This window comes from Eubalaena glacialis, chromosome 11 (genome assembly GCF_028564815.1).
Source record: "Eubalaena glacialis isolate mEubGla1 chromosome 11, mEubGla1.1.hap2.+ XY, whole genome shotgun sequence".
In the NCBI taxonomy this organism is placed as follows: Eukaryota; Metazoa; Chordata; class Mammalia; order Artiodactyla; family Balaenidae; genus Eubalaena; species Eubalaena glacialis.
In genome coordinates this window covers 27,596,666-27,885,023 of record NC_083726.1, presented here as the reverse complement: position 1 = coordinate 27,885,023, position 288,358 = coordinate 27,596,666, and the positions used below count along the sequence as shown (strand labels likewise).

The window sequence follows — 288,358 nt, the reverse complement described above, 5'->3', positions numbered from 1 at the left end:
AAGTCAGTGAGTCAACTCTCACAGGAATGAGGATTTCAAGGCATAGCTCTAATTGTGGAATGGCTGTTCTTTGAACACTTTTAAGGATATTTCATGAAACAGCTAAATACAAGGAAAAGGAGAGGAACTGCCCAAGTCTACCTATGCAGAAAGGCAGGTTTGAGTCCAGTTTTGAGAAATGAGAGCCTTCAACTGCCACTCAGATGAATTCACAGAAGTTGAGTGAGAGTTATAATTTGTCCTTCAGGGATTGACTCGTTTTAATACCCTTCTCTTCTCCTAGGAAATAGATCTATTCTGATGGCCTGTAACTATCAGCCCTGTAGGATTCATCCTCACTTGACACCTGGTCTCTCTACTCCAGATGCCCTTTCCCCCACCAGGTTTTATCTGAAGAGGCACAACACGAGCTGCCTGGGCCAAATGTGGCCGTGAGTCCTTCAGCAAATTTTCTGCTCTCATGAGCGCACCCCTCGGTGCAAAAAGCTGATAGCACTCTGACATATGGCTGGTCTCCCGGAGACTCTCACTCCTCTCTCAGCCGGAAGAACTTCAAAACTCTGAGCCGGTGGAAAATTCAGTCCGTTCCAAGCAAGAGAAACAAGTGTGCTCCCAAAATGAATACTGGTATTTAGAAATGCCCTAGGGTATTATAAATATAATCTTTCTGAGGTGTGAGTGTGTGTCAGGAAGAGACAGAAATGGAGTGAGTGTGTGTGTGCATATGTGTGTGTGATGACAGAAAGGGGAGCAAGCAAAGGCCCAGTGGATCAGTGTCAAGAGCACAAGGCCAAGCAGAGAGAATATCCACTCTGTGCCCAATGACTAAATTCAGGATTTTCTACTGCTTCCTCCCTGAAGAAGTGGGGCAAAGGGAATTAGAGAGAAAGAAAAAGGGGGGAAAATGAGAGAGAAAGAGAAGCAGAAACAAAGACAGAGAGAAAGAGAGGAGTGGAGATGGGAGAGGAAGGAATAGGAAGTGGGGAGCCTTACTGGTTGTAGACTGCAAGGCCTGCACTGAGAGCGAGAGACAACCAGAATGAGGAACTGCTGGTGTACCACAGGTCCCTCCATCAGTTACAAGTGATTCATTTCTGCCTTTATTGTGTTTGGCTAACTAACAAGTTCCATGTCCAAGTGGCCCTCTTCCCCAATTAATGCAATGCCAAGGTTAATCCACCATCCACAGGACACTCTGCTTCCTGTCAAACAGATGGGCTTGTTAGGGTGGGTCTTACTCAGCCCCTTCTGGGTCTCTGGACATGCCTGGCCCTTACATACTCTGGAGTTAGGGCTGATGAATAGAATGAAGTGAAGTAAACTGACCAAGGGGACTTGTATGACCCTCACTGCCCTTTAGCCAACCCAGGTGACAGTCCGAAGCAGCAACATGGCTCCAGGGCAGGGATTCTTAACCTTTAATGTGCCACGGCTCCCTCTGGAAGGCTGGTTAAGCCTACAGACCCCTTCTCAGAATAATGTTTTAAATTTGTAAAACTGTAAAAGAAAACAATTACACTGCTATAGTTATCAAACATTTAAATAATGTGATATAGTGATATTTGTACTCCTTTATCAATGCTTTAAATAATAAGAGCTGATGAAGGGTGAAATGACTACCATCATTTCAAAGAGCGATGGGAGAAAACAATGGTTCGAGATGCCTGCAAAAACTATCAGATGTTATGAAAAGATCTGTGATTTCTATGGCGACAAAGTCACAGTGCTAATACCACTGCAGCTTGTTGCCTGCGTTCTTCCTAGAAGGAAAAGCTAGGTTTCAGGGAAAGTTTAGATAAAATAGAGATGCAGTGTTTTCCCATTCAAATTCATGAACCAGAACAAAGGAAATAAAGGGAAGGAGGTTGCAGATGATAATAATTACAATAAAAACAGAACTATAATAACAAAGCAACGTCTGCTACAAGCACAACAGCAAACATGGCTGCCATACATGGAGACTCTTCCCTGTACTACGTGCTTTCCATGTACCATTTCCCTTCATCCTCACTCTGAGGAAGGCATCCTCTTCCCACTTTACAGATGAGGCTTAGGGATTTTAGAGAACTTGTCAAGGATCAAAGCTAATGAGCAGCTGAGCCAGAAATGGAAGTTAGGGCTATGGCTGTCAGATACCAGAGCCCACGTTCACTGTGTCTCCTTGAGAGAGGGGCGTGTGTGTGTGTGCTTGTGTGTGTAGAGGGAGAGAGACAGTGAGAGAGAGAGAGATATGAATGCCAAGAGATGCTGTTTCCTTTTCCCATCCATGCTCATGTCCCACTGGTGTGGAATGAAGACATCGGTACCAGAGATGATAGGAGCCTATAGATCATCAACATCATCGAAAATCTTCTCAAAAACACTGAAAAGGAAGACCTATGCAAGGATACCAGCTCTATCAGATAGTAACATACCACAAAGCCTCTGTAATTTTTACAGCACAGTAATGGCAAATGATTAGTTAGTCAGATCACCTGAATCTGGGTGGACCTAGCTCTCCGTGCAACCACAAACGTGATTCATAAGCAGGTACTGCCCCTGACTGAATCACACACACTGGTTTCTCAATAAGACTGCCAGGTTTGAGGGAGGAAGGAGAACAAATTATTCAAAATGGTGTTCAAGCAGGATCTGTTTCTGTTTGGGTCATCAGATGAGACCCGGACATCAATCAGTAAGTTGCCAGACCAAACTAAGCTTCATTTAACACAATCCAGCATGGCAGCAGCTTTCCTGGTGGTCACATCACATCAATGACTCATGTTGGATATATTGTCAAATAAAATCTCTCAGCCTTTGTCATACACATTGCTGCTACGCCATGTCACATCCTGAAAGTGTGCTGTTGGCATTTTGGACCCAATTATAAGTGTCTTTCAATTATCCCTATTAAATTTAATTCTATGGCCATGTTTCATCAGGCAAACCTGTGACCATTCTATTTTTACATTTCTTTCATTATTAATGAGCATGTCCTGATCATCAGTGAACACTGTTTCCTCTTCTTCTCTAGCCAACATTTCAGTGATCTCTTCTAGAACCTGACATGAGGTAATCAGGAAGCTATATAGCTTGAATTCACTTTCCTCCTTCTTGAAAGAATCCACTTTCACTTTCCTCCTTCTTGAAAAATCAGATGTGCATTTGCCTATCTTATCTTTCACCTTCTCTCCCATATCCACAACTTCTCAAAGTTCCCTCAGCTGTGGTATGTAATTTGTTTAGGCCAGAAGAATGGACTATTTGAACACCTGTACTTTCACTCACCTTAAATACTTTTACTTCTCTTTTATCAATTCTTGCTCAGTCCTTTTCAGTTCAAGGATCATTTTGCTTCGTTTATTCAATTGGATACTGAGTGTGTTCTAAGCACTGAAAATTCAAAGATAAGTATGTTCTCTGACTTAGGAAGCTTTCAGCTTATTGGAGAAAACAAATGTGCAAACAGATAAATTGTATGTGATAATTAGGAGTCAAAATAGCTTATATAATAGAGTCTATTGACTCACGTAATTTAAAGGTCCAGAGGTAGAGTAGACTTCAGGCATGGTTTGATTTGGGCTCCTTCAGTGGTGTGCTGGAATGTCTCTAACAACTCACTGACTCTCCAGAGAACAAAGCTTTGATTTATAGTGTTTGCCAATATCCATGTTGTAAATACTCCCACCATGGCCTGTTTATTTCAAGCTACCAACATGAAGTCACTGAACACAGAATTGGGACGAGATGTACATATCCATCTCTGGGCTGATGCAGGCTAGCTCCAACACACCATTGCCACCCTCATTTCTCTACAAGTCTTGTGGTTCTTCCAACCTCTGTGTGCTGGTTTTGTCCTGATGATGCAACCAGAAACTGGGACTGTATACTTTCTTGCTAGTGTCTAGTAGAAGAACAAGCTTCTCTTCCCTTAATCATCAAAAAAATTCCTGAGCTCCCCTGAAATAATCACTGTACCCCAAAAAATGGTACTCCCAGCTGGCTTAGCCTTGGGCAATGTGTTAAATAAGTAATAGTAACTTGTCTCCCATGGCTCTTCATTTCACCTACTAAGTGCTCCTTGTTGGATAGAATTAGCACCAAAAACCTTTTCTCTGGAAGGTGAAATTATTAGCAAGACAAGAAAATAGCTTGTTTATATTTGTCCATTACAATGGCTATACTAACCAGATCTTTTCAGGATTGAAATTCTCATCCCCCCCCCCCCACTGCTGGAAGGGGTTGCTGTTGATGGTTCACAGCTGAGTTCCTCCCCAGGCATTGCCCTTGCCAAAAGGAGCTGCCTGCTCCTCTTGGGAAGAAATTGCCTTGAAGGACAGGTTAATGGGTTGGTACGAAAGCCCTACCTCAATTCAGACATCTCCGAAGGGCTATCCCAGCTCCAGAGCTCATGTGGGGGATCAAGGGAGGCTCTTTTTGCAACCACAACATTTCCCTCTGCCTCATCGAGCTTCCGTTGCTCCATTACATTGTTCCTGTGAGCATCTCTCCACCAAATCTCCTGCATGCAAATCTCAGTGTCTATTTCCAGGGAACCCCACCTGCAATGCCCATCCTTGAACCAGTCACTGGGATGTTCTAGACAAATCGGAGCTCATCATTGAAGCCAGAGATGGTGTCAGTCTCACTGACATCCCATGGCTGCCCCACTGTGGGAAAGGGTTAGAATGGATCTTGAGAGGTAACCACACTATCTGCTACACAATACAACATGCTGAGTGATGTAAAAGACAAATGTACAATATCACAGTCCAATGACTGGTACATTGTAGGTGCTGAGAAAGAAAGAAAGCAGCCCCTGACATCTGGAAATAACCACAGCTGGAGCCCAAAAGCATTACAGGCTGGTCTGACACTCATAGCCCAGCAATTTTGTTCCCAAGTTGGACATAAACAATCTCACAGAACACCAACCTCAGACAAGCTTACTCCGAACCATGATAGAATGAAACAAAACAAGGCCACTGTATAACTTTGTCTATGCAGAAACAAAAACAGGGTCGCTGTGCCACCCAATCATAGGATTGCCCTTGCTCTCTGGTGGCTTCCAATCTAGAATGGATCCTCGATATCTCAGACCCTCCCCAAATTACCCAACTGAAGCTCAAATCTTATAAGTTCTTCCTAACACTCTGTTACTGAGACACCCCATGGTTCCCCAAGGAGTATGTTCTCCCTCCATCAATGAGTAAGAAGCCCATCTTGCTTCATTGTCAGCATGTTCCTGGTGGTCTTTGGCTAAAGGGCATTGACAGCACTTGGTAAGCATAGGTGGGGTGAATAACTGGGTGTATAAAGGGTGACTGTGCCACTCCTCTTTCAGGGGAGCCTTAACTGAGGAGATGACATTTGAGCTGGTTCTTGAAGGATGGTTGGGCTTTCCCAGGCAAGCAGAGTCAGAGAGAAGTCAAAGGAAGTGGCATGGGCAAAAGTTGGCTGCAGAAAAATGAAAGGGGAAGAACCATGTGGGTGGGGTGAACCGGGAGGATGTTGTGACCAAATACGGAGATCTTTATAGGTCCACTTAATCTTGTAGACAAAGAGGACAGAGAAGTGGGAGGTAAAGTGCTCTAAATTTGAAATCTGGTTGAAAGGAGAATTCCCTGAGTAACCATTACTAATTTTTTTTCTAACCCTTTTTCCTTCTCCTTTTTTTCTATATGGAGGGGGTGTAGGAGTTGAGGGGACGGGGATCTTGCTTTTGTTAAATCAAAATTGCATATTTTGAGTTTTCCCAGTTTTCCCAATCTTAAGTTTAAGGCACATGTCTGGCAACACCAAGCCCTTTACTCCCTGAATATTGTGAATTCTGAGTAGATCTGAAAATTGAGAGGCCAGTGGTATAAGTTTGAGTCTGAGTCTGAAAGCCCAAGAATCAGAGTGCTAGTGTCTGAGGGCAGGAGAAGATGGATGTCCCAGCTCAGGCAGAGAGCAAATTTGCCCTTTCTGTGCCTTTTTGTTTTATTCATGCCCTCAAGGAATTGGACAATGCCCACCTAACACTGGTGAGGGTGATCTTTACTCAGTCCCCTGATTCAAATGCTAATCTCTTCCAGAAACACCCTCACAGACAGAAATAATGTTTTACCAGCTCTCTGGGTATTCCTTAGCCCAGTCAAGTTGACACATAAAATTAACCATCACACCTTACTAATTGGTCTTGTATCATATAAGTGTTCATTAATAGGTCTTTTGAAAATAACATATATCTGATAAAGTTGAAGTAGACCAAAATTACCCCAGTCTTATAAATCCTCCCTAGTGCCACCCTGGACTACCAATATAGAGAATTTTGTGTATATTTGTGAAATCCATGTTTTAATATTTTTACTACATATGTACTGATGAGCCATATAAATATTATTTTGTACTTTTAAACATAAGTAGTATCACAATGTTGCATCATTTTCTTGTGCACTTTTTTCACTCAATGTTTTTTTTTGAGATTCAGCTTTTTTGGTTAATATATGAAAAGATTTTAGTAAACCTAAAGCCAGTAAAGACCATGTAAGTAACTACTATTATTATTTTCATTATTATTAATATATAGACTTAGACCATTCCTTGTAATTACTTTATAGTTATCTATCACTGATTATACTACATTTTACTTATCTATTCTCCTATTGGTGGGTATTTAGGTTATTTCCAATTTTTGTCAATTTTAAACAATATCCTATAGGATATCCTTAAACAAGTCATGCTCACTATTTTCAAGAGTTTGTTTTTACTTAAAAGTGGATTTGCTGGGTTGTAAAGAGAATGTATTTTGAGTTTTACTAGGTATTGTCAAATTGCTCCCCAAAATGTCTGTAATCATAAGCAATGTATAAGAATTCCTACTTTTCTATATCTTTGCCAACTACAGTGTCAGATTTTTCAAAAATCTGTGGGTGCAAAGTGATAATCTTTGTTTTAACTTTCATTTTCCTGTTCACTAATAAGTGAGATTGGGCTTTTTTTTTTAACAATCATTGTCGATTTACATCCTTAAGCTTTTCCAGGGTCACCGATCCCTTTGAGAAGCTCCCTCAGAAAAATGCACATATGCACACACACCACACTTTGTATACACATCAAGGGGCTTCACAGCTACCCTGAAGACCAGCCATGGACCCCCTCAAAGTAGGGACTCTGGAGATTTTAGTGGATATAAGAACCACCTAGGAAGCGTGTGAAAATGCAGATTCCCAGGGCCCATTTTTGAGGATCCTGACTCAAGGTGTCCGGGGTAGAGTCTGAAAGGTTCGTGAAGGTGATAATTTTTAGAAAGGCAGCTTTGAGGATTCCTGTATTCCCAGTTAGAAATCCTATTTCTGCTTTCCAAAATTTTCCCTTCTCCCATAGCTATGAAACAAAGGATAAAATCACCAAGTTTAATGTACAAAAGCTATAACTTGCCTTCAAACTGATGCTGTAGCTACTTTTAAATCCAGAGTTACTACTGCAGACACACCTTGTGCCTCTCATCAACTTTGCTGCTTGGGGGCAGGGCGGGTGACAAGATGAATAAGTAGGGTGACATGTAATGTAAAGAAAAACACAAGGAAAGGAAAAAATTTAGGAAATTCTAAGCTATGCAGAAAATGCTACATAAAAAGCATCTCCCTACTAAATATGAACAGTGTGTGTTTGGAATGGTTTGGGTTACTAATTTTATTACATGAGCGAGCTCATTTCTTTTCTGCCAGATACTTTAAAGATTCTCTTGTGAAAAGAAGGAAATAAATTTAGTTTCCTCTCATCTAAATTCACATAAGTGTCTGTCATAAGATGAAGAAAATTGATTGCGTCAACTGCAAATAAGATATTTTCTATTTAAAAACCTAGTACTAAGGAAGCCATGAACCAGAGAATTTGTGGAGCATTTAGAGAGCGGTTAAGAATACTTTTGGTATGATAATGATGTTACACAGATACATTTCTCCCCTTTTTATTTTTCAGGTCTGCAGATTTCAAGAGAGAGTTAATCCTTGTTTTTGACTCAGTCACATGAAATGCGTTCCTTTCTGAGCTGTTCGAAGGCCAACATCCTCTTGAACCTTCGGTGTAATTCAGCTCTGTGAATGATGTCAGGAACAAGAATTAGGATCCAGTTCTAGTACTTTAGAATGACTCACTGGTTAACTTTGGTGTAGTAACAATAGAAAAATGACTCAGTTGCTCTGTCTGTGAAACTGGGGCAGTGATGCTGGCTGCCTGCCTCGCATGAAGGGATGAAGGAAGGCTAGGTTTAGGAGATAACAGAGGCTTCTGGAGCAGGGGCCTTACAAGAGTGGGGAGGTGGACAGATGCCGAGAAAAAGCCAAAGACCATGGGGGGCAGAGGGAGGCGCAACCTGACACAGGACTCTGAGTCTTACGTATAGGCTGTTCTGTAAACAATGGAGAAAACTAAATGAAGTCAGCTCCCATCCCTTGTCATTCTGGAAACTATCTTTCTACTTTTATGGGTAACTCACTGGGTTCAGAGTAAAAATGGTGGTCCAGGCTTCCTGAAATTTTCTAATGCCCATTATCTTGTTCATTTGGCCATATAGTACTTCTCATACTATATAGATTCTCCCAATTCTACATTGTATGTTCATTAAACATAGAAGTTATAATTGATATATAAATATATATGTGTATGCCTGGTAAAATGCTTGGCACTTTCAAAATAAATACTGTATGTGTTGGGTAAATGAGTTCTTACACACAGAGTAAAACAAAACACACACACACACACCCCAACATTTTTCCCAGTATTAAAGCCACAAAGAAGAAGATTGGGAGGTAGCTGGGGAGACACTTCTGCTACCATACTCATTCCTGCCTGTATTATTTATGATACAGACATGATTGCAGTAATGGAGACCAAGTAACCATACTTAAACAAAATAGAAATTTATTTCTCTTCGTCATATAACATGACTGCTCCATAGTGTCACAAACCCAAGTTCCTTCCACTTTTCTTTGGGTGTTACCCTCAGCTGCATGGTCCAGGTAGCTCACCACAACATCCACATCCTGGCCGATAGAATGGGGAAATGAAGGAGAGCACATACTTCCTCTCAAGAACACATCTCTTCTATCCACAGCCCTTCGGCTAGAACTTAGTCACAAGACCACACCAAGCTGCAAGGGAGCCTGGGAAATGTAGTCTATATTCTGACTAGCCGTAAGTCCAACTAAAAATCAGCGGTCTCTAACAAAAAGAAGGCAGAAAAGAATATTGGGACAACTAGCCATCTCTGTTACACTGCCCAGCATAAAAAATAAAAGCAAAAAGATGTGGATTTCCCAGAGTCACTAGAAAAGTCCCCAACAGACTCAGAAGGAGCTGGCACTAACTTGTCTCATGAGCGTATTAATCTACATGAAGTCAACCCAGATGTTCGTTCAGGGAAAACACTGTTCTCAACTTTGTGTATTTGCCTTTTAAACAACTTTTACTTTCATATATTAATCTCTGATATCTTTAAACATCCTTTCCTATACCAAATTTGGGTTTCCATACTGCAGCTAAAATTTTATGTTTTTTGGGTTTTTTTTTTTTTACCTCTATGGGAATAAAAGCCCACTTACTTTGATTACTCTACATACAAGATTTGAAGATGAATGCATTCAGTGTGAAATCAGGCATCTGCCTGCATTCAGCTTAGGAAATAAGAATAAAAAGCCGTGAGCTTGCCAAGAATAGGAGAGGTTATGAATGATCAGACAACCTAATAGTCACAATAATTAACCATAAAATATTGAGGACTTACTTTTTGCCAAGTGCTTTACCTGAATCATCTCATTTAGAATACAAAATAGATATAGAGATAGAGATCAAAGAGGAATATAGTACTGCTACTATCCCCATTTGCAGCTGAAGAAATCGGGTTTAGGAGAGTTGAGTAACTTGCTAAGACCACCCAGCTACCAAGTGGCAGAGCCTGGGCTTGAACTCAAGGATCTAACACTAGTATTGGTACCTTTAACCACTGAACTACACCAGCATGCTGATGGAATGGAGGACTATGAGTAAATTCCCACGTGTCTTTCCCATCCACCATCACATGCACAGATACCAATCCTGTCAATCACCCTACCTGGGAGTATTGGGACACGAGAACTAAGCAAGAGAATAAAGGTTTCAACCTTGAGCATTTAAGAAGTGATCTTTAAAGCCTTCACAAAACCTTTGTACAACGAAGAAAATTTTTTTAAAAAAACTTTAAATATATTAAAAAATAGTTCTACATTTGAGAATTTTCTTCTGCAATTATTAATGTTCACAAAATCTAAGCTACTCCAGATGTCACATCTACAAACTACTCTTATATAGCATTTCCTGCTATTGTCACTCATCACGTAATAATTTAAGTCTACCTCATCCGTAGAGAGTGAATTCCAGGAAGGTATGTCCCTGGTTTTATTCCCAAATTAGGAAAAGAATGGGTGTCCAACAACTATTTATTGAATAAATCAGTGTTTTTCTTCAACATATCCCTTTAGCATTATTTGCAAACTAGTAGAAATGGTTAATATAAATAATTATATTATTAGATGTTGCTGTGCTTCAAAATTTGATACGAAGAACTTGCACTATAAAAAGTTTTGCTTAATCCATGTTAACTTATCACAGGAATTTAATATCTCACTGACTTGAGTGTGTCTGTGTTCCCTGTGGGATTTCATGTCTATTAATAAGTTTGTTTACTGGACTACTTTTCGCCCCCAACATTTTGTGTGGTTGGCGTTAAATTTGACACCAGTGGATGTGTGAAGGAGTCAAGTCATTAAGATATCAAACTGCTTCAGAACATGGTATTTAGGCTCCAAGGAGAAGGACCCCAGGACTCATCTGTCCTTAATAAAGCCATTCTTGAAAAGAAATTCCTTCTCCCTGAAATATATAATTAATATAACATGATTATATTCATTTCTCCCCAGAGATTCAAGGTGAAAACTTAAGGATTCTTTTCACCCTGGAATTCTGATTCTTCACCTAGGAGGACATGATTCCTACCAAGTTTACACAGATGCTTAATGGGCCAAATGCCTTGTAAAAACTGAAGGGACTTTTACTTCCTTAGGGATTTTTTTTAATGGTTGCGCTCTCAAATGCATGTTTGTTTTATTGTTTCCTTTTTTTGAGCAAGCCCTCTCTCCACACCTATCTCCTAATCCAGATTTTCAAGTGCAGGATTGTAAAGAATGAGGATTTCCCAGGTAAGGCTTGGCCAAGGGTTTGAATACCTCCCTACCTTTTATCTCTGGTGGGAGCCCTGAGTCTTTATGAGGCTGCATTGAAGGTTCCTCACTGAATGTTCACAGATAGAAGACATGCAGACTGGCCAGCTGGTTTTCTTCCATGAAATTTTTCCTCCAATGTTTTATTTTGAAAATTTTCAAACTTACAGAAAAGTTGAAAGTACAGTTTAATGAACACCTATAAACTTTTCATATAGGTTAACTGGATGTTAGCATTTTCCATGTTCCAAATGTTCCAAAGAATATTTATTTTCTTTCTCTTTATATATCTATATACTTACGAATATTTATATATTTTCTTACTAAACCATTTGAAAGTAAATTGCAGAGATCATACTTTACCGCTGAATATTTAAGCTTGTATCTCCTACAAAAACAAGGATATCCTCCTACATAGCCACAATACCTTGTCATCCCCAAGAAATTTACCATTGATTCAATAACATTATCTACTATACAATCCATAATCAAATGTTCCCAGTTGTCCCATAATGTGCTTTACAGTTGGATTTTGGGGCAGGGAGAGGGACACCCACGTTCATTCAAGGTTCATGCGTTGCATTTAGTTATCGTGCATATTTAAGTGTTTTAAAATCTAATTCTACCTACCTCTAGCCCTGCTTTTTTTGTTTTGTTTTGTTTTTCAAGTTTTTTGAAGACTCTGGGGCAGTTGTCTTACAGAATATCCCATGTTCTGAGTTAATCTGATTGCTTCCTTGTGATTCAATTCCGCTTAAGCAATTTTGGCAAGAATAGTACATTGTAATGCTGTTCCCATGAACTTTGAACAAACTCCAGAACAAGGATTTTACCAAGGCCTCAGTGATCGAATTCAACAGAGTTTAAAATATGTCATTTTTTAAAATGAGATTTAATATATACTGCTTTTAACAGAAGGATTGTGATGTCCACAGCAAAATGAAAGATGGGGTGTCAAAGATTCATGTCCAAGATTATTAATAACTTATGTATGTTTGAAAGGGGCCCTTGTCATGTCAAATCTAACAACCTTTGTTGAATAATCAGAATTGAGATTTGGGCAGGGTCAGCCTCTGCCCTTGCAAAGTGGATAATTACTAACTTGGTACAATTTCAGGAATGCAGGAGGCCACTCTTTCCCACTCAGCTACACTGCCTCTATTATGTGAGCAATGATTTCCATCTACTACTATTAATCATCAAAGTGCTTTAATGAATTAGCTACTATATGTCGGGTCTATGCTTAGTGTTTTATTGATCTATTTCTTACGACGACCTCATATTAGAGATGGGAAACTGAGACTCAGAGACGTAACTTCCCCAAAGGCCCAAGCAGTATGCTTGGAATTTGCAACAAAAGCTGCATCACTAACTGAAGTTCCATAATTCCATGTTTCATCTGGTGCTCTTCTATTCCCCAGTCTCACCTCATTCACCAAATAGCCTTCTCTTTTTTCTCTAGAACATACACTGCACTGGGCATCCAATAGCAGCACTTTATGCCAATAAGTCCCCCTAGAAATTATGACTAATATCATGTGTGTCATGTCTGCTTTGTGCCAGGCACCTCGCTGAATGCTCTATACACCACAGCTCATTTACTCTTCCCAAGAACCACATAAAGAAGGTGTATATTAATTATGTCCTTTGGCCACTCAGCTAGTAAATGTCAGAGTGGGGATCTGAACCAGATCTGACTACAGGCCTGAGCTCCTAACCTTTCAGCCTGGATGAAGGACTAACATGGCAGCCCTGGACAATACAATGGCCCAGAGACTTGCCAGTAGTAATAAAGGCCACAACATTAATTCATTAAGCTCTGAACTCCTCTGCCCCCATGCTGCCAGGAGGACAACTAAAAAGAGACTCCCAAAACATTCCCCTAATGGCCCATTAACTCATCAGCTCCTGTGAGCAAATCACTGCATGACATTACTCTCTCACAGAAAAGATTTATCTTCCTGTATCCAGAAAGAACCAAGACACCACTCACAGGAAGTACACACACACACACTCTATCTCTATTTGTTATCCATCCTACACAAAATCTTTGAAATGATTGAGTTTAATAAAAGATGTTTCCCTGAAGCAAATGTTCCAGACTAAAATCAGAACACAGTTTGACTATGATCACTATGTCTATAGCAAGGATATCCCCAAGAAACAAACAAACCAAAAAATCAACTTAGCCAAACACATCCAACCTGTTCTCCAGGCTCTTCTAATGAGCAGGACATCCGGAAGGTGAGGAAAGTTGGGATAAACACCTCCTGGGTGCCTGCCTTATCCATGCCCTATTCTTTGACAACTGTGCCTCACCCATGACCCCAGCTCCCTACCACAGCTGATGGGACCAGGAGTACAGGAGTAGATCCTTGTTAGGGCACCTCTCCTAGAGACCAGAATTCCGGAACTCCTCTTTCTTGTCTTAAACTGAGAAGAAAAGCCAGTCTTCAAAGGGAGGAAAAACAGAACAAAGCAGGTTCACTGAGAGAGACAGACATCAATCCAAGTGGACTTGTGGCAGCCACAAATCTCAATTTGCCCTCAATACTGTCCAGTGACCCCTCTCTACATCCTTGGTTTATTTCCCTTCCCATTTCCAAAGTACATATTCACCCCTCTTCAAACTCCAACCCTCCCATGCCCACCTGCCCTCTCATTTGAGTCCTCAATTATATCCCCTATTTTCCTTCCACAGGCTTCTCACTCTCATGATTATGCCCCCTCTCCTGGATTATTCCCATGAATATACAGTAATTATCACCCATCTTTAAAAAAGGAAGATCCTCCCTTTTCCACACATCCTCTTCCAGCAATCACTTCATTTTCTGCTCCTCTTCAAAGTAAAGGGTTGTCTCTGTTTACTTCCTCCACTTTTAAAATGTTTAATCTTATACTCTCTCTTCAGTCCACTTCCTTGCCCATCGCACCATGAAGACTGGTTTCATCGAGGTTTCTAATGATGTCCATGTTTGCCAAATCTAAGGATCCCTCTCCTAATCTTTTCTTACTTGGCTGTTTGCAGCATTCAGCAAAGACGAGCATTACCTACTTCACAAAGTTTCCATGACACGGCTTTCTCCTGGCTTACCTTCTACCTTGCTGCCTCATCTCCATCAGCTTCACTGGATCTACCTTATTCTTTTGTTCTCCAGATATTGAGGGAAAGGAGAGTGGATCAGGAAAGGTAGGAAAGCAAATATAATTGTGCATTACGGATCTGCCTTCCCCTTGGGATCAAGCATGATTGATTGCTTCACCTCCCAGGATCAGCTTCCAGGAGGCCACGTGAATGATGACACCTCAGAGCTGGCTGTCAGAGAGACGAAGAGGGAAGGATTTATTTCCTCCCTCCCATTCCCCAATGGCCAGAGGTTTACTCCACGGAGGGCAGACTCCTCCTCACTTCTTAACTGCTTCTACAAAGGCACTGAGCAGGTCTGCATCGGCAGGGAATCCCCAGGATGGAAGATGACAGGCACCTGGGAAACAGGACTTTGTCAGGTTGCACCCACAAAAAATCAGTGGGAGCCCACACAGAACCAACAACAGAGGCAGAACAAAAACGCAAAGGCTCCTGGGTCAGGCGAGGCAGAGAGCACCGGAAATAACTCAAAAGAGGTGTCTTATACAACATCCCTGTCCTCTCCTCCCAGCTCCAGCCTTGCCTATTGACATCTCCACATCAATGTCTAAAAGGCACAGTAATGTGGTCGAAAGAGAACGTTTCCTCCCTCCCTACCCCAACATGTTCCTCCTATGTCTTCTCTATCTTGGTCAGTAACATCTTATTTATTTATTTATTTATTCATTTATTTATTTATGGCTGTGTTGGGTCTTTGTTGCTGCGCGTGGGCATTTTCTAGTTGTGGCGAGCGGGGGCTACTCTTCATTGCAGTGCACGGGCGTCTCATTGCAGTGGCTTCTCCTGTTGTGGAGCACGGGCTCTAGGCGCGCGGGCTTCAGTAGTTGTGGCACGTGGGCTCAGTAGTTGTGGCTTGTGGGCTCTAGAGTGCAGGCTCAGTAGTTGTGGCACATGGGCTTAGTTGCTCCGCGGTGGGTCGGATCTTCCCGGACCAGGGCTCGAACCCGCGTCCCCTGCATTGGCAGGCGGATTCCTAACCACTGCGCCACCAGGGAAGTCCGGTCAATAACATCTTAATCCAACCAGTTGCTATGCTAAAAATTGAAGAGTTACCATTGGTTTCTCTCATTGCCCTCCCCTCCCCAATTCATCTACCAGTAGATCCTGTTGGCTCTAGCTACAAAATGCATCCCAAATCCATCCACTTCTCTCCATCTGCCCTACAGCCAACCTAACCCCATCCATCACCACACCTCAGGTGGACTCTTCTGGACCTAACCGGCCCTCCTGCTCTTTACTCTTCCACAATACAATCTTCACACAGCTGCAGCCAGAGTGAGCCTCTTTTTTTATTTTTTACATTTCACTACAAAACATTTTCAAACATAAACAGAAGTTTGAAACAGTTGTAACAATATTAATAGTAACAATATTAACAATAGTGACAACAGTAACCAAAAAAAAAACCGATGGTGAATCAAAACTCCATGTGCCCACCTTCAGCAAGTATCCGATCATGGCCAATTCTGTTTCATTTCTATCTCTAATTCTGAGATAAATCCCAGATACCATATCATTTGATCTATGATTTTGCATAAGTTTGTATCTCTTAAAGATACAAAGTTCTTTAAAGAACTTTCAAAAAAATCAAAGGAAAGATCAATAAAAATTGCAAACAATTTTTTAAAAACCATAACTACATAACATTACAGGGTGTTCTTTTTAAAAGGTGAAGCAGATCATGCCATTTCCTTGCTGAAAACCTTCCAGTGGCTTCCCATCAAGCTTTGAATAAAGCAAAACCCCTTATTAAGGTTTAGAAGGTCCAACCTCACATGGCCCCTGCCTGCATCTCTGATCCCATTCCTGACCAGCTTCCCACTGCACACCAGCCACACTAGTACTGCACGTTCTCTCCTCCCTGAGAGCCCTCGCACTAGTTGGTCTCTCTGCCTCAGAGACTCATCCTTGCCATCTTCCAATGCTCAGCTCCTTGCTGTCGTTCAGGTCACAGCTTACATGAGAGCACCTTTTATCACCTGTCTCAAGTAGCCTCCCAGTTTTTACCACATGGTCCTCTTCTAATCCTCTCCATAGCCCTTTGCCCATGATATTTCCAGTGTACCCTGGACAGGTTTATGCTTATTGTCAAGCATGATGATTACTAGCACTTCATTCGCTCTCAAATGTGGCCAACAAATTTTATGGTCACCCTGTTTATAAGAATCTTATTTTTGTTTGACTTTGGGTTGCTTATTGTCAACCTCCTTCTACAAGAATATAAGCTCTTTAACCAGACAGCTCTCATCTGACTAGTTCTCCACTGTATCCACAGTGCTTGGCACATGGCGGGGTGGAGTGGTGGGGTATGTGGAAGGAAGGAAGGAAGGAAGGGAAGGAGGGAGGGAGGGAGGGAAAGAGGGAAGGAGGGAGATCTCAGGCTCTGACTTTCCAGTCCTGGTTCCAATCAACCTTTGTACTCTCCTATATTAGGCTTCCATAATTTTCTATAAATGTTTCTATTTTGCTTAACATAGATCAAATGGGTTTCTGTGATTTTTAATCAAGCAATTCCTGATAGCTGCTGATTACTTTCAAGCAATTTTTTGTTTTCCCATTTGTATCACAGTTTTCTTCTAGAGAATTGCTTTCTTTAATTAAACAAAACAAAGCAAACAAAAAAAAAAGCCCTATAATCAGAGCCACTGTTATGAACTGAATATTTGTATCCACCCCCCCCCAAATTCATATGCTGAAATTCTAACCCGCAATGTGATGGCATTAGGATGTAGGGCTTTTAGGAGGTGATTAGGTCATGAGGGTAGAATCTTCATGAGTGGAATTAGTGCCTATATAAAACGGATCGCAACAAGGACCTACGGTATAGCACAGGGAACTATACTCAATATTTTGTAATAACCTATAAGGGAAAAGAATCTGAAAAAATATAGATATATATGTATAACTGAATCACTTTGCTGTACATCTGAAACTAACACAACATTGTAAATCAACTATACTTCAAAATAAATAAATAAAATAAAATAAATAAAATGGATCCCAGAGAGCATTCTTGCTCCTCCTGCCATGTGAGGACAGTGGGAAGACAGTAATCTATAAACCAGGAAGTGGGCTCCCACCAGATACCAAATCTGCTAGTGACTTGATCTTGGACTTCCAGCCTCCAGAACTGTGAGAAATAAATTTCTGTTGTTATAAGCCACCCAGTCTTTGGTATTCTATTATGATAGCCTGAACGGACTAAGATTCAGGCTATCGGACTAAAACAAGAAAAATCCACCAAAAGTATTTTCCTTAACCATAAGCCATTGAGAAGTCTGGAATTGCAAACAAGCAGTCCAGATTAAAAGGTAATCATTTCTGCTCCACAACTACAATAAATATTAGTGACACTGGCAATAAAGCTTCAGATCCTGATTATGCATGGGCCCATTTTTACAAAAACATTTCAGTGGAAGATATAAGTACATTGTCAAAACAGCAATAAATCCTTGACATTGAGACCCAATTTTTTTTTTTTTTTTTTTCATTTAAGCATGTGAAGCATGTGTATGGCCATTGTCTTCAGGTCACTCCATTTCAGGAAGTTCATGCTTTGTATAATCATTGTAAAATTAGAGCCATTTGGTAAGGAAAAGAATGGTAGTAGCATTCATTCAAACACAACAATATCAAAATCAAACCTTGGAATTTTTTGTTTCTTGCTTTTTGTTTTTAAATGGGAATGGTGGTAGCTAGAAGTTGCTCCAAACTTCAGATGATGACTAATGAGAAGAATGTTGGTTCATAGTACCCAATACTGAGAAAAATTTAATAAGCTCACTTCCCAAGTAATAGTAGCAGTCTTAAAGAATGAGGTAACCAATTATGGAAGGAGATGAAGACATTTAACTGAAGAAATGTGCCGTAGACCATGGGTCCCCAACCCCCGGGCTGCAGACCTCTATCGGTCCATGGCCTGTTAGGAGCCAGGCCGCACAGCAGGAGGTGAGTGGCAGGCGACCCAGCGAAGCTCCATCTGCTGCGCCCCATCGCTCCCCATCGCTCGCATTGCAGCCTGAACCATCCCCCCACCTACCCCAACCCCCCAGTCCGGAAAAATTGTCTTCCACAAAACCGGTCCCTGGTGCCAAAAAGGTTGGGGACCGCTGCCCTAGACCACCTCTCCTGCAACCTCAGATCTACTCTCTTTCCCCAGCCAAGAGGGAAAAATGAGTTTTAGCAACCAAAGGAAACACAGAAGGCCTCAGTACTGAACACGTACCACCCCTTACTTTAGTGAGCCCACTCCCAGGAGAGACACGTGCCATTTCTGTACAAAAGGCACTGTATATTCTTTCATTCCATGAAAACTTATTGCTTTGATCTGTGCTAGAGTTTGGGCAAACAGTGGTGAGTAAAATAGACAAAATCCCTGCCAGCATGGAGCTTATAGTCTTGTGGCTCCCTCAAAAATAATACTGTCCGAATGCCAGCCTATGTCATTTTTCTTTCAAGGAGGCAGCATTTCATAGGCCTTATGGTCAGTCAGAGGACCTGGGTTCAAATCCTGGCTTTACAACTTAGTAGCTCTGCAATCTCAGGCAAGCTACTTAATTTCCCTGTGCCTAAGTCTCCTCTTCCGTAATATCATAAGTTTTTTGGGGAGGATTAAATGGGTAAAGGAATTAATAAAGTAAATAACAGTGTAAAGCAGTTAGATTAGTGCCTGACACAAAGAAAGCTATAGATGAGAGTTTGCCATTTCTATTGTTATTACAGTAAAGAGTGGGATTGATTGAAGAGGCCTGTATTTGGAACACTTAATCTATGAACATTATGCACCCAAACATGCATGAACAGAGTTTCCTGGTAGCCAGCCCCTTTTTTCTCCAGACAGGAATTATGAGGTTTCTTACCTGGAAAAGCTGAATGGCTGCAGAGAAAAGACTTCCATAAAATGGCATGTGGAAGTTTCCCAGCATTGAGCCAAGTCCCTGCCAATCACCCTAAAACAACTACCATTGGACAGCAAGCCCCACCCAGGTCAGAATCATTCCCACTCTGCTTTCCAGCAGCTCTCCCTTAATTATGAATGAAGTGCTACAGGTGACCAGACCTTTAATAATAGAGAGACACCAAGAAAAACAAATAGATAACAGCATCTCAGAGTAAACAAAGAAAATATAGAAAACCGAAGAGAACTCAAATCTTTTGAAAGGTTAAAAAAGATACTGCATCTATAAAAACAGCATCAAAATGCTATTTTAAAAAAAGAACAGAGAACAAGAAAGAGTTCTGGGGAAATTAAAAATAGGGCTGCTAAAATTGAAAATTCAATAAAACAGTTGGAAAATAAGATTAAAAAAATATATATATATATATACACACACATATATACATATACTTATCAGTCAATCCCCTCCCCCTTCCCCAACAGCAGCATCATAGAGTCTATCTTGTCTTCCCTAACCCATTTTCCTTCCATGTCCCATGCCCTGGGCTACACTGGAGGGCTCCTGACCACTAGAAAGATCTGTAATCTTAAAGCCTGTGGCACACGAGGCTGGCAAATGTCCAAGGAGTGAAGGAAAGAATGAATGATTGACAGCAGTGGTGAAGCCCCAGTATCACCTCTGCCAGCCTCCTTGGCTCAGTTTATGTTGCCTCTTCCTGAATATTCTCTCACCCACTTTGCACAAAAAAGAGGCCTTAGCAAAGTTTATGAGTACATGAACATTGGACTTGAAATTACACAGACCAGATTTTACCTCCAGAATCTGCTATTAAGTTTTCAGAGAGGCAAGGGTCATGTTTGCCAGAACACCTAGTGGCTTGCACTCTTGTCACCATCAGCCAAAATGGTGACATCCATTTTTTTGAATGGCCTTTATCAATGTTGGTCTGAGAATATGCTGCATGAAATGATAGTGATTAGTATTAAATTAATGATGATAATCAAATACAACACACATACACAAATGCAAAACAGAAGATAAAGATGAATAATATGAGAGCAAAATAGAATATATAAAAGATCAATCCAGGTCAAATATCGGTAGGAATTCCAGAAAGAAAAAACAAAGAGCATAAAATTATCAAACAAAGAACTAGGAAATTTTCTCAGAGTTTAAAGAACATTAACCTTCAGGTTGAGAGACTTTAGAACAAAAGAAAAAAGCTATACCAAAAAGCAGTATCATGAAACTCCGAAACATCAGACATAAAGAGAACAAATGTAATCCTTACCTCACATCATATACCAAAATTGATGCCAGGTAGATTAGAGACTTAAATGTGTAAGTCAAAATTTGATATCTTTTAGAAAAGAATACAGCATAAAATCTTCATGTCCTTATGATAAAGAAGTATTTTTAAAATAAGACACCAAATGCATAACTTACACAGGAAAAAAGTGACACATTTGACTACACTAAATTCAAAACTTGTATTACATCAGAGAAGACTGTAGCAAAGACTTCCTAGTTGTTCACTCACCCTTTTGTCCTTTCCTCCTGTGCACACACAGCCGGACTGCATTTCTCATCCTCACCTGCAACAAGATGTGGCCATTGTGACTGCAAACTGGCCAGTGAAATGCATACATTTGAGACAAGATAGCCTCCATCATTTTAAAGCTATCTGGCTAACAGTGTTTTCAGTATTTCTGAGGGTTCAAGACATTTATGAAGCACTGCCTTTTGGCTCAGCACGGAGATAGGTGCAACAGAGCAGTTAAGGACAACATTCTGTAGCCTCTCAGCTCTGCCAGCTACTAGCTTTGTGACCTTAGGCAAGTTACTTCACGTCTCTGTGCCTCATATGTCCCAAATGTGGGACATAATAAGGACAGGGCTACCACAAGCAGACATTATAAAATTTCAATAATATATAGTAAGTGTTCAAGTATCTTGACTTCTATTACACTTTTGAAAAGGATTTAATCCACAATATGAGTGTCAAAATGGGAGGGAAACAAAAATCAATGCAATAAGAAGACCTTTTCATTGTCTAGTGAGGCACCTGACACATAGTAGGTGCTCAATAAACATTTTTGAATGAACAAGTGAATGAATATGAGAGTAAGTAATAGTGAGAAATTTACTTAGGCAGGATGGGCATGAGCCTCTTGGCACTATTCAGCAATTGTTTTCAGTGTTTCTTAGCCCCAGTTTACATTAGAATCACTTGGGAGCTTTCTAAAAACACCAGTGGTGGAACCCCACCAACCAAATCAACTGAATCAGAAACTCTGGGATGGGAAGCAAATACTGGTATTTTTTTAAATACAGGTGGTCTACTGTGCACCAGGTTGAGAATAATTGCTTTAACTCATTCCGAGTTGACTCCTTTTCTATTCTGCATGGTAACTCTCCCTAAATGTCCTTACTTCTTCAGGCCCCCAACTCCATCCCCAATGCCTTTATTCTTGGCAGATGACTACTCTTCATCTTCTCTCTTCTGTCTCACCTTTTACTCTCCTCTTCCCTGCTCTTCCTATTTCAGGAGAATGAGTGGGTCCCTGGACTCATTCACTGTCTCCACTTGAACCTGCAGTTGCCCACTTTTGCAGTTATCATACTGTGCTATCAAGTAAGTCATGCATCTGTCCACTCTCCAACTAGACAATAAATTCCTCAGAGGCAAGGGTCCATTCATCTTTGCAGTCTCGCTGTGAAAACAGGTGGTAGTACACTCCCTCAGGTGTCAGAGAAGAAAAGCTGATGCCCAGCACATGGCAAGCACTTCATAAATGTCACTGAATAGGGTGGTGGGACCTTCACCTGGGCCTTGAAGTGTCAGTAAGAATCAAGAAAGAAAAGAGGGAATTTTATAAGAGGTATAGAAAATAAAAACTAAAATATGGAATTCAGAACATCAGCATTTAACTCTTCCTAGAACTTTCTAGAAACTATCACCATTAAACTTCAACAATACATATGCATCACTACTACTTCACACTAAAATTCCTATGGTTGCTACTAAAATATGGCTTTTGAAAGTACTTTTGTCAAGTATAAAAGGCAACATAAATGAAAGAATGTTACTAAGAGAAAAAAGAACACAAGAGAGAGACAAATCCACAAAAAGCATCATTTTATTTCAACAAGTAGATACAACTGCAACTCCTTCTCTTGTTCCTCAGTGTCCAAATCTGTAAAATGGAGATAATAATAATACCTCCTTCCACAGCTTGCTGAGATGATTAAGTGAGTTAATAAATATGAAGAGCATAGAAGAGTATCTGGCATATAGTAAGCACAATAAATTGTTAGTTTTTTAATATTATTATCTTCAAAATGTTAATGCTTGCAGCTTTCAATTAGGAAAGGAAAAGAAGAATGACTTTGGGAAAGAGGAGGATGGCCAGGCACTTTTCATAAGCCATCTGATTTGACTCCTCTCTATAAAACTATAAGTAGGTTAACACTGTGTCCATTTTATAGATGAGGAAACAGAGGCTCCAAGCTGCATGGCTATTCAGTGCACTTCAGGCACATTCTCATTCTATAAGACAATACAAGTACTTTCCCTTTCAGGGAAGACTTCCCTGTCTACTGAAACCATTAATTCCACGGACACAATTCCACTATAATGTGCTAAAGACCACTGAAGCTGTTCACCCCTGCTAAATGGCACTGTAATCAAACTGTCAAGAAGGCTTGGAAACTCAAAGACTGCTATTAAATCATCTTTCTGGCCTCTCGTTGCCAGGGAAAGTAATCTCAATTCCTTTAACCTTTCCTTGTAGGTGTTATTTTCCTAGCGCTTAGTCACTGTCACTTTCCTCTGCAGTCCTGAACCTCAGAGGGACCTAAGAGAGGCTGCCTTGGATGGGTCTGTTACCCTACATGCTCCATCTCTCTCGCTAGCTAGTTTTGGCAACCCTGCTTAATATCAGGGTTTGTCTAATTTTCTTAGTTTTCTTAAAGAAGTAAGTTGCCATGGTTGATCCCATTTATCTTTGTCTTCTATTTTATTTATGGGCATTCCTTTTTTTAAATTATTGAGGTGTAATTTACATACAGTAAAGTTCACACCTTTTAGTGTATGATCCTATGAGTCTTAACAAATGCATGCAGTGATATAACCATGACCATGAAGATATAGAGCATTTCAACCATCTCAAAAAGTTCCCTTGGGACTTGCCTGGCAGTCCAGTGGTTAAGACTCCATGCTTCCAATGCAGGAGGCATGGGTTCGATCCCTGGTCGGGGAACTAGGATCCCACATGCCACATGGCATGGCCAAAAAGTAAAGAAAAATAGAATAAAATAAAAACAAAAAGTTCCCTTATGGTTCTTTGTTGTCCCCTTCAGCCCCTGACAACTACTATCTCTTTTATGTCTCTGTAGTTTTGCCTCTTCCGAAATGTCATATAAATGGAATCAGATGGTATGATTTTCAGCTTTTTAAGTCTCGATTGTTTGACTTAGCATAATGCATTTGAGATTCATCCATATTGTTGCATGTATCACAGGTTAGTTCCTTTTATTGCTCAGTGGGGTTTCATCATATGGACTATAGTTTGTTTATCCATTCACCAGTTGAAGGACATTAGGGTTGTTTCTAGTTTTAGGTGTTTATGAACAAAGCTGTTATAAACATTTGCATACAGGTTTTTGTATAACATAAGTTTTCAATTAGCTTAGGTAAACACCTAAAAGTGGGATTACTGAGTCACATGTTAAGTGTATTTTAATTTTATAAGAAATGCCAAACTATTTTCTAAAATGGCTATATCATTTTGCATTCCCACCAGCAATGGACAAGCGTTCGAGTTACTCTGCATCCTCATCAGCACTCGGTATTGTCAAGTTTTATTTTTTGTTATTTTATTTTATTTTTAGCCACTCTTTTATGTGTGTAGCTTCTCATTGTGGTTTTAATTTGCATTTCTCTAATGTGTTGAGCATCTTCTCATGTGCTTATTGGGCATTTATATATTTTTAAATTTTCCTTTCAAGTTATTTGTCCATTTTTTTTAATTGGGGTTTTTTCTTAGTTCTGAGTTTTGAAAGTTCTTATATATTCTGGATAAAAGTCCTAAATCACATGTTGATTTCCCACTTATTTTTTTATCCTACCAAGGGGCTACATCAGACATTTCTGAGATGAGTGTAGAGACGGTCCTTAGCTCATAGACACTAGTCACAAGGGAGGCAGATGTTTATAGAAGACAGAAAAGGCCTTGATTATATAGTAACCCAGAGTCTTTCATTCTCTTCATCTTATTCCATACAAGTTAGAACAATATGGTGGGTCTGTGGTCAGAGAGAAGAAAGACACAAAATTACACAAAAGTTTTCTTAGAGTGGGTCAAAACCAGTAAGGGAAGAATTAGTTTGGTAGCTGTTTCACTTTGAGACTAGATCAGGAGTTGCCATTTTCATTCCGCCCTTTCTCTTAAGAGTGAGAATCCCCACTACTTCCCGCATCCCCACCTCCAATGGGCCCATCTAACTGGCTGAGCACCTGAGCCAGAATCAGAGAGGAATAAGAGGTTGGTCCTGAGAGAAGGGAACCGTAAAAGAAGGAGAGGAAGAGGACTTCCCTGCTGCCTCAGGGACTCAGTGTATACTGAGCAGTGACTTTCCATACTGAAACATCATCTAGACTCCTGGAGCATGTTTGATCAATAGAAATATTTTTAGGTAGGAAAGGCTGAGAGGTGGTAATCTACTTGGGGTTGTTGGAAAATCAGGAAGGACATGAAGCTATGTTTGCAAAGCTGTTCACAACGGATTGCAAATATCAATTCTCCATATCAAAGAAGAGAGCAAAGGTGAAGCTTTCTACTAAAGGACTATAACATCCCACCTCCTAGCCATTAAGGACAGAGTTAGGAAGAGAGTCAGCCCACCTCCCTATCTGTGTTTCCACTACTCATCTTTCACTAAGGAAAGATAGATAGATAGATAGATAGATAGATAGATAGATAGATAGATAGATAGATAGACAGATAGATAATAAATAGACATATAATCACCGGCTTTTAACTCTAATCAAATAATCCTAGAATTTCTGATTCTGTATTACTTACTTGACCTGAGAATACATTATGATTTTGAAGCACTCATAACATCTAAGAAATGAAAAAAGACAAATTCAAATTGCCTGACCTTTCTATGGTAAACCTAACTAGTCAATCTATTTTCATTTCCTTTCTCTTATGTCAAAATAGACAGTTAAACCTGAAGTACAGAAGTGTGAATTCCTCTTGGCACAAATGATACCAAACTTGCCCCAGTAAATCACTAAATGCCTTCACCTCTACAGTTCTTCTGTTGATCTCTACATTTTGGATTGAGAATTTCCATAATTGTCTGCATTTACGTACATCTGTTCCACATCATGGTACCCTGTGTAAGATGAGTGGTTCTGAAAATACATCATCATGTATCATGGGTTATAATGAGAAGTAGATTAACCCAGGGGCATGCCATCAAATGATCTGCCAAAGGTACAGTTGACAAAGTCTTCATCAGTCAGTACTGATATAAATACCATCCTCCTCAGCGGATCATCGGCAATGCGTCTCTCAGAGCTAAATCAGTACTCTAATTGCAACATCAGTTATGGGCCCTGCTCAATGACGAGAGGGGCAAAGATATGAGGATGTTCTCAGCCGAAGCTATTTATACATGCCACATGGTCCTTAATTATCTGGTAGGGAGGGGATGGGAAGAGTTGGAAAGTTGACATGACTAAAAACTAAATCCATCCCCCCACCCCCTTTTGTACAATTCCAGCAAGAGGGAAAATTCTAGGCACTTCCTTTACAAGAGAAAAAGGTAAGAAACCTCCAATCCTGTGAGAATGCTGTCTACCCAGTTGCCAACTGGCATTTCATAGCTAATAATCCTTTTTATTGTGTGAGTTCAAAACTTTAACAGGCTATGGGAGAGAAAAGTCAAGTTGCATATGCCCCAAATTAAATGAGCAGTCTTTGTAGAATCTCCTTTTATCCTTAAAAGTAGAAGAAAGTTGTAGGTTAGAAAACTGATTTGGTAATTTCAGAACTCTGGTCAATAAAAAAATCCATACTTCAATACAAAAGCTTTCTGGTACATAATATACAAACATTAATTACTTATTCATTAACTGATATATTAAATGCCAGAGATTCAAAATATAGTACAGGAAGAATATCAAATATATTATATATTTGGGAAGAAATAGTTATAATAAACTTCATTTATTTAGTGCTTCTATGTGTCAGAGACTGTGTGCTAAGAAGTCTACCTATAATACCTCAATAAATTCTTTCTACAACTCGATAACAGATATATTATTATCCACGTGTTACTGATAAGGAAACTACAGCTCAGAAGATTAAATGGTACAAGTCACACACCATTTAAGTAGAACTGTCAGAATTCAAATTCTCATCAGACTCCAAAGTCTTTACTCTATAACACTACTCTTGGGACTTCCCTGGAGGTCCAGTGGCTAAGACTCCACACTCACAATGCAGGGGGCCCAGGTTCGATCCCTGGTCGGGGAACTAGATCTCACATTCCTGCCGCAACTAAGATCCTGCATACCGCAACTAAACATGCCGCAACGAAGATCCCACGTGCCACAACGAAGACCCGGCGCAGCCAAAATAAATAAATAAATACATATTAAAAACATACAAATAAAAAAAATAAAACACTACTCTTTATTCTACATATTTGTGTCAACTTCATAGCTTGTCTTACTGCCTACATCCTGCTTCCCTATAATGTCAACTGACCTATTTATGACCTTTCAAGGTAACTACTCTCCCTCTTGTCTCTCCTTCATGCATCTTTAAGCTATGTATCCACTGTGAACAGCTCAACTTTCTACTTATTTCTTATCTCACATCTAATAATGAGATCATGATTGGTTCAGCTTTTCCATGTCGGAGCAAAGATGGTGCCCCAGGCCCCCTCATAACATAGTGCTTATCCATGGTCAGGTACCTGGTCTTGTTCCAATTAGCTGGTGGCTGGTTAGGAGGGAGCAGGAGAGGAGGGGTGCCCCACCCTGTTAGCAGGAGCTGTGGGTGGGTCAGTTCCCCTTAGCAGAGGCTGCAGAAACTGGGATTGACTCGTGTAATACAAATATGGTGAAGGAATTCTTTTTTTTTTTTTAACATCTTTATTGGAGTATAATTGCTTTACAATGGTGTGTTAGTTTCTGCTGTATAACAAAGTGAATCAGCTATACATATACATATATCTCCATATCTCCTCCTTCTTGCGTCTCCCTCCCACCCTCCCTATCCCACCCCTCTAGGTGGCCACAAAGCACTGAGCTGATCTCCCTGTGCTATGCGGCTGCTTCCCACTAGCTAGCTATTTTACATTTGGTAGTGTATATATGTCAATGCCACTCTCTCACGTTGTCCCAGCTTAACCTTCCCCCTCCCCGTGTCCTCAAGTCTATTCTCTACGTCTGCATCTTTATTCCTGTCCTGCCCCTAGGTTCTTCAGAACCATTTTTTTTTTTTAGATTCCATATATATGTGTTAGCATACGGTATTTGTTTTTCTCTTTCTGACTTACTTCACTCTGTATGACAGACTCTAGGTCCATCCACCTCACTACAAATAACTCAGTTTCATTTCTTTTTATGGCTGAGTAATATTCCACTGTATATATGTGCCACACTGGTGAAGGAATTCTGAATATACCACTGTGAAGAGTTTTCTTTTCTGAATTGTCCTTATCTGACTAAAAGCAGAGCCTCCCAAAAGAATTCAACTGTCATAAATGCCCTCCAGGAAACCGGGAAAGATTGACTCCTATCACTGGAGACAGCACCAGATAAGAAACCACTTAAATAGACATTGTCTCTAAACTAGCATATCTCCTACCTATCCTCATAAAGGCTCATTTACCTTCCCCAAAAGTCATTTGTTTTTCCCAAAAGTACCCTTTTTCCCCTTTTCTTCCCTATTATGATGGTATATAAGCCCCAAATTCTAATCACCTCCTTGAGTCACAATTTTCTGTGAATTCCCATGCATATAACATGAATAAAAAATCTTTTTTTTTCTCTTACTGTCTTTTTTCAGTTAAATTCTCAGCCCCGCCCCCCCCACCCCCGCCCCAGAGATAGAACCTAAGAGGGTAGAGAAAAAGTTTTTCCTCCTCCACAAAGAAATAGTTTGAAACCATCAAAAATTATACTGTAGAAGAGTATTTAACGGCATGGAAAAAAATCCACCATCTGTCAAGTTAAAAAATAAGGCTGCCAAACAAATGTAGAGTCAGATCTCATTTTTGTAAATATGTGTGTTTGTATACATGCGTTGAAAATCTAAAAGATGTTCACCAAATTGTTAACAACTATTACCTTGAGGACTAGGAGCAATTTTAATTTTTCTTTTTATTCCATTTTGTAATATGCAAACCTGCAAACCTGTAATAAATTTATATTACCTTTTTTTTTGTGGGGGGGGCTGTGCCGTGTGGCATGTGGGATCTTAGTTCCCTGACCAGGGATCGAACCCGAGCACCCGCAATGGAAGGGCAGAGTCTTAACCACTGAACTGCCAGGAAAGTCCCTATATTACTCATATATTACTTTCTATATTGAAAAACATTCAAATATTTTCTTTTTGAAAAAATAAGAATCTAAACATACCATTTGTAGAAGTCATATTATCTTTTAAATTTATCCTGAAAAAGTACAGATGAAATTTAAAATTTAGCTGTGAAAATATTCATTGTCATATTAGCAAAATAAAATTTTGAAGTAAATAGTCCAATAATACAACATCGAAAGAACTAATTAAGTGATATCCATAAGGTGGATATTTTGTGATCGTAAACATCATTTCACGAAAAAAGATATGACATGCAAATACATGTACAATATACTATTGGGAAAAAGCAAGTTACAAAACAATAAATTATAGTGTGACCCTATTTTATAGTTCAAAATTACACAAAATACATTTATGCCTAGAAAATAACCTGGAAGAATTTAACAAAAGGGGGTAGGATTACAGATAGTTTTAATTTTTTAATTTTTATGTCTCTATAATTTTTTAATTATCCCACAATGAACCTGCATTACGAATGTAATTTTAGAAATAAGAGTTGGGGTTTTTGGTTTTATTGGGGCTTTCTATCTTGTTTAATGTAAATATAGATGGCTCTGATTGGGATTTAGGACCTTTCCTCATTTTTGCTATCTTATTTGAGACTGCTTAGCACTTGGAGAAAAGTAGCATTTGTAAAGATTTTATAGTCATGACATGAAATAGACTAGACTAATAAATGTGTACGTTTTAACACAGAAGGCAGAGGCAATTTCTCAATCATCATATTGAGTTTCTTAATGAGTGTTCATTTATTCATCACTGAGTGGCAGATAATTCTCAGAGATTGCTTCTATTCTAATAATGCCTCTACAGAATCCTGTGCTCCTCACAACCATGGTAACAAAAATTCTTTGAGAATTCCTACTTGCAAACTTGGCAGGGTGCTGGAAAGCAATGGAAACACAGATACACATTCTAATACAGTACATTATTTCACAGTAGCTGTAATCTTTGTAAAAATCATTGTCTTCTCAAAAAATTAAAAATAGAAGTGTGATCCAGCAATTTCATTTCTGGGTATATATCCAAAGTAATTGAAAGCAGGGACTGGAACAGATATTTGTACATCCATGTTCATAGTAGCATTATTCACAGTAACCAAAAGGTAGAAGCAACCCAAGTGCCTACCCACTGATGAATGTATATGCATGTGTGTGATGAAAAATGTATTTCATACTGTGGCTCATGGTCAAAAATGCTTGAAACCCCTGTGTTACATTGTATGTTCATTCATGGAAATTTGAAAAACTAGAATAAATTATTAATTAATTAATTTTTATTAATGTATGTCTAATAGCAATCAGCAAAGCCAGAAAACATGGTGGCATGCAAGCCTTAGAGTTCCTACTTTATTACAGCCCTTTTCAGAAGCATATTCTTTCTGAATTCACTTCAATACCTCCACAGTCTACATAGGATTTCCAACTTTCTTTCCCTTGTTTTAATCACATATAGACATACACTGGACCAAAGAACCCTTGGAATCTAAGTAGGAAAGGATATGTTTAGTCAACAAATAGTAGATTTCTTGACTATTTTAATCTACTTAAGTAAACAAAGATTGTTCTTGCCCATCTAGCACTTTAAATTTTCATGCTTAGTTGTTGATGTGCCTATGAAAATCTTCTCAATTTCTTGACCTTTTTCAAGGGTCAAGAAGAGGCCCAGTGGGGACGGTGTTGGAGGTCAGCCCAGGCTGAAGCAGACAGCCAACTGACAGCGCATGGAACTATGGCCAATCATGTCAACAGACCTGATCTTCCAAGAGAAGCTAGAAATTTCTATTTTTATGTGCAATCTCCTGTTGTTAAATGTTGGCAATTAATTCAAAATAATTTTAAACACTTTGAAGGACAAATAAAATGTGTCTGCAAGCAGCCCAGTTTGTGACCTCTTCTTCCAGAAGTCCGCTAGATAAGACAACAATAACTATCCTTCAGAGCCTCCATAACTTCACCCCATTCTAACCTCCACCCCTTCCTCACCCCCAAATTAACTGTTCTCTGATCTGAGTTACTAACACAACTTATGTGTATCCCTGTTACAGTGCTCATTACATTTTATGATAGTTTTGTTGTTGCTGTCGTTGTTTGTTTTCCTACATATCCATCTACCTTGCTAAAGTAATTGTGATTTAATGTTAAACCCTGAGCTTGGCACTCAGGTGGGATTTGAGAAAATCAGTTTGAGTCCCAGCTCTGACATGAGACAACTTTGGGCAAGTCACTTGACCACTTTAGGCTCAATTTTCACATCTAAAATATGAATTGTTAATAATAATGGATAGGGCTTCCCTGGTGGCGCAGTGGTTGAGAATCTGCCTGCCAATGCAGGGGACACGGGTTCGAGCCCTGGTCTGGGAAGATCCCACATGCCACGGAGCAACTAGGCCCGTGAGCCACAACTACTGAGCCTGCGCGTCTGGAGCTTGTGCTCCGCAACAAGAGAGGCCGCGACAGTGAGAGGCCCGCGCACCGTGATGAAGAGTGGCCCCCGCTTGCCGCAACTAGAGAAAGCCCTCGCACAGAAACGAAGACCCAACACAGCCAAAAATAAAAATAAATAAATAATTAAAAAAAAAAAAATAATAATAATGGATAAAATGGTGCCTGCATTATTAGCTGTAGCAACAGAGATACAGTGAGATAGCTTCAGTCACACCTTCCCACAAGGCCTCAGGAAGAAACCTTGAGTGTAGATGGACTTTTTTTTATTAATAATTATGATAATAAGTGGAATACTGAGTGCTTATATATTCCAGGCACTTCCAAGATGCTTTATATGGTTCCATAAACTTCACAACTCCATGAGGTAAACACCATCATTATTTATATTTTACCAGTAAAGAAAATAGGGCTTAGGGTGGTTGGATAGCACTTCTACTAAGTGGCAGAGCTGGAACCAAAATGTCCCACTGCAAAGCCCACGATCTTGAGCACACCCCTAACTCACAACAGTGCAAAGTCTCAGAACAGGATCATTTCCTCAAACTGTGTGGTTCTGAAGGCAATAAGATGGACAGACACATACACCTTTGTGTCTTTTATATTCTTTTTGTGAAGAAAGATGCTCTCATTCGTTTATGAAAAAAATCCATAGGGAGTGGCTAGACTGGATGGATGGTTGCCTGTGGGGACAGGGAAATGATTTTAAGATTTCTCTAAGGAGACAATTTGAGAAGTTTCAACAAAGGGAAGGAGAGGGCTTAGCAGATGTGAACCAGGAGCTTGCTCCAGCCTCCCAGCCCCAATCCCACCCCAACTGTGGACAGCTGGCTATGGATGCTGTGTTGCCAGCAGGTAGGAACTGGGGCCAGGGATGGCAGCCTCCCCAGGAATGGTGGAGGCTGCTCAAACTTCAGATAAGCCCTTTATCTTGGTGATGGTAAATCTTGCCATTCATCATAAAAAGGTAAATATAGGAGCCCAATCGACAGCCATCAGCTAATGAGGGTTTACTTGACTAATGCAGTTCTTACTCGGTTCTCATTTGAAGCTTAATCCCTGGTGAGTAGTTGCTGTTTCTCACGTACATTTTAAAGGGTCTTAACACAAAGTGAGAGAGTGGCATGGACATATACACACTACCAAATGTAAAATAGATAGCTAGTGGGAAGCAGCCGCATAGCACAGGGAGATCAGCTCGGTGCTTTGTGACCACCTAGAGGGGTGGGATAGGGAGGGGGGGGTGGGAGGGAGACGCAAGAGGGAAGAGATATGGGGATATATGTATACATATAGCTGATTCACTTTGTTGTAAAGCAGAAACAAACACATCATTGTAAAGCAATTATACTCCAATAAAGATGTTAAAAAAAAAATTAAAAAAAAAAACTTAATCTCAAAAAAAAAGGGTCTTAACAATGTCATTTCCAAAGGAGAGTCGGGGGTAGAAAGTAGGAGGTGGGGGGACTCATTCTAAACACAGTTTTCCCCTCATTGCCATTATAAGTCCTTACCATTTAGTTTTAAATAACTGTGCACAAGAAAAGGAAAAGAAACATCCTCAGAGACCTTTACAAATTCAGATAAACTTGTCTGGGACGTTTGATTGTTTAGTTTGGGAAAGCTGTTTTCACAATTCAGAGTGATATGTGAATGCAGTGGCATGCCTGCAGTAACCTGGGAAGGCTTTGGGCAGATGACCTAGCTGAGGAGCCAGCACTAGTATCCAAAATTTCTATTTTCTAAATATAAAAATAGTTTCGGGGGTAGAGGTGGTCCTGCAGTAACATTTTGACCAATGCTAAAGAGATAAAAATGACAGGAGCTGAATTAAACCAGATTGACCCAGATGAGAATAGAAGGTGGGACTTCAAGGGGTGCCAGGGCCAAAAGGAGAGAATGTCCTCAGTCATAGGGCATGAGGTCAGAGGGACACCTAGGGTGGCTTATTGGCCAGCTTCAATGTCGAATGGAAAAAGTGTGGGTTGCTCCCAGCCACGGAGCACAACTGCCTTTCCTAGGGAGTAGTCAGATACTTGCCCAAAAGTCTATGAGGTGATCCACCTTTTTTTTTTTTTCATTTTTTTTCAGCAGGAGTGAACATAACAGTAGACTGACAGCTTGAAACAGCCTAGATGACTGGTATTATAGGAGCTGACCAGATTATTTTGTAGAGGACATCCAACTCTGAACTGAGACTTCCTTGCTTCCCACTGGGTCAGTCTAATGTGGTGCTCATGCCCTGCAGTTTCCCACGGGGAAAAAATAAATGAAGAAAAGGGAAAAAAATATATGGGTTTTGGGAACTAAGTGTTCCAACAATTAGGGGAGAGCATGGTGTCTGGGCTTACTTTATTCTCAAGACAAGCCTATGAGAGATGTGCTATTCCTTCTGCCTATGGATAAAAAAACTAAGGCACAGATTGGTTAAGTAATATGCCCCAATATGCCAATATTTAAAAAAAGAAAAAAAAAGCCTACACGGCTCTATAATTCAAATGTTTAAACACTATGCTGTACTGTCCCTCAATGAGATGACACATTGAAAGTACTTTGACAGTACCTGCCCTATAGAAAGAGTTCAATATATATTGGCTAGTATTGTTATTCTCCTTTTGTATACAGACATTCATATTCCAGTTAAAAATTATCAGTTAAGTTTATCAGTTAACTAAAAAGTATTTTGAATAACAGTTTATCAAAGTATATTCCCTAGGAACTTCTACTAGAGTTAGGTAGTATCGTGGTAGCCATTCTCCAGGATGGCCCCCAATGATCCCAGCCTCTTGGAGGTCACATCTCTCTCACATTGTATCAGGTTGATCTGCATGATCAATAGGCTATGGAGGATGACAGAATGTCACTCCTGAGGCTAGGTTATAAAAGACATTGTGGCTTTTGCCTTCCTCTCTCTTAGATCCCTCACTCTGGGATGGGTTTAGCTGCCATGGTATGAGTAGCCCTATAGAGAGACCTCCATGGCAGAGAACTGAGGCTTCCTGCCAATAGCCATGTGAATGAACCACCTTGAAAGTGGATCCTCCCCCAGTCAAGCCTTCAGATTTCAGCAACCCTGGCCAACATCATGACTGCAACCTCATGAGAGACCCTCAGCCAGAGCCACCCAGCTAAGCCACGCCAGGTTTCTTGACCCTCAGGAGCTATGTGTTTATCGTTCAAAGGGACTACATTTGGGGTTACTGTTAAACAGTGATACATAACTAATACATGATCTGTTCCTGAAACCTTCTACCGACCCCCAGCATTTTGTAACCCCTTCTACCATAGCACTTGCTATATTCTGACTTTCATGTTTTCACCTCAGTCTCCCCTTCTGAAAAATGAGCTCAAGAACAAGCACTGATACTGTCCCTGACTTTTAGATTCCCAGGATCTAGCATAATGCTGTAATTGGTATGAATTTCAATAAGTGTATGCTATTAGACTGTACTATCTCCACTTGCTATATGTCCTCTTTCTTAAAAATACAGTCTATATTTCTTATTTTTCATGAATTCAGGTTGTTCTTGCTGTCTAAAGGATTAGGCCTGCTTTCTTTCAGCTAGTATTTGGTTATTAAAGTTCACACTAAATTTGTACTATCCAAGATCTTAAACATATCTTTTTTATTTTTACAATAAAAAGTATGTAATGTAGCACCATTCCTATGCTTTCAAAGCCACTCTTCCATTAGCCCCAAATTTTTCTTTTTGCCAAATAAGATCAAATACCTGGAGACAAAAGTAGTTCACCAATAGAAAAGGTAAAATAATTTCCTAGAAAATATTGCTTGAGTTGGCTGCACAATATCAGAGTGTTGAGATTAAATTGGAGGTTTTATTTTTTTAGCTCATATTTAATTCACGGAATATACCTTTATTGTTATTAAAGATATCAGTTAAATCTATAGTTCATTCTGCACTCTGACCCTTTAGAGACCAATTTGTCATTTTTTCCTAAAATGTTATATAAAACTTGAGTGATCAGTGACACTTATTTTGTATTTGTAAAATAAGAAACACATTAAAGATATGAACTTCTTAAGTAAAGGGAAAGCAGTCCACATCAATGCATCCCTATTCGTGGTCATTACCAAGGGGTCCACCAATTCTAGGAGGCTCTATCCTCAGGAAACAAAGGTCTACCTGTCATTTCAAAGTTGTTATCTATCTTCACTCCAAAATATTTTAAAATCCAACAAAGGAATGGATGTCATTCCTGCCAATAAGTCTCCAGATGCAACTGTTCTGAAGAGAAGTTTCTCAGCTCTAGGTGACCTGAGGGTCATCTATATGCATTGACACTTCACACATTCAAAGTTGGGCGTGGGGGATGGATCTTGGCATTGACACACAATGTAACTCAACAATAACGAACTTGTAGAATCGCACACAGATAGTGTCCTCAGGTTATATCGCATTGTGTTCTAGCCTGGAGAAAATACCTAAAATAAAAGATAAGCATTCATTGTGTTCATCCAAGCAATAAGTTCAAGAGTTGAGGGTGAGAATAGAAATCATCTATCCCACACACACAGCTTGGAAACTGAGGACTAGAACTATCTAACCCTTCCCCTCCCCCAAACACACACACACACACACACATACTCCTTACTTTCAACAATACATTAACAGAACTTACTACTCCACTGTCCTCATTATCATACCTTTAACTAAGCCAGAAGACTCTTGCCCAGGTAAATCACTCGACTGTGCATTATAGGAACTTCCCAAAAAGAAGTTTCACCTCTTCAACAGGAAGCATCAATAGTCAGTTAATACCCTAAGGATCTTCAAATTCCTCATCTCAAAATCCTTTTCTTGCTGCTTTCAATCCTAAATTATTGTATTATTATCCTTATCCAATCAAGCCCCCCCACTGAGGAATATTACTCCATAAAAAAGAATGAAATAATGCTATTTGCAGCAACATGGATGGACCTAGAGATTATCACACTAAGTGAAGTAAGCCAGACAAAGACAAATATCATATGATATCGCTTATATGTGGAATCTAAAAAAAAAAGATACAAATGAACTTATATATAAAACAGAAATACTGAATCACTTTGCTATACACCTGAGACTAACACAACATTGTAAATCAACTATACTTCAATTTTTTTAAAAAAAGCCCCCTCATTGAAAGAGTACCTTAAACCAAACTTCCAATTCTCAATAAAATCTGACCTTGCTCTTTCCCCTCAGAGACATCACCCAGGCTCTGCCTAGCTGGTTATCTGCCTTGCCACAGCAAACAATAAACATACCTTTGTCTTATCAACAGGTTGTGTTGGTGATATTTGGAGAGCCAGCCCTTGACAAGTGCTTAGTATGGGTATCTGCCATTATTTGCCCTGCTAGATGAGAAAACCAAAACTCAAAGAAGTGGCTCACTCAAAGACACACAGGAAGTGGAAGAACTGGGACCAGAATCCATGTCTACCTACTCCCAAGTCTTTGTTTTTCCTTTACACCAATGGTTCTCAAAGCATGGTCCCCAGACCAGCAGCATCAGTATCAACTGGGAAATTGTTAGAAATACAAATTCTTGGGCCCTCCCCAGACTTACTGAACCTGAAATTCTGGTGTGGGGCCTGGGAATCTCTGTTTTTAGTTGCTCTCCAGGGGATCTTGATGCAGGCTAAAGTTTGGGAAACCCTGTCTACACCATGCTGCCTTCTGTAGAGTACTGGAACTTGAGATCACTTTTGAGGGCTAGAGAAACTGGGTTGTGTAGTGATTAGAGGCTCTGAGAAGTTAAGAGTTCCAGTGCCTGCCACTAACTGCCTTGCTAAGAAACAACTTGTTTAGACCCAGCATATCCCATTGGCTTGTCAATAGACAGGCCAGTGGTTGCTCTCTTCCCTCTTAACCATTCATAGGGTAGGAAAAGAACAGCTTTGCTCTAGTCTTTGGTCAAAGGAAGACTGAATTTTCTCTTTGGCCATCCTTAATCCTACTGCTAGCTTCTCAGATACCGTGATTCTCAATGCATTTCAGTTCAATGTTTTGCCACCTTTGCCTAGCAGCTCATTCTGTGCCTACCTGTAACCCTTCTTATCTTTCAACTCCTTCCTCTTTGAGAGGAAACACTTCTGTGTCAATATGATCAGCTAATGTGCTGCCCTGGTTGGTACATTGTTCAACGAAAAAATTCTTATAATTCTGAAACCAAACTTTTTTTTCTCTTTTTTGCTCCAAGGATCAGTTCAGTAGCTACAGTAATGCTCTCATCACCCACTGCTTCTCTGAAATATTTAAGATCTCAGCTTTCCCCTGAATCAAGCTGTTGTCAAGAGGTTCAGGGCCGGTACAAGAAACAGACAGAACGACAGATTGATATTTATAGAGACTAAAAGGAAGTTAAGGAATCTTTGATGGTTCAGGATGGGAGCTTGAAAGGCCTTTGACACTGGACGAAGGATTATACAGTCCTGAACTTGTGGCCAATAGCTGTACAACAAGGGGAAAGAGAGGGAGTAGCAGAAAAGAGAGGAAGAAACTAAGCTGGTGCTCACTTGCAGACAGGGATCAAAAGCACACTACTTTTTAAAACCTGTTGTTCTTTTTTAAACAAAAATAACTTGAGATTGTTCAGTTTCTGCAGTCTGTTCATCCCAACAGAGCATCAGGAACGTGGAGTGTTTTAGTTACTTTCAAAGCTGAGGGTGGGGACCTCCCGGTGGGGGAACATGATGTATGTTGACTGCAGTTGCTAGGAGGAGAGCTGCAGACAGCGCCTCAGATCTCATTCATCTCTGTTCTTGCCTCTTGATAGGTTTCTGGGGATTTGTTGGTTTATTAGTTTTCATACTTGATTTGGAATTTTGGTTTTTATTGACCTGCACTAAACCAGTTAGTACCAGAAAGGGTCTCACATTAAGCATCAGCAAGCCTGGCCTGATTTATCGAAGAGGAGTGTGTGTGGTGTTTAAGCATGGACCTGAGACTCAGGCAGAATCTTCCCAGCTTGCCATGTCTCTAGACTCTGGTGGGCTGTCTTGAGGAATAAATGAGAAAATGCATGTAATTACCTGACTGTGAGCTATTATCATTCAATTCATGCAAACTGGGAGTTTAGCAGGTGCTTGCCCCTGTGCAGGTGAGTCCTGCGGGGTCACAGAGGGGTTGTCTTTGGGGAACAGGACTCGTTTGTACCATCATCAGACCCCAGTAAATTTAAACAACCTCCTGAAGACCCTAAACTTCTAAATTTAATACCCTTCTCATCTGAAGAAACACACGTCTTCCAGGCACTTTGTGGGGAGCAAGTGAATAAGATCATCTGAAATTTTCAAACTGTTATGCGAGGCTAACAAAAGATAGCATCATCATCCCATGCTCTTGGATTGGAAGAATTAATATTGTTAAAATGGCCATACTACCCAGAGCAATATACAGATTTAATCAAATTACCCATGACTGTTTGCACAGAACTAGAACAAATAATCCTAAAATTTATATGGAACCATAAAAGACCCAGAATTTCCAAAGCAATCCTGAGGAAAAAGAACAAAGCAGGAGGCAGACTTCAGACAATACTACAAAGCTACAGTAATCAAAACACTGTGGTATTGGCACAAAAAACAGACATATGGATCAATGGAACAGAATAGACAGCTCAGAAATAAACCCACACACTTACGGTCAATTAATCTTCGACAAAGAAGCAAGAATATACAATGAAAAAAGACAGTCTCTTCAGCAAGTGGTGCTGGGAAAGTTGGACAGCCACATATAAATCAATGAAGTTAGAACACACCCTCATACAATACACAAAAATAAACTCAAAATGGCTTAAAGACTTAAACATAAGACATGACATCATAAAACTCCTAGAAGAGATCATAGACAAAACATTCTCTGACATAAATTGTACCAATGTTTTCTTAGGTCAGTCTCCCAAGGCAACAGAAATAAAAGCAAAAATAAACAAATGGGACCTAATCAAACTTACAAGCTTTTGTACAGCAAAGGAAATCATAAACAAAACGAAAAGACAACCTACAAACTGGGAGAAAATATTTGCAAATGATGCAACAAACAAGGGCTTAATTTCCAAAATATACAAACAGCTCATAAAGAAGACATACAGATGGCCAATAGGCACATGAAAAGATGCTCAACGTCACTAATTATTAGAGAAATGCAAATCAAAACTACAGTAAGGTACCACCTCACACTGGTCAGAATGGCCATCATTAAAAAGTCTACAAATAACAAATGTTGGAGAAAAGGGCACCCTCCTACATCGTTGGTGGGAATGTAAGTTGGTACAGTCACTCTGGAAAACAGTATGGAGGTTCCTGAAGAAACTAAAAATAGAGTTGCCATATGATCCAACAATCCCACTCCTGGGCATATCTCTGGACAAAACTATAATTCAAAAAGATACATGTGCCCCTATGTTCATAGCAGCACTATTTGCAATAGCCAAGACATGGAAACAACCTAAATGTCCATCAAAAGATGATGGGATAAAGAAGATGTAGTAGATATATATGATGGAATATTACTCAGCCATAAAAAAAGAATGAAATGTCATTTGCAGCAACATGGATGGACCTAGAGTTTATCATACTAAGCAAAGTGAGTCAGACAGAGAAAGACAAATATCATATGATATCACTTATATGTGGAATCTAAAATATGACACAAATGAACTTATCTACAAAACAGACATAGACTCACTGACATAGAGAACAGACATGTGGTTGCCAAGGGGGAGGGGAGTTGGGGGAGGCTTGGATTGGGAGTTTGGGACTAGTAGATGCAAACTATTATATATAGAATGGATAAGCAGAAAGGTCCTACTGTAGAGCACAGGGAACTATATTCAATACCCTGTGATAAACCATTATGAAAAAGAATATGAAAAGGAATGATATATATATATATATACATATATATATATATATATATATATCACTGAATCACTTTGCTGTACAGCAGAAATTAACACAACATTGTAAATCAACTATACTTCAATAAAATAAAATTTTTTAAAAAACATAGCATCGGGCTTCCCTGGTGGCGCAGTGGTTGAGAGTCTGCCTGCCAATGCAGGGGACACGGGTTCGAGCCCTGGTCTGGGAAGATCCCACGTGCCGCGGAGCAACTGGGCCCGTGAGCCACAACTACTGAGCCTGCGCGTCTGGAGTCTGTGCTCCGCAACAAGAGAGGTCACGATAGTGAGAGGCCCGCGCACCGCGATGAAGAGTGGCCCCCGTTTGCCGCAACTGGAGAAAGCCCTCGCGCAGAAACGAAGACCCAACAGAGCCAAAAATAAATATAAAAAAAAAAAAAAAAAAAAAAAAACATAGCATCATCATTTGTTATAGAAGTAGAATACATACTTTAAAATTTCTGATTCTGATACTACTTGAACTTCGACCGCTGTAGTATAATAGAAAGAACCCCTGAATTAGGAATTAGAAGATCTGAATTTAGATTCTGGTTCTGTCATTTATTAGCTGTGCAACTTTGGGCTAGTCACTTAACCTTCCTGGGCCTCAGTTTCCTTATCTAAGAACTGGCAAACATTATTTACCCCACATGTTTTTGTAACAAAAAAATAAGATGTTGGAGAGGGGGGGAGGATAAAGCATGTTGTAAACTGTAAGCATCATCCACATGTGACTGCCATTAATAAAGAGAGATTAGAGATAACTGCTCCAGAATGGGCTCCTTCTGCTTCTTGAATTCCTGCACCCTCCAGACCACATAGAAACTGCAATCTAGATTCCTCTTGCCACCTTAAGGGAGCTGCCCTAAAGAGTCAAGTTTGGTTTGGGCATATTATAGAAATAGTAATTATAATAAAAGCCACCATTTATTGTGCACTTAACGTGTGCCTAAAACTGTACTAAGCACTTTTATATATATTAGTTCAAATAATCCTTATAACTTGAAAAGTAAGAATTACTCTTCCCAGTTTGCAGATAGGCTCAGAGAGATAATTGTCCAGAAGTCACACAGCTAATAACCTGAGATTTTGACCAACACCTGAGCCAACACACTTAATCAACGTTACTCTCACTGTTCTTTTCTTCTGCATGTTCCTTGGAAGAAGCCTGAAGTCAGTTTGGGCTGAAGATCCCAAATCCTGACTCCTAAATCTTCATATTAAGCTGGATGGAAAATGTCTAGCACACAATTTAAATTACAATCTGCTTTCCCACCCTCACTCCTCCAAAATAACTACAGTTATAAAAAACTTGATGTAACTTAATCTCTGTTCCTCAACCCTAAGAGCTATAAAAAGTCTCAATCATAAATGACCTGAAACCCATTTTGGTTAGTTCTAAGGTTTTTAAAAACACTTGACATATAATACACACACACACACACACACACACACACACACACACACACACGGGCTTTAAAGCTTTTTTTTTTTTCCACAAAAGCAGCAGAGAAAAATTTTCCCAGGACCCGAGCTCAAGATATTCTTGATACCAGATGCCTCCACAAGCTGGGCTGCTGTCAGTGGGACAGAGAAGCTGCCAAGAAGCCAGGCCATTTCCACTCCACATTTAGTCTGAGGCCAGAGTGTTGTCTTTCAGCTTTTAGAAACACCTCCCAGGTGAGCTGGACCCAGCAATGACAGTATGTGACCATCATGGCCTCAGGGTGGAGAAAAAAGGTAATAGCCTTTGTAAATGACCAAGATCTTATCTGTAAAAACTGGAAACCTCTTTTTCCAATGCAAAAACAGAAACAGTCCAAATTAATCTTTGCTTGGGAGGCAGGAAATCCTAATTCAATGGTCTAAGTCATGCTAATCAACTTCTGAGGAGGACAGCAGCCTAGTGCTGTGGGCCTTGAACAGCAAGCTTGGTCCCACAAGTTTGGTCACAGTGTGATTATGCTTGTTTTATTCAAAGTGAGTCCCAAGGAATGTTATGATAAGCTTGGTAAGGACTCCACACCAGAGAGGCACACATATGTATGTGCTCCAGTGTAACAGTGTTGATACAGAACATTGAAAATGGAATATGTTGAGGGGATAAGAAAGAAGAGACTGTTTAACGTCTTCTGCTTTGGTCTAACAGATTTTACATTTATAGGTTTCTGTGGAATGATAGTGATGTATATCCTTGGCCTTCAGTATGGCATGGGGATGTAGAGAGTGGAAAGGGAAATACCTAAAGTCCCTGAAGGCCCTTAGTCCATTCATTCAACAACCATTTATTGGAAGACCACCATGCACCAGGTAAGGTGCCATGTGTTGCAGATACAAAGAGCAGGCATCACTGCTGCCCTCATGGAATTTGGTATGGAGTAGAGGAGTCAGTCAACAATCAAATAACCACACGAACATATGAAAAACTGAAGCTGCGACAAGTGCTAGGAAGGAGTGTTCATGGTGTTTTGAGAGGCAAAGTTAGGAGAGTCTGACCTAGTCAGAGAGGTCAGCAAGGGCTTCTCTGAGAAAGCAATGCTTTAGCTAAGATCTAAAGGATGAGTAGAGGTTAACTAGGCCAAGGAATGGGGGAGGGAGACAAAGTGTTGGTCAGTAGAACAGCAGATGCAAAGACCTAGTGTTGAAAGGGAGCCATCTTAGAGGGAAGTCAGAAGAGATCTGACCTAAAGAGTCACCAGAAAGGCCCACCAACCCCTAAACACCTCTGCCTCTGCTGTCTAAAATCTCACAATTATTAAGGCATGCTTTGGGTTAAGATTCTTTTTCCCTGAAGCATTCTTTTATGCTCAGAAGAATAATCCATTAAATCAAGTGAATGGTTTTATCTGGTCAATTTTCTTCCTTAATAGCACAGGTTATAGCCACAAGTCCTTGAGATTTGTACAGGGGTTAGAGTAGGTGGCATTAAAGAAAGAAAATATTCAATGACACTTATTAAAGATAGTAAAGGCAGACTTGATTCAGGACCATCACGATAGGTATAGGGACCACTGCGATGGGATTTTGCAATGGGGAAGAGGGATTGGGCTCAATTCTGAATACAGCAGGGGCAACTGGGAATTTATAACCAAGAAGCGGGGGGTGGGGGGGCGGTCAATAGATGGACAATTACTAAGAGGAAACATCAGGAGTAAGAGGGGTTCTGGCTAAACTCACCTAATAGGATTCTTGCTGAAGACAGGCCAGGGTGATCAGACCACACTTAGGGGATGCTAGAAGATCAGGAACCTGATCAAATATCAAGGGTGATCAGATATCAAAGGTGTGGGGCTATGGTAAACTGACTTATCAGGGTTCTTGCTAAAACTAGATTTTACAAGGAAGTGCACAGATAAGCCTAAGAGAAGGTCCAGGAGCCTGACTAAAGTTCGTCAAGTAAGCAATCTTTGCCAATACCCCTTTTGTTCAAAGAAAGAAGAGATATTCTTCTTTCCTCTGAATAATGTAAGTCCATTTTCTCTTTCAGTCACCTTTTGTTCATTAAGGACCAGCTGACTCATCTTTTGGGACTTGGTAGTAGAAGGTATTTGTTGGATGGTGCTAGCAGTCAGGCATTTAATAAGGGGAGCTTTGTGAAAATAAAAGAAAATCAAAAATTAATAGTTAAAAAACTAATTTCTGAGGATAGCCAGTCAAGATTTTTAGGCTTGAGCTTGAAGCATCTTTATCAGATGGAGTGAAGATGGAAGTGGCCCGCTGATGAATTTCCCTGGTTTGCAGTTTGAATGCCTTGGGTGATGGCACCGGGTGCTCCAGTGAACTTTTTCTTTTTTTTGTTTTTTTGGCCTCATGGCACTTGGGTTCCTAGTTCCCTGACTAGGGATCAAACCCACGCCTCCTGCAGTGCAAGCTGGAGTCTTAAACACTGGACTGCCAGGGAAGTCCCTTTTCTTTTTTTTTTTCTAGTGAACTTTCTGAATGGTTCATACAGTAGGAGGCATGAAGGTTGCCCATACATGATCCGTTGTGGTCATTTTTTTTTAAGTTTATGTCAAGTCCTCCAGCTTCACCTCACAGGCTTTCAGGAGAAGGGCAGTTTTAGTTCCAAATCAGAAGGGAGAAAAATTGGAAACATTTGGAGAGTTGTAGCTAGATATTGGAAGAAACTAGAATTCAGGATTTAGTAAGGACTAGCAAAATGTGCAAGACAGAACCCACAAGGGTTCTGCACTATAGTTGTCCATTGAAACAAACAACATTCTTCCTACAGTCACCCCCACTTCTATCAAAGATAATCAAAGTAAGACTAATTTATTTGCGAAGTACGTCTGGTCTCATTAAGCTTGGCCTATTTATACAAGCGCAGCATAAGCTTGCATAGGCCCTTTTTCTGAGTTCGCTTTGCTGGAATTTTTCAAAAGGAATACCAGATTGGGCTTTCAAAAGCTTCTCAAGGCTAAGAAGCCAAGCCAAGAATTCACTACCATATTTTGCCTACAATGCCTACTAATTCAGGTGAATTCCTCTCTTCTCAATGTCCCCAAAATATCCTGAGGTCCTCTGCCAAAAGTGACCTTCCTTACTCATCCTTAAGGCAGGAAAACCTGAAAGCCAGGTACACACTGGCTTTTCCAAGGGGGCTTTTGCAAGCGTTGCCTCCTGAAAGTCAACCTTAGCTCCTTAATACTGTCTGGTCATATCTGATTTGATGCACATCATTCTTAAATATGGCATTCCAGTCAAATCCTTAGAAATATAACCAATTTCTCCAATTGTGTCCTGTTACAAGGAGAACAGATTCTCATTGAACTTATGCAAATGACTATATTGTCATGAAAATAAGAATACTAAGAGTTACTTCTGGAGCGAGTAGGTAGGGAGAAAAGATAAATACTTCAATTCTATTTACAAAGACATAATTTACCAAATTTCTGTAAGTTATAGATAGCTTTAAAAAAAGAGAAAAAGAGTTTCCTTAAATCTGGAAAACAGAACACTAAGGAGCCATCAACGTTTCAAACAAAAAGTCATAAAAAATTTATAGTCATCCTCATCAGTTCATTCAGTCCCATGAATTAATTCTTGTTCTGCTTGATCTTGGGTTAGCAGTTGTATGAATTCATCAGCTTCTTCATTAGTTCTGGAAATTCTCACTCAGTCCAGTGGTGTGGTCTTAAAGTTATTCAAGTGATGCCATTATGGAGCTTTCTCACCTGTGGCTGATTGTAAATGCTTTCAGAGTAGAATCAAAGTAAAAAAGTAACTTCCTGGGAATGACAAAAAACTTAAAAACAGCCATGGTTAAAGTTCTTATGAGAGTTCATTTGATAAGGAAAATAGTTACTTCCGTGGCATATAACATTTTAACATAATAACTGGAAACAAGGGTATTTCAAATTTTTAAGAACTTCATACGATTTCTGGAATATCTATAATCAAGCAACATGTATACACATATAACCTAAGAAGATTTATCATCACTTCTTTTTTTAAATTAATTGATTAATTAATTTACGGCTGTGTTGGGTCTTCGTTGCTGCGCACGGGCTTTCTTTAGCTGCGGTGAGAGGGGGCTACTCCTGGTTGCAGTGAGCGGGCTTCTCATTGCGGAGGCTTCTCTTGTCGCGGAGCACAGGCTCTAGGCGCGCGGGCTTCAGTAGTTGTGGCGCATGGGTTTAGTTGCTCCGAGGTATGTGGGATTTTCCCAGACCAGGGCTGGAACCCGTGTCCCTTGCATTGGCAGGTGGATTCTTAACCACTGCGCCACCAGGGAAGCCCAATCATCACTTCTTATTTGACAATGATTCCCATGTAACTTAATGCACCAAATTAACGTAATTAGCTTAATATCTTTCTTTTACAAGGTGAGAGACAAATCCTTTGAGATTTTCTAGGAGTGCTTCCGGGAAATCTCAGTTAGTTTGAAGTCAAAAAGACTCCATTTAGAATTTGATTTTGGAAAGTTGTCAAAAATGTCAGCAGGTTTGAACACGACGAAATAGGATCACAGGTCACTGTGAAACAATACTTAATTATCCATTTGACCAAAGTGACAATTAAAAGATTTCAAGGGCAAATACAGAAAGTTACATAGTTGTAAAAAAAAACAAAAAAAAAACACACTTAGCTCTTTTAATATTGAGAAGACTTAGGCTTCTTAGGTAATCAAAGACCTGATGAAGACAATATGAAGCACAGGAAAGTATTTTAAGACACAAAATCTTGATTTCCCAGGCAGATTACTTAAAAGGTAAAGAAAAATCTTGTTTTTTTTTTTTTACAGTTTCTTTTTAAGAGCAGACCAATCATCTAAGAAAACTTGGTCAGTGCAACACAGGGAGAAAATCAAGTTCTAGTTTTGCATCAATGCACCATTAATACTAAGGCTAAGGTTTATTTTTTTTCAAAAAAGTAAATAAATCCATCCAATCTTGGCCAGCTTTGGCCACATGAGAAAAAAAAATTCATTTTCCAAGATTTCTTTTCCATAAACATTCTAAAAAAATTTTTAAATATTTATTCAGTTTTTGTCCTACTCTTTCTTATTTCTAATTCTGAAACAATCAGCCATTCTACTTTAGGACAAAGTTACTCTTTTTCTCCCTTAACAAAAACGCATACTTCATACCTTCCCTTATCAAAAACACATCTTACTTTACGGCACACAGAATTTTTTTCTTTGCCCTTATTATTTCTAATAGATTCATTTATACATATTGATTAGAATTTTTAACCATTACTAACCCAAATTTCAGTGACTACTAGGAAGCAGGCAATTGTGAACTGTCTGCCACATACTGTCATTCTGTAGCAAATTTATGAATGTATAAATTCACAATTTTCTAGAGGGATGTCTTTTTCATAGTACAATTTCTGATGTTTATTAACAGATGCAAATATATTTAGCTTCTCTATACTGTATAAAAACAAGATGTCAAAAGTTGATATACTTAAACTCATGTTTAGCAATTAATGTCTCAATATTTTATCTGATTTGGAAATGATCTAGATATTCACTGAATTCCATCATTTAACTTATTATAGCTTTAAGAGTTCAAGTTATCAAAAAGATTTTTACAACTATTTTTAACTAGGCATATTATAAAGCATAATTATTGTTGAAAAGTTTATTTATAAACTTTTATCCCACTTATATTTATTTAATTCACTTGTTCTTAAAATTATGCTTGACTTGCTCATGAAAATTTCATGAGACATCAAACAAAGCTAGCCATCATCTTATTTTTCTTGTTAACAATTCAGGAAAGTATCAAAAAAAAAAAATCACAGAAGTGGAAAACCTAAAGTTAAACATGATTCTTTCCTTTTTTTCTTTTTTACTGTCATGCTTGACATGCATCAAGCAATTCCTTTTTATTGTACATTTTGTTCTGAGGTTGGGTTTATAGTTTTATAATCTTGAATACCTAGTAGAGATAATATAAGCTTGTTTGACTCATAAACCTAGGTAGGAAAAAATTGTATATCCACATTATATTTAATGCTGAAACCTCTGAAGACATGCATGTTTTGTTCTACCAACAATTTTAAAACTACCTTTATTTTCCAAAGAATATCCCAGATTATCTAAACTTAAAAAAAATTTGGGTTGGTTTCTATATTTTTGAGAGTTTTAGGAAAAAATTTATATAAGTGCTCATTTATCTCTAAGTCAATTCAAAGAAATTCCTTTGAAATACTTTATAAGTTAATTTGATAATACTATCCAGAAATAGAAAAATATCACATGTACATATAACATATATACATACAAACATACACAAATATTCAGGCAAATGCAGAGATCTTATAGTCTTCATTCTAAAATTTTAGTTGAGTCAGTAAAACATAGTAATACAAACTCATTGGTTTATCTCCACCTTATATTTTTGTCTGAATTGTATTTTCAGCAAATGGGACAAGTTAAGGTTACCTGTCTACCAGTATCGGTGGAGGAGACTTTTAAAATTTTCTCTTGCCCTGATATGTAATCTGATGGAGGCTGTGAACTAAATTTTAGGCCAGTGACCAAGAAGACAACTAGTTGCTATCTGGATGTCTCTAATGCACATCTGAGTGGACAAAACATCCAGCTCTCTTTCTAAATAAACTTCTTTTCTCTTTTCAGCTTCAAGTGCTTTTGGAGGTCCCTGAGTCCCTTGAGAGCTTCTGATGGAGGATAGGGAGCCTAGAAACCAAGGGAGATGAGGGGCTAAGTGGGAAGGGAAAAGTCTGGCAGGGTGGAGAGAGGGATGGAGGAGGTAGGGGTTTGAAGGGAACTTATAAAAGGGTTCAAGGGAACTGGAGAGAACAATGAACGTAGTAAGAGGAAGAAGGAGGAACAAACACAATGGGAAGACACAGGTCTTAGAGGAGCCAGTTTGGGGAGGTCTCAAGTTTTCCAAAGAAGCCAATGAAGTTCCAAATTATCCTCAGCAAAATCATGCCAACAAGAAAAGAAGCAGACAGAGTTGGTGGAGCATGCAGTCAGTTAGAGTTTCAAGAATGGGGTTTCAATTGACTGAGAAGTTCCCACGGGAGAAGCAGAATCCAATAGAGAGAACAGAGAGGTCTCACAGAGAGCCAAGAAGAAAGGCTTCCAGCCCAGAGAATCAGGGAATACTCTCCACTCAGGAAAGAAAGCCAGCAAGGAGAGACTGCCAGTTCAGCAGGTCCCTTCCAAACAAGGCACTCTAACTCAGCTTCTCACAAACAGGGACACCTCAGACTCTAGCCCAGCGTCTTTGTCTGGACTCTTAACTCAGCTTCTGGAGTACACTCAGAACCTTGAGGATCAAAATCTGTCTTTCCCAGCTTCAACACACGTCTGTCTGGAGCACTGGTTCAGGAGTCAGACTCTTCAGTGTATCCCTGATCAATCAGTCAGGACTGAAGACAAAGCTACAAAGGTCCCCTCTTAGGGTCCTGGATGAGAGGTATGGGGTCCAATGATGAATATGATCCTATCTAAGTCACGGCACCATAACTGTGAGAGGAAAAAAAACTCACTGATGCTTGTTAAAGATGGTAAGGCAGACGATTCAGGACCATCATAATAGGTATAAGGACCTCTGCAATGGGATTTTACAGTAGGAGAGGGAGACTGGGCTCAACTCTGAATATAGTATGGGCAACTGGGAATTTATAGCCAAGGAGCAGGGTGGGGGGCATCAAATGGAAAATTATTAAGAGGAAATATCAGGTAAGAGAGGTTCTGGCTAAACCCACCTAACAGGATTCTTGTTGAAGACATGCCAAGGTGATCAGACCTCATCTGGGGGATGCTGGAGGATCAGGTACCTGATCAAATATCAAAGGTGATCAGATATTGAGGGTGTGGGGTTCTGGTTAAACTGACTTATCAGGGTTCCTGCTAAAACTAGATTTTACAAAGAAGTGCACAGATAAGCCTAGGAGAAGGTTCAGTAGCCTAACCAAAGTTTGGTCAAGCAAAGAATCTTTGTCAGTGGGTTTATTTTAAAGAGGAAAGGGACAACAAAAATAGGAGATGGGAAACCCCAAAGATAAAACTTCATATTTTTCTAAATTTTCTAAATTTCATATTTGTCAAGACCATCCCTGACAGAATTCATTAACAGTCTGATCCCCAGAAAATCATGTAACCTTTTGCCTTCAGAGAGATTAATGTGGCCCAGGATAGTCTCAGCCTTTGAGAGAAGTCCAGGAAAGGAAGCAATCCAAGGAAAGGAGGGAAGCACCACATTGTGAGAATGCCGATAACACATTGTAACTTAACCTAACCTGAGTCTCCCACCTAAATCACTTTCAGTAGCTCAAGTATCCTTCACAGTTTTGTAGCTGGCAAAATATATTGATTTCAGTATTTTTTCCCTAGAATCTCGTAATAGAAGTTTCTCCCCCATGGGCACAAGATCAAGTAAGTAAATTATGCTGGTCATGTAGGCCTGGTTATCAAATCCTGACTGCCTTGTGATCACGGGCTGGTCTTCTAACCACCCTCAACCTGCTTTCTCAGCTGTAAACCAGGAATCATTACTGTACCTACCCCTACTGTAGCTTCTTTGCAGATGAGACAAAATAATGAATTAAAGTACTTAGCACATTGCCTGTCATGCTGTCAGCATTTAATAAATGGGAGAAATTTGAAAATAAGGGATAGGTGAGGGGAGCTGGCAAAGTCTAGAAAGAGTATACAGTTCCTAAGAGAGAGAAGTGCCCTGGGTTTCAGGTGATGAACCAGCCAGACCAACAGGCACACACACCAGGACTCAAAAGAAATTAAGAAGCCTGAGAGAAACCTGGGCTGGGATTTAGAGACAAACTGCAAAGAGCCCTATCCCTCTTGTGTTTCCTCTTCAGACGTGTGAGGTGAGTTCACCGACAGACAGGAAAGAAAAAATGACAAGGGCCACCCACACTGCCTGCAGAGGCCTATGGTGCTGACACAGAATTTAAGAGTAAGACTTTTGACCAGGATAGGACATCTGCCTGGGGAAATTCTGGGAAGAGTGATGCTTAGGAAACCGGTAAGAGCTTAAATAAGTGGGAGTAAATTAGAAAACTGGGCAAAAAAGATGAAAGGAGATTTACTGCCTTCCTACAGATTGTGAGCTACAGCCCATGAAACTGACCTTGTTACAGATGGAATCATTTCTTGCGGGAAATACTCCTTGGCCTTGTTGAGCTTGGCCTGGTTTTCTCCGGTAAGATTTTTCTCTTTCTGGAAAAAAAAGCAATACAGTAAAAAGAGAGAAACTGTATAGTGAGAATGCCAAAGAATGTCAGAGTGTATGAATCATAGGGGAAAGAATTCCCAAATTTATCTTTCCCCAAAGTTATTTTTATCAAGAAGAAAGCAATTGCTTTCTTGAGCCCCTGTATCTACAATTCCTTAAAGTACTTGCTTAAGAAGTTCTTGCTTGTGTTTCACTTTCTAACATGTAGTCACTTTGAATACCTGCTGCTGCCTCTGTCAGCTCTTTTCTAGCACACGCATCCAGCTGTGGGAAGAATTTCAACAGGCCCAGCAAACACAGCTAATGACACCAGGGAGTTATGCCCCATGCACTTTGGAGGCTGAGGCATGAGGACTGGAGATTGTAAATACAACACAGAAAATGGCTCGTGGTGTCCTGGGTATTGTGGCCCATGTAGTTGCAGTGATGTATCCGAGTGGTGGGGTCTCCCACCTCCCTGAGGTGACCAAGCGGAAAATGAACAGAGGACACTGTGACTCGGCCCCACTCCATAAAGGGTACTGCCACTCTCAAGCATCCAATAGCACCACTGAGGAAACATGGCCAAACCTCCCACCAATGTTATAAGAAACAGGACTCTAAAAGATAGAGGTGGCTGCAAGGTTGCCAAGAAAGTGAACCATGCACATGAGATTTCAGGACTACTTCGTGCTTAGCAGATTTTAGGACCGCTTAATCCATGGAATAAAATAAGTGGGGTTACGGCACTGTGGGGAAATACTTTATGTTTCAGTACTAGGTACCATCTAGAGCAGGTTATGAGATCCCACCCCTGCGCATTGTGTTGGAGTTGCCTAGTAAACTTTGTAAGCTGTAGATAACTGAGAGATACGTGACTGAACAGCCCCACCTCCCCTGCACCACCACCGTCAAACAACCAGACAAAAGTTTTGTCTCCATTTGCAATTCACCTCAACATTCCTTTGCTTGTATAAATCTGTGTTGTTCTGACTTTTCCTTTCAAACAGTTGTTACGGGTTCAATAGTACCCCCCCCCAGAAAAGATATGTTGAAGTCCTAACCCCCAGTACCTGTGAATGTGACCTTATTTGGAAATAGGGAGGGTCTTTGCAGATGATCGAGCTAAGATGAAATTGCTAGGATGGGCTCGATGTGACTGTGTCCTCATAAAAAGGAGAAATTTGGACAAAGAGACAGACACACACTCAGGTAGAACACCAAGTAAAGGAGAAGGCAGAGATCAGGCTAATACATCTACTAACTAAGGAATGCCATGGATTTCCAGCAAACTTCCAAAAGCTGGGAGAAAGGTATGGAACAGATTCTCCCTCACAGCCCTCAGGAGGAACCAACCCTGCCAAAGACATCTTGATCTCAGACTTTGAGCCTCTAGAACTGTCAGACAATAAATTTGTGTTGTTTAAGCTACCCAATTTATGGTACTTGACTATGGCAACCCTAGCAAATTAATATGCTAGTTATAACATCTGCCTAGTACCCTTATATCCTATGAATAAAATTAATTCTTCAAAACATGTTCATTTTATAGCTGTATAAGAGTCATGAGTTTATCTTTTTCTGAAAATTATCTTTTAATAAGGTAAATGGATCTTCTGCTGTTCTTCTCCATTCCTAAAGACTTCCCAGCCAGAACTATTCCTGAATACTCTTTTTTTTTTTTAAATTGAGTTGTTAGGCTGCATAAAGGCATCACAATATACCTTTTTAAAAACATCCCATAGGGCTTCCCTGGTGGCACAGTGGTTAAGAATCTGCCTGCCAATGCAGGGGACACGGGTTCGATCCCTGGTCCGGGAAGATCCCACATGCCACAGAGCAACTAAGCCCGTGCGCCACAACTACTGAGCCTGCGCTCTAGAGCCCATGAGCCACAACTACTGAGTCCCCGTGCCACAACTACTGAAGCTACGCACCTAGAGCCCGTGCTCTGCAACAAGAAAAGCCACCACAATGAGAAGCCCGCACACCACAATTAAGAGTAGCCCCTGCTCGCCGCAACTAAAGAAAGCCCACGCACAGCAACGAAGACCCAACGCAGCCAAAAATAAATAAATAAATAAATTTATAAAAAAAAGAAAACAGTTTGGCATTTAAAAAAAAAAAAATCCTGGAGACAAAAGACCTGTATGCATAAAATTATAGGACACTGATGAAAGAAATTAAAGATGATACAAATAGATGGAGAGATATACCATGTTCTTGGATTGGAAGAATCAACATTGTGAAAATGACTCTGCTACCCAAAGCAATCTACAGATTCAATGCAATCCCTATCAAACTACCACTGGCATTTTTCACAGAACTAGAACAAAAAATTTCACAATTTGTATGGAAACACAAAAGACCCCGAATAGCCAAAGCAATCTTGAGAACGAAAAATGGAGCTGGAGGAATCAGGCTCCCTGACTTCAGACTATATTACAAAGCTACAGTAATCAAGACAGTTTGGTACTGGCACAAAAACAGAAATATAGATCAATGGAACAGGATAGAAAGCCCAGAGATAAGCCCACGCACATATGGTCACCTTATCTTTGATAAAGGAGGCAAGCATATACAGTGGAGAAAAGACAGCCTCTTCAATAAGTGGTGCTGGGAAAATTGGACAGGTACATGTAAAAGTATGAAATTAGAACACTCCCTGACACCATACACAAAAATAAACTCAAAATGGATTAAAGACCTAAGTGTAAGGCCAGACACTATCAAACTCTTAGAGGAAAACATAGGCAGAACACTCTATGACATAAATCACAGCAAGATCCTTTTTGACCCAGCTCCTAGAGAAATGGAAATAAAAACACAAATAAACAAATGGGACCTAATGAAACTTCAAAGCTTTTGCACAGCAAAGGAAACCATAAACAAGACCAAAAGACAACCCTCAGAATGGGAGAAAATATTTGCAAATGAAGCAACTGACAAAGGATTAATCTCCAAGATTTACAAGCAGCTCATGCAGCTCAATAACAAAAAAACAAACAACCCAATCCAAAAATGGGCAGAAGACCTAAATAGACATTTCTCCAAAGAAGATATACAGATTGCCAACAAACACATGAAAGAATGCTCAACATCATTAATCATTAGAGAAATGCATATCAAAACTACAATGAGGTATCATCTCACACCGGTCAGAATGGCCATCATCAAAAAATCTAGAAACAATAAATGCTGGAGAGGGTGTGGAGAAAAGGGAACACTCTTGCACTGTTGGTGGGAATGTAAATTGATACAGCCACTATGGAGAACAGTATGGAGGTTCCTTAAAAAACTACAAATAGAACTACCATACGACCCAGCAATCCCACTACTGGGCATATACCCTGAGAAAACCAGAATTCAAAAAGAGTCATGTACCAAAATGTTCATTGCAGCTCTATTTACAATAGCCAGGACATGGAAGCAACCTAGGTGTCCATCATCGGATGAATGGATAAAGAAGATGTGGCACATATATACAATGGAATATTACTCAGCCATAAAAAGAAATGAAATGGAGGTATTTGTAATGAGGTGGATGGAGTTAGAGTCTGTCATACAGAGTGAAGTAAGTCAGAAAGAGAAAAACAAATACAGTATGCTAACACATAGATATGGAATCTAAGGAAAAAAAAAAAAAGGTCATGAAGAACCTAGTGGCAAGACGGGAATAAAGACACAGACCTACTAGAGAATGGACTTGAGGATATGGGGAGGGGGAGGGGTGAGATGTGACAGGGTGAGAGAGTGTCATGGTCATATGTACACTACCAAATGTAAAATAGATAGCTAGTGGGAAGCAGCCGCATAGCACAGGGAGATCAGCTCGGTGGTTTGTGACCACCTAGAGGGGTGGGATAGGGAGGGTGGGAGGGAGGGAGATGCAAGAAGGAAGAGATATGGGAACATATGTATATGTATAACTGATTCACTTTGTTATAAAGCAGAAACTAACACACCATTGTAAAGCAATTATACTTCAATAAAGATGTTTAAAAAAAAAAAATCCAATAATTGGAAACTTAACTAATCAAAATGGGCTGCCTTCCCTCATTTAACTGAGTGGATGGGAAGGGAACAAAGTCCTCACAGCTGCCGGGCTCTCTGCTGGGCACTTGGCATTCCATTTGATATTTGTAAATGCCTACTCAACAGTTACCGCCCCTTCTTCAGCAGTTAAAGAACTCCATTATTGGACCAGTAGTCTTCACCTCTCCCCTCAAGTCTCAGGGAAGGGGACCTTATCCCAACTTTCCCCAGAAGTAAAGCCTGATGGTTTTAAGGCCCCACGGTAGTCCCAGTTCCCTTGGCAGTGACTGATGAGACATGGCTGGGAGGTGGGGGCAGAGAAGAGGATTCCAAAAGGAAAGGTCTCTTGCTCTTAAAAAGACCTATGTGGGAAAAAGTACGCCCTTTTTTGAGTCTACATGTGATGCCTAGAACTATGGTATCCATCTTCTGATCATGAGAGCAGCGAGCGTGACTAAGGACAAAATTTGTCACACCAAATACAGCAGAGCAGAAAGAAGGAAAATTCATGGGTTCTTGACAACATTTTTGAGCCACTGAACTAACCAAGGCAGGAATTGGTCTTCCTTGGGGCTCCCTGATATGTGAGATAATAAATTTTTTTATTGAAGCAAGTTGAATGAGGGTTTTCTATTTCTTACACCCAAAAGCATCCTATAGACTATAAGATATCTGTGAACATTCTCATTTTACAGATGAAAATCTGAGGTTCAGATATAACTTGCATCCAAGGTAACCTATCCAGGGTCACACATAAAACAAAATTTGTATCCAACTCAAATTCCAGACATCCTCTCTCCACTACCACTTACCACCTCTATATTTATCATTGGTCAGTGAAAGAAGGCTAATTTCTTATGTTTTGTTTCTTTGTTTTTATTGTTTAAAATGTTGTAGGAGGGCACAGAGCCTAGTGGTTAAGGGCAAACTTTGGTGTCAGACGGACCTGAGTTTGAATCTGTATTGGTGTGACCTCAGGCAAGTCACTTAACCCCTCAGTTAAAAGAACCTCAGTTTGCTCATAGGTAGAATGAGATAGCAATTCCTATAACACAAGGTTGTGATTAGGACTAAATGAAACTATATATAAAGTGCTTATCACAGATCCTGGTACATTATACCTGCACAGAAAAAAATTGATGGCTATTATGATTATTACTATGGTGGTGCCACACAGTGTGACTACCTCTCCACCAGGCAGCCAGCATTTTGAATGTGAAGAGAGCATCTTGTTCCCCATACACAAAGTGGTTTCATCAATTTCACTCCAGACTCCTTAGAGCCTCCCCTTTCTGTGCTACAACTGTGAGCTCCTCCTCCTCCTGCCCAGACAGCCACCATCAAAAGAGCCCAATTCCCGGGGGAGCACACGGCATTCCTTGCTGGAGCCCAGCCTGGTTTTGTCTCTGCTCATATTACCCCTAACCACCCCCCAGGGCCCTGAGACCTTTGATGTTCACGTGGCTGCCTGCAGGGGCAGGAAGATAAAACCCCCCTTGTTCCCTCTCTGGGCAATAAGACTTTTGGCAATTTAGAGAGACACAGAGATAAAAGACTGGATTTTTTTTTTTTTCCTTCTTTTCATTTTTTTTTTCCCCAGCAACAAATGGTGGTTTGTCTTTACCAGCCACTCCTTCAGCGCCACACCAGCATCAAAGAGCAAGAAATGAGCACAAAGCCAAGGCAGGGGAGTTCTATCCCCCCTGTAGGGAATTCGCCTGCCTCCAGGACACACACAAGGGGGCGGGGAGAAGAGAGCTGTGTACAAAGAGCATCCCACAGGGGTGATCAAAGCTCACACACCCCCACCCCATTCCCAAAAGTTTGTTTTCTTAACATTTACGCTATACACTTTAAGCTTGGCAAACAGACAAGACAGGGACAGGGAAGGACACGGAAAGGCTCAACTTGTCTCATGGATAAATCTTGAGCTGACTTGACATCTTCTGGTCCGGAGGGCTTAGTGTGCTGACAGTAGGTAGCCTCTGTATGTGGAGCATTCCTTTGGGACTCACAAGTCCAGTGTTCGGCTCTGCTCCCAGTCCCTGTGACAACCCACCAAGGGCAAGAGGAGGAGGGAAGGGAAGAGTCTACCTACATAACAACGAGAACTATCGTTTTCTAAGACCCATGTGTCAGGATCTGTCCTCAGTACTCAGTATGTAGCAACCATAGAGTAGGTGGGACTACTTTCCCCAGTTTACAGATGTGGAAGTTAAAGCTTAGAGAGCTAAAGTCAGTTGTTCAAGGTCACGCCCTAACGGGCAGAGGCGGGACTTAAACTCAGATCTGCACCAAAGTGTACGTTATTAACCAAGTGTTACAAACTGCTTTCCACAGGGATTATGAATCTACTTTGAAAAATACCAAGCCAGGTACAATTATACGACATCTGTTATCCATTGAGTTGTGTCTCCAAAAAGGATGTGTTGAAGTCCTAACCCTGCAGTACCTGTGAATGTGATCTTATTTGGAAATATAGTCTGCAGATGGAAACAAGTTAAAATGAAGACTTATTGGATTAGGATGGGCCCTAATACAATGGCTAGTATCCTTATAAAAAGAGGGAAATTTGGATACAGACACGCACAGACAGAAGATGGTCATGTGAAGAGGCAAGGAAGGATCCTCCTCTAGAGCCTTTGAGAGAACATGGCCTTGCCAACGTCTTGATTTGGGACTTCTGGCCTCCAGATTGTGAGAAAATTAATTTCCGTTGTTTTAAGCCACGAAGTTTGTGATACTTTGCTACAGCAGTCCTAGGAAATTAATATAGCATCTGTCTGTGTGAGTCTGGAGAGAGAGAGAGAGAGAGAGAGTGTGTGTGTGTGTTTGGGGGGAGGGAGGAGAAAGGCAAGGCAACTCTCAGACAATTAATATAGATTATCTCTAGCATATTGGCCTGGGGAATGAGGCAAGGATGCTGGCCACAAAAGAGAGAGACAGACAGACAGACAGACAGAAATGGATGGTAAAGGTAATGAAACAAGGTGAGAAGGAAATAGAGGAGAACTGGAACCAAGTCTGATGGGTCAGCTCCTTGAAAGGGAGAAGAGTCAAAGAAGGTTCCGACACTCCCTGCCAGCGAGGGAAGGGATTGAGAAAGAGCAGTATGCTGCCATGGTCCACCCAGTGAGGATGACCTTGCGCCACACCTCCGCCCAGCCTTCTCACGCCTCAACAGAGCTCTTACGTCAGACTCTTCTCCAGTTACTGCACTCAGGGAACAAGCATTTAGCACTCACAAAGTCACTGGCAATGAAGGGCGTGGGGGATGAGGGCCAGAGAGCAGCACTAAGGAATAAGGGACTAGGAGCCTCTGGATTTCTTCAGCCTGGATTTCTCTCCACCTCCCTGTCAGCCCAGAAAGTGTGTACTCGAACCTCTAGCCCTTTGATACTTGGATGGGGCATTCGCCCACTTCGCTGGGCCCATGACACCTTCCACACCCCTTTAGCATAATGCTTGGGCTTTATACTGTGTTTCTTTCTATTTATATCTACATACAGCTATAGATAGATAGGGAGATAGAGAAATATAGATAGATACATAGATTTCTGCATATAGATACAGATTTAAATAGAGATAGATATATATATATCTACATAAAGATATAAATATAAATAGATAGAGATACAGATACATAGATATAGATAGACAGATAGGGATAGGGAGATAGAGATAGACACATAGATATCTACATATAGATATATAGAGACAAAAATAGATACATAGATATCTATAGATATAGATAGATTAGATGATAGATAGAGAGATAGAGAAATAGATAGATTATAGATATAATGGCTCCTGCCTTAGATTGTGAGCTTCTGGAAGGCAAGGCCAGCATCCTACTCAACGTTATCTAGCAGAGCCTGGAGCACAGTAGTTGATCAGTAAAGAGTTGATAAATGAATGTCCAGGGTATTCTGATCTCAAGGAACAAAATTTTTTAAGTAATAGAAAAATAGGCAAATGACATAAACACATGATTGACAAAATAAAGAAAAACAAATGGCTCTTAATCTCACAGAAAGTTGCTCAACACCATCATAAGAAGAGGAATACAAGTTAAAGCTCCACTGAGAAAACATGTTCCACCTCACAGACAGGCTAAAGTATGACAAGATACTGTGTCGAGAGGCTGTGAGGGCACAAACAGGCTCATGCCCACTCGCCGGAGTGCGACAGACATAACCTGTAAGTTAGGCAACGTCTATCAGAATTATAAATATGTCTGCCCTTGGTCCAGCATCCCACTCCCAGGGGATCTGTAGGTTTTCTCATGGATACACCTGCAAACATAAAATTGGTGTATGTACAAGCGTGGTAACAGCAATTCAAAGGCTCTTCTCTAGACAACTGGGAAAAGAAACTGTGGTGCTTGAATAAGGGAGGATTGGATGAAGGTGGTCAAAAGGTACAAACTTCCAGTTATAAAACAATTAAGTATTGATACTAAGGATGTAATGTATAACATGATTAACATAATTAACACTGCTGTATGTTATATATAAAATTTGTTAACAGAGTACATTTCAAGAGTTCTCATCACAAGGGAAAAATTTTTTTTCTATTTCTATACTTTTTTTCTTTTATCTATACTTCTATAGATATACTTTGTATCTATACGAAATGATGGATGTTCACTAATCTTTTTGTGGTAATCATTTCATGATGTATGTAAGCCAAAAAATTATGCCATACACCTTAAACCTATACAGTACTGTACGTCAATTATATCTCAATAAAACTGGGGAAAAAGATCTCCAGCTCAATGCAAGCCTCATATTTTTATTTAAAAATCTAGACTGACTATCATAGGGGTGCAGTGCGCTGCCCAACCCAGGACACTACAACTCATTAAACCCCATAATAATCTTATAAGAAAAATACCATAACAATCCATCTTATCAGCATCTCACAGATGGGAAACAGGAGGCTGCAGAGGTGGAGCACTTTGTTCAAGGTTAAGGAGTGGGGGGGGGGGGCCAGGATAGAAACCCTAGTAGTCTGACTTCAGAGCCCACTGTCACCAGGGCTGCCTCCCTAGATGCCCCCTAAATACTGTATAGTCTATAGACTTTTCTTCTGCTTCTCATCCCTCCATTCACACATTCATTTGTGCATCAGTCATCCATGGTCACCTAGTATATACCAGACACTGTGCTAAGTGAAGGGGGATACAGAGATTAAGGAGGTAGTAGTCCTTGACTCTGAGAACTTGCGGTCCAGAGAGAACACACACAGGTAAACAGACAACCCATATAGAGGAAGTTCTCAACATGAGCCTAGGAAAGTGCCACCCAATCCACTTGTATATCTCTTTTGTCTTTTTTCCTCTGCTCAGGAAGTCTTCATTTAGGGCCCTGTGTCTATCACAACTGGAAAATCAACTCCACAAGGATTCTTTCAGACAAGTAAAAGTACCCAAACAGACTTACATGCTAACAACTATCAGATTTGGTCTTGGGGTCTGCTCTCCTGCAGCTTACAATTTTATGAATGTCACTTCACGTTGAAACTCGAACAAGAGTATTGTTGCTTCCTGCCACAAGAATCCAGGTTGAAATGAAAACAGAAAGGAGACCTAATCTGATGATACTTCTTCTCACAGTAGAATTCAGAGGACAGAGCAGGAAAGAAGAGCCCACAGATCTTAGCTGGTGCCCTTAAATGTCCTCTTCCTTATCACAGTCGAAAAGACTCATGTTCCTAAAGCCATTGTGCTAAGCTAGAAAGGACAACCTACTTACACGCAGTCTTCCCTGTGATCTACTCTGTCTCCACGGGGCAACAGTGACTGCCCCTGTTCCGTGCCCCAGACAAAGCACTGAGACTAGTCACACAGACCTGGGTTCAAAGGCAGACTGTGCCACTTACTGAGAGATCGTCAGCGTCAGCTTCCTCATCTGGAGAATGGGAATTAAAATGGAGATTCGATAAGATAAAATGTGCAAAGGTTCTAGCCCCAGGCAGGACCCAAATTCAAAGCCTTCTTGGGACACTCTCACAACCAGTCACTGCCGACTTCCAAGTGCACACCCGACCATCTCAGTTCCTGAGCTAATAAGACAATATCCAGAGCCCTGGCCCCCTCTGCCAAGGGACCTGTTCTGATTTCTACAGCCATAAGCCTGGCTTCCAGTGCTGTGGAGGGGCAGCCTGGGCTCTGGGACCCAAGAAGAGAGGGGCTCCAAAGAGACAGGGATTATCCCAGCTGCTGTCACAGAGGCTGGGGTTGGGGTTATACTCCAGACTAGGGATGCAGAGCGAGTGCAGGGAAACCTGGGTGAAAGCAAATGCTGCAGGTTGGAGGCGACCCAGTGCCCCCAAGACAGACCAAGTCCATAGCTTGACACAAGCAAAGCAATAACATCCAAAACATTACTTTGCAAAGAATTCACTATTACCCAAAGGCACCCAGGAAGTCACCTTGAGGAGGAAAAAAAAACCAAAATCTGAACTTTAGTTATTGGACTGGCTTACACTTTGGTGTGGCTGGATATTGTTTTTATTTTTAAATACACAGAGGCAAGGTGAGGGTAGGGAGTGGAAGATAGGTACCCTATTCTTTCCCATGCTAGAACTTCCAAAGCTCCTAATCTGGTCTGGCCACTGAAATACCAACAAGATTTAATTTTATGTCTCTCTGGATTGGGGGTCAGAAACCCAAATGCCTACAGAGGTCAAGCAGATTAAATACATGAGCAACTGTGCCAGCTGAGGAACCTGAAATACAAATACCCCGCGGAAGTGGAACAGCTGCTGATCAGCCCCAGTCAACCGTTACCATAGAGAAGCAGAGTCAGTGTTGCTGGATCAATTTTTTAAAAATATAAATAGGGAGATTTATTTTAAGGAATTGGCTCACACAACTATGGGGGCTGGCCAGTCCAAAATTCATGGGGTAGGTCGGAAATTCAGGTAATAGTTGATGTTACCATCTTGAGTCCGAATTCAGCAGGGTAGCAATCACTTGCTTACAATTACAATGTAAGTGTAGTACTAATATTACTCAATCACCTCCAGACATAGACAATGACAATAAGAGATTTTGTTTTCCTGGGGGTGGAAGTGGATTTACCTCTCTCGTACATATTTCCAGTATTGCTCATTCACAAGGTTATATAATTATTTATGTCTTTCTTCTCCAATAAGTCATAGGATGTTTTTCAAAGGGTTGCCCACAGATCATGGACAGCAAAATTTCCTGGAGTACCTTTTAGAACTTCAGATTCTTGGCCACCTGATATACTAAATTAGGAAATCTGCACTTTTAACAAGCTTCCTCTTTTTTTCTTGTGTATGCTAACACTTGAAAACCACTGGACAGAAATTGTCTCATTTTTGTTCCTCAGTGATCAACAAAGTCTCCAGCATCTAGTGGAAGCTTAACAAATGTGGTTGAACAAATTAATAAATAGTGTCACTAGTTTATCCTTAGATTCTCTGTGACGTCTGTAAAAATCATAACGTTAAGCTTGCAATCTTGATCTCTTTAGGTGCTGACCAACTATTGTATGTAATCACCCATGTTTATGTCAGTTAGCCCCGCTAGACTAGAAAATTTCTTGCACTTTTGTCATTCTTGTATTCCCGGAACCTACCAGTCACTGGCATATGTTAAGTTCTCCATAAATATTTCTTGAGTGAATAGATAGATGGATGAATGGACAGGTAGGCAGAACTACCTGAATACAGACCACCCACTACCTTTTTAGGTTGTGCAAATTTTTTACTTTCTAACCCTTGAGTTTTTACAAGTTTCTTATCCTGTCTTAAAATAATTTATAATTGCTACAGGTATTAAAAGTGCATCTAGAACTTTCCATTTCTATGGACTGAAGCATAGTTAAGAGTCTGTAACATATAATTTCTGTAGCATTAACTATATCTCTTTTGTCCCTTTCAGAAAACATATATATATATTTTTTCAATGTATAAACAAAACTATTTATAAGTTTCAGTGCTTAAACTATTACTACTACTGTTTTTTAAAATAAATTCTTCGTGATTCCTCATAATCCATCCAGAACCAACACTGTGACAAGACACTCAGATTAAGAATAACTGCTGCGGGAATTCCTTGGCGGTCCAGTGGTTAAGACACCACGCTTTCACTGCCAAGGGCACAGGTTTGATCCCTGGTCAGGGAACTAAGATCCTACAAGCCGCATGGTGCGGTCAAAAAACAAAAGAAGAATAACTGAAGGAAATCATTTCACCTAAATTGAGTGGGAAAGATTTCCATTTCCAGAATGATTAAATTTAGAAAAACTTACAATATCAAGTCTTGGTGAAGAGGTGGAGCATTCAGAACATTCATATATTGCTGGTGGGAAACTGGTGTTTACCCAAGAGAAATGAAAACATTTGTCACCATAAAGAGTTATACAAGAATGTTCCAGGGCTTCCCTGGTGGCTCAGTGGCTAAGAATCCACCTGCCAGTGCAGGGGACACGGGTTTGAGCCCTGGTCCAGGAAGATCCCACATGGATCCCTGGTCCAGGAAGATCCCAACTAAGCCCGTGCACCACAACTACTAAGCCTGCGCTCTAGAGCCCACGAGCCACAACTACTGAAGCCCACACACCTAGGGCCCGTGCTCCACAACAAGAGAAGCCACCGCAATGAGAAGCCCGCGCACCGCAACAAAGAGTAGAACCCGCTCACCGCAACTAGAGAAAGCCCACACGCAGCAATGAAGACCCAACGCAGCCAAAAATAAATTAATTAATTAATTTAAAAAAAAAAAAAAAAAGAAGGTTCACGGCAGATCTATTCATAATAGATCCAAACTGGAAGTGACAGACCCAAACATCCTTTCTCTTAAAGGATAAAAAACGTGATATATGATAGGATAATATCAATACTTACCAATAAAAAGGAGCAAACTACTGATATACACAACAACAGGGACACAACTCAAAATCATCAGCTTGAGTGAAAGAACCGCAAAACAAAAAAATATTATTACATGTATAGATAGCTCAGAAAAGGCAGAACTAATCTAATCTGATCTAGTCTAATCTAATTTAATCTGTAGTGTCAGAAATCAGAAGAATGGTTGCCTCTGCAAAGGGTATGGACCAGAAAGGGACACAAAAAAATCTTCCTGGTGAGAGAAATGTTCTATATTTTGATTTGGCAATGGTTTCATGACTGTGTTCATTTGTCAAAATTCATGGAATTGTTCATTTAATATCCATCCGTGCATTTTCCTGTAGGCAAAATATTTCATTTTAAAACTTGCATTTCTATATTGGCCAGGAATATCAAAGCATGATCTATCTTTTATGCATTGTGTTTTCATTGCTAGGACCATTCTTCAGAAATTGAAGGCTTTAAACAGCTTATAATTCCAGTAAGAGATGTCACCCACATCTCACCACAACACCCTCTTATCATTCTACAAATGTATTCAGAACTGTCAAATGCCATTCAAATATATAATTTATACAAGTGCCTGGCACCATTCTGGCTTTTTATATTCATTAGTTGATTTAAATTTCACTTTATAAAAATGTACAGTGCAAATATTTAACAGATGAGAATCAAGGTTCAGATAGGCCAAGTTATTTGCCCAAGTTCACATAGCTAATGAGTGATATTACCGGGACTCAAACCCAGATCCCAAACCCACACTCTTTCTTCTCCCAACACACACACACACACACACACACACACACACACACATCTGAATCACAATTCATAGATCTTTCCATTCTTTTATCATGAATCTGTAAAAGCAGTTCTTCCTATGAGATTTTAAAATAAATAAATGAAACTTTTCTAAAGGGCTCTAGAGCCCATGGAAAGTTTTGCTTTGTTTTGTTTTGTTTTGTTTTTGTTTTTGTTTTTTTTATCTTTTAAAATAGGCTTAATATGAAAATGCCAGCACCCTCATTTCCACCTGAAAGGGGCCAGAAGAACCAGGTCCTGAGATCTAGGTCTGGGCGGAACTGATGTTAAACTTGGCTTGGGGACCAGGCCCATGGAAAAGTTTAAATCATCACCTGATACGTCCAGCCTGGCTCTCATTTTCAAACCCATTTTTGCTTTGGAATCTAGGGACTGGAATAATCTACTGAGAGTAAATGAAGGAAGCCGTAGAGCATTTGTTGGCAGAGGGCAAAGGGGTGTTACCTTCACTTTGTTTAGCTGTTAAAACAAAATTCTCCATTATTCTACACACTGAAGTATTGTCAGCATCTTTAGAAGGGAAGCTGACACATTGATTGCATTTTCAAATATAAATAACCAAAAGCAATTAGTAGAGGGAAGAGAGAAATGAGCTTTGTCATCTAAAACCACTAACTGCTCTTTCTAGCCGTGGTCCTTAGGATAGAGTTTCTTATTGAATTTTTCACTCTCATTAGTGATTTTTTTTAAATTAATTTATTTATTTTTGTCTGCATTAGGTCTTCATTGCTGCACACGGGCTTTCTCCAGTTGTGGCGGTGCACCAGCTTCTCATTGCGGTGGCTTCTCTTGTTGTGGAGCACGGGCTCTAGGCACAAGGGCTTCAGTAGTTGCGGCTCACGGGCTCAACAGTTGTGGCTCACGGGCTCTAGAGCGCAGGCTCAGTAGTTGTGGTGCATGGGCTTAGTTGCTCCACGGCATGTGGGATCTTCCTGGACCAGAGCTCGATCCCATGTCCCCTGCATTGGCAGGCGGATTCTTAACCACTGCACCACCAGGGAAGCCAAAGCCCCTCATTAGTGATTTTTAACAGTGAATTTCTAAATACTCAAGTCTATACCAAAGCCAAGGTTATTTAATTCTGATTTGTTAGAAACCCCTAAGAACCCACCCAAAAATGCCGTAAAAATTCAAGTGACCCTCATGTACACAGTGAGAGTAATATTCTACATAAATGCCTCATTAGGGTAATGTCAAAATAATTCACTTAATGTCAAAATAATTCATTTTTCCTGTCAAAACATAAAACTTCTATGAAAAAGAATGATATTGTTTAGGTACCAAGACTGAAACAAGCTGAGTAGCTGCTAATGTTTCTAGATGATCAACTAATTAACTGATGAAGAAAAAGAAAAAAATTGTCATTATTGATAAGCAGCTTCCTGGTCCAATATACTTCCAATACTACCAATGCTCTGAAAATCATTTTGCATCATACACAGAAAGCCCTCGCATATCCAGTCAACAAAATTGGAAGTTGGTTTTCAATCTGGTTTTAAGTCCTAATCCTGTGTTCCATGAAAAATGGTTTGCACTTCAAAGAGCTCAGGACAATAATTCCTTTGGAGGAAATTTAATTCTGTTCCTGGCTTGTTATTATAGATACAAACCATCTTAGGTGTCAGCTATAAGCTGAAGAATCTTAGTCCTCTCTTTGGCTTATGGAGCAAGGAAATAATAAAAAAATCATCTCTCCTGATCTTATAGCCTTCTGAGTTCCAACTAGCAGTGAATATGATTCCCAGGACTGTAAATAGTCGTGTAAATCTTACCTTTCCTAACAGATTTGACTTTTCCACTTTATTAGGTATTCGCAATAAAAGTACTAAGTGTAAATGTACTTAAGATTTGGGCAAAGCTGTCACAAGAGACAAAATACCCAGTCCCTACAGACTAGGGACAGGTGGCTTTTCATATGGTTAAAAGTGGTAGAGCAATTCCAGGAGTGTGCAGGGAGTAAAGAGGAAAGACTCAGAATAATGCAAGTAAAGTAAAATCATCAAGAAAGACTGTTAAGTTTTAAAACATATGATTTTGTTATGCACGCAGCAAGCCGAAGTGGTTTTTTTGACTTTGGTTCTCCCTAGGGGAAAATGCACACCGACAAAGGATAATAGAAAAGGGTGGTGGCTTGGATACAGAAGGTTTCAATCCCAGTTCCACCTAGGCCAGAAACTGGGCAACAAAAACAAATTGATTGGGCTTCCCTGGTGGCGCAGTGGTTGAGAATCTGCCTGCCAATGCAGGGGACGCGGTTCGAGCCCTGGTCTGGGAAGATCCCACATGCCGCGGAGCAGCTGGGCCCATGAGCCACAATTACTGAGCCTGTGCTCCGCAACAAGAGAGGCCGCGATAGTGAGAGGCCAGCGCACCGCGATGAAGAGTGGCCCCCTCTTGCCACAACTAGAGAAAGCCCCTGCACAGAAACGAAGACCCAACACAGCCATAAAAATAAATAATTTAAAAACAAATTGATAATAATCATGGCTAACAGTTACTGAAGCTTAAAGTGAGTCAGACACCAAAGTGTTTTATGTATATTAACTCACTTAATTCTGTGAGGTGGTCAAGTGTTTAGAATAGCTTCTGGAGCCACACTGCTTGGTTTTAGAAACTCTCTCTCCCATTTGTTAGCTGGGCAAGTTCCTCTTCTGTATGATTATCATACAATAGCATCTCCCTCCTAGGTTGCTCATGAAAGTCAATGATCTAATTCTAAGATTAGGCATGTAGAACAGTGTTTGACACAAAGTAGATGCTCAGTTAATGTCTGCTATTTTTATTTCCATTTTACATTTAGGAAACGGAGACACAGAAAGTCTGTTTGCTAGAGATGTGGCAATTCATATCTAATGAATGAACCTATAATATCTGGCCCTTTGTAAATATTTCATACATGAGTTACTTCTCATTCTATAATAAACAAAGAGGTCACTGTGAAAATAACTCTCCCTTTGGTATCCAAATTGTGATTTGCCCAAACTTAACACAAAGCATTCCAAGTGTAGATTTCTAATAGAAAACATTTAAATAGTTGTCAGTTATTATTTTTTCCTTCCTCTTGCATTCCTGTCATAAATCCAGAGCACATCAATAAGTTATGCAGATTGAATAAAGACCTATATTCTACAATAACCGTTATATTAAACCACCTTTCCAATAACAATCAGTTTCCCGATCTGTAAAATGGGAAACCCAAACTGCCCCCCGCAACAGCAGAGCACTTTCAGGGTGAATTCCCCACTGTCCAGGTTCTGGTCTACGGGCTGGGTATCTCAAAACTTGACACTGAGCAGAGAACACAGCCATCTCTTACAGACAGACTTCCCTTAACCAAGCTCATGACCAAGACCCTTGGACAAAACCAGAATGTCAAATGATCAGTTACAAAGAGACATAGCACACCAAGCAGGCCGGAGACTAGATTAGTTGATGGCAATACTCGCTTCCTGTAGACCAATCTGCATGGGACACCAGATTGTAATTAGAAGGCTGCTTGGTGAATATAAAACCGGAAAGAAGGCAGACCCAGCCATCTCCAGAGTAATCAGAATTGAAGAGTCCGTATTGAGGCCAGATGGGGCCAGTCCCTTGCTCTGCAGACAGCTTCTCCGAGACAGGGTTTACCCTTCCTCTGAGGCTAATTAACCCATTTCTGAAGGACTCATTCTTTCTTCAGCTCTGTGAATAACTATAAGCCTGTTACAGTCAAGTTTTAAGGGCCTAGAAGCCATCCCATCCTTTCAGGTAATTTGCCTATATGTGTAATCTGATTCCTTTTATGTCTATTTTACATTTTAGCTCTCTTAGAAGAAAATCTCCTTTCCAAAGTTCAAAGCTCATAGGTAGGTACATCCCTATTTTTCCCAAATACCAACAGTAAGATAATCACCTCATCTAACATAAAACAATTCTCCAAAAATGTAATCCCCTTTCTTAAAGCCCCTCTTCCTGAGGTCAACAACAGTTTACTTCCCAATGGCAGTTAGAAGTCCCCAGAAGTGTTCCTGGGGACACTAAGGGTCAGTTCATTCATTCACTCATTTAACTTCTATTTACTGGGTTTCTATTATGTGCCAAGCACTGAGCAATGCACTGTGGGTCAACAGGATGTGAAAGACATGGACTCTGCCCACCCAGATCTCTGAGCACTTGAAACAAACACTAATCATTTACTGCAATCCCACCAGCGAAGGTAAAATTACAAACTGAGAAAAGTACCCTGATGGAAAAAAGCAATACAATTCTTTGAGAAAAGTAATGAGCTGACCCAGCGAGGAGGGTTAAAAAGGCTTCCCTGAAGAAACGACATTTGAGCAGAGGTTGGGAGGAGACTAGCAGGCATCAACTGACAGAGCAGAGAGTGGCTGAGAGGCTTTAGGGGAGAGGGGGCCGTTTCAGATGATGGCAATGGCATTACAAAAGCCTTGAGGCTTTCAGACAGTGAGCAGCCCACACACAGGAGGAATCTAAAGGTCAGAGATGTTGAAGGATGAGCCATTGGGCAAAACAGTCATAAGACATGTAGGATAGGTAGGAAGGAGCTGGCCACAGTGGACCTTGCCACACAAAATACAGTTTTTGATCTTTATCCTGGGATGAAGAGTTTTAGGGTGAGTTGATGATTCTTGATCAGATTGGGACCTCTAAAGATCACTTTGCCTATGGACTGAAGAATAAGTTGGAGGGGGCTAAGGAGGAGGCTGGGGGACCAACTTAAGAAGCGATCATAGTCGTCCAGGCAAGAGGTGTTGGTTCTTTAGGCTACAGTGATTAGCAGAGATGAAGAGAAATGGACAGGACTGAGATACTATGAAAATAAATGTCCATTAGCAGGCAATGGGTAAGAAAAAACTGTCCCACTGTGTAGACATACTACTCAGCAACAAAAAGGAATGGACAATACTCAACAACAAGACAGAAACTTGGGGGTGCGGAAAAGGGTAATTGACCAGGAAGAGGCATGAGGGAACTTTGTGGTGGTGAAATTTAAATTGTGTTGGAGATTACACAGGCATATAAATTGGTCAAAATTTATCAAAATGTATGTTTAAATGGTTACATTTTATCAGATGTAAAATAGATCTCAATAGGGTTGATTTTTTTAAAAAATCAGTGTAGCTTAATTATTAAACATATGGATTTTGGAATCGTACAGACATGGGTTTGAACTCTAGTTCTACCATTAGTAATTATGCCATTCTAGGAAAGTCAATAAAATGGGAAGGCAGGATGGCTGTTCTTAGGATCAAATCACCCAGTTTAGCAGACTGTTAAATACAAAGGCAAGAGGGCCTATCATTCAAATTTCATTCCTTGACCCAGTGGGAGCACTAGATCAAGGAATGAACATTTCCTGAGTGTGTCCTATTATTAGACATATGCAAGGCCCTTTACAGATGTTGTCTCATTGATCTTAAGGAAAACTCGTAAGAGATGGCTATTATTCCTTTAGCTTAGAAATGTAGAAATCGCCCAGGAAACAGTAACTTGGACAAGGTCATTCACAGAGTGAACAGGGAGCTAAGGTCCTTGCAGTGGTGAGAGAAAGGTGCCTTAGACCCACCTTAGTGACCTGAAAGCATACTGGAGGGTCCCTGCAGGGGATTTTCCAAAAAGCAGCACTTAAACACAGGTAGTCTGAGAGATGATTCTAGATGTCACATGACTAGACATTAGTTATCTTGCTTTGACTGCATTCATTGTTAATGTTACTGTCTTAGTCCTTTCAGGCTGCTATTACAAAATACCACAGACTAGTTAACTTATAAACAACAGAAATTTATTTCTCACAGCCTCTCTGGAGGCTGGAAGTCTGAGATTAGGGTGCCAGCGTGGTCAGGTGAGGGCCTTCTTCTGAGTTGCAGAGTTCTCATTGAATCCTCACATGGTGGAAAGGGACAAGAGAGCTCTTAGGCATTAATCCCATTCCTGATAGCTCGACCCTCATGACCTAATCACCTCCCAAAGGCTGTACCTCTTAATACCATCCCATTAGGCTTTAGGATTTCAACCTATGAATTTGGAGGGGACACAAACAGACCATAGCAGTTACCTTCCACTTATGTGAATGATAGTGGTTTTCAATTTATGGTGATGAATTAAATTTCTTTTAAAAATAAGTTTATTAAAGTTTTTTTAAATGAGTCAAATTAAAACTCTGAAGGAATTGATAGTATAGGCACTACTTGGATATGTCAAAATTGTGAAGAAGATTTGAAATGATTGAAGCTTGAGAAAGGCTGGGCCAGCCTAAGCAGAGAAGTGCTAAGGCCCCAAGATGCCAGGAAGGTGGTCCAGGGATGCAGAGGGGATTCAGGCTGGGGCTTTGGCGACTTTAGACAGCCTAAGAGAGTTTATGCTCATATCACTATTCCCATTTGAGTGGCTTTGAGACATCTAGAGACAAAGCTTGGGCCCTGGAGAAGGAATCAAGATGGGGAAGAGAGAGGGACACAGGGGGAGGGAAGTGGGAGGAGATAGGAAAAGAGCTGGAGCAAATGATAAACCAGAGTCTCTCAATGCCAGTCAGGGCACCAGCGCTATTATCTTTTCACTTCACCTAGGACAGCTTTGGGGGGAAAGCCAAAACAGCTCAAAGCTTTTCTTAGGATATTGTTTTCCTCTATAAACTAGGAAGAATCCAGCTGTAAAATGATCGTTTTCAGAAACAAAAGAATTAAAATAATGAATCTTCTTGTACTTTCAACTTCACTCCATCACTGTCCAGGTAGCTTTTGAGGAAGAGGCAGGAGACAATAGAGTAATTGTTCCTAGAAAAGACAATGACGCTCTGCAAATTGAAATCCACTGCCTCTTACACGCAGCATTGTGTTTTCCAAGCAAAATCTTTGCAGAGCAGCTGGATTGCACACATGATATATTCTTCTTATAAGCCAGGACTGTTCTGTTTTTGTTTTTTTTTTCCTAATCTCATACCCAAACTAACTCTCAGGGGATTTTAAAAATGCTTTCGAACTTATTCTATGCCCTGTTTTCACTCCTGTTTCTCTCCGTGGTCCCAGCATGTTCCAGCTTAAGATTTGGTCAAATTAACTTCTAAGTAAAGCTTCTAAATTCTATTCCAATACTCTTACCACCATCACCCCCAAATACACACTATCTGTGCCCAGGTTCTCTAGAGAGAGGTCCTACATTCACCTACGGAGAGGAGAAAGGAGAGAGTTAGAAGCCTCTTTAGACCTGCAAAGGAGTCTGAAGCATGAAAGGGCAGGAGTAGGGATAAGACAATGAGAGGTGGCCAGACTTCAGTGCCAGACAAAGACGGGTCCCAGGAGAAAGAAGCAACAAACTACACCTTATAGGTGGAATCTTTAGGGGATAAAGAAAAAGATTATAAAGCAGGGTTCTGTAGGGTCACATGAGGTACTTCTGGAAAACTCTTGGTTCAAAATGGACACTGAATGAAGGTTTGTTGATTGGATCAATAAATGTATGAATGGTTGCCTAAGCTAGAGCCCGCCTAAGCTAAGCAGGCTCAAGAAAAGAGAAGATAGGGAGCTCACCATCCAGAAGCTTATTCTTATGCTTTCCAGTTTCAATCAAATGTGGGTTGAAAGTTAGAGGTCACAATAGGTATCTTAGCCCCATTGTCCAAACCTGTGTATTAGATCAGTATGAGACATGGCATTTCTCCTCCTGTATTTTACAATAAAGACCACGTAAGCTTTAAGGGCTTTCTAAGATTAAAGAAGCTAAAACTCACTAACAGAAAGAGAAGTAAGAACATGATATGTGATAATTTCCATAAGAACTGGTAAAAATACCCTAAGAATTTGAGTGGTTATTGTCAAAGGTAGCACTCACTGTTTCAGAGAGCATCTATTGAGAGGCTACTACACATCTCACAGTTGATGCAGGACAGATGCTTGGTCCTGAACTGTTGTGTGGCAGACAGAGAGAACTGGGTGAAGAACCAGGAAACATGAATCTGAGCCCTAGCTCTGACACTCAGTGACTTTGGGAAAGGGCATTCCAGGCAGAGAATAACTTGTGAGCCATCCCAGAGAGACAAGAAACAACATATGAGTTCAAGAAACGATAAGCAGCATGGTGTTCAGTAAAAGCATCAGGTAGAGATGGCAAGATTTTAGGCTAATATGTAGCAAGTGCTCAATAAATATTTGTTGAATAAGTGAATGAGTAGACAGAAACAGATCACAGAGGACCTTATATTCATTCTACGCTAAGAAACTTGGATTTCTTGGGTGCTTGTAGGCAATGGAGACTCACCAATGGGAGAGGACTTTACTCAGACTTAGATTATAGCTAGATGCTACGCTATATGGAAAACTAATTTAGGGAGACAAGAAATAACACAAAGAAACAGTTAAGAGTCTGTGGTCCTGAGGCTTCCCTGGTGGTCCAGTGGGTAAGACTCCGCGCTCCCAACGAGGGGGCTCCAGGTTCGACCCCTGGTCGGGGAACTAGATCCCACATACACGCCGCAACTAAGAGTTCACATGCCGCATCTAAGAGTCTGCATGCCACAACTAAGAAGCCTGCATGCCACAACTAGAGATCCTGCGTGCCACACTAAGACCCAGTGCAGCCAAAAATAAATAAGTAAATATTAAAAAAAAAAAAAAAAAAAGAGTCTATGGTCCTGTGAGGGAGAAGAGCAAATGCCTTGGAGAAATCAGAGCTAAAACAGACAGCACCTGGCAAGTAATTAGATAGGGAGTATAAGTAGAAGAAAAATTGAATCATGGGCTTTTAGGGTAATAAAGTACTTGACCAATTTATATAGAAAGTGCATGAAGAACAAGTGTAGAATGGAAACTGGTAAATTTGGCTTTGGACACACTGAGTGGAACATCCAGGTGGAAATAAACCATAGCTAACATTTACTGAGCTCTTCCTATGGACTGAGAGTTATTCTAAGCCCCCTGCACACATGAACTCATTTAATATTCACAACAGCCCCCATGAGGTCTGTACAATGATTAATGCCATTTTTTAGAGAAGGAAAACCAGGTATAGAGAGTTTAAGTAAGTTCCCAAAGTTCCCAAACTGGTAAGTGTCAGAGTCAGACTCAAACCCAGACCATCTATCTCTAAATCCCTCTCTCTCAGTCTCTGTGCAAATACATAGATATGTATTTGCCATATAGTGAAGGCCCAGAGCCCTCCCCCTATCTCTTCTTGTAGAAACAGAACTCAAAATGTAATCAAATTAAAGTGATGATTTTAAGCACACAAAATGCAAGAATTCCAACCATCAGATCGTGAATGCCATTATTGTTGGTGATTTAACACAGTTAAATTTCAATCTAAAAAAAAAAAAAAAAATTCAATCTACATTTTAATATACATCCGGTCTTCAAAGCAAGACATAATGTTATTTTTATATTCATTTGTCATCATGGTTTTTTATATTACTTATTGAGAGTAAATTAAATAGCATATGTTCATTTGCTAAACAGAGAACAGTTAAACTGGTCCCTATATGTATTGTAAATACTATTACAGGACATATTAAAATATATTTCAATATAATCTTTAATAATGTACCACTCATATTGATTTTTAACTTAAAATAACTTTTTTGCTTTCTAGTTACTTCGCAAAAATAATACAATGACTTTTTCTTTTAATTCCTAAGAGGTTTTGTGAAATTATATATTATAGTGAAATGGGTTTGAGTTTAAAAAGGTCAGGAACTACTGCTTGGCGCCAAGATATTTCTGCCATTTTAGGACGTGTTTCATAACTGAGAGACCTCCATAAACAACTACAATAAGAAAAAATCTGACAAGGGGGAAAAGCGGTGGGTAGGGGGGTGGGATGAATTGGGAGATCTGACATATATACACTAATATGTATAAAATAGATAACTAATAAGAACCTGCTGTATAAAAAATAATAATAAAATTTAAAAAAGAAAAAAATCTGAGAACTTTTCCATACCGATGCTTGTGGTGGAGGGTTCAGTTTTGACTGGTATACTCTACTGTGTGACTAACCACTATAGGGACACAGCTGGGGACTTTGTGGATGTGCTCGGCTGATGAGCTGCTGTGTTCGAAGCTCAATGCCGTTTTCATTTGACTTTAATCCTTCACAGATCAAGACACAGCAGCCCTCTTTGAAAAGCCAGGTTTAATAGAATGCACTTGTGACACATTCTCAGAAATGGAGGAAAACACTTTTATTTCCTTTCCTGGTTACCGAAGACTCTAGAACTTACTGTAATTTCAACAGCAGCCAAAAGGAAGGCCTTTTTCTCTTGACCCTTGGCTGATCCTTTCTTTCACTTCCACGAATTTTCTCCCTCTTTCTGGCTATGGCATAGGTTTTGTTCTCCTTGAGATTCAGCCTTCAATAGAAAACTGAATTCAGGCAGGGTAATAGAGTGATTATAAAGCTCACTCACGACTCTTGAGCACTTGAAGTACGGTGTTACAGTGACTGAGAAACTCAGTTTTTAATTGTATTTGATCTTTATTTAAACATCAACTTTAAAATTTATACCAAATTTAGTTATTGATGAATTTCTGAGTATGTTTGGAACAATTTGGATATATGAATCTACTTTTTCAACTGTAAATTTTCTGAAATCTAAATGTACATAAAATATTTCCAATGAAAATTTAGTCTCCAAACTGAGATGTGCTGTAAGTGTTAAATATACACCAGATTTTGAAGACAATACAAAAAAAGAATGTAAAATGTCTCATTAATAATTGATTGTATGTTGAAAGGATAATATTTTGGCTACAGGGGGTTGAAAATATATATTATTAAAAATAATTTTACATGTTTCTCTTTACTTTTTTAATGTGGCTACTAGAACATTTTAAATTGTATGTGTGGGGACTCCCCTGGAGGTCCAGTGGTTAAGACTCCATGCTCTCAATGCAGGGGGCCCAGGTTCGATCCCCGGTCAGGGAACTAGATCCCACATGCCGCAACTAAGAGCCCGTGTGCCGCAACAAAGATCCCATGTGCTGCAACTAACACCCGGTGCAGCCAAATAAATAAATAAATATTTTAAAAATAAATAAATAAATAAATTATATGTGTGGCTCTCATTATTTCTATGAGATAGTGCTGGTCTACAGCAAGGGCAATGATGTCAGAGAGAATTAGCTCCCTCTGTTTACTGGCTGTATAACGGTAAGTAAGATACTTGACCTTGTTAAGCCTCATTACTCATCTGTAAACTGGGGGAAATATTACTATCTTCTGAATAGGCCTGTAGTGGATTTTATATCAGACCATGAACAAAAAGCTTATCACAGTGGCTGGCTCATAGTAAAATATTCTGTAAATGTTCACTTTTATTATTGCTGTTGTCGTCATTACTCTCTAACAATCATCCAAATGCTTAGCAAAAGAGTACATCAAAATAAATGTTGGTCACCTGTAGCTTAACTATTATCTCATGACCAGATAGAGCAATCTCATTTTCAAAATACAAATAGGGACTTGAAGTCAGATACAGGAGTTTTTCTCATATTTGTGAATTTATTTTCATGAAAAATCACATCTTCAATTGATGAAATGCTTTTATTTAAAACAATGAAATTACTTGAAACCAGACTTTCCTGCAAAATCCAGGGCATGAGGTTTACTCCTAAAAAATACTGCTGCACAATATCTCAAAGAACCCAAACTCAGCAATCTTCATTCAGATTCAATTTTGATGGCTGAAGTTTTATTTATAGCCACTTTTTGCGAGGACAGGATTAAAAAGACTAAATAAATAGTCTGGATATACATTAGGGACTTCTGCTTCCAGAAAAATGGAGAAGTACTTTTCCCTATTGCTCCTGACAAGTACAACTAAAATCCCTGGCCCTTATTCATAAATCAAGCATAAGACTCTGAAAGGTAGAAAGAAAAAGGCAGACCACTAGGGACCCCAGGACCCAAGAAATAACATGATGGTGAATTCCCTGGGTTTCCTTATTACCTTATGTATCCCAAACTTGGAGCTAGACACACAGAATGCCAATGGGTACAAACAAAGAAAGTCTCCAAAGCAACAACAACAAAACGCTGCTGTCTCCAGCCAAAGGACCAGGAAAGGAGAAGTCTAGCAAGAGAGAGAACTTCTAAACAATACCACTCTCACAACACTGTAAAGCAACTATACTCCAATAAAAATTAATAAAAAACAAAAAAACAATAACCACTCTGTTCCAGCCAACACCACAGAAAAAACTTTGAACCCACCCCCATCCATGCTAGCAAAGATCAAGCAGGGAGTCTGGACTTCCACCTGTGGTAATGGGGCACCTCTACCCCCTACTGGGGTGGTGTTGGAGGAGGTCTAGTGGAGATGCAAGACTTTCATCATTGTCCAGCAGTAACAAGGCCACTCCAACCCCTGTGGTATCAGTAGAAGTCACATGGGGAGCTGGAATTTCCACCTATACCCAGCAGTAAAGAGGAACCGCACCTGTCCTAAAGTGTCAGTGGAGGCTGAGTGGAAAGCCTCTACTTCTATCCTCACCAGGCATTAATGAAGAGATGACCCACTTCCCCCAATCAAAGTGGTATTAGAGGATGTCAGCTAAAGCAGAAGGTTTAAGTAAGATCCAGAGTATCATAACATAATACCCAAAATGTCCAGGTTTCAGTCAAGAATCATTCATCATGGTAAGAACCAGGAAAATCTCAACTTGAATTAAAAAAGACAATCAACAGATGCCAATACCAAAATAACAGATATCAGACTTATCTGGCAAATATTTTTAAACAGCCATCGTAAAAAATGTTTCAATGAGCAATTATGGACATATTTGAAATAAATGAAAAAATAGAAAGCTTCAGCAAAGAAATAGAAAATTTAAGGAAGAATCAAATGTAAATGTTAAAACTGAAAAATACAATAACTGCAATTAAAAACTCAGTGGATGGGCTCAACAGCAGAATAGAGGGGACAAAGGAAAGAAACAGTGAACTTGAAAATAGGATAATGGAAATTACCCAATCTGAAAAACAGAAAGAAAATACACTGAAGAAAAAAATGAACAGAACAACAGAGACCTGTGGACTATTAAAAAAAAAAAAAAAAATCTAACATTCATGTCACTGGAGTCCCAGAAGGAAAAAAAAAAAAAAGGGTGGGGCTGAAAAAGAATTTAAATAAATAATGGCTGAATATCTCAAATTTGGCAATAGACATAAACCTATAGATGCAAGAAACTCAGTGAACCTAAACAGGATGAACCCAAAGAAATCCATGCCAAGACACATCATAGTCAAACTTTGAAAACTAAAGACAAAGAAAAAAATCTTGAAAGCAGAAAGAAACACCACCTTACCTATAGGGAAAACAATTCTAATGATAGCAGATTTCTTATCAGAAATCATGGTGGTTAGAAGGAAGTGGCCCAACATTTTTCAAACACTGAAGGGAATGAACTGTCAACCCAGAATTCTGTATCCAGTGAAAATATCCTTCAGGAAAGAAGGAAGAATTTAGCCATTTTCAAATGAAGGGAAACTAAGAGGATTTGTCACCATCAGATATACTTTAAAAGAATGGTTAAAGGAAGTTCTCTAATGGAAAGGAAATGATAAAAGAAGTAATCTTGGAACATCAGGAAGGAAGAAAAATCAACAGAAAAAGTAAAAATATGAATAAATACAATGCATTTTCCTTCTCCTCTTGAGTTTTCTAAATTGACAAATGAAGCATTAATGATAACACTGTCTGTTGTGGTTCCAAATGTATGTAGATGGATTATTTAAGGCACTTATAAACAGGTAGGGTAAAAGGACAGTAGGGGAGGTAAGATTTCTACACTTCACTTGAACTGGTAAAATTACAATACCAGTAACTATTATAAGTTATGTATATGTAATGTAATACCTAGAGCAACCACTTAAAAAGTTATGAAAAGAGAAACACTATTAGTAAATCAAATCAAAATTCTAAAAAATGTTTAACAACCCATAGGAAGGTAGGGAAAAAACAGAAACAAACAAAAACATAGTGAAAACAAAACAAATGGAAAACAAAAAAATTAAATGAAAGACATAAGCTCTACCATGTCAATAATTACATAAATGGAAAGGTTCTCATACATCAATTAAAAGACAAAGATTGGCAGGGTGGATTAGGAAACATAACCCAACTATATGCTGTCTATAGAAAACTCATTTCATGTACGGTTGACCTTTGAAAAATGCGGGGGTTGGGGAACTGACCCTCCATGCAGTAAAAAATTCCATGTATAACTTATAGTTGGCCCTCTGTATACACAGTTCCTCCTTATCTGAGATTCCTCTGTATCCATGGTTTCACATTTTCGGATTCAACCAACTGTGGACCATGTAGTACTACGGTACTTACTACCTTTTTAAAATCTGCATATAAGTGGACCCATGCAGTTCAAACCCATGTTGTTCAAGGGTTGACTATATAATGAAGTAGGTAGTTTGAAAGTAAAAGGGTAGAAAAAGATATATCAGGCAAACATTAATAAAAGGAAAGCTGGAATGGCTATATTAATATCATATAAAGGAGACTTCAGAGCAAAGAAAATTATCAGAGATAGAGAAAGACATTATTACATAATGATAAAATTGTCAATACATCAAGAAAACATAGCTATCTTAAGTGTGTATGCAACACACAACAGAATTACAAAATATATGGAGCAAAAATTGATAGAATTGAAAAAATAGACAAATCCACAATTATAGTTGTAGACTTCAACACCCTTTCTCAACAAGTGATAGAATAACCAGACACAAAATCATCAAAGATGTAGAAGAACTCAATAACACAATTAACCAATGGGACAAATTGATATTTATAGATTACTCCACCCAACAATAGCAGAATACACATCATTTTCAATCACCCATGGAACATAAATCCAAATAGACCATATCCTGGGCCATAATACCAACCTCAAAAAATTTAAAAGAAATGAAATTATGCAGTGTGTGTTTTCTAACCATAATGCAATCAAACTAGAAACTAATAACAGACAGATAACAGGAATATCTCTAAACACTTGGGAACCAAACAACACATTTCCAAATACTTCAGGGGTAATGAGAAAGCCTCAAGGGAAACTTTTAAAAAAATACATTGAACTGAATGAAAATAAAAACACAACGTATCAAAATTTGTGGGACACAGCTAATGCAGTACTTAGGGAGAAATTTATAGCACTAATGCTAACATTAGAAAAGAGGAAAAGTCTCAAATCAATAATAGAAGCTCTTGCCTCAAGAAATTAATAAAAATAAAAGCAAAATAAACCCAAAGAAAGCAGAATGAAGGAAATAATTTTTGAAAGAGCAGAAATCAATGAACTTGAAAACAGAAAATAGAAAAAAAAATCACTGGAACAAAAAGCTGGTTCTTTTCAAACATCAATTGACAAACCTCTAGCAAGACTGACAAGGAAAAAAAGACACAAGTTGCCAATATCAGGAATAAAATTGGATTTTTACTTAGACATTACTACAATTACTGTAGACATTGCAGATGTCAAAAGGTTAATAAGGGACTATTACAACCAGCTCTACACACATAAATTTGACAACTTAGATGAAATGGACCAATTCTACATAAAGTACAAACTACCACAACTTATCCAATACGAAATAAATAATTTGAATAGCCCTGTAAATATTGAGAAAATTGAATTCATAATTTTAAATCTTCTGAAAGAAATCTTCAGGCCCAGACGGTTTCATTGGAGAATTCGACCTAACATTCAGAGAAGAATTAACACCAATTCAATACAATCTCTTCCAAAAACCAGCAGAGGAGGGAATACACAGGTTATTTATCAGCTTAACTTGGTCCCTTTACTCCAGCACAGCTGTCTTCTTTCAGCTCTGGAACATACAGGGGAAGAATGAACCCATGCTGCTGCCTTTAACCAGGATGCTTTCCAATCAAGCCCACTGGCCCCTCAGATCTCTGCTTATTCAGCACACATGTTACTTCCTCAAGGAAGCCCAAAGTAGAGGAGGGCTCTGTCTTATGCACTTAGAGCCCCTGGGATATTGTCTCTGTGGCACTTACTGCAATTTTAACTCCCTATAGGCTGAAAACTATAAACTATATGAGAGTAGGGAATCAGACTGCCTTACTGTCTCTCTCTCTCTCTCTCTCTCTCTCTCTCTCTCTCTCTCTGCCTTGGAGCCCAGTGCCTGGGATCCAGACATCATTAGCCCAATATTGAGTGAATACACACTCAGGGTCCTGCAGAGAAACAGAACCAATAAGGTGTGCGTATGGGGGTTGAGGGGAGAGAGATTGATTCTTACAAGGAGCTGGCTCAGGTGATTCTGAAGACTGACAAGTCCCAAGACCTATAGGGTGAGTTGGCAAACTGGAGACCCAGAAGCTGATGGTATAGTTCCAGTCCAAGTTTGAAGGTTGGTAGTCTCAGGACCCAGGAAAAGCCAATGTTTCAGTTCAAGTCTGAAGGCATGAAAAAGCCAATGTCCCCAGCTCTAAGGTGGTCAAGCAGAAGGAATTATCTCTTACTTAGAGGAGGGCCAGACTTTTTATACTATTTAGACCTTCAACTGATTGGATGAGGCCCACCTACACTAAAAAGGCCAATCTGCTTTACTCAATCTACCAATTTAAAAGTTAATCTCATCCAGAGAAGGGAACCCTCTTTCACTATTAGTGGGAATATAAATTGGTACAGCCACTATGGAGAACAGTATGGAGGGTCCTTAAAAAACTAAAAATAGAGGTACCATATGATCCTGCAATCCCACTCCTGGGCATATATCCAGTGAAAAACATGGTCCGAAAGGATACATGCACCACAATATTCATTGCAGCACTGTTTACAATAGCCAAGACATGGAAGCAACCTAAATGTCCATCAGCAGAGGAATGGATAAAGAAGTTGTGGTATGTATATACAATGGAATATTACTCAGCCATTAAAAAGAATGAAATAATGCCATTTGCAGCAACATGGATGGACCTAGAGATTGTCACACTGAGTGAAGTAAGTCAGACAGAGAAAGAGAAATATCACTTATATTCAGAACCTTAAAAAAAATGATACAAATGAACTTATTTACAAAACAGAAACAGACTCACAGACTCAGAGAACAAACTTATGGTTACTAGGGGAAAAGAGTTGTGGGGAGGGATAGTTAGAGAGTTTGGGATTGACAAAAAAAAAAAAAGTTGTATATCTCTATATTGTACACCTGTAACTTATATAATATAGTACATCAACTGTACATCAATTTTAAAAAATGGTTAAAAAAAAAGTTAATCTCATCCAGAAACACTCTCACAGAAACACCCAGAATAATATTTGATCAAATACCTGGGACATCCTAGTCCAGTCAAGTTGACACATAAAGTTAACCATCACATTAACAATAAATGAATATAGAAAAAAAGATTTGTTTGTGTAATTAATCTATTAAGTATAATAGCCTATGCTCAGAGTTTACTTTTATCTTTTGGCTGAAAAGTAAACAGTCACTAATTCATCAATGAATTCATAGTCATTAGCTAGGTTTTCATCTTAAATGATATAAAAATAATAATAACTATCATTAAGTATTTTTCTTTGTGTCTATAATCTCTAATCCTTCCAACAATTCTGGCAGGTTCAAAGAGGTTGTATAACATGTCCAAGACCACACAGACAGGTAACAGCAAAGCCATGACAGAAACCCAAATCTGTCTTCAGATCTCAAGCTTTTACCAACTTAAATGCTTCCCATTAAGAAAACAAAGCCAAGAGAATTACCCAAAATTGAGAAACATTTTGCAGCTCAGCCATTTTTTGAGCAAGTGACTTAACCTCTTTAAGCCTCAGTTTCCTCCATTTGTTAGAAAAAGGTAGAAGTACTTGTTATGGGATTGCCGGAGGATTAATAGAGCTAAGACTGTGAAGAATTTAGCACGAAGCCTGGGCACAGTAAATGCTCGTAAATGTTAACTTGTAACAGCAGTTGCTCCAATTCCACTGACTCAGCTGGCATCTGCTCTTGCAGGCTTTCAGGACCCAGTTAAATTCTCCTTGAGGACTGGCGGGGTTACCAGGGACAGGGTAGCTCACAAGTGTTCACAGTTTAGTTCCCCTGCCACAACCTTTTCATGGCTCGGTGCTCTTTCCCTCCATCTCTGCTGGCCCCCAACACACCCCACACACAGACACACATATACATTTTCCTCACCTCATTTAAGCAGCCCCATCTGTTCCAGGAGTCCCCGGGGCCAGGCCAGGGGTCATTATCTGAGACTGGCACCAAACCATCCTTCTTTTTCCTTCTTCCTCCCCTTAGCAGACCCTTTCAACCCAAGCAAATCAGCTCAAGCTAATAGATGCCTGCAGGTTACCAGGCCCACCAGCTCATCATTCCTGCCCAAAGCATCTGAATTCAGGCTAAAGCCCAACCCAGACATAATACTGGGCACAATAATAGAATTTGTCATCAATTTATATTCTACCTAAGTGCTTCTCTGCACCAGGTTCTTATTTCAAATGTCAAGATCTGCCTGTCCTATAGTTTTCCATTTTTATTTTATTAACTTGTTTCATTCTTTCTATGATACTTTTTTTAAGATTTTTTTTTTTTTTTGATGTGGACCATTTTTAAAGTCTTTATTGAATTTGTTACAATATTGCTACTGTTTTATGTTTTGGCCTTTCGGCCGCGAGGCATGTGGGATCTTAGTTCCCCCCCACAGGAATCGAACCAGCACCCCCTGCATTGGAAGGCAAAGTCTTAACCACTGGACCGCCAGGGAAGTCCATATGATACTTATTTTTAAATATTAATTTGTTCAAACAATAATAAAAATACCAATAAAAATGTTCTAATTACTCAAATTCCACCATTCTAATAAATTGTTTTACTTTTAGCAAAACATTTCTTCCAACCTTTGTCAGTGTGCATAAATCATATAAACAGATGTAAAACATATGCACACATATATATACATATGTATATATGTGTGCATGTTTTATAATATAATATATGATAATGAAATAGATACAAATTCCCATTACTTTTTTTTCGATAACAATGAATATATTTTACGGCAGAGCATAGCAATACGAAACAACAGTGCAAAGATATAAGTTTTATAGCTGCCAAATTAGTAAGCCTCAAGCTCCCCAGTCAATCAAAAATAGAGTTTGGGGTATTATTCTAACATATTAGATTTAAATTCGTTTCTATGCTATAATATTCTATTAAAATGAATTCAGTTTTCCCCCTGTGTTGTTGTATACTAAAGTAAAATACACTTTTACTGTACGAATGAAAGGGGCATCCCATTACTTTTCAATACTTACATTGAATTTTCACTAATTCTCCAGCCTGCTCATTTTCAAAAACAGCAATGTTTCTGATAGATTTGCAATCATCAGCTCAACCTAACAAAATATTTAAGCCAAAGACATTTTTAATGCTATTTTCCCTGTACCTTACTCATTGGTTCACCTTGCTGGTAAAACAAGCTACTAAATATAGGAAAATTGTGTTTATTCTAAATATGAAAAAAAAGACAAATTGGGGAAACCTACCTACTCTTCCCTTTGGGGGCAAAATCCCAAGTTGGCTTCTCCTGGGTTGATCTTAATACATGTTCTGCTCTCCATACATGGTGGGGCAGGTGCCAGGGATTGTTTTTCTAGCCATGATGACAGATTTGCTGTGGTTATCTACACACTCTCACCAGTTCCAAGGACAGGTCAAGAGAACACTTTTGATAGGACTGGCCAGGTTAGAGTACAGGTTGAGACCAGGAAAGAACGGAAAACAAACCAAACAATACAGAGATTGACCCTTTGGCCTTTTTCATCAAGACCCCTGGACTCAGACTTTCCCCTCCACCACATGGCCACTCTATGTGGTTGGCAGTCAATTTAAACCTGATGACCAAAACTTCAGGGTTAACCTGAAGAGAGCTCTCTCACTGCTATTTTGTTCCAATGGAGTTCAAAACATTTTCAATTCTTTTGTACACTTTGCATGCACAGAAAAATTTCTAAATACATAAAGTCTCTGAAAAGTAATACATATCAATTCCTGGAATGAAAATATGAACTTATCCCTTAACAATAATCCATATGAGAAATAAAACAACAGTCCTGTTTAAGGGAAAGTTTTGCTGCAGGTCGGGTTCCCTGGGAAACAGGCTCAGAGATGGAGAATTGCCTGCAGGAGGTTTATTAGGGAATGATCTTGGCATTGACATCTGTGCAGAAACAAAAGCTGCCGATTCAGGCAGAGGGAGAAGCCAAGCTGCAGTGCAGTCACAGCAGAGGTCTCTGTTAATTTCACAGGGTGCTCTGGAGCTGGGATGGCCCTGCAGAGAAGTCCCAAAATAAGGAAGGGGGAAAAAAAAAAAGACAGAAAGAAAAAGAAAAAAAAAAAAAAGGGAAGGGGGCCGGACCTTCCTACCCCCGCATCAGCCCATCATTTTTTTTTTAATCTTTACTGCATATTTTATCTTTTATTAAAATTAAATGACAATGCCAAAATAAGAGAATAATTACAAATTTACACAAATTTGTTTTCTAAAAGCTTAAATTTGTCATCTAGTATCTCCAATGAGAATTCCAGGTGTTACAAAGTTATAAAATAAAACTGTGTTCTGGCTGCTCCTAGGAAAGGGACGTGATCTTAAACAAGGTGGCTTCTCTTCACGAGGGTTATAGGAGCAGGAGGACATAGGTGCAAGCTGTCAGCCAATCACAACTGTTAGCTGCAGTCCTGAAGTGGGGGGCCTGAGCAGCACACTGCAGTGCCGACTGCAAGTCTAAATCACATACTCATTCAACTCTCACTGGGGAAATGTCAGTGTAGACCCAGCAGACAGTAAAGACCACTTCCCAAAGAAAGAGTGAGCTATTAAGAAGAAAGAAAAAAACTGATGCACCATGGAAATTTTTACCCAGAGGTAAGCCTTCATGTCACTGCCAAGACAACGCAGCGTCTCATACTCAGCACAAGACTGATCCCAGCTTCTCGGTGCCAAATTTAAAGCAACCCAGCAGCAAATCTCATGCTGGTTATACACTCTTCTCTCTGCCCCTGCCCACCACTGACAATACCTTCCCAAACACAAATGGTGCAAGGGGAAATGCATTTTATGCAAGCAAGTCTACTAGCAATAGATTTACTCCATGCAACTCCGGCATATTGGTTTTTTCATGAATGCCAAGAAACAGAATGGATAGAGAAAGAAAAGTTTTATGTGGAAATCTTTATGACAGACAACGGTCTATCAGTGGGTATGTCCTTGGAGCAGAGATCAAAGGTCAAATTGTTATTTCAGTCATGCAGTCATCGTGCTTTGCACATGCTGGAGATTCCCTGGAAGGATTATTTAATGGAAGAAAAGAAAGAAATCATTAGGACCTGAAAGAACTTCTGCATCTCCTATTGAATGTTAAAAAACAAAAAAACACCATGTGAGTCTTCGTTTAAATGAGGAAGGTCAGCCTTCTGCCCAGTTATAGTATGATCATTTAAAATAACATTTTAAAAAATATATAGTTTGAGCTTAGAGGGTGGGGGGTTCGGAGAAAAGGCTTGCTTCTTGTTAAGCAGTTTCCAAACTGCCGACCTGTCAAATGTCAACCCTAGGATAATGACTTCAGAGAAAGCCTTGTGAAAACAAGTTTTGTGTGTACATCTGCCTGTCTGATGTGACATCTGTGGTCACACCCTAGAGAAGGCGGCGGGATGAAAGAGCTGATTGTAGGTGTTCTCTCAAATCCCTTGGCCTCACCCACTAACCCAGCCTCAGGTTTACCGAACCCCTGTAGAATCTGGCCACACTTCTATGTCTAAATACTCAGGGGGGAAGAATTTTTTTTTTAATTTAATGCAGGTGAAACTCAAAGATGGGGGAAGCAAACCCACTTAGGAAATAATCAAGGCATCAAGGTCCTGTATATCGTTTTCCCTTAGGTATAAGTACAATATTCTTGCCCCCTGGTCTGGGCTGAAAATGGCCAGGCTCTCCTGGCCCTTCCAACTAACTTCTTCCAGAGGTTCGCTCTAATCCCTTGCTCATGGTCCTGGGGGTGTGCCTTCCTGAGGTAAACGCATTCCTAAAAAGTTATATGTGAACCAGTTGTTTGTAGAACAAATAATACTTTTCTGCTGACTTTCATTCTGATTCCATAGTGTTTTTTATCACTGCTTCTCATCTATCTCTTGTGACAAGTGAGTCAATTATAAAGTGGATAATTATAAAGTGGATAATTCTTTCTAAAGTGAGCAAGCACCCCACCTCTTTTGCTTTCATCAGGAGAGGTATCTAAAAATGGTTTTCCCCTTATAGTCCCCAACAGGGTCTGAAGCTCTCAAGCCTGCACTTGCCTCCTTGCCTGCAGCTTCCAGCCTCGACTATGCAGAGCTCACTCTTTGCTTAGGGCTCCACCTTGGTTGTAGGCTGTCTTAGTTGGCTAGGGCTGCCATAACAAATACCACAGATTGGGTGCCTTCAACAGCAGAAATGTATTATCTCACAATGCTGGAGTCTAGACGTTCCAAGATCAAGGTGTGGGCAGGGTTGGTTTCTTCTGAGGCCTCTCTCTGGTTTGTAGATAGATGCCTTCCCCCTGTGTCCTCACATGGTCTTCCATCTGTACCTGTCTGTATCCAAAGTTCTTCTTCTTACAAGGACACCAGTCATATTGAATTAGGGCCCACCCACATGACCTCATTCTACCTTAATTACCTCTTTAAATATAGTCACATCCTGGGGTACTGAGGTTCGGACTTCAACATATGAATTCTAGTGGGACACAATGTCTACACTTAAAATACATTTGAATATTCTTCTACATAAGAAGAGAGTGAGGGAAGATCATTTTATTATTTCTAAATATCTTCCAAAGTTAAGTAAAAAGTTTCTTGTGGGTATCTCATCTCTGCCCTTCTCCGGATGACCGTAACACAGTGCTTCCCACAACTGAAGGTGCAACAGAATCACCTGGAATGCTGGCTGGACGCAGATCGCATGCCCCACACCCAGAGTTTCTGGTTTTACAAGGTCTGGGGTGGGGCCTAAGAATTTGCATTTCTAACAGGGTGTGCTGTGGGCCACACATGGAGAACCACTGTGGGTCATTAGGGCGTCATGGATGATATCATCTCACATCTCCCCTCTGTGTAGACTCCTGCACTTTGATGGTGTTGTCTCTTGTGCACCTCCCAGCACTCGGGTAGTCTAGTGAGGGCGAGCACTATTGTCCTTATTTTAGAGAGGAGGCAAGCCTGGCTCAGAGTGGTTACAGGCTTGCTCAAGGTTGCACAGTCAATTAGCGGCAGAGCCTCCTGTTGGTCTTGTTCTCTCCACTAGCCCACAACCATCAGGATCAGAGAGGAAACAGAATGAAAGACAACTGGTTTTTCCCAGTCTGTAAAAATACCACTACTAAGAATGATAACAGTTACTCTCTGCTGAGTGTTCATTATTTTCCAGTCATGGTTGTAGGTGTTTCACTTGTATTATGTCATTTAATTCACTCAACCATGTGAAGTAGGTACAATTATTATGAACATTTCACAGAAAAGGAAGTTAAGAAATGTACCCAAGGTCACACGACCAATAAGCAGTGAGGCCTGAACACAAACCCAGATGAGTCTGATTCTGGAGTCCATGTTCTTAACACTACTGCTGAAGAAGGGGAATCGATAGCCTTTTCTCAACTCCCATTGCCCTGCGGTTCTCAGTAACCTGGGTCAAGAGCTGGGCTTTGTGATGAGAACTAGGATGGGCAGAGGGAGTAAAGCTGGTAGTAGAGAAAGGCAGCTGGACCTCCCAGGTAAGTGATAGGTGGGAGCCTGGGGGCAAAGAGGGCCTGGAAACTTACTTGTTGCACACAAAGCTACCCAGGTGGGTAAGTTTAGCTCCGATTTTAGTGAAGCAAGTTCCCTTTGCTTCCACATGCTTGCTTAGTATTACCCCTGCTCTTCCTTGCATAGAGTGTCTAGTCTGCTCTTTTCAGTAAGCTGTTTTTTGTTGGGTTTTTTTTTAATGTATTACTCCAGTCCCTTTAAAGTTTCTGGGGAATAGAGGTTTTGAGGGCTACAAGGGTAGCCTCAGACGTTGTGGGTGGCCTCGCAGGTATAAACAATTTATTTGGTTCCCGTGACATATCTCTTTTAGGTCATCTACTAACATTAGCTTCTACGAGCCTGTGATTCATGTGTACGTAGCACTCCCACATCTGCTCTCCAGATTACCCACATCCCATCGAAGGCTTCATCTGACACAGACAAAGCATTAATTTAAGAAGGGGAGACCTTCAGAATGGCCATCACCAAAAAATCTAGAAACAATAAATGCTGGAGAGGGTGTGGAGAAAAGGGAACACTCTTGCACTGTTGGTGGGAATGTAAATTGATACAGCCACTATGGAGAACAGTATGGAGCTTCCTTAAAAAACTACAGATAGAACTACCATACGACCCAGCAATCCCACTACTGGGCATATACCCTGAGAAAACCATAATTCAAAAAGAGTCATGTACCAAAATGTTCATTGCAGCTCTATTTACAATAGCCAGGACATGGAAGCAACTTAAGTGTCCATCAACAGATGAATGGATAAAGAAGATGTGGCACATATATACAATGGAATATTACTCAGCCATAAAAAGAAACGAAATTGAGTTATTTGTAGTGAGGTGGATGGACCTAGAGTCTGTCATACAGAGTGAAGTAAGTCAGAAAGAGAAAAACAAATACTGTATGCTAACACATACATATGGAATCTAAGAAAAAAAAGAAAAAAAAAAAGGTCATGAAGAACCTAGGGGTAAGACGGGAATAAAGACACAGACCTACTAGCGAATGGACTTGAGGATATGGGGAGGGGGAAGGGTAAGTTGTGACAAAGTGAGAGAGTGGCATGGACATATATACACTACCAAACGTAAAATAGATAGCTAGTGGGAAGCAGCCGCATAGCACAGGGAGATCAGCTCGGTGGTTTGTGACCACCTAGAGGGGTGGGATAGGGAGGGTGGGAGAGAGGGAGACGCAAGAGGGAAGAGATATGGGAACATATGTATATGTATAACTGATTCACTTTGTTATAAAGCAGAAACTAACACACCATTGTAAAGCAATTATACTCCAATAAAGATGTTAAAAATAAATAAATAAATAAAAAATAAAAAATAGATTAAAAAAAAAAAAGAAGGGGAGACCTTTTCTGGCACCTCCTCCGAGCCAGGAGGTGTACTGGTGATTTATAAACGCTGCTCCACCACCTCCTCCCAGCACTTCCATGAGGTTAGTATCATCCGCCTTTACAGAAGAGCAAGGAGGAGGGCTATCTGACGTGTTCAGGTTGCACAGCCTCTCCCGGGCAGCACCGAGACACAAACTTGGGGCTTCCTCACTCTGACACCCATCTCTTTTCTCTATTTGTCCTAAAGCAAAGTTGTTTTACCAGACACTGCCTAAGTGACTCTGACCCCCACCACTCTTCCTCCTCCTGGCGGCTTTGGCAGTTTTAGTATATTCTGCAGTCCCTCTTCCAGGCAGAAAGGAAAGCCTAAGTCCTCAGAGACTTTTCAATACCAGGGCATCATTCAACTTCTTCCAATTCAACAAGTATTTATTAAGTATCTGCTCGGTGCCTCACTTTGCACTGGAATCAACAGCTCTGGGACCTACTGTCTGCAGGAAAGAGGAAATGTGTTATAGACTGAATGTCTGTGTCCCCCCAAAATTCATATATTGAAGTTGTAACCCCCAATATGATGGTATTTGAAGAAGTAGCCTTAGATTTAGATGAGGTCATGATGGGATCAGTGTCTTCATAAGAAGAGGAGTTCTCTGTCTTCTTGAGTGCACAAAGAAGAGGTCAGGTGAGCACCCAGTAAGAAGGCAGCCATCTCCAAGCCAGGAGGGGAGCCCTCACCAAAATTACATCTGCTGGCACCCTGGTCTTAAACTTCCCAGTTCCCTGAATTGTGAGAAATAAGTGTTAGTTGTTTAAGCCACTCAGTCTATGGTATTGTACTATAGCAGCCCTTGACTGAGACCAGGGGAGAGTGGAAATGTTAGGCTTGCAGGTGATTCACTTCCCAGGCCAGGTCCTTGGGGCAGATATGGGAGCAGCGGATGAAGGGAGATCCCTCTGATGGACCATTTGGAAGTGTGCTACCTCTTTGGGAAAGGCCACTTCACTAAAGTAGCAGAGTTTGTCACTTTCTCTCAGGAACTCACACTTCTCTCAGCCCTTTGCCATTTAAAGAGAATGTTCACGGGGCAAAACAGTTGCTGACCACCCAGGAAAGGCAGCCCTCAGGCAGTTCTCTCCAGAGTTGGGGGCGGGGGGGGGGGTGGTTGTTGTAGCCCCTTCTGAAATCTCTGTGATGTGTTAATTTGATATAACTAACATAGAGTTTTCTAAGGCAGTTACATATTAGAAAGTGAAGGACTGGATGAAAATAAGGAATCAGCTGTTAAGTGTGATATGTAAGATACCAGAGCCAGATTCTTGGGTTCAAATCCTACCTCCACCACATACCAGCTGTGTGTCCTTGGGCAGCCTGTCTCACCTCTCTGTGCCACAGTGTCCTTGAAATGGGATCATAAATATATCTACCTCATAGGGCTATCAAATGAGTTAATACATATAAGGCTTTTAAAACAATGCCTGGCCCATAGTTGAATCTCAATAAATATTATATATAATATATAAATGTATATCCATACAAAGAAATTGTGTACAGAGAATCTTCAGAGTTACAGAAACAATATGAGCAAAAAACCAGTCTTCTCCTTATTGTACCTGCAGCCCCTGTCTTCCGTGTAATGTGACATAATTCCTATATCTGACAATTTGCATAAGGTGATGTTGGCTCAACTGTTGGGTCACCTGAAGGGTGTTATTAACTCCCTGTGTCGTGAAATAATAATTTAAATCTAGGACCTAACAGGTAGAATAGCAAGTTTGGGAAACAAAGGTATGTTCCTCTTATTTCTTTTTGTCTTGTTCCTTATTGGAGTTTGGTACAAAGAAATGTAATTCAGTTTCTTGCCAAGTTCATCTTGTTTTTTGTGCACCAGTCAATGTGGTGGGCCTTGGCCACAGGGATAAATCCAGCTAGATCTCCAGCATCAAGGAGCTCCTGCCCTGGCAGTTAGCAACACAGTATACAAAAATGGCACACGGTCTCGATTTGTCCTAGAGGATCTGGGAACAGAAGCATTCCCCTAAGGAAAGATCAAAGTGGAGGATCAGGTGAAACCATATCCATATCTTCGTCAAGACCCTCCATATATCCTCCCCTTATATAGCGCATGCTCAGTGCCAAGCTCTCGTCTCAGTATTGACACTTTACACATATTAACTCACTGTAGCTTATAAGAACCCATGAGAAGATGTTAGTGTCCATCAGTAAGTACAATGTAAAATGTAAACTGCAAAACGTGATGAAAATATTAATGCTTATAAGTTAGAGTTAAAAGACAGAGGAACTGAATTTAGACACAATACCCTCATCCAAGCTCAAAATTATGAAAAAAAGAAGTCATCATTTCACAAAAATGCCTCAAGTGGAGGCAAAAATGCCTCCATTTCTAAGGTGCCTCATGGAAGCCATGAAAATCAGGATCATTAAAAATAATAATAATTGGGGAATTGCCTGGTGGTCCAGTGGTTAGGACTGTGTGCTTCCATTGCAAGGGGCATGGGTTCAATCCCTGGTCAGGGATCTAAGATCCCATAAGCCACACAGCACAGCCAAAATAATAATAAGAATCATAATAATAATAATTGGATTAATACGATTTATGGAACATCTACTGTGATCCAAAATTGCATGTGTTTAATGTTTGTGCATAACCTAGTGCTTAGGAATGGACTCTGGACTCACACTACTTAGATAACTCAGGTATGCAATTACTACCTATGGAACTTTGAGAAGTTTCTTAATCTCCCCCCATCTCAGCTTCCTCATCTGTAAAATGGGGATAATAATTGTACCTACCTCATAGGGTTGTTGTAGGATTAATTAAGTTAGTATATATAAAAACACACAGAACAGTGCATAGCACTTAGTAAAAGCCATAGAAGTGATTGCTGTTATTATTAAAATATCACAACATCCTTGCTGTTATTATACATTTTTACATAAATGTTATTATACATTTTTACATAGCCGATTAAGTCAACCTGTACCAGGTGACCCACCCAGAATGTAGCAGGGTAAGGATTCAAACTTAGGTGTGTCAGATTCTAGAGCCTGGGCTCTGAATGGGCCCATGGTGACCTTTACTCCCACTTGTAGCAGAGGGAAGTCAGACACATGCTGATGAAGGCCACTATCTCATGGTGCACAGAAAGGCCATAACCCTTGGCATGCTCAGTTGCAACTCTCCCTGACCTTTGCCCACTTGAAGAGCCAGTCCCAAGGCAGTCTAGGGCAAAGGGGTGGGGCAAAGGCCTTCTAGTTGCGATAGCAACAGAAAGAGTTCAGCCAACACACTGGTTTGGGGTGGGGCGCAGTTGCTTATCACTAAGCAATCAGTGCTAAAGGCTACTACAGACGAGAACCAGAGCTTTATAATCAAACAGGCCTAATCACTGCTGGGATCAGAGTGTACTGCAGGCTGGTCAGATTCCCTAGACAACAAACTTGACTGTCCATAAACATCCCCTCCAGGCAGAAGGAAAGATAAGACAGGATGCCAGGGACAGAGACATTTCCTTTAGAGGCTCCTTAGGGGGTGAACAAGCTCAGGAAGTCCGATTTAGTATGTGACATTTTCATGCCTTTCTTTGACATATGTGTTCCCTCTCCTCTTAGAAGAGTTAACAATGCTTATGAACTCCAACTGCCATCTTCCAAACACCCTTGGATCCTAGCCAATCACCAACAACGGAAGAGATATTCACACGAGACTAATTAAAATACACAGATAATGGAAGAGAGCTCCATTGGTACATTTCCTAGACGTGCAACTTTTGATTTCATGATGACTTTAGAAGTCGTTAGACTTGCCATTAAATATATCTGGTATCTTTGTTGAAAAATCATTAGTTATTTTGCAAATTTGTATGCTTTCAAAAGTATATTATTGTAACTTTAATAAATAAATGAGTTCAGGGTTAAAAACACAACAACTCTCTTGGAAAGGTGTGGGTAGGGGGTGGGAGAGAGGCCCAGCAAACAGAAATAAAACAGTTGTTATGAATCATCCTTTCATTAATCTCGGGGTGTTAGGGGGAGCACAGTGGACACACCATGGCCTTAAGCCCACTCAGAAAGACCCGGATTCAAATCCTAGCTCTATCCATTGTGTGTGACCTTGGGCAGATTCCATGAGCCTCCCGTCCTTATCTGCAAATGAAGATAACAATATCTAGCTCTGATGTTTGTTTTGAGGAGTAGATGAGATGGTGCATGACAAGTGCTTAATCTTATGTATGGCCCAGTCTTGGCTCAAAAATGTTACTTTTCTTCCTCCTATACCCCACCTCCTCTTAAATATCCTTCCCCAAGGAAGGATACTGTACTACCCTAAGTGTACAGTTAGTCACCTGTACTTTTTGTTGTACCCACAGCTGATTTGTTTCTCTCAATTTTTTCCCCTGGATCTTAGAGCAGTGATCAGGTGCTCGGTAAACATCCGTCCATCCAGACTTGGTTATGCTGTAACTTATGTGCTTGCTGTGAGCTCCTGGGGACAGGAGCTGTGCCAGCCACCAGGCATAGCTGTGTTACTACGTGTGGCCCCTCCCATCTTGCAAGGTACACAAACACATCCATCTTCAGCAGCCAGGCAGGTGACACAAATCAGCTGGATTAAGATAACAAGAATGGTAAAGTCTGTGAGAAATGGAGGAGTGTCCCCCACGGCAGTCACTCCAATTCAACTAAACAAAACACACTTTTTTGGCCAAACAAAACCATCTGCCCCCAGGATCTGCACCTCTGGCCATGAATTTGCCACCATAAACAGAGCTTTGCAAGTCACACATATTTTCTTATACATGTTCTCATAAGATATTTCAGCAATCCTCTGAAGTAAGCATTGAGTTAACCTTACAGGCATCTGACAGAGAGAGAAACTGAGGCTCAAATACCGTGATTTGTCCAAATCAAACCTAGCTAATTAGTGGCTGACCAGGGATTTGAATCCACATCTTCTAACATCAGTCCGGGACTCCTGCTTCTCTTTACACCACATACTGTACTTGATGTACTGTGGTTTTTCACCCCCTAAGATCTTCTGGGACAAAACCCAAACCCCGTGAAAAGGTTAAACCTGCGCCAGGTTTATATTCCCACGTCCACCACGAGTCACAGTCCATGTAAAATTCTGACCCAGGTGCCCCTGAAAACAGGGCATTCTTTGCAACCATAGGAACATGTTTTACCCAAGCTGTCCGCACCAGGAGTTAGGCAGAGGGGTGCCAGGAAGAATGGTGGGAGGAGCTCTGCTCCTGAAATAGGAATGAGGAAGCAGGCTCCTAGTATCAATGTGAAGAATCTTCAAAGGGACTTGAGTTTGTAAAAGGAGCAAGAAAAACAAGGTAGAATCATAGCAATTAGAATAAACAAGCATCTGATTTCTCTAGGCTAGTGTTGTCCAATAGAAATAAAATGTGAGCCACACATATAACTTTACATTTTCTAAGTAGTCACATTTAAAAAGTAAAAAGAGGACTTCCCTGGTGGTCCAGTGGGTAAGACTCCGTGCTCACAATGCAGGGGGCCCAGGTTTGATCCCTGGTCAGGGAACTAGATCCCGCATGCATGCTGCAACTAACAGTCCCCACGCCGCAACTAAGAAGCCCCCATGCCGCAAACAAAGATGCCACACCAAAGATTCTACATGCTGCAACTAAGACCCGGCACAGCCTAAATAAATAAATAAATAATTTTAAAAAGTAAAAAGAAACGAGAAATTAATTTGAATACTACATTTCATTTTACTCAATATATCCAAAATAGCATCATTTCAGCATGTAATCAATATAAAATTATTAATGAGCTACTTTGCATTCATTTTTTTTCTTACAAAGTATTCAAAATCCCATATGTATTTTGCATATACCGCTCATCTCATTTGCTCTAGCCACATTCTGAGTGCTCAACAGTCACATGTGGCTAGTGGCTGCCATACTGAACAGCACATATCTAGGCCAAAGAAACTCCTAAAAGTCTCTATTTCTGGCACAGTGGAAGTGAGTGATATAGTTGAAAGCCAGATCTGACAGCATTCTTCAAGACCACAGAGAGACCTCATTTCCAATCCTACTAATCCAATTTCAATATAGGTCTTGGAGGGCCACCATCAAACTTTGCCACCATTTGGGGGACAGTTGTGTCAGTTTCCAGCCAGTTGCTCTGCAAAGCCAGTCAGAGCCATTGTGTTTGGCAACCTGTTTTTGCCTTGCAGCAGTGCAGTTCTCAGCCTGTCCCCTTTCAAATACCTATTATTCTGGTTCTGTCTTCAGTGGTGCCCTGACTGGTGGTGATTAGGGTGATGTTTTTTATGTGCCCAAGTTCACAGAGCAAATTACACAGTGTGAGTGGCATGGTGATTAAGAGGCTGTATGTAAAGACTAGAATTGTTACATTTGAATGTCTCTGAATAATGAGATTCCTATCTCCATTATATGGCAATGAGGTAGAAATTGATAGCATTATTAACTGTTTACACAGTAAGCACAATTTTCTTTTCTCCCTCTCTCTCTCTCCAGCTGCTTTCAGAGACATCAAAAGCTAGAAGAGGCAACCAGAGGCTACAAAGTCACCCTCCCCACAATGAGTCCCTAGCAACCCTACCAAACAGAAGTTTTCCACAGCAAGACATTTCAACATCTTGTCAATAAATCCTTTGGCAGCCTTCCAGGAGGGAGCCCACAGACCCAATCTCATGGTTTCATAGGGGAAAAAATTACAGGGTAGAGAGGTAGGATTTGTCCAAGGTCACACAGATATAAAGAAGGCTAGAAGACAGGATTCCGACAATAGCTATTTCTTCTCCAATTCTCATCCTCTGGCGCCTGGCTGCAGCTTTAGAACAATGGAGTCTCCCCTTTCAGTCTAATTACATGTTGTACATTCTGATCACACACCCATTTTTCTCCTAAAGAGATGGAGAAACCAGCTGAAATGATACTTCGATTTCCCAAACACAAAAACCTTTTCAGTTGACTGTAGAAATAAGTCCTAACTAGCCACTGAATCAACAAACATCCATTTTTGCAGCAATGAAATAAATATATGAGGAGAGAGTTACAGTTATGGTGGGTTATAAAGCAGGGAAAGGGAAAGCTGTGATTAAGTGTTTTGTGGCTCTGCTCCCAGCAATGCAACATTTTTCCATCAGCCATGTAGCAGTGACACTTTTGATATCAAGAGTAAGATCAAGGTAATAATATCCAAAGGTATTCTTTTTAAAAAACAGATCATCAGTGTAGCAATCCACAAATGCATACCAGAGAGTGCCTCACTAGCGATGTTGCAGAAGGTAGGGGAGAGAGACTCTCTTCAATTAAGTCCTAACACATCAGTGCTTTAGTGATGGAATAAACAACTGCAGACAGCATGAAGCGTAACTGCCTCTGTGTAAAAGAGGAGACAGAGTAAGGAGATTTGTCAAGTATATGGTGGCATCAGCTTAACGTTTGTGGTAGTTAAATGAATTCATGAACAGCTGTAATGCTGAATTCCATTAATAAATATAATGATGACATGGACTGGAGTGGAGCATTATTATTCATTATGTACTAAAATGGAATATTTGTGATCTATCTTAAAAGTACCGAGTGCCTTAAAATAACTAGAAAGTTCCATTACTTCCTTACCCCATCAGTAATCAAAGGTTTTGTCCTAGGAATCAAAACTGAAGGAGCTTCTGGGCAGCATAAAGCACAAGAAAATGGGGACAGGGACTTCCCTGGCGGTTCAGTGGTTGATTCTGCGCTTCCACTGCAGGGGGCGCAGCTTCCACCCCTGGTCGGGGGAACTAAGATCGCGCATGCCGCACAGCACGGCCAAAAAAAAAGGAGAGAGGAAAACTGGGACATATTCAGCAGTGTGTAAAAGATGTTGTGAAGACCTTCCGGTCTCCACTTAAACTTCACTGGGTTCAGGGAGGTCTTTCTCTGAACCCACAGTCTCGATTAACTCCCTGTTATAAGTTACCGTACTTCTACATGCACTGTTTCACTTGGTATGTTCCTTACAAGCAGGTACTCACTGTCTGTCTTCTCTGCAGAGTCTAAGCAGGGCAAGTGCCTATTTGCCTGACACAGCTGATTCATGGGTTCAAAAGGTAGAGCACCTACTTAAAGCCAAGCACTGTGCCATGTACACAAGTTACAGCAGAGAAAAAGACAGTGCTGCCTTCATGTAGTTTACACCCCAAATAGGGAGAAATAGACCATAAACAACTAAACAAAGAAGTTGATTTTAGATAATCATATGTGCTCTATACAAAGTAAAGGATAATAAGATAGAGAGCAAATACATGAGAGACTGGTCAGAGGAAGTCTCTCTGAGGACATGAGATTAAGGAAACTGAACAGTGGGAGGTTCTGGGGGAGGGCACTCCAGGCAGCCAGAGACAAGTGGAAAGGCCCTGAGATGGGAATAAGTCTCTATAGGTGGAACTGAGTGAGTGAGGGTAAGAGGGAGCCAAGGATGTAGACTGGGCTGGATCACATACTTGGCACATAGTAAATACTCAATAAATTGTCATAAAGGGCAGGTAGCATGTAATTCTTGCGGTCTTGTTTAAAAGTGTGGGTGATCAGCAAATAAAATTCGAGACTAGAAACTTGAAACTGCAAGAATAATACAGCAGGTAAGTAAGATGAGGTCTGGGGACTCACAGAATGTGAAAACGAGATATTCAAGGCAGTCTATAATCAACGCCAAAGTGCTGCAAAGGAATGTGGGGGTAAGAGAGCTAATTGCAGGCTGACATCACATGGGCCAGGTTCCTGAAGGTGTGGTGTGAGCTGCACCTTGAGTCTCATGCCAGAATTTATTAGGTGGAAGGAACAGGAAAGGGAGGGCATTACAGGGAAATCAGTCTTATCATGTTATTCTGATGGAACTACCACAGTTATTTCTAGGCCATTATATATGTCCATACTATGCTTGTTACACAGGCAAGGGGGACAACTACATACATGGAATATAGAAGCTGGCATTGAAATGTCTTTACTTCAGGCTCATGTTGCCCCCTTGGAAGTCATAGGCTCCACCTTGAGGGGGGAATTACCTAGGTTCAGTTTATAGTGAAATTGATGAGAGTTGTGAATTTGGAAGGCATGCTCTAATTCTCTCATTCTCTGGAAGCTCACTAGCCTGCTATTCTTGTTGTGGTTGTTTAGTTCCTTTTTAGCACTTTGTTAATTAAACCCTTTTGAAAGCTGTCCAGGATAATCCAACCTGATATTATAAGGTCTGTAATATATGAGTCAGAGGGCCACCACCCAACCAATAGGCCTGAACCAGGATCTAGATGTCTTTACCACCTTGGGTCTAATCAATGAATAATCTCAAATAACTCTCAAATCCATCTTTATGATCTTTCCTCACCACCACTACCTCATTCAGCCCCTTGTGATCCCTTGCCTGAATCCCATCCTTTAAGTTCCACCATTCCTCCAGTTCTTCCTAAACATTCCTCTCCACTCCCCACAACCTCTGAGTGACTGCTTGCATATTCACCATAATACACATACACGCCCTTCATGATTTGCTTTCTTCTCCATTCTCTTCTCCCTTCATGCCTCTCAAACATCCTGAGTTCAAGAAAACCAAGCTCTGTACAATTCTCCCAAAGCCCCATGCTGTTGGGAGTCTCCATGCCTTTGCACTTGCAGCTACCTCTACCTAGATTGCCCTTACCCAAACCTAAATGGACTCCTCTGATTTATCCTTTAAGACTCAGCTTAAACATCACCTATTCTCTAAAGCTTTTCCTGTTTACCATTGTATTATTTAGGGTTCTCCAGAGAAACAGAACCAAAAGGATGTATATATATAGAAAGAGATTTATTTTAAGGAACTGGTTCATGCAATTATGAAAGCTGGCCAGCCCAAAATCTGCAGGGAAGGCCAGCAGGATGGAGATTCAGGGAAGAGCAAATGTTATAGTTCAAGTCCAAATGCCATCAGGCTGAAGACCCAGGAAGAGCCAATGTTGCAATTCAAGTATGAAGGCCACCTGCTGCAGAATTCCCTTTTGCTTGGAGGAGGTCAGTCTTTTGTCTATTCAGGCCTTCAACTGACTGGATGAGGCCCACCCGCACTATGGAGGGCAATCTGCCTTACTCAACATCTACTGACTTATATGTTAATCTCATCCAAAAATACTCTCACAGAAAGACCCAGAATAATGTTTGACCACATATCTGGCATGATGGTCCAGCCAAGTTGATATATAAAATTAACCATGAGCAAGATTAGGGTTTTTCTTTCTGTCATCCTGTAGCATCTCAAATAAAACTCTATTTTAGCATTTACTATATTGCTTAAGTTATTAGTAGACACATCAACCTCCCCTCTCGTGGGTAAGGACCCTGTACTAGCCATATTTATATTCCATTCTTAATAAAGCAATAGTAAACACTTACCAAATTAATGACTAAGTGAATTCATAAACTGTTCTTACGTTGTTAGGACAATATTATACAAGCCAAATCCTTACAATAATCACCAGATGGGGGAATTATTGTTAGCTTCCCAGGAAAGAAAATCAAAAACAGAGTACAAAGAAGCCATTAACCCAACTTCCCACTGAGAGACCACAAATCCCAAGGTCCATTTAAAACCTCTGCCTCTTGATTAACAAGGCACAAAAGATGGCCTGACATCCTTAAGCTTTCCCGGGCAGTGGGTAGATGGCCATGAGGATGACTCTACCTGTGACCATCCCAACTCCTGCAACCACTGACCAATAGGAAATTCCCTATAGCAGTCTGGACTTGTATACCACTCCATGACTCACCTGTTCATAAATGTACCAGGCTTTTGGCTCAAAGCATCTGTGGCATAATAACATTCAAGAGACCATAATTCCAAGCATGTGTCATAAAGCAATTAGAACAAATTCCTACCATTACTTTGAAACCGAGAACTCAAAGTGTGAAGGGCAAGAACTCTTCAATAGCCAAAACAATGTAATTTCATTCTAGAACAAAGGGGGAGATAGTATTTGGTGAGATGGGCTTCACACTAAAGATTTTGCCAATAGCTGCAATTTTGTGAGAATTTTTTATGCTGTAGGCCTTACTCTAGAGCAGTTTATGTGTATATATTATTCCATTCTCACGATAGCTCTCTGAGGTGGGTACTATTTTGGCCACATTTTACAGATGAGGGAAGACACTGAAATGCAGAGATTAGGTAATGAGGTTAGGAAGCAGCTCAGCAGAGCTTCAAACCTAGACAGTCTGGCTCTAAAGCCCATGATGTTGGCTAGGGCACAATATAGCCCCCCTTAGAACACCTTAGAATCACAGGACCAGATCAGGAATAAATAAGGGAGCTCCTCTTTCTACCGTGTGTCACAAGGTTCTTCAGGACCTGCATCCCCATACCCCATCTATCACTCCCACCCCACCCACCCTTCCAATCTTTATGCTCTATCTGCATTCTACACTTCAGCCAAAGTGCCTTTGTGCCATCAACATCTCTTGCCTGCAGGCCACATTCTTGGCATTTCCTCCACCAGGACCTTTCTCCCCTTCCCCCTCTTCACGTGACCGACTCCTGTTCATTCTCAAGTGCCAGCCTTGCCCTCACTTTCTCTGGGGAAAGCTCTCCTGACCACCCTGCCTGAGTTGGGTGACCTTCTCCCTGTATGCTCCTACAATCCACTCTAATTTTCTCTGTCACAGACCTTATCATACTATATGGCAATTGCTTGTTTTAATAGCCTGTCTCTTAACTGTGGTCTTGTGATCATAACTAAATACCCATCACCTTGCACATGTCTGACTATGGTAGACACTTAATGAGCATTTGATGGAAGGAAGAATATAAAAATGAATGAACTGAATACATGCTGTTTATCACTTAACTTCTAGACAGGACACTTTTAAGAATTCTCTAAAGAATCTCTAAGATTTCATCAAAAATTGATGCCCTAGTGACGTCTTCTCCCCCTAGCAACTTAAGAAGCCCCTAGACTTCTACAGGTGAGAAAAGAGTTTCCAAGAACCAAGCACTAACGATTTCTGAGGCTTTCCCTCCCCTAGTTCTATCTCTGAACCCAAACATCTATTATTAGATGGCACCTGGGATATCTTCGAAGCAAGCTAAAGCCTCTTGATACCGCTCTAAGGTGAACTTAATCCTCAAGAACTTTTTAAGACAATGTCTGGGTGTGGTCCAGTTTTGGGGGTATAAATATGCTGTCTGTGTTCCATTATATTTTTCATAAGTAATCCTCCATCGTCGCTAAACTATGCAAACGAACTTTTCGTCATTCCTCAAGTCACAGCACAAGATGTCACTTCTGATAACAAATATTGAGGGAAATTGTGTTCATCCGGAATATAGACCCCTCTCCTGTCGTAGGATAGAAAGTTGAAAGTCAGAGAAACGTGCCTGCGTAATGCTAAATTCATTCCTCTTTCTGAAAGAGAGAAGGTAAGAACTACACTAGACGACAGCTGAGGTTTCCAAATTTAATGCACTTTGAGCCTGTCAAGTCATAAAGTGTGTGCAGGCACTATTACTAAACAGATGTCATGAGCTGAATCGTGTCCCCGCAAAATTCATATGTTGAAGCCCTAACCCCCAGTACCTCAGAATGTGATTATATTTAGAGATAGAGCCTTTGAAGCGGTGATTAAGTTAAAATAAGGCCACTAGGGTGTGTCCTAATTCAATCTGACTGGTGTCCTTATAAGAAGAGAAAATTCGGATACGAAAGCACAGAGGAAACACATGTGAGGACACAGGGGCAAGGTGGTCATCTGCAAGCCAAGGAGAGAGGTCTCAGAAGAAACCAACTCTGGCCACACTTGATCTTGAACTTCCAGCTTCCAGAACTGTGAGAAAATACGTTTCTGTTGTTTAAGCCACACAGTCTGTGGCATTTTGTTACGGCAGCCCTAGCAAACTAATACAACAAATGATTAACAACATTAGAGCAATATTAGAAGCCCAGTACATGTGTTTATCTGCCATTTTTGCTAAGGAAGTTTTGATTCTGCATTTTTAATACAAATATTTTCATTTAAATAAGACCAAAATTTATTAAATTTTCGTTAAGAAATTATTTGGCGGGGGGTGGGGGGCAGTGAATGCCATTAAGCCAATTTAATTTCTTAGTCAATTTTCTATGGCAATCAGTTAAATCATATCCAGTTTTTTTTCTATTTTAACCTTTGTTCAGCTGAAGTCATTTTCAATTAATCAATTTTTATCAGCATGTATTTCACAACAAAGATAAGATTCATCAAACAATGTTTTGTCCAAATAAAATTTTATCAATTATGGCCCTTTATAAAGTTCCTGCTATGACTATTATTTTTACCAAGATCAAATTTTCCAGGTCAAATGCTGTTGACAAATTTTGATTCTTTTGTCAATTTTTTTAAATGTCAGTTTTTTAATATTTTGAGATATAAACCATGAACATAAATTTTATCCTTTTAAAGTATACGATTCACTATTTTTTAGTGTATTCACAGGATTATTCACCTATCACTACTATCAAGTTCCATAATATTTTCGTCACTCCAAAAGACCCAACACAGCCAAAAATAAATTAATTAATTTAAAAAAAAATGAGTAAAATTGAAAATCCCTTTAAAATAAAAAAATTAAAATAATGCTGCTATGAGCATTCATGTACAAGTTTTTTATGGACATATGGTTTTGATTCTGTTGCCTATATATGTATAGGCATACATATGTGTATATGTATATATACACACATACACCTAGAAGTGAAATTATTAGTCATATGGTAACTCTATGCTTAACTTTTTGAGGAACTGCCACTGTTTTCCAAACGTGCTACACTATCTTACATTCCCACTACAATTTAAGAGGGTTCTAATCTCTTAATTTTTATTATCATTTACCATGTGCAATTTTGGCTTTTTCAACTTTGTTTTGTGTTTATTGACACTACCACTAATAATCATTACAAATTGTACAAAAATATGGTAGCTTGCATTTATTTCTTAGCAAATTCAAGGACAGCAGCTACTCCAATATATTTCTATTGTCCAGAATTGGTTTATTGCAGCAGTCTGAAAACTAAAACCCATTGGCCAGATCCAGCCTGGGGCCCATTTTTGTATGACCCACAGGCTAAGAATGATTTTCACATTTATAAAAGTGGTTGAAAAAATTTAAAGAAGAATAATATTTTGTGATACAAATAAATTATATAAAATCCAAATTTCATTAACTAGAAATAAAGTTCTGTTGGAACATAGACCTGCTCATTCATTACGTATCATCTACGGCAGCTTTCACATGGCAACAGCAGAGCTGAGTAATTATGACAGAGATGGTCTGGCCAACAGAGCCTCAAATCTTTACTATCTGGCCCATTACAGAAAAAAAGCCTATCGTATTGTCAATCCAATTCATCTTTATTTTTCAGATCACATGGTGTGATGGGCAGTAACTAAATAGTTGGCAAAGAGAGCGCATATGGCAGCTACCCCAAGTGTGGGCCTTAGACAATTGCCAGTTGGTGAACTGTCACGATCCATAATGAGATAAGTACAGAAATTGAGAGTAAGCCTTAAAGACGTACAGAAAATTGACTGAGTAATTTTTTACCTTTGAGTCAAATACTTAAAAAACAGGCTGTGTAGTTTGCAGGTTTTTGGGGTTTTTTAAATTTCATTTTTCTAGTTATTGATTTGTATTGTATTTTATTAAAATATCAGTTCACAACAAATTGGAAAACTTTTTAAAAAAAACTGTTCCTTTACCACAGATAGTTGGAGAAGCTCTCAAATAGAGAACCAGTGTCTTTAGAAAAACAAAGGAGTGAATCTCCTAGGACATAAGCATCCTGGGAGCAGGGCTTTCATCTGCTTTGTGCACCTGTATGTTCCAGCACCTGGCACAATGTAATAGGTACTCAATAAATACTGGACGAATATACAAATCCAATACAACCCACTTCCTAACTACAATATCACTGCCAAGGATTACTGTTTTCTAGGTTTGTTTTTGTTTTTAATTTACTCTCAGAGGCAGTATTTACAGCACAGAGTCTGAAGCCAGGCCTGGGCTGAAATCCCAGTTTCTCCCTTTACTAGCCAGGCTATCTGGGGCAAGTTACTCAACCTCTCTGTAATTCTTCATCTATCAAATGGGGATAATAGTAGTGTCTATAGAGTTATTAGAATAGTCATTTGAGTTTATATATATACATATATATAAATTACTTAGAAGGGTGCCTAGCACACAGCAAGAACTCAATAAATATTAGCTATTATTATTACTGCACATACATGTAAAGTGTATATGCATGAAGTGGTCACAAAACTTTCTTCTATCAGCTGCCCAAAATGGCATGCGGCACACTTCATCTTTTTAAAGTAAATGCATTTTATATTCCTGCCAAATGTAAGATCCTTAGCTTTTTAAAGACAATCTCTTTAGGTTAAGGTCATCAGATACTTTTGGCAAATATGATTTTTCATGAATGGTGAAGTATTTCTCATAAATTTGCTTAGTACAGTCTAAAGGCTTGACTTCAATTCTATAAAGTGCAACCCATGAATTGGCACAAGTAATGTGTAGAAGTTTCAATTCTGTCATCCTGCACACTACACCTACCATCCCAATCCTAAACAAACTTAACAAAACACCAATTTTTTTTCAGAGTGAATCTCTTTAAGCCTGTGGCAGCCCCTCCTCAGGCAGGTCTCTGGGCAGTGAGTGCCTGCCCCTAGGAGTGACCCTTTCTATAATTATATCTCAGAGCAATTTTCAGCATCAGGGGAAGAAATACAGCTCAAACAGCTACGCAGAAAGTCTTGCTCTCCACAAACATTCTTGCCATTCCATACTTCCTGCCTCTGGCTATGTTTTGCCTTTGGCCTAGAATAAATCTCCCAGCCTCTGACTACTGAGAACTAGACATCCTCCAAGACCAGACACCAATACCACTTCTGTAGCAACTTCCCATGTCCCTGCAGTCAGAACTAATAAAAACTCTAAAACCTTATATAATCAATCTTGTTTAATGCCTGTCTTGTCCACCAAGCTGACCCCAGAGCAACTACCAAAGTGCCTAGTACATAATGAAATGAAAAAAGATACGAAATAATACCCTCTAGGAAACTATTGACCAGACATTGACAAGCTGTTCTGCCTTTCCCCACTACCTAAATTCCACGAGGGTAGGAATCTTAACTGTCCTGCTTATTAGCCAGGGACTGGCATTACTAGTAGGTGCTAAATAAATATTGGTTGAATAAATGAATGAGTTAATGAGTGAGTGAATGAATGAGGAACCAAGACAGGGATACTCTTCATAAAGTGGGGCCATCTGATATCTTATTCGAGCTGATCTCATCCCCTCAGAGGGGTAGAGGGAGATTTCAAAATTACCTAACCCCAAACTTCAATAATCAAGTTGTGTCCCAAGATCAAAAGTAGAGTTATGTATCATGATGTCACATGTAGCATACACAGCATTACTGGTAACAAACTATGAGGGTTGTTGAAGGAACAGATCTATTTTTTCTTTGTTTCCTTTAGACAATTTTAAATCATCTTCTTTTTCTGGGAGCAAAGCTTCCAGTTGTCTGTATCATTTCTCTCCTATTTTCCCCATGCCATTAGGGTCATCCATTATGTAACATTTAAGGATTTCATCTATCTTGGTGACAATAGTGTCCCCTGGATCAGCAAGACACAATGACCTGAGTAATACTAAAAGCTCAGGTTCAGAACATAAACCCCGGCCAGGACGGGTTTATACCGAGGTCAGGGAGCAACTAAACCAATGTCACTAGCCAGTTGTTTTTACTGCCCATTGTAGACATGGGTGTTAACCCTCCCGTGGACCTGAGAGATGCCAAGAAGGTAACCTGAATGTCCCTCTGCCTACATCTCACTCATCTTGTTTACTTACAGAGTGTTCATGATGACTTAAGACTTTGGAATCATAGGTACTAATTCTAGAAAGTATCATAGAGATAGTTTAATCCAGGGGTTGCAAACCCAAAGGTCTATAGTGGCCAGATGGGTTATCTAATTGAAAGAAGATAACGAGGTGGGGCCTGGGGAGAACAGCAAAGAATAAGCTCATCTGAAGACAAGAGCAGATGCTCAGCTCAAGCTGGCTGTTGCCACCTGGTGTCTAAGGCCCAAAGTCCTGATCTTCTGGGTTTTTCCCCCCAAAAAAGATGACTTCAGATTTTCATGAGCTATCTCTCAAAAAACAAATTTAATTGTGGTAAAATATACATATAAAATTTACCATCTTAACGATTTTTAAGTGTACAGTTCAGTAGTATTAAGTACATTCATGTTGTGCAGCCAGTCTACGAAACTCCTTTCATCTTGCAAAACTAAAACTGTACACATTAAACAACTTACCATTTCCTATTTCTCCCAGCCGCTGGCAACCACCATTCTATTGGGTCGGCCAGAATGTGCCTTCAGTTTTTAAGGAAAAATAAAAGACACATTTTTCATTTTCATCAAGAACTTTATTGAACAACATATTCACCCTTTTTTTCCACTACCTTCTGCCATTTTGGGGGTAACTTCATAATTCCATCTTCCCAAAACTTTTTACCTTTTTGAGCAAAGAACTGTTCCAGGTGCCTTTTACAGTCTTCCAGGGAATTGAAATTTTTTCCATTAAGAGAATTTTGTAAAGACCGAAATAAATGGAAATCTTAAGGTGCAATGCCTGGTGAATACGGCAGATGAATCAGAACTTCCCAGCCAAGCTGTAACAGTTTTTGCCTGGTTATCAAAGAAACAGGTGGTCTTGCGTTATCCTGATGGAAGATTATGCGTTTTCTATTGACTAATTCCGGACACTTTTCGTTGAGTGCTGCTTTCAGTTGGTCTAATTGGGAGCAGTACTTGTTGGAATTAATCGTTAGGTTTTCCGGAAGGAGCTCGTAATAGAGGACTCCCCTCCAATCCTATCATATACATAACACCACCTTCTTTGGATGAAGACCGGCTTTGCTGTTGTTGGTGGTGGTTTATTTTGCTTGCCCCACGATCTCTTCCATTCCACATTATTGTAGTGTCCACTTTTCATCGCCTGTCACAATTTGTTTTAAAAACGGAACGTTTTCATTATATTTAAGCAGAGAATCGCTTGTGGAAATACGGTCAAGAAAGTTTTTTCCGCTTAAATTATGTGGAACCCAAACATCAAAGCAATTAACATAACCAAGCTGGGGCAAATGATTTTCAGCGCTTGATTTGGATATTTTGAGCAGGTCGGCTATCTCCCACGTGGTATAACGTTGATTGTTCTCACCACCAACAGTGCACAAGGGTTCCAGTTTCTCCATATCCTCACCAACACTTGTTATTTTCTGTTCTTTAGGTATACCTAACGGGTATGCAGTAGTTATCTCATCATTGTGGTTTTGATATTCGTTTCTCTAATAGTTAGTGGTTTTGAGCACCTTTTCATATGCTTGTTGGCCATCTGTCTGTCTTTAGAGAATTGTTTACTCAAGTCCTTTGCCCATTTTTTTATCAGATTATTTTATTGTTGTTGAGTCAACTGTTAAATGATAGACACTAATTCAAATTTTGTAAATTAAAAAAAAAAAAACTACTACACAGACAAAACACATGCTTTCAAGCAATATATGGCCCAGAGACCTCCATTCACTGATATAATATACGTCCAACACCCTCATCCTGCAGACAAGGAAACCAAAACCTAGATCATAAAGTCAACATGCCCACGGTTGCATGTGGCTCTCTGGTGTCTGAGACAGAACTAGACCTGAGGTCCTCCAACTCAGGCCTTTGGGACATTTCTTAGAACACTCACCAGAGCCAAAACCTCTGATTTGTAAGAGGTTCCCACTTGCTAAAAATTCATGACTCGACTCAGTGATTTGTGGGAGAAAGTGCAAAAGGCAATAACTCAAAATGTTCTCCCCCCAACTCAAAAAAAGATAAATATGAGGTGATGGATGTGTTAGTTAACTACATGGGAGGAATCCTTTCACAGTGTATACGTATATCAAATCATCATGATGAACACTTTCAATATCTTACTTTTTTTGTCAATTAAGCCTCACTAAAGTTGGAAAATAAAAGGCAATAACTCAAGGCAAAGTCAAGCTGAATGGAACTTTCTCTGCCCACAGCCTCCTCCTTCCTTCTCTAGAGGTAGCAACAGAGGGCTGGAAATCCATTCATCCTCAGTTAACAATGGACAAAGGGGAGCCTGTCTGGTGTGTTAGTCATTGATTGGAGGTCCCCGACTTCTAGCTCCACTCACTCTCTACCCCAGAAGTGACTTCTCTTTATTGCTATTTCTGAACTGGAATGTGACCCTCCAGCTAGGCAGGGCTGAGGGCATGTGGGGGACACGAGTGGATATTAGAACTATAATTCTGCTGGAGTCTGACTTGTGGATTCCCAAGAGGACGCATGGCAATGAGAACTTGGAAAAGGTTGTTATGGAGGGAGGAAAAACGAGGAGTATTCTTAAAAAGAAATGGCGAAGATGTGAAGATGTCCCACCTAGAAAAAGGTCTGGCCTTTCTTTTTCTGGGTCAGACTCATGACTTGCTGGTTATGGAATAATGGAGTGTTTCAGCCCCTAACTTACTGTGTGTTCTGAGGCAAAATTCTGTACTCCTTCTGAAACAGGAGGGAAGGGGGCAGGGCACAACCTTTGAAAAAATGACATAGCCTGAGGACATGACATAAACTGATTAGAACCAAATGGGTCCAAGATGGTGGGTGAGTCGACTTCCACTAGACCTTGAGCCTCATTATAAGCTCACTGTAACACATTAGCAGGCTAAATGACACAACCACAGGCGCCATGACAGTTCCAAGACCGACCATAATGGTCAAAAAGTGGGCAGTGGCCCAATTCCTGGAAATCCTTCCCCTTCCTGAAATAGCTGGAATACTCCTCCAACTCATTAGCCTATGAAATTACCCACACCTATAAAAACTGACAACCCCATACCCTGGTGCCTTTCTCACCTTCTGAGATGGCTCACACTCTGTCTGTGGAGCGTGTTTCTCTCTAAATAAATCCACTTCTTACTTATCACTTTGTCTCTCACTGAATTCTTTCTGCAATGAGACATCAAGAACCTGAGCTTCATTAAGTCCTGAGACCAGATGTGTGATCTCAGTTAAAAGAACATGGGTTCAAAATATCGTATAGTAACGCATATATGTGGAACCTAGAAAAATGGTACAGATGAACCGGTTTGCAGGGCAGAAAAAGAGACACAGATGTAGAGAACAAACGTATGGACATCAAGGGGGGAAAGTGGTGGTGGGGGGGCGGTGGTGGGATGAATTGGGAGATTGGGATTGACATGTATACACTAATATGTATAAAATAGATAACTAATAAGAACCTGCTGTATAAAAAATAAATTAAATTTAATTTAAAAAAAAAAAAGAACATGGTTCAAGTCCCAGTCTGGGTTGCACAGTTTCACTTCTACATGTCTTTTCGTAATATTGGAGAAAAGTGACATAGCTGCAGAATTTTGTCATGCTAATTGTGGCATTTAGTCACACTAAAAGGACATAAATTACATATCCATGCCATCCTGACTTGCCTGGTGTCCCCTGCTCCACTAGCCTCTTGACCAACTTCAGCTGCCTTTGGTGGTTCAGGAATTGAGGGTTTGAGGAGTTAGAGCAGAGGCAGTAGCGACTGTAAAACACCGAGAGACCTCATTCAAACTCACGTGTTCCTAGAGACCGGTTTGAAATTGCTGGTCACCTGGAGCAAACCACCAGCCAACAACTCCAAGCTTTGTGTTAGATGTTGCTGTAGAATTGCTACTTGCCAATTCCCTTGTGGTGAGGGCCTGGGGTGGTGCAGAGGAAAGTTTTGAAAAAGCACTTGGGAGATCCTCAGACAAAACTGCTCACTATACCAATAGTCTGCTACCAGTTGTATTACCCACTATCTAGGGTTGAGTATTGATGATTTCCCAGCACAACCATCATTCAAGTCAGTCTGAATGATGCCTTTTTATTACCAGGGTTGGAGCTGGCCTTGCTCAGTCTCCTGCTTCCTTAACCATCCACTGTTCTCCCTGGAATAAGCTCAAGAGAGTATGTTTGACAAGTGTTTGCCATAGCCAGTAAGTGGTCCAATATGGAGCACAACTTATTAGAAAGGTGTGCCCAGGTTTGCAAGTGTTTTACATTGTTGATATGTCATCAGGATTCAGCCAGAAATGAGATTTTATTATAATCTCGATCAGGGCAAAGGCCATGGCTCACTCATTTTTGTATTCCCAGCACAGAGCACAGGGCCTGACCCCTAGTTAACTCCTAATCATCATGCAGTTCCTTTACTCATTCAAACGCTGATTGAGCATACAAGGTGTACAAAACATGGTCCCAGGAACCAGGCGGGAAGGACAACAAAGCTCAAGACAAGTTAGGCCTCTGCCCTAAGAATGTTTACAAGCTTGACGAGCTTCACCTCCTGCAGGAAACATCCCTGTCCCCACCATCTGAAGACTCAGTGCTGATCCAAAAGAAAGCACTTACTACAGGGTACTATAATTACCTGTATGGATTTCTTGAGTACAGGACTATGAATTATTCATTTTTGTAACCCCGGTGCCTAAAACAGAGCTTGGTACTCAGAAGGTACTCCACAGATGGTTGTAATGACTGAACCCATACTTCCCCTCTGACTTCCACTAAGAGACTCGTGTCCTGGAATGCGCAATGTCGCTCTCTTGGTTTGTCCCTCATACCAACCACCTGCTCAATAATTGCCCACTTACTGACCTGGCTGCACCACTAGACTGTAAGTTCTCCAAGAGCAAAGGACCACACCTTATTTATGTTTTATCCTAACATCCAGCAATAGTAGGCAGACCATAAATATTTGCTAGATCGTTGAACAAATAAGTTGAATTATAAATAAAATGAAAGATGCTTAGATATACAAATGATATGCAATTATAGATATAATGATAGTTCTGAAGAGTGATATAAGATTATTCTGACATCTGTGATCTTTTGTTAGAGTGATGGTGGTGGTACTCTTAACTTACAGCAAAACCCTACCAGAGAGATACTGAAATCTGTCAACAGTTGCACCATTATGGTTTTCATTCATAGCTCATGCAGTGAAAACACTTCAACCCATCTTTACTTAACCAACTCATTGGATTGATATAGATCTCCATTTCCTCTCTAAAACACACTGAAAGGGTACAGCTGGAAGGGTCTTCATTTGTGTGTCTGCTTCTGCTCCCACCAGCTGAGCTGTATGATTTCTAAGACTCAATTGACTTTGTTCCCACTCACATTTATGTCCATTGTAATTGCTATTATACTTTTCAATTCAATTCAATATTGTAGAAGCTGATGAAATAGGAATGCAAAACAAGAGTTGTTATTTTACAGAAATGAACTTGAATGTATTAGGAAAGGTTGGTAAGATAAATCATTAAAAATATTTTCAGATTAGGGGTGAGCTAGTAAACTGAAAGTTTGGGGGGAGAAAAATCTACTGAGATTCTACACTCAAAACTGGAAAATGTGCGTAATACTTTATGGAAAGAGTTTGTGCAAAAAAGACAACATAGAACTTGAATCAGCCAACCCATACTGAAACAAAACCTTAGTTTAGAGGCCTAAACCAAAACTAGACAAATGAATCTACCTTATATGTCGTGAGTTGTATAAAAACATTTAAGATTTGTAGGTATCATATCCTTTATGATTATCAACTTTTACAGTTTTGTTTGTTTTTTTTTTTTTTTTACTGATTGCTGGTCTACAGATCTGGAGAGATTTTCTACTGTATGTTGGATCATTCAAAGGCTCCATCTAAAAATAGTAACTCACCAGGAAGATCCCGGTAATCCCATCCTCCTGGCCTCCTGCCCTAATGACTAGAGTAATAAAGGATGGTTCTGGTCACATTTCCATCTTACCATTTTCTCTAACACCCTGATTAAGATAGGAGAATCTAACCAATTGTAAGGCATTTAGATGTCTGTTTCCACATCTCTCTAATTTGTTTTCACTCTAACATTATACTGAAAACGAGAAACAATTTTCTTGAACAGAAGCTCTCTCTAGAGAAAAGGAAAATGGGTAACTGACTTTTGTTGAGTTCTGCCTTCTGAGAGCAGGTTCTTTTCACATCTAATCTCATGTAATCTTCACAGACACTCTGGGAGTTTGAGCTCATGGGCCTCATTTTATAGATGAGGAAACTGAGGTCCTGAGAGTTTAAGCAAGGTCACACAGCCAGTAATAGAGAAGTGGCATGTGATCCACTGTGAGCCAATATACTTCCCCAGCCACCAAATTATCTCTCATGACTTGCCCCAGATCTGACATCCCTTTTTTTTTTCTTCATAAATAAAGCAGTATTGTGGCTATATATTGTATTTCTTCCCCCAAAGCTCCAGCCACTTCAAGGGGATTTTTTGGTTTCATTATTGGTATATGTCCAAGCTGAGCATCTCCTTTGCCCTCCTCCAACCTGGCTGGGGCTGCCTAGGCCCTGTGAAAAGTTCCTGTGCCCTATGTTACATTCCAGCTCTTCTAGAAATTCTTCAGGCTACCCTCCACCCATCCACTTTCAACTCTCTCTCTCTGCTATAAGTTGAATTCTGTCTCCCCAAAAGATATTGAAGTCCTATGAATGTGACCTTGTTTTGAAGTACAGTCCATGCAGATGATCAGGTTAAAATGAAGTCATTAGGGTGGGCCCTAATCCAATATGACTGGTGTCCTTATAAAAAGGGGATATTTGAACACAGACGCAAACAGAGAGAAGACAATGTGAAGACACAGGGAGGATGCCATCTACAAGCCAAGGAGCACCTGAGGATATCAGAAGGTAAGAGAGAGGCTTGGAACTGTTCTTCCTCATAACCTTTAAAAGAAACGAATCCTGCCAACCTCTAGAACCATGAGACAATAAATTTTTGTTCTTTAAGCCACCCAGCGTCATTGCAGGCCCAGGCTTCTAATACATTCTCTCTCGTTCCCTCTCTCTCTCTCTCTCCCTCTTTCTCTTTCTCTGATCTGGTTTCCATAGATTCCCTGGGCCAGGGTTTGCTTTCTCTCAGAGACAGGGCCTCCCACTCTCCCTGCCTTGCAGAACAGTCCCCTGGGGACACCTGCTCCTCCCCACCAACAATGCAAGCTCCCAGCACACCAAGGTCAAACCCTGGCCCAGTTACCTAGGCCCCCAGTTGGGAAGTGGGGTTCCAAGGGAAGGGAGATTGGACAGCAGTAGAATAGTCACCTCTTTTTTCATTTTGATTTGTTTGTCAACTAAATAGGATTATAATGCAAGGCAGACACCACTGTATAGAATGCCCTTTTCTCACACAGGTTAGAACTGTTATCCTAACTGTTCCTTGCTGACCTACTATCTTCTATTTTGTGTCCTTTATTACTATCGCATGGTCAGACTCCAACAAAGCCTTTCCCTGAAATCACCAGGAGAATCACAAAATTAATTAAAAGCTGCAAAGCACTCATCAAGTTTCTATCACAAAATTCTTTGGTGTCATCTTGACCAAATCTCTCCAACATTCTAACTGAAGTTGGGAGTGAGACATTAATCATTGTCACCACAATGCATCATATTGGGTTTTAGTATTTAATCATTTTTCATTTGAAAGATGCCTGAAGGTGGGTGGTTTTAATGCATGTTTTAAACACATCAGAAATTCCCATCCTTGGTTGTTTCAAACGGGACCACACATAGTTCTAGTCTATTCAGGTAACAAATATTAATCAAGTACCTACAAAGTGGCAGGCACTGTTTTAGTCACAGTGGCAAACAAGATAAAGCCCCTGCCCTCCTAGAGCCTATTATAGTCTAATAGCAGAGATAGGCAATAAACAAAAATATATAAAATTGGATCTCAGGTCATGATAAGTACTACGGGGAAAAATAAAGCTACAATTATTTGTTCAATATCAGTCTTCCCTTTAGGTTATAACTTTCATTAGGACAGTGGCCATGTCTGTCTCAGTGCTAGCTCATAGTATGCATTTTTATTTATTTATTTTTGGCTGTGTTGGGTCTTCGTTGCCGCATGCAGGCTTTCTCTAGCTGCGGTGAGCAGGGGCTACTCTTCATTGTGGTGTGCGGGCTTCTCATTGTGGTGGCTTCTCTTGTTGTGGAGGTGGGCTCTAGGCACATGGGCTTCAGTAGCTGCAGCACGCGGGCTCAGTAGCTGTGGCACATGGGCTTAGTTGCTCCATGGCATGTGGGATCTTCCCGGACCAGGGATCGAACCCATGTCCCCTGCATTAGCAGGCGAATTCTTAACCATAGAATGCATTTGATAAGGGTTGTTGAATGGATGAATGATGGATGGACGGATGGATGGATGGATGGATGGATGGATGGATGGACGGACGGACAGATGAAGCAATGGATAGATGGAACTCAACACGCATTTTGGGCTCCTAAAAAGCCATGTATATCCTACACTGAAAATTCATTGGTTCAGATACACATTTTGTGAGCCCCCATTGTGTGCCAGAAACAGGCTAGACACTGAGAATGAAGACGGATAAGATAACGTCCTTTCCTGGGACTTCCCTGATGGTCCAGTGGTTAAGAATCCACCTTCCAGTGCAGGGGATGCGGGTTCGATCCCTGGTCGGGGAACTAAGATCCCACATGCCGCAGGGTAACTAAGCCCACGCGCCACAACTACTGAGCCCGTGTGCTGCAACTAGAGCCCGCACGCTGCACCTACTGAGCCCACACACTCTGGAGCCCGCATACCACAACCAGAGAAGCCTGCATGCTGCAACGAAGAGCCTGCGTGCCACAACGAAGACCCAGCGCAGCCAAAAAAATAAAAAATAAAAAAAATAACATCCTTTCCTTCAGGGAGCTCACACATAGACTTCTAAAAGTACAAGGACCCTGTCATGGAGGTATATATGTGGTACTCTCTGCTTCTTTGGGGGAGATGGGGGAGAGTTAGAGGGGATGGTGGTACAAGAAAGGGGTCCCAAAGGAAGTGAAACTTGAACTGAATCTTGAAGAGACTGCCAGGTCCAGAAAAGGCATTCTGGGCAGAGGGACCAGCATGGGCAGAAGCTGGAGACAGGAAAGTCTAGGGACACCAAGGCCATCTTTTGTTAAAACAGGAACACAGGGAGGAATGATGGAGGCTGGAAAATGAGGCAGAAGCCAAATGTTGATTGCCTCCTCGGCATATGTCAGCTCTTTCATTGCAGAAATCCCATGAGCTTATCAGATGGGTTCTAAAGGTCAGCAAAGCTAAAGGATTGGGGATATTGAAGTAGTTAAATGAGTAGTTGCCTAGAAACCTTGTTTGGCACAAAAGCATCTTGTTTTCCCTCATGCTGCTTTGTTTCCATGCTGGGCTATCAGATTCTGCATCTTCCTGTGTCTGAAAACCATAGACCGTCCTCTGGTCAGGCCTAGGTGAGGCCACTCAAGTGGTCCGTTTGTCTGACTGCAAACCTACTAATCCCGGATTCAAATCTGCTCTGTTCCCCACGCACTGCACCTCACTGCCCCAAACCTGCTCCGCTGGTTTAGGCTGGCCTCCTCCAGAAAGGAGAAATGTTTAGACACTGGTGGGGAAGGAGTGCTCTGCTGGTCTTGGGGAGCTGCCTGCAGGGAAATGCAACCTATCCTAAGGTCGGGTTGCTTTTTACCTTACATTTACAAAGGGAAAGAGCATCTTAGTGATTCTATTTACTTGAGAACCCCCAAATTTAATGGTGCCCCAGTATGTATAATCATGTTCATTTTTCCCTGCAGAAAACATGGAAATTAGAGGAAATACAAAGAAAAGTTAAAATTACAGTAAATCAATCTCTTAGAACCATTGTTAATGTTTTGGAGTATTTCCTTGTAGCCTTTGTTTTTATGAACACACACACACACACACATACACATCAAAATTCATCTATTTAGCTCCTACCACAGTGTCTGAAACATCTATGCGCTAATAAATGTTCAGTGAATAAATGAATGAATATCATTTCATTTTTACACATTTGTAATGATACATACAGTATGGAATTTTGCTCATTATAATAAGTGTATTTTTTATGCCATTGTGAAACCCTTTTTTATGACTGCACAAATACTATTGTGTGAAATAATGCTGACTGTCTAATACATAACCCTACATTTACATCTCTGAAGATTTCCTTAAGCTAGATTCCTAGCTGCAAAAGAGAATAAACATTTTTGAGTTCCTGGGTCATTCAATGTTGATGAACTTCCCAGGTTGAATTCCAGGTTGAAGTGATTCTTCACATGGAAACCCAAGTAGTCCTCTGAGAACTCTCTGGCAGCCTGCATGCAGCTGCTTCCCATATGCTGGGTGACAGACCCTCTTTCGTGGGCCTTGGCCCCATAACCTTCTCAGACCCCAGATAGCCTCACTTGTCCAGCATCCTTGGGCCATCCCTGGGCTGGAACTTGCTGGATTAAGCTCCAGCTCAATTGCTCTGGTCCTCCACAAAGGATCAAGGGAGCTGGTCCTCAGTATGGCATTCCATTTAGTTTTCACTTTGGCATTGTCTTTACTGATTTCCTGCTCTTTAACCATATCTATGCTGAACGACTTCTGTGTCACAAAGCTATTGCTTTTCTTTTTCCATCCTGTGTGCAGTTTGAGGTGAGGATTTAAAAGGGTGACTATGTCCCCATTTAGGACAACATAACTTGTACTAAAAAATATCATTTGACTGATATTCTGTGCCTTTGGTGACACCATGATATATGCCATTCCAACTGCATTCTTCAAACGTGCATGTTACTGTGTTATACCCTGGAAAGAATTTTTTTAAAGATTAAATCTCTGCCTTACAGAATTCAGATTCACCACTCTGACATCTTTACCTAAAGGTCATTTCCCAGGAAGCCTTTCCTGACTATCTTATTTACATTTGTAACCCCCTTCTTCCTCTACTTAATTCTTTTCACAGCATATCACGTCTCACCTATTATATGTCTTACTTATTTGTCTTAACTGTTTGTGTCACCCCACTGAAACAAAACCATGACAAGGGCTTCCCTGGTGGCGCAGTGGTTAAGAATCCGCCTGCCAATGCAGCGGACATGGGTTTGAGCCCTGGTCCGGGAAGATCCCGCATGCTTCAAGCAACTAAGCTCGTGAGCCACAGCTGCTGAGCCTGCGCTCTAGAGCCTGCGAGCTATAGCTACTGAGCCTGCGTGCCACAACTACTGAAGCTCACGTGCCTAGAGCCCGTGCTCGGCAACAAGAGAAGCCACTACAATGAGAAGCCCGCGCACCATAACGAAGAGTGGCCCCCGATCACCGCAACTAGAGAAAGCCACGCACAGCAACAAAGAAACAAAGCAGCCAAAAGTAAATAAATAAAATAAATAAATTTATAAAAAAACAAAAACGAAAACAAAAAACCATGACAAAGCATTCACTCATTATTTAGCAAATACCTCCAGGTGTCTAGAATTGTGATAAGCATGGAATGAAGTCCACATACACACAAAAAAAGGAGCTTACAATTGAATTAGAAACATCAAACAGTTAAGCAAATATATAAAGCAGGCTGTAATTTTAAAATACTAAACTAATGAGGCAGGACAAAGTAGATGTGCTTTGGAGGAAGTGAAGAAAACAGACTGTGAAGTAAGAGTAAAAACTGGTAAGAAGTAGATGAGGTTTAAAGGCAGGTTGGAACTTGAGGGAGGAATTTAAGGTAGAAACATTTGACTCATCCTGTAAACAGTGCAGATTTCTGAGCAAGAGAGGGGCATGATGAAAATGGTTTATAAAGATAACTAGTGGGCAAAGAGCAAAAATAAAAAACCATGATGAGAGGACAGATGAAAGGAAACTGATTGGACAGGTCAGTGGGACCTGAGATGCGGAGGGACTAAAAGAAGGTGATAAATGAGAAAGGACAGAGGACAGCACTGCAGAGGCATAGCTAAGAACACCGAGTCAAAATGTGTCAGCCTCCAATCAGGCAATTCTCAAAATAAAATGTCAAGATCATCCACCATTAAAGAGGACGTCGCTAGTGGGCTATAGGAGACTCCGAGGTTGGCTGCCTGAATGTGGAGGAGAGGGTGGGAGATAAAGACAGCTGGGGTATTCTATGCAAAGTTAAACCAATTTAAAGAGCCCACATAAAGAGGAATACAAATGAGAAGAGGGAAAAAAATGTGAATTGCTATTTTAGATAAATCCCATATGGGTTATGCTCTTAATTTACTTAAAGCAGATGGCTGGACACGGGACTGTTTAATTTATTACTGTCCTGCCATTCAGAGCCAGAGCCTTCCTTAGGTTCCTAAGCAACTATGATGGGACATGTCAGATTGCATGAAATTTCCTGATTAGACCATGTGACCCAAGCACATCACACTGAAAATAATTCGAATACTCAAAATCGCTTATCCTAGACCCCAGCTGCCAGTTCTTTTCCCACGGCAGATGGATGGGTGGGCCTCCCCGTCTTTGCAAGCAGTATGGTGGGAGTTCTAGGAATAAGACAGACCAAAATAAAAAGTGGGAGAGGATTTGGAAGAAAGCTTGGGAATCTGGTATTTCAGATTCTCTCTCGTGGTACTATGTACATCCCCAAATTCTCTATAAGGGAAGGAAAGTAGCAAAGCATTTAAAAAGAAGCATTTAAACTTCTCTGGCAATTAAGCAGCCTCTGAGTCAGCAAACTCATCTAATAACCTGAGTAACATTTGCGATAACATCGGAGGATTGAAAAAGTATGGGAAGAATCAGGAGCTAGGCTGGTTTATGATCTGAAGAAAGCACAATAATATAACAAAAGCAATAAATTAACATTTTTTGAGGAGGAGTCACTATGTGCTGGGCCCTGTAGGAATTATTATTACCCCCGCTGTACAGATGAGAAAACTGAGGATTCCTAGAGGATTAAGTTAGGTCACAGAGCTAGTAAGTGACATGATTACAGACCAGTCCCATGGATCTGTCAGAGTGTAAGAAAGTGGTTGGTGAGAAAAGGTGAAGAGCAACAAGCTGCTAATGCCAGAATTAGAGCATGACAGGTGCCTCCCTGTGGCATTTCTTATGAGTAGAGCACAGAGATAAGGCTGACAGAAGTGACTGCTTAGTGCAGAAGGGAGCATTTGCCAAATGCAATGTGGTATCCTACCCTGGATATCGGAACAGAAAAAAGACATTACTGAAATATGAAAAAGTCTGGGGTTTAGTTAATAGTCATGTACCAATGTTGGTTTCTTTGTGGTGATAAATGTACCATAATAAGTGAGATGCAGGTAAGGGATACAGGGGAACTCTGTACCATCTTGCAACTTTCCTGTAAATCTGAAATTATCCTAAAATAAAAAGGTTATTTTAAACTTTTTAGAAAGAAAAGAGTATTTGTGACAGGTTCACAAACATTCTTCAGAGTAGTATCATTTAAAATGGAAATGGCAAAGGTAGCACTACATTTCTGTGGCTGGTCATATTTCTCAGCAGACAAGATTATTACTAATGACAATCACAATGACTAACATTATTGAGCACTTATCATTCCAGCCTCCATCCAAAGGATGCCACACACATGCCTGCATGTCATATTCAAGACAACACTTATAAATTAAGAAGGTGTTATTATTATCCCAATTTACAGTTGAGAAAAGCTCTTAGGATAGTGCCTGGAATTTCTGGTAGGCACTATTTTTTTTTATTATTATCATAGAGGTTAAGAAACTGGGCCAGCTTGTGAGCAACAGAGTAACAATTCAAACTAAACCCTAAAAGGCTTCCATTTACTAACTCTATGGCTTGGGCAAGTTTGAAAATCAAAAGAAAGCTAGTAACAGGGAGTGGATTTTAAAATGTGTTGAGAGTTGCATCATAACAACTTAAGTTTACAAACAGACAGTTAATTGTCTATTAAGTATTCAAAATCAATGAGTTAAATTTAATTGAATAATTTGAAGATACCCAGGCTGTATAGTACTATATTGAGGTCAATAAAAAGGGGCTGAAAATTATCTTTCTCAAGAATCCTGGGATACACCTCTGGGTATGAGAACCAAGTAAGAGCAAGCAGAGACAATAAGGAGACGGTCAGCCCCCAAGATCAATGGGAGCCACTAGGAAAAGTGTTTCCAGATCTCCCTTGGGAGTTCAAATGACTACAGCTCACTGGACCAGGCAGATTCCCCTGATGAGAAGTATTTCCTTACGAGGGGAAGCTGGAAGGGCAAATTATGAAGACAGCTTTCCGATGACTGATGTGAAAATGACCGTGGGGAGAAGCGGGAAGGCTGGTCAGCAGCCCTTGCTCATCCACATTCAGTTTAACCCCACACACCTTCATTTAGCATTCTCTTAGCATTGGGGATGACGCTAAGCTCTGGGAAGGATACAAAGGTGAAAAAAATAAAACAGTGCCTAACCTCCTGAATTTACATCTAGCGGTGTATTTCACCAGAAGAAAACCCAGCAACCACGTGATACAGGGAATACCCTGAATTTCAATCTTCACTCTGTGCCTGGTCCAAGTTGTAGGCTTTGTTTGGACCTCAGTAAGAATAATGGCAAATAATACTTGCTGGGGAAGATTGCTGTGAGGATGGAAAATGAGGTAAGTGTCTATAACAATGTCTGACACAGAAAGTGAAGAGGAGTCCATCATAAATCCATGTTGCTTTGCTTTATTTACCCCCAGCAAGAAAGAGAAATCTCTTACTCACACCCCCAGTCACCCACATCTTCATTCCAAATTAGACCTTGACCTCAACTGTTACAGCAAAAGGGAGGTCACAGAGACAAGATAAGAGGCCAAATTTTTGGCTTCAGACACTACAGGAGCCCAAGTCCAAAGAGTATAAAGACGACTTGGGAGGATTTCAAGAATGGACTTTAGAACCTCACCACATTATTGTTACCCACCTGCCCCCCAACCTAGGCACAAAGATGGGGGTGCTGAAATACATACCACACTTGTTGACAGAAAGCTGCTTAGAACCTGAAAAAGTAGATGCCCTTTTCTAATCCATCGGCCCAGATCTGGAGCCGCTTCTAATTTGCACAAGAAATAGGCCAGCAGCAGCCTTGCTCTTCCCCACCCCCATACCTGCCTAAAATGTGACACCCTTGCACTTCTCAATCCAAAACAGGTTGAGAAAACAACAAAATTCTAAGCCTGGAGTCATATAACTTATTATTTTATTCAACAAGTATTTATTCAGCCCCTACTGTGTGCTCTGGAACATTTTCTACTCCCTGGAGCCCCTGGGCTGCCTTTAATCTCTGTTCCACCCCTGTTGGCCCTGCAAACCTCTAGTTTATAATCTATTTACTGTTTCTTAGCCAACGTCCACTTCCTGACAAGCAGGTCTGCCATCCTTTTCCTCCAGAATAGAATATTGTTCTACACTCCCCTGTCCCCCAGGGTTTACCTCTTCCTTCATGGCTTAATTCAAAGCCCTTAATCCCTTCATTGTTCAGATCCTCTTACTTCTCTTCCCCGTATTCTATCACCAATATCTGATCTCAACTCCCCACACAACAGTCCCCAGATAGAACAAAGGGGACTGAAAGAATGTAACTCATTTGCCTGTGGTTACCCAACTCATGAGTAGTCCAATCCAACAAATTCTGTAAAAATAGTAATAGTAATGATAATAGCTAGCACTTGAGAGTGAGATTAGGGACAGGTCACAATTATTAGTAGAGACAAAGTCTAAGGACTGACCATGGGAGTAAGCACCATAAGGTAGGGTCAGGGCAAGGTCATTGGAGGAGGAGAATCAAAAAAAAAAAAAAAACCAAGACCAGATATTGAAAAAGTAACCCATGAGGGTAAAACAATCATCAGGAAGTATGACAGAAGTAGTGTGGAAAAGAGGGATCTGGAGCTATAATCTTAAGGAATGAGGGTGTATGTTGGAAGAAGGATGTGGTAAAAGACTACAAGGTGGGATATAGTCTGATGACTTGAGAGTCAGAGCTGGTAAGGAGAGCTGAGGATGGGGTTGGAAAACGGTCTGGAAGCAGTGATGAGGATACCTCAGGTCTTAATCTGTTTAGGCCACTATAACAAAAATGCCATAATTTGGGTGGCTTATAGACAACCAAAATTTATTTCTCACAGTTCAAGAGGCTGGAAGTCCAAGATCAAGGCGCCAGCAGATTTCGTATATGGTGAAAACTAGCTTCCAGGTTCATAGATGGCTATCTTCTCCCGTGTCCTCATAAGATGGAAGGGGAAGAGGCAGCTCTCTGTGGTCTCTTTTATAAGGGCACTAATCTCATTCATAAGGGCTCCACCCTCATGATCTAATCACCTCCCAAGGCCCCACTTCCTAATAACATCACATTGGGGGTTAGGTTTTAACATACTAATTTGGGGGGGGTCACATTCAGTCCACTGTATGCACCCCGCTTGTAGGCCCATAGTACAAGTGAAATGGAGCAGGACCCTATAGTCCTCCCCGCCCCCTTCCATGTCCTCTGCCTGCCTTTTGTCTGTGGAAAAACTTTAGCCAAAGAATAAGTTTAATCAGAGAAGTGAGAAAATGCAGAAGCAAAGAAAAGCAGTCCAACAAGACTAAATAATAACAGTTTAGTCGTTAAGCATAGTCAAGGACCTTTAGTTCCATCTCAAGGGCTATAGATAATATTCTGAGCCATATCCTGTGAGCTATCTTATAGATACTGAAACCCCCACCAGGTGGAAGAAGTTAACTACATGATGACCAGACTGTAGCCATGACATAAGCTGCCGCAATTCCAAGAATTTGCCTCAAAGAAATGGAGACAAACCGACCCTGGAACTGAAGATTAACTGTACTCAAAACAATTTAAAAAAAAATAATCAAGACCACTGATAACCAATTTCAAGATGACTGTCAGAGCTTACTGTGCTGTTTCTGCATGTAGCCCCCTCCCTCCGTCTATAAATGTTCTTGCCCACTGATTGTCAGTGGGGGGGAGTCAGCCTTTGGACAGGGGTCCACCCTCCCCCTCAGTTGCCAGCATCCACAATAAAGGAAACTTTCCTTTCCACCAACCTTGTCTCTTTATTGGCTTTTGAGCAGTGAGCAGCCGGACCCCACTTTCGGTTACACAAGGAGTGTTGGAGAGAAAATGGCCAACACCTGAAGAAGAACCAGTGTCCGGGCGAGAACCATGTCTCCAGTGTAGCAAGAAGGTGAAGAGAACATTCAGAGAAGTGAGGTATAGAGGGGCTATTGTGAGGTAACTGTGGAAGGGTTTCAAAAGTTGGGGAAGAGTGAGATACAGAGTCAGAAAAGGGACATATGAGGCCATGTGGAGATCAGAGTCCAAAGGTTGAGAGATGATTTGGGAGACCAGGGCTGGCATAAATGGAGAGGAATGCAAGATGGGATTAGCGCAGGACACCAGGTCTGATAGCAGTGGCACAGCTGTGGGTTGGGGCCAGCGGGTGAGGGTTGGCCAGGAACACTCCGAGTTCTTGCCCATTGCAAATTCATAACCTATTGGGGGAGACCCATAAATAGTGAGAGAACAATGCACCCCAGATTACCTTTGGAATTCAAAGACTATGAAAGCCTATAGGAAGGTCACCCAACTCAAAACTCATACAGGGAAGGCCAAGGAAAATGAGAGAGAGGGGGAAAGAGAGAGCGAGAGAGAGAATAGAAATAGAATTCCATAAAATTACCGCCACTACTAGAAAATAATTGAGATGCTTCTCCTATAGCAATGAGTCTTTGTGCTACACTTAATCTTAGCCAAAAGGCCAAGAAGCTATGAAATGAGTCTTTGTACAAATGAACCATAAACTGAAAAAGTTGTGCAGTTTATATTCACATTATTTGAATAGTCTTTGATCTTGTCAGAGTGAAATTTATTGCCTTTGGCTAGAGAACTTTGCAAGATTTACACAGCAAAGGGTGAGTATAATATTATCTTTAATATAGTTGTAAAATTCTGAATAGATATAGAGATTTTCTGAGAGTAAAAAATAGGAAACATTTTAAAAGCTAAGAGTCTAATACATCCCTATCTCTCTATTACCTGAAATGTCTAAAATTACCTCTGGTATTTAGGGTGATGGGTACAGAGAAAGAATTAAATTGATGGAACTTTCCCCAACTCCCCTATCTAAATTAGCCGTACTCTTTCTTTTCTTTTTTTTTTTTAAACATCTTTATTGGAGTATAATTGCTTTACAATGGTGTGTTAGTTTCTGCTTTATAACAAAATGAATCAGCTATACATATACATATATCCCCATATCTCCTCCTTCTTGCGTCTCCCTCCCACCCTCTCTATCCCACCCCTCTAGGTGGTCACAAAGCACCGAGCTGATCTCCCTGTGCTATGTGGCTGCTTCCCACTAGCTAGCTATTTTACATTTGGTAGTGTTAGCCGTACTCTTTCTATGTCAACATTTGTTGAGTGCTTAAATGTACCTCATGTAATCCTCATAACCTTTTTTTCCATTTTTATTACAAAAAATTCAATGCTTAGAAAGATAAAATAACTTGAGAGTGTCCCACAGCTAGTGAACAGCTAAAGCAAATTCACAACTGTCTGTTAAAACCACTGCCTCGGGGCTTCCCTGGTGGCGCAGTGGTTGAGAATCTGCCTGCCAATGCAGGGCACATGGGTTCGAGCCCTGGTCTGGGAAGATCCCACATGCCGCGGAGCAACTGGGCCCGTGAGCCACAGCTACTGAGCCTGCGCGTCTGGAGCCTGTGCTCCGCAACAAGAGAGGCCGCGATAGTGAAAGGCCCGCGCACCGCGATGAAGAGTGGCCCCCGCTCGCCACAACTAGAAAAAGCCCTCGCACAGAAACGAAGACCCAGCACAGCCGAAAATAAATAAATTTAAAACCACTGCCTCTTCCCTTACACCATGATGCAGTCACATTTTCAAGATTTTTTAATTGCAAAAAGCTATTCACGTTGTCCACACTAGTCAGTAATCCACTTACCTCTTTCAGTAGTTTCAAGGAAAAATGCTATTGATTAGATCCAAGAAGCTTTTTATATGGTTGTTAATACCTAAAGCAGAATAAAATATAATGGGGAGAATCTCCCTCTCAGGAACTCTGCAGATTACAGGCTAGTTTAGCGAAATGAATCTGGTTGTGTTCAGTAGAAGGAATACATTGGAGACAGGCTGACAAGGCTGGCCAGCAAGAAAACCCTAATGGGGACACTCATCACACCATAACTAGAGAGCTGGTGTTGAAAATAGGCTTAGTCTACAAGGCATCCTCATTTAAAAAAACAAATAAAAAAAGCATCTGTCGACCCATAAAGATGGACTACTATTCTAACATAGAACATTTACTCATCCTAAAATAAATCTAAGAGATTATGTTTTACAAACACAAAAAGGTTCAATCAGGGGTGACTGGAGACAACAATATATCAATCTCCATCAGCATCTATGAAATTCAGACAAAAAGTTTGCAGAGCCCTAATGCATGTCAGATAAACCCCAGGGTTTTGTGCAACACAGTTTAAACACTTAATTAAAATTATTTATTAGTACCCTTGGCATGGTTGTCCTATCTGTTATTTAAACAATTCCCTCTATGGGGGCATTTGGTTAGTTTCTATTTTTCTCCAATGTAAACAATGCTGTAATCAATACCCTTGTACATATATTTTGGCATAATTCTTTGTTTCCTTAGAATAAATTCCTAGAAATGCTGGGTCAAAGCACAGACACAGTTTTGAAGCTTTTGATAGATATTGCCAAAATGTCCTCCAGATATTCAAATACCACATTAAGATTTCTAGTTCAATGAAAGTTTCTAGGATTCTTCTCAGAGTAACTAAGAGCAAAAGGAAGAGATCAGATCCAGAATCCTGGGTTTGAGTCCTGTGTTTACCATTTGTTAGCTGTGTGACCTTAGTCGTTACTCAACCCTTCTGTTTCTGTTTCTTTATCTATAAATTGGGTATAATATCAGTACTCAACTCATAGAGTTGCTTTAAGAATTAAATAAATCAATGTCTGTAAAGACCTTAGAACAAGGCATAGTAAGCCTTACATTAAGTGTTCACTATTATAATCATCCTTGGTTCTTATACTTTGGACTTCAAAACCAATTTTAAAAAAAGAATTAAGGGAATCAATATGTTTGCCTTTTTTTTCTACTTTTCCTAAATAAAAACATTTTTTAAAAACCCAGTACATAAGCAGCACTTCATAGAAAAAATTATATTTTAATAACACTAAAAATTTAAGAAGAACATAATATCAGAATACATGACTTTTATTCTTATATTTAGCTTTAAGAGAAATTTTTTATATTATACTTATTTTTCTCATTTCTCCATGGAGCAGCGAATACGTTATTTGTTCACGTGTTTGAGAACCACTGGACAGCCATATTTTCCAAAACCCTTACATTTCTATTTTTACTAATTAATAATTAAAGGTTTTAAACTTTTTTAAAAAAATGAATCATAGAATTTGGACAGTAGCTTTTGTGAACTAGGCAAATAAAAGATAATAGAATCATAAAGTCAGCCTACTGACTTTGCAAGATGCAAATAACAGAGGAAAAAGAAACATTCTGGGACTTCCCTCGTGGCGCAGTGGTTAAGAATCTGCCTGCCAAGGCAGGGGACACGGGTTTGAGCCCTGGTCCGGGAAGATCCCACATGCCGCGGAGCAACTAAGCCCGTGCACCGCAACTACTGAGCCTGAGCTCTAGAGCCCGCAAGCCACAGCTACTGAGCCCACGTGCCACAACTACTGAAGCCCGCATGCCTAGAGCCCGTGCTCCACAACAAGAGAAGCCACCACAATGAGAAGCCTGCGCACCACAACGAAGAGTAGACCCTGCTCATCGCAACTAGAGAAAGCCCGCACGCAGCAACGAAGACCCAACACAGCCAAAAATAAATTAAAAAAACAAAACAAAAAAAACAAAATAAAAAAAAAAAAGAAACATTCTTTTATATGGCTCTGAAAGAAAATAAAAGTGTAGCTAAAACCCATTCTTTGGCCAGGAAGCTTGACACCCCTACTTTTATTTTGACAGAGGAATCCCTATGTAGTTGTTGAAATAGAAATGAAATTCCTGAGCACCTAAAAGCCAAATCATTTGTGGAAGAGCCAGGCGTTGAATTAACTCCAAGCAAAACCTGAAGAGGAACACAGAAACACTTAGGGAAACCACATGAACTAATGGCAGAGACAATGATCACTGATCACTCCATCCATAATTGTCTCCATCTTGAAAACAATTTGTTTTGCATGAATGATGCTACTGCATGATTTGCTGACCAGTTTTCCAAGTCACTCGCTAATTGTCAGGCACATATTTAACAAAGAGCTAATAGTAACGACTAGCATTTGATGAGCGCTCACTGGTGCCTTGCACTGTGCCTGGCCTCCTCTCCTTTCATCATCATAGCCATTCTGTGACAAGGGAGTATTGTTCTAATTTCTATTTTAAAGGCGGCGGAACTCAGACCTGGAGACATTAGTAACTTGGCTCAAAGGTTACACAGGTGGAACCAAACCAGTCCAGCTGACTCCATGATCTTACTCTTTCTTTTTTTTTAAAAAAATTATTTATTTATTTATTGGCTGCATTGGGTCTGTTTCTGCGCGTGGGTTTTCTCTAGTTGCTGAGAGCGAGGGCTACTCTTCGTTGCAGTGCACGGGCTTCTCATTGCGGTGGCTTCTCTTGTTGCAGAGCATGGGCTCTAGGCGCGCAGGCTTCAGTAGTTGTGGCGCACGCGGGCTTTAGGGCACGGGCTCAGTAGTTGTGGTGCATAGGCTTAGTTGCTCCGAGGCATGTGGGACCTTCCCGGACCAGGGATCAAACCCGTGTCCCCTGCATTGGCAGGTGGATTCTTAACCACTGCACCACCAGGGAAGTCCCTCCATGATCTTACTCTTAACCAATGTGCCACACCACCATTCTAGACCCTATTTTGTCATTTTTAAATGTTAAGGGGAAATACAATACTTCCACCTCACAAGAAAAGAAAACATGCACTAGTCATCATTAACAAGTATCCTGGAAATGACCTGAACTACAGGGAATCTTCCATCACAGGCCAGGCTCCCTACTTATTCCATTACCTTTGCAGATCCCAGCCTTGACTTTCTCAGCTCTTTTTTTGAAATGAGTGATGTCTGAAGTTCTGTCAAACAAGGAATTCATGGGGGTAAACGATTCAATAGATTTTTTTCTTTCCTTAAATTCAAAGTTGGCTTCTAGTTAACACTTTAGATGGGGGATAGTGTGGGAAAGGAAGAAGACGCTAAGAATCTTAATTATTATTTTAGAAGATTGGCAGTTGCTTCATTTCTTTTATTAGTTATACATCTAGTAAGGCCATCAGACCCAATCAAAAAATGCGCAGAAGACCTAAAAAGACATTTCTCCAAAGAAGACATACAGATGGCCAATAGGCACATGAAAAGATGCTCAACATGACTAATTATTAGAGAAATGCAAATCAAAACTACAATGAGGTACCACCTCACACTGGTCAGAATGGCCATCATTAAAAAGTTTACAAATAACAAATGCCAGAGAGGGTGTGGAGAAAAGGGAACCCTCCTACACTGCTGGAATGTAAACTGGTACAGCCACTATGGAGAACATTATGGAGGTTCCTTAAAAAACTAAAACTAGAGTTGCCATATGATCCAGCAATCCCACTCCTGGGCATATATCCAGAGGAAACTCTAATTCGAAAAGATACATGCACCCCAATGTTCACAGCAGCACTATTTACAATAGCCAAGACATGGAAACAACCTAAATGTCCATCGACAGATGAGTAGATAAAGAAGATGTGGTGTATATATATATAGATAGATAGACAGATACACATACAATGGAATACTACTCAGCCATAAAAAAAGAATGAAATAACGCCATTTGCAGCAACATGGATGGACCTAGAGATGATCATACTAAGTGAAGTAAGTTAGAAAAAGAAAGAAAAATACCATATATCACTTATATGTGGAATCTAAAATACAACAAATGAACTTATCTATGAAACAGAAACAGACAAACATAGAGAACAGACTTATGGTTGACAAGGGGGAGGGAGAGTGAAGGAGGGATGGATTGGGAGTTTGGGATTAGCAGATGCAAACTACATTATATAGAATGGATAAACAACAAGGTCCTACTGTATAGCACAGGGAACTATATTCAATATCCTGTAATAAACCATAATGGAAAAGAATTATTTTTTAATTTTAATTAAAAAATAGTAAGGCCACCAGAATGACAGGTACACATGAAGAAATTTATCTATGAATTATGGTACCGACTGCCAAGGCCTGTTGAAGGCTCTGAGATTATGCCCTGCAAATTAAACTGTAAGCCTGCCACAGGTTCATGAATGCTGGTACAAGACGTGATACTCCTGCGTCAGACACAAAAGAATTTACTACTCAAACCAATACCAGTAGCCAGAGTATCAGCACATTCTTGCACTGGTTCCCAGAGCCCCAGTCCCCACAGGGTGACAGGAAAGGGGCCAGATAACACTTGCACAAGCAGTGGTTTGCATGACAGGAGAGGAACCCTGACTTTTTCATAATCGGCAGCAAATAAACCTGTTCCTTTGCTGCAGAAGGAGGTAATACCTCTATTTTCCAAGGCCATTCACTATACAAACATCTTCGAAAAGAGTGTGGAACTAACACAATCAATGCCTCTGCTCACAAGACATGCAGAAATGTGAGACCCATGGAAAACTGTCTCCCAACACCAACCATCCTGCTTGTTACAAAAGCACATGTTTGACATCTTTTTTTTTTTTTTTTTTTGGCTGCGTTGGGTCTTCGTTGCTGCATGTGGGCTTTCTCTAGTTGCAGCGAGCGGGGGCTACTCTTCGTTGTGGAGCGCGGGCTCTAGAGCGCAGGCTCAGTAGTTGCGGCACACGGGCTTAGTTGCTCCGTGGCATGTGGGATCTTCCCGGACCAGGGCTTGAACCCGTGTCCCCTGCATTGGCAGGTGGATTCTTAACTGCTGTGCCACCAGGGAAGGCCCTGGCGACTATATCTCGATTAGACCCATGGACTTTCATAATTGTTGTAGTACCCAGAAATTATTTGCCAGGATCTTGGACTATTCCTTTTCAAAAAGGTCAGTTGTGCCACTATACTTGTCATATTTTCTACAGATCCTAATGGGTGAGGAGATTCTAGTAATAAAATATCCACACAAATGCAGTGTGGAAACTGACCAAGAGCGTCCAAAGTTAACATGCTATAAATGTACAATGTAGGCATTTACACCAAGAAGACTGTTGTATACAATTTTCTAGAGCAAAATGATCTCAATAAACAGTTATGAGGCTTTTTTTAAAAGTCTGACTCTTAAAGTCCAGATTGAATCATATTGAATCCCCATCTGCTCATTAACTCTTGTGAGAGATCAACTTAAAGGAAAAGGAGTATTCTCTCTTAGGACCAGTTTTCTTATAAGAATCCAAAATTTTGAGCTATGAGATATATTTCCCAGTCCACCCTTTATTTGAACAGGAAATTAGACCTGAATTTTACAATCATTACACATAGTACTTCTGAAATAAGAACACTATAAACATATTGTTCCTTTACCATAGACCAAAGTGATGAGATTATATACGTTTGTCCAACAGAATAAAATAATGATGATTCTTAATTGCACTCAAATCAAACTAAATCTTGTGCATAATACATTCATGCTAAAATGACATGGAAGGGCAGATTGGTGGTTGTCAGTGGCGTGGGGTGGGACGGAGGAGGTGAAGGTGGTCAGAAGGTACAAACTTCCAGCCCTAAGATAAATAAGTCATTGGGATATAATGTACAGCATGGTGACTATAGTTAACAATGCTGTTTTGTATATTTGAAAGTTGCTAAGAGAGTAGATCTGAAAAGTTCTCATCACAAGAAAAAAATTATAATTGTGTGATGATGGATGTTTACTAACCTTATTGTGGTAATCTTTTCACTATATACACATATATCAAATCATTATGTTGTATACCTAACCTAAAACTAACAGTGTTATATGTCAATTATATCTGGTTTTTTTGTTTGTTTGTTTTTAATTTATTTATTTAATTTATTTATTTTGGGCTGTGTTGGGTCTTCGTTGCTGTGCGTGGGCTTTCTCTAGTTGCTGCGGGTGGGGGCTACTCTTCGTTGCGGTGTGCGGGCTTCTCATTGCGGTGGCTTCTCTTGTTGCGGAGCACGGGCTCTAGGCGCGTGGGCTTCAGTAGTTGTGGCTGGCGGACTCTAGAGCGCAGGCTCAGTAGTTGTGACGCATGGGCTCAGCTACTCCGCGGCATGTGGGATCTTCCCAGACCAGGGCTCGAACCCGCGTCCCCTGCATTGGCAGGCAGACCCCCAACCACTGCATCACCAGGGAAGCCCCTATATCTCAGCTTTTGAAAATAGAATAAGGGGCTTCCCTGGTGGTCCAGTGGTTAAGAATTCACCTTCCAATACAGGGGACATGGGTTCGATCTCTGGTCGGGGAACTAAGATCCCACATGCCGGGGAGCAACTAAGCCTGCACGCTGCAAATAGTGAGCCCGCACGCTCTGGAGCCCACACGCCACAACTAGAGAGAAGCCCGCATGCCACAACTAAGACCCAATGCAGCCAAATAAATAAATATTTTTTAAAAATAAAAAAAGAATGAAATGGAATCTGTAAAAAAGTAATAATATACCAAAGCATATCAGTCCCACTCACATTCTCCCAGACTTATCACAACCCAGCAAAGTGCCTGGCACATAGTAGATGTCATATAGTTGTCAAATGAATTAATGTATAAATGAATGAGCACACTTCTCTGTCATTTATACCTTGCTTCGTCCATTTCTTCCCAAGGAATACTGCTTTCTTCTCCTCTAACTCATCAATACTGTCCTAACTCATAAAACTGCACTAGTTCCTTCTTCCCAATGCCTCACGTGATTCTGAGTCTCATAGAACCACCTTCTGATCATTAAAAGCTTAATATGAGATTCAGAGATCTATGTTCAGAACATTCCTTGTAAGTATTTCTTTTGCCTGCTATAACTCTAGATAGTAGGCCCAAGTTACAAAAATTAAAACAACCAATTAAGCTTGAAGGCAAACCATTCTGTTCCCCATATCCATGGGTTTATAGTTGAATTCCATGCAAAACATTTTCATTGTCTTTCCCCTAAATCTTTTGAATGTTGCTCTATCTAAGTCTTATAGTTTCCCATTTATTCCCACATGCCAATGCCATGCATCATTCATAAAAATGAAGCAGTAGCAAAGATTTGCTGCTTCAAAATGAGGACATACTGACTTTTTCCCAAATTCATTTTATCCAGGTATAAATGCCCAAATACTGACAAAAAGACACCGGAAAATGTGGTGTAACTGAGAACTGCATCTCATATATTGTTTTTTGATGATGTTTGTCCTTCAGAGTGCTATGTATCTGTGTTTCTGTAGTTTTGGATACACAGCCTTACAAAATGTGAAATAGAATTGTCTCCTAATTTCAATAAGGTTTGCTTTGGAAAATGGTTAGAAATAAACCCAAAACGTGACTGAAAGTCAATTTTTTGCTGTTTTAAGAAATGTAACATTCAATCAAATCAAAGGTTGGTTTCAAAAAAAAAAATGTCATTCTCCTTCTTCGAATCTCATCTCACACACACGCACGCACACACACACACGCAAATATATGCCCTGGAGAATAATTACCAAGAGCTAAGCTCTAAAATTAAAGAATCTGTAGAAAATACAATGATGCACCTGAAAATAGTTTTCATTCTCTCCTTTGTGTGAAATTCAATTACACAGAAAGCAAACAAATGGAATAAACAATGAAAATGGCATTTGGGGGATTTTTTTTTAATTACTATAAACTGCACTCTCTAAAACAAAAAGACCACTTATGTAGCAATTGCATCTAATGATGTGCATTTATCTCCTGTCTGGCTATTCTTGATTTAAATAATGCTTTTCTTAGAGCCTCACACCACTAAACCCAGTCATTAACTCCTTTATAACAAGAAACTATTTCTCCCCATAAATGCAAACAATAGTAATCTTGCTCTTATCTTGATATTTCTGTCAAAAAAATACTTTTAAAATCTTTGACATTACTAAGAAAGATTCAATATGGTATTTACATCTTTCTAGAAATATTTCATCGAGCCCACTATGACCATTCTAAAACAGCAAAAATGAAAATTATGAAATCTTATTGCTTTAACTTAATATTAATGTATTGCTTTAGAATAAAAAAAAAAGACGCTACTCTCACGTACAAATGCAGCCCTGATAAAAATACCAAAGCGTACATCTACCAGATTAATCCTTTAGTAAATTAAAATACTAAAATTCTTCTTTGGATTCCTTTAAATAACAATATCTCCTTATATTTAAGGAGATATTTTTCATCTTTTGCTCCAAAAGATGAAAAAAAAATGAACTAATTTAACACATTTCTGGACAACACATGTCCAGGAGTTAGATAACTCTATATAACACTCTCTCTATATAAATATAACTATATATACATATAACTATATATTCTATATGTATAGAATTTATATAACTATATATATTTATATAAGTATAAATAATATATAATCATTTATATAAGTATTTGTATATATTTATATTATATATAAATTAAATATATATAAGTATATATATACATGTGTATTTTATATATATATATATATATATATATTCACTGTCTTAACCTACATCATTTGGGCTTGAACTGATAAGGTATATAAATTACTTACCATAGATGCCCCACTCTTCCCAAGTAAATTTAATTGTTTTAATAGGAAACAATTCCTTGAGCCAAAAAGAACTTAAATATCAATGACAAGCTTGTGGTGACATTTTAAACTCTTCTGCCATATGGAAAACAGACTCTACCATCCACCTTCTCCCACACCTCAAAACAGTACTACATATTTGTGAAAGCTTTGGAGTTCCACCTATATACACCTAAGACAGTGGGACAGTCAGATGGCAGACCTCACCACCTGCCAGTCCTCCTTCTGGAGACAATGTAGTATGGTGGAAAGTGCAATGGGTTCTGGGGTCCACAAACCTGGAATCCAATCCATGTGCTAATGTTGAGTCTTGGGCTAGTTGCTTTCTATCTCTGTGAGCTTCAGGTGTCCTCATCTGTAAAATGAAGAAAATAGGAAAACTCTCCAGGGTTGTAGTGAAGGTAACACATACAGAGCTTCAGGCCGAGTACATGACAGAGAAAGGTAAGCATGAGGAAACCCTCCTGGTAGGGGAAGTAGGACAGATTCCAAAGTTTGAAGCAGTGAAAGGAAGTATTTGTGAGATCTCTGAAAACTTTGTCTTGGGCTAGTTCTGAACATCACTATTAAGGATGGAAATTATTTTTTTCATGCATTAATTCATCTGTTAGGTACACAATTACTGAACTTCTTATCTAGGCCAGCAAGGGAGACAGACCCATATATAATTAACTATAACTATAAGACACAGATGTTATTACTGGTGAAAGAGTGAAGGGAGGGCTAGAGATGACAGTCAACAAGGTCCTGAATAACTATAAGACACAGATGCTATTGCTGGTGAAAGAGTGAAGGGAGGACTAGAGATGACAGTCAACAGGGTCCTAAAAACAACAGGGGACACTTCAGGTCAAGTCACATAAAGTCAGAGAGGGATTAGTAGAAAGACATTGAAGGGAAGCTTCAGGGCCACATACAAGTGGTTCACATCAATCTCTCTAGGAATATGAAGCAGAGAGCAACTGCACCTGGAGATCTGTTGGGTGGTCTCTCCATCGTCATTGTAGCAAGGACTCAGAAGGGGAGTGGTCTGGGAAGTGAGTGCATTCAGGTCACAAGGGGTTCTGGGCTTTCTTCCAGACCAGCTGGACCATCACAACATGAATGGCCTTAGACACCACCAATTCAAGGGGGCAGATTAGTTAGAAAGAAGAACCTGCAAGGGATAGAGAAAGATTTCTATTAATATATTCTTCCAGATAGGATGAGGGAATCAGATTTATTGTATATTTGATAATATGAATAACCAGTCTAAAAGTTTCAAATATAAATTAGAATAGAATGATGAATGATAAAGCGATGGTTTCTTCTGTTTGATTCTATACATTCCTGATTGTGTTGTTGATGATGATGATGATGATAACAAATAATAGCAGTTACCATATCCTGTGTATTTCCTATGTGTCAGGCAATGATTTAAGTGCTTAATATTTATTTCACAACATCCCATGAGACAGACAGTATTACTATCCCCACTTAACAAATGAGCAAATGTAGAAATTGAGAGGTTAAGTAACTAGCTGAAGGCCACACAGATAGTAAGCGGTAGAGCTGGGTTTCAGACCCAGAACTGCCTACAACTCCAGAACCTCCACTCTCTCTTACTGCCTACATGCTTAATGAATCTGTAAATGGCTCTGTGGACATTCCAAAAACAAGAACTTATCAAAGTGCTATTTACTAATCTCTATTATTATAGAAATATTACTGACATTACTATGAAAGTAATAAATTTCTATGTCTTAAGAGTTTTAGGTCTCAAAGTGACCTTTGAGGTAAATTCAAGCAACCCTCAATTCTACAAATAAGGATCTGAGCTACCTCAAGTTTAATTGAGCTATAACGAAAATACCAATGGTTCTCATTAAAATGTTAGACAAGGTGGATCTTTTTGTTTATATTTGTTGATAGTGATGATAATTACAGTTTGAAATAAAATGACAATGTACTAACAGGATAGTATCAGCCTACCCTGGGATTTGACACAAAAGGTTGGAGTGTTTTCAAACCTCATTAACTAACTTTGTTGCTGGACAACGTGGCAAAAATCAAGCGGCTACACTGGCTATTTGGCTCTCTCTTAATCATTCTGAAAATATCAAAGGTATGTCCTGGTTTATAGTACCCTTACTGGATTAATTTTTATTGAAAAACCTGGTCATCCAAAATTGAATTTATTTTTTTCCTCAAGCAGAAGCAAAACCTTTCTAAGAGTAATTGAAAATAAAAGCCTTACTCAAAACGCAATTACAGAATAAGGCCAGTGTCAATCATTATAGAATAAGGCCATTGGCTAAAAGTAACAGAGACAGAAAGTTTGGCTGGTGGCTTTTTTTATTAATTTATTTTTATTATTTATTTTTATCCTCCCATCTTTAATAGGATAATTTTTTTTTTCCATAACCAGTTTACTGGTCATTTGGAAAATATACTTTTTTAAGAATAGACCGTTTACTTTCACTGTAAAATGACAAAATGAAATCCTCAGAAGAAGTCTTCAACCTCATTAATAATTTACAAAAACAGACTAAAATGAGATATCATGTTTATACTATGAAATTGACTAAGATAAAAGACTTTTCCCCCCAATTCTTAATGTTGGTGGGGTGTGTGAGAAAACAAGCTTAACAAGTTTTAACAATACTAGGAAATAAACTAAGGCAGTCTTTCTGGAGGCCATTTGGCAATATTCCTTACAGTGTGGCTTTTTTTGTTTGTTTTTTTTTTACATTTTGGCCCTGCCGCGTGTCGCGTGGGATCTTAGTTCCCCAACCAGGGATCAAAGCCCGGCTCCCTGCAGTGGAAGCACGGAGTCTTAACAACTGGACCGCCAGGGAAGTCCCTACAGTGTGTTTTTTTTAAAATATGCACTTTACACAGTAATGCCACTTCTAGGAATGTAAACTCATGTTGCCTTGTGTGCAAAGTCTTGCCTATAATGATATCGATATATGGGATGATCATTATAGCAAGGAAGGAAAGAAAGAAGGAGGGAGAGAGGAAGAGAGAGAATTAAAGAAATCAAAATATCCATCAATAGGAACTGCTTAACTAAATACGGTGCAGTACATTTGTAAAAAAGCAGTATTATTTTCCCATTAAAAGTGATGTTGTGGATAAATATTATTGAAATGGAAATGGATCACAAATGTTACTAGTTATTTTCTTTTTTAAACAATACAAAACTCTATGTAACTATATGCTTCCACTTATATGAACTTTAAGAACAGGCAAAACCAATCTGTAGCAATAGATATCTGAAGAGTGTTTGCCTGAGAGGGTGGAGAGCAGATGAAGAGAGCAGACTGATTTGAAAAGAGGTAAAGGAACTTTCTGGATTGATGGAAATGTTCTAACCTTGGAATATGGATGGAGGGGGAGGAGGAGGAACAGGGTGAGTACACATTCGTCAAAACTCATCAAAATATACACTTAACATCTCTATATTCCACTTTATGTAAAGTATACCTCTATTTAAATAAGGAACAAAACCTCTAAATGTACATGATCTCAATTTTATAATGAAAACAATGTTTATACATGTACATGCAGAAAAGGATTTGGAGAGGATTTTTGGGTGGTGGAATTATGTTTGTTTAACTTTTTCTTTTTTTTCAACTTGTCAACCAGCATTTTAATAGTTAAAATAAACCCAAATATACAAACATATTCAAATGTGCTACAATGACCCTCTCTTGCCCTTAATCTAGATTTTCCTTCCCACTACCTCAAAGGGTAGTGTGTGGATTACCCAAAGCATCAAGGAGCCACCTTGAGGTTCACAGAGCCCTACGTTTCCATGGAGGGATGCCACTGAGTATCCCTCCCTGGTGGAGGTCCTTCATGGTTTGCACTGGCTGGTCATTTGTTTCATCTTTCAGATAGCTTCATATGCCAAAGTCACAGCAAGAATTTGGTCATTTTGAGGCATGCATTAAGTAGATCTTTTTTTTTTTTTTTTTTTGGCCGAGCCACAAGGCGCGTGGGATCTTATTTTCCCCATTGCCCCCTGCAGCGGAACTGTGGAGTCTTAACCACTGGACCGCCAGGGAAGTCCCAAGCAGATCTTATTTATAGAACCCAAACCCCTCTTAGGTCCAGAGGAAGAAGCTTCAAATCACAGAGGCAAAGCAAATGTTTTATGGCATGTGTCCTGCCAAGCTTCTAAGAATAGTTATGCCATTAGTTCCAACCCCATAAGCAGCTCGGCCTGAGCCCCACCCCCTCCAGTAAGCCTATTACAGATAAATTAACCCATCATTATGGGACAGGGAAGCCTTCTGTGCCAGGTGTGCTCATGGCCAAGGCTGGGTGTCTGCCACCTCTGGATGGTAGCAGCTCATGTTCACATGCAGCCCAGGAATCTCAGCATGGGCTGCTGGGTGGTTACCCATGCAGGCACAATTACCTCCTAACAATAACAGCACAAACCACCTGGGGGCAGTTAGTTGATGGGTAAAGAAGATGAAACAAAATTACATTCCTCCTCCTTAAAACCCCTGCATGATGGATACAAATTGAGAACTGCAGTAGGTGGGAACAAGTGAAAACAGAAATCCAGCCTTTCCTTGGAATACAGCCAAGGAAGCTGGTGAACAAAGAGTACTAAGAGAAGTTTGCACTCAACAACCTGGCTTGGATCTGGACAAGGATGCCCACAGGATCCATCTAACTAGCCCACTGGACAGCTTGCCAAAGATGTCCCACAGGACCTCAGACTTACCTGGTCTCAAATTGAACATCCCTGCACTGCCTCTACCCTGCTTCTTCTTTTGCAAAGTCCCCATCTCAGTAAATGACACCCCAATCTACCCCTTTACCAGAGCAAGAACCTAGAAGCCATTTTATACATCCTCCTCCTTCATCTTCCACACATGATCCGTTACCAAGTCCTATAGATTCTATCTTCTAAATAATCTTTCTGACCAGCCTTTCCCACCAGTTTGTGCCACCGTCACAAAACTTGTTCTCTACTTTACTGCATGGCTGACCTTCCCAAATTACAAATGGCATCATGCCATTGCCCTATTCCAGTCCTTCCTTTGCTCTCCATCGTCTACCCAGAGGTTTCTTGAGACAATGCCTTCACTACCAGGTATTTAAATACCTTCACTGCTCGGTATTTAAATATGTGAAGTCATGTGATTTGATATAGCCAAGTAAGAGGCACTAAGGACCTGGAAAAGACCTGTCCCACTTAAAGGCGTTCAAACCTAAAACTATTTTACAACAGCTGCACCGGCTCAGTAAAACTCTTTCTGAAGTCATTTTGATACTCCTGTCTATACAACAGAGTCCAAACTCACTAGCCTGCATTTAAGTCTGTGAGGTAGCTAGTGTCTGCTTCTTTGGCCTTGTCTTCAGCTATTCTCAGCAAGCAGCTTTCGTTTTCCTGAAGATTCTCTTTCACACAGCAGTGCTTTTGAACATGACCTTCCCTTAGCCTGGGCCCGTCTTCTTTCCCTATCTTGCCTGGACACTCTCATTTTAAGACCTCTGCTGCCAGCCTTCCTGGAGACCCAGGGAGAGTAGTAGTCTGGACATACACCCATTATTGTTCTACATCCGTTATTGTTCTTCTTTCTCAACCTGCAACCATTTATTTTTCTTCCCTACTAGACAGTACTTGGGGGGCTTGTCTAAAATTGCACAAATTATATGCTACAAAATAAACAGCAAAGGCAAAATTTTCCTAGAGACAATTTTCCTCCTCAACATTTTTTTTAATTTATTAATTAATTTATTTACTTTTGGCTGCATTGGGTCCTCATTGGGTCCCGCTGCCCTGCGGGCTTTCTCTAGTTGCGGTGAGCGGGGGCTACTCTTCGTTGCGGTGCGCGGGCTTCTCATTGGGGTGGCTCTTGTTGCAGAGCACAGGCTCTAGGCGTCCGAGCTTCAGTACTTACAGCACATGGGCTCAGTAGTTGTGGCTCACGGGATCTAGAGCGCAGGCTCAGTAGTTGTGGCGCATGGGCTTAGTTGCTCCGCGGCACGTGGAATCTTCCCGGACCAGGGCTCGAGCCCATGTCCCCTGCATTGGCAGGTGGATTCTTAACCACTGCGTCACCAGGGAAGTCCTCCTCCTCAACATTTTAAAGATTGAGAAAATATTGTTTGAATATCACAGAACACATTTTTTTTTTTTTTTGGTGTTAATTTTGGGTGTCCTTAGAGAGCTAACGGAGATTTTAGGGGGCCTCCGAATATGCACTACTCTATGTCTTTAGACAGTCTCTGCCCACGAAACCTTTAGTGAATATGATATTGCAACAATCTTATGCCAGAAAAGCTGCTTTAGGCCTTGATCAATTTCACAAAATGTTAACTGGGTAATATTAATTATTATCGTGAATTTTTAGTCTTCAAAAGAGAGAAAGGAAGAAAGAAACTGTTACATGCTCCAGTACCTTTTAAAAAGTCACTCTAAGAAATAAAAGGGATCTCGACTCCACTCCCACAACTGGGTCACAAGCTCCATTGGCTGAAGTAGTTGAGTGCTCAGTCACATGAAATAGTTCTATTTCTCAGAACTTGTCCAAAGGGATCTCTCCTACCTGCAGAGATAGAAGTATGGAAAAAAGAATCTTTCCAATACCTTTAAGTTTGACCTGCTTCATTTTTTTCCTCCCTTCCTGTCCATTGATTTAAGTCATCGGAGAGGCATGGAAATAAAATGGGAAGTTGGAAAGGGAAGAGATAGTGAAGGATGAAGGGGAGGGCAGTAATGGCGGGGCTTTCGAGGTATCTATGCCTGCAGTGGCTAAGGTTAAATGAAGTCAACCACAAAGCTACAGTAACCTCACCACTTCCTACTTTGCACATAACAGGCTGAGCTCTAGCTCTGACTTAAAGGTGAATGGTCTGGAGTGAACTCATTCGTTGTACACCAGTTCCTTCCAGAAATTTTTTAAATCATTATTGTTGGGATTACACATGCTTTTATTCTTATTAACCAATGTGAAAGCAATTAAGATTTGGCTGGGGGAAGAAATACAGAGAGGGGCTTCCCTGGTGGCACAGTGGTTGAGAATCTGCCTGCCAATGCAGGGGACACTGGTTCGAGCCCTGGTCTGGGAAGATCCCACATGCCGTGGAGCAGCTGGGCCCGTGAGCCACAATTACTGAGCCTGCGCGTCTGGAGCCTGTGCTCCGCAACAAGAGAGGCCGCGATAGTGAGAGGCCCGCGCACGGTGATGAAGAGTGGCCCCCGCTTGCCACAACTAGAGAAAGCCCTCACACAGAAACGAAGACCCAACACAGCCATAAATAAATAAATAAATAAATAAATAATTAAATAATTAAAAAAAAAAAAAAGAAATACAGAGACACTCTATTCTAACATAAAAACAAACATGCTCATGATAGAAAACTGGGAAAATACAGAAAAGCGTAAAGAAAAAAACCCCACCTATACTCAACGATCTATTTATGACTATATTGTATGTACTTTTTACACTTTAACTTTGTAACAAGTTCTTGCCTTGTTTTTAGAAACTACTTAAACAGTTTTTTATAGTTACATAGTTAACTTTGAAGTGGATATTGTAATTTATATAACCACTTCTCTACTACTAGACATTTTGGTTTTTTTCAAATATTTTGGAATAATAATATGGATTTAACCCTTTTAAAAGCTCTCAATACCAGCAATGAGTAAACGAGAATTCCTCCAAGAAGGTGTAGGCAGCAGTAGGAGAAAAGTTTCGAAAGTACTGTAGCCATTGGTTTCCTTTAGCCAAGAAAAACAGGTACAATATCATGAATTATGGACAAAAGCAGGAAATACTCTGAAATTTCCTCAAGAAAAATGTATTTAAGCCTCTGTTGACTTGAAGGTGGGACCAGTTCTAGGAAGGCTTTGGGGGAAGAGAGGAATGTTGAACAAGGAGTACAAATAAATGAGAGGTGGTGTAAAGACATGCAGTTGGGAAAAAGAAAACTCAGGCTCTCATGTGACACCTCGCAGAGTTTTTCTCCCATCGCTGCACTTGATGGTGACTAGACTGTCTGATAAGCTTTGCCACAAGTCCTTAGGTGGAACACTTTCTTAAACAAAGAACTTTAACAGCCATCTGTTGACAGCAATCTCCTTTCTACCCAAACTGTCTTTTCACCAAATCATTCATCTTTTCCTATGCTCTTTAAACTTTACCAGCAACAGAGTAGGGGTCAGATGTTATTGCACAGAATCCACATGGCTGGAATCACACTGTGGGAAGGAATGCTTTGAAAGTGATATAGAATTTAGGGTCTCCCTAAAACCTAATTTCCCTGGATTTTTGTGGCAGTCTGGGGAAAACAAAATGCTATTTTCATTATACTTTCATTTGATTCTCACTTAAATCGTTTTTTTCTTATAAAGTTACCTTAAAATTTTGAGTTCATTCTGTTTTGCCAAAAGTGTTTCCAATTGTTGTCACAGTTTGTCTTCACAAAACCCTGAGAGATGGGTAGGCAGGTATTAATACCTCCATTTCAGAAAGAAAAAAAATAGATGAAGAAAATAAAGGCACTGCCACCAGAACCCAGATGTCTTGTCTTTTGGCCCAGTGTGCCTTTTCCTACAGACTGTCACAGTGGCTTTGGCAAATGGTATTGTTAGAAAGCCTATGGAGACATGGCTTGCGCTTCTGTGATCAGATATCTCAAAATGGCTTTGTACTTCAGTTTCAAACCTAACATATAAACCCTGAGTATTTTCCTCAAGCACATATTGATGTATTCTGTCTTAAAACATCCCTAAGTTTCTTCAAATGTGAATTTAAAAATTTTCTCATCTAATTAACCTACATATAAGTAGGAATCAAAGATAACGTTACCATTAATTTTTCCAAAAAGTTAAAAGGGATAAAAATGAATCTTCACATATAGTACCATATTTGAAAAACTATGGTTGACATTTAAATGGCAAACAAAACTAGGAAATGCAAGTGTGTCTCTTAAATATAGAAAAAAACTACACTATGTGTGGCTTAAATAAGTGAATATTTATCCTAACATTTCCAAACTCTGTCAAATAAGGTAGAACAATACTTTTTTTTTTTTGATGACTAGATACATAAAGGTTCAGCCTGAAAAATTCATCAATAGAAAATGCATCTGTGTATGGATGTCTGCCTTTCAAACTAATGTGACTTTTATAGAAAACTGGAATACAGAAGACTCTTGGAGAACATAAAACTGAAATAGAAGACATCTTCTATATACAACACTTTATGTATTACTAATTTTCTTTTCAAAAATGAAAGGAAAAGTGATAGTGAAAGCTACTTTCATTAGCAATGGGAGAAGTCTGTGTGTGCGTGCATGTGTGTATGCACATGTGTGTTATCGTTGAAGAGCAGTTTCCAAGAGCCTTCAACTAGCCTCTGAATGTGGTTATAATTTGGCACTTGACCACGCTGAATTAAATGCTCTACTCTATACTGCTATACTACTTTGTACTGTTTCATGTTTCCTGGAGAGACTGCAAGTATCTTTGAAACAGGAGGGAAGGGGGCAGGGCACAACCTTTGAAAAAATGACATAGACTGAGGACATGACATAAACTGATTAGAACCAAATAGGTCCAAGATGGCAGACAAGTCAACTTCCACTAGACCTTGAGCCTCATTATATGCTCACTGTAACACATTAGCAGGCTAAATGACACACCCACAGGCGCCATGACAGTTCCAAGGCCGACCATAATGGTCAAAAAGTGGGCAGTGGCCCAATTCCTGGAAATCCCTCCCCTTCCTGAAAGAGCTGGAATACTCCTCCAACTCATTAGCCTATGAAATTACCCACACCTATAAAAACTGACAACCCCATACCCTGGTGCCTTTCTCACCTTCTGAGATGGCTCACACTCTGTCTGTGGAGTGTGTTTCTCTCTAAATAAATCCACTTCTTACCTATCACTTTGTCTCTCACTGAATTCTTTCTGCAATGAGACATCAAGAACCTGAGCTTCATTAAGCCCTGAAACCAGGTGTGTGATCTCAGTTGGAAGACTGTGGGTTTTGGCCGGGTTTGAGTCCCAGCCGCATGGGTTCAAGTCCCAATCTGGGTTTTGGCCGGGTTTGAGTCCCGGCACGTGGGTTCAAGTCCCAGTCTGAGGTGCATGATTTCATCTTCAGGTTAAGAACTCTGGCTTCTATATCTTTTGTATCCTCCACAGTGCCTGCCACAATGTCTGTATTGAATTTAAAGAAATAAATTCATCCAGTGTTCCATGAGAACCAGTCCTACTAACCATCCAATCTTTGAAATAAATTATTCTCATTCTCTGAACTATAAAACCAAATGTTATTATTATTTTGTGGAACATCTTGACCCTACAATAATCTGCATTTGTATATGGTTTCAAGATGATGATGATGACGATGATGACAATGATGATGATGATAAATAATCACTTTTCTGTGTCACTCCCTGAAGATTTTAAAGCCTCAGACACAATTTGTAAATGTAATGGCGGCAGTAAGAAAGTAACAGAAAGCAGGGAGTCCATCATCCTTGAATCTCTTGTAAGTTGTCCATAGGGTATGGAGAGACCCCTTAGGAAGGAGAGTTGGAGTAATCACATAGTTATCTGGGAGCTCAGACACATTAACTCATACTGATATATAACTGTTACTGGGAAACTTCTTGTCTTACCCAAATCTAAAATTAATTCCTTTTCACGTGACAGGTATTTACTAAAACTGCCTTCGTTGTGTTCTATCTGTTCCTCTTTCCTGGTTCTAGACAATTTCTGTCCCTACATCTGGATTCTGATTTACAAGCTTATGACCAACCCATGACTGTAATATCTTATTATTGAACCCCACATCTGGGTTACTGACAGTGTCACCTGATTCCAACTTTGACTCTAGCTTCCTAACAAAAGATTCAGACTCCTATTGCCCTTGTCCGGGATTTTTAGGTGGGTCCGTTTCAGGTAGTGGTTCTTAATCCTATTGAGGGGTTCCCTGAAAAATGTATGAAAGCTGTGAACTCATCCCCTCTAAAAAAGACATATATGTACACAAAAACACACGGATCTGCGTACAATTTCAAGAGATTCATGATCCTTTAGAGGCTCCTTTTAAGGGACATCTACTGGTAGGTTAACCTATAGTATAAAAAAAAAAAAACTGCACCTGTTTTAGTCACTACAAACAGATGCAATTAACCTTTGCTGGAGTCTGAGAAAAGATAGGGCTTGTCTTTATCACTTCCAAGATTTTCCCCCTAAAAAAATCACCAAAGTAATATATGTACATTGTAGAAATGTTGGAAAGTGAGGAAAAGCATAAATAAGAATTTTCAAATCACTCACAATCCCAGCACTAAAGATACCCAATTATCAATATTTTAGTGTACTAATTTCCAGTCTTTTTTAATTCATATTTGTTAGACTTTCACAACATCCTTCCTTCAAATTCTCCTTCACTTTTATATAAGAACCTGTTGTGCATTCAAAGACTTAGTTCAATCTTCAGGCGTGTAAGAAACTTCCAGGTTGCCTAGGACTTGTCCGAGGCCTGCAAACTTTTGAGCTCTGAGTACAAATTTACCTCCCAGTTATCTCTATCTAAACAAAACATGGTCTCTAGCTGAAGGTTAGGCGTCCATCAGAGATTGCTATTGTGTCTTCTGGTTATTAGTTCTGCCATCAATGTTTGTCACTGTGATGATAATTATAGTTCTGGAATCCTGAGTTCAACTCTTATCTCCACTGCCACCTTCTAATTTTGTGAACTGGATAAATTACTTAACTCATCTGTGCTTCAATATCTCATCTGTAAGATGGGAATGATGATGGAGAATAAATGAGTACGTGGAAAGTATGTAGAACAGACTGTTACCCAGGAAGCACTCAATAGATGCTAGCTATCACTGTTATCATTTATATATTGTTGTTGTTTCCATTCCTCCATGACGTTTTCTGCGTTGTTAGTTCTACTGTCACTGTTGATTGAAGAGGTAAAGACTCTCCTTTTTAAACATGATCACAGCCCCCAAGAGTAACAATAGTTGCTTAATATAAAATATTCGGTGTTCATATTCCCTAATTGTCTTCCAAATGTCTTTTGTTATTGTTTGTTTGAATCTAGAGCAAAACAAGATCTATACATTGCAACTGATTAACATGCATTCTCTTATGAGCAAACATTCTTTTTTTAGCCTTTACCCCCAAACAAAAATGCAGAATTTGTTTTTGTTTATGTAGCAAAAAACAACCTTCTTCGAATGAAGCAGAAGTTCAAAATGCTGTCCTGGAGGAGTCGGTGAAAATGTCAAGTCATTGCCTTTACTGAGGAGATAAACACTTGGCATATACCTTTCTCTGAATGATAAAGAAGGAAAGGAGGAAGTGTGCTTCCCGGTAAACTTTTTTATTAGCCATAGAGAACTGAATACAAACATGATGCTCGTGAAACAAAGTGCCCTACAGTAAATAGGAATTGAGGAAATAGAAAATGGATTGTAAATCTGGAAACCATTTCTCTATTTCAGTGAAAGAGAAGATTATAAATGGCCAAACCAAATAGTCTGCTTTTAAAGTTTCGCAAACGCTGGTTGGATTGATGAATCCTTCTTAGGATTTTTAATCCTAAAGCTCGAATCTAATTTCAAGTTTTTGAATTTTCAAACTTTGCTCACTCCATTCTAGTCTGTGCCCTTGGTAAAAGAAAAAAAATCACTTTAGGTGATATAAAATTAATCAAGAGTTCCACTTTCAGGTCTCATTGTAAGACTGCCTCTTCCAGATTCCACCTTAAACAAAGCCCCTTTTTCATTTTAAAATGGAAAGAAACCCCAGAATACAACACACACAAAATAGTAATTACCACGTAATAGAAGAAGCAGGATAAGCACACAGTAATACAGTGCAGGAGTTAAGAATGTGGGCTGCAAAGAGAGAACGCTGTCCTCTGTTTCTTTGCCTGTAAAACGAGGACAATAAATAGAAGCTGCTTCATAGGGCTGCTGCTGGCATCACTCATGAGATCATGAGAAGCACCCAGCACTGGCTAACACTCTGTAAAGACTGGTTATTATTATGATGAGAAAGACACAGGAGGGGATCTTTTGTCACAGCTGGTTTTATCAGGAGAGGAGCTTACTTCATGGTAACAGTGTGAGTCAGTTACCAGAGAAGGCAGCAAGCTCCCTGCACACATCCCTGTCACACCGCCTCCAAGACACTCTACTACTATTAACAATACATTGTTAAAAGAACCCAGGTAAAAGAACTATCCTACACAGGCAGTGTTCAATGGTTTCCGTCTCTGGTGTTCTAAACATTTGAAAATAGTACAAGAAATGGCTCTGTGTATAGTAAGTTCTAGGTAAGACAATACTGTGGTAAGTGAACTAAACAGAAATTAACCTGAAATTGGACTCTGATCCCCAAGGGAACCGGCCGGTGCAGCCCAGTCCTTACTGGCCCTGAGGAGGAAAAACAACCTTGCTTCCATCTCCACTGTGATCTGATTAGATATGATCTAAGCTTTGAACAGTGCCATTTCAGATGGTGCATAAAACACATTAGACAACACTAAGCAGGGAGCTTCAGGCTGGGGTGTGCACCCTAATACTGAGGAACTGACACAGGAAAATGAAGACCTAATGTTTGTAATTCAGCCTTTCACTATTCTCTCATTTCAGTCACACAAGTTTCCTTTTCTGTTAGGTCCCTCTCAAATAATTGCAATAATATAGTAAGTTAATCAGTTAACAAAAAGGGGAGGGGGTAGTTATTCATAGTATCAAAACATTCTTCATTTTAAATGATTTGTTGCATAATTCCTTTTAAATAGACCTTCCCTCACCGTGTGAGAATCCGCAGCCCTCCCCAAGCACCGGGCCCTCTCCATTACTCCTCTTACTCCTTGAGAAAAGGAGGGAGAAAGAGATCTCCAATGAAAATTTCCTCGTTAATAACTTAATCTTATGTTTCTTTAAATGCTTTCTAGTTTTAAAGGATTTTCAGACCCACTGTGACATCTTAGTTAAGCTTTGTACAAGGTGGTATAAATCATATTATACCCACTTGAGAGGTGAGAAAAGCTACATATAGTAATTGGGTACATGTGAGACCTGAACTCAAGATCTTTTCCACCAAGTCCTATGGGCTGGAGCTGGAAGCAAGGGGCCCTGTACTCCTGCTCACTAGTTTCGTGCTGCTGCCTTTCCTGCCTTTGGTGAGTTGGTTCCAGGCATCTTCTTAATTCCTCCCCAGTTAATTCTGATTCATGCTTCAGCTCATGTAATTACTAAAACCGGAAGGACTTGAGTGAACCAACATTCAGTCAATCAGCATTTAGTGAACGCCAACTAGAAGCCAGACCTTTGAAGAGTTTTAAACAAAGAGAAACGTAATCTTCCTTGTCACTTAAAAAGACTACAGTGAGACTATCACTTTATCAATTTGAGCCAATTATCTAAAAATAATATTTGCATATTAGCTGTACTGGTGTCCCTAACTAGCTGCGCTCTATCCCTGTTTGTAACTCTGGAAATAAACTTCAAGTGGTTTCTTTAAGAAAGCTAAGGCTTAGAAAATGTCTCTGCACAGACTTGATAAGGTTTCCAATTGTACCTTGGTAAAAATCTCATTTCTTAAATCACTTATTCAACATTAAGTCATTGTACAAACTTGCACCTGCTAGGCTCTGAGGGCAAGAGGATGAGTTAGATGCAACAGTCTTTAACCTAAAGGAGGTCAGAGCCTAGAAAAAGGAAGACCAATGCCCACTTTGAGCTCTCCAAGGGCCCCCAGGCTCTGAACGGTCAGCCCTCACAGTTCCCTGGGCCAGAGATGGAACCCACCTCCCCACACCCGTGGTGCAGGCACACTGGCCTTTTTCTTTCATTTCTACAAACTCTCCTCACTCCCTCCCCCTCTGGACTTTGCATAAGTCCCAGTTCCCCCAGCCTTAAAACTTCACCTGGCTCCCAGTCTACTTAGCTCCTACTCCTCCTTCAGCCTCAGCTCCTGCCCTGCTGCCTTCTCTGACTTGCAGATCTGGTCAAATCTCCCCATAAAACCCTCTACCACCTGAGACCTTGTCACATTTGTCGTTTTACATGTACTTGTGTGATTGACTGTCTGCTCTCAGGTGCCTACGTTCCTGGCACGGCAGGGGCTGGTTTTAGATGCCAGCGCCTGGAACTCAGTAGGCCCTCCAGGAATGAAGACTGAACTGTCAAATGGGGCTGGACCTAAGCGGCCCGGGCTCTGTGGACAGGACAGGATGGAGGGGGTGAGGGGCTCCCCTGAGCTTCCTTACCACCTTCCTTAACACTAAGACAGGCCTCCTGGCTCTCATCTTGGCGCTTGCATGAAAACGTAAAAGTTGTCTGTCCCAAGTCCCCGAGAGACTGTAAGCCCCTAGAGAGCAGACATTCCACTCTATTTAGCGTTGTGACCCCAGCACCTGGCTGTGCCTGTTAACTCAGCATGAGATACACTTAGGAGATACTAGCCATTGCCGGCATTAATGAATGCACTCTGTAGGGTGGGACAAAGTGAGAGACGTTATCCAGGGCTTCAAACAAACGTTTAAGCTTGAGTTGACTCTTGAGAGAATACAAGCGACGCTACCCCCAACCAAAGACTGAAAAACAAAAAGGAAATCTGCCTTCTCCCTTCCCCTGCAAAACAGAAACAGTAAAACCTCTTAACCAACGTCTTCACCTTTCCAGGCCTCCACTCTCTTCTGTCCCCGCACTTGACGGGCGCTCTCTGGACGTGTACACAGTCACTGCGGAGACTGCCATCGCGGCGACGCCGCCAGGCATTTTCTGACCAGGGAGCGACTTTGCTGAGGAGGTATGTGGTTAGACCCCCTCTCGCGGAGAGGCTATTTAAGACCCTCACAGGGAAAATAACGGGATTTATGAACAGGGAGGTAAGGGTCTTTGCTTCTGCCCCTTCGCTGGCATTTTGGAGCCCGGTCCTCCCACGCCGAGCTGCAGCTCTAACCCTCCAGCCCCGAAGAATCCCAGCAGCCTGAAGGCCGAGGCGCCGTCCCCACCGCCCCTCCCCCGCCGCAGCCGTCTCGGCACGCAGGCGCGGAGGCGCGCGCAGGGCGGCGCGCCTGGTGGGGCGGGGCGCGCGCGGTCCCCTTAAATACGGCGGAGGGGGCGGTGCGAAGCTGCCGCGGCGCTGCTGCCCAGTCGGCGCCAGTTCCTGCCGCTGTCTCCTCGTGGCGCGATCCTCGAGCCTCGCTTTTTCTCCGGCGGCAGCGGCGGCGGTGGCGGCGGCTGCAGCAGCAGGAGAGAGCGGAGGCGAGCGGGCGGCGGGCTCCATGGAGAGCGGCGGACGCCCGGGCAGAGGCGGCGCTTCCTCCCCGGCACCCGGGCTCCAGTGACCGGCGCTCGCGCCCTGCACCGCGTCGGAACGGCCGCCGGCTCCGGGACTGACCCGGCCTCGCTGCCCTTCCCCGCGCCGCCGCCTCGCCTTCTTGCTCCCCGACTCGCCCTCGCCCCCACTCCCCGGCTGGGTGGCGGCGGCCAGGCCCCCGCGTCGGCGGCCGGAGCAGCAGCGGCAGCAAGAGCCCGTCTCTATGATGAAGTTCAAGCCCAACCAGACGCGGACCTATGACCGCGAGGGCTTCAAGAAGCGGGCTGCGTGCCTGTGCTTCCGGAGCGAGCAGGAGGACGAGGTGAGGGCGGTCGGCGCGCTCGGGGGCGCCGGGGCGGGGTTGGGGTGGGTGTTCGGGCTGGCCAGAGTAGGAGGGTCCTTGCCCTTGCCCTTCCCTTTCTGCATCCCCTTCCCAGCCGACCCTCCGTCTGGCCCCAGGGCTGGAAGGGATTAGCCCACTCCCTCGTTCTCTCCCGCCCTCCCTCCCTCCTTCCTTCCTTTCTCTGGGTTGATTGTGGAAACAAAGGGGCTCGCCCAGCCCTATGCTCTCCCACTGGGTCGTGGTTAGGACAGGAGGCCGAGACGCCTCCTGGCCCCCGGGAAGGTCCCGGGCCGTCTAGGTCCCGCCTAGGGGGAGTCACTACTTTAACTTGCGAACTGAGCGTGAAGCGAGATAAAACCTTGAGTTGTAACAGAGGGTAGCAATGGCGTGAGTGTTGCAGCCCAAGCCCTTCTGCCTCTGTTACATTTTCCTCCCCTGTTACAGCAGTTTGCGGTTTCAGATAAATGTAGGCATGATTATGGAATATCCAGTCCCCGTGCTTTAAAATAAAAACTCTTTCGATCTAGTTCTGTCATTTCCACTTTCAAGTGGATCCTTTAACTTACAAGCACTTGGCATATTTATACTTGATTTTTTTTTAAACAAGGCCTACTCTTGGAAAGTTTTCTGGCTATAGAATGATGGGTAGTGAAAAATGTGGAGTCACACCAGAAGGGAGAAGATGGACTAGAGTTGGGCAAAGTTGCCATTTTCAGACAGTAACCTCTAGCTCTCTGCATATTTATCAGAGCTTCTTTGCTATGTTTGGCTTGACGTCTGGAGAGAAGCAGTCTTGTTCTAAGAGGAAGCAGCAGTCAGTCTTCTGTAATTCACCCATCAGCATTGGGTTGATAGTGAGGCCGTTGAGGTTTTCCTGGAGAACAGTTTTTATTTATTTGTTACATTTATTTAATTTAAAAATGGTTCACTGCTTTAAATTTCCATAGAGCAATAATAGTCGATTGGTAGCGGATGAAAATCTTTTAGCATTGCCACTTGTAAAATGGTTAGACAGGGAAAGCATTAACATTCTGAGTTCTACTTCCATAACCAATTATGTCCAATAAAATTACAGGCTAAAGCTGGAGACGAGAATTTAATGGCTTCCTTATTGCTAGTCCCTGTAGTTAGGGTGAGTATGACATAGCGTACTCTCAGTGGCTTAGTTGTTCTTACTATGCTAACAAAGATCAAAGTGCCTCAGAATGGTGCTCTTCAAACTCTTGTCTTGACTTTATTTTTTGAAAAGAAACCAAGCCCTTTAGTGCTGATCTGGTGCTCAGTTGGGGGTCTCTAAGTGGTTAAACTTAAATTCCAAAGGAGTTTTCAAGGGAAATTGGTGTCTTTGAACTGGGCCTATTTAGGAGAGCCAGAAAGTAGAGAGGGAAAGGTTTTTAGCATTTACAAAGTCAGCAAGCTTTAAGTGCATTCTGTTAAAAAGATTAGAAGGTCCTTGAAGGAAGGACCATGTTAGGACAAAGCAAACTTTGAATATAAAATAATACAGTAGCCAGAAGTGATCAAGATAGGTCAAGAATCTTACCTGATTGGCTCCCTATTGTGTAATTATTTTCTTAGTTGGGTGCTTACTAGGTGCTGGGCACTGCCTGAAGACCTTTAAGTTTGTTACATTTAATCCTCTTAGAGCAGGTTTATAGGTGAGGAGACAGTTGCAGAGCATAAGTACTTTGCCCAAAATGACATAATTAGGAAGTGGTAGAGTCGGAATTCAGCATCGGGTCCCTACTCCTGATGCTGGGCTCTTAGCACAGGGCTCAGCCTCTAGCGACTGGGCACACGAGATTTGCTTGAATGAGTGAGATTTTGTGAGGCTGAGCTTGGAAGACTTTCCGAAAGTAGTGACTTTGAAGTCTTGCCATAACGTGAACTTGGAATTCAGGCTTTGTAAAAACAAAAGTTCCCAGGGGAAGATATGGGAAATGGGAGGAAATTGAAATGATCTGTATTGTGTGAATGGTAAAGCAAAGTCTGAGGAGAGCTTCAGAAGTTAACCTTAGCAAATAAATGAGTTGTTTTTGTGCTTTGAAATTGTTTCTACTGTAATAAATGCTAAATTCCTAGCCTCTGGTCGACTCAAGAGACCAATGCCATTATAAAATGAAGTAAAGAGCAAGATTTGGAGAATTTAGTAGATAAATAAGTTCATTACATAAAACTTTGACAACCTGGAGGTTGTGAAACCAAGTGAATCGGTTTGTTAGAGAATATGCTCTGAGGGAAGGCTCTGGAATTCTCTAAATAATGCACAGCCAACTTTAATGTCTGGTTTAGATCTTCAAGATCTTCATTTCTGTAGTTGTGTTTATAGAATGTAAGTTGAAATAAAATAGTAATTGCCGTTTGACCCTCAAAAGCTATGCAGTGTTCTAGTCTGGCTGTCTGTACTGAAGGGGTTCTCAGTAGACCTTACTTTAGAATAGGTTATTGTAGGAAGGAAAGATGTTCTAACAGCAGGAGTCTTTATTATTTTGGGGGTGGTTTTATGTATTTTCCCATTGTATCTCTTTCTGCCCTGTGAGCTAAATAATAAGTATTAGCATTTGTATAGGAAGAAATTAGGCAGCAGAAGTAACTTGTCCTGAGGTCACAGAAGCTGGCAGATCATTTTGAACCCCTTTATTTCTAAATCTCATGTCACTTGATCCTCTCTCCAGCTAGTTATTTCTGTGGGGAACCACCCTTACTTTTGACAGTTGGGCTTCCAGTCAAGGCAACAAGTAAGTGTTCCATAGAGTAGCTGGGATACTCAGTTTGTGCAGTGAAAGTGGACAATACATTCACAGAAGGTAACCCGAAATGGATTCCATTGAACATATTTGCATATATGATAGTTGGAACAGGGATGCAAAGATGAAAAGTGTCACCTCGTAAGGAACATGCCCTACGGCAGGAGGTTAGACAAATGACTGATAAAAAGGAAATTAAGGTTAAAAGTACCATCAGGTACTCCAGGCTTAAGATTCAACGTGAGTCATTTGGAGTTGGATTTCAGTGAGTGGGAAAGGAAGAACCAAGCATCACAAACAGAGCAAGACTTGGGGCTGTGGTCTAGTTAAGCTGCAGCTTAGGATAGCACAGAACAAATAATGGCTGAAAAACAAAGAGCACCTTAAATGTAAGGTTAAGGAGTTGCTAGGCAAGAAAGGAACTCTTATTTTTGAACAAGGAAAATTTCGATTTTAGATGTATTCAAGTTTGAGAATGATCTGGCACCAAAATAGACTAGAATTCTAAAGAGAGAAATAGAAATGACTTGATCCTGGGTGGAATCCAGGCACAGTTGCAAGTGGGAAACATAGACAAAGAGTCTTAAGAACTTCCATTTGGACTTTTTGTTCCAATTAACTTTTAAGCTCCCTGAGCCAGGGGCTGCATTCTACAGATAGTAGAATCTCAATGCAGAATGTATGTCCCCAAAATGTCTGCATTCTGCAAAATCATGCACTAAAACTAAGAGTTGCTGGGAAGAGTAGAGTCTCAAAACCTATGGAACTCTAAAACCAGAGCTCTAATAAACAAAAACTAAGTAATATTAATACTTCTCTCTACTAGCATTTTAACCCCTAGGATCAACAGTCCTTTTCAGACATATATTCTGGCACTCTTACTTCCTCAGAGATTTAAGTCCTTGAAGATACTTCAAATGGAAACCACTTTCATCAGAATTAACTATCCAAAGGTAGCCTTTTCTAAATCCAGGGAAATGTCACCAACCCTCTTCATCTGTGCCTGCAGCTCTCCCAGACCTAGAGAAGGGCTACTTAGCCTACTCAACCAGCCACTTCCTTCAAGGGAAGGCACTTCTGTACGATTTGCATCTGTTTTTATTCTTATGATTTTGGTATATCGCCAAGGCTTTCTCTAATTTTGTAAAAGTTTACCTCATCACTTCAAAACATTAACATGCTAGGAGAAAAAGTCATGGTCAACCCAACTTAGCGTTATCTACCAATCCATATAATCTAATTTGGGTTAAACACATTTTCAACACTATGGGCTGTTATTTCTGATCTTCTTATAGCACTCTGCCTCTATAGCCCAAAAAAGTAGTACTAGTTTGCTTAGTAATAGCAGTTGGTAGTGGTTAGTGGATATAATAACTATTGTTGTAACTTACTATCTTTTAAAATGTGTATGTGTGTAGTAGGTGTTCCTAATATGCTGCGGGCCTAATTTTGGCTAAATGCCTATGAAACAGTTAAGTACGGTAGAGCTAGTTTTAACCATTGATGCTATCCTTGTTCATGATAATGTGGGAAGAAAGAACAACAACCCCAAAACAGCTTCTAAATAGCTACAATTCACAAAATAAAATTCTTCATTCTTAGATTTAGGGATCACTTGAGGGGTTCTCTGGATAGCTTTGTTTTTTCTAGGAAAGAAGCGGTAGTTTGTAGTGACTAGTTGTTCACGGCGGCAGGCCATGACCCAGAGCGGTTCTAAGGGTAAAAGCTGAAACACGAAGGGCAATTTGGGGCCCCTTGGTGTAGGGAACTAACAATCCCATGTTCCAGCCTCTGAGGGCATGACTGCATTATATAGACATTGAACAGCGTTTTCTGGTATACACGCTTTTACACATCCCCAGTGAGGAGGACTTGGGCAATATAGGGTATAGAATGTATATTATAGGTTATTCCAATTCACAGACAAAGCTTTGTCCAGCAAGACTCAGGACTGGTTCCAAGTGGACCACTATCACTATACTGTTGCTACTAAAAGTGAGGAATACTTCTGTTCCAAATCTTAAAACATTAGGTATCTAAGAAAAAGACAAATGTGAGAAATGACTTCTCAACAATGCCAGGTGAAAAGTGTTTTATTCTGATAATTGCCCAGTACATGAAGAGGGATAAGGTCTGATAGTGTAGTAGGAGGAATGCTGATATGAAGGTGGTCAGGTTGAATCGGGGAAGAAGTGTCTTCACTTTTCACCACTCTAATGCCATTGGCTTTGGGGTTTGAGTGTGATTCAAGTCCAACTCTGCAACTTGGTGGGTGGACTAGCCTCCTTTTTATAAATCTTAACTTTGGTCTCAGCTCTGCTTATCTGGAAGGTTAAAATGTCTACTTTCATCTTTGTCATCTTGTCACTAATGTGGTGACAGATTGTCAACTTGTTGGGTGCATAAAATCTTATATGCCTAGAAAAGTAGTTGAAAGGGAATTTAAAACCTGTGAATGATCATGTATAGATCTGTCAGCTGTTGATGTATCCTCTTACTGAATAAGCTTTTGTAACCTATCTTTTGTTACTTCAGTAATACCGTTCTTTTTTTTTAAGCATTGGTCATTTCCTTAATAAATAACGGTAATGTATAAGTATAAATATATTCATATCCATATATACGTTTAGTGGCAAATTATCAGTAGACTTACTTCATAGCAACTGCTCTGTACCCTCATTCCTTTTGTCTTTTACACCTTATCCCCACTCCCTTCACTCTCTCTCACTTCCTTACAGTGTAGATTGTTTTAACCTCCAGCAAATTTCACCACTTTCTCTCAGATTTTGCATCACAGACGTCTAAGAGTCAACCTAGGATTTTGGAGCCTGTAAAATTATGGATTCTTTTTGGTAGTCTGAGGGAAGAAAGGAGAAGTTTGTAAAGGTTAATGCAACCATAGAATTTAAAAATTGTGATAAGCATTATTTTGAGACAAAGTATAGATGGAAGTGGATAGTCTAAGAACCCTTTTCTCTAGAATTTTTTGTTTGTTTTTAGTAACACCATTCTTAGAGCATTCGTTAGCATGCTAAAGCTACATTATAGATCTAGTACATTGGGGATGTTATAGAATGTTTAGATGGCTTTGCAGGGGGTGAGAGGGAGATATTGAATAATAATGCTTTGTGATACGGTTCTATAGGTTTCGATTCATCCAATGTGTAGAAGGGGTTTTAATTGTCCTTGTTTCTGTTTATGGTGTTCAGATTTGTTTCTTCTACCCTGGCAGACCTCTGCCATAATTCTGTTTACTCTTGTCTGTGGAGTATATCCCTCAGTTCTTGCTCTTTCTTAATCACCATCCTCCTTCCCCCCCCCCACCCCCCATGTAGCCTTTGACCTCATTTGAACTCCAAATAAAGTACTCAGGAAGAGTAGGCAAGTACTTAATAACATACTGGTTTCCAAATCTGTACCATCACCAAAGGCTCGTTATCAGATCTCTTAAGTTAGTTGTTTAGATGCTGATCATCTAAACATTTAGATGGTATACCTTAGGTATTACTCATTTTAAATTGACCATTTTTTGAAAAGATACATTTGAAGTTAATGGTTTAATCAAATTTAATCACTTTGGAACGTCAAGAGACTCTTGCAGCATCATAAGTTCTTGATTTCAGCTAAATCATTTGGAAAAGAAGCTTAGTCATATGATAATGATATCCTGTAGATAAAGATTTGGTTTTAAATCGGAAGCTTAAGTGTTAGTTCAAAAACAGGCACAGACTGTACTAATTGTTTTTCAACATTATTAACCTTATGTAATTTAGTTCTTAAAGACTGTCTTGGTCAAATAGGAACATAATAGTCATTGACCTAGATATATGACACTGAATTTCATTTTTTCAGAACTCAAACATTATAAATATTGATGGTTTTGAAACTCCCTATTTACTAAATGAAGATGTACTTTTCTGGTGGCTAGCCACCTGCACTGTCCTGTTCCATTATGAAGGTAATCAAGGAGGTTGCTTAGAGAGCACAGCATTGTGTAGTAAGAATTTTGTTCAGATAATAGAAACCAGATTATCCCTAACTCACGCCTAGTAACCAGGAAAAGAGGCTTCCAACTCTGTGGTCAGGACTGGTGGTTACCATTTACTTTTCCCTTGATGTAAGATATAACACTTTGGTACCTTAAACATTTTTGTTTTAACTTAAAAACTTACATTCATTTGCCAGTCTTGATATAGGGTCAAAGTCTTTGAATACCATAGATTCTTGGCAAGTCTCGTTTTTGAATAAAATACAAAGGTGAAATCTGATTTGCAGTTCACTTTGTACAGAGTAGAATTTTAACTTTCTGGATTTTAAAAATTTCCTTCTTTTAGTCTTTTTTTAGTATCTCATCCATACTTAATTTGATAGCAATTTTTTTTTAATTTATTTATTTTTATTATTTATTTTTGGCTGTGTTGGGTCTTCGTTGCTGCATGCGGGCTTTCTCTAGTTTCAGCAAGCGAGGGCTACTCTCCGTGCTGTGTGTGGGCTTCTCGTTGCGGTAGCTTCTCTTGTTGCAGAGCATGGGCTCTAGGTGTGCAGGCTTCAGTAGTTGCAGCACGCGGGCTCAGTAGTTGTGGCACACAGACTTAGTTGCTCCGCGGCATGTGGGATCTTCCCGGACCAGGACTCGAACCCGTGTCCCCTGCATTGGCAGGCAGATTCTTAACCACTGCGTCACCAGGGAAGTCCTTGATAGCAATTTTTAATAACACATTTTTAATGAGTCTTTGCAGACCCTTTTTTGATAATTCCTTCCTGCTGTCATTTATCATTAACGCTCAGTAATTATAAAAACAAGTACAACTGGCAAAATTTGGGGAGCAAGCTTATCTTTTTTTTTTTTTTTTTTTTTTTATTTTTTGCTGGGTTGGGTCTTCGTTGCGCTCAGGCTTTCTCTAGTTTTGGAGAGCAGGAGCTACTCTTTGTTGCTGTGTGCTGGCTTCTCACTGCGGTGGCTTCTCTTGTTGCAGAGCACAGGCTCTAGGCGCACGGGCTTCAGTAGCTGTGGCTTGCGGGCCCAGTAGTTATGGCTCGCGTCCTCTAGAGCACAGGCTCAGTATTTGTGGCACATGGGCTTAGTTGCTTCGCGGTATGTGGGATCTTCCCAGACCGGGATCGAACCCGTGTCCCTTGCATTGGCAAGTGGATTCTTAACCACTGCGCCACCAGGGACGTCCCAACAAGCTTGTCTTGGTAGGCTAATTCAACTCAATTGGTGGGAAAGCAGAAGAGCTAGTAATGGCCAACCGTGAGTATTTAGTCTAGGATCTAAGGTATTTAACACTCACTAACACTCAACAGTCTTGAAAGGATAGTTACTTCTTTTTACAGAGGACGACACTGGTACCCATCACCATGTGCATCAAGGAATGAAACACATCTTGGTTATGATTAGTAGAGTTATAAACATCTTCAAGTTGAAACCTGTGCTTTCTAGTTCTTGCTAGATTTGTTTACTCTGGCTCTTTAGTTTCTAATTTTGATACGTAAGCCCTAATTGCTAATACTTAAGAAAGCTTAAATTTAAGGCTGTCTTACATTTTACTTTACCAAAATTGTTATATTTGGACTTGGTGGTTCCCTCAATGTCAGCCATTAGTACTTTAGCTAAGGCTTTATCAACTGTTGTGTTAATTTACAGTGCTTTCTGTGGACTTGCCACTGTTCTGCCAGTTATATACTTGGAGGAGTGATGCTGGTAGGAGCAGTAGAGTCCTATCCAGATCAAGAATGAGAGAAACGGAGCTCAGATCACTGGAGCATTAGTTGATCCACTGCTCTGTGGTGATGGTGTGTCCATAGGCAAAGGTGTGCTGCTTTTTTTCAAGTTGAGGGGGATTGTGCACCTGAACAGGTGTTCCCTCATCTTCCAACCCTGTTTTAGAGGTTTGGGGGAAAGGTGGGACTTGCTAAACTACTACTGTCAGCCTGGAACTTTCCATTTGGGGAAGGTTGAGTTCTGGCAGCTTACTCAAGTAGGTGAATTCTGGGCTGGCTGTGAACTCCTGAGGGCCGTCCGTTCCTCTGGCAGTAGGGAGGAAGCTGGGCAGACAGCTGGCACAGTGTCAGAAAACCAGAACCTGCATTGGGGATCAAGCTTTGCTCTCAGTTGATTAATTTCTGGTGAGAATTCTTTGCATTTACTTGAAGGCAATATACTAAGGTAATTTTGCAGACATTTTTGTTCAAGTTGGTCAAGACGTTACCTTCATGAACATTATTTGGTTATTTATCATAGCCTTTCCACACCCCCCCAACTTCGGTGAATTCCAACCTATACCTAGCACACAAATTTTCACTTACAGGATGAATATATATTTCCTGTTTCAGATACCATTAAAAAGTGAACTAATAGGATACTACTCTGTGATAATAGTGTTTGTTTTTGTTTGTTTGTTTTTTAAGTGTGTGCACATTTCAATCTTAATGCTGTTCTTGACCCAGATTTGCAGAGTTTCCTGTAAAGGCCAAACAGTGTTTTAGGCTTTGTGGGTCATACAGTTTCTGTTGAAATTGCCCAACTCTGCTGTTGTAGCATGGAAAAATGAATGTGAATGTCCATAGTGCTTCTGGGGCTGGAGTTTACGATTATGGTCGATCTTGCAGGTGCTGTTGGTGAGCAGCAGTCGGTACCCAGACCAATGGATTGTCCCAGGAGGAGGAATGGAGCCCGAGGAGGAGCCTGGCGGTGCTGCCGTGAGGGAGGTTTATGAAGAGGTAAGATGAAGAGTAGCACGTTCTGGGTGAGATTCACAAACAAGGCACTTTGCTGCGTACACCGGGGAGAAGGCAAGAAGACAGGCAGATCCCAGAGGTGCTGTTTGGTTGTCTAATTCAACATTTTAAAGCATGTGACTACAGCTGGTGCTTTGCTAAGCAGATATTTTTTTCTACCTGGTAAAAATAGACAGTAAGTCTGATTGGTGATCAACATATAACATGATGGCCTTGCCCCAGAGCAAGGTTTGTATTAACTGAGCAAAAATGCACAGAGACATTCCTCATATGCTACAATTCCTTTTCAAATGAATAAAAAGCCAGTTGCTTTTATTTTACTGTCTTTGTCTTAAAGTTCAGTAAAATAGGGGCACACACGTGCACAGAAGCACACTTGTCTTCTCACACCTGATGAGAGATAGAACTTGCTTTTACTCAGGGGCAAAACAGCATAGATCAAGTGCCATAAAAACTTGAACAGCATTTAGGGCATAAATGAGAAGTGAATGGTAGGGCTCTCATTGGATGTTGGTGCATAATTGGAAAGGTTTCCTAGAGACAGGTCTTAAGGGATGAGCATCTTCTAGGAGACAGCATGTGCCAGTTTGTTAGTTTGCAGTATGGGTTTGAATGGGGCACACACTGAAGTTCCAGTGTCACAGTACTAGGTAAAAGGAACAGGACTGTGCAGTGGAAGGGTAACACATAGAAAGAAAATAACTTGCATGTAAATTTTGTTATGTAGAGGTAAAAATTTTACATTTCATCTTTTTTTAATAGGCTGGAGTCAAAGGAAAATTGGGCAGACTCCTGGGCATATTTGAGGTGAGTTACAAAAGTAATCCTCATCTTGCTGATGATAGAATTAATGATTTCTTCCTTCCTAACAGGCCAGCAGCCTGAACTAGACATTTCCTAGTTCTGGCAGCAGCCTGAACTAGACATTCCTCTAAAACTATCAGTAGGCAAGCAAGTCATAAGGATTAGGAGGGAGGGAAGTAAAAGCTGCTTAACTTTCATATACCATTAATTTTATACAGCATTATTACAGTGGTAATTTGTTTTATATGACAATACAGTGGGGCTGATATAGACAGACTTACCTCTTGGTTCACTGTATACAGTTTAGGTATAGACTTTTTAGGAGGTGATATCCTCAATATCACCTAAGGGCTTAGGTCTCTCATGGATAGTCTTGAAATGTACCCTTTGCCTTCAGCATGTAACATTGGGTGATATACATAATGACTTTATCCTGAAAGGACACCATGAGGATGCAGAACTCAGATACACAGACTAGATACTAGAAGCACAGAATTTTCTTGTATAATTTGTTATGACTGAAGTCAGAATGGAATTTGTGGAGAGGAAATTTGGAAGTGGCAGGTATTCTATGGAAGGTGGGGAGAAATGAGGTCAGGTCATGAGACCCAAGCTGTTTTCAAATATATTTTCATCCAAAATTCAGACCTAGATACATGGTATATCAGACACATTGTGACTTTTTTTTCCCCCAAGATACTATTTAAGTGTTAGTTTAGTCCTGCTGGTAGGACTGTGTAAATACAGTCCTTACAGATTTTAATCTTAAACCTTTTACAGGGATTCAGAAAAAATTCTGATTGTACAGCACTTGATAGAATTGATGACTTCCAGAATACAGTAATTGTTAAGAATAAAGTTCTTAAGATACTATTCAAAATTTTGCAGAATTCAGCACTTGCTTTACCCAGTTAAATAGCACCATCTCCTGGTTAAACTGGAAAACATAGTGCGAATTTTCTTTTATTCTCAAAGACAGAAGACACCGAATGAGTGGATTACTCAGGTGATTTGTGGTAGAAAAAAAATAGGGCAATTATCTAAAGTCTTAGACGATAGCAAACAAGGCTAACTTTAATCAAGATGAAGATGAGCCCCTTCATCTTAAGGCCAACTTGGGTTTAATTTTGAACCTAGAGACAAGGCTAGGCAGCAGTTTTAATATGGTTAAAAATTGAGTTTGGGCATATAGGACTAAAATATCAATATAACATTCCAGAAATGGACTATCCTAGGTATTATTCTCAACCTTTGCTGTGCATAGTTCACCTGGAAGCTTTTAAATGCTTAGGCCTCCTCTCAGACTCACTGAATCAGTGTCTCTTAAAAAAATTTTTCATTTTTTTGAAATGAAGTAGATGATCAAGGTTGATGAAGGTGGTCAAGGTGATGAAGTAGATGGTCAAGGTTGAGAGGCCCTGGTCTAGGTTAATAGGGCTGTGCTCTGTATGCATCTTGTGACCCTCTAAGAGGCATGTTCTAAAGGAACTGGGGCTATTTGCTCTTCTACAGAGGTCCTAAAGGAAGCAGTTTCCGTAGTCACAAAAGACTGTTGGGATTAGCCCACAGGAATAGGACCTAGGATAAAGATGACAGGAATGCAGTTCTTTTAATATAGATTCCATTCCAATCTTAAGATTTTCTTTATGAAAATTGTCTAATGGACAGAAATCAAAGTGCTAAAAGTTTAGTATTGGGAGCTAATTTCACCATTTTAAATGTTTTGTCTCATATAAACTCACTTTTATGCTGGGTTATATGACTGAGTATACTTGCCTATGTTGGCAAATAGACTATGCTAATGTATGCCACACTGAATTTTTCACTCGAAAATGTGTATATGGCTAGCTCTTATAGATTAAAATGCTTTTCTTTTTATATTCAAGCAGAACCAAGACCGAAAGCACAGAACATATGTTTATGTTCTTACTGTCACTGAAATATTAGAAGACTGGGAAGATTCTGTTAATATAGGTAAATTCCCTTTCCTTTTGCTATCTGATTTCTCTTAATTCAAATACTACATATGTGTATTCAGTTTTCATCTTAAATTATTTTGGGTTACTTTTTGGAGAAGATCAATATATACATCTTCAAATTTGAATTATCTTAAAATTGTTCCCCAATATATTGTTGTCTAAGCCATTCCCCAAAAAAATAGTCATTATTTGTGGAGACAGTTGAGGGGGCATTGTTAATAGTGTATAGCTTTTTAAAATTGACCTCATTTTTTATTTTTAGTAACCAATTTCATACTGTTTTTTAGGAAGAAAGAGAGAGTGGTTCAAAGTAGAAGATGCCATCAAAGTTCTCCAGTGTCATAAGCCTGTACATGCCGAGTATCTGGAAAAACTAAAGCTGGGTTGTTCTCCAACCAATGGAAATTCCACAGTCCCTTCCCTTCCAGATAGTAACACCCTGTTTGTAACTGCTGCACAGACCTCTGGGCTGCCGTCTAGTGTAAGATAGAATTGGAAGGACCTCTTCCACCATGTGCAGTCTCGTGGGCAGAGGCTTTATTATCCTTGGCAAACATCTGAATGACGCTTGCAAAGTGTCTGAATTTGCCATGCAGGATTTTCAAACAATCTGCATGTTTTTCAGATGCTTTCAAATCTTCTTTAAAAAAAAAAAATAGTGTAAAATATTTTAATAAGCCAAAGCCATGTGGAATTTTTTTTAGATGCCTTAACTGTGCACCCAGCCCACCCACCTTATTATTTTGGTTGGCATTTTCACAGCATTTTTTTTTTTTTTTCAGTTTTTTGTCCATTTGATGTCAGTCTGTGGTTTTTGTCAGATCAGCTTATTCGTGGGTATATTTTCCCCCTAAATTGTTTTCTCATTCACAGTATTAACATATTCAACAAATCCTTCTGTTGTGGGAATTTACGACAGTAATTCTTGATGTTAAAGCAGTCCATCAACCCAAAAACTTGTTTCATAGGATCACAATTTTGATTCATAGATTCCAGATTTGGACTATTTCTATATGGCCCTATTTTCAGGAATTTGTCAACTCATTTGTCTCAATTTTCACAACTGGTATTATGTCCCTAACTACCTGATATGGCCAATTCCCCTAAAACTCAATAGTCCTTTAACACAAAGTTTAACTCTGTAGAGCTGGTGATTGTTAGGCAGGTACAGTAATCAAAATGCATGTAGTACATAACATCACGAAAACTGTATTCATGCAATTTGAGTTAGCATGCTCCATTGCCAAGTCACTTCATCCATAATCTCTCTTTACACAGAATACATGAGAACCATATTTCCCTCAATGTAAATTGCTTTTAAAAACATATTTCCAGTTTTTTAATTTAGTGACATCTCTTCAGTTAAACTTGCTGGTTACCACCTTAAATGCCAGTCAGTGCTGACTGCATCACAATTGAGTGAAATGGCCTTCTTGTTCAGCTGTTACAGACCTAGATTGTTAAGGCACCTTGGAACCTCTCAGCTTTTACAGCTGGTCAGTAGGTACTATTTATCATATAACTAAATATTGGGGCACTGGAACATACCTGAATTAAGAATTACTTTGTCTTACACTTGTCTTTATATTCACTTAAATCGAAGAATCCCATCTAAAACATATAAATATCTTGTCTGGAACACCTGTACTTCCCTGACCAAGTCAGAAATGAGGTGGGGCAAGTGAAAGATGATTCCATATGTAGACATTCGTTAGCTTCTTGTAAATAATTGTAACTGGTGGAATATAAAGTAGAAAATAAGCATAGTTATACATTTGTTCTATAAATTGTTAACCTTTAAAAATATAATTGCTGCTAAAAATAGAGTGCTGTTACACTTAAGGAAAATTGGTGCCACTGTTTTGAAAATGAGATCGTGTGCCATAAATGCAGCTGAACTAAATATAAATATTAGTTCACAAATTAATGCTGTCAAAGGAATGAGTGAAGTAGAAAAACTTTTAACCAATGATATTTCATTCTAAATTATGTAGTGTGATCAAACATGATCATCCAGAATTTTTATATTTTTCTTTGTACAGAGGTTATGTATTCTGGGTGTTTTTTTAAAAGGAAACATTTTAAATCCCACAGATTGACACTTTATATCAATCTTCAATGGACTAAGAGTTTTATTCTCAGTGATCTCTGAAGTTTCTTTAAATTATATACTTAACACAGCAGAGAAACTGGATTGTTTTTGTATATAAGACTGTGTCCACCTGAAATGTTGTCAGAAGTACTGGGGGTGAGGGGGAGGGCTGGGTATCTTGTATATGATATTATTAGAAGTAATAATGCATGAACTTATTTTATAAACCCTTGGACTATGTATTTGACTTGTAAAATATGTACAGTATTAATGTCAGCCATTTCTTAAAAGTGAGCCTATAAATATTGTTGTATAATTTTCTTTGGTTAGAAACATTTGGACTAAGTAGTGCTACTGGGTCGGGTTTTCTTCAGTGCCATTTAGCAAACCACCTGTCTTTACTATGCAACTAGCAAAAATTTGTATAATGCATCAGAATATTTCAGTCGTCACACTTTAAATTTCACATGAAGGGTTCTTCACTATTCTTTTGGAACCCAGCCTAGCAAAATTAGAGTAAAGGCCCTAAGGAGATTTATTTCTGTTAAGAGAAAAAAGCCTACATTTGCAGACTCAACAGTTGAATCTACTATAGATAACAAATAGTGTCTACTATCTCAACTCTTCAAAGTTTACAGTGTTGGGACTGTCATTTGTGCTTTCTGTGGGGTAGTTGGATAAAATTGGGCAGCTAAAAATTTTCAGTTCCGTGTGGCGGCTCCTAAATTTTAAAAAGTTTGTAAATTGATTCACAGACACAAAGTAGCAGCTATCTTGCATGTTTGTTGTTGGGTTTTTGTTCGTTCGTTTGTTTTTTGTAAACCGGTGAAATTTTCCAACCAGGCACATGCCATTCAATTTTCTGTTGATCACACAGTTGTATAAAGCAGCAAAACTGAAGGGGGAATGATTGTTGTATACACTTTAAATTGCTTTGCATGGTCTCATTTGAGATAATTGGTGTAAGAATCTTGACTTTTTTTATATTTGGAAACATCAAATAAAAAATGGGAATGAATTTTTTTTTTTTTAACATATCTTAACACTGTCCAAGTGAAAACTTGTCTGGCATTCCACAGTAACAACTTTACTGTTTTCCCATGGGTGGCCATATAATTATCTCTTAGTAGTAGTTCATTTCTACGCTTCCCTTTTATGATCCTTACTAGTGGAACTGAGTTAAAAGGAACAGCTCACCAGTAAGGTGTTGCCATTACTCTCCTAATGTATGTTTTCCATCTTATTGGACACCAGTCATGCCACTGTGGTTGTCTTATTTATTGCTAGTCCCCTTTCCTAATGGGGTTTGTGTTATAATTATTTTAACAATTTTCAAGGGCTCTTGGCTTATTCTATGAGTACTTTGCTGTAATATGTTGCAGACACTTTCTACACTACAGTCACATTTTTTTTTTAATATTTATTTATTTTGGTTGCGCTGGGTCTTAGTTGCAGCACTCAGTATCTTCGTTGCCACCTGCAGGATCTTTAGTTGCTGGATGCGGGCTCTAGTTCCCTGACCAGGCATCAAACCCGGGCCCCCTGCATTGGGAGCGTGGAGTCTTGACCACTGGACCACCAGGGAAGTCCCCATATTAATTATTACAGCTCTGTTTTAAAAGGGTGACTGGTGAGGCCATTATATTTACCCAAAATATTATTTACCTAAGATGAGCTTTAGAATCCTCACGTAAAAGTTCTACTCAAATCTCATTTGGTTTTTGATTAGGATTGTTAAATTGGAGGAAAAGAGAAAGCTTGGCATTTTCTAATGTCTTCACGTTGGAATACAAGAATTCTCTACATGTCTCTTACACAGACTAAACACTAGTTGAGTTTATTAAAGTATAATTTGTAATGCATTTGTGACAGCTGGAACGTTGCTGTGTAGCTGATTGTCTCAAATGAAGTTTCCATCCAATACCTTGTTTCATAAATTCTTAATGCAACTGTTTACCATTAGCTGCACAGTAGTCAGCATCTGCTTTATGCCCAGCATTAGAGCTACAGAACAACAAGTTTGTACCCTCAAGGAGCTTATATTCTAGTGAAGTAGAGAGGAGTGATGATAATTATTTAAGTTATTTATACATCAGAAAATGTCTTTCAAGGCGTTTTAAGACATATAGGTACCATCTTCAAAAGCAAAATTTTATATAAAAATGTGATCCCCATCAAATACTTTTATACATACATTTTATATGGAATTGTAGAACAAAGGTTGAAAAGTGATCTCATCCCTGGTGCTACTTTCTCTCATTTTTAATACCTTCCTGACTAGTGCCATTGGCTAAATTCTAGCAGTAAGATGAGAAGGCTCCTAAGGGCCATCTTGGCATTGCATTATGTCAAAAAGACCCTAATTTACTCTGAAACTAGCTTTTTTTTTTTTAATAAATTTATTTATTTTTGGCTGCGTTGGGTCTTTGTTGCCGTGCGCGGGCTTTCTCTAGTTGCGGCAGGCAGAAGCTACTCTTCATTGCAGTGCACGAGCTTCTCACTGCGGTGGCTTCTCATTGTGACCACAGGCTCTAGGCGCGTGGGCTTCAGTAGTTGTGGCGCATGGGCTTAGTTGCTCCACTGCATGTGGGATCTTCCCGGACCAGGGGTCGAACCTGTGTCCCCTGAGTTGGCAGGCGGATTCTTAACCACTGCGCCACCAGGGAAGTCCCCAGAAGCTAGCCTTAAATTCCTCTACTTTGACGCGATTTCAACTAATTATGATCCCAAAAGTTACTCTTCCCAATATGTGGAATACTACCCTCTGGACATCCCATTTCCTGGTTCTAATTAAACACCAGTGCCAGACATTATAATAGTACCGTAATTCTTAACTGCTTTTCTCAATTTTTACTCAAATTCATTCCTTAATCAAATTAGTGAAATAAAAAATACTTGGCCATTACTGTGTATCAAGAAATAAAATACCTTTTAATCAAGTTACTACACTAGGAATCTAATCTCCAGGAATGTGGACACGGATGTACCTACCAAGATAAGGCAACCAAAGTGGTGAGACATGGAAATAAAATGCCCAGGCCCAAAGGGGTAATGGTTAACTAGTAATATATCCATATAATGGAATATTATACAGACATAAAAATGACATTCAGGTTAAGGATGCAGAGTAAACTGGTATGGCCTTTTTGAGAGCAACTGAGTAGTAGTAACTATAAAAATTTTAAATGCATATAACCCTTTCACCAATTCCACTTCTGGGAATCTAGTCAACAAAAATACTTCAACAAGTTGCAAAATCAAAATATGGTCAAAGATGTGTATTGCATTATTTATAAAACTGGCATCAATTTAAATGTACAAACGGGGGGGGTTAAATTATGGTCATCTACTTGATAGACACTATACAGCTACCAAAGAAATGTGCTGCCACAGATGGAGGTCCTTGCAATAGTGCTAATTGAAAAACAATACAGCATTACCTGTTAAGGTCACATTTTTTAAAGGAGCCTGTACAGATTTCAGATTTTTTTTTTTTAAAATCCTGTATAGGGACTTCCCTAGCAGTCCAGTGGTTAAGATTCTGCACTTCCACTTCATGGGGCACGGGTTCGATCCCTGGTTGGGGAACTAAGATCCTGCATGCCGAGAGGCGCAGCCAAAAAAATTAAATCCTGTATAGTTTTTAAGTGAACGTTCTGAGAAATTTTCAATGTGAAAATGTTCAATAATCTCAAATGAAAAAACTGGGTTTTATAAGTGCCCAATCTGTACATAACTTATCAAGATATGTATGTATTACTATCAAAGCAGAAAAAGGAAATCACCACAAATCTTTTCCGTTATTGGAGTAACAGTAACGTATCACTTTTTAAAAGGGGGAGGAGAGACACATATCCGTGGGTTCTAACACAAGAGCAGTGGAATAATCAATCACTGCCAAGGAGGTAGGGGTTAACTCAGCCTACAGACCAAATGGAGTCCCCAGCCTGTTTTTTTGTATCGTCCACAAACTTGGAATGTGTTTTACATTTCTAGTGGTTGGAAAAAAAAATAGCTTATGACATGTGAAAATTAAAGTTTTGTTAGAGAAGAGCACAGCATGCCCATTTGTTTAAAATTGTCTATGGATGCTTTTTCACTACACTGGCAGAGTTCAGTAACTGAGACAAACTCATGGCCTGCAGAGCCCAAAATATTTACCGTTTCAGAATGAAAAAACACGGATTACAAGAATTTGGCCCTACTCCTTTGGTTACTCACAGTCCTAATGCTTCCTGCCAAAACATAAGGAAAACAGCACCAAGTTCAAATTTAGTGTAATCAACATATCGTGTCTAACCTGCTTTTGACAGGTCTAAGTCTTCTTGAGTAGTCTACTGTTGAACCTAAGCCAGAATACTTTGTAAACTTGCTAGGTTATAATGAAACAAGAGTTATTGGGATTTACTAACCTAGATCATGAACTATTTCAAAAGGAGTCACATGGTGGGTGAATATGGATCAGGAATATGTAAAATGGAAATGTGCTAGTTATTCCACATGATAGGAACCTGAGTTATCAAATCTTTCATAATTTCTAAAACTTTTTTTGTCCCATAGGTAAAAATGCTTATCAGAGCAATGTTAAAGCTCCTTAATGAGCACCATAAAATGTACTTCTACGAGATCATGGGATTTCAGTTGTTGCTCTGCTACGAGACAAGGAAGGTCTAAATATTCAGACAATTACCATATATGCTTCTCCAACCAATCAGAAACAACTACATCAAGTCCACAGCGGCTCAGCTTGGTTAGCAAGTCTGCATTCATACGCTTTCAAAATGCTATGCCAACTGGCACATATGAAATGAGATCAGCTAAAGGGTAGCAAATATGAAATTGCAGGGAGAGGGGAGGACCCAGACTCTTCATGTTGAGTTCCATACTTAACAGGAAAAACTTTAGTCCAACTCCCAGTTTTGCAGCCAATGGGAACTTGTCCAATTTGTAACATAAAGCTGTAGCAAAGCCAACTCTTGGAACAAATCCTCCCAATTTCCAACCTCAATGATAAAAATGGAAATTAACTCAGGGGGTGGGGGATTTGGTTAAGGAAACAAAGTATCACCAGTCTGGATGGTGGAGTACAGATTTTTATTCTTAATATTTCAAGTTATTACAGTCAACATATTTTGCTTTTGTGATCAAGTCATTTAAAAATAAACCCCTATTTCTTAAACTAAGCAGCATGCTAAATAGCTAAATGAAATGTTGCCCCCAGCCCCAAAATACATTATTCCAATGAAATATTACATTTTTTTTTAAATAGACTGTTGAATTAGCTGCCCTATAATCATGGCATTTTTTTTTTTTTTGCCACCTTTTGTAGGTAAGGCTGTATTTTTAAACCTTTGCTACTGCAACTAGCAAAAAGTTGATGTGGCTAGAGTAAGTAGCCAAAAGATTCCTGAACCATCAAATAGAAAAATAAATCCGATTCCTGTCATTCCCATGATACCATTTAGTTCCATTTAGCTAAAATTGTGTTTATGTCTTAAAGGATACCAGATTTCCCCGCCACACTCTCCTTTAGTAGTGCTAAACATAGCACCTATGGCTTTTGTGTATTGATTTATTTTTAAATGCTCTGAAACTGTATTAAAAGTGTGTTCTTGGTGTAGAACAGGGTGTAAGTTCTACATAATTTCAAATCTGAGATCTTATTAGGCAGGCTCTGAGAGGCCCAAGACTAACTAGTGTGGAAGCAAATCACAGCAAAGGAGACAACAAAATTTAAAAATCACATGAAAAACAAAGCTCCTATTAATACCTCAGGATTTCAGAAAAGCTTCTGAATGGGCAGAGTTGACTTCCAAGAAGCACTTATCAATATATTCAGATTCTTTTCCTCTCCCAGGCCTTTGCACGTGCTGTTCCCCAGCCTGGAGGTGTTGAATCCAGAAGAGCGGCCCCTCCCAAGTGCTTACTTCCCTTCTCCATCAGAGTGGAAACTGCTTTGTCCATGCCCCCTCCCCCATTAGATTAGAAGGTCCACAAAGGAACGTCCCATGACAGTCTCATACACCTAATCATATGTGTTGGGCACATATTAGGCACTTTTACTTGACGAATAACTGTGTCCATAAGCTTAGCAGTTACAAAGTCAAAGGCTTACAAGCGAAAAGAACTACATAAAGGAGCAGGTGGGCTGGGAGAGGACTCTAAACAGCTGGAGAGTCACTGAATTAAGAGAAGAATGACAAGCTCTTCTTAGGATGGCTGCTACTCAGCTCCTCCCAGAAGGTACCCTACATAAGGCAGGTCATGTCTGCTGCTGCCAGAACTTCAGATCATTCAAGTTACCAGAATTCTAGATTTTCATGTGAGTCTCCTGATTTTTTTAAATGTTGGCACTGAATTCAAAATGTTTTAACCAACCACACTGTGTGGGCCAAGGAAAATAGGCCCCAAAGCCAGATGTAGCTGCCAGTTTTCGAACTCTTATCTTGGACTCTTCCAGAGCCCCTTAAATCCTAAGAAAGCTCAACACACTGGTTCTTGTTTCATCCCACTGGTTGAGAAAGGAAGTGTTACCAAAACAATGGGGACTCATCAAAATTACAAAGGAAAAAACCATGCTGCCATGAAATTAGGAGTTCATGTATTTGAAATGAAAACAGTGAATTATTTCATTTCTGTATTTCTATAACTCAAACTCAGTAGATATCAGAGGCCTATTTTAGATACATTTTTGTAGAGCAACAGATCTAAATCTGGAATTTTATAACTTATAAATCACTATGTAATACTAGCTATCATCATGAGCAGTGCCATCTGCAATAAATAAAGCTGATCTCTATTTAACTGCTTGCAGTGTTCACTCATTTTGGCCCCAGAATGAGATTCAGTTTCCTTAGTGGCAAGACAACTTCTAAACAGCTCAAGAATTGTTATAAATGACAACTGCTGTTAAGTCTTTAAATTTACAATATTAGAGTTATGAACAATTTTATTCTGAATTAAACTAGCATTTGTTTCCAAGCAATGCATTTATTTGGAAGGATACCAGTTACCAGTCATCAAAAACTTTTGTATGTTGAAAATGTAATTTTAATAGATAATTCTTCATCTTACATAGGAGCACAATAAAATACACCACATTCTGAAGAAACTCCAGAAGTTACGAGAATAAGAGGGGGGAAAATTCAGATGGGCTACAATATCCATTACCTTAAACTGCAAGAGACAAAGGTTCCAACCCACAGGTTAACATTTACATACTTATGACTGACTACATTTATGTCTTAAAAATAACAAGAATCAGTAATTAGATATGGAAGGGTGGGAAAGAACAGTTTTGTGGGGGAGGAACTCTGTCAATGCAGAAAAAAGAGTTGATTATCAAATTAAAGAATAAAAGGAGCTCCCGTAGCAAATATTAGAGGGATGACAGTAAGAATCATTAATTGAGGATATGATGCCCTCTAAGGGAGAAACCTTTCTGATGACACTTATGCAACCTGGCTGCTTGAGATTTGCTCAGCAGGTCTGTAAGAAAGACTCATAAATGTCCTGAACAAACCCCAAGTGATTATCAGATTGGTGTTTCCTAATAACACACACCAGTGGTCACACATGAAGTTCTGAGACAAGAACTAAGAGCAAGGTCATAATGCAAATGCCAGACACAAATGTGGCACATGTGAAAGTCCCACATAAAGCCAGTCACGAGTGTGGCTGTGCTGTGACTCTCCTCTACAGTAATTTTCAAACACTGTGGCAAGACACCAATGATCATCTGACTAATCAGACAACACAAATACATTTATTTCAAATTTCTAGGAGGTAAAAAATGTCACATACTGATGCTTTAGGCATGCTCAGGGCCAGCTTATAAATACTCCATTCAGTGATATATCTTAACACAAATTTGCATCAGTGAAAAGAAACTGGCAAAATCTACCTCTCGCCATTCAATTTGTCAGACGTTGAAGACCAAAAGAGAATGTTCCATCAGTTTTAATTTTTAAATACGATTGTCACATTGGGAAAAATGAAATAAACACAGTAAAATAAACTGTACAAAGGCAAAGTAGAATAACAAAAAATATTTTACTAAAACATAAGATTTACAGAAGTTTCCAGACAAGCCATACAAAATGGTCACAAGCTTTTTCTTGAAGGGAGGATTCTACACTTGACAGCAAAGTCACAATGTTATTAGTGAGGGCTGTGATGTTTGTTTAATGTTCCCATTTTGGTTCAAACAATCAAGCTTGTCCATCTACAGTGTCTAAATAAAGTTAGACTTGGCTAGAGAGCATATTCTAAAGAACTGGTTAGCTGCTTTTAACCAATGCAATTAGATCACCATAAAAAGGGGGAAAGGAGCCCATAAAATTAAAATAAAACTACCTTCCCCCCACCACCAAAAAAATAATAATAATAAAGAAAAACACCCACACCCCTGCAGCTAACCCTGACAACTACCTTCATTCACAGTGCTTTATACTCAAACCATGATGGGGAAATGAATAAAAGCAGAGAAGGGCCACTGCTTTTAAACGTTTCGCAACAATCCAGATGACACTTCTAGCCTCTGCTCATGCTTTACAACAGTGAATCAGGACAAGACATAGATTTGCTAATGTGCATTTAATCACCAAAGGACTGAAGATGTCTGGGCTTTTATTCTGTAATGTTTCTAAGACTGTGTCCATTAAATGCAAACAAAAAAGGAAGAAGTCTTGGCAGAACAGGAGAAGTGATGCACACTTGATGATCGGATCGATTTAAATATTATTCATGGCATATAGCCTAGTCCATGCTCTAGCTGTAGACAAAAACAAACACGCAATTATTACTTTACTTAGTTCAATATGTTCCTTTCCAAACTCTATAAAAAGTAAACAAACAGTATTAAGTTAATTATGGAAACAGCATGCTGTAATCCCTTAAATTCATGCCATTTTCCATAATCTGGATCAGGGCAGAAAGATTGTCTATATGTCTAATTACCAAAACACTACAATAGAATTTTAAAGTTCTACAAAATTCAACAGGATGAAAAAAGCTATCTTCTTTTGTCTCCTTCATTTCTAGACATATAATTCTCCTCATTAATTATGTTAAAATCTGTAGCAAGAAACTTACTGATTTCAAACTCCCTAACTATAAACTGACACATAGTTTAGTTTAATCAAACAGATTGCAAAAACAGCTCAAAGAAGCTTAAAGGTCTTCCATTATCTTTAAGTATTGCTAGATGAATGGCAGGCACTCAGGTATTTGTTAAATCACGTGTAGTTAGTTATACAAGAGTCCAAGATCTCCCAATTACAGGTCCTCTTTAAATTTGGGAGTCATGTAGCAGGCTATAAGATGGCATTTGAACATCTTTTGTTAAGAGGTTATTTACATACTATAAGAAAGATCTGATTTTTTCCTTTTAATGTATTTTTTCTTTTTCTTGTTAAGACTCTAAACGATGTTTTTAAAACGGTGGTACAGGGGAATTCCCTGGCGGTCTAGTGGTTAGGACTCGGTGCTCTCACTGCCGAGGTCCAGGAACTAAGATCTGGCAAGCTGCGCACAGTGCAGCCCCCGCCCACCCCCCACCCCCCACCCCCCAAAAAAGGTATAGGTTGTTTTTTAAAGTGGAAGTGGTGTGAAGGAGAATGAATATTCAATACCTGTTTCTATGGCTTGGGCTTCATTGGTCTTCCACTGCTCCGCTACATCATTTGCTAATGGATCATCTGGATTGGGAGCACTTAACAAAGCCTGGATCGATAGCAGAACTGTGCGGATCTGCAGTGCTGGGGACCACTTATCTACGAAGGCAACAGGCCCAGAATGACCAAGCATGAAAAAAACAGCCACAGAACTGCTGCATTTCCCTCCTACAGAGTTCTGTGGTCTTTTTATTATATAAGGTAAGATTACAATATTCAGATTCTCAAAAGGGAATGCTTAAGAGAAAAAGGAGAAATCTTAATAGCATATAATGATAAAGATAACACTTACCTTTCAAAATATCTAAACATATTCTTCCCAACTTGTCTACATTAGGATGATAAATTTTGGTCATGAAACGTACTTTAGGGGCTGCCATTGGGTATTCTTCTGGAAGGAATAGTTCAAGTTTAAAAGTCCCTCCCTCAAAGGGGGAATCCTGAGGGCCAGCAATGACCACATGAAAATAACGGGCGTTGCTCTCATCTGGTTCTGCTTTAATGCCGGGAACTGGCTCTGCCAGCAAACGCTGGGTTTCCTACAACAGAAAAACATAACACATTTGTGAAACAAATATCATTTTGCTAAACACCAAAATAAAAGTTAGAAAATTTATCTCTTGGAATTGGACATAAAAGAACCTCTCCAGGGGCTTCTCTGGTGGCGCAGTGGTTGAGAATCTGCCTGCTAATGCAGGGGACATGGGTTCAAGCCCTGGTCTGGGAGGATCCCACATGCCATGGAGCAACTAGGCCCGTGAGCCACAACTACTGAGCCTGCGCGTCTGGAGCCTGTGCTCCGCAACAAGAGAGGCCGCAATAGTGAAGAAGCCCACGCACCGTGATGAAGAGTGGCCCCCGCTTGCCACAACTAGAGAAAGCCCACGCACAGAAACGAAGACCCAACACAGCCAAAAAAAAAAAAAAAAAAAAAAAGAACCTCTCCAATCTCCCAAACAGTTTTTATTTAGCTTAACAAAATGCAAAGTTCAAAGGAAAAAACATAAATAATCACAATCAGCTGAAAGCAACTGCAAGCAAATACTGATGACATCACATACAATTCCAGCTACAAATGTCTACAAATATGTTGAGAATAAAATTAGACTAATGAAACTGATCTTATACTCCAGGGAAAGAGAAGAAAAAAAAACAAAACAACACTAGAATTACTACACAGGTAAGGTAACTTGCTCTGTTTAAACTTTACCAAAACCAAGCTGTTTAAAAAGTAAAATTAGTTTTTAAAGCCATTGAAAATCTCCCCTCTGAAAAATATAATGGAACAAAATAAGTACAAGTGCCTAGGCACTTAAACAGGGCTAGAGAAATATACACAACCACGCTGATTAGTCTCTAAAATTGACAATGACTCAAATGGACCCTTCCTGCTCCCTCAGCAATCATATCATTAGTTCTCTTTACCATCTTTCTCCCTCTCTCCTAAATAACTGTAATATCCTTCCTCCTCTCTGTTCAAACCTCCAATATCTCCATCCACATCCTCACTTTTGGCTGATAACTCTGCTTTGTATTTCTCGAGAAAATAGAAACCTCCTTAAGTTCCCACTGTAGCATTTGTATACCAACCCGCATGTGTGTGCTCGTGTGCTCTGTGCCTTTCCTCCTGTTACTAAGGATGAAATGGCTGTCACCCTGGCTAAGACCAACCTCTCCTCTAGATCTTATCTCCTTCTCACCTACTCAAGGACATTGCTCTAGCATCGCTTTCCTCTCTTGAATCATCAGTTTCCCCTCTTTATTGGATCTTTCCCCAAACTGTACAAACTTACTGTAATTTCTCCCCCAAAAAAGGAGAAAATGACCTTGACCTGACTCTCCCCCACCAGCTACTGGCCCATTGCTTTGCTCCTCTTTGAAAGTTATCTATACTTGCATGTCTCCAATTTCTCTCCTCCCCTCCTATCTTGAACACAACTCTCCAGTCAGGCTCTAGCCACCAACCTGCTTGTTGAGGTCATCAATGATTCCCACATGGCAAAATCAAACGGCTAACGCTTAATCTTCATCTTAATTGACTTAAACACAACGTCTTACCCAGCTGGTCTGCCCTCTCCTTGGTCTGCAAGGCTTCATCCAGCTTCTTGAAGCCACACTCTCCTGGCTCTCTTCCTACTTGTATGGCAGCAATCTCCTTGCAGTTTCTTCCCACCTCCCCAATATTCCAATATTGAAGTGCGCCAGGGCTCTGTCCTAGGTCTTCTACTCTGCCTACACACTTCCATAGTGATCTCATCCAGTCCAATGAATTTAAATACTCAATCCACTCCATATATGCTGAAGCCCCAAAAGCATATCCTGCACAGATATCTCCCTGAATCATGCCTCTTCTATCCATAACTGTCTGCTCGGCAGCTGCTCTTAAATGTCTAATACGCATCCCAAATTTAGCAGGACCTTTCCCCACCCTCAACCTGCTCCTCCTCAAAGCCTTCCTCATGTCAGTTAACCAGAAATCCATCCTTCCAAATGATCCACCTTTTTCCTTCATACCCCACCCATCTAACCTGATAAGCAAATTTTGTTGGCTTGAACTTCGAAATCTACCCGGAATTGGACAGAAGTCTCATCACTCCACTGCTACACTTCTGATCCAAGCCACCACCAGCTCTCATCTGGCAGACTGCAACAGCCAACTAACTTGTTCTACCTGCTTCTGACCCTCAACTCCCATCTGTATTCCACAGAACTTTTAAAAATCAAAGTCCTTATAATGCCCCCCAAAAGAAGCTTTACATGATCCCCTCATTCCACCTATCTCTTAGGCATCTTCAGCTATGCTTCTGCCACCCTACCCACCTCCTCATCTGCTTTGTTCCAGCCAGACTAGCTTCTCTGTAGTTCTTCAACCTGTGAGGCATACTCCTCCCTCAGGTGCTTTGTGCTCACTTTTCTTCCCCCAACTTTCTATAGAGCTCACCCACCCAGTTCCCAAGATCTCCATTCAAATGTGTTTTCTCAGTGAAGCCTCCATAATTGAATCTGCAAACCCCACTCCACCCTATCCCACACCCTCCCCCTCTATCCCTGCTCCCCCCCCCCAACTTTATCTCCAGGGCCTCTGAACATATTACATCTCACTTGTTTTGTTTGGAATGTAAGTAACACAGAAGGGGAGATGTGTGTTTATTTATTGCTATATCCTCAGCATTTAGAACAGTGCCTGGCACCATAGATGTTCAGTAAATATCTTACTGATTTATGAATCTATCTAACGTTACAAAGAATGAGGAATAAACGATCAGAAATTTCATCTTTAACGTTAATGTTATTCAAAGCAGGATGAGCACATCACAAGAAGAAAAAGAATCCACTCAGGTGTGGGAAGAAATAATCTAATTTATATTTATAAATTATTTAGCCAGAAAAATGTTAATATTCAATATACAAACTGACAATAATAGTACATGTAGTTTTATATATTAGTAATATATTTTCAACACTTTGAATACGTATGTGTAGTCAAAAGCATTTAGAACACTGCAGTATTTAAACTTCTAGGTATGAAAATCAATGAATGAGAATATTGCATTCACACTGCCTTCACTTAAGAAAAATAATACACCTTACACTACTTCACTCTACAGCCTGCAGTGCATATACTAAAAAAAGATTTCTCTGTCAGCATGGTTATATATTGAAATAGTCACAAGATGCAGATACAGAATCAAATCCTTTCCCAAAATGTGTTAAACTCATTTAAAGTAATGCTTTTAGTACTTTAATTCAAGACTAGTTTGTTTTGTTTTGTTTTAATCATGGCAATGCAAGGGCAAATCAAAAACTGAAATGCTATACACTACTTTCAGCAAAATATTCTTTAGATTCAAACAAAGTAAAACATTTTTGGAGCATTAAAAATCTCAAGAGGCAATAAAGAAGCCTCCCATCTTGGGAAGTCCTCCAACATGTAACTAGAACAAAAGAGAAAAAGTAAAGATATCAGGATGAACAGCAGGCGTGAAGGAATAAGAAAAGAAGTGGATGGTAAAACTCCTTGAATTTTGACTCCTCACCTCCATCCTCCTTTTGTTTTACCCCAGGTCTTCATATTTTTAGAAAGCCATAAAGAGAGAGACTGGGGGAAAAAAAGAGAAAGCTGGGGTCCAAGAGCCCCAAAACACCATTCCCTGGTTACACAAAATAGTAGCTCTATTCAAAGCTATAAAAAGCTTCCAGAAGGGCCTCCGATCACATCCCAAAATAGCTTCAAAATCACTCTCGGTACACACTGTCAGAGGCAGAGAGGGCATTCTCCTCATCTTCAGTTCACCCTCAAAATCAGACAGTCTTTCTAAAGAACGTAGATATTAAACATATCATGTGGCCTGATCAAGTATCAGATTTAATCGGAGCACATTCTAGAATAAGCTCTTGGGTATGGAAAACTTTTTGAAATAGTTTTTATATGCTCTCAAGTCCTAACGGATTTTGATATAATGAATAGATGCATAATTATTTGACTACACAGCACTGATTTCCCAAACCCACAGCATAAATTACAGGAGGAAAAAAAGAATAAAATCCAAACCAAATGGAACAACTCTCTCCCACAGAAGTTGTCGATTTTTTTCCCTAAAAAGGCAAAAACTGGGTAGGAAATAAAATCCTTCCTGCTACTACTCTCACACATGGTTAACTATGAAACACGTTCTAGTTTTATCCTATCCTTTGGTAGAAAGACAGTGAAGTATTCACTTCTAATGTCTAGAAAGACATTAGAAATAATGGGTTCAAATTACTAGTGCATTGCTTAACTACAGTTTTGAGCAAGTTATTTACATTGCTCTGAGCCTCAGCTTCCTCATCTATATAGTTAACATTACCTCTCATGCAGAGGTGCTATGAAGAGCAAATGAGATAACACTGTAAAAGGACTTGGCAAATGAAGTCACATAAGAAGCCCACAGTCACATTATAACCAACTCAAAAAGAATCTAGGGTAAGAACAAAGCACAGTAACAAGTCTCAAGATTTATTAAATAACAGTGTTTGTTTTTAAAGAAAACAATAACCTTTAGTTGCATTTTGTGATCCTATTTGTTTAAAAGCAATCCTGGGACTGAATCCCAGGTAGAACTTAGGTTAGGCCATGCAGAATAGAAAGTAATGCAGACTAGTATAGAAAATTGGTTACAAAAAGTAGAAAAGGAAGCACATAAAAGGAGAATATGAATTTAAGTGGCAACAAGATTAGGTCGCAAGGAAACTATGTCATCTTACAGAATGCATATAGCAGTTCATGCGACAAATACTTTAAAGGATTTAAATAACATCAAATTGATCTGATTATCAATAGATCTATTGGGACTCAAAGAGCAAATCCCAGAATAACACCACAGTAATGACAACACTTGACATTCAATCAACTAAACTCCATTAACTAGGACTTTTCCCGTTTTTAGGTTCAGTAATAATTTGTGTGTACTATGAAACAATGTAAGGTCTTACAAATTTTAAGGTAATGAATTATGTACAGTAAAATTTTAGATAATAAACCACTCTTAGAAAAAGAGTGGTAATTTTCATGTAGGAAAAGCTGTCCCACTTATTAACTATATATACCCCCAACACATTATATCTACAGCAATTAGGTTTTTCCCCATTTAGAATATTCTCTGAAACACAAAACTGCAATTGTGGATCTTTTAGCTCATCTCGCCTAAGATCTGACTATACTCAATAACTCTATCAGGGACTTCCCTGGTGGTGCAGTGGTTAAGAATCTGCGTGCCAATGCAGGGGACACGGGTTCAAGCCCTGGTCCAGGAGGATCCTACATGCCGTGGAGCAACTAAGCCCACGCGCCACAACTACTGAGCCTGCGCTCTAGAGCCCTCGAGCCACAACTACTGAGCCCATGTGCTGCAACCACTGAAGCCCACGCACCTAGAGCCTATGCTCCACAACAAGAGAAGCCACGACAATGAGAAGCCCGTGCACCGCAACCAAGAGTAGCCCCCGCTCACCGCAACTAGAGAAAGCCCATGCACAGCAGCGAAGACCCAACGCAGCCAAAAATAAATAAATTAAAAAAAAAAAAGAGTTCGCATGCTGCAACTAAAGATCCTGCACACAGCAACGAAGATCCCGCATGCTGCAACTGAGACCCAGTGCAGCCAAATAAATAATAAAATTAATTAATTAATTTTTTAAAAAGTAATGTGGTAAAAAGAAAAAGGTAAAATTTTAATATTTTATTTAACCCAATATATTCAAAATAGCATTTCAACACGTAATCAATATAAAAATTATTGATATATTTTATAATCTTTTTTCATATTGAGTCTTCAAAATCCAGTGTGTAATTTATACTTAGGGCACATACCAATTTGAACTAGACACTTTTCAACTGCAATCTCCACATGGGACTGGTACCATATAGGACAGTGAAACACAAGACAATCCTGTTATGTGATGATTTTACTTACAGGTCATTAATAATAATTTAACTTACTTCATATAGTGAGTAAAATTTGGTAGAGAAATTTTAAAGCATCACTATATTCCCCTCAAAAAATTCTTTATGAAAAGTAACGTCAGAGAATTCCTTGGCAGTCCAGTGGTTAGGACTCGGGGCTTTTCACTGCCAAGGGTGCAGGTTTGATCCCTGGTCGGGGAACTAAGATCCTGCAAGCCTCACAGCACGGCCAAAAAAAAAAAAGTAATGTCAGAACATCTGAATCACTAATGACAGGAATGTGTGTTACAGTTTTTACAGTCACAAGACTGTGTTTGAAAATGACTGGTAGCAAATTAAAAAAAAAAACACTGCATGGAGAAAAATTAATTCAAACAAGGCAAGTTCACGATGAAATAAGGGTTAATCGGTGAGAAATAATTTTAATTTTTATGGTCCACACTACCCCCTAGTGGACATAAGACATCATCTACTTATATCAACCCCTTTTCCTTGGCAAATGAAAAATCTGACAATCATAAAAGTTAATTATTTTACCCTAATTCCCTGTTTTTTAAAATGCTTATCATAAAGTTAGATGAGATTAATGATTCTCAAGGCACACCCTCCTCCTCCTTTTTCTCCCTCTACTCCCACACACTTAAATCTCATCCTTTCGGATGAGACGGAAAAATGGAGGTAACTGCTTCAAAGGCTCTGGATACCAAGACATCACTTTGTTGAAAAGCTTTATTTCCAGTCAGACCGGTAAGTAACAGTTAGGAAAGTACTCCTGTGTTCCACTTGGAGTAACACCCAATAGATAGGGTGGGATGACTTGGGCAAGAAATGTCTCCATTCTAATTTTTCTCCTCAACCCAAGACCAGATCAATACTTCTGTTAAGTTCAGTGAAAAGGAATGGAGACTTAGGAGCCAGAGAAGGACTTTTCAAAGGCTAAGTATATCCAACCAACTTATTTCTCAGGTCTGAATTTGTCTGGAAGCATCTCCCTATACTTCCAGTTTCCTGCGCATTAATACCTCCACTCCTCTTACTATAACTAGCACAATAACTTGGTTTACTTGTCAGACCCTACACTATTGGAAGATGGGAACTCCAGCTAGCAAATGGTGGTGGTAAGTGCTAAATAAAGGCTTCTTCCAGGAGTAAATGCATGCACACTCAGGTCCCACACAGAGCTGACGAGAAGGATTACTATACCTGCTGTCAGTTAGTAACTTCTACCCCAGGAACGGCATGTATGATTATTCCAATCAGTGACAATGGACAAAAATCTGAAAATCCTACTAACAAACTGTGCATCCAACAAGGAAAACTATTAGGCTGAATTCCTTGACTTCCTTGTCTACTACCCCCCAATTCTTTTGCCCCCTAAACACATCAGGTTATGTTGCAGTCTGTTTCTTTTCCTCCCGCATCACTGGCCTGTAAATTCCATAAGGTCAGGGACTGTAGGCAATTATCAAGCAGTGTTCCCAGATCAGCAGAGAATCTATAAAAGCTCAAGTAATAAAAAAACTAGGTCAAATACCGATTTAAGTGCTTTAAATGTATTACTAACTCATTTAATCCTCAGACACATTTAACAAATGAGGAAAATGAGGAACTAAGAGTGACCACTTAACAGTATAACCAAAGCTAGCAAGTGACAGAGCCAGGTTTGAAATCTAGGCTATTGGGCTCTACTCACTGTAGCTTCAGAGCCTGTTTTCTTAATCTCAATGGTAAATAGAAAGACAATTAACAATACAAACAGTAAATATCAAATGTTTGGCAGGACAATAAATAGCACAGAAGTTAAGGAAGGGCTTCATAATCATGAGGAAGTGCTTCATGAAAAAGGTAAATTAAGCCATGTCACTTATTTTTTTCTTTTGGGATTGTCAACTGAAGAAGTATATAGTCTTACTAAGATAAATAGGGTAGGGAAAAAAATCTGCTATATTTGATTTAAAAATGGGTATAGACCAATTTTTGCATTTTTTAAAAATTTTAATAATGGTTATTTTTAATTTATTTGTTTATTTTTGGTTGAGTTGGGTCTTCATTGTTGCGCGCGGGCTTTTGACCATTTTGACCTGAACTATCTGTTACATGGTAATCCATTCTGTCTCTGATATTACACAAACCATTATGCTCGGAAATGTTCTGTGACTTTGAAATATGAACTTACTAACAAATATATTAATTCCTTATTTTGCTCGTGGTATTGTGGCATCAACTAACTCTAAGTAAGAGTAAAACAGAGTCCCTTGCCCCCTCCCACCCCAGGAATTTATTTCAATGTGAGTATAAATATACATAAAAATCAGGGTTTTTTTAAACATCTTTGTTGGAGTATAATTGATTTACAATGTTGTGTTAGTTTCTGCTGTATAACAAAATGAGTCAGCTATAAGTATACATATATCCCCATATCCCCTCCCTCTTGCATCTCCCTCCCAACCCTCCCTATCCCACCTCTCTAGGTGGTCACAAAGCACCTAGCTAATCTCCCTGTGCTATGCGGCTGCTTCCCACTAGCTATCTATTCTACATTTGGTAGTGTATATATATCAGTGCTACTCTCTCACTTCGTCCCAGCTTACCCTTCCCCCTTCCAAAAGTCAGTTTTTGGAAGATGCGTTTTAGAAGGGGTATCTCAAGGTCTTAGAGTAGGTACAGGTGTGAGTTAGGGACACTATACGAACAACAGGACTAGACTGGGGGCATATTTTTTCTTGGCTATTTCTAAAGACACTTTAAAAGTTTTCTGGAAAGACAGAAACTTTACATCTCCATCTTTTTTTCCCTTTGTTTTTTTGAAAGATTTCTAAATATTGGCATCACAGTTAAAGACAGTATCAACTACTCCTTCATATAGCACTCATGAAATTCTTGGTGGTAAAAATGTCCTTTGAATACTCAGCACTGTAATTAGACTGATAGAAGTTATGTTTCCCCATTTCTCTTGGTTTCTTATTTGATGACGCCATAACACTTCATGGCTTGAAATGACTTTAGCACCAGCTCAAAAAATAAAAATAAGTCTTTAGTGATTTGAATACTTTAACTGTCCATCTTAATGAATTCTGTGTCTTAGGAATGATATCTTAGACCTCTGAATGAAGAGAGGACCTAATAACTTAGTAACACTTCATCAGTGGGATTGCTATTGTGCCAAGGTACTTAAGGCACTGTTAATAAACCCATTAAAAAAAAAAAAACTTGCACATTTAAGATTCTGGTAGGGAGTGTGTAACTTAGCAGGTGGGGGAGGGAAAGTCTTCTGAATTCATCCTGAATGGAAAGAGGGAAAAATTTTAAATGCCTGTTCCTGTATGGTGAACACTAATTATGAGTGATACATTAGCAAAAACCAGTGAACACGGACTTTTTAAAAAATTCATCTCAAGTTAGAAATGATCTAGATTGTGGGTTTCTTTCTTTCTCAAAGTTTTAACTCATTGTTTGAAGTTGATAATTCATTTTAAGGCCCTTATGTGTGAGTTTAGACAGTTGTCTATAAATCTATCCACTATTAAGCAACGGTAAAAATTCCCCATTCGTTCATACCTTTCCCTCCTCTTCCTTAGTGCAATGTTCAGGTTGGGAGCTTAAGAAGAATGCGAGGGACTTCCCTGGTGGCGCAGTGATAAGAATCGCCTGCCAATGCAGGGGACATGGGTTTGAGCCCTGGTCTGGGAAGATCCACATGCCGCGGGGCAACTAAGCCCGTGCGCCACAACTACTGAGCCTGCGCTCTAGAGCCTGTGAGCCACAACTACTGAGCCCGCACGCCAAGAGCCCATGCTCCACAACAAGAGAAGCCACCACAATGAGAAGCCTGCACACTGCAATGAAGAGAAGCGCCCACTCACAGCTACTAGAGAAAGCCGGCGCGCAGCAATGGAGACCCAACACAATCAAAAATAAATAAATAGATAAATATTTAAAAAACATAACCATTATATAATTTTTAAAAAAAAGAATGTGAAAATTTGAAGTAACTGTTGTAGAAAATAGAAAAACTTATCTATGGTCACACAGAAGGACTGCCTGGCAGCATAAGGCAAAATGAGGTTCGTAGTAGACATTCGTCATTGCTTTTGGCTACCCAACAGCTAGAACACCCTTTTTTGGGAATCACACTCCCCAACCTTCATGGATCCTCACCTCCCTCAACAGAAGCTTTAGTCTTATTTCCTAAGTCTCTTGCAACCTAGCATGTGAGACCTAGGCTCAGTCAAAAACCTGTGCATCAGAAGCTAAGAAATAAGGATCCATTCTGGAGAGAACAGCAGTAGTTACCTCTAGACAACCAAGTGCAGCCTCCTGTACTTGGCATCAGGAATCACACTGTAGTGTGTGTTGCATGCGATGTCCACAGTGAAGTCCATGATGTGAGTCTGAGCCTTGTTCCTGACTGCCTCTCTCTTTGGCACTCCTAAAGACTGTGTTAGATATCTCATAACTCAATAAATACTACTGCAGATTAAAATAGCCAAAGTTGGCTTCCATTGTTTGCTGAAAACAAAGTCTAAATTAGATAGAAAAGAAAGTGAAGGAAAGGTTAAGAGTTAATAGACTGGGGACTTCCCTGGTGGTGCAGTGGTTAAGAATTCGCCTGCTAATGCAGGGGACACAGGTTCGATCCCTGGTCCGGGAAGATCCCACATGCCACGAAGCAACTAAGCCCGAGCGCCACAACTACTGAGCCTGCGCTCTAGAGCCCGCCAGCCACAACTATTGAGCCTGCGTACTGCAACTACTGAAGCCCGCGTGCCTAGAGCCCGTGCTCCACAAGACAAGCCACCGCATGAGAAGCCCGTGCACCACAATGAAGAGTAGCCCCCGCTCGCTACAACTAGAGAAAGCCTGCGCACGCAACAAAGGCCCAACGCAGCCAAAAATAAAAATAAAATTAATTAATTAAAAAAAAAAAGAGCTAATAGACTGCAGGTAAAATGAAGAGGTTAAGAAGCAGCTATCGGGCTTCCCTGGTGGCGCAGTGGTTGAGAATCTAACTGCCAATGCAGGGGACACGGGTTCGAGCCCTGGTCTGGGAAGATCCCACATGCCGCGGAGCAACTAGGCCCGTGAGCCACAATTACTGAGCCTGCGCGTCTGGAGCTTGTGCTCCGCAACAAGAGAGGCCACAACAGTGAGAGGCCCACGCACCGCAATGAAGAGTGGCCCCCACTTGCCGCAACTAGAGAAAGCCCTCGCACAGAAAACGAAGACCCAACACAGCCAAAAAATAAAAATAAAAAAAAAAGAAGCAACTATCTCTTTGGAATTAAATGGGGTCAAAGGAGGAGAGCACTGAAGCTGGCTAATTTCTTTATCAAAGAACTTCTACCTAGTTTAAGAGCCTTTAAAGAGGGAGCTAATTTACGTTAGAGAGCTAACTTCAACTAGGCATCCTGGTGTACCCACTAGGGAAAAAACTTTAGAGCTAGGAATCGGAACTTAATCCCAGTTCTAATTGTACTAAATTGTTATACAACCATACAAACTCTTTTACCTCCCCAATCTACTAAAATTTAGTCCCTTGAACATTTCAAAGGTTCTCTCTAGCACTAAACTTGGCTAAACATTTTATTATTGGAATAGGTTAAATCTTACTGCTATATGCTTCCTTCTACTGGACGGTCCCTTTTTGTAATATGCTTTAACCTTGTAATTACTGTTCAATACTCAGTATTTCATCTTCCCCATTGAGGGAAGGGATATAAATGAATATACTGTATCCCCAGTATCTGTGACAATGCTTAATACCTAAATAAGGAAGAAATTTGTTGCGAATGATACCTGCTTTTTCCCCCAAGTTTACTTTATCTGCTCATTAAAGAAAAATACATATGAAATCAACTTAAAATCGCTGTACTCCTAATAACCAAAATCCGGTTAATATTCCAGTACATTTGTGTTTGTTCTGACAAAGACAAAAGTCCTTAAAAACAGTTTAATGTGTTTACGCTTTTTCACTTATTATGTCCCTGCACGGTGCTTTCCTGGTTGCTTTATAGATAATCAATATTCTTTGCAAACCATATGACATAAACAGGCACTTTTCCTGGCCTACCAGCTAGTGGCTACACTTCTACAACTATCACATATTATTTATTCAATCCTTTTCCTTGATTACTAGTTATTTCAGGTTTTAAATGTGGCAATCACAGCAAAATTTAAGTGCTAAATGCCTGAGGACTCCACTAATAGGAAAGGCCTCTGTTGATATTAACAGACAAGAAGACAGATGGAAGCTCAGCAGTTGAAATTTTCAGTGAGGTAAACAAAAACAAGTTACAGTTGGTCCAGATTCGAATTCTCAATCCATCTGTGTCACTGACATAATTTTGTCCAAAATCCAAACCACTAGAAAGGAAAAATTAAGTTTTTTTCACACTCTGCATGCAACTGTCTGATAAATTAGGAAGCAATCCGATATTAGGGTCTGTCTCCCCCAAATAAGCATCCTGTAACAAGTCTGCCACACTGCACAGCTCCAAGAGAGGACCATTCACATCACAGTCTGCATGAATGACACCCCCTGAAGTGTGCAGTGCAAAATCCTAAATACTCTGGATTAAAAATAAAACTTCAGTTTAGCGTCTGTAAAAATAAAGTTTAGTATTGTCTAACACATGGAAAATTGACTACATATATGATAATTCTAATAAAATCAAAATATATTATTTACCCCAAACATCCCATTTCCCTACCCACTGTTGACAAATGGGTGTTCACTATGCTTTAAAAATCTATGCCCCATGGAACTTCCCTGATGGCACAGTGGTTAAGAATCCGCCTGCCAATGCAGGGGACACGGGTTTGATCCCTGGTCCAGGAAGATCCCACACGCTGTGGAGCAACTAAGCCCATGCACCACAACTACTGAGTCTGTGCTCTAGAGCCCACGAGCTACAACTACTGAGCCCATGCACCACAACTACTGAGCCCGTGCGCTCTAGGGCTTGCGTGCCGCAACTACTGAGCCCGCGTGCTGCAACTACTGAAGCCCGCACGCCTAGAGCCCATGCTCTGCAACAAGAGAAGCCACCGCAATGAGAGGCCTGCATACCGCAACGAAGAGTAGCCCCCGCTCGCCCCAACTAGAGAAAGCCCACACAGAGCAACAAAGACCCAATGCAGCCAAAAAAAAAAAAAAAAAATCTATGCCCCATTTCAGAGTTATGTTTAATATTATCTATTTTGTTGAACAAATACGAAATGACAATCATAGGTTTCCCACACAAAAGACGTTCATTCTTCTTAGACTTACAGTGAGGCAGTATCTTTGCAAAATCAGAAAACAGTAGTAAGCAATATTAAATAAGGGTCAGAATTACATTAGGCTCTGTTCTATGCAATCCAACCCTCCCAACCACCCTAGAGCTAGATCAGTATATTAAGCAGATAAAGAAGCAGAGAGGTCAAGTGAGGATGTCCAAGCTAGTATTTGGCAGAGCTAGAAATCAAGCCCAGAGAGCCTGGCCCCAGATTCTGTACTCCTTCCACACATAACCACACATCTCCACATACACAAAATCCTTTTGCTCTTGAGAATTAGGAAGTAGACTTAAGCCATTTAAGCCATAAAGCATTATTTTGCCCACAAAGCAGCATTTTTACAATTTTGAAAGTCAACTGTCAGTTAAGAGGTAAGCAACTGACTAAATGCTACTGAATATTGTTGGAAAGCAGGGGTGTACCTTCTGTAGAAGGCCATCCCTTACGCACTTCGCCACCCTACTGTTGGTCTCCCAACTACACCAGTTCCTATAGGTCAAGGCCCAGGTCTAATGTTTGCAGTCCCAATGCTGAGCACCACACAGCGGCTCACATTCTGTACCAGCTGAATGAACAGATCTAACTACTACTGACTGGGTAAAGGGGGATCCAAGAACTTCCAAAAATGGTAGGCCCAAGGCTTTAAGGAGCCAGATGGTGGCTGTATATGGCTGGAGCATGCGGGGGAAAAAAAAAAAAAAGGACTTTTTAAAAACTCCAAACCCAATTTTCACAAACTATTTCAAACTTTTTGCTCAAAGGCTTTGGCCTTGGTACCGTCCCTACAGGTTGTGCACTTAAAGGACTAAATACTAAGCACCAGAGATAGCAGGCTTATGTTTCTCTTGCCCCTTTAGCAACTTTGAAGATCCAATAGTCATCTTCCTCAACTTTAATAATGATCATTTGCTCAGTACTAACTGGTTGACATATTAAAGATTCAGTCCTCTACCTCAAGGTTTTTGGAAGAATTTGGAATGAAATTGCTCAAGAAACCAAATTAACATGAGGTTAAGGATTTTAATATTTCAAAGATTATAAATTTGGTTGAAAGTTAAATAATCTTAAGAGATCCAGCTGGAGTATAACTTAGTACGTATAATTTTTTTTTATTCTTCTGTGATTTCAGATGATTATTTTGTCCTGTGCTACTGAGCCACAGGAGAAAATGACCACGACAACTCAGATTTTAATATAACTGAAATAAGCACAAATTTACATACTAAGGCAGAAGTATTATATGATACAGCACCTGTGTACAGTAATACTGGTCAAATTCACCCACTTCATGTGGATAGCCTGAGTCTCTGAAACAATGCAACCATACATCTAGAGAATATGAATGCTAGACTTAGGGCTTGCTGGCAATGTGAGCTAATATATTATGTAAAAATACATCTGAACAACAACAAAAAAAACAGGCTACAGAATCATAAAATAACTGATTTAAATTGTCCAAGTAAACAATGGCTTCTTTGAGGAAAGGAATTACCTGAAAGTGGAGACACTTTTCAATGAGTACCCCCCTTTGTTGAATTCTGTAACATGTGCAAAACCCCCCCCAAAAAAAAAAAAAGTTTTAAAATAAAATCATCTAAAGAAATTGTGCATTTTGAGTAACCCTATTTTGAAAGTAACAATGTCTCATTATCAAGACAATCCTTAAAACTCAGACTAGTCAAAGATTAAAAAAACAATGCTATTTAGTGCTGTGGAGAAAACTGGATCTCATATACTTGGCTGGTGGGACTACACGCTGGCCCAACCTCTAAGAATTCCACCTCTTGGAACCTATCCTAAAGAAAAACTGTGGATGTGCTCAAAACTACACCTCCAGAAATAACGATCACAACAAAGAAAAAAGATACTGTAAATGTAACAGTGTAGAAAAATATTCCTTCTATATAAAGTGAAAACACACTTCAAAACAGTATGATCTTTTAATTTAAGTGCTGTGCTGGGGTGATGGAATGTTCTAAATCTTAACTGAGATGGTGGTTTCACAGCTGTTTACATTTGTCAAAACTCAAGTTGTACACTTAAAATGAGTGTGTGTAACTGTATGCAAATTGCACATTAATAAAGTTGATTTAAAAGAAGAAAAAGTACAGTATGTGACGTGCCTTAAGCTTACTGAGGGAAGGAACTGGGTCCTAATTTAGGGAAACAGGGTTCTTTTTTCACCTGAGTACTTGCCAGGATTTGGGGGCAGGAGCTACACAGTTTGACCAGTCATTAGAGAATCTGAGCAGCGGAGCAATGCAAGTGGAGAGAAATGAGACGAGAAGAAAAAACCGAGAGCCAACAAGGTGAGTTACACCACTTGCTGCTAAACTCCTAACTCAATAAAAATCACTAAACTTGCAAAACGCTTGCAACTAATGGATTCTTGTCTCAGTTAATAGCATGTACAATCCCAGAACCACACAGACAAAAGGAAACTTCAATACCTTAAACTACTAATAAATGGCCAAACTTTGGGCAGGACATTAGACTTTCAGAGCCTAAAGAACTGGAGAGCTAGATAAATTTAGTTAAAACTCCAATGTGCAGGGACTGACAACTGGATTAATCCCTAAAATTGAGTTGGATGTTCACATACATTGTTTCATTTAATTCTCAGAAATGTGCACAGGGGGCTTTCCTGGTGGCGCAGTGGTTGAGAATCTGCCTGCCAATGCAGGGGACACGGGTTCGAGCACTGGTCTGGGAAGATCCCACATGCCGCAGAGCAACTAGGCCCGTGAGCCACAATTACTGAGCCTGCGCGTCTGGAGCCTGTGCTCCGCAACAAGAGAGGCCGCGATAGTGAGAGGCCCGCGCACCGCGATGAAGAGTGGCCCCCGCTTGCCACAACTAGAGAAAGCCCTCGCACAGAAAGGAAGACCCAACACAGCCATAAATAAATTAATTAATTAATTAAAAAAAAAAAAAAAAGAAATGTGCACAGAAGCCTATCCAGTAGAAGTCCACTCTAGAGTCAAGGGCTCTTTTCACACATCATAGTTAGAGCCTGGAATCCTCAGCATCCAGCACTGCTTCACACCTCTGCCTTCATGTTAGGTGAATGACAAAGAGTTTATAACTAAAAGGTGTAAAGAGAAAATATGTCTCTTAACTTGCTCTGGTAGTATATGAAGCACTGTCCTTAGGGCTAATGCAAAGTCAAAGGCAGGCGGAACTTGTCTCCCTTGGCATTTTCTCTCTTTAATTCCCACTTGAAGGCATGCAGTTCTGTCTTTCCTGAGATTTGAGGGCTGGCCAAATAAAGTGGGGGATTCCAGTGATTTGGTACAAAGGCATTTCTCTGTAGTATATAATACTTACCAAAAAAAACCCCAACAAATCAAAACAAATACACAGATTTTTAAAAACTGTATAAATTCCTAATTCTGTAGGACTGAAGTCAAGCCAAATACTGCCACATCTCAAGAGCTTCTTGCCCTTCCCTATCATGGGCTGGACCAGAAGGTCAGGCAGCTTTCTATGTTTAAAACGTCTATACTGGGGACTTCCCTGGTGGCGCAGGGGTTAGGAATCCGCCTGCCAATGCAGGGGACACGGGTGTAAGCCCTGGTCTGGGAAGACTCCACATGCCGCGGAGAAACTAAGCCCGTGCACCACAGCTACTGAGCCTATGTGCTGCAACTACTGAAGCCCGCGCACCTAGAGCCTGTGCTCCACAACAAGAGAAGTCACCGCAATGAGAAGCCCGCGCACCTCAACGAAGAGTAGTCCCCGCTCGCCCCAACTAGAGAAAGTCCACACGGAGCAACGAAGACCCAACACAGCCAATGAATAAATAAATAAATAAATAAATAAATAAATAATTTTTAAAAAATTAAAAAAGAAACCAAAACCCTCTACAGTGGGAAATTTATATCTGTGCCAGATGTAAAGTAAGTATCTCTCACTTATCCTTCCATACTTTGTGATTCTGGAGGTGGGATTCTGCAAACCACATTTCTGCTCTGCCAGGGGCTCCCTGTTAAACTCTGCAGATGGGGTGGGCAGTGCTAAAGCTGCTAGAGGGGACTTGCCTTCTTCCAGGCTTCTTGTCCACCTGAAGTGCCTGTGAGCATCACCCAACATCCCTGCAGCAGTTCATCCAATTTGCAGTTTATCCCACACTGAGAGAACCAGTTTGTCACAGCACCTCTCCCCACACCGCCCCACCGGCTCCCCGCACCGCCCCACCGGCTCCCCCACCAGAGGGCGAGACTCTCTTCAGAGGTCTGGATCCCAGCTAGGGCTCCTTCTCTCAAGTTTCTAAATTTTAATAACTTCAATTTTTTCTCTTCGTTTCTTCCCCCAGACTTAGGAGACGTAGCTGCTTCCTATAGCTGCTACCTCCACAATACCTTAAAGTTCTCTTTTCATCTTTCAGTCACCTAAGTAACAACTTGACATATGTGACAGCTCCCAGGTGTTCACAGACTGCCAGAGTAAGGATCAGCCCAGCCGCCTGCACCCCACCTAGTACCACCCCACCCCTCTGGCCCTCCACTCAGCAAAAGACACAAAGGATAGCTGGGAAGCAGGAGGGCAGTTGTGCCAGTTAAGGAAATGACAAGTCTAGAGGGAGTCCACACAAGCATCTTGACCCACAGATGTCTGGGAGCCCTTCCACTTGACACAGGCAGAAGCCACAGTGCCCATATCCAACAACTAGAAAATAATCAAATTCGGGATTTATTGGTATCAAAGTGAGTTTCACAGAAGTCAGGACCAACCCTATACTAACTAAAAGCCACCTTTCCTCGCCTTTCAAAGCAGAGGACCTCAGCTAGATGCTCTTTAGAGAACAATCTGATAATGTGTTCTAAGTAAGCCACACCCAAGTGTGAATGACCCAAACAGAATTTCACAATCATGGGAGAATTCTGAGACTCCCAACCACTATACAACCAACTTCTCCCCAACCATACTTCTCCAGTACTGATAAAAGATTTAAGTCCAGCAATTCTGCACACGGCTTGGTAATACTCTGAGGCAACAATTTCACATATTTGGGCATCAAATGAATCTAAAGAAAAAGGTAAGCTGCACAAATCAAGATTAAGGAACGTGATCTTCCTGCCAGAGGATACAAATAACCTTTCTCAGTCTTTCTCGCTTCCATTAAAAGTTTTTTCAGTAGATGTGAGAGCAATAAGACTCTTGATACTGAGCAAAATGGGCAATATTTCTGTAGTTCGCAATCACATTTTTCTGTTTTCCAACAGAAGTTATATGATTAATTCTGTGATATAAATAAGAGAGACTAACTAGTATGATAATGTAAACACCTACAATTTTATAATTATAAGGTGAATCTTTGGACTTGGACTGCAACATTTGGGGCTTTAAAAAATACAATCTTCTTTTTTTTTTTTTAATGAATGTTAGTGTGTTTCTATACTACCCCTCTCCTCCTGCTCCAGCCATACACTGGCTTTCATTTTACTAAAATCAAATATTTGAATTAAATCATTCTACTACACATGCCAGCTAATGGCAAAATGAAGTAGCTGATATGTACCAAGCAGAAAAAATTATCTTGAGTATTTGTTTTAGTCTGCCATAAACAATAGAGGGACCTGTCAACAATCAGTACAAGGAACACAGTAGATATTCAGTGTACTCACTAATACTCGTAATGTTTAAAATATTAACATACATTGGTCATAATTTACATAAATACATAACCCCAATTGGCTTAATGATTCAACCAAAGAAATAAAGTAGCGGGACTTCCCTGGTGGTGCAGTGGTCAAGAATCCGCCTGCCAATTACGGGTTTGAGCCCTGGTCCGGGAAGATCCCACATGCCGTGGAGCAACTAAGCCCGTGCGCCACAACTACTGAGCCTGCGCTCTAGAGCCCTCGAGCCACAACTACTGAGCCCATGTGCCTCAACCACTGAAGCCCACGCACCTAGAGCCCGTGCTCCACAACAAGAGAAGCCACTGCAATGAGAAGCCCGCGCACTGCAATGAAGAGTAGCCCCCGCTCGCTGCAACTAGAGAAAGCCCGTGTGCAGCAACGAAGACCCAACGCAGCCAAAATAAATTAATTAATTAAATAAATCTATAAAAAAAGAAAAAAATAAAGTAGCACTTTGCAGTAAAGAAGTGTATGTGTGCACTCTTAAAATATTAAAATTGCTGTAACTTGTGCACTCTTAAAATATTAAAATTGCTATAACTTGATTACTCATAAGAGGGAACATATGCAAGTTCTACTTTCTTTTTTTCATTATAGTGGACCTAAATATCTGCATTTTTACATCCACACCTGAGGGGCTTAGGGAGCGAAAGCCTGCTGAGTAGGACTGGGTTCTTGGTTATCAGAGTCCCACTGCATACTAATACAGTAAAATCTGCTAGTGCAATCCCTACAACAAACGGAGATGACATTGGACTTCTCCAACTCCTATGTTTATGGCCCTGTTACAACTAACCCACTATTATCAATTAAGCAGTAGAAAACAAAAGGCTAGTGTGTATGTATGGGAACCATGAGGGCGAGGGTATACAGGCTTTTTAAAAAAGTATACATGGCGCTCAAAACCCTGACCCAAGGAGTGTCAAATATTTTATTTTTCTGATGGCTACAAAGAGCAAATTAAAATATCTTTTCACCAGTTTTTAAAAAAGAATGAAATCTTGCCATTTGTGACAATGTGGATGAACCCAAAAGACATAATGCTAAGTGAGATAAGCCAGACACAAAGACAAATAGGCATGTCACTTATGTGCAGAACCTTAAAAAAAAAAAAAAAGTCAAACTCAAAATAACAGAGATTAGAAAGGTGGTTATCAGAGTCTGGAAGGTGGAGGGAAAGGGAAGATATTGATCAAAGGATACAAACTTTCAGTTAGAAGATGAATAAGTTCTGGAGACCTAATGTATAGCATGCTGACCATAGTTAATAGTAATGTATTATATACTTGAAATTTGCTAAGAGATCTGTAGACCACCAGAACAAAAGAGATCTCTCTGACCACCAGAACAAAAACAACAAACGTAAGTAACTATGGAAAGTGACAGATAATGTTAGTTTGTGGTAATCATTTCACAGTGTATACATATATCAAAACATCACCTTGTACACATTAAATACACACAATTTTTATTTGTCAAAAGTTAACAAAAGTTTTTTTCACTATGATGACTCAATTAACAATAGGACCAACATTTGTTTCCTAGAGTGCCTTTACAGGATTTCAGAAAATAAGCAAATGACTTAAATTTTATCCCTGATTTTCTTTTCATGCAGAAAATAGTATTCCTAGTTTCTGTACCACAATATACTTCATACTAGGAATATAAGCATGACTACAGTCAAGACTGTCTCAGAAGAGGAGGAAAAAACTCCAATCCCAACCAACACAGAGTGCTGGGCAGTCACATTTCATATAAAGGATGTTCCCTTGCCAACATGGCATAATTCAAAAGTTGGAAAATACATCATTTTAACTGGTAAACACCATCAGTATCAGAGGTTGTATAGGAGAGGGGAGACAGGGAAGGAGATGGCAATGAATTAAGATGAAAAGACCAGGTTGTGAAAAAGCCTTGCATTCCAAGTTAAGGAATCTGAACTCTAGCCTGAACACAGTAGAGAGTAACAATGATCACATTGGGTGTTTTTAGAATAATGTGGCAATGTGGAAAATGAAGAGAGAAAGAGAGAGGGAAACAGCACGTGTGTGTGTGTGTAAGTGAAGACAGAAAGATTTGTTCTCCGATTACTGCAAAAACGTGCAGGAGAGGGTAAGAGCCTGAGAGGATGGGAGACAGGAATGGGTTAGGAGAAGGACAGGCATTTCTAAGGTTCAGTCGGCTTATGACTGAATGTCTAAGAGAGAAGAGCGGGGAGGAGAGAAGAGGAAACAGAAGTAAATTGCAGGCAACTGGGTAATGTTAATGTAATTAATAAAGAAAAGAAACACCAGAAGTACTAATGCATGGGAGGGGGAGAGAGCAAAATGAATACATTCCACTGTAAAATAAAGTTGATTTTAAAATGTCTGCAAGACATCTAAGTGGAGATAAAAAGTAGGCACTTGAAGAGACCTGAAACTCACCACTAGATTTTGGAATCATTGATCAATGCTGACTGCAGCCAAGAAAATGAATAAATGTGTTCAGGAGAATATATAATGAGAAAAGGTCCAAGGTCTGAACCCCAAGAGAACATGAACATTTAAAGGCTTTAAAACTATCATAGCAGATAGGATACAGGCCTTCATATTAGCTATACTGGAAAGCTATTCAAAATTTCAGAATACTGCTACTACTCAGCATTTGTCCTGGGTTGTTTTTTTTTTTTTTTTTTTTTTTTTTTTTTGAGAATTGCTTAAAGCCCAATTTAAAAGCCAAAAAGGAAAGTCAGTTCCAGGATTAAATGATCATGGCTTTGTCTCAACGAGAAGTTTTTAAAAAGGAATTAGAAATAATGGAGGCCCAGGAAAAGTGAGTTGGCCAAGGTCACAAAGTTTCTTAATACTTAAGACAAAAATAAAAGTCAAGGCTGTTCCTACCCATTATTCACCAGAATTGGCTCAAATTTTTCATTCTCCAGCAATCAAAACCAATCTTCTTTTTTTTTTGGCCGTGCTTTGCAGCTTGCGAGATCTTAATTCCGTGACCAATGATTGAACCCAGGCCCGGTGGTGAAAGTGCCCACTGGACTGCCAAAGAATTCCCCAAATCCAATCTTTAACGATAAAAATTTACTGGCTGCTGACAATTTAAAAAATAATAATAATGGCTCACAAGGCTAAAGGATACTTCTTAAACGTTAGAAAGCAATGCAGGTTGCAAATGTGATTAGCTTTATGGGAACCAATAGAGATTTACCTGCTAAAACTTCTGCTTTGCTTCATTCAGCATTGTAATTTCTTAAAAGTATTTACTTAGAAAAATTTCAGCTAAAAAAATTTAAAAAGGAATGAAGTACTGATACATACTACAATATGGATGAACCTTGAAAACATGCTAAGTGAAAGAAGTCAGACACCAAAAGCTGTATTGTATGATTCCATTTATATGAAATGTCCAGAATAGGTGAATCCATAGAGAAAGTAGCTGTACGGATGCCAGGGGTTGAGGGAGCAGGGACAGAGAGGGACTGCTAAAGGGTAGAGGGTTTCTTCTTCGGATGATGAACAAGTTCTGGAATTAGAAAGCGGTGATAGTTGCACAACTTTGTGAATGTTAAAACCACTGAATTGTACATTTTAAAAGGTGAATTTTATATGTGATTTGTATCTCAAAAAAATGAAGCATTTTGGTTTTCCTTTCATATTCAGTAAGATTTTAGCATTTTTTCTATGAAGTGGAGACTGGAATAGCAAAAGAAAGTGAAGGGGAAATCATATGTATTACTTGATTATTTTTAGTTTGTAACAGTTTGTATATTGACTTTTTAGTAATGACTATATATCCATGAATTACACTTCTAAAGGAAAAAAACTCTTTCAAATTAAAAGACTGCATTTGAAGTGTCTGTGGTCCAAGCGAAGAAGTGCTGACTCATGTTACAGTTTTAGCACTGCTCAAATATCTTCCTAGAGTTTGATATGTCTAACCTGGAATGACATTCTTCTCCCCCCACCCCGCTTTTCTACTTATCTTTCAAAATTCAGCTCAAATGTCACCTCCCTAAAAACCTCCTTCCCTAAACCAAACTTGGAGGGTTTCCCCATCCAGAATGTCACATCTTCGGTGTTCCCACTGATGCTTTTGTTTTCTATGTATGAGAAACTACTGGCTTTATGTATGATTTTAGTTCTACCACATTCTACCCAACTTTGCATTGAAGCCAAGCATATACTAGGCCATTGTTTCTGCAAGGTGCACACTAAAATCATCTGGAGATCTTAAGACAAAACATAACAAAAAAACATTCTGGGGCTGGCAACTGTTAAATTTATAAACACCCAGATAATTCTGATGCACTGCCGTAAACTAACTGCTCAGATTATAGACCAGTATTCACAGAAAATATCTTCTACTTCCTACCACTCAAGACATCAGCAGCCCGCCCAATTAAACTAAGGGAAGATTCTGATAAGAAATAGGCAAGGTTTGGCCAAGTGTTCACTGACCTCTAATCACAGTCAGTGGCAGGAACCTGAACGGAGATTGCAGCACTTTTAGTTTAACCCTTATCTGAACCACAACAATAAAGACAGGGTAGACAGAGTACTTTATTCAGGGGGGAAAAAAAATTTACTTAATGTGAATAGCTCTTTTACAGCTAAAGGTAAGAAACTTCAAGCTTTATAGCTGTAAATCACTGTGCCTCCAACTGTGAAAAGAAATGACTTTTTAAAAAAAGCCAAAGCAAGAACTGCAGTGCAAATGTAGGGGGAATTTTACTGGAAAGCACTTTTCCTTATTCTCTCTAAATACAAGTGAGGAAATTAAGTAGGTACAAATACCCTCCGCTTAGTGGAAAACACAAAATTCAAATTAATATATAAACAAGTGTAAGATAATTCTATCTCTAGGCTTACTGAATGAAAAACACCTTGTTTAAAACCCACATTAGAGTGGTATCAAATGTATTTTCCACCTGCTCTTTAGTTCCTTCTCACTGGAACCCCGAACTTCCCCAAATCCAGGGACCCAGGAGAGAAGGAGAGGAATATGCCACCCCAGAGAGGCAGTCCATCTTAAGGTAAACTATATTACTAAACAGGGCTCACGCAAAAGCCTGTAATTAAACTACAATAAGACACTATCCACCACACATAATTGATCTCTGGAATATATTATGCATTCATGCTCTCTTTCTCTTCCTCTCTCCCTCTCTCCCTCTTTCTCTCTCCCTCTCCCTCTCCCTCTCTCTCTCCCTCTCCTTCCAGCTTTCATATCTACTACTCCCTGTGTCCACTCTCCCCCCTGCTCTTCAAGTTCAAAAACATTCCTCAACAGATATTGATACCTTTCCTCAGACTATGGTAAATCCCAGATATTCCTTCTTTTATAACACACCTCACTGTAATTTCTTGTTTCACAACTCTATTTTTCACCAGACAGGGATGCCTATCTTTTTTACTGGCTTAGTGAATACATACTATACATTCAATAAATGTCCATTTAATTGAACTGAAACATGTTTTATGAATGGATAATAAAAAGGCAGACAAATCGCTATGTTATGGAAGACTGAAATTTGGCCTTGGGCTCTTACTAGCTTACTAAAGCCACTTTTGCCCCTGCTCCACAGTAAGGGGGTAAAGGGGATGGTAATCCCAATGGTCCTTAAAGGTCACTAAAAACACAGTGACTGGGCTTCCCTGGTGGCGCAGTGGTTGAGAATCTGCCTGCTAATGCAGGGGACACGGGTTCGAGCTCTGGTCTGGGAAGATCCCACATGCCGCGGAGCAACTAGGCCCGTGAGCCACAATTACTGAGCCTGTGCGTCTGGAGCCTGTGCTCCGCAACAAGAGAGGCCATGACGGTGAGGGGCCCGCGCACCGCGATGAAGAGTGGCCCCCGCTTGCCACAACTGGAGAAAGCCCTCGCACAGAAACGAAGACCCAACACAGCCAAAATAATTAATTAATTAATTTAAAAAAAAAAAAGCTTGATAGCAATAATTTCAGATGCTACGATGCCTCCAATGCAGTACCCATATTTCTAAAAAAAAAAAAAAAAACCACAGTGACTTTACAGCAATAACATTTTCCTTAGTATAAACTATAAAGAAATCTTAGAAAGCTCTAAAGAAATAAAAAGCACCCATAGTCTCAAGACACAAAGATAACATTTGTTAGATTTCTTTCTAGTATTTTCTCCACTACAGTGCCTTCCGTCACTGGATTGTAAAGACTTTAAAAATAAAAACTGATTTGCCCAAAACAGACCAAACCTCTGACAGTGACATATTGTGATGGTATTGAAAACTAAAGGAGTTTGAAAACATGAAGAGGAAATAGCCAATTAAAAAAAAAAAAAGCAAAATATGTCAACATTAGATTCTGAAACCAATGCCTAAAAATACTTCAAATTATAGCCTAATCCTAATTATTCAGAAACATCTGAGTTACAGGGCAACTCAGAACTATAAAAATTTCTATACCTAAGTATCCCTAGGGGATTTTAGAATAGCTACATCCAGGATTTTAACAAACATACAATGTCCTGAATAGTGTGGTGTAGCTCTTGGAAAAATGGATAATAAAGAATGCTTTCTGTTGATTCTCTGAGGGCTCTTAACCAGTTACCTACCCATTTCTTCCGATCACACATTAATGGTTTCTGTCACCAGAGATGCCAGGGCCACAGATCCCACTCTCAGACTATGGTGATCCCACATCCTATTTAATCTACAAATTGAAGATGACTACTTAATATTTAAAATAAAAAAACTTGGGAAGCATTTTTAAAAGTTGCTAAGATTTTAGCTGAAGTTAACTGATTCCCTATTATTCATCTCCTAATTTGTATATCCATGCTGATGTCCTTCATACATTACATTTCTTTCACATAGGAAAAAAAAGAATTCTTATTTCTTTTTTTTTTTTTAATTTATTTATTTTATTTATTTTTGGCTGCACTGGGTCTTTGTTGCTGCACACGGGCTTTCTCTAGTTGCGGCGGGCGGGGGCTACTCTTCGTTGCGGTGCGCGGGCTTCTCATGGCGGTGGCTTCTCTTGTTGCGGAGCACGGGCTCTAGGCACGCGGGCTTCAGTAGTTGTGGCACGTGGGCTCAGTAGTTGTGGCTCGTGTGCTCTAGAGCGCAGACTCAGTAGTTGTGGTGCACGGGCTTAGTTGCTCCGCGGCATGTGGGATCTTCCCGGACCAGGGCTCGAAACCGTGTCCCCTGCATTGGCAGGGGCGGATTCTTAACCACTGCGCCACCAAGGAAGCCCAAGAATTCTTATTTCTTGATGTAACATTGCTACATATATTATGCCTTTCAGATCTATTTCGTTTTTAGAAAGTAAAATTATATAATATAGTCATTAGGCACCCACATCAGAACTGTGATGACTACAACCATAATGTCCAAAGCTCCTGCTGCATGCCATCCTCATTTCCTTGGTTCTGCTATTTATTTCTACAGTGCTTATGCATCAATGTTCATGATAGCACATTCAAATGTATGTTCAGAATCCATACTACTTGAATCCGAGGTGCGTAAGTTATTTTCTTCTTAAATCCATTTACACACAGGTAAACCAAAACACTAGATACAGCATAGGGAAAAAAGCAAAGATACTGACTTGCAGCCCAGGAATCCTTTCCAATTTCTTTGGCCTACAGTCTCCTCGTCGGAGAAGGAAAAGGATAGTGTTCTCTACTGTATATGGCTGTAAGTCATCACAAGTGTGGGAAAAAACTCAATTTCTACAAAGCAAATGCATAATATTTCTGATATCATTATTTAGCATGCTGGATACTCAGGAAGTACTTAATAATTTGACAAATCTCAATTTCTATTGTGTGAGAGCTGATCAATCTGGACTGAAGAAAGTGCTTGACAAAGAAGAGCTTAAAAAACAACACTCGACTCGATTTTTAACCTACTTTCAGTTATGCCTACATTCCATAATCAAAACATTAGGTAGTATATTAAACAATATCCATATAGCCTGAAAGTTTAATCACTACCAAAAGTAGTTCAGGGATTCTTAACCTGGAATCCGTGGAGACCGAGGGGATTCACAAATAAGCTTGTCAAGAATCTGAATCTCCAAAAGTCATATGCAAAAAGTATGGTTTACTGTACTAGGAAGAAGGTCAGAAAATTCTTAAATTGGGACAACAACCAAAAGAGCTAAAAACTACACTGTTTCTACTCAAGTTTTTACTATATGAGTTTATCTGCTTCCTAAGAATGTTTTAATTACGATTTATAACAAGTCCACCTTCATCATGGTAAGTTTTCATGCCCTTTTTTTTTTTTTAAATGGGAAAAAACATTATGAGCCAAAGATTCTCAGGGCTTAAAAAAGGGTCAGTTTTCTGAATCACTTTTCTTACTAAAAACTACCTTATGTACTAAAATACATATCAAATGAGTGGCTTTTAAATAGTGATAAGAGGGACTTCCCTGGTGGCGCAGTGGTTAAGAATCCTCCTGCCAACGCAGGGAACACGGGTTCGAGCCCTGGTCCAGGAAGATCCCACATGCCGCGGAGCAATTAAGCCCATGCACCACAACTACTGAAGCCTGCGCGCCTAGAGCCCGTGCTCTGCAACAAGAGAAGCCACCACAATGAGAAGCCTGCGTACCGCAACAAAGAGTAGCCCCCGCTCGCCACAACTAGAGAGAGCCTGCGTGCAGCAACGTAGACCCAACGCAGCCAAAGATAAATAAATAAAATAAATTTATTATAAATAAATTATAATTTTAAAAATCTGTATTTTTAAAAATAAAAATTATTAAAGTAAAAAACAGAACTCAAGACTCAGTCAGCTCATAACAGGTTTTTAAGAGTTTGAAACTAAACCTCACCAAACAGAAAATAAATTGTAGGGAAGACTGGTGAAATTCTAATTTCAGAAGGTTGGTTTGCTACGTTTTAATCAAATAAGTCAACTGCTTGAGTAAGTTAACTGTTTCCTAAGCCTACATTTTATTGACTTCATGATTAATTTTGAGAAGAAAATTAAAGGAATGTCATCCTGTCAGTGTAACGTAAAGCTGAAATAAATTTGTTTTTGACCAAGCCACAGCTACAGATTTCATTTATTTGTTCGCAAAATACTCCGGTTCTTTATGACAGATAGATTAAGGAGGATCTCTTATTTTAGGTAGCTTTCAACTTATGTGACTTTAACTGCTCTGTCACTTTTAGAGACTAAAAGAGGTTTTGCCCAGGAAAAAAGAGAGAGGAAAAAAAAATCCTATAATTCTAGCTAAACACGTAACTGCCAAGATTCAGTGTAACTCATACATGTGCAAAATATCACTATATATAATACCATTCATTACAGCACTGTTTGTATAGCAAAATATGGGGAACAATCTAATAGGTATCAATATGCAATTAGTTAAATTAAGGCCTAACCACAAGGTTCCACAAAACAGCTCTTTAGAAAATTAGTCACCTCGAAGACATAGGTGGGGGCAAGGGGAGGAATCAGGTACAGCATTTACTTGGGGAGGAGGGGAATAGGCCTAACATATATGCACTAAGTCTCTCTGGTCTTTTGGGAAGAATAAATAAATAAAAGTTGTGGCTGTCTGGGGAGGGAAACTGGAATGCTGAAGGACAGATGAGTCTTAATTTTCCTCTATGTACCCTTTAGAACCTTTCAAAGGTGCTCTATGTATTTCCTAGTCAACAAAATAAAAGATTGATTTGTTTTGTTTTTAACGAATTTATGGTTAGAATTAGAAACTTTTAGCTCAGGCACAGATTCAGATAGAATCTACTGAGCAGTAACAATGTCAAATTACATAGAATAAATCTCCTAAAACTTTCTTTCAGAGAGACTGAAGCTCATTCATTCATTCAATCAGTATTTCAGGGCCGAGACATTAGATTTGCAGATTATGTGTTCTAGGCATCTGAGCAATGCCCAAGTCATCCAAGAATTCTTGCTTTCATGGAGCTTTAGTGGGAGTAGAGATAAACAGTAAATAATATAACTTTGACTAATGATATGTGCTATACAGAAGAGACAAAATAGGGGCTAAAGAGCAACCATGGGGGAGGAGGGAGGACTGTGCTTTAGGACAGGTTAAGGTAAACCTCTCTGAGACTATGACATGTGAGCCAAGAACTGAACATTATGACAAAGCAAGCAACGCAATAAACAGGAGGAAAGCCCTGTGACTGGAACATGCATAGCCTCTTATTGTTCAGGGTACAGCAGAGCAACAGTGTGGCTGCAATGGAGTGACCCAAGGGGAGAAGTGTGGGAGATGATCTCAGAGGTAGGCAGATCCCAGGAGGAGGGAAAAAAGTCAAGATTTTAAGTGTGCTGCAGAACTTCTGTGGAGTTCTGAGCAGGGAAGTAACAAGATCTATGTTTTTAAAAGTAACACTAGCTGCTGTTTAAAAGGAAATCAATACAGTAGGCCAGGTAACAAATGATGGAACTGAACAGTGGTTTCAGAGAGATAGGGAAATGTGTCTGATTCAGGATATAATTTGAAAAATAGAGCCCACAGAATTTGCTACTGGATTAGAAATGGGAATCTGAGTGGGATAGCAACTGGGTGAATAGTAATTCAAAAAATCATCTTTATGTGTATAGTTACAGTTGTTAAGGTACTCTGACATATACTGTCATTTCATAATAACAAGAGGCAGGGAAAGGTCACACTGGGTCAAGATCCAAGTTCGGCCTCCTGCCAGTTTTAAGACCCTAGGAAAGTCCTTTGAATGGGTTTCTAGCCTATATAATGTATTGTCTACTTCACAAGACTTCTGCAGGTACCAAGTGGTTGAAAAATTTTGCAAATGTAAATAATGCCCATTTTGAGGTAGAAAGCATCACACTGTCCAATGAGAGATGGTACGTTCCCATCATTCAGGACAGTAGTGCTACCCCATTATATTCCACTGCCACCACTATTATATTCCACACAGAACCTTGTACTGTAGTTGACAGAGAAGAGACAAGCTTCTTTTTTTAAATTCTGATATAAAAAATAAACATTTTCACAGAGTATGGAAAAGCCTATATAATATAAGCATGGGCACTAGAAAAAAAAAATAGTATAATCTTTTAATCCTTCCTAGGGATTGGAGAAAACAGTTCTTTTTGCTATAAATGGCATTAAAGTAAAACAACCGAACTCTTACAAGATAATACCCAAATCAAGGGACCTTTCATTAGAGAGATGTTATCAACAAGACTGTAAAATTAAGAGTACATATAAGTTATCACTGTCTTGTTTTAAATAGCAAAATGCAAAAGCCTGGTGTAAACTAAATTATTGTGTGCCAAATGAATTGAATTATGAGGACTTCAACTTATTGCTTCAAGTCATATCTATAAGTTTATATACAAGGTCCCACAGAATTTATTTTTCCATCTAAGACTTTCATATTATTGCAGAATATCTCCAGCATTAAGCAAAAATGGAAAAATATATGTAAAGTCTTTAATTCATTATGTATTTTGGAGAATTATCTTGAATGTCAATATGTACTAGGTACTTAGTCAATAACCTGAATAACAGTAAATAAAAATCCAAGGATATCTGATGTATAGCTCTATCTTCCACCCCTCATTTTCAAGTGGGGCCTCAATAAACATGACCACTGGGGCCATGTGATTGTATTACAACCACATTGTAAGTACCCTCCAACGCACAGCCATTAAACTGCCTTGGACGGAGTCGAAGACAAATCTTTAACACAACAAATGAAGGTTTTACAGAACACTGTGAAGGTTCACATCATTAGACTCCAGCGCACAATGACAATCTGTTCTACTTCTCTACTTGCTAAAACTTGCTACTTTACAAAACACGTCTTATTTCTCTAAATTGAGCACCTTTAGGTCAGAGACACCCCCATCTCAGATATATTTCATTGCAATCGCACTACACAATACACCATCTTTCAATCACTTAGCATGCATCTCCCCCCAAACTTTAAGGACAAACTAGATTAAATACACGTTCAGAGTTACAGCAAACAAAATGATGCTGCAATTTAGACACTTTAACTCGCATATTGAGCAACACAGAGGTTCAACTAATTTCCTTCACTAAAACTGACAAAAAATACCTAAAGGTTTTGTCTTCGTGGACTGCAAGAAACATTTCACGTCTGAGGACTTGATATTTACATAAAAGAGTTTACAAAACCACGATGAATTTTTCATGGTTCCATTGGTACTTGGCAAAGTACATACATATTCATGAAGAGCTGAAAAACGGTATTGATAATTTAAAGCGCACAAAATCGAGAGGCAAAAGGTTTCACAAGGTCCCGCGTACCTGTACGGCACCCCCTCCCCCAATCCCCGCTCGGTCTCGTGTTAGAACTATTTCCTCTAAACAGAAACAGTCCTAGAAGAGTTTGCCAACTAGAGTAAACTCACTTCGCGGAGATAACGAGCGGAAACGCATTTAAAGAAGAGGAGATCGCGGAAGCGAGGGCGGCGGGGCGCGGAGCCCCCACGTCCCCCGAACCCCGGCAGCCAGGGGCGAGCATGTGCCGTCGGCTGCAGGATGCGCGGCCCTCCCGGAGCCGCCTCCCGTGGCACAGGGCCCCGCCCGGCCTCTCCCTCCCGGTTCATTCATTCTGAACCTGCGGCTGCCGCACCCCTACGCTCCCGCCCGGGCCGAGACACGGATCCGAGGCCGAGGGGCCGTGTCGGGCCACAACCCCTGCCTAGAGTCCGGGCCCCGCCGCGATTCCCGCGCGCCCGCGGCCTCCGCTCGGGGGTGGTCTGAGAGGCCGCGGAGGCCCGCTCCCAAGACCAGAGCCCCGCAAGCCCGCGGCCCCACCCTCCGCCAGGGCGCGGGTCAGGCCTTCCCCGCTCGCGGGCCGACCGCCTGGGAGCCCCCGATCCCCGCTGCCGGGCTGCCCCACTGCGGCCGGAAGTCTCCCCGGCGCCCCCTCCTCAGCGCCCGACTTCCCTCGCCGCCGCGGCCAGACCCTCTCAGCGCTGCCTCAGGCCTCCCAGCGCGGGCCGCGGGCCGGAGGAAGCGAGGGGCCGCTCCGCCCGGTCCGCCGAGAGGGCAAGAGCAGAGCGGGTAGCCGGAGGCGGGCCCGGGCGGTTACCTTGATAATCCTGCGGGGCAGCCCGGCCATCTTGTCAGATCCCGAGTTCGGCCTCTGGTCTCGTCTCCGGCTCCGCTCGCCTCACGCACGAGTGGAAGTCCCGGGCTCCACTTCCGGGGGACGTTGCCGCGCCCGCCGCCGCCGCGCCGAGGCCCCCCGGGAAATGTAGTCCCTACTCGGGCGCGGGCGGGCTTCCCTCGGACCTGGCCCCCTCCCCCGCGCTCCCCGCCCCAGCCGCGGCCTGGGGGTGGCGGAAGTGACGCGCCGCGGCGGGGCAGGGACTTGGGAGAGGAGGTGCGGAGCAGCGCGGAGCAGCGCAGAGCCCCGTCGCTAGTGGCCGATCCTGCTGCGCGCTGGTGGGACTGAGTGGTCTGCGACCAGCAGGCTTCTTATCCGCGGCCACGCCCGCGCCAATGGGCGACGTAACAGAAGCCCGGCCGCAGACGTAGCCCATTCATTCATTCGTTCGTTCGTTCATTCAACGCTACTGCAGGGCGCGCGGTCGGGGCTGGCGCTGGCCGAACGACTGAGGTCAAGTTGATCCGCGAGCTCCTTCCTCACAAGTAGGGGAAGACCGAAAGTCAGTAGCAAAGCTCCCAACTGTGGGTCTCGAAAGTTATCTAGGAAAAGCCTAGCCAGAATTTTGATGTTTAAATTTCGCATAAATCGGGTGTCTTTGACACACCCCTTAGACCCGGGAAAGCTAAAAGGGTTTGGGAGAGTTGGGGGCGGGGAAGAAGAATGGCCTCTGAACGCCTGGCCCTAGTGGTTGACTCGCGGATTGGAGAGCTGGAGGAATGACCCAGGAGAGGATTAGAGATCCCAGTGTAATCCCTAAAAGGGGGATTGCCTGTAGAGTGCGGGGCCCTAAAGGAGGATTAGAGTGAGGGTGCCCGGAAATGGGATTGTTGGGGAAGCATTTCCTAACATCCTGATGATTGATTGCTTGCTCTGTAATGGGCTTTTTGCGAGAATTATTTTACTTTATCGTCATAGCAGTCTTAAAGTGCTTCCTCCACTTTACAAATGAGGCTCGGAGACATTCACTTTTTCCAAGGTTATGAGGGAAATGGAGCTGTTTTGTTCCCACGCAGGTCTGCCAAAACCTGGACCCCTTAACTCCTTAGCCACGGTGTTTCCTAGCACAGTAGCACAGACAGTAGATGGTGAATAAATATGTGCCAGATGCTATGTTAGTGGATGAGAATACAAAGAGGCTGACCCTAGGGAATTCCCTGGCGGTCAGGTGGTTAGGTCTCGGGGCTTTCATTGCTGCGGCCGGGTCCAGTCTCTGGTTGGGGCATTAAGATCCCGCAATCCGCGCCAGGTGGCCAAAACTCAAAACAAAAAAGAGGCTGACCCTGCCTTCCAGGAACTTAGAGTCCAGCGGAGAAGAGAGACTAGTGAACAATAATTACAATCCAGTGTGTTAAGGGCCATAATAGAGATTCCTCCAAGGTGCTATTTGAGCACAAGAGAGGCATTAATTGCTTGAGAAGTTAGAGAAGGCTTCTCAAAGGAGAAGTGGCATCCTAAAGGATGAGTAAGAATCTAACTGACCTGGTGGGGGGAGCATGCCAGGCCTAGAAAAAAGACTGTGAAATGGCATTGAGCTATAAGGAAAAAAAAAAAGTGCATTAAAGAAATGGAGAATATGAATGCAAGAAACCTAGTAAGAGTAATAAGAGAAAACATTATCATTAGCACGATGCTAAATGATTACATGGATTATCTCATTTAATGATAAAGTATATAAGGTAGGCTTTCTTATTACTGTTTCTTTTTAGATGAGAAACCAAGCCTCAGAGGCAATAATGAGAACTTCAAATAACCAGAAGTCTGAAATGAGTGGTTCTGTATTTAGAAGAATCTGGGAAAGTAAATGACATTGGAGAAAGATACTTCCAGAATATTTTAGAGAGGGTCCAGAACCCTCCCTGATAGGAAGAAAGGCAGAGTGAATATGGGGTTAGAAGGGTACTAGTCCAGTTAGCTCTTACATAACAATTCAGCTCCAGTTTAGTGCTTAAAAGAACAATAATCATTTGTTTAGCTCTTGAATCTGCAATTTAGGCAGGGCTTGGCAGGAAAGGCACATCTCTGCTCCATGCTGTGTCAGCCTGGGCAGCTTGACTGGGACCAGAACCACTTCTAGGTTGGCTTACATAGCAGGCAAGTTGGTACAGACTGTTAGTTCCTCTCCAAGTGGGCCTCTCCGTGGAGCAACTTGGGCTTCCTCACTGCATGGTGGCTGGGTTCCAAGAACGAGTGTTCTAGCAGGCAAAAGTGGAAGCAGAGTCACCTTTTTCGACCCAACCTTGGAAGTCACGTAGCATCACTCCCACCATAATCTATTGGTTGACTCGTCACAAAGCCCACCCAGTTTGAAAAGTAGGGGACATGGATCCCCCCTCTTGAAAGAAGAGTCCAAGATTCTGGAAACTAGCTGGGTATGTGTGATACAAGATACAGTTGTGACCAACTTCGAAAAACACAAACTGCCACAGGTATATTTATCACAGTATGCTTACAAGCCACCATGCTTACAATCACCTGCAATGCTGCTTAAAATAAGCATTCCTGGAGCCCTTCCCAGAGATTCTAATTTTCTAGTTCATTGCTGAGGCCTGGGACTCTGCATGTAAACATCACGGGTAATTTTGATAGATCCTAAAATTTGAGAACAAAAGATTTTGAATAAACAACAAAAATTGTTGCCATGTGCCTTCTTTTGGCTATTCTCTATTGGAATAGATAGTAGCCTGCAGATTAAGAGTGAGGGCCCCGAAGCCCTGCCTAGATTTGAAAACTTAGAATTTGCTTAACTTGTCTGACCTTCGTTTTTTTCACCTATAAAGTGTACTTCATGTTCTTGTTGTGAAGTTTCAATATATATTAAGTACTTAGAAGGGGTATTATTTTTGTAATCTTGATAAGAACCAGGTATAGTTTTCTTTAGGAAACCAGATTTTTAAAATTTGACAGTATAACCTTGTTTGGCAGAGATTCGTTTGATGGCATGAAATTCTCTTAGATAAACACATAATTTTTAATGTCTTTTCCCATTCTTTTCCCCCTTGAGAACAACTCACACTACACGCATCTGGAAAATAAAATCCAAACTTCTGATTCATGTAAGTCCTGTAGAACAGGATATATTCTAGAAGGACATGTTGCCACATGGCTGAGATGCAGTGTTTATTCTCAGGTTAGAAAGCTGGTTAAGAATCCTACTTACTATACCCATAAAATATGGTTAAAATAAAGATATCCACAAAACTAATTCCTTCAAGGCAGGGGTGTTAGACAGCTGAAGAATAGAGGTAAAACAGACTTCTTACTTTATACTCTTGTACCTTTTGGATTTTGAGCTGTATGAATGTGTTACCTATTCAAAACTTAAAATAATCCAATTCACTAATGTCAAAAGTCTAATCTAAAAGGTGTTCAATGCTCTTTACATGCTGATCAAGAATGATATCATACAACTAAAGGAGAAAAAAAGAAAAAGAAAAAAAAGAATGATATCCTACACTCAAAATTCAAAAGATTCTGGTCCATGGTATGGAATAAATAAGAGTGACAAAATAGCTTCACTAAACTGAACAGTGCTAGGCAGAACTCTTAGCTAGTTAATCTTTTTTTGGCTCTTCATCAGGCCTCGTTCTTGGCCATGATTTTTTTTCCAGGCTCTGCTCCTTTCAGGACTCAAACTCCAAGTGCCTTTGCATTATAATATAAGAAAGAGGGCCCAAGAACACTGTGTTGAAGAAATTAGAGGAATCCTGATCTATGCAAATCTTACTCCCCAGAATAATACTTAGTGCCTCCTGTTCCTTCCCCACCCCCTACCCACAAATATTTCAGTTTCACTACTTTGGTCCTATAATAGCAGATGCATAAGTACTGTTTACCCTGCAGGTAGTATCTTAAGATATTTATACCTGAGCTCCTCGGAGTCATGGATCTCTTCCATCTTGGGCACCCCTGGATCCCTGGGGCCTAGCTCAAGGCCTGCAACATGAGAGCTCTCAAAAAGTACTGGTCAAGGGAATGAATGCATGAGCGCAGGATGAAGATAAACACCTGTTTGAGAATGGTTGCCATAAATTCATGATCCATAAGTGAAACACAGGATGTTTATGTTCATCCCTAAACTTTTCAACTTGACTTCCTGGATGACAACAGAGCTTTTTTCACAAACTCTCTCATACTTTGCAGAGACAAGATAGAATAGTTTGGAAAATGATAGATCAGTCACTTTTAATAGAGGTCCTGTTTCCATTATGAGCAATCGTCTTCATGGAGATGTATTTGTTTGCAATACCCATATTGTTTCTTGCAGTATAGGAAAACTTTCATGGGCTATCAAGCACAAGTATCTGTGAGAAGAGGGTTCCTGAACACTGACTCAGAAGAAGTGGGTGGGGAGGATAAAAAGGCTGCACACTGATTTTTAAAAAGAAAAAAAAAACCCGAAAAACACCTGCTGCCTCATATTCATGACTTCAACATAAATAGCTGAGTACTTACAAACGGTTAACCAACACAATGCCAGCCCGTGAGAAGGATCTGAGCAGGGTCATCCAGGGTCATAGGAGCACTGTCTCAAAGTGGAAGGACTCTGGAAAGAAGACACCCAAGAGAACTGGAGTAATAAGGCTGACCTTTGTTTAGCGCTTCATGCTTTACAAAGCATTTTTGAATGTCATCTCATCCACAGAGAGCTTTAAGTGCATGCACCACTGGAGGCATTCTGCAAAGCCCATCACTGATTCTGCAATGTTTCTATAAAGGTAGAGGAAGGGGGGTATTCCTCTCTTTGTGCCAGTTCCCAATGGAAACAGGATTTCAGAGGATGGTGACTCAAGACTTGGCCAGAAGCCTGGATGGAACAGGAACTCTGAAAGCAAGGCTCTTTCCCATGCCTCTGTGTGTCACCCATTCAGGTTCCCAAGAGGACTGTTTACATTCCATGTCCTTGGGCTCCAGTAGCTCTTTGACTCCACCTGTGAAGTGCTTACTCAGCCTATCCAGCCTAAACTGTTCCCCCACTTCTTCCCACCTGGTGTGCCCCGCCCAAGCTTCTTGTCAGTACACTCCCATCACCTTTCTTCCTCCCCACCATCACCAATCTCTCTCCAGTCCTACCGATTTCTCATATGCGTCTCACTTGTGTCTCTTGCTTTCTGCAGAAAACTGCCCACCTGCTTCCAGTATGATTAGAAATGTTTTGAAAACTTTGTTTTGCTTCTGAGTACAATGATTTGGGATCCGATATACTCTGAAGCAGAGGTTTTCAAACTTTGGAGTGCTAACCACCTCCTAGGCTGGTTAAACATACAGCTGCAGGAGCCCCACCCAAGATCTTCCATATGCAAGTCCCAGGCCCTATGCATCTGTGATTTTAACAAGCTCCCCCGGCACCACTGAAGGGTCCAAAGCTTGAGCCTCACTGTCCCATATTATCTGATCTGCTTAAGAAAACAAAACGGTTCCAAGAGCAACCTCGACTTACACATTTCTTTTATTTTTTTTTGAATTTATTTAATTTATTTTTTTATACAGCAGGTTCTTATTAGTTATCTATTTTATACATATTTGTGGACTTATATATTTCTTGTTCCTGTTTTTCTAATTCCTTTTGGCCCAATACCCATATCTTTCCTCCTGTCTGTTCTAATTCTCTTGATCCAAGTGTTAGATATTCCAGATAGTTGGAGTTTAAGTTGGCCCAGGTGTTCAGTATTCCAGATTGCTGGGTTTTGAGGAGGCCAATAAATAACACCCAATTTCCACCCCTGAAATTATAACCAGTTGAAAGAGATGGAGACCAAAATGTTGCCTTCATTACCAATAAAGCTGATTGGAGAAAACAGTTCTAAGTGGGCAGTCATTTGGGCTTATTTATAGTCCTCCCACCAGCTCCCCAGTTGCAAGCACAGCCACCCAGTTGCTTAGCACAGCCAGACAACTGCAGGCCCCTTAAGCCAAGACAGAGCAGATGCGCATGCATGAGAGCAGAAGACAGACTGCTTTAAAAAAAAAAAGGGGGGGGGGGAAGGAAGGAAGAAGGAGAGAAAGAAATAGAAGGGAGAAAGGAAAAGAGAGGGAAAAGGGAGGGAGGGAGAAAAAGAAAGGAGGGAAGGAGACAAGGCTGAGAGGACCCAGCTCATTATTTTATATTCACCAATTAGAAAACTTACTCCTCTCACCTTCTAATCACAAAACCACCTGACATTTTCTTAAACTACTGCTTACTTTCTATCTCAGTTGCCCAAAGGCAACCTCAGCCCACAGTCTGGACAATCTCATCGTTGCTTTGAATATCCTGTGATCCATCATACATATGCTCTCTCTAACATCATCATTTTCACATCTTGTTGCCTTGTCACTGATGTCATGTTGCCTTTTTACCCACCCATATTCTTATTTGCTGTGTGTCCAGCAGTAACATAATGCTTAGCACATATCCCCTCCTTCCTGCCTTCCTTCATTCTCTACCTATTATGTACTAGACCTTCCCTAGGAGATGTTTTTTTTTTAATGAGCAAGATAGGATCTTTGATCTTGAACTTACGTTCTTATAGGGGAGACAGACATTTAAACAAATTAAAATATTTGATGTGATAAGTTCTGTAATTGAGATACCACATAAGGTACAGTGAAGAGTATATGTAAGACACAGGGAAGGTTTTATTCACTCAGTTATTCAATAAACATTTAGTAAGAGCCTGCTAAGTGCCAGGCACAATACTAGTTTCTGCAGGGAAAATATGAGCCAAACCAGACATGGAATTACCCTGGGAGAGAATGGATGCAAACATATATTAATGACAATAATACAAGGTAAGTGTGAAATGTTATTTTAGTCAGGGTTCCTGGGTGTAGGCATAGAAGCTGATTCAGACTAACAAACAGATACAGAATTTATTGGGAGGACATCACGTGTTTCATGTGGTCACAGGGAAGGCTGCAGACCAGAGGATGCTGGCATTCTGGAGGTGGGCAAGGAACGGAGCCCGGGGACTCACCTGGTCAGTTTCCTGTTGGACGCTTCTCCCTTGCCCTCCTCCAGGTATGGTGTTCCTGAGTCTAGAGCTTCTCAGATTCAGATTCCCATCTCTGACCAGGATGGGCTGGCGTGTATGGGAGTCTTGGGTCTAACTGCACCTTATACTGACCTTCAAATATTCCATCAGTTTTCAGCCCCTTCCTTACTCCCTCTTCCTGAATAATGGTGCTACTAATTACTTGAACCTTGGTACAACCTGCATGCTTAACTTTCCTCTGCTCTGCTAAGTCAGGAGCCATTCCTGCATCTCTTGACTTTCCCATCTTGTTCTCATTGTTGTTTGAGTATAATTTTTGAGAGACGAGGGCAAAAACATCTTTATGCTGACAAGAGTATTTCTGGTGTCTTTGAGGCAGTTTTCCTGCACAAGGAGATATTTCACAGATTAGTTTTTAATTAACATTCAATTTACTGTAGTGACAGTAAAGTCTAGTTTTTCCTTAAGCTTTCAAATTCAATTTACAAATCTTATTATTCTGTTTATAAGACTAGCAACTAAAATAAAACTCTTTTAAGGGAATTTTTCATAAAAGTAAATTACTTACATTTAAACATTTTTAAATTTATTTATTTATTTATTTTTGGCTGTGTTGGATCTTCGTTTCTGTGCGAGGGCTTTCTCCAGTTGCGGCAAGCGGGGGCCACTCTTCATCGCAGTGCGCGGGCCTCTCACTGTCGCGGTCTCTCTTGTTGCGGAGCACAGGCTCCAGACGCACAGGCTCAGTAATCGTGGCTCACGGGCCCAGTTGCTCCGCGGCATGTAGGATCTTCCCAGACCAGGGCTCGAACCCGTGTCCCCTGCATTGGCAGGCAGATTCTCAACCACTGCGCCACCAGGGAAGCCCACTGCGCCACAAGGGAAGCCCTAAACATTTTAAATTGCACTTGTAAATTTGACATATTCAATTTTCTTTTCCAGCCCTTCAATTTTGACAGATAAACATTCCCAAGCACCTAAATAATTCTTATAAATGAAAAAAAAATTTTAATACAGTGAGTCTTCTATTAAGTATTGTAATACTGCTTCCAAACAATATAATTCTTTCACACCCTTCAACATAGAATCATAAGCCTAAATCAGTCACCTAATGACAAGTTCAAATTGGAATCACAATTTACAGAAAACACAAGGGACTTAGGAACATGTTAAAGTTTGCTCCAGGATGTACTCAGCAAAGCCCAGATTGTGGGAATCTCCACAGGAAAAACACCTGGTTTCTTTAACAAATAAGTACAAGGAAAAAAGAGAAAGACAAATGGAGAAGGAACTTATAAGTTAAAGAGACTTAAAAATGATATTAAGCAATCGAAAGGTGTGGATCTAATTTGGATCTGATTCAAACAAGCAAACTAAATAGAAAATATGACATTCATGGGCCATTTGGAAAGTTGCATGTTGACTGGATATTTAAAGATGTTAAATAATCATCGTCTTTTTTTTTCAGTTGTGTAATATTGTGGTTATGTTAGAAGAAAGGAGGCCTTATCTTTTAGCATTTCTTACTGAGATATTTATAGATGAAATAATAGGCTACTTGAAATTTGCTTCAAAATGATATAGGAGAAGGAACATGGTGGGAGTATAAATTTACTTATTTATTTATTTATTTTTGGCTGTGTTGAGTCTTTGTTGCTGCACACGGGCTTTCTCTACTTGCGGCGAGCGGGGGCTACTCTTGGTTGCGGTGCGCGTGCTTCTCATTGCGGTGGCTTCTCTTGTTGTGGAGCACAGGCTATAGGCACGCGGGCTTCAGTAGTTGTGGCACACGGGCTCAGTAGTTGTGGCTCGCGGGCTCTAGAGCACAGGCTTCGTAGTTGTGGCGCATGGGCTTAGTTGCTCCACGGCATGTGGGATCTTCCCGGACCAGGGCTCGAACCCATGTCCCCTGCATTGGCAGGCGGATTCTTAGCCACTGCACCACCAGGGAAGTCCCCAATGGTGGGAGTATAGATGAAACAAAATTGTCCATAAGCTGATAATTGTTGAAGCTGAATGAGGGGTACGTGGTGGTTTATAATACTTTTCTTTCTAATTTTGTATGTGTTTGAAATTTTCTGTAATAAAAAGTTTTTAAAAATTAGAATCAAAAAGCTATCTAACAGCAAATTTAACAGTCCAAATTGTCTTATATATTCTAAATACTTAAATATAAACATAGAATACACATGTTTGTGAGTGTGTTATATTCTCAATGCTAACTGGAAAATAATACTACTAGGTGGGTTTTGATTTACATCATCATTTCTACATTTAATTCAAAATCTTTATGGAGCTAAAAGTCACTTACACCCAAGGAAACAAGTAACCCCCAAGTAACCTGGGGTAACCTACGCAACCAGTTTGGGGTGCCTTCCAGGTTGGTTGTGAGGGTGAGGTCTGGAAGTGCAGTCTTCCAGGACCTTCTTCTATATGACCTGAAAGGAGAAGCAGAGCCCTCTTTTATGGTTGCTGTGCCAATAGGAATTCCAGTCCATACCCTCCAAATGGAGTGTTCTCACCACCCATGTCACCTACGTTCACGTTATACATTTTACCAAATCTTCAGTGTGATTTGAGTTTCTAACCTCCTACCCAAGTTGTTTCACTTATTTGATTTATCAACATATTCAATAAAGGTATTTACTGCTGGAAGCTATTCAGAATTCTTTTCACTTTCTATCAGGATGGGCGGGTCACCCTGTTTATATTTAAATAACATCCAACTGGATTACTAAACCAATCTCTGGCTTTACAGTCAGAATACCAAAGGCGTCCTAAGGACACTTATTCTGACATGGTGCCAGGAACCTCCCTTTTGCTCCTCCAAATCCACTTTTCATCTTGTCCACTCTGCTCTCTGCCCAGGAAGCTGACTTGAATAGACTACACTATATGGAGGGGGTTCCTTCACCTCTGGCTTCTGTTTGGTTTGGGCCAATGAGAAGCCCTTGCAGGAGATTAGAGAGGGAAAGGAGAGAGAAGTCAGAGTAATTATTACCCTGGGTTGCTCCTGGCAAGGTCACCTCAGGCTGGCTATGCCCTTCAACAGATGACTGCTCTCCTCAAGGTAGCCAACTACAGGATTCTCTCCTTCTGGGGTCCAGTTACTGCTCCCTCTCTTTGTCCCTTCTGGCCTGGAAGGAACAGCCAGTGGTACTAAGCCCAGGTTATACCACTACTGCTCCTGGAATGATACCAGTTTGAGTATGTCATTTGCTTTCCTCTGAGACTAAGTGATATGCCAACTTAAAGCTAGAAATCATTATTGTCCATTTTAGACTAAGTCCATATTTTCATTTTTAATTACATTCAGTAGATTATTCCTGACAGTCAAAATATATATTTTAATGCCAAAGAAATAAGTAATCTCTTTGGGTCAGATGTTCATAAAAATTTATTATACAAATATTTATTAAGCACCTACAAGATACAATTATTGCTAGTATTGAGTGCTTACTACATGTCAGGTACTTTGCAAAGCATTTTACTTACCTTCTGTTATTTTATTTACCCAATAATTCTATAAAGTAGGGAATATAATTATTATTCCCCCTTTTATAAAGAATAAACTGAGACTAAAAAATATTAAGAAAATAAATTTCTCCAAATATCATAGCTAGGAAGTCATGGAATCAAGATTCAAATTTAGGCAGAGATTCTCAGAATCTACTTGTTAACCTCTGCGCTCTACTGCCTCCTTAACATTATGCTATATATGTGAGCTATATAGTTGGAAAATAAGGTCCACCTACATGCAGGAAGCCCAAGATCTTATAGGTAGAGAAGACATAAATGTAAAAATCACTTGGAGCATTCATAAGAGAGCTTTTGAAGGAAAAGCCATTTATAACTTGTGGTCTGTATTATGTTCAGTGTTATGGAGGCCCTTACATTTTATTTTATTTTATTTATTTTGTTTTTTTTTAAGAAGGAATTTCCATCTTCAGGAAACAACTTTATCTTTTTATAAATTTATTTATTTATTCATTTATTTTTGGCTGCGTTGGGTCTTCATTGCTGCCCGGGGTGACTCTTGGTTGCGGTGTGCAGGCTTCTCATGGCGGTGGCTTCTCTTGTTGCGGAGCACTGGCTATAGGCACGTGGGCTTCAGTAGTTGTGGCTCGCGGGCTCTAGAGCACAGGCTCAGTAGTTGTGGTGCACGGGCTTGCTTACTCCGCAGCACGTGGGATCTTCCCAGACCAGGGCTTGAACCGTGTCCCCTGCATTGGCAGGCAGATTCTCAACCACTGTGCCACCAGGGAAGTCCGAGGCCCTTACATTTTAATCAGTACTAATCCTTTAGATATATTTTTCTTGAATTATTTGTGATTTGAACTATTTTCATTCTGTCATTTCAGTGAGGATTAGGTTCCACTATTAGAAAAGAGGCTCAAAGTAACACTGAGTTAAATAAGATAAAAGTTTACTTCTCTCTTGTAAAAATCCCTAAGTAGGAAGTGCAGGAACTAGGAGCTCTGGTCCACAAAGTTATCAAAAACCCAGACTCCTTCCAGCTGACTACTCTATCATTCCTAAGTCTAGGCCCTCTAAATGCTAGTGTTCTAAGATAGTGACCATAACATCCACTCTCCTGGAGAAAGGATGAAGTAAGGGGCAAAGAGTGCCCACCAGCTATCTTTAAGGAAGAGACCAAAGCTGCTGCAAGACACATTTGCTTACATCTCATTGGCCAGCACTTAGTCACATGACTACACCTATGCTTGCAAGGGAGGCTGGGAAATGTAGATTTTTAAATTCAGAGTAGACATACACTCAGTAGAAGATTAGGGGTTCTATTAACATGGAAGAAAGGGAGAAATAGCTATAGGGGAATAACAGTTTCTGCTGTAAATTTCTCACAGTTTCTGGTGAGATTATTTATCAATGTGATTAAAGGTGTGCAATTTATCTTAACAAGGCAAAACAGACACTTCTTAAGGACAATACTCAAAGCATACTAGAAAAACAGGGTCTTGTTATTTTGGATAAGTTTCAAATATATGTGGTCTCCCAGAAAGCCCTTTATAAGCATTACCTGCCAAGTGTGAAATCGTTCTTAAAAATATAAAATAGATCTGCCTTTGTCACCAGCCTCATTGTTTTTGCTAGCACTCTGTATTCTAGTCACATTGACCTTATTTTTGTTTCTTGAAAGAATCATACTACTTCCTACCTTAGGGCCCTCACTCAGGCTGTTCTCTCTTGTACTCTTCATCTTTATAACATCTACCCTTCCTTCAGATTTCTGCTTAAATTCATATCCTCAGGGGAGCCTTTCCCAACCCTAATAGACTAGTCAGACACCAATAGACTAGTTATATGCTCCGTGGCATTTTTTTCCCCTCTGAGCACTCAGGACAATGATAATAAAATAATTAATTACACAATTATACATTTACTATCTGTCATCCCCACTTGATGTATAATCTCTGAAGACATAAACTGTTGCTCTGGTGTTTGGTACATCTAATAAGTGCTCAATAAATAGTTGTTGAATGAATGAACAAAGTAGAATAAATTTAAAATTTAGGAGTCGCAGGAAAGCATCTGATAATGAAATAACTTTAGACTATAGTGTGAGGATCTTTAATAATCTAAATTAAGTCCTGATGATCTCTAGGAGGATTGCAGTTTGAAACCGACAATATTTAAGCTATTCATAGGAAAGATGTTCATGATACACGGTTAAGTGGGAAAAAAGATATATTAAGAAAGAAAATCTATTGTGCACGCATGTTTATCTGTATATGTATATTAACAGTAATAAAAGAAAACCTAAATATAATGTGTTTCTGTGAAAGAGAGGGAGACTGAAGGAGAATCAGGCTGGCTGGTTCACATCTCAGCTCCATCACTGGCCAAGGGCTTTAAAATAGTACACATCATGTGTCCAATAAATGTTAGCTATTATCATAATATAGATATACGAAGAGACAAAAGTGAAAGGTTTTACATCAAAATATTAGCAGTGATTATCTCTTGGGTTTTGTTTTTAAAATCTGTGTTAGCACTTTTTTTTTTTTTTTTGGCCACGCTGTGCAGCTTGTGGGATCTTCGTTCCCCCCCCAGGGACTGAACCCGGGGCCACAGCAGTGAAAGTACAGAGTCTTAATCACTGGACCACCAGGGAATTCCCTGTGTTAGTACTTTTTTAATCTACATTTTCTATTTGGAAATGAGCATGGCCTAGTCTAACTCAGTGGTTTTAAGCTCATGGGTGATTCCTGGGTTCAAATCATAGTTTCACCACTTGTAACTTGCATGACTTTGAACAAGTTATTTAACCTATCTGTGCTTCTGTTACTTCATTGTATAATGACAGTCACAATAATTATACCCAGCTCCTAGAGCTATCAGAAGGAACAGACAAAAACAATACATGTAAAGCATTTGAAGAACAATGCCTGGTACATAGTAAGTGCTCAAAACCAGAGCCAATTTTATGTAATAATTTTTGAAAAAGTTTTTAGAAAGATTTTCTCTAATGGCTTGGCAGTTAGATTGCTCTGGAGTCTTCAATCTCTGATTTTATAAAAAGTGACTTTATTCTGCAAAGCTAGAGAAGAAAAAAAGTCAATCCCCTTTTCACCTGAAGCCATTTGAAACCAACTCCAAAGTTCTACAATTTTGTCTGTTTTGTCATTTTACTAGCATGAATGTGAACTGCTTTTATGTAGGACAATGTAAGTTATTAACTGGTACTTCAAGTTTGTAGTTTTGGAAATTATAGCTTTAAACTTGCTGGCACCGAACTCTAAAGTTATGAAACTCTTCCTGACATGCCTCTCTTAGCTACTCTCATATTGCAGTCTCTTGGTTTTCATACTGCCTCATTCCCTGCCACTTCTGAGAGGTGCTGGATGGCTGTCCTCCTCCACTGGACTGCTAAATGTTGGAATTCTCTGGGGCCAAGTTCTGGGTCCTTTTCCTTTTTTTCTGCACTCACTCCTTATGTGCCCTCAACATTCCCATGGTTTTTAAATCTACATCTGGCCCAACTGCTATTTTCCAGACACGTTCGTCCAACCACCTGCCTCATTTTATATCTCTACTTGGATACCTCAGAGGTATCTCACACTCAACAACTCCCAAATGGAATTATTTATTTCCACCTTCATCAGACCCCCCAGATCTGTTCCTCTTTCAGTCTTCCCTGTTTCATGAACCACCCACCTTCAAGCCAGTCATCAAGGCATCACCTGAAGTGTCTTTCCACTCTCTCAATTCCCACAGCTAATCAATCCATCATCATGTTCAGTTATCATTTCTGTACTTTTACACTATATCTGGACTCCTTTCCTCTCTCTCCATCCCCACTGTTGCCGCCATCCATCACGTCATCATCACCACCTCTAAACTTGACTGCTGTGCAGCATTAGCCTCATTAGACTTGCTTGCAGTCTTGCCTCTCTCCAAACTGCTCTGCACAGTGCAGCCGGAGTAATCTTTTTTTAAAAATAAGTCATATCATATCACTTCTTTTGTGTTAACACCCTTCAGTGATGCCCTACTGTATTAGAATAACATCTACACAAATGGATCTGTGTCCTAATTCCATGTTATTACCACCAAGGCCTATAAAGCCCAGAATGACCTGCCCCTTACCCCATCTCCTGCTACTCTCCTCCACACCATACTCCAGCATATGATAAGCTGTTTCCACCCCCTTTTAGACTTTTAAATTGTTCCCTCAGCCTAGAGCTGTCTCTACTCTCTTTCCCATGCACGTGGCTGGTTTCTTTCCTGGTCTCAGCTTTGTTAACCTTTCCTGGCTGCACTGAGTCTCCCTTTTGGTCAGTGGTCCCCACTCTACTCACAGCCATCAAGACATGTCCTGTGGAATCATCTTTGATCCATCCCTCTTCTGCTTTGCACAGTGAATGTTTGATAAGTCCAGCTGATAGTTCATTCAAATATGTTTCTCCTCTCTGTCTCTTCCTACAGCATAGTCCAGAAAGACATTACGGGGTGGCTTTGAAGGATGGACAAGATTCGAAAGGACAGAGATGGGCCCTCAATGTGAGCTTCCATAGGAGCAAAGATAAGCAGCAGAACCAGCCTGATATTCTGTGGGAAGTGAGGAGAGACATCATAGCAGTCCAAATTTATGCTGTGAATGTAAGTGAACTTACATTCACTTATTTTCAATATTAAGGACTACTTCACTACTTCTCAAATTTTTGAGAGGTTGATTAACTCCCTTGATTACATGTTAAAAGCTATGAATCCTTTTCAGAAAAATGTACATAAATCTGAAATTTTGCAGATCATGGAGGAAAGGAATTCCCAGGTGAAACTAGGCTTTATCAGTCAGTCACCTACTATCTTGAATACCTGCAGTGTTATTTAATTGTTTTTATTCATTCAACAAATATTGGAGGCTTATGATGAGGCCAAGCACAGTTCTAGATATTAGATTTGTATACCGTATAGAACAAAATAGATACCTGTCCCTCTCGGCCTTCATGGATCTTGAATTCTGGCATAAGAGACAGACATTAAACAAGGAAACAAATGAAAATACAATGTCATATAATGATAAATGTTATGAAAAAAATAAAGGAGGGCAATGGGACAAGGGCGGGTGAAGCTATTTTAATGATGTGGTCCTCTCTGAGATGATATTTGAGCAAGAGCTGCATGAACTAAGGCAGTGGTCATGAGAAGCAGTGAGAGAAGACCATTGCTGGCAATGAGAACAGAAAGTGCACACGCCCAGGGGCCTTTTCTTCCCTCTAAGATACATGGCGAGGTCCAGGATCCTGCTCGTCCTCCTCCCATAATGAATAACCACCACAGTTCTCAGAACATAGGTTGAAGGCTTTCCCATGCTTCCCCATTTCAAACGTCAAATCCAACCCCACGCCGCTTCAGTACTTCTCTGAAATGCCTCTTCCCCTAGGATACCTAACTCATCCAAGGAGGGATCTCAAGTTGCTCTAATTATTAGTATAAACTTTAAAAAATAGTGTTCGTTACTTTCTAAGGATATGTGTGGGGGCAGTGAATTTGTTTTTTTGGGTAGCGCCAGTAAAGTTGCAGGCAAGCTGCTGCAACTAAACGCGGGCGCACGTTGGGTGCATCCCCGCCTTACCCACGGCACCCGGGGCTCTTTCCGGCGGAGACTACATTTCCCAGAGTGCCCCGCGAGCCAGGAAGGCGCGTGGAGCGGTGTCTCCTAGGACCCGGGTTGAGGTAAGATGGCGGGCTCGCGGTGAGTCTCAGTCAAGGTAACCACTTCCCTCTCCTTCACCCGTCTAGGAGTCCCTAAAAGGTGGGCAGGCCCAGAAAGTTTATAGGCAGCTGTCGAGGTCTCCTACCTGTCGTTTGCGGCAAGATAAAGCCTCTGGCATTACCAGACTCGGTCCGTCCTGCAGAAGGGCCGGCGTGTGGCCGCGCGCTTACCGTGGGGTCTGGTTCTGGTAGCCAGTTCCTCAAGCCTCAGTCCCTCCCAGACTCTACGCAGTCTTCTATTGCTCCAGCGTTGAATTCCGGGCCAAGGGGTTTACCCTCTGAATTCTCTCTCTGGGGTGAATAATGTGACCTCTGGGTCTCGGACAGAGGGGACCTAACGTCCCCTAAAGTTTGTTTCTCATTTCGTGGTCAGAAGCTGTGGGCTTGCGTTACATCCATAGTACCTGTTAAGCAGCGGTAAAGTGGCAGGTAAACCGTTTGAGCTTTCGGAGCCTCGATTCTTAGTGTTTTAAATGGAGACGCCTACTTCACAGACTTGTGAAGGAGCATATAATGTATAGGAAAATGGGTCGTAAAGTGTAGGAGGCACACTGTAGGTACTCAGGGATGGCAGTGCTAACATACCGACGGTACAAGGAACCAGCCTGCATAGTTTAGCGACTAAGACTGATGAAATACGCTTTTATCACTGTGCGGGGGTGGTGGTGGTGGGGGAATAGTCATCGAAGCCAATTGAAAACAAGTGATGTATGTCATTTATTCACAACAGACCTGGAGGTTGTGGTTGTTTTCCCCCATTTTACCGTGGAAGGAACTGAGGGTTGCTTCGTTAATGACTTGCCCAAACTTTCCCAGTTTGTAAGGGATTGACTCTGAAGTTCTTGGAAGCAATTGATTTAAATACTGTTGTACCTTAGTTTCTTCATGAATCAAAATAAAGATGCCTCTTATGATTAGGACGAGAGTAAAACGAACGGTAGTGGAAGCACCTTGGAAAGTTAAAAAGCTTATATAAGAGGGCGAAATTTTATTTGGGACTTTGGGTGTTTATATGTGTTTCTTCAAGTCAGTATTTAATAAGCCAAGGCTAGGCCTTCTTGTTTAATATTTCATTTAATCAGAAACAGAATACCCCTTTAAGAGATGTAATAAAATCTTGTGTATGGTACCTGGGAGGTTGTACACCGACACATTTGCTTTATGAAAGGAGAATGCTCTGTGTAGCATGTGTGAGTGACTGTTTCTAAGAGTAATTACACATTGGCTGCGCACTCATTGAATGGAAAGAACTACACTAGGTGTTGAGAAGTTTGCATTTAAGAGAAATAGTAATGGACATAGTTCTTGGGTTTCTGATCTTACTATACATTTTGATGATGTTGCTCTTTGTACTGTATTGCCTGGAAATGGGAAGTTGTTTAAAAGTTTTGTGTTAGGCAGCTGTAGTTCTCAGTGGTGATCCTATTTTGTAGTGTTCAGTGTATTGTGTCACTTTAATTTATCATAGGTAGCACTGATTTTTCTTTATCTCTTATGCAGGGGTGAAAATAGGTATACCTAGAAGCAGTTTTTTTTTTTTTTTTAGAAGAAGATTTTAAAAGCAGTTTCTCTTCAAATCATCTTTCATACCACCTGATAAGCATCTTGATTCACCATGGCATTGGCAGCAGTAAAATGGGCGATATCAAGCAGAACTATCTTGAAACATTTATTTCCAATTCAAAGTAAGTGAGTTTTTTAATGTTTAAAACGTTGTGTTTTTTAAAAATATTTATTTATTTATTTTGGCTGTGCCAGATCTTCGTTTTGGCATGCATGCGGGATGTAGTTCCCCGACCAAGGATCGAACTCCGGCCTCCTGCATTGGGAGCGCGGAGTCTTATCCACTGGACCACCAGGGGAGTCCAATGTTTAAAAAGCTTTAAACTTTTTCAGATATTATAGTAATACATGTTCATTGAAGAACATTTAATTTAGTTATTGTATATGCCTGCTATTGTATAGGAGTGTAACGTGGAAAGATCTCTATATAGAAGGGGGAAGAAGTATGTTATAGAACAGTATATATCGTATGATCTCATTGTGTATTTAAAAGATTATTGACCATATATGTGTGTGTGTATATATGTATAAATGCAGAGTAAAAGATGTGGACCAAATAAGTTATCTCTGTAGACCACAAGTGGGATTTAACCCAGGGCAAGGGAGGGATTGCTAAAGAGGAACTTTTTCTAGTTTGAATCACTTATATTTATATTTTCACATACTGCTTTTTTTAGTAGTTCTTAAAATTAGCAAAGGGCAAATTTACAATTCCGTCTTACAGGGTGATTATTGTTACTATTTTGGTGTGTTCTTTTCTGTTTTTTCTGTGTAATTTAAAAAAAATGTAATTTCTTCCTTTCTTTTCTGAAGAAACGTAGTCAAATATTTTCTTCAAAGCCTATTAATACATGTTTGATAGTCAAAACACTGATCTATATAAATAGTCTATTAAAATCTTATTTCCTGACCAACCTTCTTTTCACTTTCCTTTTCCTCTGTCTGTGAACTGCATTCTCCCATTTGTAAAGAAGACATGGTTAGAAGGCTACAATAGGTTTGCTTTTTCATGTTTAGTCAGCCAAATTTTTTTACACATCTCTGCCTGACCTTAATTGCTTCCTTCATGTTTCCTATTGACTACCATTTGTAATTGAACATTTTTATTGAGTTAAGAGGAAAAGAGTTGTTTGAAGACTAGGGTAAAAAGCTGTATAAACGAAAGTATAATTTAGTAAACAGAGGAGGAGATTGCCAGGAGACAGTAGGTGTACACTAAAATCATAGTGAAAACAAAACTGTAGTCAGCTCTTGATTACCTAGGAGCATTTTTTGTTGTTGTTGAGAATTGTGGGAGAGACCTCTGCTGCTTAGTTTCCCTTTTGACCTGATAGGAACTCAGCCCCAAGGCTGATGGGAACTCAGACGTAATCAGTTTTTACCTAGCTCATGTCCTGAAACAGCAATTTGTCCTCACTCAGGTTAATCTGAAAACCAGTTCATCTGCCCCTGAATAAGTTAAAATTGTCTGTGTATACTTTACCAACTAGATTGTAAATTTGTACAGTGTCTATTTTAGTTTCCTCAGTGCCTCTCATACATGATAGGTGATAAATAAATGTTTGTTGAATGGATCTCAGTGAATCGCAGTTGTCAAAATATCTGATTAGTGAAGAATTTATTTGGGTTACCCCAGAAAATTATTCCATTATCACTCAGTCATCCTAATAATTAGTGACTACCTAACTTCTTGCATCCTTAAGCCTCTTGTTCTACACAATTTCTATTATTACTACTGAAGGTAAAGTATTATTACTGTTAGTATTGATATTTTATATGAAAAGGAAGGACATTAAGATTAGAGGCAAAGCAAAACTGTGATTGGAAAGTTCAATGAGCACAAATAAAAAGGCCTCCCAGTATTCCAGAAGGAACATTTAAAACCTTCCAAAATATACAGTCAATGTGGGAATTTTACAGCTTTTAAGCATACTAAGTCATTTGGTCTTTACAACTTTGAATTTTACAATAACTTACCTATCACGTGGCATTATTCTCTTTCTGAAGATGAAGGAACTTGAGTTCTCTTGCCCTCAGAAGCTCAACCAAAGTTGCATATCTGGTAAACTAGAGCTATGATCAAAACCTATGTCTTCCCAATATATTTTCTGCTATACCGCCTTTGTTGTTGTAATTTAAAATATTCAACATTTGAAAATGAAGTGGGACTATCAGCTTTTATAGATCATGTCAGAATGCAATTGTGTGTGTGTATAAATATATATATGTAAAACAAGAAAAGCCTGTGAGTCGTGGAGAGCTGACTCTCATTGAAATTCTTTTCGGCACATTGAGTTCATTTGGATTGATTGATGTTAACTTTGGCATCAGTTCTAATTATGCATTTAGAACCTCTGATACTTAACCATATCTAGAATTTTTCTCTTGATAAAATGTCAAATGCATTTTTCAAGTATTAGTTATGCAGAAATTAACATTTTAGAGGCAGTTTGGCAATCTCTTCTTTATTAGTAGGAACTGTAGGGGACACGGTAATGAACAAGGTGGGATTCCTGGCCTTAAGGAACTTATTTAGACTTGTAGTTGAAACAGACACCTATGGAAACAATACCTGGAATATGATGTGGTAGAATGTGATGTATGTCATGAGGGTAAAAACAAATGTCTATGTTAGTGCAGAGTACAAATTTTGCAGTTTCCTGTTGAACTAAATACTGTTGTCTTGAGTTTTCCCTCCTGCCTAGTTAAGAATGGTAAATTCTGTCTGTCCTGCCTCTGCCACCAAACCCTGTTTCTTTCAGCAAACATGTACATCACTTAGCTGGTGTATTCAGAGAATACAAACTGCTTTTAATATTAATCCATACATAATTAAGAAGATCCCCAACAGTGTCAGACAAGAAAATAAAATATGTGTAAATGATTTTTACATTACCCTCTGATTTGTCTTAATAAATGCTCTTCTGTATTAGCACAGATAATTGAAAATTAATAAATCTTTTGAAAGATAAGGTTATATTTCTAATTCTTTGTATTTTGTTATCTTTACATCAATAGAATTTTGGGGTTGACATTTTGCTGAGTAATCTTTTATGATACTAATGAATTTTGTTAAGGTACTTTTAATGCATTGGAGTAAGAATTTATATTTAGACCTCTAAGTATATGCAATCCTTGGGGAAAGGAGAGTTTACAAAGATGGAAAACACATCTTTGTTTAGACATCTTTGATACATATAAATAACTGATGCATAGAAAAAGAAGGACACAATGATAGTATAGCAATGTCATATGGAATGTTGGTTGTGGGACATGTAAAATAGACAACTCTTTCTGTGATGGGGGATGTAGGGCAGGAAGGGGGAAAAGGATTTCATGGAAGGGTAGCATTTGACTCTTGAAAGATGAGTGGTATTTGAACAAAGTGGGGATGGCATTCCATACTGAGGAGCAAGTGGCTCAGTTGAGAGAAGTTGATCCTTGGTTTTAGCGAAGATATACAGAATTTTTTTTTACCCATACTGAGCTACATTTACATTTTTTCTTTATATTTAAAAGAATATAATTTCTCTGAACATAGAGGAACCTTTCACAAACTTTAAAAAAAGTAGTTATGGCTCTTGAATTTGCAGGTATTCTAAAAACGGAAAATATGCTTTGAAATGTTGCATTTTGATTGAGAACAGTGGATTTTGAACAGTTTATTTTGTATTTCATTACTTAAACACTCGCCCTTTATGAACTATGCACTCCAGTCACACTAAAGTTTTTATTTTATTTTATTATTTATTTATTTATTTGGCTGAGCCGCGCGGCTTGCGGGATCTTAGTTCCCCAAGCAGGGATCTCGAACCCAGACCCCGGCAGTGAAAGTGCTGAGTCCTACCCACTGGACCACCAGGGAATTCCCAACACTAAAGTTTTTAGAATACTCAGAAACTTTATGTTCTTTCTTTCCTCTGGTCCTGGCGCTTTTTATTCCCTTTGCAAGGAACACTGTACTCATCCCCTCAAAACTCCAGCTTATTCCATCATCCTTCAGGACACCTTAAACATCATCTCCAGGGGAAAAGCATTCTTGAACCTGTACACTCCTGTTTTGTAATCTGTCCATGTGTCCCTTTCACTCCCAGTGCTTACCCTTCCTAACAGGGCACCAGACTTGCACCCTTTTTGAGGTCAGGGACTGGATCTTAACTTGTTGAATCCCTAGCTCCATGTACAGCCCTGTTTCATAGTGAATTCAGTAAATAGTGGTTGAATGAGTAAAACTACCTTTACATTGGTGTGAGGACATATGCTCAAATTAACTAAATCCATCTTACTGTTTGGGGTTTTTGCAGATGGAGCCTTATATTGTGTTTGTCATAAAACTACATATTCTTCTCTTCCAGATGACTATAATTGGTATGTATTGAAATCCAATTGAAAAAAAAATAAGTTCGTTAGCTCTATCTGAAATGATTTAATTTTATTTCTTGTTTTGATATTTTCTGCTTTCTTTTCTGATTATTCTTTCTTTAATTTTGTTTTTAAAAATTATTTCAGTGATCTTATTTACCCAGTGTCTGGGCTTGTAAATGGTTTAAATAAAAATCATTATCATTGTGTTTCAGTGAATACTTCATTTGTTGTAAGACAGACTTGCTGATAGAAATGCTATCTTTTCTTCCTGAAGCATTCTTTAGCTTTTTGGAGAAGCTAAATACTTTTTATGGTTTTCTCTTAGGGTTCATATCTATTAGCTTAAGCAGTTATTTATCTTATCTTTTGTTAACACTGAATAATCCTAAATTACAAATATTTAATTCAACCACAATTTATTTGGTACTTATTCTAGTCAGTATGCTCAGAACTAGGAATAACGTATGAATGAAATATTGTCCTTTATCTCTATAGCAGAGTCTTATGTGCAGAAACTACAACATGTTTTCTTAAGTTACATTGTTTTTATTGTGAATTTTAGTAAAAATATATTTTCTTCCCTCTTGACACCAGTTTTAATTGTAAATTTAGTAAGTATTAGGATAGTGATGAAATAAGACTAGGTAATAGGTAGCACTTTTGAACCTGAAAAGATTGAGTCTTATATGACGTGTTTTGCATTATGCCAAAGGCATTTGGAGAAATGCTGATCTAGAAAAAGTACTCAGCTACAATCTTTATGATTGGAAATTCAGGTTATCCTTTACCTGGAAGATTATGTATTTTGCTGATCTTCAGCTTTAATAATTTAAGTAATCTCCTTACAGCTTTTTGAAGGTAGCTTTTAGATAAGGAAAAGAAGTTCTATTAATAGTGATGAATGAACATGAAGATCTCTTCCAAAGGTTAAGAAAACAAATAACTTTAACCAAACAAATAATTTGAAGAATAATTTATATAAAATAGTGGGTAATGCAGTAAAGGTTTGTTGTGGTAGTTAAGCTGACATATTTTGTGGGATGGTATGAGTTGTCCCCTGTAATATGGGTACCTGGTTTGCCAGTCCAGTGAAATGATGGCATTTATTCTTCAGGGATTTGTGATTAACAAATTTTAGCTCTAATAATCATTTTGCCTTGAATACAGTATAACTCTGTTTCTAAAACATTCTTTTTTTTAGCAAAGTAGAGCTTGCTTTGACATCTGATGGCAGGACAATAGTATGCTATCACCCTTCTGTGGACATTCCATATGAACACACAAAAGTATGTATAAGAAAATCTCTTGTAATTTTTAATTTGTTGTTGGACTATTCACCCTTCTTTACAGTATCCAAAGAGAAGGGAATTGTTTGATTTTCTTTATTTGGTTTAGATCTTCTTTTGGCTTTTTTATTTTACTGTTTTGATTTTTCTCTTATTTCTTTTCATCATTTTTCTCTAAAGGTTTTTTTCAGTACACAAAGTGAAACATTTAAACACAATTACGGCATCAGTTTTCTGGTCTAAAATTTGGTAGATTTCTGACTAGGGATCAAACACACCTAGTATAAATTTTAAAAACACATTGTCCCATACTACTATATATTGCAATCTAATAAATTATGAAAAGTTTGTATTTTAGTGTACTGTTTCATAACTTTTATATTGTGTTGGTTTTGATAATCCTTTTAATGTTTGGTGAATTCTTTTTTCGGTTAGTTTTTTCTTTTGCTTTTTTTTTTTTAATATAAATTTATTTATTTATTTATTTTTGGCTGCGTTGGGTCTTCGTTGCTGCGCACGGGCTTTTCTCTAGTTGTGGTGAGCGGGGGCTACTCTTCATTGTGGTGCGCAGGCTTCTCATGGCGGTGGCTTCTCTTGTTGCGGAGCATGGGCTCTAGGCGTGTGGGCTTCAGTAGTTGTGGCTTGTGGGCTCAGTAGTTGTGGCTCACAGGCTCTAGAGTGCAGGCTCAGTAGTTGTGGCGCACGGGCTTAGTTGCTCTGCGGCATGTGGGATCTTCCCGGACCAGGGCTCGAACCCGCGTCTCCTGCACTGGCAGGCAGATTCTCAATCACTGCACCACCAGGGAAGCCCCTGGTTATTTTTTTCTAATGGGCCAACATAGGCATATATTTTAAGTGGCCTAGTTTAATTTTTTCCATATTTCTTCAAAAGCCAGGCACTAGATAAAGGAGGTTTTGTTTTTATTTTTAATATAATTTAACTTGACCCAAGTCTTTTTATTATTTTATATATGAATAGCTTCCTCTTATTTCTTTAAGCCCTCTTCTACTATATTTCATAATGTTTGATTTGCTTTTTGAGGAGAAAATAATTCGTCACATGATGCATCTAGTGATACCTATTTTTAAAAATCATCATTAGGGCCAGAGTACCGGTTTGACAAAACAAATTAATGTTATTTTACTAGTTTGTATTCCCTTTTTAAAACCTCACCATTTTGTCTGCCTGCTTTGTATTCTAGCTAGATACCATAGGCAATATTCCAGTATTCCTTTTTTGTTTCATTTCTTTGGACAGTGTGTAGAAAATAGGAGTAAGTCACTGACTTTTGGCCTGTAAACCTCTAGCTCATACTATATTGTGCCTTCTTACATTGTTATTTTTTGTTAGATTTCTGGTTACGTGCTTTATCCTTGTTTTAGCAGTTTATACTAAGAAGCCCAGGACTGTGTGGTCATTTCTCAGTATCCAAACTCTCATCCCCATGTGGCTCTTTGCATCCCTGAACCTGATGCTTTTCCTATCCTTCCCAACTCTCAAAACTTTTCCACTGTACTTTTAGAACTTAATCATCGTTAAAATCTCTCATAACCTTAACTTCTTCCAGAATGTTGCCTTCACCTTCTGACTTTAACAGAAACTTGGCTGTACCCTGGTGTCATTGCTTCCCTAGCACTCTTAAGTAGTTGTGCTTTTCTCTCCTAAACCCTTTTACTACTGAGCGTAGAGATGGAATAGGTGTCCCTGTGGCTCTTCACTGTCATATCCAGATCATCTTTCCTCCTCCCTAACAATTTCTAGCTTTGTAGTTTGTATCATTAAACCGTACCATCTACTTATCTTTTTTCTTTTGCTGTTATCTGTCATCTGTCATCCCGCAATTCACTTATCCTCACCCTCACGTGCCCCCCATCCCTCCACTCTTCTTTGAAGATTTTAGATGTACTCTCACACTCTCCAACACTGTGTCCTAATTCTTTGTTATTTCAGTGTCCATGTAGATGATCTGTCTACTACCCCAGCCTCTTTTTGATCTTTTTTCGGCATGGGAGTGGAGCCCCCCACTCCTGTGGTTGTACCCTAGAGATGTTTTAATCACAAATAACTCCTCCTCCTTCCTCCCAATCTAGATTTTTAAGAATTCCACTAGCTTACTACCAACTCCCCCTAGTTTCCCAGCTTCAGGAATTATTCATCCCCTCATTAAGACCTGCATCAATTGATCGAACCACTTTTTCACAGTCCTTCATGTATCTTGTACATTCTCACTTCTTTCCTTACCCAGCATAGATTCCATGGTCATCATCATAATCACTCCCTTGCATACATACCCATCTCCCTGCCTCTTTTTCTGTTGAACTCCCTTTGTTGTATCAGTTGTCTCCTCTCCCATGTCCTCAGTATTCCTCTCTCTAGTCTAGGAGATCACTCCTGTCAGTTCACACTAATCACTCTACTGCTACCACACTGGCCTCCATGCTGTTCTTTAAGGTAAGTACTTAGGAAGCTCCTGCCTCAGGGCCTTTATAGTTACTGCTTCCTCTGCCTGGAATGCTTTTCCCCCAGAAATCCTCATAGTTTATTCCCTTTTCTTTAGATCTTTCCTTATTTGTTACCTAGAGACCTTCCTTGCCATTACATTTAAAATAGTACCCCTGCCCCTGGAATCCCTATTGTCCTTCACTTTGCTTTACTTTTCTTAATAGCATTTATCATTTCTGGCGCACTGGATATTTTCTTGCTTTTCTGTCTGTCTCCCTCCATTAAAATGTAAGCTCCATGAGGACAGGGCATTGTCTGTTTTGTTCCCTGCTATATCCTCAGCACCTGGAATAATACCTATACTTGGTAGGTGCACAATAAGTATTGTTGATTAAATAAATAAATTTGGCCTCTCTTTTCATGCTTAAGCGTTTTCTGTTTTAAGGCTAAGAGATATTTACATGGAGAAGCATGGAAATTTTTTGTTTCTCAAGTAATAAATTATAGATTGGACTTTATTTACAATAAGAAACATTCTCAAAAACATATTACTGTTAAAATATGTTCTTTTTGAATCCAGATTTACAAATTTCATGAAGGTAGTACATAACATTAAATAACTATATTTAAAGGTGACTTAAAATTTAGATATGATTTTCTTCTTTTCTCAAGGAAGTAGCTGCAACTCTAGTGGGCCCTTTCATTCTCTAGGCCCTGGAAAGCATATTGCATACAGAGATCCTGGTCATAAGTAGAAACACCTACTGACACTGGCTTTAGGAAAGTTAAGATGATTTGTATCTTTGGTTTTCTGGTAATTTACATTTGAATCTAAAAGATGTTGATTATTTTCCATGGATCCAGGTAAAAAGATCCTTCTTTCTGTTTCGGCCAGGTATGTGTTTTATTAAAACTAAAAATATTTTTCTAGAATTTAGGATTTCTGGTTTAGGAAGATAAAGATTTTAAACCAGGGGCAAAAAAATAATGATTTGGAAAAATAAAGTAAAAATGTAAGTACTAGGAAATTCTTTTTAGTGGTTGATTTAGTGGAAAATTTCAAAAGTCAAATTTGAAAATTCTTAAGAAAAACAAGGGAAATTCAGGATGACAGTTCTGAATATTTTTTTTTAAGTTGAAATTCAGTTTTATTTTAGTTTTTACTTTTTACTGAAATATTCATGTACCCTTTCTTTGAAGTTTGATCAAGGAGATCAAATACAACCTAAAAATCAGTTCTGAGTCTGCAGAGGCTTTTGGTTTAGACTTCGAAGAAGCCATTAATTCCAATGTCTTTTATCTGTGTGCCTGGAAAAGAAATACAAAGCAGAGAGAATTTGTGATATACTAGAATTGAGCCTGTTGGGAATAGGAAGAGAGACAGTGAACATTTATTAACACTTGAAAATAACTGTTTGATAATAGTTAAAACATTTGATCTTTAGCAACAAGTATAGTAACCTAAAAGAAAACTATAGGCTCTAATCTAGCCTTTGCTAGTATACCTCAGGGTCTGATAGTAACTTGCAAAGGCACTTAAATATTAATATTTCACTCTACATGTAAGAGATGATCATATAAAGTTACTTAAAATGTCTAAGGAGCGCTTTTTCTTTAAATAAATTTATATCACTGTTTTCCTGTTTGAGGCCTTAAAATAAATGTTAACAGCTACCTACCATTATTGAACTCAAGGAGTATGAGGGACAGCTCAGCATGTTATTATTTCACTTAATCCTCATCAAACCCTTATTAGGTAGATAATTACTCCTTAGATTTTACGAAAGGGAGATTAAGAGCTTAAATAACTATTCCAAGGTCACAGAGATAGTAGTTATTGACCAAAGCCCAATTCTTAACCTCTTCATTATACTTTCTCTTTATTCCCTCCCACACTAAGGAAGTGGTTCCTTATTTCTACTTAAATCAAATTGTTACACTTAAATCTAACTTTGAAAGCTTTTCATAATCTGATTTCTCGAGATCCATTTTTTAAGATCACCTGCTTATTGTATGTTTTTACCTACTTTGCTTTATTTATAATGTTTGTTATTCCTTCTAGAATTCATTCTGCACTCTGTGACAAGGCTCTGACTTGGCTCCTGTTCTATTTCTCACTAATATCTTTGTTAATTTGCATCTCTATAGTACTTAGTCAGTTGTGCCACCATCATGTACTTATATATTGCCTTCTAAAGAGCTTTTATTTTTTCATGTACATAAACTAAATAAATATGAGTCTATGCTGTAACATTCAGTACAGTGGTAGAATGTAGCAGTTGTCATTAATAGTGTGTGAATGTAAAGACATCTGTGTTTGAATTGTTTCCTTTTTGATGGTAAATTCAGGTTTTCATTGTGTTGTAATACATATATATGGTATTTGTAAAGCAAGGCAATGTTACAGTCTTGTGTTACATATGTTACCACTTAATATTTAAAATAAAGGTAGCTTGACTTTCCAAGACACTGATTTTTAAGGGCTTTAGTCAGCCAGCGTTGCTGATGGGCATATGTTATATCACTGATGTGTTGGGAGGAGATGAGATTTTTTTAGTAATTAATGTCTTTGGGGGAAAAAACTACTCGAATTACCATAAAGCATCATTTGATGGCATTTCAGGCACCTAAAATGAAAACATTGAAAAATTTCCTGCTTCTTTTGGATATAAGAAATGTCATTTTCTATTAAAGGTTTTTCATTGTATCTCACTTTAATGGTATGCAAGGTAGAGACTAAACTTTTAAGTTAAAAAATAATAATGGGCACAATTTATAGTTTTGAGAAATAGAAACTAAAGTAATAAGTACTTTATTATTGGGGGAAAATAACTTTAAATAAGAACTTTATTATTGGAAAGGAAACCCAAAACTTGATATGAGAAGAAAAATATTTCTGGGGAATTCTCTGGCGGTCCAGTGGTTAGGACTCTTTGCTTCCACTGCAGGGGGCACGGGTTCGATCCCTGGTCAGGGAACTAAGATCCTGCATGGTGTGGCCAAAAAAAAATTCTGATTCTTTAATGAATAGTGCAACTAAGTGAAACTGTTCTGATGACTTATTTACCCACCTTTAGGTACGATAATGAAGTACTCATTGTGGTAATTATTTTACTGTAAACTCAATCAGATGCTGGCTAACATTGCTACATTTTGATGTTGTTCATTGCTGATGATTTTGCAGCCTATCCCTCGGCCAGATCCTGTGCAGAATAATGAAGAAACACATGATCTAGTGCTGAAAACCAGATTAGAAGAAAAAGGTGAACACTTAGAGCAAGGACCCATGATAGAACAACTTAGCAAAATGTTCTTTACTACTAAGCACCGTTGGTATCCTCGTGGACAGTAAGTTCTATTTTCTTCTTCAACTCTCACTGAACACTAAAGAAATACATAACTTTCCTTCTATTAACAAACTTCTGAGGTTGTACTTTGCATGAAGGAATTAACACCCAGTATGATCACCTATTAAATTGTATTTTTAAATCTACATATATAGAGTAGCTAAAATGAAATAGTACTTCTTTTCCTTTATTTTAGTGGGGGAGTTTAACCAAAGCTTTCAGGGAATTTTGCAAGAGTTCTTGAAAATTTTTCCATTCTGTGATGTAGTCATTTTATGTATTGTTTTTATTCATCTTCTTGATGAATACTTGATCTTGTCCTCAGCCCTCTATCCATTTATTTAACAGATTTTGAGTTATTGCAGAAAAAATTGGGGTACAGCAAATGATTGGGCAGTATATATATTTTTCAGTTCCTTTAGGAACTACAGTTGCCCCTCTGTTTCCAAGTACTCACATTTTATTACATTGATTCTTACCTCGTATCTAACTCTGGCTTTAATTTGTTTACTTCTTTTGATTCTTATTTCTTTCATATCTATCTTATTCCCTACTAAACTAAGAAACTAAAACTAAGAAGTGGCTTTTTAAAATTGTTTGTTTGAGCAAACTTTGTTTTTATTCACTTGTTTTATTCACTTTGCTTTTATTCACCCAGTAACTAGCACTGGGCTGGCACATTTATGGCAAGACATGCTTATGGAATTAATGAATATGCAGTCATTGAGCTGCTTGAAGTGATGGGTGATCAAAAACACAATTGTTGTTTGTAAGTTGTTTATAGTCAAGGAAGGAAGATAGTAGAGTAAATAAACAAATCAAGAGATTGACATTTGAAGGATGGTTAGGAGTTAGCCATGGAGAATGGGGAAAAGGCTTCACAGGCTGAGAACAGTATGTCATAGAGTAAGCTGGGGAAACTGCAAGTAGTTCAGCTTGGATGGGACCCAGAATATGAGGAGGGAATGTAAGAAGGGTCTTATGAAGGATTTTGTGTTGTGCTGAGGAGTTTAGGTTTTATTTTCATTGCCAAATTCTAAGAATCAAACTGACATCCCCGAAGTTTATGCATTAGGAAATCCTTAAGTAGGTTCTGTATTTGGGATAAGGTGATGCATGGAAAGATTGGAGTCAGAGGGACTTGCTGTGAAACTGTTACAATAGTCCAGGTGAAATTTGTTGAAGATCTACATGAAAGGACCAGCAACGGGAACAGAAAGGGGGAAAGTTAAAGAGAGGACTATGTTTAAGAACTTTAGTTAACAGCAGTGGTTCACTGCACTTGATGTGGGTAGGGAGAGATAAGGAAGAGGTAGGAGACCTCTCAAGTTTCTGACAGAGGTGTTCAGGTAGATGGTGGTGCCACTCATACAAGCGGGGAAACAGTAGAGGGTGAGGAATATAAACCTATCGTTGGTTATGTTGAGTCTGAAGACTCTGTGGATCATCTGGTGGGGAGCAATTCTGAAAGCAGCTGCATGTATGGACCTGGAGCTTGGTTTATTTTTTTAGTTTCTCTTTAGAAGGTACTTTCTCCCTTATCTGTAGTTACAATAGAGATTCCTCAAGGCTCTGTCTTATACTCCATGTCTTGCTAAAATTTGTTCTGAGAGCTTCAATTACATTCATTATATAGATGACATGCAACCTGCTCCATTATACATTTTTTAATTTCCTCAGCCTTATTCCCAATGTCATTGTTCTTAGAATATTACTAACTAGATATCTGTCCAAACTTTTAAATTCATTACAACAAAACACAGCTCTTCTTTTCCTGTCTTAAAAAGCCCCTCCCTTAATAATCTTTCCATAATAAAAGTGATATTTCTGTATCAATTTCCCAAGGAAAAAATCTGTGATTTTTTTTGGCCACTGTAGTGCCTTTTTTTTTTTTTTAATAAATTTATTTATTTTATGTGTTTATTTTTGTCTCTGTTGGGTCTTCGTTGCTGCATGCGGGCTTTCTCTAGTTGCGGCGAGCGGGAGCGGGCTTCTCATTGTGATGGTTTCTCTTGTTGTGGAGCACGGGCTCTAGGCGCGCGGGCTCAGTAGTTGTGGCACATGGGCTCTAGAGCACAGGTTCAGTAGTTGTGGCACACGGGCTTAGTTGCTCCGCGGCATGTGGGATCTTCCCGGACCAGGGCTCGAACCCGTGTCCCCTGCATTGGCAGGTGGATTCTTAACCACTGTGCCACCAGGGAAGTCCCCTGTAGTGCCTTTTTTTTTTTAAGGTAAAACAATATTTGTTTTTATTTATTTGTTGAAGTACAGTCAACCTACAATGTTACATTATTAGTGTACAACATAGTGATTGAATATTTTCATAGATTATACTCCATTTAAAGTTAATACAAAATAATGGCTATATTTTCCTGTGTTGTGCAATATATCCTTGTTGTTTATTTATTTTATACATAGCAGTTTGTGTTTCTTAATCCCATACATCTATCTTGCCCTGTCCCCTTTTCTCTCCCCACTGGTAACCACTAGTTTGTTCGCTATTTATGTGAGTCTTCTGTTTCTGTTTTGTTATATATATTTGTTTGTTTTACTTTTTAGATTTCACATATAAGTGATAACATAGAATATTTGTCTTTCTCTGTCTGACTTGTTTCACTAAACTTAATACTGGGAATCCCCTGGTGGTCCAGTGGTTAGGACTTCACGCTTTCACTGCTGAGGGCATAGGTTCAATCCCTGGTCAGGAACTAAGATCCCGCAAGCCACACTGCGTGGCAAAAAATAAATAGATAAATAAAACTAAAGTTTTAAAAAAAACCCATAATACTAGCTAGGTCCATCTACGTCGCTGCAAATGGCAGAATTTCGTTCTTTTTTATGGCTGAGTAATATTCCATTGTATGTATTTACCGCATCTTCTTTATCCATTCATCTCTTGACCACCATAGTGTCTTTCAATTTCTGCATCTGTTTTATGTCCGCTTCCTTGATTTTTCTTTCTTATTTAGTATCCACTTTGTTTATGCATGCAGTCTGGGTTTTTCCCTCTTTGTAATTGTAAGTTAGGTTATGGGAAAACAAATTAGCAAGCCATTATATAGCCACGTATCTAAATCACTGCTGTATTCTAAGATTTCTTTCCATGATTCATAACATTGTTCATGCTTATCTTTTATTTCTGTCCCATTAGGTAGATACTTTAGTTCAGGCCCCACCTTGAAATTTTTCTATAATGGCTTTCAGTACCTGTTTCTTTCCTGCATGTTTCATGTTGCTGCAGTTTTTTTTGCCATCTTTTGTTCATAACCAAATCGCTAAAGTTATGAAAATCCTCTGTAGATGTGTAACATGAAGGGGGCAAGACTGAAGGCAAGAAGACCATTGGGGAGTCTTAGAACCAAACATGTTATCTCCAGACATTTTTGTCTAGTACCCCACCTATGTTTAATCTTATTACTTATTTAATCTTATTACTGCTAATTAGCTTTGACTGCTAATTAATTTAATCTCTATGGTATGTCTTGTCCCATCAGGATTTCTAGGCACTTTCAGTTATAAGCAGACTTTAATTAGACACAATTGATTATCCCAATGTCTCTCCTAATGAAGAGTTCAACAGAAGAACTCCAGATGCTAGCTTATGTATATAAAGAAAATTTTAATCTGTAGGCATTATCCTTGTGTTACATCATCTTTCAAAATTTTAAATAAGCTAATGTGTGATTACTGATACTCAACAAGTATTTATTTGGTATCTACATATATATATTTTGGATTAACGTAAGCCATTTTCAAATGTTGGTTTCTAGATGTTAGCACCTCTTAAACATCAGGCAGTATATAGAAGGATGTTTTACTAAATATTTCACAATTTTAAAGTTATAACAGAAGAATGGGACCCATTATGAATTTAATAATTAGAGATATATAACATATTTTTAAACATTTTTTAAAATTTATTTTTATTTATTTTTGGTTGCATTGGGTCTTTGTTGCTGTATGCGGGCCTTCTCTAGTTGCGGTGAGCGGGGGCTACTCTTCGTTCCGGTGCACGATCTTCTTATTGCAGTGGCTTCTCTTGTTGTGGAGCACGGGCTCTAGGTGCGTGGGCTTCAGTAGTTGTGGCACACGGGCTCAGTAGTTGTGGCTTGCGGGCTCCAGAGTGCAGGCTCAGTAGTTGTGGCGCATGGGCTTAGGTGCTCTGCGGCATGTGGAATCTTCCCGGACCAGGGCTCAAACCCATGTCCCCTGCATTGGCAGGTGGGTTCTTAACCACTGCGCCACCAGGGGAGCCCCCTATAACATCTTCTTAAATATGTTACTGAAAGCTATAAAAGCTTGTTTAAAAAATATTTTTAAACAATTCAGAAGTATTTAAAGTATAAAATAAAAATCTTTTTTATACCTACTAATGCCCTATTCCCCATAGATGAACACTGTTAAACTCTACCTATGTGAATAGCCCAACCTCATATTATACTCAGTTTTGTGCTTTTTGAACTCCAATAAAGTAGAACACTTTTCTGAGAGTACAAGTTTTTGTTAAAGAGGCCAGACTGACTCAAATCATCTTGTCTCTGCTACTTACTAGGTAGTTATTCAATCTTATTATCTATTAAAGAAAATAGAAATAATAATGCCTAATTCACTTGGTGGTTTTGAGATAAAATATAATCATTTAAGTTAAGCACCTGGCATACAGTATATGTACAGTAATAATGTGGTAATGATAATTATTAACATTGTCTCCTACTCATAGTTTTTCTTATTCTTTTAGAAGCATCTTTTTTTTTTTTTTTTGACTGTGCCACTTGGCTTGCGGCATCTCAGTTCCCCGACCAGGGACTGAACCTGGGCCATGGCAGTGAAAGTGCCAAATCCTAACCACTAGACCACCAGGGAACTCCCTGAAGCATCTTTTCTTAAATAGGCTCTTTTGAGGTATAATTTACATACTTCAAATTTACCAGTTTTAAGTATACAACTTCATGAGTTTTGACAAATGTTTTAAGTAAAGCATTCACCAGTTTAAGTACACAGTTCGATGCGTTTTAACAAATGTATACAGTTGTATAATTGTTACCGAAAATGGGGGTCCGGCTACTTGCCACTCAAAAGCCAATAAAGAGGCAAGGTTAGTGGAAAGGAAAGTTTGCTTTATTTTGGAGGCTGGCACCCAGGGTGGGGGTGGTTTACTGCTGCCTGTCCAAAGGCTGACCCCCTCCCCCCCACTGACTCTCAGTGGGCAAAAGCTTTTATAGACAGAGGGAGGGAGCTACATGCAGAAACAGCACAGTCAGCTCTGACAGTCATCTTGAAATTGGTTATCAGTGGTCTGGCCAGCATCATCTTGATTGTTTTAAGTACAGTTAATCTTCAGTTCCAGGGTCGGTTTGGTCCCATTTCTTTGAGGCCAGCTCTCGGAATTGTGGAAGCTTATGTCATGGCTACAGTCTGGTCATCATGTAGTTAACTTCTTCCTCCTGGTGGGGGTTTTAGTATCTATAAGACAGCTCACAGGATATGGCTTAGAATATTATCTATAGCCCTTGAAGAGGAACTAAAGGTCCTTGACTACGCTTAATGACTAAACTTGTCTTGTTGGGCTGTTAGTCTTGTTGGGCTGTTTTCCTTTGTTTCTGCATTTTCTCACTTCTCTGATTAAACTTATTCTTTGGCTTAAGTTTTTCCACAGACATAAGGCAGGCTGAGGACATGGGGGGAAAGGACCATAGCATCCTGCTACATTTCATAATCACTACTACAATCATAATATAGACTATTCTCATAACTCCAGAAAGTTCTTCCATGCCCTTTTGCAGTCAGTTCCCTCCCTATAACCCTCACCCTGGGCAATTACTTCTCTGCTTTCTATCACTTTCTAGAATTTCATGGATTTCTAGAATTTCATGTTTTACCCTTTCTAGAATTTCATGTAAATGGAATTATACAGTACGTAACCTTTTGTGTCTGACTTATTTCACTATGTACAGTGCTTTCAAGATTCATCCATGTTGTTGTGTATACCAGTAGTTTGTCCTTTTTTATTTCTGAGTAGTATTCCCTTGTATGGATAGACCACAGTTTGTTTATCTATTAACCAGTTGGACATTTTGGGTTCTTTCCAGTTTTTTGGCTGTAATAAAGCTGCATAAACATTCGAGTACAAGTCATTGCATGGACATGTTTTTATTTCTCTTAAGTAAATATCTAGGGGTAGGATTACTTGGTCATGTGATAAGGACATGTTTAAATTCATGAGCCACAGTTAAAGTGGCTGAACCATTTTACATTCCCACTTAGCAGTGTGAGAGTTCTAGTTGCTCTACATCCTTCCCAACACTTGGTATCATCAGTTTTTAAAATTTCAATCATTGTGTTGGGTGAATAGTAGTATTTCATTGAGGTTTTAATTTATGTTGCCCTAATGAATTACTAATCATTTTGAGCATCTTTTCATGTGCTTATTGGCAATGCATACATTTGTTTTCTTGTTTTTTTTTGTTTCTTGGTTAAGTATCTGTACAAATCTTTTGCCTATTTTTTAAAAAGCAGATTGGTTTTCTTATTAAGGTGTAAAACTTGTGGATCAAAGTCCTTTATGAGACAAATGTTTTGCAAGTATTTTCTTCCCTGTCTGTGGCTTGCTTTTTCATGTCCTTAATAGTGTATTTTGAAGATCAGAAGTTTTTTGATTTTGGTGAAGTTCAGTTTACAAATTTTTCAGGCTTTTTGCATCCTACTTAAAAAATCTTTGCCTAACCTAAGGTCACTAAGACTTTCTCCTATGTTTTCTTCCCAAAGTTTTATAATTTTAGTCTAACATTTAGGTCTATAACCCATTTAGAGTTAATTTTTATGTATGGTGTGAGGCATAGGTTGGGGATCTTTTTTTTTTGCATACGTATATCCAGTTGTCCCAACACCACTAGTTGAAAATATTATCTTTCCCCATTAAATTGCCCTAACACTTTTATTGAAACCATATATGTGGGTCCTGGACTCTATTTTGTTCCATTAATATATGTTCATCTTTGGAATACCACACAGTTTTGGATATTATTACTAAAGTCTTGAAACCACGTAGAGTAAGTTCTAATTTTGTTCTTTTTTAAAAAGTTGTCTCAGCAGTCATAGGTCTTTTGCATTTTCTTACAACTTTCAGAATCAGCTTATCCGTTTCTACAAAAAGCCTGCTGGTATTTTGAAGGAGATTGCATTCAGTCTCTAGATCAATTTCAGGAGAATTGATGTCTTAACAGTATTGAATTGTCCCATCGATTAAAATAGTATATTTCTCCATTATTTAGGTCTTTTAAAAAATATCACTTAACAGTGTTTTATAGTTTGCAGTGTATGAGTATTGTACATTTTTTGTTAAATTTATCCCAAACATTTTGTATTCTTTATGCTATTGTAAATAGTATTTTTAATTTAAATTTTCAGTGGATTATTATTCATATGTAGAAATACAGTGGATTCTTGTATACTGACATTGTATCCTGTGATCTTGAGATAATTCTAGTAGCTTTTTTTTTTTAATTTAATTTAATTTTTTTTATACAGCAGGTTCTTATTAGTTACCTATTTTATACATATTAGTGTATATATGTCAATCCCAATCTCCCAATTCATCCGACCCCCCCACCCGCCCCCTGCTTTCCCCCCTTGGTGTCCATACGTTTGTTCTCCACATCTGTGTCTCTATTTCTGCCTTGCAGACTGGTTCATCTGTACCATTATTCTAGATTCCACATATATGCGTTAATATACGATATTTGTTTTTCTCTTTCTGACTCACTTCACTTTGTATGACGGTCTCTAGATCCATCCACGTCTCTACAAATGACCCAATTTCGTTCCGCTTTATGGCTGAGTAATATTCCGCTGTATATATGTACCACATCTTCTTTATCCATTCGTCTGTCAATGGGCATTTAGGTTGCTTCCATGACCTGGCTATTGCAAATAGTGCTGCAGTGAACATTGGGGTGCATGTGTCTTTTTGGATTATGGTTTTCTCTGGGTATATGCCCAGTAGTGGGATTGCTGGATCATATGATAATTCTATTTTTAGTTTTTTAAGGAACCTCCATACTATTCTCCATTGTGGCTGTATCAATTTACATTCCCACCAACAGTGCAAGAGGGTTCCCTTTTCTCCACACCCTCTCCATCATTTGTTGTTTGTAGATTTTGTGATGATGCCCATTCTAACTGGTGTGAGGTGATACCTCATTGTAGTTTTGATTTGCATTTCTCTAATAATTAGTGATGTTGAGTAACTTTTCATGTGCCTCTTGGCCATCTGTATGTCTTCTTTGGAGAAATGTCTATTTAGGTCTTCTGCCCATTTTTTTTTTTTTTTTAATTTATTTACTTTGGCTGTGTTGGGTCTTTGTTGCTGCACGCAGGCTTTCTTTAGTTGCGGCGAGCGGGGACTACTCTTTGTTGTGGTGGGTGGGCTTCTCTTGTTGCAGAGCGTGGGCTCTAGGCGTGAGGGCTGCAGTAGTTTTGGCACTTGGGCTCAGTAGTTGTGGCTTGTGGGCTTTAGAGTGCAGGCTCAGTAGTTGTGGCGCACAGGCTTAGTTGCTCCGCGGCATGTGGGATCTTCCTGGACCAGGGCTCGAACGTGTGTCCCCTCCATTGGCAGGCAGATTCTTAACCACTGTGCCACCAGGGAAGCCCCTTCTGCCCATTTTTTGATTGGGTTTTTTGTTCTTTTAATATTGAGCTGCATGAGCTGTTATATATTTTGGAGATTAATCCTTTGTCCGTTGATTTGTTTGCAAATATTTTCTCCCATTCTGAGGGTTGTCTTTTCATCTTGTTTATAGTTTCCTTTGCTGTGCAAAAGCTTTTAAGTTTCATTAGGTCCCATTTGTTTATTTTTCTTTTTATTTCCATTACTCTAGGAGGTGGGTCAGAAAAGATCTTGCTGTGATTTATGTCAAAGAGTGTTCTTCCTATGTTTTCCTCTAAGAGTTTTATAGTGTCTGGTCTTACATTTAGGTCTTTAATCCATTTTGAGTTTATTTTTGTGTATGGTGTTAGAGAGTGTTCTAATTTTATTCTTTTACTGTAGCTGTCCTGTTTTCCCAGCACCACTTATTGAAGAGACTGTCTTTTCTCCATTGTATATCCTTGCCTCCTTTGTCATAGATTAGTTGACCATAGGTGTGTGGGTTTACCTCTGGGCTTTCTATCCTGTTCTATTGATATATATTTCTGTTTTGTGCCAGTACCATATTGTCTTGATTACTGTAGCTTTGTAGTATAAAGTCCGGGAGCCTGATTCCTCCAGCTCCGTTTTTTTCCTTCAAGATTGCTTTGGCTTCTAGTAGCTTTTTAATATGTTCCTAGGAGTTTTCTGCATAGATGATCATGCCATCATTGAATAAAGACAATTTTACTTCTCCTTTTACAATCTGTGTGCTTCTTATTTCTTTGTCTTGTCCTATTGCACTGCTTAGGACCTTAAGTACACTGTTGAGTAGAAGTGTTGAGTGTGGACATCATTGCCCTTTTCCCAGTTTTAGTGGGTCTTTAAACATTAAGTATGGGCTTCCCTGCTGGCACAGTGGCTAAGAATTCACCTGCCAATGCAGGGGACATGGGTTTGAGCCCTAGTCCGGGAAGATTCCACATGCCACGGAGCAACTAAGCCCGTGCGCCACAGCTACAGAGCCTGTGCTCTAGAGCCCGCAAGCCACAACTACTGAAGGCCATCCACCTAGAGCCTGTGCCCTGCAACAAGAGAAGCCACCGCAATGAGAAGTCTGTGCGCTGCAATGAAGAGTAGCCCCCGCTCACTGCAACTAGAGAAAGCCCGCACACAGCAACAAAGACCCAATGCAGCCAAAAATAAATAAGTAAATTAAAAAAAAAATCATCTAAACATTAAGTACAATGTTCAGTATGGATCTTTTTTTTTTTAATAAATTTTATTTATTTATTTATTTATTTATTTTTGGCTGAGTTGTGTCTTCGTTGCTGTGTGCGGGCTTTTCCTAGTTGCGGTGAGCGGGGGCTAGCTACTCTTTGTTGCGGCGTGTGGGCTTCTCATTGCGGTAGCTTCTCTTGTTGCAGGCACAGGCTCTAGGCACGCGGGCTTCAGTAGTTGCAGCATGCAAGCTCAGTAGTTGTGGCTCACGAGCTCTAGAGCGCAGGCTCAGTAGTTGTGGTGCATGGGCTTAGTTGCTCTGCGGCATGTGGGATCTTCCTGGACCAGGGATCGAACCCGTGTCCCGGGCATTGGCAGGTGGATTCTCAACCGCTGCGCCACCAGGGAAGCCAGTATGGGTCTTTTTGTAGATGCCCTTTATCAGGTTGAGAAGGTCCCTTCTATTCCTAGTATGGAGAGTTTTTATCATGAGTGGGTGTTGAATTTTGTTTGATGCTTTTCCTTTATTTTTTAAGATGAACATATAGTTTTTTTGTTTAGTCTTTAATATGATGGATTAAATTGAATGATTTTAAATGTGAACCAAACTTTCATTCCTTGGCTAAACCCCAGTTGATCATGATATATTATTTTTTTAATGTATTGTTGGTTGTGATTTGTTAAAATTTTGGGTAGAATTTTTACATCTTTGTTTTTAGGGATATTGGTCCGTATTTTATAATATTTTTCCCTGGTTTTGGTATCAAGTAATGCTTGTATCTTAGAATGAGTTTAGAAGTATTCCCTCCTCTTCAGTTTTTTTGCAAGAGTATTTGTAGGATGGTTATTATTTCTTTCTTAATGTTAGAATTCACCAGTGAAGCTGTCTGGGTCTGGAGTTTTCTTTGTGGGAGGATTTTTAACTACAAATCCGATTAGTGTAGTCAATAGCTAGGGCTATTACTGTAGTCAATAGCTAGTTTGTTTCGTCTTGAGGGAACTTCGGTAGTTTATATCAAGGTATTTGCCCATTTCATCTAAATTGTATATTTGTTCATATTTTCTCATTCTTTTAATATTTTTATAATCTGTAGTGAACTCACGTTCCTTATTCCTGGCATTGTTATTTTGATCTTTTTGAGAACCAGCTATTGGTTTAATTGATTCTATTGTTTTTCTGTTTTTTATTTCATAAATTTTTTGCTCTGTTATTTTATTCCTTCAGCTTATTCTGGGTTTAATTTGTTCTTTTTCCGGTTTCTTAAGGCTTATTATTTGGAAGTCTGTCTTCTTTAAGCATTTAATGCTATAAATTTCCCTTTCAGCACTCTTAGCTACATCCCAGAAATTTTGATACGTTTTGTTTTTCATTCACTTCAAACTATTTTCTAATTTCCCTGTGATTTCTTCTTTGACCCAAGAGCTATTTAGCAGTGAGTTAATTTCCAGATGTTTTGAAGTTTTCCAATATCTTTTTAAAAAATATTTATTTATTTATTTATTTTGGCTGCACTGGGTCTTAGTTGCGGCATGCGGGATCTTTAGTTGCGGGATCGTGGTGTGTGAACTCTTGGTTGTGACACGCGGGTTACTTAGTTGTGACACGTATGTGGGATCTAGTTCCCCGAGCAGGAATCATACCTGGGTCCCCTAAATTGGGAGTGCAGGGTCTTACCCACTGGACCACCAGGGAAGTCCCTCCAATATCTTTCTGTTCCTGGTTTCTAGTTTAATTCTGTTGTGATCACGAAACATACTTTGTATGGTTTCAGTCTTTAAATTAATTGAGATTTGTTTAATGTCCCAGATTAATGTCTGCCTTAGTGAATGTGTATTTGAAAAGAAAGTGTATATTGTGCCATGGCTGGGGGTAGTTTCCTAAAAATATCAATTAGGTCTACTTGGCTGGTGGTAGTGTTCAAGTTTTCTACAGCCTTACTAATTTTCTGTTTATTTAATCAGTTATTATGAGAGGAATGTTGAAATCTGCAACTGTAATCACAGATTTTTCTGTTTCTCCTCCCAGTTCTGTTTTGTCTTCATATATTTTGAAGCTCTGTTATTAGGTATATATTCATTTCTTATTGTTATATTCTCTTGATAAATCGACACCTTATCTTTATGAAGTGTTCTTTTTTATTTCCACTGATATTTCTTATTCTGAAATCTAATTTGTCTAGTATTAATATAGCCTGTTCAGCCTTCTTTTGATTAGGGTTCGCATGATATATCTGTTTCTATTCTTTTACTTTTAACCTACATGTGTCTTTATATTTGGAGTGTTTTTTTTTTTAACATGGTATAATATTTACTTATTTATTTATTTTTAAATTTTTTAAGTTTTTATTGGAATATAGTTGACTTAGAATATTGTGTTCGTTTCAGGTGTACAGCAGAGTGAATCATATATGTGTGTGTGTGTGCGCACATCCTTTTTCAGATTCTTTTCCCATATAGGTTATTACAGAATATTGAGTAGAGTTCCCTGTGGTATACAGTAGGTCCTTGTTAATCTATTTTATATGTAGTAGTGTGTATATATTAATCCCAATCTCCTGATTTATCACTCTCCCCCATGTTTCCCCTTTGGTAACCATAAGTTTGATTTCGAGATCTGTGAGTCTGTTTCTGTTTTGTAAATAAGTTCATTTGTATCATTTTAAAAATTAGATTCTACATATAGATGTGCTATTATATGATATTCTTTCTCTGACTTCACTTAGCATGGTAATATCTAGGTCCATCCATGTTTCTGCAAATGGCATTATTTCATTCTTTTTTATGGCTGAGTAAAAGTCCATTGTATATATGTTCCACATCTTCTTTATCCATTCCTCTTGTCGATGGACATTTAGGTGGCTCCCATGTCTTGGCTATTGTAAATAGTGCTGCAGTGAACATTGGGGTGCATGTATCTTTTCGCATTACGGTTTTCCCCAGATATATGCCCAGGAGTGGGATTGCTAGATGATATGGTAGTTCTGTTTTTAGTTTTTTAAGGAACCTCTGTCTGTTCTCCATAATGGTTGTACCAGTTTACATTCCCACGAACAGTGGAGGAGGGTTCCCTTTTCTCCACACCCTCTGCAGCATTTATTGTTTGTAGATTTTTTGATGATGGCCATTCTGACCAGTGTGAGGTGATACGTTAGTGAAGTTTTGATTTACATTTCTCTAATAATTAGTGATGTTGAGCATCTTTTCATGTGCTTTTTGGCCGTTTGTCTGTCTTTGGAGAAATGTCTATTTAGATCTTCTGTCCAATTTTTGATTGGGTTTTTTGTTTTTTGATATTGAGCAGCATGAGCTGTTTGTATATTTTGGAGATAAGTCCCTTGTTGGTTGCATCGTTTGCAAATATTTTTTCCCATTCTGTGGGTTGTCTTTTCATTTTGTTTATGGTTTCCTTTGCTGTGTAAAAATTTTTAAGTTTAAAGCGGGTCTTTTTTAATGAACAGAATATAGTTGGATTTTGCTTTTTTATCCAATGTGACTTCTCATTTCAGTGTCAAGTCATCTTAAGTGCTTTCTGTTTTGATTTTCAGGACTTTCACTGTTCCTATGCCATTTGCTCTTAGCTCACTTTTTTCATGAAATTTAATTTGATTATAGTCACTTTGAATAGCTACTACCCCTATTAGCATAACTATATGCAACTATATTAGATATTAGATATCTGTTATTAGAGATCTATTAATGTTATATTTGTGGGTAATTTTTTGTTTTCATCACCTGCTCTCGATTATTCTGTCTTTATCAGGAATGCAACTTCTGTTTTGTAGTTTTCCAGAAGACCTCTAATACAATATCTTTAATACAATGTATGTGTGTTAAGTTACTGTCTGATGGAATATTATCTTACCTAATTATCTTCACAGCTTCTTGAAGGTGTTCAGTTTTTCTTTGAGACCATACTTTATGCTAGTCTTTGGGTTGGTCCGCTGGTAAATTTCCCAGTGATTCTTGGAAGTTTTATTCCCAGAGTTCAGCTATCAAGTCATGTGGATTTATCTAATTTCCATTTTATCTAGGTAGGTCACCTGTGGATTAAGATGTTCTTCATTATCAAATTGTGAATCAAGGTCAGCAGAGGCTTTATGATCCCAGGGTGTTGCCCACCTCATCCAATCCCGAACCTACCTGCGTTTAATTATTGGCCTCACCCAAGGTGGGGTGGACTGAGAGTATAGGTAGTATGACTATACAGAATTGATGCTGAAATAGTCTAGTAGGCAGTAAACACTGGAGATTAGATTATCTCAAGTCTGGAGATCGAAGGTTAAAATTGTTACCACTAAATTTATGATTTGGGTATTACTGTTTCCTAATCCTGGTGATCCTATTTGCTTTAGGATGGCAATTCAAAGAGTCTTCTTAGATTTAGGCTTTATACTGAAACTGGGTACTAGAACTGTTTGAATTTTTAGTGTGAGAGATGAGTGGTGAGGAAATCCAGGACATTGGGTTTGAGGTTAAATTGAACTTTTAGGTCCCTGCTCTCTGCCTTTGCCTGAATGACTATTTTTATATTCAGTTGTGCAAAGGTTGATTTAAAAAAATAGCATATGTAACCATGAGGCTCCTGCTACTTCCTGTTTGATGATATTACAGGTGATGAAAACAAATTAAACTATCTTAGCCACTACATTATAATTTACCTGAAGTAATGGGGCTTCAAACATATTCTTTGAAAGGTGCTCCTTATGCAAATCAATTTTTTTGTACTCCTGTAGCAATTTGCATTAGATATCTCCTCTGTAAATAGTTGCTGGGGACATGATTCTGATTTGTTTTGCCTTTCTCTGCAGTCCCTGAGGTATCTCCTGTTGGCCTCTAGTGTTGCCAGTACTCAGGAAGCAGGACGTATCAGTGCCCTCAGTTGCCAGCATCTGGGTACAAGCTCTTTTTCCTTTTTTCAGTCTTCCTCAATTGGCATGAAAAAAATAAAGTCAGTGGAGCATTCCTTCCATTATAATTCTTTGCAAAATACATCATTTTAGCAATATTGCAGAGTTCCTAATGGTTTTGTTTGAGTTTTCCATTATTTTTCTCATTAATTCAACCTTAATAAGTTTGTTGAAACTTTTTATGTACCCAGAGTTCATATACTATCTTGGTTTCTCTTGCTGATTGCATATCATTTCCCTTATCTCTAAATTTCTGAGTTTCCCAAGGATCAGTCCTTGGTTCTCTTCTCTTTTCTGTCCCATTCCCTAAGACAGTGATCTCATCCAGTCTCATGGCTTTAAATACCATCTGCATTGGCTCGCAAATCTATCTCTTCCTGTCCCTTCACCTCCAGACCTGTATATCCAGGGGCCTACTTATTTAATGGACATCCCTAACTTAATGTGTCTCTAACTGAGCTTTTCGTGGTCCCTCACAAACCAGCTTCTTTTGCAGCCTTCCCTGTCTCAGTTAATGTCAGTTCCATTGTTCTAGCTGCTTGGGCCAGAAATCTTGGTGCCATTTTTGACTTTTCTCTTTGTCTCACACCCAACATCTGGTGTATCAGCAAATCCTGTTGGCTCTATCTCCAAAATGTATCCAGATTTGACCATTTATCACCATTCCCTCTGCCATCATCCTGGTACACGCCACCATCTTTTGCCTGGTTCATAGAAGTGGCTTTCTAACTGGTCTCCCTACTTCTGCCTTTGCTTCCCTGCAGTCTGTTCTTAGCACACAGCCATAGTAATCCTGTTAAAAATTCCATTAGGTCTTATAATTTTTCCGTTGAAAACCCTCCAACAGCTTTCCATCTCACTTAGAGAAAAGCTATAGGCCTTAACTATTATCTACTAGAACCTATGTGATCTGACCCTCTTTTACCTTTCCACTCTCATTTCCTACTATTCTCTTCCTTCTTCACTCTGTTCCAGCCACATGACCTCTTTGCTGTTCCTTGAACATGCCCTTCCTTCTACCTCAGAGCCCTTAATACCTGCTGTTTACTCTACATAGAATACTTTTTCCTGCTGATATCAGCAAAGATAGCTGCCTTACTTCTTTTGCGTTTTTACTCACTGAAGCCTTCCCTGGTCAACTTGTTTATCTTGTTTTTCTATCTAATACACTGGAATGTAATCTCCATGAGGGTGGGGATTCTGTCATGTTCTGTGTACCACAGAAACCTTAGCACCTAAAAATGGTGCCTGGCATGTGGTAGATGCTCCACACATTTAAAAATGAATGAATAAATGAATGAGCGAATGATTCTGATTTTCATAATATCTCTTAAAAAAGAAAATAGCTAACATAACTCCACTAAATGTAAAGTTATGTTGAAAGAAAGAAGGATGGAAGGATTGAAAGAAGTCTGGATAGAAAGTAAGAAGGATCTGGAAAGTAATTCTAAATTTCTGAAATATAAAGCAATTCTATAAATGTATGAATAGCTGCACGACTTTATTTAAAGGACTACTTTAATATTTTTCCATGGAGGCAACAAAAATTAGCTACCACCATGAGTAGGAGACATTTGAACATCTAGCTGCGTTGTGAACCAGGAGGTGAAGTTCTATCTTGGACTAAGAACTGTAGACAAATCTTTCAGATATCACTGAGTCATTGTGTAATTTAAGAAGGGTAACAATATGTTTTGGTTTGCCAGGGACAATCTCAGTTTAACTCTTTTGTTAATTATTAATAGAGTGGGTTTTTATTCTTTAAAGGATCCCAGTTTGGATGATAAGTTATAAGGGCACCCTAAAATTCAGGTGCTTGCTTCTGAGTGATTATAGCATATATTGACATTCATGCATGATAAGGAATCTGTAAATGCTGTTTAACATTTATTGAGCATATTTCAGAGTTCGACTTTGTTAGGTTTAGGGCTGTCAGGGTCTCAAGCATTTTCAGTCAGTCTTGGGTAGTGAAAATGGTTGAGCATTGTAAGCTGAATCACATTTTTATAGGATAAATGCTTAGATTTTTAGGGCCACAGACTTCATTGAGAATCTGATGAAACCTATGAATCCACTTCCCAGAAAAACACATATACAAAATTTTTATAAATAATTTCAGGAAGTTTGTGACTTCCCAAACACCCCTATTGTGGTATCTAACTGCTTTGAGAGAACACCTTTCAGGGATACTATTGCACTAGTAAAACCTCGATTATCTGGCACATAACTGGAACCCTTAAGAAAACCATAATTTTCTCAATGCCAATATAAGTACATGTAGAAATGTTTATTTAGATAAGTGATACTATGCTATATGTATTATTCTACAACTCAGGGTTCCATGTTAGTATATATAGATGTGCTTCATTTTTTTAAGTTAATTTCTGTATTTTACAATTTGTCAAAAAATCAATATCAAAAAACAGTGTATAGGAAAGTTGCCTTATGAAATCTTAAGATAAGCAAAAAATACTGAAGATCATCTTTTTTTTTTTTAATTCATTTATTTATTTAATTGGTTGTGCCAGGTCTTAGTTGCTGCAGGTGGGCTCCTTAGTTGCGGCTCGCGGGCTCCTTAGTTGCAGCATGTGGGCTCCTTAGTTGCAGCACGTGGGCTCCTTAGTTGTGGCATGTGGGCTTCTTAGTTGTGGCATGCGAACTCTTAATTGCAGCATGCATGTGGGATCTAGTTCCCTGACCAGGGATTGAACCCAGGCCCCCTGCATTGGGAGCACAGAGTCTTATCCACTGCGGCACCAGGGAAGTCCCCCCAGATCATCTTAATCACAACAACTAAAGCGCATAAGAACATGTCTTATCATTTATGGTGTAGAAATCTTTACATTGAATTTCCACACTAGCAAAAAAAGTTAAAAATTAGCTCAGACCAACTTGCAAGATTCTGGCCTTAAGGGAATTTTTGAAGAGAATTCATCACCGAAAGCAAATGTACTCTGTGCAGACATTTTCTTAACTCAATAAAGAAAATAAGGAAATGTTGAGAAGAAAGAAGAATTCTCCATGGCGAAATCACTTAGTCACTGCTAGCAATGCATTTTATTTCTCTTTTTCTTTCTATGCATAAATTTTATTAGTATGCGTAAATTTTTACATGGTTTTAATCATACTGTATATATAAATTTGCATCCTGTATCATCCCTTTCCCCATTAATATTTTAATATTAAAATAGTTAATATTTTAACTGCTTACTTATTGCTTTAGGATAGATTTCCAGAAGAGGAATTACTAGGTCAAAAATTACGATTATTTAAAAAAATTTTTTTAAATATTGCCACACTGGTTTTCAAAAGTGTTTTACTGATTAATACTTTAAGCAGTTGGGTCTGATACTGCTTGTTTCACCATACTCATACTTGGATTGTGCATTATAATTTTAAAAATATTTGTGATTGCAAAAAGAAGTAAAAACGTTTCTTACTGTTTTAATTTGCATTTCTTCCATTTTTGTGATATTGCACATTTTTCCATATACATATTACTAATCATATTTTATTATTAAAACGTGATCTTGCAGCTTTAGAGGCCTCCATTTAGAGCTGATCATCCCCTTTTGAATAAAACTTTAATAGAGCACGTTCTGCATGTTCACAATGTTTAAGGAACAGTCATCCAGATTGCCATGTTGAAACTACCTCAAGATCTGAAAAAAGACTTTCCAAATGCTTAATTAATAGAAGACAATTTTCACAGCAGGAAAATGTGACTTATTATTAAGAGATATCTACCTGAGTTGTGTCTAAGTGTGTGTGTGTGTATTAGATTTCACTGATTTTTTTGAATACCAGTAAACAGCAGGGTAATATAAATTTGATATTTCTATCAGAAACAGTTAACTTTTATTAAAATAATCTTATCTTAAATATTTTCTTCTTTTCAAGGTATCATAGACGTCGTAGGAAACTGAATCCTCCAAAAGACAGATGATATTGAGGTTTTCAGGAATCAAAGAGAAATGTTATCCTGCGTCTCATTTGCCATTTGAGAAAATACAATTGGGTATATTCACTAATATGTTATATAGTAAAATAATAAAATGTCTTCTCATATATTAGAATGTATTTCTTTATATATATTAAGTAATTCTGGATTTCACATTCTTATTTACAGAAGCCTATTTTTATTTTCCTTTTGAGTTATTAAAGTCTACTATTTATTTTTATGTGCCTAGTATGATTAAGTACTTTTACATTATCAGCCAAATAGTAGTATAAATATGATTAATAAAAACGTGCATGATTCTCCTGAAGATTTTTAAACTGCCTTTGAAAAGAAACTCATGAGATCCACAGAAAAAATAGATGTTATGTTTCCTTTTTTGTGGCTCTAGCAAATAATTAGTTACATTTTAATCAGTTTCTACTACCTGCTAGGTCCTTAGTTTACATTATTATTAAATTCTCACAATAATCCTTTGAAGAAAGTGCATCATCCCCATTTTATAGATAAGGCTAAGTGACTTGAAACCTACCTACCTAGCAAGTGGGAGAGCCAGGATCCAAACTGTCCAGAGCCTTTTTTACAAGGCATCACTATGACAAGAGGTGTTTTGTTTCACCCAAGAATGTGCTTTCCTAGAAAGAATATTATTCATTTTGAGATTTTTTTTCTGGCTGTCTTAAAAATTATGCTTGCTTCAGAGCACATGCAACTCTGTGATTAAAATGTTAATATTACTAAACTAGTCTTACAAAAATGTTAATAGTATATTCTGTTGATTATCCCTACCAGCTTATATATGATCCTTAATAGCATTGATGCCCCTGTGATTTCTATTTAGGAGGTGAGGAGTCTTTCTTAAGAAGGTGAAAAGGTGCTTTATTCAAACTTGTGCAATATTTGTGATATTTTAAAATTTGGTGTGAAAAATGATTTCACATTCAAAGTCTATTGCTTAATCTAGTTCTTTGAATAAAGGAAGGTGAAGGGGTCAAGTGTTGAGTAAAATGTAAGGAATAGTGAATAGGAAAGAGTAAAGAAAATAATAATGGCCACCCTCTATTACAGAAAGGAAGTGTTTTTAAGTGGTTTATGCTCTTTTCATTAATATATTATTCATTTGGGGGGAAAGATCAAAGGAAAAACAAGTCAATAGAATTTGATCATCAGAAATATTAACTGGCTGTGTTTGGTGACATAGCTTCGAAAATAGTTTTTTTTCTGGTTGATTTATATCCAGAGTTTTACAAAGATTGAGATATGCCATGTTATAAAAGTAGGAAGAATAAAAACTAAATTAATTAAATAACAAATTTTCTTCTAAGTACAAGGATCTACTAAATAGAGATTGTTCAATTGTAAGATGCCCAAACCACACATTCACATGTCAGTGCTTTGGAGAATTAACTTAGTTTTTGTTGTACTGGAAATATAGTACATTGTAGTTAACACTGTAGTTCCTGGAATTTTGGTCTTCACGAGTTGCTGAGTAAGTACGTATTTCATCACCACTATCACTTCCCCTGTGCTTTCTCCACCTCAGAGGAGTAACCTATTATCCACTATGACTAACACTTTATGAAAGGTCAGTTTGTTTTTTTCAGAAATTTAAAAAGTACATAAAGCCTGATGCTTCTTTAAATGGAATAAATTTAGCTTCATGAAAATCTTACTACCCAGTTCTTACTCTCTTATTTCCTTCCATTGGTGAGGTGGATTAACACACTTCAAATTGATAAAAAGCATTGTCAGTGAAACCACCAGAGGGCACTCTCACATAGGGTTTAATTTGAACATTCCTCAACCAAAGGATAGTGACTTAACACTTAACAGACAATATGTGGATTTCTTTAGGTAAGAATGACTAGTAGAGTAAATGACCTAGTGAAATTAGGTGAGGCCGTTATTGTATTCATTCTACTGATCTAGTCATTAAGCATTTATTGAACCCCTACTGCATATGGAGAGGCATTATACTTTTTGCCAGGCCAATAACAAAAAATGGACCCTTCTTAAGGAGCATAGTATCTACTTAACTAGTATCTATTGAGCTACTTAACTTTTCTAATGACGTTGCTTTTTCTTTTTTTTTTTTAATTAATCTTTGGCTGGGTTGGGTCTTTGTTGCTGCGCGCGGGCTTTCTCTAGTTGCAGCGATGGGGGCTACGCTTCGTTGCGGAGCACGGGCTTCAGTAGTTCTGGCACACGGGCTCAGTAGTTGTGGCTCGCGGGCTCTAGAGCACAGGCTCAGTAGTTGTGGCACACGGGCCCAGCCACTCCTGATCATGTGGAATCTTCCCAGACCAGGGATCGAACCCATGTCCCCTGCATTGGCAGGCGGATTCCTAACCACTGCGCCACCAGGGAAGTCCGACGTTGCTTTTTAACCATGAGTATAATACATCATTATTTTTTTAAATTAGAGACTAAATAAATAGAAAATAAAATTACCCATAATTGCCCCAGCTAAAGATAACACTAACATTTTTGCTACCTTTCTTTCTTGTTATTTTGCTGCATAAATATATTTCAAAAATAATTGTATTTATTATGCATGTTGTTTTATAACTTGCTTTTTCACTTAATATCATGAATTTTTTTTTGCCATATCAGTAAATACTCTCATTTAATGGATTCATATTATTTTATAATCTAGATTGTCATAATTTAATTAACTCCATACTGTTAGACATAATCGTTGTTTCTGTTTGTTCCCTGTTAAGAAGAATGCTGTTATTAACATCCTGGTAGATACTTTTTCTTTTTATTGAAAGCCGTTTTATTTTTTAAAAATTTTATTCTAATATAGTTGATTTACAATGTTGTGTTAGTTTCAGGTGTACAGCAAAGTGAATCAGTTATACATATATATATCTCCATTCTTTTTTCAGATTCTTTTTCTATATAGTTTATTACGGAATATTGAGAAGAGTTCCCTGTGCTATACAGTAGGTCCTTGTTAGTTATCTATTTTATATATAGTAGTGTGTATATGTTAATCCCAATCTCCTGATTTATCACTTCCCCCCATGTTTCCCCTTTGGTAACCATAAGTTTGATTTCAAGATCTGTGAGTCTGTTTCTGTTTTGTAAATAAGTTCATTTGTATCATTTTTTAAATTAGATTCTACATATAGATGTGCTATTATATGATATTCTTCTTTCTCTGTCTGACTTCACTTAGCATGGTAATCTCTATGTCCATCCATGTTGCTGCAAATGGCATTATTTCATTCTTTTTTATGGCTGAGTAAAATTCCATTGTATATATGTACCACATCTTCTTTATCTGTTCCTCTGTCGATGGACATTTAGGTGGCTCCCATGTCTTGGCTATTGTAAATAGTGCTGCAGTGAACATTGGGGTGCATGTATCTTTTCGAATTATGGTTTTCCCCAGATATATGCCCAGGAGTGGGATTGCTAGATGATATGGTAGTTCTATTTTTAGTTTTTTAAGGAACCTCTGTACTGTTCTCCATAATGGTTGTACCAGTTTACATTCCCACGAACAGTGGAGGAGGGTTCCCTTTTCTCCACACCCTCTGCAGCATTTATTGTTTGTAGATTTTTTGATGATGGCCATTCTGACCAGTGTGAGTTGGCACCTCATTGTAGTTTTGATTTGCGTTTCTCTAATAGAGATGTTGAGCTCTTTTCATGTGCCTGTTGGCCATCTGTATTTCTTCTTTGGAGAAATGTCTATTTAGGTCTTCTGCCCATTTTTTCGATTGGGTTGTTTGGTTTTTTGTTGTTGTCATTTCTATCCCATTATTTTTAACCTATATGTGTCTTTATGTTTAAAGTAGGTTTCTTGCAGACAGCATATAGTTGGTCTTGTTTTCTGATCCACTCTGACAATGTCTTTTAATCGGTGCATTTAGACCATTGACATTCAAAGTGATTATTGATATAGTTGGAATACTATCTGCCATATTTGTTACTGTTCTCTGTTTGTTGCCCTTGTTCTTATTTTTGTCTTCTACTCTTTTTTGCCTTTTGTGGTTTTAAATAATAATTTTATATGATTCTGTTTTCTCTCCTTTCTTAGCATATTTCTCATACTTCTTTTTTTTTTTAATCTTTTATAGTGATTGCCGTAGAGCTTGCAATACATATTTGCAACTAAGCCAAGTCCACCCTGTACTGCTGGATTATTTTGTTATTATAAGGTTCTTGCACTACCCCATAACCCTATACTGCTTCATGGGTAGTGCAAGAACCTTATAATAACAAAATAATCCCGATTCCTCCCTTCTATCCCTTATATCATTGTTGTCATTCATTTCTCATACACAAGCGTATATATGCATAATCAAATACATCGTTATTATTTTTATTTATTTATTTATTTGGTTGTGCCGGGTCTTAGTTGCTGCCCGGTGGGCTGCTTAGTTGTGGCTCTCTGGCTCCTTAGTTGCAGCACATGGGCTCCTTAGTTGTGGCTCTCCGGCTCCTTAGTTGTGGCATGCGAACTCTTAGTTGCAGTATGCATGTGGGATCTAGTTCCTTGACCAGGGATTGAACCTGGGCCCCCTGTATTGGGAGCGTGGAGTCTTAACCACTGAACTGTCAGGGAAGTTCCAAAAAAAGTTTTTATTTCACCTTCACTTATTCCTTCTCCACTGCTCTTCCTTTCTTTATGTAGATCTGCATTTCTGACCTATATCATTTTCCTTTTCTCTAAAGAACTTCTTTTAGCAGTTTTCACAAGGCAGATCTACTGGCAGCAAATTCCCTCAATTTTTGTTTGAGAAAGTATTTATCCTTTACTTTTGAAGGATAATATTGCAGGGTACAGAATTCTAGGTTGGTGGATTTTTTAATCTCAGCATTTTAAATATTTCACTTCATTCTCTTCTTCCTTGCATGGTGTCTGAAGAGAGGTCAGATGTAATTCTTTTCTCCATTATACTTGATCAAAGTTTTTAATTAGGCATTTTTGCATGTGTGTGATTATTTGATAAATGTCCATCTTCCCTACTAGACTGTAAACTCCATGACTTGCAAAGACCCTCAGTGGGTATGTGTACCACCATGTCCCTAGAGCCTAATATGGCCTGGTACATTCATTGTACCACAAGCATCTTAATATGATTTGTAAAAGAAATTAGTGCAGAAGATTTTAACCTAAGGATTCTGTAAATGGGATTTGGGGTTGGGAGTATCTATGAAACTCCTGAAATTGTCTAGAATTTTGAGAATTTTGTATCTGTGGTTTTTCCTGGGAATAGTTTTTCAGCAGTTCCTTAAAGACTGTGTCACATTATGCCCTAGTTCTTATTTGCCTGCAGCTAAGCACATAATAACATTAGTACGGGAATGATGTTGATATGCCTGAAAGTGTGGTTTCCACATATTCTCAGAAGCAACCTTAATTAGATTCCAGCATTTTTAAGAAAAGAGGAAAACAAGACATCATGTGCCTTCATTTTGGATGGGATAATTCCATCAAGGAATATTTTTCCAGTTTCAGATGTGTATTCAGAAATGAGTCAGCTTGGATATCAGTGCATAAACACAAGAAGTTAGCAAACCATTTCTTTTGCTGAAGGCATAAATAAATGTCTCCATTGCTTATAGGCAAAGGGAATGATTCCTTAGATTTTTTTTCCACAGAAGTTCAAAATTACTTGCTAATATTTTTACCAAAATAATTTGCAAATATTCCAGTGCTAAAGACATTTTTCCCTATTACAGCTCAGCTATTAGCCCCTTACTATTTTCTAATGTGCTGTTTAACCTTTGAAAGTTAAACAGTTAAATGCACTGGGAAGAAATGCTCAGAAAGAGTATGTACTGTGTTTTCTAATTCTGCTGAAAGGCATCCACTTAGATTTAGTAACATCACCTCACATTTATATAGCATCTTCCTGCAGGAAGCCTAAAATACTTCACAGTCATGATTGCCTGAATTTTTGTTATGTTGCTTAAAAAATGAGTGCCTGTTTTTAGATGGAGAAACTGAGGCAGAATCTCACTGTTACACCTGGTAATCTCAAGTAGAACTTCATTTCAGCAGGATTGTATCTTCTGAAGTTTTATCCAGGGGCTAATCATTTCAGCAGATTTTATTAAGCACCTACAGAGTTCAAGCCACTGTGGATTCAAAGATGAGATCTCATTCCTGATTGATAAAATATCTTGCCCAGACCTTCTCTTCTTTCCCCTCTACTCAGAATTCACCTCTTCCTCCTCCATAACCCAAAACACATTTAATTACTACTATACTACCACTTTAGTTTGTATTGAATTAGAGCAAAGTTTGTGGTTAGTAGCATGGTCAGTGTGATCATTTGAATTGCTCCCATTGGCCTTTTCCATCATTGCCATCCAGGTATAATTACCACCATTAGGATCATAGAAGATAGCATAGTAGACCTGAAAGAAACCTTAAAGATGATTTTTGGGCACAGACTGATTTTACAGATATGAGAACAGATTCAGCAAGACTAATTGACTTGCCCAAGATCATATATCATGGCAGAACCAACCAATATCGTCGTCCTTTTTTTTTTTTTTTTTAGATTAATTTATTTATATATATTTTTTATTTTTGGCTGCGTTGGGTCTTCGTTGCTGCGCGTGGGCTTTCTCTAGTTGCGGCAAATGGGCTTCTCATTGTGGTGGCCTCTTTTGTTGCGGAGCATAGGCTCTAGGTGCGCGGGCTTCAGTAGTTGTGGGCTCGAGGGCTCCAGAGCGTAGGCTCAGTAGTTGTGGTGCATGGGCTTAGTTGCTCTGCGACATGTGGGATCTTCCCGGAGCAGGGATCAAACTCTTGTCCCCTGCATTGGCAGGCGGATTCTTAGCCACTGAGCCACCAGGGAAACCCTAAGGATGTTTTAATGTGTATATGTATGTATACACCTACTGATGAAATTTGCCTCCAATAGCAGATGTGCCCAGTGGTATACTAGTAAAGGTTTAACAACTGGCTCTGATTGGGAGTGCTTGCCAATTTCCATGGTGTAAATACACTCATCATGGCTGATTTAATCTACCAGTGGTTTAACAACTGGCTCACAAAATTTCTGAAAATTTAATAATTGGATCTCACAGGTTGGTGTGAACCAGCTCTAGCATTCCACTGGCTGTGCCCCTGAAATCATACACTTACTATTAAAGCATTAGATTATTTCCTCACTCATACTAGTTGTCTATTCAGAGACACTTTACCTTATTTTCTGATTAATATTTCCAGGGAGAAATAAACTATTCCTTATGTGGCAGCTTCAACCTTCACTTTCAGTTTCTTTTAAGGATTTAATGACTTGTTGATAAGTGTCTAAAATTACTTGGTCTGTCTTTTAAGAGAACTTTGTATGAATCCTTGAGTATTTGTCATCTATTGGTAAGTTACAAATTACCCCAAAACTCATTGGCTTAAAACAACAACTTAGTTCACAGTTCTTTTGGGTACTCTTCTGGTGTAGGCTGGGCTTATACATCTGAAGTTATTAATTGGGTTGATGAGACTGGCTAGTCTTGGATGGCATCATCCATATGTCAACAGCGATTGAATGGCTGTCAGCTGGGGCAATAAGAGGACCTTTGTGTTTCTCACTATCCAGCAAGCCAGCCCTGGTTTGTTCACGTGGCTTCAGGGTCTCAAGGGTACAAGACTGGAAGCTGTAAAGTCTCTTAAGGCCAAGCCTTTGAACTGGCTCAGCATCACTCCACAAGGCCATCCCAGGTTCAGGGAGTGGGGAAAGAGACTCTGCCTTTTGAAAAGAGAAGCAGCAAATATGATGGCCATTCCATCACAATAGGAATCATTAATCTTAACTGATTTACTTTTGCGTTTAGATCATCATGTGTCTGTAGGACAGAGCTGAATGCACATGGTATGGTTGGCTCTTAGTAAGAAATTGAAATTTTCTTTCCCAATGTCCAAAAGAAATTCAGACAATTTCTTTTACTTATAAACCAGCTCTCCTTGAATGATCACGCACTGATATGCTCAATAACTGATAATTTCCTTCAATTAAACCATATATTTTAATACTGTTTTCCACACACACTGGTTAGCTGAGGGTGGGGTGGGGGGGGGTGGGAGAGAGCTAAACAATAAGGCAGCATGGTCTGCTTAACAATTGGAGGCCAGAATAAGATGTTAAGTACTCAACTGATGAATTGAATACCATCATTCAAGTTCAGGAAAAGAAGCAGTCACTGAGGATTAGATTAGTTGGGGAAGATTGCTTCTTGGAGAACCATTTTTTAAATCCACCTTATTGAGGTGTTATTTACATACAATAAAATGCACATATTTAAACATAGGGTTAATGACCTTTGATAAATGTATACACTGATGTAACTGCCACCACAATCAAGATAGAGAACATTTTTAAAAATTGAAGTATAGTTGATTTACAATATTAGTTTCAAGTATACAACACAGTGATTCAAATTTTTTATAGATTATAGTCCATTTAAAGTTATTATAAAATATTGGCTATATTCCCTGTCCTATACTATATATCCTTGTAGCATATTTATTTTATACATAGTAGTTTTTACCTCTTAATCTCCTACCCTTGTCTTGCCACTCCCCTCTCCCCACTGGTAACCACTAGTTTGTTCTCTGCATCTGTGAGTCTGTTTATGTTTTGTTATATTCATTCATTTCTTTTACTTTTTTAGATTCCACATATAAGTCATAATCTACAGTATTTGTCTTTCCTTGTCTGACTTATTTCACTAAGCATATTACCCTCCAGGTCCATCCATGTTGTTGCAAATGGCAAAATTTTATTCTTTTTATGGCTGAGTAATATTTCATTGTGTGTGTGTATATATATATATATATATATATATATATATATATATATATATATATATATATATATATATGCCACATCTTCTTTTTCCATTTACCTGTTGATGAACACTGAAGTTGCTTCCATATTTTGGCTATTGTAAATAATGCTGCTGTGAACATTGGGTGCGTGTATCTTCTCCACGGAGTGTTTTTGTTTTCTTAGGATATATACCCAGGAGTGGAATTGCTGGATCATACGGTAGTTCTAATTTTTAGTTTTTTGAGGAATCTTCATACTGTACTGTTTTCCATAGTGGCTGTACCAATTTACATTCCCACCAACAGTGCACAAGAGTTTCCTTTTCTCCACAATCTCGCCAACTCTTGTTATTGGTGGTCTTTTTGATGATAGCCATTCTGACAGGTGTGAGGTGGTTTCTCATTGTGGTTTTGATTTGCATTTCTCTGATGATTAGCAGTGTTGAACATCTTTACATGTGCCTGTCAAAGAGTGTTCTGCCTATGTTCTAGGCGTTTTATGATTTCTGGTTTTACGTTTGAGTCTTTAATCTGTTTTGAGTTTATTTTTGTATATGGTGTGAGAAAACATTCTGACTTCATTCTTTTACATGTAGCTGTCCAGTTTTCCCAGCACCACTTGTTAAAGAGACTGTCTTTTCCCCATTGTATATTCTCGCCTCCTTTGTTATAGATTAATTGTCCATAAACGTGTGGGTTTATTTCTGGGCTCTGTTCTGTTTCATGTGTCTGTTTTTGTGCCAGTACCATACTCTTTTGATGGTGGTAGCTTTGTAGTATAGTCTGAAGTCAGGGAGCATGATTCGTCTAGCTCTTTTCTTCTTAAGATTGCTTTGGCAAGATAGAGAACATTTCCATCATCCCTCAGATTGACCTCTTGCCCCTTTTGCTGTCTGTCCTCCCCAACTCCCAGCCTTAGACAATCAGAGACAAGTCCAAAGAATTCTCTTTTTCAGCTTCATTGCTGACAAACATAACTAACTGTAAACAACAGAAAGCTGTGAAAGATTACATTGTCAGTGAATGTGGTTTGAAATTTTGAGTAGGAATACAATTAGATGCATAGCTGCAATGATAAGAAAACATTCTGGAGTAGTTGCTTAAATTAAGGACCTTGACCCAGAATATAAGTTAACATACCACTTCTTTCTTTCAGAAAGTCTTAGTATAAATTTGAAATTACTCTTTTTATTATGTGATAATTGGGAAACATCATAAAGAACTATGATTTCATGCTGAGATATGATGGTTACCTGGGGGAAAATTCTATTGAGTATATTTGAATATTGAACATCATTGCAAGAAACCAGCTTGGTCCCAACTTTTTAGATATAAACTGGCCAGCTAGAGTTATTAATTTGTTTGATATCTTCAGAATTTTAATCTTCAGAATTTGTCCACTCATAGGAGGAATGCAAGGTTTTTTCAGTGGAAGATAAAATCAAAGGGCAAAAACAAAATGTAGAAGCCTGGAAGAACAGGGTTTCTACAGATTGTGATTACATGTTCCATAATTTGACAATTGTCAGTGGAAGAGGCGATTATCTTGATGTTGCACATCTGCAAAAAGTTATTATCAAACTATTATTAATTTGATAGAATGCTTTGAATTTTATTTTCCATTAAAAGAATGTCCAGACAGTAAATTCATAGATGTGGTATCCATTTATTTCATCAAAAGATGATTTAAGTTTAATTATAGACTTACAGGATACATTGTTCTAACTGGCAACTAATGAAGAATTTAAAATAAAATTTGAAATTACAGGATCACTCCCTTCATTTTGGACAAAAGTTAAAAATGAATAGTTTGAGCATGCTGAAATTATTTTAAAACCTCTTTTCCATTCCCATCATCATCCCTTTATAAACTCAGTTTTTTTTTTTTATGGTATGAGCCATAGGTGTTTTTTTTTTTAAACTCAGTTCTTTCTTATGAATGATATTAAAACATCTCATAGAAGTAGTTTAGATGTACATCATTCCCTGAAAGTACCATTGTCGTCAATCCAACCTGGATTAAATTTTTTTTTTTAATAAATTTATTTATTCATTTTGGTCTGCATTGGGTCTTTGTTGCTGCGCGTGGGCTTTTTGCTAGTTGCGGCAAGTGGGGGCTACTCTTCGTTGTGGTGTGCGGACTTCTCATTGCGGTGGCTTCTCTTGTTGCGGAGCACGGGCTCTAGGCACGCGGGCTTCAGTAGTTGTGGCTCACGGGCTTAGTTGCTCTACGGCATGTGGGATCTTCCATATCAGGGCTTGAACCCATGTCTCTTGCATTGGCAGGCAGATTCTTAACCACTGCGCCACCAGGGAAGCCCTGTTGTAGATATTTTAACAAGAAAGAAACAAGCTCATTTGTCACACGGTGTTTTAAAATATTAAAACTTTAAAATATTAATATGCAAGGTATTTATTCAAAGTATGCATATATTGGGCTAATCTAGAAAACTGCTAATTCACTCAATTTTTTTCAGTTACAATTGAAGAACAACAAAATGTTAATAGTTATAGAAATTTTCTTTATTAATCCTAAATGTACATGTTCAATGAACAAGTTTATATTCTTTTTTATTTCCTTTATGTTTGTTCTAATTCTATTTATTAAAATTTAAGTTTATATTCATTGAATTAGGTAATAAAACTTTTGAGCTTCTACTTTTAATTTTTTTCTTTTCATTCTACTAATTTAGTTTTATTATAATTTATAAAAGTATTGGACCACAATGGATTAAAAAAACTGTACCTTTATCACAGATGGTTTGACAACTCCTGTTTTATAACATTCTTTCCAGACAGTTATTCAGCTTTGGCTTGAACCCTTCTAGTAACCAGGAGTTCATTACCTTTCCAGGCAGCTAACTTATTATTGGACAGTTCCGATTATTAGAAAGTGTTTCCTTATACTGAGTAGAAATCAATCTTCCTATGATTTGTAATCCTCAGAATTGATCCTGTCCTCAGAACTATACAAAATATATTTAGTCCCTCCTACATATGACAGACAGCTCTTTGGATATTAGAAAATACTTGTCATATCCCTATTTTTCTTTAAGCTCCACTTTTTCTGATTATCCATATGACATGGTTTCCCTGTCCTGGTTGCCCTCTTCTGGACATATTTTTAAAATAATGTCTTTCTTAAAATGTATTACCTAGAAACTGAACTGAACATCATTTTCTTGTTCTGGACAATATACTTCTGCTAATGGTGTCAATAATGCATTGTTTTTTAGCAGTCATGTCACTCTGTTGATTTGTATTGGGTCATAAGGCATATCAAAATAGTGTCCAAATTCAGCTGATTCCTTGTGTAAAAATAAATTCTTCCACCCTTCTTAATTCCTTTTAGGGAGAAAAGAAAAGTTTTATATCAGTGCTAACCTCAGTGATTTTTAATTTTACCATTTAAATGTTAGCAACATGACTGAGAATGTAACCAAAGAAGATTTTAAGCAGGGATATTTTTAGAAACTTCATTCTGGCTAACTGGGGGAGGGTAGAGGATGGACTGGAACAGGAGCAAGAGGAAATGTGGGGTGACTGATGAAGTAATTCAGATAACGAATGATAATGGCCTGGATTAGGGAAGCAGAAAAGCAGATGGAGAGAAGGGGACAGATTCTAGAGATATGTAGGAAGTAAAATTAATAGGACTTGGTAAGAAATTTATATGTGAATGACAGAGAGTAATGAATGAGAAAGAGGGGAAAAAAGCAGCTGTTGACATCCAGAAGCTGACCTGGCATTCAGAGATAGGCCATGTTATTTTCTGTTGGCATAAGAATCTCACAGAATACCAGCATCAGATAAGATTATTCTGAGACCATCACAACATGAGACAAAACAAGTCCAGTTGATAATTTTGTCAAAGTACAGACAAAAACAGGGTCACTGTGCCATCCACAAAACACAAAACACCCCGCCCCTCTCTCGGCTAAAATGAGTGACAGCTACTTTACCAATATATAGTGCTATCCTTGCTCTGGGGCGTCCTTCCTGTAGATAAGATGTATTGAGATGCCGATCATAAAATGCCTCTTCTTTCCAACAGTGGCCGATCTAGAGCAGACCCCTGCTTCCTCAGCCCTCTCTCAAATCACTCAACCAAATCTCAAATTCTCTAATAGGTTCCTTCAGACACTCTCTTTCTGAGTCCTGGGGTTCCCTAGGCTGTGTATCCTCCTTCACTACAATGAGTAATAAATTCAGTTTGTTCAACTAGAGATGTGTTTCTGGTGGTCTCTGGCTGAAGTGCACTGACATTAAGAATAACCCCAGAGTTTCTTGGTTAGACAGTCAGATGTTGGTAGTATCGGTAATAGAAATAAAGAATACTAGACGAGATGACGAAAATGTCTTCAGTTTTTAACAGGTTATCTTAGAGATATCAGTGGGTTAACTAAGTGGAGATATCCAGGAGGCAGTTGGATGGACTTATGGTTCTGGAGCTTTAAGAGAGTTGTCTGTGCTAAATCTATCTCTCCTCTGCTACCTACACATAAATATACTTGGAAGTATATGTTTGAGAGCCATTGTTTATATAATAATTGAAGCTGTGGGATTAGCTAAGATCACCCAGGGAGGGAATAGAATGAGAAAAGTGCTGAGGACAGAACCCTAAGGAACACCTGTATTTATGAGGTGGGCAGAAAATGAGATACCCAGAAAAGACTCTTAGAAGGAGCTGTTATTGAGAAAATGACCAGAAGTTAGAGGACATGAGAGTTTTTAGAAGGAGGATGAGATTAATAGTTTTATATACTGATAAGAATTCAGTTAAGGTAAGGAGCCCTACAAGCTCTTTGACATTCCCCGTCAGTTTTGAGCGCCTCTTCATTTGCTGGTACAATAAGATGTTTCAGGCTCCTCTTGTACTTCCCTCCTCTAGCCTTGGAATCAGCCATTTCTAAGGACTCCTGTTTCCTTTGAGTGGAAAATGGTACTTAGAAACCAAGATCTTGCACACTGCTCCTTTTAAAAAGCATGTCTGTGAAGGGCTGTGGCTATGCAGTGTCACGTAGGAGAATGGAAGGACGGAGAGAGGGGGAAACTTGGCTTAGGTAAAGATGAGCAAAGCAGAGGTCTGATTATTAGAATTGAAACTTAAGGTCAAAAGCAGGTGAAAGATGATTTGATCTTGAGTCCCAGAGTGGCACATAGAACTCCAAGGTCTCCTTAAGGTTAGGATTCATTTTAGGAAATCTGGGCAGAGCTCTGACTTTCAGCAGACATTACATGATCTCAGCAGGGGAGGGAGGCCATCTGACAAGGGTGGACAGGGAGCAAAGCCTGACACCACTTGTGAAACGTTGGGGTTATCTACCTGTGCCAAGCATTTTGTCTTGGTGAGCGGTCTTTAGCATTGAAATTGTAACTCTCTACTTGTTAAAGTGATAATTATGTTTATTGGCATTAATATTCCTTATTATTAAGAAAAAAATTGGATGTTTGATGTGAACATCTCTGGTTTTGTTGACCTAGCATTTCAATCCTCTTTTTTCCGGAAAATGCTTATTTTTCTAAGACAAACATCTTGCAGGAGTCCCAACTCCTGGCCTTAGCAAATTGGACTAGAGATGAGTAACCATATCAAGTAGGGCTGATCAAAATACAGTGTTTTGGTCCTGACTTTGCAGATAACCTAAACCAGGCCAATGAGAGTCCTTCTTCAGGATTTGAAAAACTGGCCCTGGGCAAAGAGGCTTACTCCCTCCCTAAGACAAATTGAGAAGTGGAACATTCGATTTGTTTTTGGCATAATTCCTAGGAATAAAGCCGGCATAAGAGAAACAGAGATAAGGGATTAAAGGAGAAGACTCTGGGTGGTGTTTGAATCTCTGATTCCTTGTCTGTGAGGCCGAGGTGTGCCCTTGCCATCTCAGGACTATCTGAGCCTTCCAACATAGATTTTTTTTTGCCTAAGCTAGTTTGATGTGGGTTTCAGTCACTTTTTACCCAAAGAGAGAGACCTCACTCATATGAGTTCAAGTAAATCTGGGTTTAACTGACATTGTCAAAAGTTAACTTCATTTTGATAAGCATCTCAAACATCCCACCCAAAATGGTAAGAAATAAAGTGACCGTAAATGGCTGTTGTATTTTTCCTAATAAGAGTAGCAGTTGTCCAAAATGATTTTTTTCTATCTATGCCTAATATTAGAGCACCTATCCACGCAGTGTCCCAAGGATCTCTTTCTTGTTAGCAACCTTAGTTTAAATTGTATTTCCATTCCTACCTCCCCCATCACACTATTGCACTGAATGTGTATTATCTTGTCACTTTATCAAATACTTCCTTTTCTAAAGCAACAAGAAATAAATAAGTTTTGTAAGAGAAAATAATCTTTCTTTCCTTTAGTTACAAACAAGTTCCCAAGTGCCTACTCAAGCTTACACTTTCTCTAATGAAGAGTTACTTTAACAGGTTTTACTGTCTCTATTAGCTTTTCTAGTCCTTAAGGCTAAGTAGAAACCCTAATCCTTGTGTTTACCCAGACATTTGCTGAGTTCAAGGACAGCTATCCAAGCTGGTTAATGGCTATATTCTTTAAAAAGAATCTGGGTTTGGTTCAATGCTTATAATCATCCAATGCCGTCAATGGCAGTGTTAATCATTGCATTCCATCATTTTTCTTTACCTACCTCTCCTTGCAGAATCAGCCTCCAATTTTCTTCTGGGGATTTACCCTTTCCCCACTCTCAGTCTGTGAGGTCTCAGTGGCATTCTGATCCCTACATCAAGAGTGGAGCCATGACCCAGGCCCAAGACAGCCTGCACATGTGTTCCTGAGTGGGTACCTGACCTAAACCAGTGCAATTCAAGGACATTTCAAGACTTTTATGAATGCCACCAGCAGATATATTTTTTCTCTCCACTGGATATGAACTTAAGGGTCTGTGAGGCTGGCATTCCTGCAGCCATCTTATGACCATGTGGGGATTGTCTGTCTGAGAATGGAGCCGACCCAAAAGACAGGAAGCTGAGAGATGGAGAAAGAAAAACTAGGTTCTAGTTAGTTACACTGAAACTTACCTTTTGCTTAATCACAATTGAATGGATCTTTCTTTTACTTCCAACCAAGAGTCTTAACTGATGTAACAATGATGAGGTAAAATTCACTTGAATAAGAGTCAAAATTGGATAAATACATATAAATCTGAATTTTTTAGGAGCAAGATCTGAAAACAAATGAAAACTCAGAATCTATTGGCCATGACAGCTCTTCCTATAGACTTGCCAAAATTAATTGTCTAGAAAAGAGAGTAAAACATAAGAAAGCAGGCTTTGAATATTCTGAAAAATCCAACCAATTGCTTGGAATAACTGAGGGGCTGAGATTTAATCTACTGCCTTAACAATGCATTACAATGAGAACAGTTGTTCTGAGTTGTGACCATGAGACACCAGAAAGGCACAGTTATCAGAGAGTAAGATTCATAGGGTCATAGAATTTTAGGTTACTACTTAGTAATGCAGAGAAATGAACTCATGCCATTTTCAACAATATACAGATGAGCCTTGAACAACACGGGTTTGAACTGTGTGGGTCCACTTATACGCAGATGTTTTTCAAGAGTAAATACTTCAGTACTACACCATCCCTGGTTGGTTGAATCCAGGGATGCAGAACCGCTGATATGGAGGAACTGCATATATAGAGGAACAGGGTATATGGAGGGCCAACTATACATCTTATGTGGATTTTAAACTGTGTGGAGGGTCAGAGTTGGCACCCCTAACCCCTGTGTTGTTCAAGGGTCAACTGTAAATTCTTAAATAACTGAAAACTTAAATATATGAAAACAATGGTTTTCCAATCCCTTCTACTGACTAAGGCTCTATGATACAAGGGGATTTTACCATGGCTGGGCCGTCTTAGGTCTTGGGCAACATAGAAGCTTAAAAAACAACCCCAACCTCTTTTCTCCATCCTATAATTCATATGTGGGATAAATGGTCTACTTTTTAAAGTAAGCTTTGAGGAATGTCACACATTTTGATTCAAATTATTTGGGAGGAAGCATGTGAAATAGAAAATGGAAGAAATTTAGAGTTAGCAGATTTTCATTTGGATCTTATCCCTGTCCATAACTGTGTCAGCTAGCTACTAGATGTAAGCCCATGAGGGCACGGCCCAGATCTATCTTAATTCACTGATGAACACACCATGCCGAGTACATATACTAGATGCTCAATACATTTTTTTTTAACATCTTTATTGGAGTATAAATGCCTTACAGTGTTGTGTTAGTTTCTGCTGAATAACAAAGTGAATCAGCTATATGCATACGTATATCCCCATATCCCCTCCCTCTTGCATCTCCTTCCCACCCTCCTTATCCCACCCCTCTAGGTGGTCGCAAAGCACCAAGCTGATCTCCCTGTGCTATGCAGCTGCTTCCCACTAGCTATTTTACATTTGGTAGTGTTTATATGTCAGTGCTACTCTCTCACTTCGTCCCAGCTTACACTTCCCCCTCCCCGTGTCCTCAAGTCCATTCTCTACGTCTCTGTCTTTATTCCTGTCCAGCCCCTAGGTTCTTCAGAACCATGTTTTTTGTTTTTTTAGATTCCATATATATGTGTTAGCATATGGTAGTTGTTTTTCTCTTTCTGACTTACTTCACTCTGTATGACAGACTCTAGGTCCATCCACCTCACTACAAATAACTCAGTTTCATTTCTTTTTATGGCTGAGTAATATTCCATTGTATATATGTGCCACATCTTTATCCATTCATCTGTCGATGGACACTTAGGTTGCTTCCATGTCCTGGCTATTGTAAATAGTGCTACAATGAACATTGTGGTACATGACTCTTTTTGAATTATGGTTTTCTCAGGGTATGTGCCCAGTAGTGGGATTGCTGGGTCATATGGTAGTTCTATTTTTAGTTTTTTAAGGAACCTCCATACTCTTCTCCATAGTGGCTGTATCAATTTACATTCCCACCAACAGTGCAAGAGTGTTCCCTTTTCTCCACACCCTCTCCAGCATTTATTGTTTGTAGATTTTTTGATGATGGCCATTCTGACTGGTGTGAGGTGATACCTCATTGTAGTTTTGATTTGCATTTCTCTAATGATTAGTGATTTTGAGCATCTTTTCATGTGTTTGTTGGCAATCTGTATATCTTCCTTGGAGAAATGTCTATTTAGGTCTTCTGCCCATCTTTTGATTGGGTTGTTTGTTTTTTCGATATTGAGCTGCATGAGCTCCTTGTAAATTTTGGAGATTAATCCTTTGTCAGTTGCTTCGTTTGCAAATATTGCCTCCCATTCTGAGGGTTGTCTTTTCATCTTGTTTATAGTTTCCTTTGCTGTGCAAAAGCTTTGAAGTTTCATTAGGTCCCATTTGTTTATTTTTGTTTTTATTTCCATTTCTCTAGGAGGTGGGTCAGAAAAGATCTTGCTGTGATTTATGTCATAGAGTGTTCTGCCTATGTTTTCCTCTAAGAGTTTTATAGTGTCTGGCCTTACATTTAGGTCTTTAATCCATTTTGAGTTTATTTTTGTGTATGGTGTTAGGGAGTGTTCTAATTTCATTCTTTTACATGTAGCTGTCCAGTTTTCCCAGCACCACTTATTGAAGAGGCTGTCTTTTCTCCATTGTATACTCTTGCCTCCTTTATCAAAGATAAGGTGACCATATGTGCGTGGGTTTATCTCTGGGCTTTCTATCCTGTTCCATTGATCTATATTTCTGTTTTTGTGCCAGTACCATACTGTCTTGATTACTGTAGCTTTGTAGTATAGTCTGAAGTCTGGGAGCCTGATTCCTCCAGCTCCGTTTTTCTTTCTCAAGATTGCTTTGGCCATTCGGGGTCTTTTGTGTTTCCATACAAATTGTGAAATTTTTTGTTCTAGTTCTGTGAAAAATGCCATTGGTAGTTTGATAGGGATTACATTGAATCTGTAGATTGCTTTGGGTAATAGAGTCATTTTCACAATATTGATTCTTCCAATCCAAGAACATGATATATCTCTCCATCTGTTTGTATCATCTTTAATTTCTTTCATCAGTGTCTTAGAGTTTTCTGCATACAGGTCTTTTGTCTCCTTAGGTAGGTTTATTCCTAGGTATTTTATTATTTTTGTTGCAGTGGTAAATGGGAGTGTTTCCTTAATTTCTCTTTCAGATTTTTCATCATTAGTGTATAGGAATGCAAGAGATTTCTGTGCATTAATTTTCTATCCTGCTACTTTACGAAATTCATTGATTAGCTCTAGTAGTTTTCTGGTAGCATCTTTAGGATTCTCTATGTATAGTATCATGTCATCTGCAAACAGTGACAGCTTTACTTCTTCTTTTCTGATTTGGATTCCTTTTATTTCTTTTTTCTTCTCTGATTGCTGTGGCTAAAACTTCCAAAACTATGTTGAAGAATAGTGGTGAGAGTGGGCAACCTTGTCTTGTTCCTGATCTTAGAGGAAATGGTTTCAGTTTTTCACCATTGAGAACAATGTTGGCTGTGGGTTTGTCATATATGGCCTTGATTATGTTGAGGTAGGTTCCCTCTATGCCTACTTTCTGGAGAGTTTTTATCATAAATTGGTGTTGAATTTTGTTGAAAGCTTTTTCTGCATCTATTAAGATTATCATATGATTTTTATCCTTCAGTTTGTTAATATGGTGTATCACATTGATTGATTTGTGTATATTGAAGAATCCTTGCATTCCTGGGATAAACCCCACTTGATCATGGTGTATGATCCTTTTAATGTGTTGTTGGATTCTGTTTGCTAGTATTTTGTTGAGGATTTTTGCATCTATGTTCATCAGAGATATTGGCCTGTAATGTTCTTTCTTTGTGACATGTTTGTCTGGTTTTGGTATCAGGGTGATGGTGGCCTTGTAGAATGAGTTTGGGAGTGTTCCTCCCTCTGCTATATTTTGGAAGAGTTTGAGAAGGATAGGTGTTAGCTCTTCTCTAAATGTTTGATAGAATTCGCCTGTGAAGCCTCTGGTCCTGGGCTTTTGTTTGTTGGAAGATTTTTAATCACAGTTTCAATTTCAGTGCTTGTGATTGGTCTGTTTATATTTTCTATTTCTTCTATGAATTTGTCCATTTATTCCAGGTTGTCCATTTTATTGGCATATAGTTGCTTTTAGTAATCTTTCATGATCCTTTGTATTTCTGCAGTGTCAGTTGTTACTTCTCCTTTTTCATTTCTAATTCTGTTGATTTGAGTCTTCTCCCTTTTTTTCTTGATGAGTCTGGCTAATGGTTTATCAATTTTGTTTATCTTCTCAAAGAACCAGCTTTTAGTTTTATTGATCTTTGCCATCGTTTGCTTCATTTCTTTTTCGTTTATTTCTTTTTTTTTTTAAATTAATTAATTTATTTATTTAGGCTGTGTTAGGTCCTCGTTTCTGTGCGAGGGCTTTCTCTAGTTGCGGCAAGAGGGGGCCACTCTTCATCACGGTGCGCGGGCCTCTCACTATCGCGGCCTCTCTTGTTGCGGAGCACAGGCTCCAGACGCGCAGGCTCAGCAATTGTGGCTCACGGGCCTAGCCGCTCCACAGCATGTGGGATCTTCCCAGACCAGGGCTCGAACCCGTGCCCCCTGCATTGGCAGGCAGATTCTCAACCACTGCGCCACCAGCGAAGCCCTTTCGTTTATTTCTGATCTGATCTTTATGATTTCTTTCCTTCTGCTAACTTTGGGGTTTTTTAATTCTTTCTCTAATTGCTTTATGTGTAAGGTTAGATTGTTTATTTGAAATATTTCTTATTTCTTGAGGTAGGATTGTACTGCTATAAACTTCCCTCTTAGAACTGCTTTTGCTGCATCCCATAGGTTTTGGGTCGTCGTGTTTTCATTGTCATTTGTTTCTAGGTATTTTTTGATTTCCTCTTTGATTTCTTCAGTGATCTCTTGGTTATTTAGTAGTGTATTGTTTAGCCTCCATGTGTTTGTATTTTTTACAGTCTTTTTCCTGTAATTGGTATCTAGTCTCAGCATTGTGGTTGGAAGAGATACTTGATACGATTTCAATTTTTTTAAATTTACCAAGGCTTGATTTGTGATCCAAGATATGGTCTATCCTGGAGAATGTTCCATGAGCACTTGAGAAGAAAGTGTATTCTGTTGTTTTTGGATGGAATGTCCTATAAATATCTATTAAGTTCATCTTGTTTAATGTGTCATTTAAAGCTTGTGTTTCCTTATTTATTTTTATTTTGGATGATCTGTCCATTGGTGAAAGTGAGGTGTTAAAGTCCCTTACTATTATTGTGTTACTGTCGATTTCCCCTTTTATGGCTGTTAGCATTTGCCTTATGTATTGAGGTGCTCCTATGTTGGGTGCATAAATATTTACAATTGTTATATCTTCTTCTTGGATTTATCCCTTGATCATTATGTAGTGTCCTTCTTTGTCTCTTGTAATAGTCTTTATTTTAAAGTCTATTTTGTCTGATATGAGAATTGCTACTCCAGCTTTCTTTTGATTTCCATTGGCATGGAATATATTTTTCCATCCCCTCACTTTCAGTCTGTATGGGTCCCTAGGTCTGAAGTGGGTCTCTTGTAGACAGCATATGTATGGGTCTTGTTTTTGTATCCATTCAGCTAGTTTATGTCTTTTGGCTGGAGCATTTAATCCATTTACATTTAAGGTAATTATCAATATGTATTTTCCTATTACCATTTTCTTAATTGTTTTGGGTTTGTTTTTGTAGGTCTTTTCCTTCTCTTGTGTTTCCTACCTAGAGAAGTTCCTTTAGCATTTTTTGTAAAGCTCGTTTGGTGGTGCTGAATTCTCTTAACTTTTGCTTGTCTGTAAAGCTTTTGATTATTCCATCAAATCTGAATGAGATCCTTGCTGGGTACAGGAATCTTGATTGTATGTTTTTCCTTTTCATCACTTTAAATATGTCCTGCCACTCTCTTCTGGCTTGCAGTTTCTGCTGAAAGATCAGCTGTTAACCTTATGGGGATTCCCTTGTATGTTATTTGTTGCTTTTCCCTTGCTGCTTTTAGTATTTTTCTTTGTATTTAATTTTTGATAGTTTGATTAATATGTGTCTCAGCGTGTTTCTTCTTGGGTTTATCCTGCCTGGGACTGTTGGCGCTTCTTGGACTTGGGTGGCTATTTTATTTCCCATGCTAGGGAAGTTTTCGACTATAATCTCTTCAAATATTTTCTCAGACCCTTTCTTTGTCTCTTCTTCTTCTGGGACCCCTATAATTCCAATGTTGGTGCGTTTAGTGTTGTCCCAGAGGTCTCTGAGACTGTCCTCAATTCTTTTCATTCTTTTTTCTTTATTCTGCTCCCTGGCAGTTATTTCCACCATTTTATTTTACAGCTCACTTTTCCATTCTTCTGCCTCAGTTATTCTGTTATTGATTCCTTCTAGAGTATTTTTAATTTCAATAATTGTGTTGTTCATCACTGTTTGTTTGCTCTTTAGTTCTTCTAGATCCTTGTTAAATGTTTCTTGTATTTTCTCCATTCTGTTTCCAAGATTTTGGATCATCTTTACTGTCATTACTCTGAATTCTTTTTCAGGTAGGTTGCCTATTTTGTCTTCATTTATTTGGTCTTGTAGGCTTTTACCTTGCTCCTTCATCTGTAACATATTTTTTGTCATTTTATTTTATTTTTTGATGGGTTGTGTTGTATTCCTGTCTTACTGGTTGTTTGACCTGAGACGTCCAGCACCAGAGTCTGCAGGCAGTTGGTTAGAGCTGGGTCTTGGTGCTGAGATGAGGACCTCTGGGAGGCCTCACTCCAATTGATAGTCCCTGGGGTCTGAGGTTCTCTGTTAGTCCAGTGGTTTGGACTCAGAGCTTTCACTACAGGAGCTTGGGCCCGACCTCCAGCCTGGGAACCAAGATCCCGCAAGCTTTGTGGTGTGGTAAAAAAAAAAAAAAAAAGAGGGCTTCCCTGGTGGCGCAGTGGTTGAGAATCTGCCTGCCAATGCAGGGGACACAGGTTCGAGCCCTGGTCTGGGAAGATCCCACATGCCGCGGAGCAACTAGGCCCTTGAGCCACAACTACTGAGCCTGCGCGTTTGGAGCCTGTGCTTCGCAACAGGAGAGGCCGCAATAGTGAGAGGCCCGCACATCGCGATGAAGAGTGGCCCCCGCTTGCTGCAACTAGAGAAAGCCCTCGCACAGAAACAAAGACCCAACACAGTCAAAAATAATAAATAAATAATAACTAAATTTTTAAAAAAAAGGAAGAAAGAAGGAAAAGAAGGAGCAGTATAATATCAAAGAATAAAAAGCAAAATAAAATTAGAAAGATAAAAAATATATTAGGAAAAATAAAACTATAATTGAAACAACTGCAAAAAGGTCAAATAAAACCACAACAGAAAAAAAATAAATAAAAGGGGGTGGGAGAACAAGCCAAAAGGAGAGAACAATAACAAAGTATAAAGAATAAAATAAAATTAGAAAAATAAAAGATTTATTAGGAAAAATAAAAATATAAAAGAATCAACAACAATGAATCAACAAGGTAAAACAGAACCCCAGTCTAAAAGAGGAAAAAAGGAAAAAAAAAAAAAAGCCTTGGCTATGGGGGTGGAGTTTTGGCAGGGGTGGAACTTAGGCAGGAGCCGGGGCCTAGGTGGGGCGACGTTCAAGCGTGGGGCGGGGCCTCTGCTTAGGAGCTGTGGGGAAGGGGAGAGGCAGCCGTGGAAAGGAGGCCCTCTGGAGTGTGGAGTTCCAGAGTTTGGAGGTAGGGCCCTGCGTGAGGGTGTGTGGGTGGGGTTTGGGCCCAGCACGTTGGAGGGGGTCTCCGAGTGTAGAGGTGGGGCCCTGGGTGGGGGTGTAGGGGCGGGGCTCGGGTTCTGCGGGGCAGGAGGGAGGCTCCAAGGGCAGAGCATTAGGCCCAGGAGCCCAACAGGCTCCCCAGTGCCTAAGTGGACAGGGAAAGCGCTGGCCCCGTTCCCTTCCGTTCCTTCATGCCCCTCCCCCACCATCTCCCCCAGGGTCCCCCCCATTGCCGCTGGACCCCTAACCGTGGGTGGGTCCCACTGGGTGTAGGAACTCCTCCCATCCCCCCAGCCACCCCTCAGGGGTGCCAATCCAAGGTCCGGCCTTTACTTTTGCTCCCCCTTCCCTCCCTCCCAGTCCCTCAGGCAGGACCCGCACAGCTGGAGGGGGCCTAGGTGGGCAGAGGATCAGACCTGGGATCTCAGCAGGTTCCTGGGGACCCGAGTGAGCAGGGGAAACCTGGCCATGCTCCCTTTTGATCCTCTGCCCTCCCAATGGTCCCCCAGTTTCCCCCTTTGGGTGTGGGATCCCTTCCCCTCCCCCAGCCGCCCCTCAGGGGCGCCAGTCCTGTCCCACCTCCACTTCTCCTCCCCCTTCACTCACCCCACACCCCACATCCTACCCAGTTGCTGGGGGTTCCTCCCATCCCCTTAGGTGTCTGTGGTCCCCCACCAGTGCCTGGTAGCTGCCCTTACATTTTTTTGTTAAATAAATTAATATATGGATTTTGCATGAGTCCCTTAGTTTTTCTTATGTTATTTAGGCTAACTGGTGCAACAACATCAAAACGTCAGTGCCTGGACAGAGGAAGGGCTTATTTCTCATTACTGCTATACTCTCACTTGGGTCAATTTCACAATGGGAAAAACATCTCTGCTCCACAGAGTCATTCAGAGACCCAGGCTCCTTCCAGTGGGTGGCTTCACCATCCCTTGAGGCCGCGAACTCCTCTACTGGATCCCATGCATCTGGATGCCAGGCAAGGGAGAAGAGAAAATGTGAAGAGAGGATTGTATGGTGGGTCAGCCCTAAAGGAGGGGGCTTCTGCCATATTTCATTGGGCAGAAACTTAGTTCTCTGCTGCTCTACCCCTCCAACTGCAAGAGAGCTAGGAACAGTGATCTAGTGACGCACCCTAGAAGAAGAAGAGAAACTCATACATCAGTAAGAATTCACTTTCTCTGCTTCACTCTCTGAGCCCCAACTTCTGAAAAGAAGAATTAACAATTGCTATTTGTCAACACTTTATGGGGATTTAATGAGGCAATAAATGTGGAAGTACTTGGTAAAGTGCTAATCAAATGTTAGTTATGAATATTCCTGGGTAATTTAGTCCCTTTACTCCTGCTTTCATGGGTGAAATGTATAGGCTGAAATGCCCTCTAAGAATCCTTTCCAGCTCTAAAATGCTTAGCTTCTGTGGTTCTTTTAAAGCTTCAGCAAGCAAGTGCCTTTCTGACTTTGTGGTGGTGCCTGGGATAAGCCCTTTAGGATCCTACAACCCAACCGCCTGTCCCCAAACCCTCTTTGATTGCTATAATATTGCCTGTGTTCTTTCTGAGACATAAGCTGACTCAGTCTTATCTCATTTTAATTCTGTTCATTCCAACTATGGGTAAAAGATAAATTTTGCTTCCTGTTGCATCAGCAAGTTGTAGCCCGTTAGATTCTTAATTTCAGAAGAAAATTGTAGATGGGGGAATAGAATCCAAGAAAGCATTCTACAGATTTGAAATATTAAAAACAAACAGGATTACTTTAATCCTGCCTTGAAAGATTCTGTGTAATAGAATTGGTTCAATCTACTGCCTTTGTGGTTTCTTCAGTCTCTTACCCCAGCTTCCCAACATTTTTCTCCAGCTAAATTCCCTTTGTGGTTCATTGACAACTGTTTTGCACAACTCCTAGAGGAGGTGAGCAAGGAGAAGTCTGAATTCTCCTCTGTTAAGGACAGAATATGCATTGATGATATGCATTGATGCTCGGGGGTATTCCAGCTTCTAGGTAATTTGAATAAAGCAGAGGAAATGATCTACCCACTTCCATTCAGGCCCCTTCTTATCTTTCTCCAGACCACAGCCAGGGGGCTTTTTTCACATTGCAAATCTGATGTCATTCCTGTGGTTAAACAGTTTAATGTGTATTGTACTTTTTAAAAAAACTTTGATATATATTATACAAATAATACAATGCACAGATCTTCAGTACAGTTTGAGGAGTTTTGATAATTGGATATGCTTGTGAAATCACCACCCCAAACAAAATATAGAACATTTTTATCACCTCAGAAAGTTCTCTTGCTCCCCTTTTCCAGTGATTTCACTCCCTGCCCAACCCCCAAACCCAGAGGCAACCACTTTCTGATTTTTATCACCATAGATTAGTTTTGCCCATTTTCAGATCCATACAAATATAAATACACAGTATGGACTTCTTTTGTGCCTGGCTATTTTTACTCAAAATAATCTTCTGGACAGCATTCTGTGTTGTTGTGTGTTCATTCCTTTCAGTTGAGTATGAATATACTGCAATTTATTTATCCATTCTCTTGTTGATGGACATTTGGATTGTTTCCAGTTTTAGGCTATTTTAAGGCAGCTGTGAATATTCATGTTAAGTCTTTTGGGGATATAAGTTTTCGTTTCTCTTGGGTAGATACCTAAGAGTGGAATTGTCAAGTAATAGGGGCTTTAACAGTCTAAAGACCCATTTAGGATGAAGACCAAAACCCTGCATGACCTTGATCATGGGGTCATCCCACAAACTCCCCCCTTCTCTTCACTCTCTGACTGCAGCCCCTCTGTTCATGCTCTTCCCTCTGCCTGATACACACTTTCTTGCCTCTTTTCCAGCTTATCCTTCAGATCCAAACTCCAGCAACAGCTGCCCTCCTTCCCCATTAAGGTAAATCCTTTATCACAGGCATCCACAGCTCTGCGTTCTCAATGCCCTGCACACACCAAGACTGTGGTTTTATATTCATGGGCATGAGTACAGCTTACCCTCGAACAACTCAGGGGTTAGGGGCGCTGACCCTCTGCACAGTGGAAAATCCACATATAACTTATAGTCGGCCCTCCCTATCCACAGTTCAGCATCCACAGATTCAACCAACCCTGGTGATGTAGTACTGTAGTATTTGAAAAAAACTAAAAGAAATCTGCATATAAGTGGACCTGCGCAGTTCAAGCCCATGTTGTTCAAGGGTCAGCTGTATTTATTTAGTGTTTGCTTCTCACTCAGCTCAGGCTCCATGAGAGCAGGCTATCTGTCTGTTTCACTCACACAGTGCCTGGTCTAGTTTCTGGCACATACTAAGCATTCAATAAGTCACTGTTGCATGAATGAATGATGGTGCTGTCCCTTACCACACCACAGATTCTGTCCTCCACTTCGGTAAAACCCCTTTTGTTTATGCAGAGAAGAAACTCTTTGTCCTCCTCATGGATTTCTCCATAGCCGGGACTCAGCTGGAGAAAAAAAAAAGACCGGGCAATCAGTTACGTTTAGGCTGCCTGGCTTCCAGGAAAGAGAAGAGCTTGAATTTCAATCTTAATAATCTTTGTCTTAAGCAGACCATTATATAAATGAAATCCCTGCTAAAAGGGCTTCTGATCCAAATAAGACTACAAAGCAATGCAGTTAGCAAGTATTCCACCTTGAACTACATCAAAGGGGACTTGCTCCTAGTTTTGTTTCCCCTAGTTTTTCTTCTTGAGGACAGAATACTGGGGGCATTCTCAAGACAGCACTGGTTTTCTTGGAAAGCAGAAATTCTTCTTAGTAGAGAGTCAGGGAATGAAGCGGTTCCAGAAGAAAAATTAGAGGATAAAATGCTATGCAATGAAATTTGCTTATATATTGAAAAGCGCCTCCGTGAGGCATTTTTACCAGTTGAATTGCCAGAGCAGAGGTGCTGATGAGGTGGGAAGGCTCCTTTACTCCATGTGCTGTTATTGTGAGCAAGGCTAATCAGGGAGATGCTTAACTATACATCCTCTCTCCTCCTCAAACCCCCCCAATACGCAGAGGAATGAAGATGATTACTCGAATCTTACATACCTTTGCATGATTCCATATTTCTCATGAGTGATTTCCTTTCTGAGTTGAGTCCTTGTTTGCGTAGAGCGATAACAATGAGCAGATGAGTGTGTGGATACTCTTTCTTCTCTAAGTATTTTGGCTTTGCAAAAAGAGTGCAAAAATGTGCTCCTAGAGGATGAGTATAGTACCAAAAGGACTATAGGTGTTCAGGAAAACAACTGGAGTTTTATCACGCCAGATTACTTTTATCGCCACCAGGAAATGAAATTATTTTAGGAATCAGCAAATCTCTGTAGAAGGAATGGAAGATACTCTCCTGTCTTTAAATAGGGGTGAGTGATTCTCCCTTTGATGAAGATTTGAGGAAGTCAAAGGTGGTAATATGCATCAGAAACTCTGCCAGGATGTTTATTAAGAAACTTTAGAGTGTTCATACCCTTTGATCTAGTAATTCCACTCCTAGATATCTGTTCTGAAGAATTAATCATAGATATAGACAAGAGACTATTGCAAGGAAGGTCATTGCTGCATAATTTACAATAGGGAGATATTGGAAATGGTCTAAGCGTTTAACAAAAAGAGAATGGCTAAATAAATTCTGGGGTCTGCTTATCATAAATATTATGATATTAAAGTGTTTGCAAAGTCTAGTTAATAAGATAGGGAAAATTCTCCTAGTGAAAGAAGTACCTAGAATAGGGCCCGAGATATTGTAGGTACTCTGTAAATATTTGTTCAAGTAATAGATGGATAGATTATTTTTATAACCAGAAAAAATGATTTGAAAGTCTGCCAGAGAAATGGAGGTTAACATTTTTTTAAAAAATAGGTAGGGTTAACACTTCTGGAAAAGCATTTTGCAGAGGGAAAGAAGATGAAAGCAATTCTCCCCTCTCCTCCCTAAAAACCAACAAAAAACTTGACCTTGAATGTAGGCCAACGGAAAGACGTCTCTCTCGGGACATTTTAGATGGAAACAGAGTCCATTTGCAATGACGGCCAGGGTTGGCCGGGGGGTGGGGGGGTGGGGGGGTGCTTTGCTCTAAAAGGAGAATTTGTTAACTTAATAGTTCTTGAGCACTAAAAATTTTGCTGAGATATTGGTTTGAGAGATTTTTCTAATTTAAAAGAGTTTTGTTCCTTCACTGTTTTGTTAGGTGAAGAGTTGGAAATATTTCTGCCTCATCAAACAGCCTCAATTCCAGAGAGACACCCAGACAGAACATCTGCCATGTAAGCCTGTTTCCTCCTCTTGCCCTCTAAAGTTGAGACTGGCAGCTGTGGGCATTCTTGGAAGTGTTTGCCTTGTACATTTGAGCTCAAACAGCTGGCTCACTGCCAATCTGCACTCCAGATACTTAAATCTTAAATACTTAGTATTCTTCTGAAACTTAAATAGAAGATGCAGCTTCACCAGATATAGACAAGTGCGCGTGCGCGTGTGTGCATTTGCGTGTGTGTGTGTGTGTGTGTGTGTGTAGGGGGGCAGTGGGGAGAGGCACAAAAAGAAAATTGACAAAGAGGTGTAGATTGGAAGCTATACTCTGAGCCAAGCGCTGCGCTTCAGTGGAATTAGGGGTCCACCTACAACAGGAATGTTTCAAAACAAAGATCAGGACAGAGCCAGCAAGGTCCAAGGTCACCCCTAGGGATACATGGATTCTGAAGCAAATTTCTCTGGGCTTCACTGACTGGGAAGACCCAGCTTTGGGAGGTGAAGGGAGGCATTATAATTTTGGAAACCCTCTTTAAGAAAAGAATACAATTTTAGGATGCAAATACTATAACAAGAAGACATGACAGTGCTTACATCTACTAAGCCCCACTATGTGTATCCCCAAGCCAACTTTCCTTTAGCCAGATCCCAACATGTCCAAGGACTCTCCAAAGCTCCCTGACATGTGGGAGATTGTGATGGGAGGAATGTCAGAGAACAAGGACAGAGGTCTTAACTGACTGCGGTTACAATGTCTTAATTTTGCAAATTTAACAAAAACACATGCCCTTGTGAGCATCGTTGGACTTTTCCTAGGGCCTTTACAAGGTAGGGGCTTTGAAACTCAAACTTCATTAACTTTGAGATGAATCCCCTCTGACCATGCCCCACCCTTAGCATTTTTCTGCAGATTACATCAGACTAAAGTTAAAGGCAGCCAATAGGGTAAGTGGAACGCAGAAATTATAGAAAGGGAACTCATCACATACATTCTTATAAGTCCTGTGATCTGATGAAGGACATGTTAGGTCTTCTGGAAGATTCAGTAAAGGAATCTTGGGGCTGAAGATCCAGCCCCCTGAGATAAGCATTAGCACAAGTTGGGAAACAAGACTGCTTCAACCCAGTGGAGAAGGGAAAGTGACTTAGAAGGGCAGAGGAGTTACTTGGAGGTGAGAGAGGTAGCAGATAGTGCCTTGTCCAGGGACCTTACTTTGCTACTTGGCTTGGCAATCATTGCTAGCTTTGCAATTCCCTCCAGGAGAGCAAATGAAGAACTTGGAGTAAGTTTCTCAGGGAAGAGGGTTACACAAATGAAAAAAAACAAGGTTGACTTTTGGGTGGTCTAATGAACCTTAAGTTCTGGGGATTGGGAGTGAGCGGTTGGCGGAGGGATGATGGAGAGCACTCTTCCAACTCTAGGAATCCCTGAGGCAGCAATGGCAGAAACAGTGAGAGTGTTAAGTGGGTGCAGGCACTGGATGGGTGGTTGTTGGGGGGCATGTGGCAGAGAGAACTCTTGAATGAGATGTGAAGTCAAACCATTTAGGTCAATTAAAAATACGAGCTTACCAAACAGCACATATTTTATAAGAACACACAGAAACAAAAGAATGCAAACTAAATACATTAGAAGGGTTGTCTGTGGGAGAGGGTTAAGAGTAAGACTGGGGTTAAAAGGGAACATATTACTCACTTACCCAGTTCTTAATAAATAAGAGAGGAGCCATGAAAACAATCAAATAAAACAAAACACTCCAACAGCAATGGGAGAGCATCAGTTTTTTGTGAAACGGCGAGATTTCCAGTAATAACTCTGGGTGGGATCTGCATACATCAGTTTCAGACTCTCAGTAGTGCCAAGGTTGTTTAGCTTTGGGAAACAAGGGCTGCCCATGTATGAGAATAGAAGGGATATTTTAAAAAACTGCTTCATAGTTTTTTTGGGAAAATGATACATGATTTTGGTTTTCTTAAAAATGCAAACCATACAGATTATTGAATGAATTTAATCCATGTAAAATACTTGAAAGAATGCCTGACACATAGTATGCCCCCAATAAATGTTACAAAAATAACCTGAAATTCCACCACTCGTAGATAACTAGAATTAAGATTCTGGTAAATGTCTTTTCCAGGAAATGTAGCAATTTACTTCTTCAATTGTATATAAATGAGATCAAACTCTACATGATGTTCTGTAATAAAATGAAACTCAGTCTCTATATACACACATCCTGTCGGTTCTGCTGCTCTGGAGAACCCTGACTAATACAGTTTGTTAGGTTGCCCAGCTCAAATGTTTATTGACTTTCTGTATTTATTTCTTTTCTTTTAACCTTTCCTTTCTTTCTTTCTCTCTCTCTTTCTACCTCTTTCTGTCCTTCTTCACTTCCTTCTTTCTTTCTTTCCTTCTTTCCTTTTCTTTCCCCTCCCTCCCTCCCTCCTTCCCTCCCTCCCTCCCTCCCTTCCTTCCTTCCTTCTTCCATTCTAAAAATTATATCCTAGCCCTGTGTCTGGATCTTTTTCAGCCCCTCTGCTTATGCCTGACATGAGGCAATGTGACCTCGGGATCCCCCAAAGTGAGGGGCTCTAACCTATAATCCCTGGGTTTTTTTGGGAGTGAGGAGACTTTTTGACTAGGGACTTGTACGACAAGTGAGATTATAGAAATAAATAGGTCGAATAAATAAAGCCAAGTAATTGAGAATTACTGGCTTTAGTTAAGGGAACTTACTTTAACAACCAGTTCCTCCTTCATTTATCAGTTTACAGCTGAATGTAGAATTTCCTGTTGTTTCTTTTTTTTCCCCCCTTGTAGTGGTTGATGTCATCACTGCCACCTAAAAGAACAATTTTCTACAGTGATGGAGGTTCTGTGATGTCATTGGGATTACAAAAGCTGGCAAGGAAATCTGCTATCAGCACTTATCACCGGAAATTACAAAGGAAATTAATTGTAAGCTTTCTAAGAAAGGACTGTTCAGTGAAACTAAACTTTTTTTTTTTCTTAATTTATTATACAGCGAAAGTCTTTCCTCTCTCTACAGAGAGAATGCCCTACAACTTCAGGAGACTAAATAAACAGGGTTGGTGTAAGAGATAGATTGTCCTACTTTGTGAGTGCTTGATTGGCTAAGTATCTGTGCCAAAATGGTAACTATCTTCATACCGGATGGTTTGGTGATGGACTGTTTTTCAAGCAATCAGACCTTGCCTGAGGAAGCTTTGAAATTTCCCCCTTTCTGTATCTTAGGTCAGATCTCCTAAGCAGGGTTCCCCTGCCCCCGCCCCTCCCACCACCCCACCACCCCAAGCCATTAGAATGGAATTAGCATGTGTTTGTTTCCTGTGGCTGCTGTAACAAATTACCACAAACCGGGTGGCTTAAAACAACAAGAAATTTATTTTCTTACAGTTCTGGGGGCCAGAAGTTCAAAATCAAGGTGTCAGGAGGGTTCGATTGGAAATCACACCTGAACAACACCGAGCAGGGAGAAGCAGTTGCTGCAAGTAAGGGCAATACTGTCACCAGAAGGAAGGGAACACATGCAGCTGGGCAGCTTCAAACACCAGACCAAGAGTGCAGGGAGAAAGGCAGGGAGTTCAGTTCAGACATGCTGAGTTGTGGCGTGGCTGGTGAGGCACCCAAGTGGTGATGCCCGTCTGTTGAATTTGGCAGCAGGTGCACCCTGTTTGCCTTCAGGGAGAATGCTTTCAGTGGCATGTAAGGCAGGGGGATTATCGAAGGGAGGTGAAGAATGAATGGGAATTGAGGAAAGCTGAGAAGGGGGTGGTCAGAGGCCAAAGAGAATGAGGATCTTTTGCACTGAGGACAGGCTTTCAGGGCCCAAG

At 39.7% G+C, this 288,358-nt stretch overlaps 3 protein-coding genes and 2 non-coding genes across 13 annotated transcripts; 3 read left to right on the top strand and 2 right to left on the bottom strand.

The window, feature by feature from the left end:
• Positions 1-95,290: 95,290 nt before the first annotated feature.
• On the top strand, positions 95,291-95,363 carry TRNAV-CAC (transfer RNA valine (anticodon CAC)). The gene has a single exon. It is a non-coding gene; the product is annotated as a tRNA-Val (tRNA).
• Positions 95,364-124,358: 28,995 nt separating this feature from the next.
• On the bottom strand, positions 124,359-124,556 carry LOC133101822 (U2 spliceosomal RNA). The gene has a single exon (XR_009702713.1). It is a non-coding gene; the product is annotated as a U2 spliceosomal RNA (small nuclear RNA).
• Positions 124,557-150,732: 26,176 nt separating this feature from the next.
• On the top strand, positions 150,733-165,967 carry NUDT4 (nudix hydrolase 4). Of its 2 annotated transcripts, none has more exons than XM_061204530.1 (5): positions 150,733-151,229; positions 160,610-160,720; positions 161,501-161,545; positions 163,432-163,516; positions 163,809-165,967. In XM_061204530.1, the coding sequence occupies exons 1-5, from the start codon at positions 151,131-151,133 to the stop codon at positions 164,009-164,011; spliced, it is 543 nt and encodes a 180-aa protein (XP_061060513.1). In that variant the 5' UTR covers positions 150,733-151,130; the 3' UTR covers positions 164,012-165,967. The 2 variants fall into 2 exon arrangements, with proteins under 2 accessions (XP_061060513.1, XP_061060511.1); XM_061204528.1 differs by having other exon boundaries at positions 163,429-163,516.
• Positions 165,968-172,651: 6,684 nt separating this feature from the next.
• Positions 172,652-207,872, bottom strand: UBE2N (ubiquitin conjugating enzyme E2 N). Its single transcript, XM_061204817.1, has 4 exons — positions 207,705-207,872; positions 175,580-175,826; positions 175,246-175,386; positions 172,652-174,386 (listed from the first exon to the last, which is right to left on the bottom strand). The coding sequence occupies exons 1-4, from the start codon at positions 207,732-207,734 to the stop codon at positions 174,346-174,348; spliced, it is 459 nt and encodes a 152-aa protein (XP_061060800.1). The 5' UTR covers positions 207,735-207,872; the 3' UTR covers positions 172,652-174,345.
• Positions 207,873-223,930: 16,058 nt separating this feature from the next.
• On the top strand, positions 223,931-287,592 carry MRPL42 (mitochondrial ribosomal protein L42). Of its 8 annotated transcripts, none has more exons than XM_061205446.1 (8): positions 223,931-223,954; positions 225,540-225,678; positions 229,861-229,924; positions 231,123-231,207; positions 236,835-236,998; positions 282,096-282,147; positions 284,445-284,520; positions 287,325-287,592. In XM_061205446.1, exons 2-8 carry the CDS (start codon positions 225,609-225,611, stop codon positions 287,348-287,350), a joined length of 537 nt encoding a protein of 178 aa, XP_061061429.1. In that variant the 5' UTR covers positions 223,931-223,954; positions 225,540-225,608; the 3' UTR covers positions 287,351-287,592. The 8 variants fall into 8 exon arrangements, 7 of the variants coding, with proteins under 7 accessions (XP_061061429.1, XP_061061427.1, XP_061061424.1 ...); XM_061205444.1 differs by having other exon boundaries at positions 223,934-223,954; positions 225,494-225,678; XM_061205441.1 differs by having other exon boundaries at positions 223,938-223,973; positions 225,494-225,678.
• Positions 287,593-288,358: the final 766 nt, after the last annotated feature.

Bases quoted from the DNA above. Each gene is read 5' to 3' on its own strand.
- NUDT4 (XM_061204528.1), top strand. From the start codon at position 151,131: ATGATGAAGTTCAAGCCCAACCAGACGCGGACCTATGACCGCGAGGGC. The intron at 160,721-161,500 runs GTAAGATGAAGA...TTTTTTTAATAG, and splicing joins TGAGGGAGGTTTATGAAGAG to GCTGGAGTCAAAGGAAAATT. The intron at 161,546-163,428 runs GTGAGTTACAAA...TTTATATTCAAG, and splicing joins GACTCCTGGGCATATTTGAG to CAGAACCAAGACCGAAAGCA.
- UBE2N (XM_061204817.1), bottom strand. From the start codon at position 207,734: ATGGCCGGGCTGCCCCGCAGGATTATCAAG. The intron at 175,387-175,579 runs GTAAGTGTTATC...TTGCCTTCGTAG, and splicing joins ATGTTTAGATATTTTGAAAG to ATAAGTGGTCCCCAGCACTG. The intron at 174,387-175,245 runs GTATTGAATATT...TTTTGTCTACAG, and splicing joins AGCCCAAGCCATAGAAACAG to CTAGAGCATGGACTAGGCTA.
- MRPL42 (XM_061205446.1), top strand. From the start codon at position 225,609: ATGGCATTGGCAGCAGTAAAATGGGCGATATCAAGCAGAACTATCTTG. The intron at 231,208-236,834 runs GTATGTATAAGA...ATGATTTTGCAG, and splicing joins TTCCATATGAACACACAAAA to CCTATCCCTCGGCCAGATCC. The intron at 284,521-287,324 runs GTAAGCCTGTTT...CCCCCCTTGTAG, and splicing joins CCAGACAGAACATCTGCCAT to TGGTTGATGTCATCACTGCC.